At 38.0% G+C, this 288,358-nt stretch overlaps 2 protein-coding genes across 2 annotated transcripts; both read left to right on the top strand.

The window, feature by feature from the left end:
* The first annotated feature begins 111,100 nt into the window (after positions 1-111,100).
* Positions 111,101-284,355, top strand: GRIN3A (glutamate ionotropic receptor NMDA type subunit 3A). Its single transcript, XM_007968548.3, has 9 exons — positions 111,101-112,541; positions 161,149-161,753; positions 176,519-177,566; positions 228,689-228,834; positions 232,935-233,050; positions 243,559-243,710; positions 278,066-278,230; positions 279,583-279,659; positions 284,016-284,355. The coding sequence occupies exons 1-9, from the start codon at positions 111,843-111,845 to the stop codon at positions 284,353-284,355; spliced, it is 3,348 nt and encodes a 1,115-aa protein (XP_007966739.3). The 5' UTR covers positions 111,101-111,842.
* On the top strand, positions 262,011-265,367 carry PPP3R2 (protein phosphatase 3 regulatory subunit B, beta). The gene has a single exon (XM_007968547.3). It carries the CDS (start codon positions 262,049-262,051, stop codon positions 262,568-262,570), a length of 522 nt encoding a protein of 173 aa, XP_007966738.1. The 5' UTR covers positions 262,011-262,048; the 3' UTR covers positions 262,571-265,367.
* Positions 284,356-288,358: the final 4,003 nt, after the last annotated feature.

Genomic DNA, 288,358 nt, shown 5'->3' with positions numbered 1-288,358 from the left:
GGCTGCATAGCACTTACTATATATAAGGCACGGTTCTAAGCACTTCATATAAGTTAACTACGTTTCACAAAAGCTTTTGAAGTTATTATTATTCCCATTTTACTGATAAGAAAATTGAGGCACAGAAAAGTTCGGTGACTTTCCCTGACTGACCTTGGAAAAGGCACTCAGCTGATAGATAGCCACGCTGGGATTCAAACTGAGTAAGCCTGGTTCCAAAGCATACACTCTTATTGCGCTCTGTCCACATGTTCTGCATGGGAATAATGACTTCTTTGTTCATCAGAAACGCTTCAGAGGCACCTAGGAGAGTAGGCATTTTCCAGTCCCATTATGTTTCCTGCTGTATTTCCCTCCTCTCTACCTTGTGGTTATTACTCATTTATCACCTTGGATTACAGGCTGCAGGCAGAAAGGACCTTTGTTCCTTTTCTGTACTACAACAAACCAGCTTCACCCTACGTTTGGCTCTTGTTTTATGGGACCATATTTCAATAAGTGGAGAACTCTTTCCAATATTCTGAATTTTTATCTTTCAGATCACCTAAAACTATAATCTAGTCAGTATGTACTACGAGTTCTGAGTACAATTAAATGACAATTGAACTTGTTGTTTGGTTTCCCATTATCAAATCTACTCATTTTTTTTTCTGACTTTCACTTAACTTTAGCTTCATCAAATGCATATCTGGGAGTCTATCACTTATATCACCCTATTCTGAGCAACAAACTTTGTATTTGTGATGAATCATCTGTTAGCAAATGTCAGAAAACCAACTTCAACTGGCTTTAATAATAAACAAAAGCACTGGCTTAAGTGCTTCAAAGTTCAGAGATATTTCTGGCTTCAAGAAAAGCTTGAGACAACACCACAGACTTGTCATCAAGGGCTCAACTTCTCTTCATCTTTTACTTTTGACTTTTACGATGTTGGCTCCATGCCTAGTCTCCACACAGTAACCCCTGCTCTGTTCAGCTGGCAGTTTCAGGCTCTCTCCTCACAGGAGTAAAATGGCTACAGCAGTTCCAGATCTTGCAACTTCATACCACACCATCCAGGGTAAGAGGAATCGGTTTCTCTCTCAAGGCACAGAAATGTCTTGACTACATTGTGTGGTTAGGAAGCAAGAGGAAAATATGTTGGTTGACTAAAGCCTCTAAGCATCCACCAGGGAGCCAGTGGTAGAGGTAATCTTCCCTGAATCGCACAATGAAAATAAGAGATGAGTCTTTCCAAAGAAATCCCAGAAAGTTGAAGAATGGTGTAGGGTCCCCAAAGCCCCCTGCTTTCTGTTTGTGTCCTGACTGAAAATCACAGAGTGTCTTGACTGGTCTGTGACCTAGCCAGCTGCAAGTTTTTTTCCAGCAGGCTTGAACCCCGAATGGGGCCTTGAACGTTCCCAGGGACTGATGATGGTACCTAGATTGTGGCACAAAACACTAAAAGAAACTAGCCATGGCCCTGAGCCAGCAATATATTTCCTTAAGGAATATGGAACAAGCAACATGGTTCCTTAAAGCTGCATAGAAACTCGCATACTCTGACCCCTTCACTGTGGACACGCGAGGGGGTCAGGAATGGAGTTTATATGCAGGCAGAACACTCCTTTTCTCTTACTGTATGTTAGGAGCATTGCTGCCGCATTCTGTAAGTAAGATTCCCTAATAAAGGTTTTGGACTGATCATCCTGGCCTTTAGTGCTTCTTTCTTTAGAATCCTAACTGGCCTCATCCAGGGATGGCTTGGGATACTCCCTTGTAGAAACTCCCCTCCTGCTATTGCTTTTGGGGTGATACCAGCTGTGAGTTCTGTGGAGTGAAACAAATGGATATTATGCCATACGAGGCTGAGGCAGAAGAATGGTGAGAACCCAGGAGGCGGAGCTTGCAGTGAGCCGAGATGGCGCCACTGCACTCCAGTCTGGGCAACTGAGCGAGACTCTGTCTCAAAAAAAAAAAAAAAAAAAAGAGAGAGAGGTCAATTGCAGCCAAACAGAGTCAAAGCCAGGTTATTGAATAACTTTTCTAAAAACTTTCATACGTTGGAAAGGTATAAAGGATAAAAAGTATCACTTCAACAGAGTTGTAAACTACTGCTCTAAGATAAGTTATCTAGTTTCACTACTCTGGGAATGCCAAATTTTAATTTTTAAAAAATTTATTTTACATATCTTTGATGAAGTAGTGATTTTTTTTTTACTTTTTTAATTAAGAAAGGTAATATTTTCACGCGCCTCCCCAAAGATACTTTCTGATATATAAACAAATCTGATACATGAAAAGTTCACCAATAAATTTAGAAATAGTCACTATAAATCTGAATTTCTTTAGGCTTTATTTCTAATTGAAAAATTATAATTGTATGTATTTATGGGGTGCAATGTGATCTTTTAATATAGGCATACATTGTAGAATAATCAAATCAGAGAACTAAAACCGTATATAAACCCCCAACCTACCTGTCCTATATGAGCAATGGGTTATCTACTAATTTGTAACTTTTTAATTAAGTGATATTTCAGGGTTTTCCCACTATCAAAGGAAGAATTTCTAAATCCATGTTATTTCAAGTAGATTACAAATTATAAAACACAAATTATATTTGCATCTTTATCTAGGAAAGCCTACATTAACTAATCCAAGGAAATTTAAATCTATCAGACTATCATACCATATCAAACTTACGTTATAGAAGAAAATGTTTATGTATGTGTATAGATAATGGCTTCTCAACTTGAAAAAAGGTCTCCATATGGCAGTCTTTGAACTAAATGATGAATTAAGACAATGCTTTTTAAATTCAACGTTTGTCATCTTTTTTAATCCCAGAGATAATGTAAAATTTCTCAAATCAAATAAGTTTAAGTAACTAACTTCAATTTCACAAATGGGTGTCAAAAGCATGCCAAAATAATATAATCATATGTGTAAAAGACTGTTTTTCAGGATGTATAATCTCTGCTCTTATAATGTATCCTATAATCTTATTTTAATAAAAATACCCTGAGGGGCCCAACAAAATTTACTTCACTGTCAAAATCTTTGGGTTCCCAGCAACAGCACAAGGCTCTTCTATTCTGAGGTTGCTGAACTCTCAGAGATCTGTTTGGAAAAGTGAGTCACAGGATTTGTGTGATAGTTTATCATCTACCTGAATTACTGTCTTAAAAAGATGTCAGAAGCTAGGTTTGGTCATTTGGGGGAAGAAAACGACTAAAAAGGATGTGTCAAAAATACGTGAGAAAATATTCACTTGTTTGGAACCAAGAAAGTTCCAGATTCAGAATCTGGACAAAGGGTAGAAGACTCCACAAATATGGCAAGTAGCAAAGGCAGAAATCCTTGGTCAGCAGATGACAAAAGAAATATGCACCCAGTTCCCCAGTCATGAAGCTAATGCAATCAATTTAAGGGCCCATCTTTTGCACAAATCCCTTCCAAAGTCTGGACAAGGAACCAATGCTGTATTTACATGATCCTCAATTTCTTTAAAACTTTCAGAAGTAAAATATTTTTAAAATAGTCAGTGAAGACTTCTGTCTACCCTCTGATTCCTTCCATCCCATTCTGCCTCCTGTCTGGAGATACTAGAGTAGTTGTGGCCCTGGCTGAGGGAAATTTTAGTTGGAGTTACATTTACCTCATATATGAAATATATATGAATATATGAATCATATAGAACTTCCCAAATTTGACAATTCCTAAAAATGCACCTGACATAACCAATATCAAGTTGTGAAACTACCATATGCTTTTCTACTTTATTAATTTTTAAAAATTCACAAAATTTGGTACTTCCATCCATGGCAGAATAACTGGGTTCAGACTTTACCCTCCCATAAAAAGCAACCTTATTAATGTACCAAATATATTAAATAACTATTTTGGGGCATTAAACTACAAACAGGACTTTGATTCTTGAGAGAAGAAAGGCACATGTGGAGAATTCCACATTTTTCCTGGCTTTCTCCTTCAGGAAAAATTTCCCAGTCGTGAAGCAGGGAGTTAAAACCCCAGCAGAAAGCAATGGTCTTGCTGAGCTGAGGAAGCAGAATTTGGAGATTAGGATGCTGAAGTGGCTGGAATTTCCTGAGCAGGGCTTTAGAAAGGATGGAGCTACATAAAGAAGTAAGCACGAGTTTCCCTCAAGGGTCCTTAGGGGAAGCTGGACTGCACATGTGCAAGGCAAAATTCTGTAAGGCCTAAGAGAAATAGTGGCTCTGGGACCTAACGCTGAACTGAGATGGCAGATGGTATACAGTACTGGGAATTTTGGAATTCTGGCCCAAGCAGGATGGAGAGGCCTTGCTAAGCGCCGCAGTCACTCAGCTGAGACCCCAAAAAGCTAACACATGAGAAGAGCCATGCTATACAACAAAGAACAAAACAATAAAGTGGAGAAGAAAGATATGATAATATCAGGCCCCAATCCATGTGTGTATTAAACAGAAAATCTTCAAAGGGAAGCAGCAGAGTATCACAATAGGTTGGCAGAGCACAGAGGTAGGACTTCCTGAGAAGCCTGGAATCATTTAGTGTCAGGGAAGTCAGGGCTCAGCCACCAACACAGGGTTTAGGGCAGGGCTCCTGAGAGAGCCTGGTAGCATTACAGTACCTGAGAAACATGCCAGATTATCAAAACCCAAAACCCTTGTTATGAGATCAGGACTCCAGGTAAGAGAAGTTGGGCACATGTAAGGTTCAGACTAACTGCAAATGGAAAAATTTTGGAGGTAGAACTGTTTCAGTACCTCCTGTCTCCAGTCAGAGTCAGCTCTAGAAATTAGGAACAGGACAGACACTGCATTTCAAAGCTAAGTGGTCCTGACTACAGGGATCACTTAGATCAATAGTAAAGGAAGATGGAGAATCAAACAATCACTGAAAGGAGAAAGCTTGGTGACTCTAAGTCCGAGTTCAGAGGAGACAACAGTGACCATAATTGAACAGGAGAGAGCTCAATAGAGGGATGCTGGTGGAGAAGCTGCACAGTGCAAACCCACGTGGGCAAGGCCTATGAGACCCTGTGATCAGAACAAGGAAGGCAACTTGCCTCCACTGCAAAATTTCTTGGGGGACCAATCTTAGTTTTCTTCCTGCTGTTTTAAATGCATTGTCTGGTTCCTAATGAGGACAGCATTTCACTCACAGACCAGGACAGCAGTGACCATTATATGCTTCTAAAATTGCCAACAAGCGCATAATTGAAAAAATCGGGTTGTTTTCTCAATATGGCATTGACATTTGCTAGATTGACCTTGTTAATGCAGTCAAAGAGCTAATTAACAATCAAAGGGAGTATTTTCACCACAGAGCAGTCTGTGAGCAGACTGCCTCTGAATACCTTCGAAGTCCTAGGAAATCAAGCATTAGGAATGTATTCTGGATCCTTCAGGCCAGAAACAGCCTTGCCGGTGATAATTATGAGACTGACTGGGCCTAACAACAAAGAAAAGAGTGAGCCAATCTTGGTAACCAGGAGTTTTGGAATGCAGAGCTTGTTGATCTGTTCCAGTGGCATTTGTGTTTGTTTCTGCAAAAACTGTTTTTAAAAAATAGCATCAGAACTAAGAGATAAAACCGCTGTAAAGGAATATATAGTATCATGAGCAACTATAGCTGAAGTAATCGTGTACTGAAAAACACAAACAAGTGAACTTGATAAGCTAATCATCAGGGTGGTTACGTATAAAAATGCATATAAAATCAATACTACTCAACGGTTTATGCTTCTATTTCACTCGCTGACCTAAAATTTTAAACCTAGAATTTTAATATTACATTTTAATACTTCATTCATCTTATCTTTAAAATTTGTTTTAAAATTTGTCTTTTGGTTATGTTGGTAATCAGCATAATTTATTGTATTTATCATTTAACTAGTTTTACTACTCACTACCAGTGTTTCTACAACAAACTTCAGTGTTCTCAAAGGGTTTTTTAATGGTGATATAACTTTTTATCAGTTAGAGGCGATCCCTGAGTAATATCAGGTATGAAGCTTGTGTAGTACATTTTCTGAGTTTTGCATATTGTAGAATGTGCTTTTGTTGCCACCGTATGAGAGAGGCAATATGCCCGCAGGTGGGATCTTTAGTCATAACATTGTCATCCTCTCCCTCACCACTATCAGTATTGCTTCTAGCATTGCCATCTAGCAACAAAGACATCCTAAACTCACTTAATTTATTTTTCTTACACAAATGATCTGATTTTTCTTACTTGGATGTTTGTGGAATTTTTTTTTTTATTCATCCTGTGAAATTCAGATACCTCAGCATGATATGTCTAAATACTGGTTTCATTTCATTTATGCTGCCTGCTTCTCAATGAGACCCCTTATTCTGCAGACTCAATGCTTTCTTCAGTTTAGGAAAGTTTTGTGTAGCTATGACTTCAATTACTGATTTTTTTTACCATTTGTTCTGATCTCTGTTCATTTATCTGTTATGTTGATTCTCCTTAATCTTTCATGTTTCATCTTCACTGTCATCTCCATATCTCAATCCTTTTGCCTTATATCCCAGAATAGCTTCTCTAATGTGTGCCTCACATCACTGATTCCCTTTTTTGTGGTGTCAGTCTTTAATCTTTATTATTTCTAATGCATTTTAAAATTCTCAAATGGCAACTTTAGCATCATTCTAATATTTACTTACCTTGTCTGGCTCTGTTTTCATCTCAGTCTTTTGCCTTATTGCCTTACTTCCTCTTTGTTCTCTTTTTCCATTGTCCACATTTTGAGTTATTAAAATTATAAAACAAGGCGTTTTCAAATTCCCTTCCATGTACTACAATCTGTTATTATCATGTATGCACCTGCATTTAAATGTACTTTTTTTTTTTTCAAGACAGAGTCTCACTCCATTGCCCAGACTGGAGTGCAGTGGCACAGTCTCAGCTCACTGCAACCTCCGCCTCCCGGGTTCAAGGGAGTCTCATGCCTCAGCCTCCCTAGTAGCTGGGATTACACGCACCTGCCACCACGCCCAGCTAATTTTTGTATTTTTAGTAGAAACGGGGTTTCACCATGTTGGCCAGGCTTGTCTCGAACTCCTGACGTCACGTGATCCGCCCGCCTCAGCATCCCAAAGTGCTGGGATTACAGGCGTGAGCCACCGCATCCAGCTTAAATGTTCTTTTTTATGCCACAAAATCTGTTTATAGATAACTTGTGTAAGGAGTACACTATCATAGGTAACAAAATCAGCTGATTTTTATTCGTTTTTTTCACTGCTTGGATCTTAAAAAGAAAATACTTTTTTATTAACCAAGTGGTACTAAATTCTCCAAATGCCACCTGAAACTTCTGCTAGCATTATCACATTTTGTCTTCGCTATTCAAATAGTGTATTTATGTATGTTCCTTTTTATCATTCCTTAGGTAATGCCTTTTTATAAGCACAACTACTTAGAACTCCTAACAATCATATCAAATGTGTGCATATATACACACACACCTATTAAAAGAGAATTATGTACATTGCCCAGATACAGTTTCAAGTATGTCTAATGCAAACAATCCAAATTTCTAATCAACTTTAGTTTGAACACCAAATTCCTTTACCTACGTTTATTCAAAAAATATTTTCTGCATGATTCTTGAAGTATAGACAAGAATAAGAAACAGTCCCTTGCACATGACTATTGATTTCATTCCTTTTTCTTAACGAACAGGCAAGACATTGGTTGCACCTGCTTGCTTCTTTAACCATCCAGTATTTTAGAACTTGCTCACATGCACTGAATCTTTAAAGTGATCACAATTTTTTTCTCAGCTTGATTTCAAATAAGTATCACTTCCTGTTTCTGCAAGGACTGAAACCACCTTCTTATTTCCACAGGGATTGTGATAGGCTTATATCCTGGGAGGCACAGACCATACCTAACTGATGCCTAACTAGCTTCCTCTCCATGTGAGGGCCAAACTTGGTAACCCCTTTCCAATGGACCCAGAAAGATAACTTGATTACTTTATGGAATCACCACATAATTTTTCTTCTTTCCTTCGAAGATTTTCTTGCCTCCCCAGAGTCACTTCTTAGCACCAGTTGGATTTCCAACAGTCCTTCAGCTTCCTATCCATCACCACAGTTTATCACTTTGTTGTCTTGCTATATTTGCCACAGTTGAATTGCCACATATTTTCATTTCATACAGTTGGTCTGCATTTACCTGAGTAGAATTTGTGGACCGCAAAGTTGTCGGAGCTGTCACAATTATACTTCATCATGCTTAGGCCTCCTGTCAGTTAAAGTACTATGTTAGCTATAGGTGTCGAAATGTTCAGTAAGTTTTTGTTCCTTTTGACTTTCTGTGGTAATTTACTATAGTGATTTAGGGTGAAGTTAGCCTAGGGCAGGTATTTGGAGCAATAAAGCACTGTCCTCTGGAAGATTTACTTGTTTCTTGCCTCTCACACTGAGTACTAAAATACAATCATTCTATATCAGAACAATTGTTCTCCCATTTACAATGAACTGGTCTTTTATGGTATATGACAGAACCAATGTGAAAATTCTTTGTAGGCAAAGTTTTAGACAGCCACTATCTTAAAAGATTTCTCAAACACACTTCCCAGTAACCTGTTGTTTCTGGCCATAATATTTATACTTTTGAACTCTGTAGTGTTGGTACATCAACAGTAAGTGACACACTGTAAATTTGTCTTTCCTGGGAAGAGTGGAGCATGCTATAGTTATTTAAGAGTCACACTTCAGGGCTTACACACACACACATACACACACACTACTCTGAATATCTGTTAGGGCACTTAACAGTGCGTACTTTTCCTTTTTCCTTTATAACTAAAACCCAATCACCAGGAACTGCCCATATTCCAGACAAGAGAAAAATGAAGCAGTGTGTATAAAGAGATAATGATAGAGAGATATCAGATGTAACCTTATTTCTAAGTACCTCACTAGTCAGTTGATGATCCTTTCATGACCACATAGATGTTCTGGAAGATATTCATCAGTAACAAATTGTGGATGTTCTATTTTGCCTATCTCTCTAAGTTGTTTACTGCCTTGTTTTTCAATGAGAATGAAACCAACATTAGACTTTACAAGGTGCCGCTTTTCACCCTTCACTTTATCACCTCCTTCTTATACATTTTGTGATGAAAGGTTTGATTCCATCCCAATCTCAGACTAGCAGTTTTAGAAGTCCACTGGCAAATGCGCAGGACTCTGAAGCTAGATCTGGTAAATGAGTGAGAGGAATAATATCCGTTTGTCCACAAACCAGCAAAGACTCATTATCACATTGTTTACCTGGCCGCGCTCTGTGGAATGGACCAGGCTGATTCATAGACCGGGTACTATTGGATGTCGGGGACAGAAACGGAAAGCCAAAAAGTGTTACTAACTCTAAACATCTGCTATGATAAGTCCAAGAAACTTCTTCCTATTTCAGTGGCAAATATTGGATTTGTTACTTGATTTTTGTCAGTGGGAAGAAGAATGGCATCAAACTGCTGCTTTCAATAAGCCTCATCCTAGTGGTACGTGCTCACGATAAAGTAAGGGAATTTAATAATGTTTTCTCTCGACATTTTTAGATACTACACCTTATGTTTACAAAATACCAGCACAACTGATTGAAAAGTAACAAATAAAGATTATTATAAATTCACTTCTCTTCACAAAGCTTTGAAGAAAGGAATTCTTTGATAGATATATGAGGGTTTAATTTCAGTGATTCAGACATCAGGCAGTGTAGAAAAACAACAAGCTCTTTGTTACAAAAATGAGTCAGGAGTCTTTGTTTCAATGTTACACTGTTGCCTAATAATTCAGTGACTTCATCATGAAATCTCCACTCTTCAGATTTTCCTCTCTAAAATGAGGAAATATAGCTAGCTGTCTTTTCGGATTCTTTGTTTTTATTTTAATGGAAATGGTTTGTTGACTAGAAGGCAGTGGAAAAAAAATGATTCCGAGCTTGGATTCTGCATACGAGTATGATTTGGAAATATATTTGCTCATTTTATTTTTTAAGATAAAATTGGCCATTTGGATTAATTTCCTGTGTGATTTGTAATGAATTAACTCAGTCTGATCACCTGCCATGTGTGTGGAAAAGCCTCATACTCTGAAAAATGACAAAACAATAAAAATTCTACAAAATTCTCATAGAACAGGGAAGACAACAGCCTAAATATGGTTCATTGCAGTTTAACTACACGATGAAATGCAATTTAATAATGAATAATCTGGACAGCAGAAGAGAATGTAGAAAGTAATTGTTAGATGAAGTGAACAGTTTAAGCACAAATGGTAAATTCACGAATAGTTCCACAAGAACGAAAAGAAAGAAATAAGCATCTTCAAGGAATCTCACATAAGAAAAGACAATAGATTTTTATGTCTGATTAGTTATAGAGAGAGGTGCAGAGGGGTTCCAATCTCACGGATATCACTATAGTTCTTTTCTTTACTAATTCATATATGAATTTATATTGCATCATTGTATGACAGTCAGAATAATGCCACCCCCCAAGAAATTCATATCCTAATCTCCAGAACCTACAACTATATTACAGGAAGATTACAGATGTGATTAAGTTCAGCATCTCGACATGCAGGGATAATCCTGGATTATCCCGTTGTGTCTGGTGTGATCACAGGAGTCCTCCTAAGAAGGAGGTAGAAGGGTCAAAGTCAGAGAAGGAGATGTGATGATGGTAGTAGGGTCAGAGTCAGAAAAAAATGCAGTGTATTTTGCTACTAGCTTTGAAGCTAGAGGAAAGGGGACTCTGGCCAAGGAATTCAGGTGGCCTCTAGAAGAAAGGAAAGGCATGAAAACCTATTCTCCCCAGAGCCTCCAGAGAAAACACAGCCCTGCCTACACCTTAATTTCAGACCAGTGGAATCCATTCCATACCTTTGACCTTCAGAATTGTAAGATAATACGTTTGTGTTGTTTTAAGCTACTAACTTTGCAGTAATTTGTTATAGCAGCCATAGAAAACTCATCCACCTTGTGTCCCCACCCATTCATTCATTTCAGCCCCCAGTTGACCTAGTACATCATGTCTAATTAACCTCTCTAAAAAGTCATTTTTATCCTAGCACTTCTTGTCCAAAACTTTCAGTGGTCCCTCAATCCTCAAATGGAAAAATCTTTTCTTGAGCTAGAAATTATAACTTATTAACGTTATCCCCAGTCACCTTTGCAAGCTTAGGCATCAGTACTGATCACACAGATATTTATTCCAACTAGACTGAGTTTTTGCCTAGTTTACATTGCTATGTTTTTCTTGAAAGTTAATATCTCCAATACATCTATGCATAATAAAATTCTCTGAGAGGGTTTCTAAACATTAATAAAAAATAAATAGACAGATTTACATATATAAAATATTCAACTGTCTGAATGCTTAAAAGTAATGGGGAGAAATGCATAAGACAAGCACAACAAAAGAATATTTTTACAAGGTTAATGTTGAATTATAAAATTAATATAAATGACAAACACATAGACGACTTTGGATAAATGTACAAATAATCTAAAAAGAAAATTTAACTGAAAAAAATAAGGATAAATATTCAACTAAGTAAATTCAATTTAAATAATGATACATTATTTTAACCTATAAATTAGTAAATATTTTAAATTATAATAATAATGTCAAGTACACGGTGGAACACTTTCCTTAACAATGACTTTAAAAAGTTACAGTTCTACTATAGAGCATTTTGGCAGTACACACTAAGAGCACTGAAAATGTAATCTTCCTGCTGGGCTCAGTGGCAGTTTGGGAGGCCAAGGCGAGCAGATCACTTGAGGTCAGGAGTTCGAGACTAGCCTGGCCAACATGGTAAAATCCCGTCTCTACTGAAAAAAATACAAAAATTAGCCGGGTGTGGTGGCACATGCCTGTAGTTCCAGCTACTCAGTAGGCTGAGGCATGAGAATCGCTTGAACTCAGAAGGCAGAGGTTGCAATGATCCAAGATTGGGCGGCTACACTCGGATGACACAGGGAGACTCTGTCTTAAAAAAGAAAAAAAAAAGTAATCTGCCATTTGCCATTTGATTAACTTATCCATATAAATTTGTATACATTTACATAAAGTTCAGATTGTCTGAGTGGGTAGTGATTTAAATTATGGCACATATATTTTATGAAATCTATGTATCCTAGAGGCTTTTAAGAATTTGGAAAATGCAAATTAGAGAATTATAGGTAATGTACAAGACAACAGTAAACACATAAAAATGTTATCAGTAGTGATCAGAAGTGATGACATTATTTTTCTATTTTATTTTTTCTTTTCAGAGTTTAGAAATATTTTATTTGGAGTACATATTTATCTTGTGTAAAAATAAGCTATATTAAAAAAAAAATATATATATATATATATATATATATTCTACTCATCTTTCAAGTCTCACCTTAATACTGGTTCCCCTATGATTTTTCTTTCTTTTATCAGACCAACATTATATATTGCTCTTTCACTTCTAAAGCACTGCACAACAGTTCTCACAGAACTTTGAACATGCTGCTTTACTTTCAATTTTTTATGAGCATAGCAAAGGGGACAGTCATGTATATTTCTTTATAGGACTTTTAACATGTAGTTCAATATCTAAATTATAGTAGGTGATCAATTAATGTTTTTTTGTCAAATAAGCCTAACTCATTTCAGAACAGGTTCTATGTTCCAAACAAGCATAGATATTTTTTCCCCGTACAATTGCCAGGTATTTTTAAAAAGTAAAATTCTAAAAGAAGAAAATATGTTTAATTACATTTGTATCACTAATATAATAAAAGAAAACCAGAAAATCGGGAGGGGGATCCCATTCAACACTTTTTAAAAGAAAAAAAGTTTCTGATAAAACCTGGACACCCAAAACTCTCACTAAGCTTTTTGGTCCACTATCTGCTGGGATCATCCAATCCTCAGTGGCTGAGTATTGCCAGTGTTTCCTGTTAGGTAAGAAGCACTAACTGTGATGCTATACCAAATATCTTTCAGATCAACAAGGACTGAACTTTTCCCTTTGACCTGAACTGTTGGATTAATTACCCATGTCAAAGTACTACCACCTGCCTGAGTTTGGAAATCACCCATGATGGAAACTATCATTGATGTTTACTCCCAAGGACATAAATATCAATCCTAAAATATATGTGCCTCTGTCATACCTATTTGGATATTGCAGTTGAATTGTTCAATCATATTCATTGTGGGTCAATTCTAGAGCTATGTCAATCTCCCTACCCCAGTCCAGCTTTCTTTCCTTTGCCAGAGACACATACTACAAAAGTCCCTACATGCTTCATGGTGATAGTTGTCCTATTGCTGACCTGTCCTTTGAGAGCAAAAAAAAAAAAAAAAAAAAAAAAAAAATAGTGACATAATGTTTTCTCTTTACCTGATACAATATCAATTTGGATTTTTGTAAATATTAATATACTTTTCATAGAAAAGGAAATTTAGTCAAGCACTGAATGACCACTGTACTTAAACAAAGGGAAGAATTGCAAAGATCTAGTCTCCCTGTTTAAATGTATCTCCAGTGAGAAGCAGAAGGAAAATCCCTGCCCAATAAATCTTCAGTATGTGATGCAAGGTCTAAACTTGAGGCTCGATATTATGTACTGCCTTGACATCTGGTGAAATCAGACGGGCTTTGAATAGCCTAACTGCTATGTCTCCTCCCAAACCTGCTCCCACAGATAAGATTTCCTAGCCAAACAGCCCTCCTTATCAAAGGCACCAGACACAGTTTCTGCTTATTCCTGAGTATTGGGTTTCAATTTCCTGCCAACTTGTAGAGTTATTCAAATAAGCTGATCACATCTTCCACAGGAACCAGGGGACACATCACCCTTTTAATTCTACAAAATCTGCCTTCTGCAGCCCCTGGCTGTTCATTCTGTTTCTGAGTTCAACCCCTGTGTGACCCTGCATGACATACGGTGTCCTCCTCCCCGCAAGCTGTGAACGTATGTGATTAATAAATGCTGTCCATTTCATCATTTTAGTGTCAAGTGTCGTATCTTCAGCCATCCCTATAACCTTAGGGTGGTAATTCCTCTCTCACCAACTGAGTGAATAGGAGGCGATTAAAACACATCAGTAAGAGAGCTTCTTGAAAATGTCTGATATGCTTATGTATATACATTTATTCTCATCATTTTTCTTCTTCAGAATGATAATCTTTGGAAAATGTAGTTTCTTGTAAAATCTCGGCTGGACACTGTGTCTCACACCTGTAATCCCAGCACTTTAGGAGGCCAAAGCGGGTGGATCACCTGAGGTCAGGAGTTCAAGACCAGCCTGACCAACATGGAGAAACCCCACCTCTACTAAAAATACAAAATTAGCCAGAGTGATGGCCCATGCCTCTAATCCCACCGACTGGGAGGCTAAGGCAGGAGAATTGCTTGAACCCGGGAGGCATACGTTGTGGTGAGCGGAGATAGTGCCATTGCACTCCAGTGTGGGAAACGAGAGAAACTTCATCTCAAATTAAAAAAAAAAAAAAACTTCACAATTTGATATGTCTAGAATGATGGGTATGGGTCAACAACTGTATATTCAATATTACTCTCATTGTTACTCTCTCCAGCACACCAGACACACTCAGCCATATCCAGAACTGCAAGTCTCCATTTCCTTTCCATAAAGCCTTCAAAGTACATACACTGAAAATATTGTAATGATTATAATTAGCATTCAAGTCCAGGGCAAGGCTTTCTGTGAGGGAAGGACTAGAGAATGAAGATCTTTTAGAGCACTGATGGAAGAAAGTTGCTCCTAAAAAATGTTTTCTTTTTGTTTGTTATTTCACTTTAAGTTCCCTGATCCAAGTGCCGAACGTGTAGGTTTGTTAGACAGGTATACGTGTGCTATGGTGGTTTGCTGCACCTATCAACCCTTCATCTAGGTTTTAAGCCCCTCCAGCATTATCCATTCTTCCTAATGTTTTCCCTCCCCTTGACCGCCATGCCCCAGCTGACCCCAGTGTACATTGTTCCCCTCCCTGTATCCAGGTGTTCTCATTGTTCACCTCCCACTTGTGAGTGAGAAAATGTGGTGATTAGTTTTCTGTCCCTGTGTTTGTTTGCTGAGGATGATGGCTTCCAGCTTCATCCATGTCCCGACAAAGGACACGATCTCATTCCTTTTTATGGCTGCATAGTGTTCCATGGTGTATATGTACCACTTTTTTTTTATCCATTCTATCATTGATAGGTATTTTGGTTGGTTCCATGTCTTTGCTATTGTAAATAGTGCTGCAATAAACATAAATGTGCATGTGTTTTTATAGTAGAATGATTTATATTCCTTTGGCTATATATCCAGTAATGCAATTCCTGGGTCAAATGGTATTTCTGGTTCTATATCCTAGAGGAATCACCACACTGTCTTCCACAATGGTTGAACTAATTTACATTCCCATCAACAGTGTAAAAGCATTCCTATTTTTTCACAGCCTTGTCAGCATCTATTGTTTCCTGACTTTTTAATAACTGGCATTCTGACTGGTATGAGGTAATATCTCCTTGTGGATTTGATTTCCATTTCTCTAATGACCAGTGATGGTGAGCTTTTTTCATGTTTTTTGGCCACATAAATGTCTTCTTTTGAGAAGTGTCTGTTCATATCCTTTGCCCGCTTTTTGATGGGGTTGTCTGGTTTTTTTCTTGTAAATTTGTTTAAGTTCCTTATAGATACTGGATATTAGATCTTTGTCAGATGAGTAAATTGCAAAAATTTTCTCCCATTCTGTAAGTTGCCTGTTCACTCTGATGATAGTTTCTTTGTCTGTGCAGAAGCTCTTTAGTTTAGTTAGATTCCATTTATCAATTTTGGCTGCTGTTGCAATTGCTTCAGCATTTTAGTGATGAAGTCTTTGCCCGTGCCTATGTCATGAATGATATTGTCTGGGTTTTCTTCTAGGGCTTTTATGGTTTTGGATTTTACATTTAAGTCTTTTATCAATCTTGAGTTAATGTTTGTATAAGGTGTAAAGAAGGGGCCCAGTTTCTGTTTTCTGCAGGTAGCTAGCCCAGTTTTCCCAGGACCATTTATTAAATAGGGAATCCTTTCCCAATTGCTTGTTTTTGTCTGGTTTGTCAAAGATCAGATGGTTGTAGATGTGTGGTGTTATTTCTGAGGTCTCTGTTCTGTTCCACTGGTCTATATGTCTGTTTTGGTACAAGTACCATGCTGTTTTGTTACTGTATCCTTGTAGATAGTTTGAAGTCAGGTAGCATGATACCCCCAGCTTTGTTCTTTTTGCTTAGGACTATTTTGGCTATACAGGGTCTTTTTTTGGTTCCAAATGGAATATAAGTAGTTTTACCTAAATCTGCAAAGACTGTCAATGGTTGTTTGATGGGAATCACATTGAATCTATAAATTACTTCGGACAGGATGGCCATTTTCACGATATTGACTCTTCCTATCCGTGAGGATAGAATGTTTTTCCATTTCTTTGTGTTCTCTCTTATTTCCTTGAGCAGCGGTTTGTAGTTCTTCTTGAAGAAGTCCTTTACATCCCTTGTTAGCTATATTCCTAGGTATTTTATTATCTTTGTAGCAACTGTGAATGGGAGTTCATTCATGATTTGGCTCTATGCTTGTCTATTGTTGGTGTAGAGGAATGTTTGTGATTTTTCCACATTGATTTTGTATCCTGAGACTGCTGAATTTGCTGATCAGCTTAAGGAGTTTTGGGGCTGAGATGATAGGGTATTCTAAATATAGAATCACGTCATCTGCAAACAGAGACAATTTGATTTCCTCTCTTCCTATTTGAATAACATTTGTTTCTTTCTCTTGCCTGATTGCCCTGGCCAGAACTTCCAATACTATCCTGAATAGAAGTGGTGACAGAGGGCATTCTTGTCTTGTGCCGGTTTTCAAAGGAAATGCTTCCAGCTTTTGCCCATTCAGTATGATATTGACTGTGGGTGTGTCATAAATAGCTCTTACTATTTTGAGATGTATTTCATCAATACCTAATTTATTGAGAGTTTTTAACATGAAGGATGTTGGATTTTATTGAAAGCTTTTTCTACATTTATTGAGATGATCACGTGGTTTTTGTCTTTGGTTCTGTTTATGTGATGGATTACGTTATATTGATTTGCTTATGTTCAACTAGCCTTGCATCCCAAGGATGAAGCTGACTTGATCGTGGTAGATAAGCTTTTTGATGTGCTGCTGGATTTAGTTTTCCAGTATTTTATTGAGGATTTTTGCATCAATGTTCATCAGGGATATTGGCCTGAAGTTTTATTTTTTTGTTGTGTCTCTGCCAGGTTTTGGTATCAGGATGATTCTGGCCTCATAAAATGGGTTACGAAGGAGCCCCTCCTTTTCAATTGTTTGGAATAGTTTCAGAAGGAATGGCACCAACTCATCTTTGTACCTCTGGTAGAATTTGGCTGTGAATTCACCTGGTCCTGGGGTTTGTTTGTTTCTTGGTTTGTTTTTGTTGTTATTGTTGTCTGTTTGTTTTTAGTTGGTAGGCTATTAATTACTGCCTCAATTTCAGAACTTGTTATTGGTCTATTCAGCGATTCGACTTCTTCCCGGTTTAGTCTTGGGAGGGTGTGTGTGTCCAGGAATTTATACATTTCTTCTAGATTTTCTAGTTTATTTTCATAGAGATGTTTATAGTTTTCTCTGATGGTAGTTTCTATTTCTGTGGGGTCAGTGGTGATACCCCCTTTATCATTTTTTTATTGTGTCTATTTGATTCTTCTCTTTTCTTCTTTATTTGTTTAGCTAGTGGTCTATTTTGTTAATATTTTCAAAAAAGTAGCTCCTGGATTTATTGATTTTTTGAAGGGTTTTTCATGTCTCTAGCTCCTTCAGCTCTGTTTTGATCTTAGTTATTTCTTCTCTTCTGCTAGCTTTTGGATTTGTTTGCTCTTGCTTCTCTAGCTCTTTCAATTGTGAAGTTATGGTGTCAGTTTGAGATCTTTCTAGCTTTCTGATATGGGCATTGGAAAAAATGTTTTCAAAAGTTCATGACCCAGAATCAAAATGCCTTGAAACTGTAGCTTGAATGAGCATTCCATGTTTTCCATCTGCATCTTCTTTTCCTTATGCTTTTTATATCAACCTTTAGGAAACAGGGGCGTGATTTAAAGAGCGATGTAACAGGATGCAAATTGTCTCCAAACTTAGTCTTTAGCTATCACCTTGATTATGAGCTAGAAACTTGGCATCCTAAAGACTCCATTTTCCAGCCTACCTTGCTCCTACCTGTGACGTATATTGTGTGAGGCTCCTGTGAAGTCTTCTTAAAGGAGACATCACATCTGTCTCCTCTCCATTTTCCTCTTTCCTGAGGCCTGGAATATGACATGAGGACTTGAGCTTGAGCAGCTATTTTGAACCATGAACAGAATGCCATGGATGAAAGAACATCAAAAGAAAAAACTTGAGATTTGTATAAACTATTCAAGCCACTATATTAGCCACATCTCTATCTCTAGACTCCCTATCTCTAGACTCTCTCAACAACAATAACAAAAAGTAAATGTCTAGCTTGTTTATGTATCTGTTACATGCAGCTCAACTTCCTTCTAATTGACACAGGCAATATACCTAGAACTGCTATTCAACCAGTTTATACCAGTAAAGTCATGCTATACTGAAATCTAAAATTCTGCCACATAGGTTACTGAAGAAAAACTCCATCTAATAATCTCGCATAGCATCAACAAAGGCAGGAAATTGAGCCTGCAAGTCTTGCCAGTATAGACATGGGACACTCCTGGTGGCTGCTGAGCTGGTGGCAGCAATAGTGCCAGTAGAATTTTCTGGTCCCACCTGCTATTTTAAAGTAGCTCAAGATTTGCAAGGACAAGGTAGCAGAGCAGATGGCAGAAACACACACTGGCAGCAACATTGTTGTCACTATTTGATGACAGTGACAGCCAGAGTCTGAATGAAACTCAGGCTCTCCGGATATGCACATGAAGGCAAGGCAGCCAGCAAAAAAGATACAAAAGTAATGGGTGCCAGGTACCTACTCACTTTCCATTTACTGTAGCTCTTATCCCCCTCATCTGTGGGGGATAAGTTTTAAGCCTCCAGTGGATGTCTGCAATGTGGATAGTATTGAAACTTACATATGCTATGTTTTTTTCTTATACCTACATACATACCTATGGTAAAGTTTAATTTATAAATTTGGCTGGGTGTGGTGGCTCACATCTGTAATCCCAGCACTTTGGAAGGCCAAGGTGGGTGGATCACCTGAGGTCAGGAGTTCAAGACCAGCCTGGCCAACATGGTGAAACCCCGTCACTACTAAAAATACAAAAATTAGCCAGGCATGGTGCCAGGCACCTGTAGTCCCAGCTACTTGAGTGGCTGAGGCAGGAGAATCGCTTGAATCCGGGAGGCAGAGGTTGCAGTGAGCCGAGATCGCACCATTGCACTCCAGTCTGGGTGACAAGAGCAAAACTCCGTCTCAAAAAAAAATAAAGAAAGAAAAAGAAAAAGAAAAAAGTTTAATGTATAAATTAGGCACGGTAAGAGATTAACAACAGTAACTAATACTAAAATGGAACAATTATAACAGCATACTATAATACGAATTATGTGAATGCGGTCTTTCTCTTTTTCTCTCTCAGGATATCTTATTTTACTTTACTCATTTTTTTTGTGATGATGTGAGATGATAAAATGCTCATGTGATGCTATGAAGTTAGGTGAATGATGTAGGCATTGTGACATAGTGTTAGGCTACTACTGACCCTGTGATGATACATCAGAAGTAGGAGCATCTGCTTTGGGTGAGTCTGGTGGAAGGAGTCATGATAGGGTCGATGGTTGGATGTCTGGAGCAGACAGTATTGACAACTAATGAGCAGGTAGTTTATACAGTGTGGACATGCTGGAAAAAGGGATGATTCACATCCCGGGCAGGACAGACCAGGATGGCACAAGATTTCTTCACGCTAACCAGAATAGTGTGCAATTTAAAAGATATGAATCATTTATTTCTGGAATTTTCCATTTAATATTTTCAGACAGATAAGGGGAACTACCTATCAGAGAAGTCATTGGAACACTGCTATGTGGCTCACAATATTAAATCTGGACTCAGACAGGAGCAACTCAGTGAAATCATGACAAACAAAAGATTATGCTATTGCCTTCTAAACAAATAATAACTGATTTGAAATTATTAAATTGGATGAATGATTTATATAACTAAGTACGCAGTTGTATAATTATAGATGTGTGTCACACACGTCTAATTTAGAGAATAGAAAGAATTTTAAATGCATTTTATTTACACATTAATTTATATTATCATATCAGTTATTACATATTTTGAATATCACCCCTTAGCATGCCCAGATAGAAGCCAGTCTTAAGTTACAATTTTGTAAGAGAAGCTTCTGTTCTACTTTTCCCACTCTGAACATTAGATTATTGACTACAGTTGTCACTAAAGTCAAACCCAGTTATGATTTGTGTATCTATAAAAATAGCTGAAGAATATGTAACTTTTGGACTTCATCTTCTTAAAAAGAAGACACTGGTGATGAAATAGCATGATGAACGAAAAAAAAAAAAAAAGGAGCAAGAGAGTTTGTGCCAGTGCATAGAGGATAGCTGGTATAATCTACATACTCAAACACACTCAGTGCTTTCTCAGGCATCAATATAGCTCACATGTGAGAAAATAAAAATTACATTGGGAAATAACACCTTAAATTGCTCAAACTTAGCCCTTTCTTTGAAAGCAATACTTGCTGAAAATGTGGCCCAATATCTCACAATAATAGTCACTGGTGATATAGTCAATAAATCTGTGCCTAGTTAATAATTCTTTATATTAAATTCCTTCTGTTGAAATAACTGCTATGATATCTGTCTTCTGATTGAACCCTTGACTGATAGAAGATAGCTGGCATTCAAGTCAGAGGTTAAAAGGCATCAACCAAAAGAATTAGTAAAAATAGAGAAGGCAAGAGTTTCAGGAACTGAGCCTTCAAGCACGCCAACTAATCTAATGGGTTAGGGAGATGATAAGAAAATAGTAAAAATAAGATGGAAAAAAGTTAGCAACTAGTAAGGTAGAAGAAAAACTACCTAATATTATACTCTAGAAGACAAAAAATGATACGTCAAGGAAGAGAGAATAATCAATGGATCAAGATGGAAATTACAGGTAAGCTATCAGTAGTGGGGGAGAACACTTGGCAAGTACGTGTTTAAAAGAGATTAGAGATTATGATCTTAGTATAAAATAAGTGAATTCAAGGGAAAATGCATAAAATTATAAAAATAGAGTGCTTTATAATTATAAAATGCACAATTTATAATGAAGATATACGAGTTACAAATATATGCTCTAAATAATATTTATAAAGCAGCAATCAAAGAAGATACAAAGATCAATAAATGAAAATACATTTAAAATAACAGATTGAAGCTGGGCGTGGTGCCTCATGCCTGTAATTTCAGCACTTTTAGAAGCCAAGGTGGGAAGACTGCTTCAAAGTTAGGAGTTTGAGACCAGTCTGGGCAACAAAGCAAGACCCTGCTTTTACATAAAATAAAATAAATTAGCTGCATGTGGTGGCAAGTGACTATAATCACTTAGTTTGAGCCCAGGAGTTCGAGGCTGTATTGAGCTATGATAGCACCAGCCTGCGTAACAGAATGAGATCCCATCTCTTAAAAAATAATAATGAAATCACAGATTTACATTTCCTCTATTAATTCACAGCAAATCAAATGGACAGAAAACTTCTTTTAAAACTAAGTATCATATATAAAAAGTAGATGTAATTGATATATAGATATAATTCTATACCCCAAATATAGGAAATATGCTTTCTTTTAGGAGGCATTGTTTCATGAACAGAAGGTAACATGCCCTCCTATCCATGAAACAGTCACAAAAATTGACTATATATTCAACCACTTAGCAAACTCCAATAAATTCCAAATTTACAAAGTTTAAAGATTACAGGAAATATCCTCCGACCATAGATAAACCAGGAAACAAAAAATCCTGCTACTGATACATTACATTAGTGCCATTAATCAATATTTCCAGTATTTCTATATTTTGTCATTACAGGATGTAATAGGACTGTGTTCCCTAACACTCTTGAATTCATGCTTATGGGACTTGCATCAACTAATAAAACCTGAACAGAAGTATTTAAGGGTGTGGTGCAGTGACTGGCATCATTCCAGATGGTTCTGTTTGAGGACCAATAGAGCACAGCTCCCAACTGACCCTAATGGATATGTACTATGAAGTTAGTGTTAACCTATCCTGAATTGACTGATATAAACCTTAGTAATTTTTGAAAATTGAAATTGAAATTGTAGAACTCTAGCCCCCTCAAAAAGATAAAAACATCAGTACCCATGAAAATATACTTTTTAAAAAGCTGTGCTTGAAGTACACATAAAAGTATGCAGGAAGAACTTTTCTTCTAAAGTATTGCCATTTTGGTGACCCAGCTCCAAAACCCCTAAGTCTCTCTGCCTCCCTTCTCTAAGATTCAGATTTCCAGGAAATAACATCTAATTGGTCCAGCATGAATTAGTTATCTGACCAAAAGCATGGGGTTCAGCAACACAGACATGGCCTCTTAGGGTTTGAGGGCCCTCCACTGTGTTTTGAGGCCATTTCCAGAGGGGAATAACTATAATTTGATTGCATCTCACCCCTCAGTCATATGCTGCCTACAATGATTCAACTATCTAGATTCTGGACTCAGTTATGAGGTGCACGAAGACATGGTTCCTGGATGGATGATCTCTACATGGTCAGTTGTTTCCTAGTGAGGAAGAGCTTGGCCTTAGTTATTCGGGTCAAGTAGGCAGAGTTAGCACTCTGAATGGGAAGTAAATGACATATATTGAAAGCTGTATGTTCCATACTAGCTTCTATGAGAATTACACTATGAGTCTATAGCTTGATTAAGTTTCATTATAATGCTCACTTCCTGTGTATATGCTATGTAAAGAGAGATTGTGCTTATGATATGGGAAGAAGCAACATATGTTTCTTTGAATTCATCATTTGCAGTAATTATGTTCCAACTTTGTTTCGGCATAGTTTTGTATGTCGTAACTCCTAGAATCACCACAAATGTCTAGGGCAGGTTTTCTAAGCTTTTTCTCTTGTCCTCTCCATCTAAACAGAATTTTTATCCAACTTGACTCTTGCCTTTGATGGGACAAAAACCGATTTTTCTCTTTTTAATTCAGCAAGGCCCATTCTTTAAACAGCTTCCAGAAGCAGCATATATATTTCAAGAGGAGCCACGGACATCCCTAAACCCTCTTCAGTGGCAAAAGTGGCAGGGAAAAGAGTATCCAGATGGCTGTGCTGGAACTCTTTTCTCTCTTCTGGATCTACCCAGGGATTGATTTCCGATCAAACAAATGTGACTGGACTCCTTTCAAGGCATTAAATGTAATTAGCTGTTAATTGTTATCGTTAGAGGACTCTGCTGAGTGGCTATCAAGGTACCATCTGGACAGCTCATGACATTCACTGGGGAAATCCCGAAATCTCCATCCAAAAATGTGTGTGTCACTTGCAGGCATTTACAATACCTTTCAACAACCTTTGCATCCTGTGGGAAACTTGTCACAGATGGTTGAAATTAAAGACAGAAATACTCTTTTTGTGGGTCAAAATTCTACTTTGAAGTATTTATACTTCTTTAAAACAATCAGGTTTAAATAAGGATAAAAATATAAGAGAACAAGTCTATGTTCTCTTATATTTCAAACACCATCTATATCATCTAGGCATTTGGTTGTAAACAAGAGAACATGACAAAATCATCTGAAGTAACAAAAGAGAGAGAATTGATTGGAATTATATTGGATTACTAGAAGACCAGCTTGAAAATCTGACAGGTCCCAAGTAAGCTCTGGACAGCTATGCAGAAGATAACCAGGGGATGTCAGACAACTCCAACAGACTCTGTATTGTGATATCACTTGCTCAAGATCTAAAATCTTACAAAAGAATGCCTGTTGTTCAAGTGTATGTCATAGTTTTACCACCTGATTCCATCCAGATGAAGAAAGAGGAAACATCTTTGGCTTCCACACCTGGAGATGGACGCTGCCTTCAAGTAAGTGATCTCCAAGTTAAGATGAAGACAACATTATGAAGCAGATGTGGAAGCTGAACACCCCCAAAGTGGCAAAGATTAACTAGATGATTTTACTATAAATCAAACCGCTCTATGACAAGTTAAAAAAAAAAAAAAAAAAAAAAACTGTCTTCCAATTATATTTTGAAAATCATTCCTGATTCAATCATTAACTACATGTATGTTCACATTGTGGTAAGGATGTATTTCAGAGAACTCTTGAGAACTTTGGATGAAGTGGTATATTCCTTACCTTTTGAGAGGTAATAAAACAGAAAAAAACACAAAATAAAACAGAATGGTTTTTTTCCAAAATAGAATACTAGTCTCAACAGGCCATTTTCATGACACAATATGGGGTTTTTAAAGTTTCATTAATTTTTTTATTTATTAAATTCATATGCATCTACTAAGTCATTTATGTGTCACTGTGTAAAGTTTTGCTAGATGGATACAAAATAGTATTTAATGCTCTTTCTAATTGAAATCTAAGTGGGAAAGTAAGACATATCTACCCAAAATAATTAGTAAACAGGGAAATATATATACTTTGATGTTTTATATATCCTGAAGCCTACTTAAAGGTACATTTTACACAGACAATATTCAGTTCCCAGCACGTCTTCTGTGCTTGGAAAACAGATGTGACAGAAATTCAATTTAATTTTGTCCTTCCCCTCTGCTATGCAACAATTTGCCGAAATGTTACAGGCTTGCTCCTTCTATCCAGATATTTGGATATATATTTTCTAGTTGAACCAAGCTATCTCCTCCTCCCTTTTTATCTTGTAAACTCCAGTTCATCATTCAAGATTTAACTCAGATATACCTCCTGTGAATTTCTTGATGTACACACTATGGATCTGTGGTCTGGAAACTTTGTCTTCCTAATGGTGCCACACCCTAATGACTCAGGAAATCTATGCCCATTCTCCTTCCCTATTCCACTTCTCTTCATCCATCTCTTAAATACAAGGAAGAGTGCCGATAGGACTCAAGGACAAAATGGAGTCCTAGAGTCATACACATAAGCCAGCAACCATGGGGTGGCACCTACAGTGGGGGAGTGGAAGCAGGAGTAAAATGTTTATAAAGAGAATGTCATGGGAAAAATGCTGGTCCTTAGAGTGCCAGGTCTGTCCAGAAGTTCAAAACAATTAAATAATGACCCCTCTAAATAATTCAACCTGTTTCCCTCCTTCAGCATGCTTGGCTGGTTGATTAGTAACTGTACTATGGCAATACTTATGGGTTAACATTACTATTGTATCTTAGTGAAAAAGGAAAGCTTCAGGCTCTGCACCTCTGTAGCAAAATCAGTGTAGCACTAGGGCCTACTGTAAACATTCCTACAAAATAGATATATCAGTCACAGTCATACGCATCAGTGATCTTAATGAAGGTTTAATATAAAGAATTTGTGGATAGGATAAAAGGAATAAGGCAAAAAGCAAACAGTGAGACACCAAGAAATGGTACTTCAAAAGCAGCTACTCATCCAAAGGTCCTAAGAACTTAGAAGCTCAGAAGAAAAATACTGACCACCTGGACATAAACCTCTGAGGAAGGGGAGCTGCTAGCTGGCTTAGTACCTCCAGAGCTCAGAGGAGGGCCCCTGCAGAGCTAGGACTGAGACTTACGAGGAGAGGACCATCTGTTTACCGTTGGTAATCCGGAGAGATGCAACAAGGCTGGTGCAAGAATATAAAAAAGCAAATGGAAACTGGAGCCACCTGGTGCTATTGGAAGCAATTACTGCGTTCAGAGTGAAGCTCCATTGCTATTGTAGTCCTGAAAGGATCAAGAAACAAAAAGAAACCACGATCTCCTTTTCCTCCTTCAGCCTTTCAGTTTTTCTCTAGTTACCCATAATAATAGCGCCCAATAGGAGCCAGCTGGTGAAGGGAGACAGTAGTTTTCAGAATTCCAAACACAGTCCTATAACGCCAAGGCTGGGAGATAAACAGTTCCTTATCAGTAGGAAAGGCCGCAGGCAGGGAAGAAATCTCTCCAGCTGAAGTTAGATGTCAGTTCTTCCTTTCTTTGCATTTCATCTTTTTAGGTTTCATTTCTCATAAGGTTAAGTTTCCAACTTTTAACTGAGGCCATCCGAAAGATAGTATCACAGGCCTCATAATTAATGCCTTTTTCCTCATCTCATTTCTGATCCAATTAAAATAACTAAAAGGGCATAATTGAATTGTAAAACACAAAGGATAAATGCTTGAGGTGATGGATACCCTATTTACCCTTATGTTGTGATTATTGTATTGCACACCTGCATGAAAATATCTTGTGTAACCCATAAAACATATACACCTATTATTTACCCACAAAAATTAAAAATATTTTTAAATGCAAATATCCCTTTCGTTCCCGGGGACAGGGCTTTCCTGATCTTGCCCAAATTCAGAGACTCATTTCACTCTGAAAAGTGTTCCTGACCCTCTGGATAAAGGAAGAATCGCCATACTATGCAGGGATTACTAAGCCCTGTCTCTAGGTAGCCATAAGCTGTTAGTCCTATTTTGCTTTCAGAGTTGTTTATCAACCTCTGTTTTTTAAAACAAAATTTTTATCTTAGAATACTCTTCTCTGAACAGCATTAACCAGTACAGACAAAAATGAATGATAGATGTCCCATGAGCCTCAGAAGGCTGTACACCAGCTGAGCACTGAGCACGGTTTTATCAGTGAAATAATGATGAGTGGTTTTTCCATACCTAAGCAGAACATTGAGTTAAAATCAACACTGCATGACTCATTTTTAAAACTCTTCTGACAGTTCTACCCTGTAGGTTGGCCTGAAGCCTGTCTTCCCTTTATGGGCCATCAGATTTGTTTGGGGATCTCCAACAGGCAGCAGTCTGGAATACCTGCAGCTTAGTGGCTCACGATGCAGGAAATATTCTTGCCTGACTTTGAATCTATTAAAGCAATTTCTTCCTCTCTGATTTTTACAGCGAATGTCTAGTTGGCCAGTCAACCATGGCTGCAATGAAAGGAAAATGTGTTTGGGGAAGTAACATGGACTTCTTGGAGTAAAACAATCAAGATAGGAAAGATCCTATCCAGTTTATTCTCTGTCAATTTTAGAAAAACATCTTTCACACTTTCCCTCAAATATTGAGCCATATAAAATCAGTGTTCAATTTAACTTTGAATTAACTTTAACAATGACAACTTAAGGTACTGTGTTAGGTGGAGTAAACCCAAGAGAGTCTTAAAATATAAAAATTATTGACAATCGAGTAGGAATAACACACTTTTTTTCATTTAGCATTTCAACCTAACCATGGAGGTGTGGGGGATTTATGCCCTTTCCCTTTAGATTGTGTGTATGTTCTGCAATTGCTTTAATCAATACAAAACTATAGAAGTGACACTGTACCTGTTTCTGTGCCTAGGCCTTATGAAACTGACAGCTTCCGCTACCTGTCTCTTAGAACAATCCCTCTTGAAACCCAGCCACTATGCTGTGAGGAAGACCAAGCATCCCGTGGGGAAGCCCACATTGAGAAGAAATGGAAGTTCCAGACTGAAGTCCTGCTGTGTTAGTACCAGTTTGCCTTTTAAGAGAATGAACTATCATGTAAACGACTTCTCTGGATCCAGAAAAGCCTAGATCTTGACCTACAAAATCATGAGCAAAATAAAATTGCTCTATTAAGACATTATCTTTTGGGGTATTTTCACGGGCAACAGCCACCCACTTTAAAAAGCTGTCACCTCATATGAGATAACATCCTCAAGACATTTTGAGTAATTTAGTCCAGCTCACTACAAAGCCCCTGTATCTTATCTCCAAGCAAACACATATTTCCTGCCTTTCAATAATGTATGTTCTGAAAGGAGAAAAAGGCATTGAGATACAAAAAGCACATCATAAGACAGAAAACTCTATGTGTCATTTCCTATCATTTACCTTGATGTGAGCAACCATCTCCAAAAAGGGGACTAGTTGTCATTGCTTCATATCTCCCGCTCATCTTTCACCTACTTCTCCCTTTGCAGTCTTGTGCATACCATTGTGGCCTCCCCACCTATTCCCACCACTTCATTTTATTATACTTTAAGTTCTGGGATACATATGCAGAACATGCAGGTTTATTACATAGGTATACATATGCCATTGTGGTTTGCTGCACCCATCAACCCATCATCTACATTAGATATTTCTCCTAATGCTATCCCTTCCCTTGCCGCCCATCCACTGACAAGCCCCAGAGTGTGATGTTTCCCTCCCTGTGCCCATATGTTCTCACTGTTCAATTCCCACTTATGAGTGAGAACATACGGTGTTTGGTTTTCTGTTCCTGTGCTACCTTGCTGAGAATGATGGTTTCCAGCTTCATCCATGTCCCTGCAAAGGACATAAACTCATTCTTTTTCATGGCTGCATAGTATTCCATGTTGTACATGTGCCACATTTTCTTTATCTAGTCTAACATTTATGGGCATTTGAGTTGGTTCCAAGTCTTTGCTATTGTGAATAGTGCTGCAGTAAACATACATGTGCATGTGTCTTTATAGTAGAATGATTTACAATCCTTTGGGTATATACCCAGTAATGGAACTGCTGGGTCAAACGGTATTTCTACTTCTAGATCCTTGAGAAATTGCCACACTGCCTTCCACAATGGTTGAACTAATTTACACTCCCACCAACAGTGTAAAAGCGTTCCTATTCTTCCACATCCTCTCTAGCATCTATTGTTTCCTGACATTTTAGTGATCATCATTCTAACTGCCATGAGATGATATCTCATTGTGTTTTTGATTTGCATTTCTGTAATGACCAGTGATTATGAGCTTTTTTTCATATGCTTGTTGGCTGCATAAATGTCATATTTTGAAAAGTGTCTGTTCATATCCTTCACCCATTTTTGATGGGGTTGTTTTTTCTTGTAAATTTGTTTAGGTTCCTTGTAGATTCTGGATATTAGCCCTTTGTCAGATGGATATATTGCAAAAATTTTCTCCCGTTCTGTTCACTCTGATGATAGTTTCTTCTGCTGTGCAGAAGCTCTTTAGTTTAATTAGGTCCCATTTGTCAATTTTGGCTTTTGTTGCCATTACTTTTGGTGTTTTAGTCATGAAGTCTTTGCCCATGCCTATGTCCTGAATGGTATTGCCTAGGTTTTCCTGTAGGGCGTTTATGGTTTTAGGTCTAATGTTTAAATCTTTAATCCATCTTGAGTTAGTTTTTTATAAGGTGTAAGGAAGGGGTCCAGTTTCAGTTTTCTGCATATGGCTAGTCATATGACCATACACCATGTATTATGGAGGGAATCCTATGCCCATTGCTTGTTTTTGTCAGATTTGTCAAAGATCATATGGTCGTAGATGTGTGGTGTAATTTCTGAGGCCTCTGTTCTGTTCCATTGGTCTATATATCTGTTTTGATACTAGTACCATGCTGTTTTGGTTACTGTAACATTGTAGTATAGTTTGAAGTCAGGTAGCATTATGCCTCCAGCTTTGTTCTTTTTCCTTAGGATTGTCTTGGGTATATGAGCTCTTCTTTAGTTCCATATGAAATTTAAAGTAGTTTTTTTCTAATTCTGTGAAGAAAGTCAATGGTAGCTTGATGGGAATAGCATTGAATCTAAAAATTACCTTGGGCAGTATGATCATTTTCATGATATTGATTCTTCCTGTCCATGAGCATGGAATATTTGTTTGTGTCCTCTCTATTTCCTTGAGCAGTGGTATGTAGTTCTCCTTGAAGAGGTCCTTCACATCCCTTGTAAGTGATATTCCTAGGTATTTTATTGTCTTTGTAGCAATTGTGAATGGGAGTTTGCTCATGATTTGGCTCTCTGTTTGTCTATTATTGGTATGTAGCAATGCTCGTGATTTTTGCACATTGATTTTGTATCCTGAGACTTTGCTGAAGTTGTTTATCAGCTTAAGGAGTTTTGGGGCTGAGAAGGTAGGGTTTTCTAAATATACAATCCCGTCATCTGCAAACAGAGATAATTTGACTTCCTCTCTTCCTATTTCAATACCCTTTATTTCTTACTCTTGCCTGATTGCCCTGGCCAGAATTTCCAATACTATTTGAATTGGAGTGGTGAGAGGGGGCATCCTTGTCTTGTGCTGGTGTTCAAAGGGAATGCTTCCAGCTTTTGCCCATTCAGTATTATATTGGCTGTGGGTTTGTCATAAATAGCTCTTATTGTTTTGAGATATGGTCCATCAATACCTAGTTTATTGAGTGTATTTACCATGAAGAGGTGTTGAATTTTAACGAAGACCTTTTCTGCATCTATTGAAATAATCATGTGGTTTTTGTCATTGATTCTGTTTATGTGATAGATTACATTTATTGATTTGCATATGTTGAATCAGCCTTGCATCCCCGGGGTGAAGTTGACTAGATCGTGGTGAATAATCTTTTTGGTGTGCTGCTGGATTTGGTTTGCCAGTATTTTATTGAGGATTTTTGCATTGATGTTCATCAGGGATATTGGCCTGAAATTTTCTTTTTTGTGTGTGTTTCTGCCAGGTTTTGGTATCAGGATGATGCTGGCCTCATAAAATGAATTAGGGAGGAGTCCTTGTTTTTCTATTGTTTGGAATAGTTTCAGAAAGAGTAGTACCAACTCCTCTTTGTACCTCTGGTAGAATTCAGCTGTGAATCCATCTGGTCCTGGGCTTTTTTTGGTTGATAGGCTATTAATTGCTGCCTCAATTTCAGAACTTGTTACTGGTCTATTCAGGGATTTGACTTCTTGGTTTAGTCTTGGGAGGGTGTATGTGTTCAGGAATTTATCCATTTCTTCTAGATATTCTAGTTTATTTGCATAGAGGTGTTTATAGTATTCTCTGATGGTAGTTTGTATTTCTGTGGGATCATTGGTGATCTCCCCTTTATCATTTTTTATTGTGTCTATTTGATTCTTCTCTCTTTTCTTCTTCATTAGTCTGGCTAGCAGTCTATCTATTTTGTCAGTCTTTTCAAAACACCAGCTCCTGGATTTATCAATTTTTTGAAGGGTTTTTCGTGTCTCTATCTCCTTCAGTTCTGCTTTGATCGTTACTTCTTGTCTTCTGCTAGCATTTGAACTTGTTTGCTCTTGCTTCTCTAGTTCTTTTCATTGTGAAAAGATGTTAGTGTGTCAATTTTAGATCTTTCCAGCTTTCTGCTGTAGGCATTTAATGCTATAAATTTCCCTCCAAACACTGCTTTAGCTGTGTCCTAGAGATTCTGATATGATGTGTCTTTGTTCTCATTGGTTTCAAATAAATTATTTATTTCTACCCTTATTTTGCTATTTGCCCAGTAGTCGTTCAGAAGCAGGCTGTTCAGTTTCCATGTAGTTGTTTGGTTTTGAATGAGCTTCTTAATCCTGAGTTCTAATTTGATTACACTGTGGTTTGAGAGACTGTTATGATTTCCGTTCTTTTGCATTTGCTGAGGAGTGTTTTTTTTTTTCCAATTATGTCGTCAATTTTAGAATAAGTGCTATGTGGTGCTGAGAAGAATGTATATTCTGTTGATTTGGGGTGGAGAGTTCACTCCAAAGGAGTGATCCCTTGGAGGAGAAGAGGCATTCTGGTTTTTGGAATTTTCAAACTTTTTGTGTTGGTTTTTCCTCATCTTTGTGGATTACTTACCTTTAGTCTTTGCTGTTGGTGACTGTTGGATGGAGTTTTTGTGTGGTCATCCTTTTTGTTGATGTTGACACTATTCCTTTCTGTCTGTTGGTTTTCCTTCTAACAGTCATGTCCCTCTTCTGCAGGTCTACTGGAGTTTGCTAGGGGACCCAGACCCTGTTTGCCTGGGTATCACCAGGGGAGGCTGCAAAACAGTAAAGATTGCTGCCTTCTCCTTCCTCTGGAAGCTTCATCCCAGAGGGGCACTTGCCGGATGTCAGCCAGAGCTCTCCTGTATGAGGTGTCTGTCAACAACTGCTGGGAGATGTCTCCCAATCAGGAGGCAGGGGGGTCAGGGACCCACTTGAGGAGGCAGTCTGTCACCTAGCACAGTTTCGGCACTGTGCTGGGAGATCCACTGCTCTCTTCAGAGCTGGCAGGCAGGAATGTTTTTAAGTCTGCTGAAGCTGTGCCCACAGCCTCCCCTTCTCCCAGGTGCTCTGTCCCAGGGAGATGATATTTTTATCTATAAGCCCCTGATTGGGGCTACATCATCTTTCAGAGATGCCCTGCCCAGAGAGGAAGAATCTAGTGAATGCACCAGAAGCTCGGGTATTCTGACTCCAAACATGTTCTTTCCTCCAACCATGTCTGGCCTGTTGATTCATATTCACAGATGCTGAGTTTACTGTTTCTAAAAAACAGAACCATTTCTTATTACTATGATACCTCAGAAATTCCAAAAACAAAAGTTGAAATGCCCATCAGATTATTTATCCTTTTTATAAACTGGATAAATGCAAATCTTTTTAGTTCACACTGCTCTTTATTATTGAACGTTATGGAACCTTTGGGTGTGCCTTGCTTGTCCTTCCAGCTAAATTATCACCTCCTCCAAGACAGAAACCTCAAGTTCTTTGTCTTTGTATTCTTCTCACTGCCTAATATAATGCTATTCAAGTAGTAGATGTGCCACTTGGTTGATAAAACTAAAAGAACAAAATGTCACCTTGATAAAGTTTCCTGTTGGAGAAGCAAAAATTAAAAGGAAACAGCTAAATTGATATTAGATTGAGTAAAGGATAAGGGAGAATTCCAACTGTGCCTATATAAGAAAAGAAAAAAGGAATACATTTATGTTTTATTTTCAAAATCTTCATGCCAGCTAACATATATGAATACTTCCTTTCATTTATTTGCTCTGACTCAGAGTTGAAAATCAGCTGTGGTGAACTGCCAAGTGCTAATCAGTGAACTAATTGTTTTATTCATTGTAATAACCATCACAAATGTTGGATTTAATGAGGTACTCACTTTTCCATTACAAAAATTGAATCCAGATTTTTTTTTACTGTACTTTGAATGATAGCTGGGTTAATGTCATTCTCTATAAAGAATTTTTATTTAATAACTTTATCATACCTGGAGGAGGTAAAGCTTTAAAGATACGTAAAATTTTGTCAATATTTTTGTTTCTGGTTAAGTCAGTTTGCCCTTTTATCATGTTCGAGTCACCCTCAGAAAATGGAAAAAGAGAACAAGAAGCTAATGTAATAAATTTCTGTGAAAACCCTGAACATCATTCTCTTTTAGCAGTGTTAAGTACTAAAGGAAAATACCAGATAATACATGTATAGGCAAAGGAAAAACTATAGTGGCAAAAGAGGTAGTCATCAATTCGTAAGTTTCAATTGAAACAAATTATTTAATATTGATTTTTAGATCTTCAGTTGGGGACAACTCAAAATTAAGACAAAGTTTATTGGTACCTCCAAATCCTTAAAAAGGGGAACTTGTCTTCCTCAGAAATAAGCATCTTAGAAGGATCCAAGTCATAGTCAAGGCTAACTTCTCTATTAAAAAACAATTAAGTGGCTATACAGGTGAAGAATGCTTCAAATTACCTAAAATAGTTGTATAATTTCTGAAACATATTGCAATAATGTCTGTAGATAATGCTATTTCCCTCTGACTCAAAATGGCATGGGCTGAATTGTTGCAGATATGGAAACCTTGATTGATAGTGACAGGCAAACCAGACTGCTATACAAAATATGAGCAAAGGGTGGCTTCAATAGTAGATTATTTTCAACAATAGGACAATGTATACACTATAATTTTGAGTTCAGAGTTAGCCTCAATCAATGCAAGTGCCTGAAAACAAAAAGCATAACAACTAAGAATAATCTTTCCAAAGTGCAGATTGAAAAATAACAGACTTCCTCTCTTCAACAGCAGGGACCAAATGAAATGTATAAGCAGATAGCATCATTATGGAATAATAGTGGCAACAGCATAGTGCTAGGATATTTTTCTTTGAGACTTTATAAGTTGTAACAACAAGAATTTGTGTATATAAAAATTAGAAAAAAACTAAGAAAATGAGATTTTCTGTATAAATGTTTTAAATGTATAATAATGAAGTATATTTTAAGTGATTAGAGTTCATCACCATCAGAAATATTTTATGGTAATAATGAGGTTGAAACTGGTGTCAAGAATGAGATACCATCTCATACCAGTAAGAATGGCTATTATTAAAAAGTCAAAGTGAGGTTGGAGAGAAAAGGAAATGTGTATACACTGCTGGTGGGAATGTAAATTAGTTCAGCCACCGTAGAAGGCAGTTTGGTAAATTCTCAAATAACTTAGAACTATCGTTTGACCCAGCAATTCCATTACTAGGTATATACCCTGTTGTGGGAAGTCAGGGACCCCAAATGGAGGGACCAGCTGGAGCCAAGTCAGAATAACATAAATTGTGAAGATTTCATGGACATTTATCAGTTCCCAAAATTAATACTTTTACAATTTCTTACGCCTGTCCTTACTGCAATCTCTGAACATAAATTGTGAAGATTTCATGGACATTTATCACTTCCCCAATCAATACTCATAATTTCTTATGCCTGTCTTTACTTTAATCTCTTAATCACATTATCTTTGTAAACTGAAAATGTACATCACCTCAGGACCACTATTGTACAAATGGATTGTAAATCATGTGTGTTTGAACAATATGAAATCAGTGTACCCTGAAAAAGAACAGAATAACAGTGATTTTCAGGGAACAAGGGAAGATAACCCTAAGGTCTAACTGCCTGCAGGGTCAGGCATAATAGAGCCATATTTTTCTTCTTTCAGGGAGCCCATAAACAGATGTGTGAGTAGGAGAAATATCACTGAATTCTTTTCCCAGAAAGAAATATTAATAATTGATACCCTGGTGAAGGAATGCATTCCTGGGGGTAGGTCTAGAGACAGCCACTCTGGGACTGTTTGTCTTATGCGGTTGAGATAAGGACTGAAATACACCCTGGTATCCTGCAGTACCCTCAGGCCTACTAGGATTGGGAAATTCCAGCCTGGTAAATTCTAGTCAGACTGGTTGTCTGCTCTCAAACCCGGCTTCCTGTTAAGATGTTTATCAAGACAATGCATGCACAATGGGACACAGACCCTCATCAGTAATTCTAATTTTGCCTTGCCTTGTGATCTTTATTGCCTTTGAAGCATGTGATCCTTGTGACCTACTCCATGTTCATACACCCCCTCCCCCTTTAAAATCCCTAATAAAAACTTGCTGGTTTTGCAGCTTGGGCTCACCATCACGGTCCTACCAATATGTGATGACACCCCGGAGGCCCAGGTGTAAAATTTCTCTCTTTGTACTCTTTCTCTTTATTTCTCAGACTGGCTAATATGTAGGGAAAATGGAAAGGACCTACACTGAAATATTGGGGGCTGGTTTCCTGATAATACTCAGAGGAATATAAATCATCCTATGACAAATATATGCACACATATGTTTATTGCAGCACTATTTACAATAACAAAGATATGGAATCAACCTGGATGCCCAAGAACAGTAGACTAGAAAAATAAAATGTAGTATTTATGCACCATGAAATACTATGAAGTCATGAAAAATAACAAAACCATGTCCTTTTCAACAACATTGATGTAACTGGAGGCCATTATCCTAAGCAAATTAATGTGAGAATGGAAAACCAAATACCGCCTGTTCTCACTTGTAAGTGGGAGTTAAACAATTGAGTACATATGGACACAATGAAGGGAACAATAGACATCAGGGTCTACTTGACATCCAAAAAAATATCTATTAGTCACTATGCTCATTACCTGGGTGATGAAATAATCTATACACTAAACTCCCATGATACACAATTTACCTATGTAACAAACTGCACATGTACCCCTGATAACGTAAAATAAAAGTTGGAAAGAAAAAACAGATAGATAAGCAAACAATGTCCCCCCCAACTCCTTTCAAAACTTTTTACTCTTTCTGCAACTCAAAAAGTGAGCAGCTATTAGAAGTACCTCTTAACACTTATTAAATACTGAACTTTCTGCAGATAAGCAGCAACTTAGGAAGTAATGAAGCTGAAGCTAGATCTATTTTAATATTGATTCTAGCCTGAAATAAATGTTTACGTCCCTGAAACAAATAAAAATTTGGTGGGATAATAATTACAACCAGCATGATCTAATAAACCATTTTAAGACCGAAAGACAAAAGAAATGAGTGCCATGGGGATTTAGGGTACAGATTATTTTGTCACACAGATAAGTGTGTTGAAAAGAACAAAAAACAGAAGCATCAGGAAATTTCAAACTTGGCACATTGGCTCATGGATATGAAAAGATGTTCTCCTGGGTTGCAGATCCAGGAGCTCAAGTTGTTTCAATTATTCTATTCAAAACAAGTCACCACACCTGAAGTCCAGTTACAGAAGTAACAGGAAGGGAAAAAAAGGAAGGAATAAGAATAGTTGAATACATAAAAAAGAACATCTATTATTGCCAATGTATTAGTCCATTCTCTTGCTGCTATAAAGAAATAACTATGACTGGATACTTTATAAAGAAAACAGGTTTAATTGGCTCGCAATTCTGCAGGCTGTAAAGGAAGCAAAGCAGCTTCCCTTACTAGGAATGCCTCAGGAGACTTACAATCATGGTGGAAGATGAAGGGAAAGCAGGCATCTTACATAGCTGGAGCAGAAGGAAGAGAGAGGGAGGAGAAGCTACACACTTTTAAAACAACCAGATTTTATGATAACTTATTTACTCACTATCATGAGAACAGCACTGAGGGAATGGTGCTAAACCATTTATGAGAACCCCATCCCCATGATCCAATCACCTCCTATCAGGACCCACCTCCAACACTGAAGATTACAACTCAACATGAGATTTGGGTGGGAACACAGATCCAAACCATATCAGCCTACATCTAAAGAAATAAGATACCAATTATATTAGGGTTATCCAGGAAAACAGAAGCAATAAGCTATTTTATTATAGGAATTGGCTCACATGATTACAGAAGCTGAAAAGTCTCACAATATGCTATCTACCTGTTGGAGAACCAGGGAAGCCAATGGTGTAATTCAGTCTGAGGCTGAAGTCCTGAGAAACTGTGAGGCCACTGGAATAAGTCTGGGAATCCAAAAGCCTGAGAATGTGGATGTATTAATCAGGGTTCTCTCAGAGGGTCAGAACTAATAGGAGATACATATATATACACACACACACACACACACACACATATATATATATACACACACACACATCCCAACAGTATTAACTTACATGATCACAAGGTCCCACAATAGGCTGTCTGTGGGCTGAGGTGCAAGGAGAGCCAGTCCAAGTCCCAAAACTGAAGAACTTGGAATCTGATGTTTGAGGGCAGGAAGTATCCAGCATGGGAAAAAGATGTAGGCTGGGAGGCTAGGCCCGTCTTGTCACTTCACATTTTTCTGCCTGCTTTATATTTCCTGGCAGCTGATTAGATGGTGCCCACCCAATTAAGGGTGGGTCTGCCTTGCCCAGCCCACTGACTCTAATGTTAATCTCCTTTGGCAACACCCTCACAGACACACCCAGGATCAATATTGCATCCTTCAATCCAATCAAATCAACACTCAGTATTAACCATCACAGTGGAGTTCTGATGTCCATGGGCAGGAGAAGGTGATGGATGTTCCAGCTCCATAAGATAAAGGAAATTTACCCTTCCTCCTGCTCTTTGTTCTTTCCAGGCCCTCAACAGATTGTATAATGCCCACATTAGTGAGGGCTCATTTTCTTCTTAATTTTAATTTGTAAAAAAATTTTTTAATTCAAAAAACATTTTTTGAGATGAAGTCTCACTTTGTTGCCCAGGCTGGAGTGCAGTGGCATAATCTCATCTCACTGCAATCTCCGCCTCCTGAGTTCAAGCAATTTTCCTGCCTCAGCCTCCCAAGTAGCTAGGATTACCAGCATGTGTCACTACGCCCAGCTAATTTTTGTATTTTTAGTTGAGACAGGGTTTCACCATGTTGTCCAGGCTGGTCTTGAACCCCTGACCTCAGGTGATCCATCTACCTTGACCTTCCAAAGTGCTAGGATTACAGGCATGAGCCACCGTGCCTGGCCTATTTTGAATTATTATGTATACTGTATTAGTCCATTTTTTATGCTGCTGATAAAGACATACTCAAGACTGGGAAGAAAAAGGAGGTTTAATTTGACTTACAGTTCCACACAGATGGGGAGGTCTCATAATCATGGCAGAGGGCAAAAGGCACTTCTTACATGGTATGCAGAAACCCTTGATAAACCCATCAGATCTCATGAGATGTATTCACTATCATAAGAATAGCACAAGAAAGACCGGTCCCCATGATTCAATTACCTCTCCCTGGGTCTCTCCCACAACACATGGAAATCCTGGGAAATACAATTCAAGTTAAGATTTGGTTGGGGGCATTCCACCCCTTGCCCCTCCAAATCTCATGTTCTCACATTTCAAAACCAATCATGCCTTCTCAACAGTCCCCCAAAGTCTTAACTCATTTCAGCATTAACTCAGAAGTCCACAGTTCAAAGTTTCATCTAAGACAAGGTAAGTCCTTTCCACCTATGAGCCTGTTAAATCAAAAGCAAGCTAGTTACTTTCCAGATACAATGAGAAATTCAATTACCTCCCCCTGGGTCCCTTCCACAACATGTGGGAATTCAGAGAGATATCATTCAAGTTAATATTTGGGTAGGGGCACAGTCAAACCATATCAGACACGTAATACTTGTACACATTTATAGGGTACATGTGATGTTTTGATACAAACATACAGTGAGTAATGGTCAAGTTAGGGTAATTGGGGTATCCATCACCTCAACATTTATCATACCTTTGTGTTAAGAACATGTCAATTCCCATCTTTTAGTTACTTTAAAATATACAATAAATTAGTGCTAACTATAGTCTTCCTATTGTGCTACCGAATACTATGTCTTATTCATTCTAATTATATTTTTGTACCCATTCATCATCCTCACATTATAAACTCCACTTTATCCCTCCTCCTGCCCTTCCCCCAACCCACCACATTACTCTCCCTGCATCCGGTAACCATCATTTTACTCTTTATTTCCATGATTTGATATTTTTTAGCTCCTACATATGAGTAAGAACATCTGATATTTGTCTTTCTGGCCTGGCTTATTTTACTTAACACATGTCCTTCAGTTTATCCATTTTGTTGTAAATTACAAGATTTCATTCTTTTTATGCCTAAATAATATTTTATTGGGTATATGTGCCACATTTTCTTTATCTATTTATCCTTTGATGGACACTTAGGTTGACTCTATATCTTGGTTATTGTTAGTAGTGCCATCATAAACATAGGAATCCATATATCTCTTTGACATACTATTTTTTCTCTTTTTTGGATGTATATAACCAGCAGAGGGATTGCTGGATCATATGGTAGTTCCAGTTTTAGTTTTCTGAGGAACCTCTCTACTGTCCTCTGTAGTGACTGTACTAATTTCCATTCCTATCAACAGTGTATGAGTGTTCCCCTTTCCCTATGCACGCATCAGCATTTATTATTGCCTGTCTTTTGGATAAAGTCATTTCAACCGGGGTGAGATGATATCTCATTGAAGTTTCTATTTGTATTTATCTGATGATAGTGATGTTGAGCATTTTTTATATACCTGTTGTCCATTTGTATGTCTTCTTTTCAGAAATGTCTATTCAGGTATTCTGCCAATTTTTAAATAAGATTATTTGTTTTTCTTGTTTGCAAATATTTTCTTTCATTCAGTGAGTTGTCTCTTCACTTTTTTTTCTGTCCAAAAGTTTTCTTAGCTTCATGTGATCCCATTTGTCCATTTTTGTTTTGGTTGCCTATGCTTTGGGTTTCTTACTCAAAAACTCTTTGCCCAGATTTATGTCCCAGAGAGTTTCCATTATTATTTTCTTGTAGTAGTTTCATAGTTTTGGGTCTTAGATTTAAGTCTTTAATCCATTTTGAGTTGAATTTTTTATATGGAGAGAGACAGGGTTCTAGTTTCTTTCCTTTGTATATGGTAAAAGAAATGTTTAAAGACACATAAAAGGATCCACCTTCCTTACTCAGGCTACTAACTCAGCACTAATGTCTTCTGTAAAACCCTCACAAATGTACCAGCTATCTGATACATATAGTGTTTTATCAGCTATCTGGGTCTCCCTTAATGCAATCAGGTTGACACCTAAAATTAACCATTGCGGCAATTGTTCTGCAATAAAATTTATTTGATTACATTGAAAAATAATGGCTTCTATCCTTATATTTTGTTGACATTATTGCTGTTTTTGTTGTTAAGAGGAGAATTGGCCAAAAAATATTATAATTGGTGACAGGGAGGTAGGGATGCTGTTATCAGCCCAATACTTAGGAATAAGACAACAGTTGCTCCCCTAGGTCACCAGATACCACCTCTGGATAAAGCACTATGCCTGTGGGAACTTTTAAGATTGTAAGAAACATTATGTTTTCTTCACACATACTACTGTTTTATTTTACCTTTTCCTCTATGATCAGCAGCTAAGATATTAAAACCATAAAGTACTGGTTGTCATCTTCAACTAGCTAGGGAAGGCTAGGGAGACTGTTTACTTCATAGCCAATTTCTGCGGAAGCAGATATCCAGTGATTAGGATGGATGATAGGAGATAAGGGTCCCAATCTAAAAAGTAGACTTAGATGGAGAAAAGTTGGGGGTGGGGCATGCAGGGGAGTCCTGGCAGCCTAAAAATGGGCATAGACATTTTAGAAATTGATTCGAAATGAGTCTGGAAAATCAGTTTTCTAGAAAAGTGAAGTAGTTGTTTTCTGCCAAGGTTTACAGCTTGACCACTGGCATGCATCTGCTTTAAAATTCTTCTATAGCCATGTTCTCTCCAAAGACTCTCCATTGTGTCACACCTCCAGCACACACTGCTGAAAGTCAATTCTGAATTCACCTCAAATGAAAAGGTTCACAGTTTAAATTTGCAAAGCAGTAATACTAATTTATCTTAGGGCACTAACTACCTATGGAGAAGCAATAAGATTCTTTATAATTTTAAATGTCTAAAATCTATACAGCAAATCTGGCACGCGTGTGTGTGTACAAACACACTCATATATACATGGATACACACACATCTAACTGTGCACACACACACATGCTAGAAAATTTCAAAGAAGTTACAGAATCAAAAGGTTTGAAGTATTTTTCTATTTCCTTTAGATATGATTAAATCCAAACCACTTACTTTTCTGCCTCTAGGTAAAACTGGAAATAAATAATCCAGAAGCTCCATTTCAAATGGGTTTAGGGGGAATAAATAGTTTCATCCTGACCTAAATAAACATAGCACTAACCTCAAATGTTTGAAAAGTAATACTGTCCAGGAATACTGCCTAAAAGCCAGGCATTGTTGACTCTGAATAAAAGTAGCATCTTGGATGTAGTTGACAAGCACACCTCAAGTTACAAAGAAAAGGAAAAATTACAATTGTGAAAACAGAGCACAACAGAATGTGAAATTCTATAAGATTGTATTTCCTGAGGGAAGTGAACCAATAAATTCCTATTAAGATTCCTTCGGTACTAGGAATTACTAGATTAGTACAACATAAACTAGATAACTAACACTAATCAAATTTACATTTAATATTTAAAACTCTTCCCTTCTTATTTTTATAAGGAAGTAAGAAAAATGAATGGTAACACCAAAAACTTTACATTCTTAATAATAGTCCATCTTCTTTAACTATATCATTCTTTAATATTCTTGCTAAACGAATTGTTTAAGTCTTTAAACAACTGTACAGTTTGTGCCCTGCATAAATGCACTTGGCCAAGGAGGTGCAAATATAAACCAATCCATCCCTTACTCCTTTTCAAGTCACATGCCCTCAGGAGGAGCAGCCTCTGCCAGGAAGGAGGGAAGTCTTTCTAATTCACCTACAGACGTCACTGCACCAGTTGCTCACAATGATAACTAAATCTCCTCTCTCTTTCTTCGCTCTCCTTTTCATCTATCCACCTCCAAAATCCTCTTTTATTCCAAGGCAAACTGTGAGTTGTCGACCTCTCTCTTTGGATCCTGCTGACCCATTTCCTCAGGGTCTGACTTTACCCAGAAGTTTCTTATTTTGGTGTTGACCACTTTAATGACATGTTTTAACCCCACTATTTTTGCACCTGCCTAGCCAGCTGCTTTTGCCACAGTCCTTGCAGCAATAGGGCACAGTTCTGCTTGCAGTGAATGGTAACACAGGCAGCAGGCAGAAGACTGCATCCATCTTGAGGGCAGGAACCAGTGCCAGTGCCATCAGATGGGGTCAGCCGCAGTGTCCAGATTGATGGGCATCTCCATAAATGCAACACTTCCTTCATGGGCATCTGAGCCCTTGGGAGCGCAAAACTTCCAGAGACATCTGGAAATAGTAGCACAGATATTTAACGTAAATAAGAATGGAGAACTCAACATAGTGAGTGAAGATAAATCTAAAAATGTAGGTGTGACCACATTTGGGAACCTGGTTTGACCCATAAACTGGTTTGACCTACAAAATATAAATTATGTTTTTGTATGAAGGTTATATAAAGTATATAGTGAAATATCCTAAAATACTGAGCTAAAAATCATTTATATAGGCAACAACTTACACAGCTATGACCAGTGAGGAAATCAGATTGTGCAAGTTTATCTAGTGTTAACATATGAATCACTGAACTGATATTTGAAATGTTTATAAAAAGTCAAAAATATGATAGGAAGTTATGAAAGATAAACACGGATGCCTACAGAAAGAGAAAGACTAGTGATAAAAATACAGTCAGTGCATAGCCAGGAGATGGAAATTGCAGGCCAATAGATTCAATAGATAATGCTCTCTGTATTCTAGTGGGTAAAACCAGTTTTGAAGTCTTAATTTAATCTATCCTCAATCCAGAAAAGGCACTCCCTAAAACTGAACATATCTATTTTCACCAGATGAGACTTCTGATTAAATGTTGTAGACTTTGTCTATAGACTATAGGGAAAGAATATGCTGACCTGTAAAGAGCAATTATTCAGTTTTAGCTAAGATATATTTCTCATTACAAATGAGTAAACTGAAATTCTAGTTTATATATTTCTTTCTTTTATCAAAATGAAGCAATTTTCTATTGCCTAATTATCTCTGATTTCTGACAAGACCAAATTTCTGGCCTTGCAAGGCGGAGGACTAAAGCCTGAAGTGTGATGACTCAGTCCCCAGGTTCTATCACTAAATGGCTCCAAGATCTCTAATGGACATTGCAGCATTACAAAGCTGGGAAATTAACACATCTTGCCCTCTGAATTTCATGTGCATCTTATTTGTTCTCGTAATATTTTTAAGTTCATGCATTTACCAAAGATGTTCATCACATTAGCAATTAAGAAGCATATGTAGTTTATATATAGTGAAGCATTTAAGTAAAAGAATAATCTATACACATGCATAATTTAAGTTAAATTCCAAGTATTTTTAATCTAAGGTTGAGGGCAATATTTAATAATAAAAATAGGGAAGAACATGAAACCAATACCTTTTGCAAATCATATGCAAAACCTTTTCCGCTACTCAATCTGGAAGTCATTCTCATTTAATCAAAAGCTATCTCAGCTTATTAAGTCCTGTTATACCACTATATAGGAGACAGAAACACTTTGGATCAAAGGTAGCTGCTGCAAGAATTGTTCAAAGGTTGTATCAAAGGAAAATTAACCACCTCAATTTCTAATTTAAAAAGGTAAGGAGTTAAATAAAGAATTGATGAGGACTACCTCAAGCCTTATAGTTGAGAACTTACAGCTACAGATTGAGAATTCTCTGCAATTAGTACAATATTAAAGATTTAATACTACCTCAAAAAAAAATGTGTATGCCCAGGTAGAGCAGCACATCTTACGTAGAAGTTTTGAGTAAATGGGTTACCATATGTTATACAGTAACACTTCGGTTTTCACATAGACTATTAGGCAAAAATAGGTCTAGTATTTCTTTCTAATCATGAGAAATGTACCTCCCTACCTAAAAAGAAGTTAAACTACAAGAGCTATTAAACAGGCTTGCAGAATCATCTTCAGGTATATGTACATAGCACATTATAGAACAAGGGAAGAATCAAAGTCTATCATTGCCTTCTGACTTTGTTTCAGTAAAGGGGTCATATAATGGACCTGAGTTCTCAGCTGTGGAATGAAAAGAATTGAACCAAATGATCCAAGGTTCCTTCTAGCTCTAAGATTCTCTAGGACTCCAAAACTGGAACATTTCCAAGATTAGTTGACGAGTAACCATAGGGCCTTCCAAAAAAATACTGAAAAGACATTATATAATTGTGGTAACTGAAAGTTTTGTAACTGAGAATTATGAACATTCTCAATTCATAATTCACCAAATGTGATTCTGTGATAAAATTATCCTGCCTGAAGCAGTTAGAATTTTCACAGTGCAGCCAAGAATAATAAATTTAAAATATTTTCATTAACGTCTTCACAAATACCCTCATTATCTCTTAGGATTTCATTTTTCAACCTAAAGGTTTTATCTGAAAGACATTAGGCTTTTTAATGTATATTTCCTGTTTTTCTATGTAAATAATATGTTTATAATATTTTACTAAAATTTTTCGCAATCTTTCAGGTGACTCTACAAAGATTAGAGATATTAACTAAGAACATCATTCAGATGTTTACTACAAAAATAGTACACATTTGTTATTTAAAATTGAGCCTTCTATAAATATTCTTTTATAACTTACTTTTTCATTTAACAATATATCTTAAGCATTTAAATATGTTGTCAAATGCTATTATTAACATGATTATGATCATTGTGCAATACTTTATCCAATTCTTATGTTAAGATATTTAGTTTACTTTGAGTATTTCAATATTATAAATAATGCCTCGATGAAGATTATTGTACATAAGTCTTCATGGATTTCTTTAGATCTAAAAATATGTTCCTAGAGGAAAAATTACCCACTCAAAAAGTGCAAAGATTGTAAGTCTCCTATGAAATATTGCAAAATTTTCTTCCAAAATGGTCATAATTACACCCTAGCCCAAACTGGGATTTACTGTTTTTCAAAGCCTGCAAATTTGAAAATTTAGAACTGGTAATATGTTTCTATTTATTTTACTTTGATTACTACTGGAGTTGAACTTTTTTTCCATATTTTATTGGCTAGTTTTCTTCTTGTAGATTATTTGCTCGTGGCTGGTTTTTTTTTTTTTTTTTTTTTTTGAGATGGAGTCTTGCACTATTGCCCAGGCTGGAGTGCAGTGTTGCGATCTCAGCTCACTGCAAGCTCCGCCTCCTGGGTTCACGCCATTCTACTGCCTCAGCCTCCCGAGTAGCTGGGACTACAGGCACCCGCCACCACTCCCGGCTAATTTTTTTTGTATTTTTTAGTAGAGATGGGGTTTCACCGTGTTAGCCAGGATGGTCTTGATCTCCTGACCTCGTGATCTGCCCACCTCGACTTCCCAAAGTGGTGGGATTACAGGCGTGAGCCACTGCGCCCAGCCTTGCTCATGTTCTTAACCTATTTCTCTGTTGGGATATTCCTATGCTATGTATCAATTGCTAGCACTGATTTTATATTAAGGATGTTAAACTCTTATACCATTAAATATCGCAAATAGACCAGTGTGCCACATGCTCTTTAGTAAGTATTTTTTATTTTTCAGATATTTTCAGTAAAATCTCATTATTTTTCACGTTTTTGTCTTTGACTTGATGTTTGGAAAGTACTTTCTAACCTTAAGACCAGAAACATATTCAGCATTATTTCCTTTATTTTTTTAATTTAACTCTGCTACATTGAATTTATTCTGATATAGAATCTGAAATGAAGAGAATTAACTTCATATTAGTTCCAAAATTTTTATCAATTATTGAGATAATATTTGTTTAATAATCCCACTAATTTGAAAAGCTATTGATTTGTCCATTCATCAGATCTGCCTATTATGTTTCCTTTTCTGTCACATACAACATTTACATATTATATGATCTATACCTAGTCTTTATTTGAATCCACTGACCTTCTGATTATCTTCAGGCCAATAACATACTTTTTAACTATTATAACTTTATATCTCATTTAAAAATTTATCTGCAAGCATTCTTGTTATAAGTAGTCTTTACTTATAACTTTAACTTATTTACTTTACAAATAATCATTTGATATTTATTCTGGCTCAATACTTATTGAGAATGCCTTTATAAAATTGCCCATTTGTATGTATGGAAAATTCGAATGGTAATACATATGGTTAAAGAATATGGCCTTAAAATTCCTAGTTTGAAAAATTAATTGATGCTTTTTTACCCTAATTAGGGAAATTTTTGCAACTGTCTATGGGATTTGAAAAAGAAAACAGATCCTTTATGCACACAAAGATTGCTAGCTAGCTGTTAAATTACTACAGAAACTTTTGCTTTAAATATTTTTCAAAAAATTATTTGTCCAACTTATTTCTTTTTCTTCAACGAATGGTTATTGAACTCTGCAAAGTGCTGAGTTAACTGTGAGTAAAAAGCTATATGGCCCCCATCTTCAAGTATAAAACTTGGCTCTAATCCAATCAAATCCATTGGCTCTAATTGTTTTTAACTCTTTTTAATTCCCCTCTAGATTCAGGTAGAATTTCTCAGTTTATTCTCCTATCATTGATATAAATTTTTTCAAATTATTCATTTTGCTTTTTCCTATCAAAAATACATTGTGGTTTTAGATCACAAATAACGATTTCTTATTTCACTAATCTCTATTTTTAACTAAAATGTACTATTTGTGATTTTCTGCCCTTTTTTGATCATATGTGTATTAATATATCATCATATTTGGCAGACTAATCATCTGTATGCTACAGCACAAATTTTGAAAAGCATGCTTCTTCTCTGAGTATTTAGAATGGTTCCTTTCTTGTGATTTATTTCATTAATTAATAGACTTACTTTTTCTCTGTATTCATATTCAAAGAAAATAAGATTAGTGAATTTCAATTCATGTCATTAGAGAAAGTTTGGGTTTTGCCTTTGGCTTTGATCCCTTTGTCACTTTTATGACAGTCAGGTTCCATTCTTGGAACCTACAGCTGGAAGACAGACCAGCAATTTTCAACGCAATTTCCAATTTCTAGAAAATGTATGTCTATTCCACTATGCTGCACTGAGATAGAGTCTTCTTTTAAACATCGAGAAAACCCCATCAATGGAGCAGTAATCAATTAAATTATGATATACTTATTGAATTGGATACAATGCCATTTTAAGCAAGAATTAGGTAACTCTTATGCAGAAACATAGTAAAGCCTCAAATAATTATGTGAAGTGTAAAATTAAGCTCAGAATTATGAGTGTATTATGTCTTCTCTGTTTTAAAGAAAGACAAATTCCTGTATGTACATATGTATATATGAAATATACAGGTAAATGCCTAGAAAGATATATATTAAACACAGTGGAGTGGCATGGATGGGTAGAAGTAAAGCATAGTTTTCACATTTCATTCCACACTCTTAAGTTTTGCTTTAACCTTTTATAGCATAAATGCATTTATGGGGTGCTTTTCTAAAAACTTAAATTTTAGGCTGGGTGTAGTGGCTCATGCCTGTAATCCCAGCATTTGGGGAGGCCAAGGCAAGAGGATTGCCTGAGCCCAGGAGTTTGAGATCAAACTGGGCAGCAAAGGGAGACCCAGTCTCTACGAAAACTAGAAAGAAAAAATTAGCCAGGCATGGTGGCTTGTGCCTGTCATCCCAACTACTTGGTGAGTCTCAGGTAGGAGGATCACTTGAGCCCAGGATGTCAAAGCTGCAGTGGGCCATGATCACGCCACTGCACTCCAACCTGGGTGATAGAGCTGAGATTGTGTCTCAAAGATAAATAAATAAATGAAAACTTAAATTTTAAAATTAAATTAAAGTTAAAATTGGGAGTTATAGTAGCATGACCATAGACATTGGGTTAAGTCCTGCAGTTATAAAAAATCTTGCTTATCTTAACGTAATTCAAACAAGAAACCTGAAATACAGAATACTTCTCTTTTTCTCTTTGGTTTTGACACACATTCATGGAAGAAACAGTGGGTATTCTTAAAACTATTGCTACATAAACAAGCCTGACCTCCGTTGCATTATTCCCATAGCACAGTAATGATAGGTGAGCAAAGAAGCATCGTCCAAAAGTTTCATAAATTAAAATGTTCCATATTGTGAATCTGGAATCTGAAATCAGCCTCTCTGAATAGACATTTAAGTGATGACTTTTTTATTGTGGTAAAAAAATCATATAATATAAAATTTACCATCTTAGCTATTTTTAAGTGCACAGTTTAGTAGTGTTAAGTATATTCACATTATTGGAAAACAGATCTTCGGAACGTTTTCATCTTGCAAATCTCAAGCTCTGTGTCCATTACACAACAACAACAACAACTATTTTCCTCCTCTCTCCAGCCTCTGATATTATTCTACTTTCTGTTTCTATGAATTTGACTACTGTAGACATCTCATATAAATAGAATCCTACACTATTTGTCTTTTTGTGCCCGGCTTATTTCACTTAGCATAATGTCTTCAAGATTCATCGATGTTGTAGCACATGACAGGATTTCCTTACTTTTTAATGCTGAATATTATTTCAGTGTATGTATATGCTGCATTTTACATACTCATCCACTGATGGACATTTGGGTTGCCTCTACCATTTGGCTTTTGTGAATAAGTGCTGCTATAAACACGTGGAGGCAAATATCTATTTAAGTCTCTGCTTTCAGTTCTGTGGGATACACTTCCTGAAGTTTCTTTGTTTGTTTTTGTTTTGTTTTGTTTTTTGAGACAGAGTTTCACTCTGTTGCCCAGGCTGGAGTGCAGTGGCTTGACCTCAGCTCACTGAAGCCTCCACACCCCAGGTTCAAGGGATTCTCCCACCTCAGCCTCCTGAGTAGCTGGAATTACAGGCATGCACCACTATGCCCAGCTAATTTTTGTATTTTTAGTAGAAACTAAGTTTCTCCATGGTGGCCAGGCTGGTCTCGAACTCCTAGGCTCCAGTGATCTGCCCGCCTCAGCCTCCCAGAGTGCTGGGATTACAGGCATGAGCACTGTGGTAGGCCAGTGGTTCTATTTTAACTTTTTAGGAAAATCCATACTGTTTTTCATAGCAGTTATACCATCTTACACTCCCTCCAGCAGTGTAAAAAATTCCAAATTTTTCCACATCCTCACCAATGCTTGTTATAATCTGGCTTTTTTGTTTTTGTTTTTTAACAGTAGGCATACTAATGGATGGGAAGAGATATTGTAGCTTTGAAGTTTTTAAACTTTCCTTGGCTCACAACACTCTTAGTGTTGTAGAGGACTACGTGCTCACAAACAGGGTGTTCCCAATAAGTCCTGCTCTCGCAAACGAAGCAGGGCGTTGGGGGCTTGTTTATGTGTAAACATCTTGAAAATCCAGAAAGTCAGGGAAAGGTCAGAAAAACAACAATGTATCTTGTGACTTGGCAACATTCCACAAACGACTGTATAAAATAAAGCAGAGCACACCATTCGAGGCAGCCGCCATGTTTGTCTTGTCTTGTGTTGTCTTGTGTGTTCATTCCTTTGTTTAGGAAACACGCGGACCCCAACATAGTGTCCTAATTTTTTTATGACATATCTAAGCCAAAAGAAATGCCTATCAGTTCTGTTTATTTAATCGTTAAGTACAAATAACTTAATGAGTATTTGTATCCTATTTAGTAGCCGTTTTGGTTATGTGTGTGTGTGTGTGTGTGTGTGTGTGTGTGTGTGTGTGTATATGTGTGTATATATATATAAAGACAAACAATATTCTTCATTTTATTGCTATCCAATGTGCTTATTGGACATTGAATTAATTCTCAAATTTTGGAAACAGATTGAAAACTCCCACCCTCATTTTTTGTTCTATATTGATGTTTCTGCAATATTTAACATTTAATCACAGAAATCCCCCTCAAATTCCTGCTTCTTAAAGATATGATGTCATCGAAGAAATGTTGCACAATCTAATGGGGCAAATGAACTATATTGAACAAGTAGTTCATATTGTTTCTGGAAGATTTTGGTTATTACTGTGTTTCCCCTCAAAAATTTTCAATATCTAATTGTGCCCCTAATAGTTTTTCACAGTGCCCTGGGACTTTGAAAACTGCAGTTTTATAGGCCTATTGCAAAAATCAACAAATTGCAATGCCTATCACATAGTCTGACTCATGGCAAATGCTAATAACTCCATATCTGTTTGTGTAGCAATCTGAGACAACGGTCAGACAGTAAGAAATTCAGGGAAAGACATAGCCATCAGGTGTGAATGATCCTAGAAAACAGACCATCAAACAACTTTAGTAATGATTTAACATGGAACAGAGGTGTAGAAATAATATATTTCAGGTATTAAAATGGGATACAGTACTGTTTCTTTGTTGCTATGAAGCATAACTAAATAGCTCTTTTAGGGTTTTGCTGTATATTTTGCTCTATGTGCTCATAGCTATATTAGTTGTCAATGCTTTATAGCAAAATATCACAAACCTGGTGACTTAAAATAACACACATTTATTATCTCACAATTTCTGTGACTCAAGAGTCTGAGTATTTTTCACTTGAGTTCTCAGCAAGGCTACAAACAGGATGTCAGCCAAAATGTGGTTCTCATCTGGAGGCTTGACTGGGGATGATCTTCTTCTGTGCTCCCTCAGGTTGTTGACAGAATTCATTTACTTGTGCCTGCAGGATTTACGGAAACTTGCTTTTTCAAAGTTAATAAACAAGGGACAGACTGTATAGCAAGTCTATTAGCAAGATGAATTCTTATATAACAACATAATAACAGGGGTGCATTCCATCACTTTTACCACATGCTATGAGTGAGAAGAAAGTCACAGATCCTACTCATATTCAGGAGAGGATTATGCAAGCTTATGAACACCAGGAGATGGGAGTTATGGAGGCCACCTTAAAGTCTATCTCAACAGATAATACTAAAATAAATACAAATTTTATTATTAATAATATTTCATATTTAGTGATATATGTATGCTAAAAAAAACTTGAAGGAAAGTTACTTATCCAAATCATATCTACAATCTCAATGAGCATTAGTTTTTATTGCATTTATTTAAACGTCAGTTTCAACAAAGCATAACAGCACCTCATAAACAATTTCAAAAAACTAAAAATGTTTTCAGCAATGAGCTGGTCCTGCAACAATGAGGTCCTGCAACAATGGTCTATGCAGCAATGTGGAGCACGATTATCTTCATTCCTGCTTCATTTTCTCTTCCCTTTGGTAACATTGTAAATATATTGTCTATAGGAAGGTGTTAAGCTATAAAAAGAGCAAATGATACTGAGCAGAGGAAATACCTGGAAAGGTTTATGAAAGTGTAGGGATGTCGTTTCCAAAAGTTCACTTATTTATTTATTTATTGAGCAAATAGTTATTTTTAGATGTAGTATGACTATTCTTATACTTCTCTATCTACTGAAGAGGATCTTTCTTTTTTAGTATAAACAGTACCATTGACTTTCAATCAATTAGTTTTGATAATATTCAAAAGAGAGTAATCAACCTGACACTAACGCTAGTAACTGACACCTTACTGGCCCTCTTACTACTAATAATAGCATTTTGGATCCCACAACTTAATGTTTATATGGAAAAATCCAACCCCTATGAATGCGGATTTGACCCAATAACTTCCGCCCACCTCCCCTTTTCCATAAAATTCTTCCTAGTAGCCATCATATTCCTCTTGTTTGACTTAGAGATCACTCTACTACTACCCCTGCCATGAGCCCTTCGAACACCAAACCTGACACTAATAATAAGCACAGCTCTTATATTAGTTACCATTTTAATCCTAGGTTCATTTATTATGTGTCAGATACTATGCTAGTTATTAAAAATACAAAGAGAATAAGGTAACTATTTTGAAACCTGCTTTTGGATTAGCACCTAAATATTTACCTAGAAAGTTACCCAAGACTACTGACTTACTTAAGGTCCAGATTCTTTATAAATTACACTTTCTACTTTTATTAATGAGTTGGTAGGATCTTCATTACCTTCTAATTAGCCACATTTATTCTCTTTCCTGTTCATATTGATGAGCAATGGAGTTATTATTGCCTCCATTTTAGAGTCATTAATTTTATATTCTTCATTTCTTGGAATAATAGACTGGAATGACAGAAAGCAACTTTAAATGTCATTTCAGTAACAATCTATCTGATCCTTGAATCATTATACAATATCTTGACAACTGTATGTCAGTCCATATTAAGTACCTTCCATCATGGTCAACTTCCTCCCTCCAAAGGCGACTTATTCAGTATATTTGTCCAGAAAATATTTATTAAACCACTATCACAAGTTGGATATTATACTAGATGCTGGGTATGCCTTGGAGAGTACAACATACATGGTACTTGCTCTCCATGAGGAAGCAGACAATAAACATGAGAAAAATAAATGAATTCGTAAATAAAAACGATAATGAATGTTTAGAGGAAGTGAGCATGATGCTGTTATAGTGAAAAGCAAAGGATAGTTTGAAAAAACTCTCTTCAGAAATAGCATTTGTGTCAAGATCTGAAGGATGACAAAAATCCAACCATGCTAATAGTGAAGTAGCAGAAAATTGTTTAAGGAACTGAAAGGAAGCCAGTGTGACTACAGCAGAGTTCACAAAGGAGGACAGTAGCATAAGACAAGACTAGAGAAGTAAAGAGTTCTTGTTTAGAATTGAAATTGCTCTCCCTGCCTCCCCACTTATGAGGCCGTTTGTCCCCCTTTGGACCATTCAGAACAGACAGATTCAATCTACTTCTAAGAGGCAAACTTCCCAGGATTTCCTGGACACATCTCTCTTGTATATCACTCCACTATACTTCCTCATCCTTTTATACCTCCTTCCTATGACTGGCAGACCACACTTTCAGAGTCAAACTCTGATATCTGCTACATAACAAGCAGAGGGGAGGGGTGCTTCATTCCCTGGTTTTAAGATTCTAGTTTTCCTTTAAGCATCCTCTTTACACCTGGAGAGTCCTCAGCTCTCTCCTTACTAAACCTCCCTCCAACAGGATTAGCTTCTATAAAGAGCACCACCCTTGTCCCTGGCACCCAAAACTCTCACTTCTGATTTTGTATTTTCTTCCACCCACTCTTCTGCATCACATCAAATCGCCTCTTGTCTGTGACCCTCTGCTGCCCTCTTTTGACCATAATCCATGTGAGCTGCTGACAAGACACTCAACTCCTCTGCTCCATGCATCTCCCTAGACCCTGAGCCCAGCAAACTTTCACCTTACTGTAAAACACGTGCCCCGAGCACAGGCACATAACAGTTCCTCAGATAGAAGGTGCATTCCCTGCAGGATATTCCAGTTCCACCCACATACTTCAAAAATATATATGTATATACGTGTGTGGGTATGTGTGTGTGTGGAAATATGTCAGTCACTCTGCCGATTTTTTGAAATAGATCAGTGGATGAGAAAATTCATGTCCATTAAATAGTATGACTTAGTGGAGGATATATCTATATGAACTGGAAATAATATATCTTGACAAGTGCTGTGATGAGGAAATTTTATACTATAGAAGCACTTAAAAGGGTTACGTTAACTATGACTTAAGGGACAAGGAAAGCTTCAGACCTCAGATTGTGATCTGAAAATTGAGATGAAAGGTGTTCCATGTAGTTCAAGGGTTGGCACATAGAACCCAACATTTCTTTGCCACTCTGGAGAAAATTGTGTCCCTCATGTAGCTCACGCCATCAAACCAGACCTTGGGTCATTTATCTCACTTCTAGACCTACTCATCTATCAAAGGTTAGGACTATTGGGCAAAGATAGTGCCATAAGAAACACAGGAACTCTAGCCACATACAGGGTAGAGTCAAAACTGATTATCTATCAGCTTTACCAACAGATAAACCCACCCACTCCAAATCCCTGCTATCTTTAGACAGTACCCAAGGAAAACCTTCTGGTTTGCTATCATCTCTCATATCAGCACCCAAATATTCTGTGCTGCTTTTGCTTAACACAGTCACCTATTGCTACCCTCTATCCCAAATTTTTTCACTATGTCAAATCCTGAGTAAAAAAAAAAAAAAAAATCCTTTATATCCAGTCTTCTATTTTCTTCATCTGTTTCATGCCTTTAAGTTTGTTTCTTCTCTCAAAATATTGTTTTTTCTGCAGTTGTCTCAAAAGTTTTCTCATTTGCTCATGCTGCAAACTCTTCATTATTACCACCATGAAGAATGTACCATCAAGTCATAGCACACTCTCTTCTTCTAGTCGCTATGAGTCAACATAATATACTTCTCCTACTTCTTTAAAGACCTTGGCAAGAACTATCCACCTCTGCACTCTGTTCATGCCTGGGAAACTCAAGATCCATACAGATGATGGGAGCTCCAATGAGTTCATTGGTTATGAATATGAACTCTTCTGGGTTTCCTCCTACTCTCTGGCATCTCCATCTCAACTTCATTACAGGATTTTCTTCTCTATATATCCCTGTATTAGCAAATCACATGTTGACTTCTTTTCCCCTCACTCCACACTCTCTCCTTCGTAAATATTGTCTCAGTTAACTGTGGCTTCAATTAACATCTATGTGCTAACAAATACCGAATCCTTATCTCATCCAAATATCTCTCATGAACTCCAGAGATGAATAACTAACCGTCTAAATAGATACTTTTTGATGACTCGCAGACATCTAAATTCAATGTGTCCACAGATGAATTCATCATTTTCCCCAAATGAGTTATTTGCTTTGAGAGTGACACTAAAATGCTCAAGCCAGAAATAGAGGTTTCTTCTCTTATTCCCCCTTCTCCAGTTTCTCTGCACACCTGCCTCAAGGCAGTTTCCATATTTCCTTCTCCATTTGCCCTTTTTCTAACTTGTCACCATTTTATTCCTCAAGTTCATTGTCCTGCACCTCCTCCTGCCACCCCTTCAATCCATTCTTCACACTGCATCCATCCTGACTGTCCAAATATGCATCTGCTTATATCATTACCCTGACTTTTTTAAAACAATGAAATAAAATGCTTGGTGGAACTCTTCTACCCTCAGGATAAGTTTCACATGGCTCAGTGTAGCATAACATACTCTTCTGATTTGGTTCCTCCTTAATTCTCCAACCTCATCTCTCATCCTCTCATCACCACTATGCTCCATTCATGCCAGACTGCTGAGGATCCAATGACTGACAAATGTCATGAAATGGTTATAATTCTACTTGTATCTAAGGTTAAAGGACTTTCTTAATAAGTGTCTGGGGGTGAAGGATGGGGTTTCTAACGAAACCTATGTCAATAAACCCCATTTGTGTGCATAAAGATAACCAGTTACATGTAGGTTCAATTTCTACAGAATATAGGTAATTCCCGAGGGGACCACTAGAGAAGAAGGGGAAAAAAAAAAATGTTAGCTTCACCAGGCTCCTTAAATTATGACAACACTTACACATGACTGGCCCGGAATTTAGGCTGCAGTGAAGCATTTCTAATGGCTCAATTCCAAGGCTAATAGAGCCAAGCAACTCTTTGAGGATCCTCTATGTCCTCTCATTTTTTAAATCCCCAGATGCTAGCACATAATCAATGCTTAACTCTATGTTGCAGATCCTTTGCAGGGATTGTGCTCATATAACCTACATTTTCCAGGACAATTGTGATTTCAAATATTCTCCTCTGTAAACCATGGAAATGTTTCATAAATTACAATTTTGTGAAAATAATAATGGAGAAGACCAAGAAAGTTAAGTATTGTAGTAAAATTTTAGATGTGACAAGATGAATACCACAAAAGAACTGAGACATCAGAGGCCAAGGAAGCATTGTGACATATTATGAAAACAAAGTATACTATCCCATGTCATATACATCTAGGTATGTCATGTTAAATGTGTGTAACATGTGGCACCCTCACATACAAATAAATCATGTTAAAGGGACATTCTGGAAGGAAGCCACTTTCCTAGTTGGCACAATGTGAGGATCAGAATTGAAATGAAGAGTCAGATAGGTATTGTCTTGTTTTATTGTTTTTTGTTTGTTTGTTTGTTTGTTTGTTTTATGATTCTTGGAACTTCATGAAAAAATTGAGAAAATTGAAAACAGTGAATTACATGAAAAGAAAACAATATACATTTTACTATGAAGTTATGTATAGTAATTTATTACAACTTTTACTATTTTGACCACTGCAAGATATTTTGATAGAATCTTGAGACCTCACTTGTTCACTCCTTTAATGAATATTGAGCATCTCCTATGTGTTGGACACTCCCCTAGGTATTTAGAATATGAACCTAATGAAACAACACAGGTCACTGTCTTCAAGAAGCTTATATTCTAGCAGTGGACAGATGATACCAATAGGCTTGTAAATTAGTAAATCACATCAGATGTGTTAAAAGGTGATAAATTTTATGCAAAAAAAAAAAAAAAAAAGTAGTGTAGGGCAAAGGAATTCAGAGTGCCATTAAGGGAAAAGTGTAAGGCTGTCGTATTAATAGAGTGATCAAGGTAAGCTTTATTTGGAAGATAAAATTTGAGCAACTACTTGAAAAAGGTGAAAGAATTAAACAGACAGCTGGGGAAGCATGTTCCAGGCAGAGAGGACAGCTGGAGCAAATGCTCTGGGATGAAAGTATTTTTCACAGTTGTGATTTCACATTTGTATTTTGATCATTGTATTAATCTGTCTCCTTCCTTAGACAGTATCTCCAAAAAAGGTAAGAACCACATTTGCTTTGTTCAATTTGCTCTTAGCATCTAGACTAAGAATGCTCAGAATATATATATATATTCAGAATGCTCAGAATATATATATATATATTCGGTATGTGTGTGTGTGTGTGTGTGTATATATGTGTGTGTGTGTGTGTGTGTGTGTATATATATATATATATATATATATACCGAATCATTAAATAAATGAAGGAGATTAATTTGCACATTTTTCTAATGAACTAGGAAAACTTTTCACCTGGTTTGACTAAGATATTTTCTATTCCAGTCTATTCTAGATTTTGCTCATTCATTCACTTGTGGCTGATTCTGGTCTTTGTGTCCAGCTCCATTATTATACTAGCCTGTAACTGAATGATATTCCCTTGCCTCAGCATACCTATTACTAATTGCAGAAAATCCATAGCTTCATTCTCTACCTGATAGAACTTCACCTTAAGTATGAGAGTGCTTATAAACCTTCCAATACCATCTAATAAATGTCTGCTACAGAATTTTTCCATGGGAGTTCATTTTGGTTTCTCCTAGCATGGCTGAGCAGATTCTGTTCTCTGTTTCTTTATTCTTTGGCTGACTGCCTATGTTCTGCAGAATCAGTATTCTGCTCTGCTGTGTGATGGACAGGGGGTTATCCCACTTCTTTTTGGCAGGAAGAGGGACTTCAAGTTTGGCTCTGAGCTGAAAATGAATAACACGCTAGAAAAAATAAGGTCACCACTATTCCTCTTCTGTAACTCGCTATTAAATATTTTCTTTGCATGAATTAGCTCAGGAATTTTAGTGTTTAACTATTTTGAGACCAGTATCATAAAACATAAATGTACAATATGCCAGTTAAGCTCTGTGCATTCTACAGCACATAAAAAACTAAGCAACTGGCATTGGAGAAAACACAAAATTACATTCCTGCAGTTCAAATTTTTATCAAGTATGTTTCAAAATATTTCATTATTGTATTGCACAATACAAAAAAGTGAGCAGAAATACATAAGAGAAATCTTCTAATACAATAAATGAAAAGGTATACTTTTTCTAAATAGTATATCCATTTTTATCACATTTGACATAATACACAGAGTTATGATGGAAATAAAGTTTACAAAGCACCTACTATGTTCTAAGAATAAATGATATAATGCATGTAAAGTGTGTCTGTTCACAATGAACCCATAATGTATATAAGATATTATTATCCCCATGGATTCACCTTTACTCTGCATTCATCCATGGGCTAAGCGCAAAATAATACTGAAGTAAACTTTATAGTTGAATATGATCTTACTTGACATATATAATCTAAGAAATACTAGTAAGCCCTGAAATGTGTAATATACAGAGGCTCAGTGAAGTTTTGTATATACACACACTATCTAAAAGATGATTTTGGTCTAATGGAGTTTGTACCACAAAATAAAGATACTTCTATATTGTAACATTTATGTTTATCAGCTTTGCATGTTGAGAAGGAGCACATTTATCAGAGGTAGCCTCCTTGAGTTTGAATCTCAATTCTGCTACTTACTAGTCAAATGTCCATGAGAAAGTTACTAATCTCTCTGAGCCTAAGTTTATTTCATCAGCTAAAAATATTGCCTACCTGTATTAGTCAATTTTACGTATCAACTTGACTATGCTATGGTTCCCATTTGTTTGGTCAAATACCAGCCTAGACGCTTCTGTAAGGTATTTTTAAGATGTGATTAGCATTTAAATCAGTAGACTTTGAATAAGGCAGCTTTTCAGAATATAGGTGGGCCTCATCCAGTCAGTTGAAAACCTTAAGAGAAAAGACAGATCTCTCGAGGAAGGAATTTTCTGGCTTCTGACAGTCTTTGGTCTCAAGACTGAAAATCAGATCTTCTCTGGTCTCCAGCCACTGGCCTGACCTGACCTGTAGATTTCAGACTTGCCAGCGACCACAATCATGGGAATCAATTCCTTAAATTTCTCTCTCTTTCTCTGTCTCTCTGTCTCTCTGAGCATACACACACATACACACACACACACACACACACACACACACACACTGTATTGCTTTGTTTCACCAGAGAACCTGGAGAACCCTACCCTTCTGCTTATTGGAGTGCTGTGAAAATCTGCTTTGAAATCTCAGCTTTCCTGTGATTATTGTTAGTATATTTCTCATTTTCTATCCTTTCACTTTTATATTATTTCTCTCTTTATATTTAAATTATGTTTTATTTTGGCAATATATTCTTAGGTCTTGCTTTTTCGAATCTAACAATTTATGCTCTTAATTGGGGTGTTTCAAATATTATTTTGTCCAGCTCCATATTTCCGTATGGGTTCGTTTTCCTTCTATTTGAAGGATTTTCTTTCATATTCTTGGAATACAATGGTCTTTATTTTACCATTTATTTTATTTTAAGTTCCAGGGTACATGTGCAGGATGTGCAGGTTTGTTACATAGGTAAACGGGTGCCATGGTGGTTTGCCGCACCTATCAACCCATCACCTAAATATTAAGCCCAGCATGCATTAGCTGTTTTTCCTAATGTTCTCCCTCCCCTTCTCCCCTACTTTTATTTTTTAAGGAGATTTCATTGAGTATAATTCTAGGTTGGCATATTTTTTCTTTCAAAACATTAAAGACGTTACTCCACTATCTTCTCATATGTATTTGTTCCAATGAGAAATATGCTGTTATTCTTATCCCTGTTCCTCTGTATATCGTATAGCTTTTTCTCTTTCAGTTTTTATTTTTATCTTTGGTCGTGATTATTTATTTATGACATACTTTGGTGTGATTTTCTTCAATGTTTCTTGTGCCTGGATTCCCTGAATTTCTTAGATCTATGAGTTTATTCAATTTGAAAACTTTTCAGCCATTATTTCTTCAAATACTTTTCTCCATCTCTTCTTTCAGAAACTCCAGTTACATACATACTAGATGACTTAAAGTAGTCCCACAGGTCATTAATGCTCTGTTTATTTTTTATTACTATTATTATCTTTTTTTCCCAACTTTTGTGTCTTGAAGTTTACTATTTTTTCTGCAATATCTAGCCTGTCATTAATCCCACCTAGTATATTTTTTATCTCATTGTATAGAAATAAAATTTAGATTTTCAAAAATATATTTCATATCTCTATGGAAGTTAAATTTAATTTTTGTAAATATCATTTATGTCTCTATTTAAAATATTAGCATTTTAGCTTTTGAACATATAGAATGTAGTTATAATAACTGTTTTGATGTCATTGTCTGCTAAGTCTAATATCTGTGTCAGTGCATTTTTCTCCTTATTACAGAATGTATTTTTTCTGCTATTTGAATGCCTTATGGTTTTTTTATTGGATGCCAGACTTGTAAACTTATTCTTGTTTGTTGCTACATATTTCTATGTTAATAAATATTCTTGAACTTCATTCCAGGATGCTCTAAGTTGTTCTAAACTTAGTTTAGTCCTTTGAGCCTTGCTTTTAAGATTTATAGGGCAAAATTAGAGTAACATGTAGTCTAGGATTAATGATTTCTCACTACTGAGGCCAAACCCTTCTAATTACTCTATCCAATGCCTCATGTATTATGAGGTCTTCCAGTCCAACTAGTGGAAACAGTAACTACTTCTGGCTTTGTGTGAGTGGTGTCAGTTTTGATTCCCTCTAATCCTTTCAAGTTGTTCTTTTCACTCTGCCTCAGTAGTTTTCTTCATATGCATGTGCTGATCAGTACCCTGTTGAATACTCAAGAAGGAATCTTTGCAGATCTCCAGAATTTTCTGTGCAGCTCCCTCCTCTCTGGTACTCTGTGCTGTGAACTCCAGCTACTGTGGACTCACCAAATGTTCCTCTGTGGCTTTTCAACTCAAGAATTATCACGGGCTACATCTAGATTCTTCTCTTCCTGTACCATGGCATGGAAACACTCTCAGTAAGCTAGGGAAATGATAGGGGTTACCTCAATTGTTTCCTAGCTCTCAGGGGTATTTCTCCACCAATTGTACAATATCATAAAAACTGATCATATATTATATCTGCTATTTTTTAGTTATTTCAAGCAGAAGGGTAAATCTCATTGTTGCTAGTCCACTTTGGCCAGAAGAAGTCCAATATTTTAAAAAATTCTAATGAAAGAAGGGTACTTGGGAGGATCCCATTGAATATTAGCTACTATTATCATCATCAGAGGTTTGAGCCATTTAAAGTGTACTTTTACACAACCCTCTCATTCTATTAACTCAATTTTCATAAATATGAGGAAAGTGTAGAGCAATGAAAATATTAATAGCCAATAATAACTGAGTGCTAACTGCTTTAAATTAATTGTCCATTTAATTTCAGTCCAACACTATAAAGTAATATTATGTGCATTTTACAGATGAGGAATCTGAGGATAAAAGAGGTTAAACAAATTGTTCAAGGTTAAGCATCTCCCAAGTGGTAGATAGAAAACAAAGCCAAGGTCTATCTAACCCCAAAACCCAATTCCTTTATATATCATTGCCAGATCATTCCTAAGCAACACTTGAGAAACATCTTTGCCTCATAGACCCAAAGACTTTGGAAAAGAATTGAAAATTCTGTCTTAGTGTTATCATAGGTTTTACTAACTACTGATATCAGAAAGTAATTTCCCAAAACATGTTATAAAAGTGTGGATTTAGCTTGGCATTCCTGAGCTTGGAGTCTTGCCACATGGGGCAAATAACAAATGTGATGATGATATTTACTCTTCTCAGATTTGCTGAGGTTTGTTCATCAGCAAATCTCAAGTGTCAGATTTGTTAATGAGGCTGTTAGCACGTCAACAGATAATACAGGTTCCAGTTTCAGTAGTGCAAAATATAAAGGTCATAGGAATAGTTTCATGAAACTTTCAGTTAACTGCAACAGAACAGGATTAGGGCTAAGAGACAAGGGCCATGTGTGTAATCATCATGCCAAATAACGCATCAGATGTTTCTCCAGTTGATATGGTAGCTGTTATATTATAAAATATCCCATCGTTTCCATAGAAAACCCATATGAAAAAATAAACTAAGACATTCTGTGAATTTATCTAAATAATGTTCAGTCAATTTTGTCACATGCAAATCTAAGATTTCCAAAGCCTATGCCTTAACCATGAAACAATACCAACATAACACTTAATAGTTATTTCAATATTAATAGAGAGCATTTTAAAGCAAAAAAAAGTACCCATAATTCTGCTTTGTTGACTTAAAAAAACTAATCTGCATATGTGGTTTAAGACTTCAAACGTTAAAGAAATATTCAAAAAATGTAAGCATTATTTCTCTATCCTTCCCCTCAAAAAACCTCCATTCTTTTCAGTTCTTTTCCTAAAAGGTAATTATGATTAATATTTGTTGTGCTCATTTTCTGAAAAAAATATAGACAGCTTTGTAGATAAACATATACAGAAACTGCCTTATTAAAAGTCTATTGAAAATACCCTCATTATTTTAAAACATTTTTGAAGATATTATATTACCACATACATTCTTGCTTCTACCACTAATTCAGTCTATTTCAACTACAAGTTATAAAATATTCCATGGTAGTATTTTCTAAATGTGAAGGCCACACGTATCATCCCAGAAAACCAAAAACAAATATCTGAGCTTTTGTTGAAATTTGGGCTTTGTTTGTAAAGTGCAAAAGTTGAAGATACATGTGGTTCAGTAGTAATCACTGCAGTTTGCACCTACTAAGCAAGCAAGAAGGTATGGTGAAGTTCTATGGTAACTGAATAAATTTTTCAGATCATTTAAAAAAATACACATGCAGTACCAACACCTTGTAGTTGAAAAATTGTAATTAGAAAACCTATGAAAAAATGACATATTTTATTTTTTCCCTTTTTCCTTCGTATTTGCTTGCTTTTCAGTCTTTTACTTGTGGTTTCTAGCAACATGCTCTCATTTAGGGTCTGTTTGAGATTTTTGTGGGAATCTTTAACTGTCTTGCATTTTGTTTTGTGATATTCAATTAATGAACTCTGACATTAAATAACATCATAATGATATATGATTATTTAGGAATTTCTCTTTAGACAACATTCTCAAGACTTGGATTAACTTGATCACTGATCTGAAACTTATTTACACACCTGAACTTACATATTTTGCAAAAATAAAGAAAAAATAAGACTTTGACTGGGCATGGATCCTATAATTGCCATGATTTTACACTTATCATTCTCTCCTTTGAGAACCAGTAAGAGATTCTGAGAAGAGAAAGGGGAAGAAGGGGGACAAATTGAAATATTCCTTTCACTCTCTTCAAGAATAAAATTACAAGAATGTGGATATGGAGGATTTTCAGTGAATAATCTGAAAAGTATTTCAAGAAACAGGCTATGAAAAACTCAGTTCTGGTATTATTTGAAGTCTACATCTGATTAAGAGATACAATTTGTAAATGTCTTTAATTTCTATACTTTTTTCATTTTTCTCTGTATAACATCTTGTAGTAATCAGTAGAATGTCCAGACAAAAAGTATTCGTGTGCTTGTTGAATGAGGACTTAGTGATATTTCCCTACTAGGTAGATGGTTTTCTAATCCAAGTGATTGCCTGGGTTCAAATCCTGATGTTGTGATTTAGCATTTGTCTTTGAAAATATTATTTAATTCTTCTAAATTTTGGTTTCTTTGAACATAAAATAAAGTTAATAATTTCCTCACACAGTTGTAAAAATTAAATGAGAAAATTCACAGTAAGCATTTAGTGAAAAGGAAAAAGAAAGAAATATAGAAATCTAATGTTGATTATATGTCAACAACTATTGCCAGATATTAGGTATATTTCTTCCCTACATGGCTTCTAATCGTCACACGTGGTAGGCATGATACTTTCAGCTCAAAGGTTACAAGCCAAGAGTTCAAAATTGATTACTCATTGAAGTGTACACATATAGCAATTGGTATAGTTAGGATTCAAACCCAGATTTTCTAACTCAAAAGGTTTTTGTCTCATTATATTACAGTGTCTCCCAAGCAGGACAAGCTAGTTGTGAATGTGGGCTTCTTGCCTTTATAGGGTTATTTGTGATTGCTTTAAAAAGATAAAAAATCTAAAGGGTTTAGACTAGTACTTAACACAAAAAAAGCACTCATCATCACCGTCATCATCACAATGTCCCATTTTGCTTTCTAAAACCCTTGTGGAGAACAGAATTCTGTCTTCCATACTCAAAATTGATCAGTCTCTGCTAAGCTATTTTTTGAAGGATATCAAAGTTACTCACCTGACCCATAAGGTAGATAACTAGAAATTCTCATTCTGTTTTAAATACCATGCAGTATATAATATCATAAGTAAAAGAGATGATAGCGACTTTAGTATTTCCTTATCTTTTCCCTGATATACACATACCTCAGATTATCCTGTTACTTCAAATAAGCCAAACCTGTGGGAATATCTCTAAGTAAAGGAGTCACTAGATTATACAGATTAATATAAAAATATGAGGATAAAAATAGAGAAAGAGTCCATACCATCCACAATATTCAATGTATCTGAATTTGTTAAGATATTAGGCATTGAAATGCATCTCAGAGCACAAATCTGGGGGTTTTTTTCTTGTTTGTTTTGTTTGATTTGATATAGATCAGTGGTTCTCAACTGGGGGTAACTGTACCCCCCGGGGGAATTTGACAATTCTTGGAGAAATTTTTGGTTGACACAACTTGGGGGATGGAAAGTGCTACAGGCACCTAGTGGGTAGAGGCCAGGAATGCTGCTATGCATCCTCTAGCACACAGGTCAGCATCCATAACAAAAAGCTATCCAGCCTGAAATGTCAATAGTTCTGAGGCTGAGAAACCCTGGTCTAGATCAGTAGTTCTAAACCGTGGCAGCACATGAGAATTACCTGGGGAACTTTTTAACGACAATTCTTGGGTAACCCCACACCCAGAAATTTGAACTTAAGTGGTCTGCGGTGGACCTTGCATACATGTAGCTGCCCTAGTTCCCCAGGTGATTCTAATGTACGGTGCAACCAGGATGGTGAAGCCCTGGTGTAAATAAAGCTAACTAGTTTTAATAAGGAAATGGAAAAGATGGTTACAATGAGAGGAAATCCTTACTGGGATTTTGCCAGAAGGATTCCTGCCTTTCTCCCTCTCTAACTTACCAGGAAAGTCCTCAATTTTTTCAGAGATCCTACTAAATTCACTTTTTGTTGTAGCATTTTTCAAAACAGCATTCTGACTAATAAAAATAAATCTTAGTTTTAAAGAACCAGACTCAAAAAAACAAAAGCAGGAAACTAGACCCCACCCACACACAAAATACCCCACTACTGACAGCACCACGTATACGGCTTTTGTGCACGATCCTTCCTGCGAACAGCCATGAGGTTAATTTTTGTCTCAAAAAAAAGTTTTTGTTTACCTCTCTTAACTTGGATCTGCAATGTTACTGTCCTTCTGCAAATTCATTCTGTCCTTGGCGCTTTCTTTCCAGGCTCTGTTTGACCCACTGCTTCATTATCTCCTGCTCATCATGGAAGCAAACCTCTTCCAGCTAGATTTTCTCATGGGATCCTAAATCAAAGTTCAGGAGAATGTGAGGTCCCCGTTAAATTAAATATCAGTGGTTCAGAATCTCTACAGGTTCTCCTCTCTGTACCAAAAGTACCTTATTAAATTGCCACAGTTATTGTTTAATGGAAAGGCAAGAGGTATAGAAGAAGAGGTGATTTAATTTCTCTAATTTCAGTTCATCCACACAGATTGACTTAGAAATCTCACCCAGGCTGAGTGAAAGATTTAAAAATATATTATGGAAGATGATTTCAGGCACATTTGTAATGGGGTTGATGCTTGTATACAATAAATATACAGGTCATTCCCTCCTCTGGATAACAGCTTCGCCATCGGCTGCTGGAAGTCCAATTTCTGCCAAAGAAGGAAGGTTATGCTGAGCTATTTGACAAAATGGTTTTAACTCCTAGAAATAAGACAAGATACTTTAATGCATATCAGCTATAGACTTTACTGCCTTCTCATGTCACATGCTTCTGCTGAGTAAATAGAAAACTCCTACGCTATATGGAACTTAGATGTTTTCTATTTTTAAAAATGGCAAATGTAAATGGGAGAAGCAACATAGTTAGAAATTTCAGAATTCTGTTGGTTGCCATGCAGCTAAGGTAATCTCAGTAACACATAATGAGGAGACTACAGCATTAAAAATAATGTGATTTGTAGCATAAAAATATTGATCAACAATGCCAAAGAGAAACTGAGTGTTTGAACAAGAAATAACTTGGAGTAAATAAACACCCACATTCATGAATTACAAAGGAAAAATCCTTTTCTTAGCAATTTTATCTCTAAGTTCTTTGAATTGGGTAAACCTGAAAGATTACAGCAGGTATTTTCTGTAAAGGACCAAATAATAAATATTTTAAGTTTTCAGGACGCACTGTCTCTGTCAAAACAACTCAACTCTGCCACTGTAGTATTAAAGCAGGTACGGACAACCCATAAACAAATGGACTGGAATGTATTCCAATAAAACTTTGAACGTGTTGCAGTAAAACTTTATTTATGGATACTGAATTTTGAATTTCATCTAATTTTCACACATCATCAAATATTATTCTTCCTTGATTTTTTTAAAAATGTTAAAATCATTCTTAATGTTTTAAATTTAAACATTTTAAAATGTTAAAATCATTCTTAGCTTGCAGGCCATGCAAAAAGTGGTAGCAGACTCTTTGGCCCATGGGCCCTAGCTTGCTGACCCCTATCTTGCAGTATTTATTTACCATTATTGAATTTTTGAAATGTTTATTAAAAGTTGTTGGAAAGCACTTATGGGACTTCAACCTCTGGCATAGGAGTATTATAGAGATGCTAAAAATATCCTGACACTGACACCTAAAAATGTGTAGGCAGAATTTTAAATGATAGAATGAGAGAAAGAAATATCTTAAATAATTAAGTGAGCCTACAAGGAAGTAAGGAAACCTGACAAAGTTAGGAACACACAATGGGAACCTTAATCAAGGAAAAAGCAAGCACAAAAGCCACTGGAATATCCTGAAGAAAAATACAGATCCCTGGGTATACAGAACTTTAAAATATGAGAGAGACTGGGCACAATGCTTCAGGCCATAGAAACTTGAACCAAGCCACACAAAGCTCACAAGTGTTTCACCTTCAGGAAGGGGGAATAGAAAAGAGAGAAAGAGGCAGTCAGCAAGAAAGATTGACTTTCCAGCCTATACCTGTGTGAAAACAAGAAAATATTCTCACCAGCAACTTGCAGACACCAGCCTGGACATGGGTGGATTTGGGGACTAAATATAGACTATCTGATGGTTCCAAAAATCGCAAGCTAATAATTGTAACTCGCAAGTTTGAATTAGGTAACTGGCAGAGGCAAACACAAATCTTGGTAGTAGAACCCATATTGAGAGTTCACAGAATTCTCATACATAGAACTTTAATAAATAATTGCAATTATAGTAGTTTCTCATGATAAAAAAAAGATTCACAAAATGCACAAGGAAACAAGTCACAATAAGCAAGAAAAAGAGAAATAAAATATCATATATATAATACGTAAAGAATTCCTATATTCCTAGAAATTATCAGATAATAAAAGATAATGTTAATAGGTTTAAAGCAAACAAAGAAGGAATTGAAAGCAGGATCAATCAGTGAAAAGAGTCTCAAAAAATGACCAGGAAGTTTTTAAAAATGAACAAAATAGAATTTTAAAAAACAAAAATTTTAATAAACTGAAATTTAAAACTCAATGAAGGAATAAGATACAGGCAAAGATAATTAGTGAACAGTAAGGCAGATTTTAAGAAATTGTCCAGAATGTAGTACAGAGAAAAAATAATTGAAAAATATCAGAGTGCTTAAGGTAACATGAAGAAAGGAGGAATCAATTCTAATAATTATCTAGCCAAAGACCCAAGCTATCTGGATAATAGATATTATCCCTTTTATATATGTATCCAAAAGATAATAAAAGTGAGTGTTCTCAGAATTATTCAAAGATATCATTCATAGGTTCAAGAAGCCCAGTAAATCTGAAGAAAGATAAACTTTTAAATTCACAAATAGATACAAAATAAAAACTTTCCTAAAAGACGAAATATAAAAGTAGAAATAAAAGATAGATGGAATCTAGTATCCAGATTGTTCTTTGATTTAAGGGTTCAAAAATTCAACTCTAGCACCAGAAGGAAAAGCCAAGTATATGGGTATACATGTTGGCAGATGGGGAGATGTGGAAGAGGGAACTTGTAGAAGTTCTATTCTGAGAACCACTCTCTCCATAACGTTGGAAGCAAGGTCACCAATGGAGAGTAAGGTATAGATTGGTGGAAGAATTGGGGAGGGGGTTAAAAAAGTATGGAATTGTTAAAAGAGTTTCAGAGTGAATACAATCGAAAACTGTATTATTTTGCTGGCAGCATTAATAATCTTCCTGAGGCTTGTAGTCATTAATTTTAAGTAACATCATGTAGCTTCAGAAGTACAGGAAAAAAGTAGGCGAAGAACTGGATTTAACAAGGGCTGGGTTTTGACAATGTGAATAAAATGAATTAAGATAAGAATAGGGAGGACAAAGCTGTTTACAATGGAGTGATTATAATGATTTGGCTAGATAAAGAGAAAAGTGAGAACAGGAAATGGGTGAGAGGTAATTAAAATATGACCAAAACTGTAAATTGTACATCTTCATAGAGTCACATAATTGGAATCAGAAGAGGAAAGAGCTTGGAAAGACAGAAGGCAGTGGCCAGAAAGTGGCCTACTCAGAACAGTTTATGAGGGGCTTATAATTAGCGTTCATAACAAAAAACTTCTAGGAGAAGACTGTGGAGTTGATGAGCTGGAGGGCAAGTTCGCTGATGGGAAGAACTGAGAGACCAAGAATGTCGGGAAGATTTTCTATGTGGATATGGAAAGCAACAAGAACTAAGATGGAAATTTTAGGAGAGAATGACAGTGAACCAAGAAGTAAATGTCCTAAAAAAAATGAGAGGAAATGACCTAAGAGATCTTAGGTGACTACAGCATGAAAAGACAGTGGATGTCATAAATAGTTGACAACAGTTTCAAAGCTGAATTTTAGTGAGGAGGAATGGAGAATGGTCTGCGTGTATCAGTGAAGTGCGTACTGTGCATTTTGAGATGTTTAGCAGCATTCCTATTCTCTATTGCCTAGTTGCCAAGCGCACCCCCTTTTCCCAGTTGTGACCATCAAAAATGCCTCCAAACATTGACAAATACCCCTTGAAGAGGAAAATTGCCTCAATTGCTCTATAGGAAAACCTCACACCAAGTTCACCATGCTTGCTCACTTCAATTCTTCTCTTGCCACTTTCTCACAGTTTTCTTATCTGTCATTCACTTCCACCACTCCACTAACTGTGCTTTTATTAAGGTCACCAGTGACCTCCCCATTGCTAACTTCAATGTTCAGTATTTGACCTCCCGTACATTCCTCCAAGCATTTGACAGAGCTAACCATTCCCTTTTCCTTGGAATGCTTTCTGCACTTGATAACAGTATACTTCACTTACCCGATTTTCATTCTCCCTCAGCAGCCTCTCCCTTTTACATTCTTTCTCAAACCTAAACTTGTTGGTGTGCCTAAGATGCAATCTTTTGTGTTCATTCTCTTTTCTAGTCTCACTTTTTGGTGAGCTCTTCCAATCTCATAGATGTTATCACCTTTATATTGATGACACCCAGTCTTAGGCCTCTATCCAAGTCTTCTTTACAGCACGGAGACATACAGCCAGTTACCTAAGTGGCATATTCACTTTCATATTTAATTGGCATGTGAAATTATGTCAAAAATCAATTATCAAATATTTCCCTCAAACTTGTCTTACTGACAGCCTTTTTCATCACAGTTAATGGCAACCCCTGTCTTTCAGTGGCTCTGGTCAAAAGTCTTGAGTCTTCTTTACTCCTTTATTCTTCCATGCCACCTCCAATCCATCGGAACATTCTGTTGACTTTAATTTCAAAACATCTCTAATATAACGGTGTTAGTCCATTTTTCTGCCACTGAAAAAGACATACCCAAGACTGGGTAATTTATAAGGAGAAAGAAGTTTAATGGACTCAGTTCCGCATGGCTGGGAAGGCTTCCCAATCATGGTGGAAGGCAAAAGGCTGATCTTACATGGCTGAGGCAAGAGAGAATATGTGCAGGGGATCTCCCCTTTATAAAACCATCAGATCTCGTGAGACTTATTCACTATTATGAAAACAGCACAGCAAAAATCCCACCCCCATTTTTCAATTACCACCCACCGGGTCCCTCCCATGCATGGAGATTATTACAATTCAAAGTGAGATTTGGGTTTGGATGCAGAACTACACCATATCAATAACAAATCTCCACTTCTCTTGTGTCTACTCTCAATCCAACACATCATCTTCTGGAATCTGAATTATTTTAGTAATAACAGTAGGCAATAGTTTCCCCATGAATCGCCCCTCTCTCTACCTCTGCACCACACAGTCTGTTCTAAATGCACTAGCCAGAGGAAATCTTTTAAAGCTTAACTCAAATCTTGCCACTTCTTTGTTCAAAACCCTCCTGTGGCATCCCATCTCCTTCAGAGCAAAGGCCAAATGTGTTACTATAGCCTACAGAGTCCTAAATGATGTAGCTCCTTGTTTCTTCTTGTACTGGATTCTAGAGCGTTTCCAAAAAATTCACGTTCACCTAGAACTTCAGGAACTGACCTTATTTGGAAGTAGCCTTTGCATATATAATTAGTTAAGATGAGATCATACTGGATTAGAATGGGTCCTAAACTATGACTGATTATATTAGAAAAAAGAGAAACAAAAAGAGAAATAGATATACAGGGTGTGTGGGTGGGAGAGGAAGCTGGGAATGCCATGTAAAGATAGAAGCAGAGACTGAGTGAGGAGCCTACAAGCCAGGAAACACTACAAATTGCTAGCCCCACCAGAAACTAGGAAGGAGGCATGAAACAAAATCTTGCTCAGAACCTCCAGTTAAGGAATTAATCTTGCTAAAACCTGTACTTCAAACTTCTAGCTGCCAAGACTGTGACAGAATAAATTTATGGTCCTTGGTACTTTGTTATGGCAGGCTTGAGAAAATAATACATTTCTTTTATCTTTTTATTTTCTCCTCTTTCCCTTGCTCATTCATTCGACTTCAGCTGCAACCTACGTGCTAGTCTTTAAATTCCTAGGCATGCCTACGTACCAAAGCCTTTGTGTTTCCTCTTCCTGGAACACTTTTCTCCCAGATGCTTGCATAGTTCCTCCATTCCTTCCTTGTGTCCAGTGGCTCACGCCTGTAATCCCAGCACTTTGGGAGGCCAAGGCAGGCAGATCATGAAGTCAAGAGTTCAAGAACAACCTGGCCAATATGGTAAAACCCCGTCTCTACTAAAAATACGAAAATTAGCCACGTGTGGTGGTGCATGCCTGTAGTCCCAGCTACTCAGGAGGCTGAGGCAGAAGAATCGCTTGAACCCGGGAGGTAAAGGTTGCAGTGAGCCGAGATCACGCCACTGTACTCCAGACTGGGTGACAGAGTGAGATTCTGTCTCAAAAACAAAAACAAAAAAAACTTACCTTTGCCTGATATCTGATATATTTAAAACTGCTACAGCACTCCCTTCCCTCTCCCCACCTTTATTTATCAACCTAAAAGCTTTCACCTCCCAAGACTGTATATAATTTAGTTATTTCTAAAATTGTCTATCTCCTTTTATCACAATATAGACACAATGAGTACAGGGATTTTTGTCTAGTTTGTTCATTCACATGCCCCCAATGTTTATAACTGTGAGTGGTACACAGTAACATGTACAGACTATCTATGATACTTATCACTGATGATACTAATCTTAACCACGTGGCTAAGGTAGTGTTTTCTCTGTTTTTCCACTTAAAGTTATTTTTACTCCTTTTCATTATCTATTCTTTGGAAGCCAGTTACTAAACACAGTCCACACTGTTGGGGGATGGTGGTGGGAAGGGAGAGAAGTTAAGTTTCACCTCCTGGAGGTAATGTATTTAGATAAATTATCTGGAATTTTTCTCTAAGGAAGCCTCCACCATTTATTTATTTCAATCATTTATTTGCATCAGCTTGTACTCATGTAGATATATTTTATACTCTGAGTCATAATCCAATACTACATTGTTTATCTTGTCACTCAAAATGTCCTGGTTTGAGCCATCAGAAGCTCTTTCAGGATGGCGTCTGCGATGGACTACATTGTTTGCATTCCTCTAATGTTTATATGTCAAAGCCCTATCCCCCAGTGTGATGGTATTAGGTGGTGGAGCATTTGATAGGTAATTAGGTCATGAAGACGGAGCCCTCATGAATAGGATTAGTGCCCTTTTAAAAGGGACCCTAGAGACCTGTCTCACCTCCCTTCCTCCCTGTGATGACACAGTGAGAAGTGAGTCATCAGTAAACAAAGAAGTGGTCCTCACTAGACACCAAATCTTTTGGCACCTTGATCCTGGACTTCCAGCTTCCAAAACTGTGAGAAATAAATGTTTGTTGTTTAAGCTACCCAGTCTATAGCATTCTATACTACATTCTATTCTAACAGCCCTTATTGACTAAGACAGTCTCTATGACTTGATAACATGCCCCTATCCTTTTGTTCCTTACTCTCTAAAACTATAAGATGCTCCAGTGTCGTATTTTCCTTTTCCATTCTTAGACTCAGCCATATATCCAAGCATAGTGGGAGAATTTCATATATCTCTCTCCATAATTGGAAAAGAAAAAAGATAAAAGTCAGTAAGAATATAGAAAATGTGAACAGTGTAATAAAGGAGCTTGATCTAGTGGACACATATAGAATATCACCACAAACAATTGCACCCTTTACACATTTCCAAGCATGACAGAAATATTTACAAAGATTGACCAACTACTAGGCCACAAATATAGCTTTAATAAAATTCAGATAATTGTATCAAACAGATCACATTTGCTGAACACAGTGCAACAAATTAGAAGATTAATTATAAAAATATGACTAGGTAATCTTATACAGTTATGAAAATTCAAAAGCATTCCTTTAAATGACTCATAGGTAAAAGGAGAAATCATAATGGGAACCTTAAAACATTCATAGGTCGAACAAAAATTCAAATATGATCTATTACAACTTGGATACAACTAAAATAGTTCTTTGGGAGAAATGTAGAGCCTTAATCATTTTAAGTCGGAAAAAAAAAATTCAGAGTTAATGATCTAAGCATACACAGTAACACATTAGAAAAAGAGCATCAAAATAAAGCCAAAGAAAGCAGACTAAAATAAATAAGTTAGAACAGAAAATCACACAATAGCAACCAAACATGGAATAATGAGATCACTAAGGCAAAAATGTTGGTTTTAGGGAAAGATGAATAAAACTAAGAAACAAAATAACCTGAAAAAGTGAAAATGTGCAAAAACAACAACAACAACAAAATTTTTAAGAATGAAATAGGAGACATAACACAGATGCCATAAGGAATAAACATATAATAAGAAGGTATTAGGAACAATTCTTTTTTAAAACATAGATGAAATAGACAAACTATTTTCAAACATTAACTGGCCAAAACTGATTTAAGAAGAAATAGACCATCCTAAGAGTCCTATAACCATTAAAGAAATGGAACCAGCTAAAAATCTTTCTATGAAGAAAATCTTTCCATGAAGAAAACAAGAATTTTAGATAGAAATTCAGGTGACTTCTAGAAAACATTCAAAGACAGGCTTTCCAGTGTTACACAAACTACTCCAGAGAATAGGAATAAAGCCAGAGAATAGGAAGAAAGGGGGAATTCCCCAACTCACTTTATGAAGCTAGTATAACCTCGATACCAAAACCTAACGAAGACGGAACCAGAAGACAAAATCGCAATTTCATTATGAACATACACATAAAAAAGTTTAAACTTTAGTGAAACAAATTAATAACACTTAAAAAAGATAAAAAGATAACTACTCATGACCAAATTGGTTTATCTCAGTTCTACAAGCTAGTCTAATATTAGAAATCAAATAATGTAACACCCAGGAATGAATTAAAGCAGAAAATTATGATCATCTCAATAGATGAGAAAATTACTTTTGAAAACTTTATTATCTTTTCAAGACATTAAAACACATACACGCATGTGCGCGCACACACATGCACACACATGCACACAGAGAGAGAGAGAGAGACAGAGAGAGATAGAACAAGACTAGAAGTAATCATCTTTAACCTAATCAAGGGTAGTTACCAAAAATCTGCCATACATAATGGTGGAATGTTAGAAACATTTGCTGTACTGTAAGATCAGCAACAAAATCTACAAAATCAATAATTCTATGCAGTTTTATATTAGAAGTCCTGCAGTGCAGAGTTTAAGAGAAAGTAAATGAAAGTTATAAAAATAAAAAACAACCAAATTGCCATACTTGCAAATGCTATAATTATTAATAGCTCTGTAGAAAACCTGGAATGAATCTACAGACAAATTTTTGCAAATACTAAAAGATTTTAATAATGTTGCTCAATATAAAATCAATACACAACAAATCAATTGCATTTTTTAATACCAACAACAGTTTCTAAAATGTGGCTTTGAAATACAACCATTATTCTAGCAACAAAAATATAAATAGGAATAAATCTAGGAATAAAGCTAACAAAATAGTTATAAATAGAACTGTAAAACTTTATTGAAAGCTATTAAAAGCAACCCAAACAAATGAAGTAATAAACCATGTTATTGGATTAAAAAAACTCAAAAATCATAAAGATGTCAATTCCCTCAGGTTGATCTATAGATTCAATGCAATTCCAATTAGAATCCCAACGGGCTTTTTTTCTCTCTCATGGAACTTGGCAGCTGACTGTAAAATTCATATGAGAGAGCCAGAAGCCAAAATCATATAAGACATTCCTATAGAAGAAGGCAAGGCTACACACTAACAATACTTTATCACAAAGCTATAGGTATTAATACAGTGTATGCTTCAGTATGGCTATAGAAATAGACCAACAGAATAGGAAAAAGAGCCCCAAAACAGACCCACACAGAGATAGTATTGCAAAGCAGTAGAAAAAGGATAGACTATTAATAAATGGTGCTGGAACAATTGCTTATTCATATGGAAAAAATGAAATCAGATCCCTATTGCATATAATATATAAAAATCAATTTCTAGAGGATTAAAAATAAATGTGAAAAACAAACTCATAAAATATTTAGAAGACAATACAGGATAATTTTTTATGAATGTATGATAAGATAATATTTCATAAAAGAGTCAAAAAATGCAAACTTTAAAAATAAAAGATAGATAAATTTGACCGTTTTAAAAAAAATTAAGAACTTCTGCTGATCAGAGGGAAAAATATGAATATATGTGTGGGTACACATAACAAACAAAAATATTAAAGGATTAGTAGGCATAGAATATAAAGCTCTCCAAACTGTTATGTAAAAGACAGCTAAACTGGGGGCAGAAGGGAATGCAACGAAAACATGAACAGGTGTTTAATAAAAAAGAAAGCACAAATGGATGATAATCACATAAAAAGATGCTCTACTTCATTAGTCATAATTAAACGTAAATTAAAATAACAAATCTAGGCTTTATGTTTAATATATTATTTGATACGTACGATGAAGTTCAGAAAAGCTTATTTTTTAAGTCACTCAAGTAGAAGGTAAACAATTGGCTGCAGAAAGGGTAAGCCAATAGATTCACAATATTACTACCCTAAGCAAGAAAAAATGACTGACTAAACTCTTAAGACAATACTAATGAGAGAAAAAGGAGGAGACATGTCAGTGAGTGATATTAAGGAAGATGTTACCTCTCTTATTCATCATTTATCCCCAGTAACTAGAGTAGTAACTAAAACACAGTAGACATTTAGTGAATACTTGCTAAAATAGTAAATAAATGTAATGATTTATATGATACAAGAAATATAAGAAGTGAAATAACTGAAAGGATACATAGTAATGTCAACTTATTTTTTATTTTGTTACTTTTATGGGTATAAAATTTTACCTCCATACCTTTTGGTTTTAATTTTTGTATCTGAATAAATTAACAGGTTGAACACTATTCCATACATTTCATAGCCAATGAAGTAGAAATCTCCCTTATGTTTGTTTATGTTGTTTCCCTCTTTTCTATGAATTATCTTTTTATGTTATCTGTCAATTTATTTATTGAATTTATATTATGTATGATAATGTTGATGTAAATGCTTTGTCTTCCATTTTATGCAAAATCCCTAAATTTATTTATTTTCATTAATTTATTGATTTTCCTAAATTTTCCTACATTTATTGATTTTCATTAAATCAATAAATTTATGATTTGTTATACTAATTTTAGTCTTACAAATGTTTAAAATGTTTATATAGTTGAACCTCATTATGTTTTTCCAAGTAATACATAGAAAAATATTAGCTCTCCAAAATTTAATTCTACTCAACTCTAATCAAAACTGAGTGAGTAAGAATCTAGATAGTCTTTGTTTGGCCTTTATACTTATTTTATCTACGTACTTACACATAAACTTAGGTTTACAATATAAGGTGTGAATCTGAATTTTTTTCCCAGACTTCCAAGCTTTCCCCAATTCTTCTATATTGCCAGACAAGAAATTATTATATAAAAGTCAACACCATTTTCTTAGTTTTCTGTGTTATTGCATGATCCACATCTTTATTTTTGAACTTAATTGTAACTTTCCAATAGATTGTCTGATACCCGCTCTCTGTTCTCTCCCCTTTCCTAACACTTCTTCCTTTTTGCACTTTAAAATGTGCTGTTCACTACAGCTTTCTTCTCATCCCACTTATTCACCTGTGCATTCTCATACTGTCAATCATATCTTGAGGACACTGACATTAGAATCTGTAGCCTAAATCTTTTTCTGAGCTTCATATTCATGGATCAAATGACCTACTGGGCATTTCTTCAAGATATGCTGGAGGAGCCCCAAGAGTAACATGTTCAAACAAAATCTGTTTTCCTTCTTTTTCTGCAAACATATTTTTTCCTATATTTTCTTTTCTGTGGAAGGCAGCACCTTTGCTTCAGTTACCCGAGAGTGATCAAAAAACTGGGAAAACACTTTTTTCTACTCATCACAAATGTCCATGCAATCACAAAGTTTTATCTATTCTCTCTCTAATTGCCTTTCAGATAGTAAAAACAAAACCAACAATATATTTATTGAGCTCTAGGTCAATGACATGTTAAGTATTTTAACATATTATTTCACTGAATTATCATAGAATCTTATGATATGGGGATTAATTGAAAAAATTAAGACCGAAAGACTGTGTCAATTCAGGTCCCCCACAAGCTGGCATCAAGACAAGATTAGCAAAGAATTGCTTGGGAAAATCACCTGTGAGGGGGAAAATAGGATGGGAGACACAGGAGTCAGATGAAGATGTCACTTCTGCAAATGAGGGAGAGAAGAAAGGAAAATTGAGTAGGAAATTCTTAATACTTTGGTGCAGTTAAAAGAAGGTTTTGAAAAGCAGATGGAGACTTCCTAACCTAAATTCACTGTCCAGAGGGGCTCACATCTTCAGGAAAGGGCCTGTTTTAGTATCCCTCCCATGCTCAGTCAACAGCCAGTGAAAACCCAGGGAAATGTGGCCTCAGAGGGAATGCATGATGGATTCAGAGCACAGTGGCTGGGGCTGCTACAGTCCCTGCAAGTCAGAGATATGGCAAGCACATTCTGTAACCACCTTGAAGAGTGTAAATAATTTGCCAAGATTTCACAGTTAAAAAATATATAAAGCCAATATTCTACCCCATACGGTGTGACTTCACAACTCAAACAACTGACTACCATGCAAATCTCCTTCCATCACCCCCACTTCAGAGGATGTTGGAACACTCATCTAACTCATTTCCCTACTTCAAGCCTTGTCCTTAATCCATCCCTCCACACAGAAGCTAAATAATTATTATGAATGCTACCCACCTTCTCAAAATTATTTAATGCCTTCCACACTCTCAGAATAAAATCGAAAGTTTCTAACACAGCATACATCCCTAATGATCTGGTTTCTGTCTACTCAAGTCTTATTTCCTGAAACTTCTACTGTTTTTCAGCTCTAAAAAAATATTCACCTCTTCATTCTTCACTCATCCACTCAATAAACATTTGTGGAGTACCTATCATATGTGACAAGTCTGTTTTAACAACAAGAAATTTCTCAAAGTTAGATGATGCCCCTATTCTCTTCAGTGAGATAATAAGTAGCAAAATTAATAAATTCAGAGAAGGATAAATGCTATGAATCAAATGAATCAGAGAAAAAAAAAACTTTATAGGAGTAACAAGATTGGAAAGATGGTCCAGAAAGGGCTGAATGATAATTTGGAGGGAGAAGTTTCTAGGAGAGGGGATGAGGACTCTGAAGAGGAAGGAGGTCAGCACCTTCACGGAACAGAAAGAAGGCTAGTGTGTCAGAAGGGCAGTAAGCAGGGGGAGAGTGGACCAGGTGAGACAAGAGGGCTTGACACTGTGAAACCAAAAGAGGTACCATGCAGAGGAGTGACATAACAAGACTTTTATGTTTTAAAAGGAGCACTTTGGTTGCTGGGTCAAGAGTGAATTATAGGGAACAAATACAGGAGCCGAATTTGTAGGTTCCAGGGCATACCATGTTTGCTTACTCATCTCTATTACACTTGCAGAAAATTTTTACTCATACTTGAAATATCAGCCAAAATACTAGCATCTCTGTGAAACCTTCTCTCATTCATCCAGGAAGATCTAAGTACTTCTTCTTCCAGAATTCCATTGCATCAAGGGGAGTTCTAGCAAACTGCTAGAACCCATTATCCTTTGGAGAGACCAGAGAATCATGTAGACTTCTGGCATTTGTGTTATTTTTCTTTATATACTAGAGAAAATGCTGGTACTGTCACTGTGCACCAGTTACCTCTGGCTCCCCAGATGTAGTTGGATGAAACAATTAGACAGCCTTGGCCGGGCATGGTGGCTCATGCCTGTAATCCCAGGACTTTGGGAGGCCGAAGCACGCGGATCACGAGATCAAGAGGTCAAGACCATCCTGGCCAACATGGTGAAACCCCATCTCTACTAAAAACACAAAAATTAGCTGAGCGTGGTGGTGTGCACCTGTAGTCCCAGTTATTCAGGAGGCTGAAACAGGAGGATCACTTGAACCTGGGAGGCAGAGATTGCCGTGAGCCGAGATCGCACCACAGCACTCCAGCCTGGAGACAGAGTGAGATTCCATCTCAAAAAAAAAAAAAAAGAATTAGTTGGCCTTTTAAAGACATCATAATAATTTCTATTAAAACCAACATATACAAGTTAAAAGGAGAACTTACTAATGGTAAATGCTAAAAGAAATGCCTACGCGGCCGGGCGCGGTGGCTCAAGCCGGTAATCCCAGCACTTTGGGAGGCCGAGGCGGGTGGATCACGAGGTCAGGAGATCGAGACTATCCTGGCTATCCCCCTCTCTACTAAAAATACAAAAAATTAGTCAGGCGAGGTGGCGGGCGCCTGTAGTCCCAGCTACTTGGGAGGCTGAGGCAGGAGAATGGCGTGAACCCGGGAGGCGGAGCTTGCAGTGAGCCGAGATCACGCCACTGCACTCCAGCCTGGGAGATACAGCGAGACTCCGTCTCAAAAAAAAAAAAAAAAAGAAAAAGAAAAGAAATGCCTACGCAATAACTAATTTTGATTTTTTGTTTGTTTGTTTGCAGCTTTTAATATTGATTTCAGCATTATATAACAGATGCGATCTTGGGCATCTACAGGCATTATTTTATAAAACTTTTCCAATAGTCCTGAGAGAGAAGTCTGCCCTCTGTAGTCATTACCAAGTTGATTTCTTCCAAATGCATCACAATCTTGACATATTTATAAAATTAATGCTTCCCAATTTTCAAACTCAGTCTTTAGCAAGAACTAAAGTATATCCTTGATAGCTCCTTGTAGTAGAAATATTTTTCCTCTGACATTTTAACAAGTTTTCTATTTCACTCTCTTGTCCTCGGAATACTGCCTTGAGGATTTTCTCATCTTCTAGCCATTGTCAAACCCTAATCCTTCTTACAGGTTTCAATATCTATATGCCAAACTCATAGATAAAAAGCAATTTCTTCCTGAAGTTTCCTGATGGGAATCACAGTGGACTCACAAGAACCCATATTGGGAAGTATTATGGAAACCAACGAGGCATTACATTCTTTCCTCCAAGTCCACAGAAAGTCTAAAAACAAATCAATACATGTTGAGTGTCTAAATGCCTTCCTGCCAGCCAGTTTTTTTGGGATTAAAAGGATTCTCCAACCCACTCCCTACAAAAAACAAGTGAAGAGCTGTACTGAAACTCTCTCTGTCTAACTGATAAATGCATTACAGTGGGAACTCAAGTTCATTGATTAACATGATGCTTCCCTTTCACCTGCCTTCTAATGACTGGGTCATCCATTACTTCATTATCCAATCATTGCAACTTTGAGTTGCCACAAATGAGAAATCCTTTGTGTAAACACAGTTCCCTAAGTAAGTAAAGCAGCACAGACTCACCAAGTTGTTCAGGGCCAGCTGTCAAATCAGAGATGAAAGAACTGATTTTTAGAAGTTCACAGAGCAGATGAGGAAAACACTTTTAAAGTGCTGTCAAGGTGCGGCTGTCCTTGAAGAAATGGCTTCCTGACAGCTGCTGGTGCCTTCCTTCCTGCCAACGTTTAATTTCTCTGAGAGAATGAGGGCTTTAATTAGGTTCCTAGGGCAGCTAGCTCTGTATCTTTGACCTTATCAAGGATGCAAGATTTCAAAGCACAGGCTTAGATAGGTCTCCCTTCATTACTGATCAAAAGTCTCCCTAGGAACCCTCCTGGGCTCAGACTTCAGTTCCTCAGAAACCAAGGCTGCCTTTTTGTGCTTTCTTCTAAATAGTAGTCTTACACCAGCTTCCCTGTCATTGCCAGACTCTTCAAGGGAGAAGGAAGTGTTCAGGAAGCAAAAATTAGATGCAATTCATATAAGAAATTTTTATGTCTAAATCTACTCACATACATCACTGTGAAGGCCTTCTAAATATTGGAAGAGGTTTACATCTGGTTTATTCACTTGATTTTCAAATGAATAACACTCTGAGTTTTTTTTTTTTTTTTTTTTTAAAGCCCTCAATTGAGGACCAAGACTTACTTTCAACCTGATTGAGAGTATGTAATTCCTCTAAAAAAGACAGATGTTGAATTTTAATAATAGAATTTTTGGCATGTAAAATTAAGCATAGAGCATCTGCTTTTACAATGCCAGCATCTGTTTCTTTGACATCTCTGCCTTCTCTTCTGCTAATCCAACTGTGAATTTAGTATAGAACCTGATATGAAAAATGGATAAAATTGTTCATGATATGCTAGATTCTACAGGGCCAGCATAAACTAGGCAATCAGAATTAGACTGTCATTCTAAAGGAACAAGATCTTCTGAGTCACTCTTGCTCATGACACTCAGATTTCCAACTGAAATCAACAAATGCAATTTTTTAAAGAAAACAGTGACATAATTTACAGATGACATTGTGTGTTCTGGGGCTTTCTTTTGGAAAACTTTTTGAAAAGTTATTTTAAAGGCAGCAATTTAAGACTGTCATTAACAGTATCACTCAGTATATGTTATTCACATAACATCAAGAAATTTCCTTGATTATAATCTTTTAAAAAGGACATTTAGAGAGACTAAAATAACTTAAAATGGAGTACAGTTGTATAGTAAGAAGAAAATTATCATTAGGTAGCCATAATGATCTTCTATTGAAGGAAAACAAACACTTGGTTTTATAGTGATACACCCAACTCCCTACTCCTACATCTCTTTAATTCCCATGTATATTTATTCATTCATCAGATGTTATTAAAAACTAATTCTCCACTGCAAGGTTAGGTATTAGGGATATAGAAGTTAATAAGCCAAAACTTAGGCCCTGAATGTAAGGTCCAGAGGGGAAAACATACACTTCACATACAAGTAAATACACAACTAAAAACTCTGTTATGAGCATTGAATAAAAACTGCAAGTTATTCTGAGATAAATTAAAGAGGGTAGTGTATTTTAGAATGATTAGTTAAGGAAGACATTCAAAGAGAAGGATGCTTAACCCAAAACCTGAAGAATAAGTAGATGTTAATAATTAGGAAAGAGTAAAATCATCAGAAGAAAAAGATTAGAGCAATACTTAAGAAATTTTTTTTAAAAAATGCAATGCATCCAAAAAGTATAATAAGTAAGGGCAGGGAAGATGAGATGAGACTGGAGAAATACAACTGGATCCACATAGATCCCAACAACAGTCTCAATCATGCCCTAGGTTCCAAACTCACAGTTGTTTTTGGTCTGGGAGAATGAAGAGACCCAGAGAAGAGAATCTCTGGCCCACTGAGTAGTGGTATGGCCTAACTGCTGACTCACATTATTCATGTGCCCATGGTCACAAGTCCAGCCTTACATCCCAGCCTGAATAATAGCTCACCTGTCACTTTCTCCTTGATAGAGTTTTATAGTTAGGATTCTCATCAAGGTACCCAGCCCTGCTTGCCATGAGGTCATCCCAACTCTGGCAATGCCCCTCAGCTGGTCATCAAACCTTCTACCATGGTTGAGCATTCTTCCGCTGTTTCTGTTATCAGAAACAGCAATTCATTCAAGTTCCTGCAGGCAATGGAAATGGCACATGAAAACCTAGACATACAGGCTTCAGGAACAGCAAAAACTAGAGACTTGTTTCTTGGTCTGTGGCAGCTGTATGAATCTCATGCCTTTTTCAAGACTCGACACTTTGTCTCCCGCCTGCATCTCCCTGCTTCTCCAGCAGCTTTGTTGTCCCCCAGTCCACAGCTTTTCTATACCTCCTTGTGCCCATTATCCATGGCTTCTGCTCCCTCATAACTACAGCTCTACACAAGTCTGCCATTTCCTCTCAGCATTCTCCAGAGATAGAATGTAATACACTCAATTTATCTTTTGCATTCAGGCCAGTTTATTGATTGGTTGATTTTTGGATTAGTCTTATCCCTCAATCCCATTGACTATGTCCCCAGGGCGTAGAGCCTGATGTCAAAAACATTGCTGCCAAGGGGTTGTCTATTCAACATAGATTGTATTGATAGCATGGTTGCTTAGAAAGATCTATACTGATTAAACATTTTTTACCTCAATTTCCTTATTTGCAAAATGAGAGCATTGCCATCTTTATCTCCTTCAAAAACATATTATGATTATAAAACTCCTATACTCCTGGCTACTAGGGAGGCTGAGGCAGAAGGAGTGCTTGAGCCCAGGAGTTGGAGGTTACAGTGAGCTATGATCACACCGCTGCACTCCAGCCTGGATGACAGAGCTAGACCCTGTCTTTAAAACATAAGAAATAATTTTTTAAAATGTGATATGGGTTGTAAAATCATCTTAAGAAGTTAAAACTCACAAACTGTAATTCAGGTATTATACCTAAAATATTATCATCATTATCAAATTTAAGATATAACAACAGAATTCCATTGTATTGCTATGATATATTAAGGGAAAAGATATTTGTGGCCTTCAATATCTACTTTCAGCGTCATCTCTCCATTTTTTTTTTTTTTTTTTTTTATTTGACAGAGTCTCTCTCTGTTGCCCAGGTTGGAGTACAGCGGCAAGATCTGGCCTTGTTGCAACCTCCACCTCCTGGGTTCAAGTGATTTTTGTGCCTCAGTCTCCCAAGTAGATGGGACTACAGGTGTATACCACCATGTTCATCTAATTTTTGTGTTTTTAGCAGAGACAGGGTTTCACCATGTTGGCCAGGCTGGTCTCCAACTCCTGGCCTCAAGTGATCCACCCGCCACAGCCTCCCAAAGTGTTGGGATTACAAGCATGAGCCACCATACCTGATTTTTATATCATTGTTTGTATATCATTTACTATAATATATGTTTATATCCTTACTTTTCTCCACTAGATCCTTAACTTGGCAAGTATTTCTTATTGAGTCAGACACTATGCTAGGAAATCAGCATGCAACAGCAGGAAACATAGAACGGTCTGAACTCAAGTTGCTTATTGTCTAGCCAGAAAGAGAACTGAAAAGCCATACCTACTGACAGTGATAAGCACATGATAGCTTTGTATGTCCTCATGAATAGAGACCACCTGTTCATGGAAGGTGGTGACCATGCTAATTCCTATCATTATCCCTTCCAGTAGATAGCATCATCCTGTCACCTACTAGAGGATAATAAGTTTAATAAGTTCATCCTTCTGGAATCCAGCCTGGAAAAGGAGAGTCCAGTCTGGAATTGAAAGAAATCTCAAGGAGAAAACCTTAGTCAAGGTAGAGGTCACTACCAAAGAATGAATTGCTCAAATCAAAGAAGTGATCAACTAGGTAGCCGTTTTGGAAACACTGAGCAGAAAGGACATAGAAGTGATGAAGTAAAGGTCAAACCACCACCAAAAAAAAGAAAAAAAAAATGGAGATAATACTAAGTAGAGGGCATTTTTCAGATTACTAACTCAATACTAACTCAAAACAGTCAAGCACTACATTTCTTCAATAGCGTTTTTCTGACATAATATGTGTGTGTGTGTGTGTGTGTGTGTGTGTATTCTATGGAGAGTAATAGGCATATAGTAAGCACTCAATAAATATTAACTATCATTGTTATTAGTGGTAGTATTGTCTCTGGACTACAAATATGACATCATAGTGAAGAACCAAGCCAAGCATTTAGAGGCTTTTTACATTATTTTATGAAAACTGCAACATAAACTATGAAAAAAAGCAAATTATTTGACTCACATTATAATTGAATCAAGGCTAAAATGAGATGTTTCCTAGTGGGGGCTACAAAATCATTTTTATTTCCCTGATTGCCTTTGAAAATGATCCTGTAAATGTATGATAGAAACAATTAGGACAAAGAGGGAATGACCAAATGAGTTCTATTTTGTAAAGACAATAAAGAATGTTCATTGTTTTTAAATTTCCAGGAATGTTATACATTGCATACTGTTGTTTTGCTCTCATTGAATTCCATTAAGTTTGGAAGATTTTTGGTTGGTTATGCTGAATGCTTCTCCCCATTATCCTTAGAGCACAAATAATAAGTTGATTTTCAAACCACAAATGCTTTCTTTTTAATCAAGCTTTTGCAACAGTAGAGCTCAAGTTCAAGAGTTGTTATTACTTTAAAAATCTGTTTTAACAACACACATCACTATGGTTTCTAAACACTCTATTGCCTCCAAATCGTGTTAACATATGCACCCGGAGACTTGGGTTTTGGGCCAAGTCTTATAAATTTAAACAAAGAAGAAAGCAAAGTTCAATGACTATAGCTTGAAAAACAAATATTATGAGTGCCCTGGTTTTAAACACTTTTGGTTATTTTAAAGATCATACAGAAAAATGTGAAGATATTTTATACATAATTGTTCTCAAATTACTGGTTCTGAAGAGTACAAAGAATATCTTTATTGGACATTGGCATGTATACTGATTTTTAAAAATTATTTTATAAGAATAAGATCCTCACAATTTAGGAAGACATCATATGAATAATCCTTTGCCACTATTGAATTTGGTTGCTTGGGAGATTTTAGGGTAATAGCACTCAATTAATGATTAGCCTAGGATCTACTACCCAAGTTAATGGTATATTGCATTGCTTTCTCTAAAAATTCAAAATATACTATACTATATTTGATAACTCCATATGATTTTTGACTAACACTGAGAACTTGATGATTCTAAATTCTGAGATTGCAAGTTGCCCTGTGGCATCATATAGGGTTTCCATTTTATCTGATTCCTGAATCTTCCCCATAACACCTTGAGGGGCAGTCATCCTGCCTGTTTCAACAGCCCCCAAAGTGAGGTAATTTCTACTGCTAAATATATCTATATCTGAAAACTATCTCCTAAACTAAGCCCAGAACCTCCAGAGCTTACCAATGGAAAAAAAATATCCAAACAGGATCAATGATTACAACTAGGTTCTCCTTAAGTTCTACCTTTCCCTCTTGGATCTCACCTTTGTACTTCTGCAGTCACCATCGTATCAGCTGGTGGAGATCATACTTCTCTCTTTCTCTGGAGAAATACAATTGGATCTATTTAGATCCATGCAACTCAGGAACGGATGACAATCTTTCCCTACGATCTCTCTAGGACAGCTGAGCAGTGTGAGGATTTAAAAATACTCCCTAGTGTACAGGATAAGTGCAAAGAGTGTACAAAGGTTGCAGTCTACATCTTTTTTACAATCAGTGCTCTTCCTGCTCCTTTTATACCAAGCCCAATAAAATGATGCTGTCATGTCTTCCTTCTGCTTCCATAATAATGGATTCCCAGGAGCAACTGGACAGATTCCAGTATCTACAGAATAAAAAGGAAGCCTGTGGGCTATGAGGCCTTCAGTACAACAATCCTACTGCTACAAAGACAAAATTGGTCATCATATTGAGAGAAGGGGAGAAAAAGGAGAACATTTAATGGAGGACTTAATGGCAACAATAAAATTATGACAATGCCTATAAAATAGTGTGTTATGATCATACTTGGTCTGGGAAACACATATGTCATTTAGAAGAATTACTTAGGTCACTTGAGCAACTATGTCCTATATTCTGGTTTTTAATTACCATCAATATTTCTCGTGTTTTTCTCATCGATGTCTCCAGCATCACTTTCACTGTGTTTCCAGCTTTTTCCCAGGAAATGTCTGGCCTGGAACCTGGGAAACACATCTCACGTTATTCCCACATTGGTTTTTTCTCAGCTACTTAGTTCCCATACCTGTCCATTTCAGTTGACTGCTTCTTCCTTTCCCAAGTACTTGAGCTCCTTTGTAATAGTTTTTGGAAGCTCACAGTATTAAGAAGTCTGCCTGGTCTACTTTAGAATCATGGTTTGTCCTGAGGTCAGAAACACAATATCATGGACAATCAAAGTGGCTATCAATGAGCTCTCTACAGGAACACTGAAAACTATTAAAGAGAGCACTGGAACATCCGGAGGTCCAAGGCTCAGCCTATTCGGCATTCAGATAAAATAGCCAGGTTAAAGGAAAATAGTAGATTCAACATTTAGAAGGCCAAGCCAGGCAGCGGAGCAATATAGATAAGAACAGTGGGACTTAGGGCTTGGAAAATTATAATTTGATAAAGCAAATTTCAGCTACTACTCCATTTGATGTCTACGTGTACGGCATACATGTCCATGTAGAAGTTCATAATGTTGTGTTTCTTTTTCAGCTAACCTGATGCCTTTATTTATCTTTCTAAAATTTGTTTTTTCAAATTACAGTGTATCGTGTAGATTTTCAAATGTCAGCACATGTGTATATTTACCTGATTGTTTGAAATTGTGAAACACATGGTGTTCTACTGATGTGAGCACCATAATTTATTCAAACAATTACCAATTGATGGATTTTTCTTTTACTATTAATGCTTTGGCACACATCTTTCTATTTACCTTCTACTTCTCATTACTTCTCTAAGATAGATACCTAGAAGTGGGATTGGTGCTTTGAAGATTATCCATATGTAAGTTTTTATTAGATGCTGCCAAATTGTCATCCAAAAAGGCTGTACCAATGTGTACCTCCAGCAGCAGACCATGTATGGAACATTTTACTCTAGAACTTCATGGTTATCAATCCTTCAAAATTTTGCCAATTTTTAGGTGAAAATTGTTGTCTTCCCTTTTCTGCATTTTCCTGATTATTATTAAGATTGAGCATTGTTTTATATGTTTATGGGGCATTTGCATTTCCTCTTCTGAGTCATAATACTTTTTATTATACATTCTCTATTAGCATTGTTTTTCTCCTGAGAAGACAATAAAAGAACTGGGCTTTGAGGAGAAGAATGATATTTCAATGGGGAAATGTGTTCAGAGAAATGAAAAAGAAACTGTAGACAAACACATCCTTCATTGTTACTGAATTCTGTACCCAGAACCACTTCAACCAAGGAAAGTCAATGTCATCAACAATTGAGTAGATTTAATGCACTAATATACAATAGTTAGAATGCTATGTGAGTTTCACTTAATAGTATTTGGTAACCTTTGACAAATTACTTAATTTCTCCATAGTTCAGTTATCTCATCTGTAAAATGAAGATTATATTACCTACCTGATAAGGTAATTTTAAATATTAAGTGAGTTTGATGTGTATAAAGTGCTTGAAATAGTACTTGGCACATGGTAAATCTATAGAAGTATTCATTATTATATTGTTATAATTTCAGAATGAAAAATGTATACATGATTCACAGCACATACAGATTTTATATTTTTAAAAAGGTGATTTTAAAAAAGCAATGGTAGTCAACAAGCATATGAAAAATATTCAACATCACTACTTATTACAGAAATGCAAATCAAAACTACAATGAGATACTCATCTCATATAAGTCAGAATGGCTGTTTTTTTAAATCAAAAAGTTACAGATGCCAATGAGGTTGCAGAGAAAAGAGAATGCTTACACACTGCTAGTAGGAATGTAAATTAGTTCAACCATTATGACAAGAAGTTTGATAATTTCTCGAAGAACTTAAAATGGAACTACCAGTTGAGCTAGCAATCTTATCTTTGGGTATATAACCAAAGGAATATAAATTGTTCCACCACAAAGACACATGCATGCCTAAGTTCATCGCAGCACTATTCACAATAGCAAAGATACGGAATCAACCTAAAGGCCCATCAACTATATACTGGATAAAGAAAATGTGGTATACATACATCATAGAATACTATGCAGCTACAAAAAATACATGAAATCATGTCCTTTGCAGCAACATAGCTGGAGCTGAAGGTCATTATCCTAAGCAAAGTAATGTAGGAACATAAAGACAAATACCACATGTTCTCACTTCGAGTGGGAGCTAAATATTGAGTACACATAGACACAAAGAAGGGAACAACAGACACCAGGGCCTACTTGAGGGTGGAGGTTGAGGATCAAAAACCTGCTTATCAGGTACTATGCTTATTTCCTAGGTGACAAAAAAATCTGTACAACAAATCCCTATGACACATAATTTACACAAAACTGCACATGTACCCCGAACTCAAAAGTTTCAGAAAACAGAAAAATAAAGTTAATGAAGTATTAATAATGAACATACAAATAAAACAAAGCAGAACCACAAAGTCGTTTTAGACTCACAGCATCCCTCCTCCTTTTCATAGGCTGGTTTGCCTTCATACAAAGTAACACCCTAGCATCCACCTTAAAATAAATAAATAAAATGTAAAAATAAAAAACAGTAGTGCATGAAAGTTAAAAATGTGTTCTTTTAGCAATTTTGAAATACACAATTCATTATTATTATTCACAATGATCACCGTGCAGTGCAATAACTTATTCCTTCAGTCTAAATGAAACTGTGGATGCTTTGAGCTGCATCTACCCCTCATCCCTCCCTCTTTCCCACAGCCTCTGGGAGCCACCTTTATATGCTCTGTTTCTATGAGATTGACTTTTTCTTACCATAAAAAACTAAGTTGGCAAGGTGAGGGATATGTTAATTAGCTTGATTGAATCTTCCTATAATGATGAATCTTTCTACATAGATCAAAACATCACATTGTACTTCCCCATAAATATACACAACTATTGTCAATTAAAAATACATATTTTAAAAAGAAAATAATTTTTAAAAGAAAGAAAAAAGTAATGCAAGAATAATATAATAATAATATGTATATTATATATACATATATGAAATTCTCATTATGCTAGTGGGGAATGGGGTAGTTAGCAATGATTATGAAAACTCCTGAGACAGGAACAGATATGTAAGAAGTCTGCCTGATGTTGCTGTACTTGTCTTCCTGGGCTGCAGGTAGATAAGTCAGTGGGAGGGCAGGAACACCAATTAGCACTGGATATCCCAGGGAGAACCAATAACACGTCCAAGTCATCAAAACCAATATCCTTGAGGGTGACGTGAAAGCTAGAAGCTCCTCAGACACAATGTAAAGAGTAGGAGAGAATCAGTCCAGCGCCAGAAATTGGACAGGAGTTGAGTCAGAATGAGAACAGACAGTGATAGGAGAAGAGGAAGCAGGACCATTACACCAAATTTGTTGGAACTATGTGCTTCACTTTTCTGGGTCAGTGGCTGTTAGGGAGGCTTAAATGCAAAGGATAGAAGGGTTCGCCTAAACCGAATGGAGAATGAATGACCATGACATAGATGGACTAAATTAGAACCACTACTACCTTGAATTTGTACATGGTTCCTTTGTGCAAAAGGTATGATATGCAGCAAGCACTCTGAATTCAGGGCTCTAAGGACTCTGAATATGACAATAAATATCTCTTCATCACATTAGAGTCTAGGGTTCAAAGACATGGACCAATTTTATCAGGTACCTGACCAATGGAAATCCTACATTAACTTATTTCTTCTGCTCAAAGGAAATACTCCACCCCCAGTTGAAAAATGTCAATACTAAAATTATTTTAAAGCTGTAAATAATAAGAGCCTTCTGTAACTAGAAAAAAAAATGGATACTAATGAGCGAGCAAGAGATTGTGGTTTCCCTAGGCCATGAAATGAAATAATTGTGAATTCTCCCTAAAGTAAGACAACCACAGTGAAAAGTGTGCATTTATGCCCTTCTCCTGTCATTTCTTGTCTGTGCTTTGTATGCGCAGAAAGGCATCCTTTTTGTTTTCTTTTTAAAATTCTGTCTTAATATTTCAGATTGACATATCCCCTGAATTATTTCTGGAGACTCATTCTGGTATTGTGACCTTTCACATTTTGACATATTTGTATGTGATTGCAACCTTCCAGGGGGTTTCCATGAGTTTAATTTTCATTGTGGAATTAATTTTGAGTATCAGGTCTATGCAATTGTAAAATTACATCAACAGCAAAAGTTTTAACAGGAACTTGCCTATATTTTGTGAGGGGAAGGAAAGGAAGGACAGACAGGAAGCAGGGTGCAGGAAATCTGGGGTCAAAAGATCCATGATTGAGACAAGTATCACCATTTAACAGCTAGACAAATCACTGAGTCTCTTTTCTTATAAAATGAAGAACTGTGAAAGGGATTAAAATGCTCAAGTGTGTGAAATTTTCCCATAATAAAAGCTAACACTTCAGAGTGCACACTGTGTGCCAGGAACTCAGCTAAGTGCATTACATGGATCATTTCATTTAATCCTCACAACAACCCTATGAAGTAGGAATTATTAGTTGCATCATTTTACAGATGAATAGCTTAGAGAAGTTAAATAACCTGCCCAAAGTTACAAAGCTTGTAAGTGTAGTAAGTGGAGTTTCAAGCTCAGCATTAACTCCAAAACTAAACTTAATCACTGTTTTATATACTAGTTCCTTCAGTGTTTTACTGACTCTTAATATACATGTCAGCACAAACTAACTTTTAGCTGCTGTGTCAACTCTGACTCTCTAGAGTTCTACGTTTGGCAAGGACTTTTCTTAATAGACTACTATTGCCCAATAAAATTCTGTGCTAAGGGCATTGCATGTGTTTTCGTTTAATCCTCAACAACTCTGTATTGTAAGATTATCCCCATTTTACAGAAGAGGAAAATGAAGCATGGAAAAGTTAATTGAATTCTCCCAATCACACAGCCAGTTATGAGGGTACTGTGATTTGAGCCCAAGTTTACCTGGCCCTGGGGTCCATTCAGATAAGGAAAATACTATATGGAGTTACATCTTATTTGGAGGTTAAGTTCTAAAGTGAGCACGTAAAGCAAAAATTGCATATAATCAAAACTAAAACTAAAAATCCCTTTAATCATGGACGAGGTACCATGCATGGTTGTATTCATGCTACATTGGAGACCAATAAGATCAACACCAGCAATCTTCCTCCAGGATTTGAAAAGATTGCTATTTCTTCATTTCACCACAGATAAAAATAGTTCATATTGAGAGGCCATGTTTTGGAAAAGTAAGTATCTTTAACATAAGAATTATACCTAGCTCAATAAAGTGTACATATCGTAAGAAGTAAATGGAAACTGAAGTCAACTGACTGAACAGCAAAGTAATATCTCCCATTTCATGCTCTCTTCAGGGCATATAGCCATTGAATGAGATGGCCTTCTTGTATTACTAAATTTTTATATTTTAATGTTTCTACTACATTCTGTGAGGCCACATTAAGAGTCAGGGGAAATAGGATCACCATTAATGATTCATGTAGGTTATGAGTGCTGGAGTGGCAGTTTTGCCATAACTTTAGTAGGTACTTAAGTATTACCTAAATTTGAAACTCACTTTTCCTGTTATATTCACATAGTTTATGTTTCTCTTTTATAACATGTAATACACTTTTCTTATTTGATCATAAGTTTACAAATGCAGGAACAATGACTGTCCTGATAATCACTTTATTTCAAAGTCCAAGAGAATAGATAGAACACAATAGTCCAACTCAAAAGTTTTCATTGGATAATGAATGAATATACAAGTAAATGATCATGTTCTCTTTAAAGTTAGAATCATGCTGCAATGTCAGAAGAACCCATAATATTTTATGGAGTTAATCTTCACTCAGTTTGATTATCTCATTGAGAAGACATGGAGAACACAATCTATTTGATTTCCTGGACCTCTATATGTCAAATATGCATAGGACTTTATTATAGATAATGTTCAAAAAAGGCGATGAACTCGATAGTCAATTTGCCTGAGTCAATGTGTCTCAGCATTTAACTGACCTCTGCAAGCCTCAGTTTCCTTATCTGTAAGGTGGATGAGACAATAATTATAATGAGTATTTAAGTATAAATTATATGATAGTTTGTGTGTTATTCCATCATAAATGCTTTTTACTATTAAGCTCATTTAACATTTCCAGATACTCTGTGAGATAGTGCCTCTAAGTTTAAGGATCTTGTTCAGGGTTGCATGCCTAAGAATCAGGAAGCTATGCTGCTGTTTTTTACCCAGGCGCTTTGACTCCAAATCCTGAGTTTATAACCAGTTCTTTCTATTGCCTAACACAGTGATCATGTTTAAAGTGGCTAGCTTCATAGGGCATTAGAAACAGTGCTCCATGCATAAATATGTCCCAATTAAATGCATAAATAGGTCTCAATGTTAGCTCTGATCATTAATAAATAGCAATAATAATATAATAATTGTGTGCTCTGTATTCTACAGGACATGGTAACCACAGGGAATGCTGTGGTCAGGCCATCCTAGTCCTCCTTCAAAACAGAGACCTCATGATCCCAGTGTACTAGTCTCCAAAGAAACAGAACTAATAGGATATATAGACAGTCCCAACTTACCATAGTTCAACTTCATGATTTTTCAACTTTATGGTGTGAAAGTGATATGCATTCAGTAGAAACCACACTTGGAGTACCCATACAACAATTCTGTTTTTTACTTTTAGTATAGTATTCAATAAATTGAATTACATATTCAACACTTTAGCATAAAACAGGCTTTGTGTTAGATGATTTTGCCAAACTACAAGCTAACGTAGGTGTTCTGAGGATGTTTAAGATCGGCTAGGCTAAGCTATGATGTTTGGTACCTTGGGTGTATAAAATGCATTTTCAACTTACAATGATTTCAACTTATGCTGAGTTTATGAGGACACAACCCCATTGTAAGTTTAGGAGCATCTGTATTTATTATGAGGAATTGACTCACATAACTATGGAAGCTGAGTAGTCTCACAATTTGCTGTCTGCAAACTGGAGACCCAGGAAAGTCAGTGGTGTAGTCCAGCCCAAGTTCAAAGTCCTAAGTATCAGAAGAACAAAGGTCTCAGTCTGAGGGCAGGAGAAGTTCAAGTAGTCAGAGAGCAAATTCTCCCTTCCTCTGCCTTTTTGTTCTGTTCAGGTCCTCAACACATTGGATGATGCCCACTTATACTAGGGAGGGCAATCTGCCTTATTCAGTCTACAAATTTGATGCTATTATAATTCAGAAACACTCTCACAGACACACCAAGAAGTAATGCTTAGCCAAATATCTGGGCACCCAATTATTCAGTCAAGTTGACACATATAATTCATCACTACACCTGCTATCAGGAATGTTGATGGCTGGTAACTCATAACCAAGTCACACTCTGAGAAATGGCCTCTGATAAAGGGATCAAAGTTGCCCAAGGCTCATGCCCTCTCTCACAAGACAGCCTTCCAGTGTCTGCTTGATAGGAATGATCGTGGGGAGGAGCAAAGGGCCTACCCACTTGCCTCAGTTTGGACCAACTCTTAATGGCCTGTCCTGCTGCAGAGCTCCCTGTGGGATCTGCTGAGGTTTCTGTTGCACTTGCATCAGCTTCACCCTCTGCCTAATCCTGCTTCCCTCAACCCCAATAGGTGCTGCTTCTGAGCACATTTCCCAGTAAACTTCCTGTAGGCAAATCCCTGTATCAGAGTCTATTTCTGGAGAACCTGATCTAAAACTGTAACAGAAGAACATACAGTGTCTCACAGTTTCCTGAAGCCATAAGGAACTTCATAATTGCATGGTTTCTCACAGAGAATTGTATTCCAGATCTCTTACAGACCAAGGAGAGTGAGACTCTTCTAAGGAGAGTGGGACTCTTATGTGATAGACTAACTCTCTTACTGACCTCATCTTTTATACCCAGCCTATTACATTTCTACCCAAACACATTTCCTAACACATATGTCTCTCTACCCTCATATTCCAATATTGACGTGGTCATAAACTTTTTCATTGAAAAGCTGAAAACAAAGGTACACAAAATTACTTTGAAAGTATAATGATATAGTTTGGATGTTTGTCCCCTCCAAATCAGATGTTGAAATGTGATCCCCAGTGTTGGAGATGGGGTTTAGTGGGAGGTGTTTGGAACATGGGGTTGGATCCTTCACGAATGGCTTGGTGCCATTCCCCTTGGTGATCAGTGCATTTTTCACTCTGTTAGTTCATGTGAGAACTAGTTGCTTAAAACGCCGGGCACCTCCTCCCTCTCTCTTGCTCCCTCTCTCATCATGGGATACACCGGTTCCCCCTTTGCCTCCCACCATGATTGTAAGTTTGCTAAGGCCTCACCAGCAGCCAAGCAGATGCTGGTGCCCTGCTTGTACAGCCTGCAGAATTATTAGCCAAATAAACCTCTTTTCTTTATAAATTACCTAGCTTCAAATATTCCTTTGTAACAACACAAAGTGGACTAACACATATAGTATCCATTCATCTACTATAATAAAAATAAATAAATAAATAAATGCAAACATTAGAGTTTCCAAGGTAGTATAAAATGTTACGCAATTTAATGTGTCTTTACATTTGTTTACTAAGTTTGGTGCCTAAATTGGGGTATTATCTTCAAAGTAATCTTGATTTGATGTATGCACAAATATTAGCTCTCATAACTTAAAAACTCAACTTTGTGTTATTAACACAGCTAGTAGATCATGTAATTTTCCTAAATTGTACTGTAAAAACAGAATCTCCATAACAGATTACTCCTTGATGGAGCCCAATTTAGGCTGGAATTTTATATAATCTGGGTTGGCCAAGTTGAGCTTCTATGACCCATGTTTAGCAGGTCATAGAACATTTGTAACCCGCTACAATTGTTTCAGGTTATACAAAGAGTTAAATATAGGCTAGTGGAATTAACACAAAGAAGAAATTTAAAAAAATCATCATTCTTCAATGCCTGTGTATAAAAACACAATGATCTACTCTTAATTATGGCTGAAGATTTATGTGGGTCAACACACGCTCTGGCAAGTGATATAGTTTCACCTGAAAATTGGTCAAGTCTGATTGGAATATTAATTTTTGACTGATCTTGTATTGATGTTATTCACAAATAAAAAGCCTGTGTATTTTTTTCTGTATCCAAACACCTCCTCATATAATAAAATAATTTTACACTAATTGGCTAACTGAACATGTGATGTACTAAAGTGAGACTAACAAATAACAAACCAAGAGAAAGAAAAGAGCAAACACAAGCTGTCATCTCAAGATGCACTTTCAGAGAAAATGCAGCAGACATTTGTCCATAAAGAAACGCCCAGGTTCTTCCACTTGGGGTATCCCTCAGCCTATTTTTGGTGCTGTTATAAATTTAAGTTAGGAGACACAAGGAACATTTTGCAGAGAGTTCTCAAATCTAAAGATCTCTTCTCTAAGTGTCCCCAGAAGTTCTCTGAAGGAGTAGTTTAAGTCTACCTAAAACAAATAAGTGAAGCCTTTCTGCATTTCTTTATGAGGAAGGGAATGTCACAACCATTTACATATGACTCAAGATTTCTTAGAATGAACTCTTTCCACAAGGCAATTCCTCTGATGAGGCTCAACAAATCAGAAATTGGATGATTCAACGGGCAAGATTCTACAACAGCAACTAACAGTCTCAACACAGTCCAGTAAACCCAGCTGTGATGACTGCCCATTTCTACACAGAATCAACCATAACTAGCAGTTTTATTTTCACTGGCAGCTACCTTTATGATTCAGATGTCCCCAGTTTCTCAGTTAGGTTTTCCAGGGCTGCTAAACAATCTTCCTATATTGTCTGCAACCTGACTGGGTAGCAGGGGAGGTGGGATGTAAGTCACTTAAAAACCACCAGGAGTTTTTGCTATCCTTTTCAATTAAACACGTACAGGTCATTTTTCTTGGGATTGTTTGCCAAGTTTGTAAGTTTTTAAGCTTACTATATTTTGAACTCTGGCCCAAATTCAAATAATAATGAAATAAATTGCTGTACATTTTTTCAGAGTTGATCTCAGAAAAGCTTACAAAGGCACAAATTATATGTTATTTTTAGACAGTAAATAACTCTTATCTACCAGCACTTAGACAAATAAAAAGTATTTAGAAACAAGTGGTTTAAATGAACCTTAGGATATTTGCAAGTGTATAAATTATGGGAAAAATAAAAGAGATTAAAATACTTTTAGTTAAAATGATTTGATTTGCTGTGATGCACATTATCATTATTGAACATTTCTATCTTAATCTCAGTGAGCCTGTTTTTAATATGCTTATTTATCACAAGATATAAAAATGGAATCATACTCTAAGCTCTACAAAATCTTTAGAAAATACGATGCCAGTGAGAATGCAAAAGCTGAGTCAGACTGAAAATGTAACTAGATGACCTGCAAAATCCTTTCAATCCTAGCAGTTTAACAACTAGAAGTTCTTTGTTTGCATTCTGATTATTTTCCTCATCAGATTTAATAAATTTAGATAAATGCATAATGTGTTACTTGCACACTTCTTAATTCTAACAGAATACACGGTATGGAATTGATACATTGATTGATTGAATTTCTGTTTACTCTTTTCCATTAAGGACTTGAGGCAGCTGGGAGTTAGAAAAAGGGGGAGGGGGCGGCAAAGCATGAAATGTAGTAGCAGTATATACATGAATATAAAACACAAAATCAAGAAATTAATACCAAAGAGAAAAAAGAAAAAAAATAGTGTCAATATATTTGATTTACCTGAATTTCTAAGTTGGCCCTGAGCTTCCTGGTAAAGATAGTAAAATGGTAATCAGAACCAATTATATTGCTAATTTTTTTTTTCAGAAATGAGGGAGTATTATAGTTCTTAAAAGGAAATCAAGTTTTTTTAATAAATTATTTCTAAGAGAATCGCTCACAGAAAATTTTGTATTAGTAGGCTAAGTTAGATAATAGAGAAAATCTTTAACTTCATTTCCAGCAAATGCTTTAGCATATTTTGTCATAAGACATGTGTAATCTCAACTATAATTTATGACGTGCAATTCTTCAGGAGAATGAACTAATGCAATCCAAATGTGCAGACTTGTGCTGATTCAAACTAATTGAAAGGGAAAGTAAACTGGTCTTTGCCCTCTATCACACTTTATTGAAATGCAGCGATGATCTCAAAGACTTTTGAGTTGTATAATACAATTTGCCTATACACTTTTCAGAGTTCTCTTTGGGGGAAGGAGAGTTTATGGTATTAAGTTTCTATTTTCAGTTAGTAATAATAATAGCTAATATTAATTAAGTGCACGCTAAGTGCCAATTTGACAATTCAGGAGTTCAGAAGTTTGATCCATTCAAAAATGTGAGACTTCTCTCTTACCCATATGCTAGGTGTAGGGTCTAATGTTGATATATGATCCATTCCTTTCCCTCTGCACATCACATGAGTGAAACGTTCTTGTTCTAAATTTGCCAAAAGCACCAGTAACATTCCCTAGCAGTTATCACCTTAACACAAAGAAATACATATGTATTAGAACATTTCAACCTAAGTTTGGGTCCCAGCTATCTGGCCATAGTCTTAAGATCATCAGTGTATCACAAAAGAGAAGACAAGGATGAGAGCTTTTCAGCATCTGTAGGCCCTGACCCCAGTAGTTTTTACCAGGTGCTTGTTTGTTTGTTTGTTGGTGTGCATTCTTGTTTTGTTGTTGTTCTTATTGTTTTGTTTTTGTTATGAATCAGTTTTATATTCTTGCGGATTGGGATGACGGGTGGGAAAAAAGGCCAGAATTGTAACCCCTAGTAGTACCTATATTCATTCATTCATCATTCCAAGTATGTGATATATCTATTTTTCTAATTGCCAGAAAGTAAAATATGGCATATTCAGTTATCACGTAGTCTTCTGCAAGTAAGAAGGTCTGAATTTGCCACTAGTTATTGCACATCTGTTTACTATCATACATCAGTTTAGAGAGGTACCAAAGAGTTAAGCTTTACTTATCATCTAAGGAAGAGTGGATCCCATTATCTCTTAAGGCATACAATTAGACCTGCTTTCCTGGAATTAAAGTTTAGCTTATTAAAACAAAGACATATCAGAAATGCAGTACAATGTATTAAGATAGTAAATGCCAAGGATGTACGGTGTATGTTACCATGTGCACTTTTGTGTGCTGAGAAAAATTAACAGCACCAAATTATTTCCCTAAGCAGACGTTTTGCGGGTCCTGGATAACCTAGAAAATACCAATTAACCTGGCCAAAAGAACCTTGGAAAACATTAAGTACCCCGTGAAGCCAAAAGACAGCATGAGAAAGAATAATGCGATGCCTCAAGCTCATTTCAAAGGAGTGCCATTTGACCCAAGTTAATATAGATCACAGAAGTCTTTTCTCCTGATGGAAGCTTTTGATGTACATTTTTGCAAGCCTTGTCTTCTTTATAAAATCCATGATGTAAAGCAACACCAAGTAAAATTCCAGATGTTTCCACTTATTGACCTTTTCTGGCATGAAAACTGGCACTTTTATGTGAAAAATCTGTTTTGCCAAATTTTTTATTCCATGATTGGAATGAGAACCACGTAAACTAAAAGAACTGTGAAGACACAGAGTGGCAAAGATATTCTAAAAGAAAGAAATCAACTTCTATACAAATGTTCATTACAGTTATTTTTTCCTAAAACAATTTCAAATCCCAAAGTGAACATATAATAAGCCGTTCATTCAATTTGCAAGCTAGAAGATGCAGTGAAGGTAAAGAGATTAATTCAAACTTAGAACACCTGAATTTAAGTTGTATGATCTGGGACAAAGATACTTAACCACATGTATTCTTCTGTGAGATGAACACAATAAAAACAACTCAAAGTTTTTGTATGAATGAAAGCAAATACTGCATATGAATGCACTTTATGTAGTATAAGATAATGTATAGATCTTATTATTAAATTTCTGAAGTTTGTTCCGTCTCTTTTGATTATCTCTTTTAATCTCCTATGGTATAGGAATCACATTTGTTAGAATGCTCTGAGTGAAAGTTGGACGTGTTCTACAAATGAAAAGTGTGAACTTCAGAGCATCGACACTCCAATGTATGTTTTGGCTCGTTTGATATATATTTGTTTATTTTCTAGTTCTTAAATATGTTTTAAATATGAGAAGTAGCTGGGTTAGCTACACTTTAATTTGCTTGTCACTGTTTCATTTTAAATTGTGTAAATGTGGTACTACTAATTTTTAAAAATGGTAACCATTTTTTTATATTAATATTTTTCTGACCTCCATGTGTAAATGAAGAGTTGACATACAGAATTATAATCAAAGTACATGCAATTCATACTTGATTTTTTTCCAAGGTGATTTACAAAAAACTAAAATTTGTATACTTCTCATTTTAACTGACTGGGTGAAATTACATAGAACTGATATGCCATAAATAATTATTCCCCTATTATTAAATATTTATATTGTTTTCCAGTGTTTTACAATGTTTGAATTGGGCTGTTATAAACATTTTTCTATATACACATTTTAGTTTTTCTTTTGTTCTTTTTTTTTTTGTATTAATTATCATGAATCGGATAATTTTATCAAAAAGGATCAATAGTTGTGGAGCCGTTCACACGGGTTGATAGCTTGATTTTATTATCAGCATGGGAGTATTCCTATTTTTTCAAAGCACCAACAATGTAACTCTGAGCTATATATTTTAATGTTTTTGTGTGATTATACACAGCTCTTTAATCTCACTGAAGCATATTAGGTAAAAAGTGAGTTTTCTCATTGTTGACATGTAAGCTTCCAAGAAGCAGTCATTAAATGATAATAACTTTCCCCACTGTCGTTATGCCTAATGGGCAAGAATTATACTTTCAAATAACACCTGATATATTTTCCCCTCTTGATAATCAATTTGTTTTTAGTTATGCAACTATTCCACCATTAAAACTAGATGGAGATAAGGTTTATTATTTAATTTAAGACAGAACAAAGAGGATAAAATCATACTATCGACGTTTTAGCTTCTGAGTATACTTTTGCAAAACTACAGCAGAAGTGATCACTCTTGAAGCCCATATTTTAAAGAGCCAGGCTTGACACAGAAAAGTTTTGTTGTTGTGTTTGCTTTGGAATTCTGCAAACCTTAAAAGATCCAGAACCCAACCCCTGGAAAGGTTGTAAATTTTGTTCATAGATGGATTGAAAAAACTATACATGATGATTTAGGAGTTAGCTGAGGGAAGAAAAGCATTACCAGCTAACAGGAAAGGGAGAATTAGAGGGGGTATGACTAGGCATTTTCTGCAGTGGGCCTCCAACTGTGCTCAGCTCTCCAACTCATTTTGGCTTTTGTGCTGAATAGACATCAGGGTGGCTCCCATAATCCCAACATCTTGGGGCCATGCTCTTGAATACTCTCTCTCCTTGAGAGAAGGCAGGTCCTGTGACTTGGTTCTAGCCAATAGAATACAGCAAGTTAACAGGATGTCACTCCTGTGATTAGGTAACATTTTACAGCAAAAGTGGTGAGATGTCTCTCCTGTGATTAGGTTATATTATGTATTACATAAGGACTGTGTCTAAACAGAGACTATCCTTGAGGGATTAATGAAATAAGTGGCCATATTGGAGAAGGCCACATGGAAAGGAACTCCAGGTGGTTTCTAGAAACTACTGCTCTAGGACCTGAGGACAGCCAGCAACCAACAGTCAACAAAAATCCAAGGCCCTCATTTTTACAGTACCAAGGAACTTCATCCTGCCAACAACCTGAATGAACTTAAAAATAGATTCTTCCCCAGTTGAGCCTCCAGGTGAGAATACATCCTAGCCAACCGATTGATTGGTAAGACCCTGAGAAGAGTACCCAAGTAAACTGAACCTGGACTCCTGACCCATGGAAACTATAAGAAAATATATGTGTGTTAATTTAAGCTGCTAAATTTATAGTAATTTTTTATTACCATTAATAGAAAACTAATACAGGGTTGAAATTTTCAAGGGGGAAACAGATGGACTACATAAATACTCAATTAGGCTAAGAGAATCCCACATCAGAAAGAACTATTCTCCAGCAACTTAGAGCACAGCTTACAAGACTGAAAATCTTGTAGAGAAGCCTCAAGTCCACAAGTCCCCTAAGCATTAGAACAGTGGCCCAAGGAAGCACCTAGATAGAGGCCCAAGGTCAACCTCCTCAAATTTCATACTACCCAGTGTTGAATGGATGAGTCTCAGAAAATTCTCATCACTCCCTAAGAGAGATGCAAAAGTGGCTGAAAGAGCCAATGGCCCAGAGAAGTCAGGAGTTGGAATAGGAAGGATGTAGTCCTTAAGGTTTCAACAGAAGGTACAGACCCACATCAGGAGTCACCATAGCAGAAAAAGAAACCTCAACAAAGTCAACTCCCTTCCTTCCACACAAGGACAATTCATAAACCCACTTCCATACTACTGCAGAATAGATGAAAGAAAACGAGAGTGAAAGAACCCTGAGGGAATTTGTTTAATCCAAACAGACTAAATGTCTTTACATTTATCTATTTCAGTTTTCCACCATCAGTAGACATGGGCATTTGAAAGGTAAATTAAATTTTAGTTACAGAGAAGTAAAGTGGCATAGTTGAAACCAAAAAGGCCATCCACTTGGGGACTATATAATTTGGAAATCACTATATTTACTATGACAAATAGAAAATATCTATTTATGTATGCATAATTTTATTAATGGTATATTTTGGCTCTATTTTATCCTATTATTCCAATTTATGATTTCTGGCCTATGCTGTAAATTTCCACTATCCACCATTTTTTTCGTTGATTCTTCTATGTTTGACATCCATACAAAGAACGCAATTGCAATTAAGAATGTTTCTTTTATTTCAAGCCTTATTCCTTTATTCCTGTTGGAATGATAAAATTTTCCAGCACTAGGGAGGCTTCCATGCAGGGACATTTTTATTTATTTCTGAGTTCTATACCAAACATCTATCATCTTCCTAACACAGAGCCGATTTAGTCTCCACAAGTGATGTGTCAACAGTTATTAAATTAGGCGTGTTCTCAGCCTTCATCCTAACCCAGGATACTAAAGAAGATTCTGGCTTGAAGTCCTCAGTCTCCTGTCAATTGAATTCAATACATTCTCCTGAGTTTGTTATGCAGAATCAGGAAGAAAGCTAGAGACAGAGAAAGACTGGGAGGCCACAGGCTACGGCTGGGGAAATCTTTAAACAGGGAAAGGTTTGAAGATTATAAGGAAAGTTTAGAATAAAAAAAAAATGTAAAAGCAGTCGTAATGAGTAAAGAAAATGCATGAGAGAAGGAAGAAAAATATTTTTAAATTGCTGTGATACATGTATTTTCTTTGTGCTATTTGAAAGATACAAATAAAGAATTTTTATTTTAAGATTATCTTGCAACTGGATGTGTTTATTCTAAGCTAAATACCACTTCCACTAGGCACTATACGAATGTATGGAATTATTCTTAATAAATACTACATGCTGAGTATGTTTATTTCTTGAAGGTTCAAGATCTTCATTGTGTTGGGTCATACAAAAATAATGAATCTGCACTGTATGAGGTTATAGATGTAAATATAAGTACTTGGACTGTACATGGGCCATCTAGAATATGTCATAGAATGATTTGAGGATTTTTTCTTAACCCCTAAGTCTCTGATTTATCTTTGGACTATTTCTCCTAAAAGTGAACAGAATGCATCTAATTAAAGTTTTTCCCCCGTAGATTTATACACGTAGATCAGTCACTTTGCTGCATAATAGAGAACCACAAAATATTGGGGACATAAAACAGCATTTATTTCTTGCTTACCAGCCCATTGTCCATTAAGATCAGTTTGACTTGGCTTGAAGCTGCAGTTGGGTACAGGTCTATTTACATGTCTCTCAGGGTTCTTGGACTAGCAGCTATCCAAAGAACATGCTTTGAATGCAAGGCAGGGGCTCAAGAAACGAAGCCCAGCTGTGCAAGTATGTTTCAAGTCTTTGTTTGCCTCATGTTCACTAAAGTCTTATTGGTCAAAGTAATATTCATTGACCAATCTTCAACTCAAAAACAGGGGACATACACCCCACCTAGCATAAGATTATACTACTACCACAGAGGAATGAAGATGTGAGGCCAATAATTCAACATATACATTTTGCTAAATTACATTTTATTATACATATGGCATATTTTTCATTATCTTAAAGTGAAAACATTGCTAATGCCTTTCCTAATATACTCATAGGATTCCATGTAATCTTACCATTATCATCATAATTTCTGCTCTTGTGAAAAATATGGCCCCAGGTCATATTTGCTAGTTTTATTTCTTAAAACCATATTCTCTGGTTATAAAAAAAAAAAAAAAAAAAAAGACTTGTTAGCATTAATGTCATCGGTATAAAATGATATCTACAGAGCCTATAGACACACTTGAAAATTGTATGTAAAAGAAAAAACGCTGTAGACAACTTCCCCTGCCTATCCCATACACCTGTCTGTGCCTGTACCACCAACTGTGGATGTTGCTTTATACTTATTTCTGGTCCCCCACTTTTGGAGTGAAGGTGACTTTTGGCATCAGTTTTTTTTAAAAAAATCTTTAATAGCAAATTTAAACCCCATGATAGAGAGGCTGATAAACCCAGAAAATCACAGCTTGATTTAGAAAGCAGCAGGGAGCTAGTAGGGAGACTTAAAGAGAAAGATTGAATTGCTGGTACAATAGAAAAAGAAGATTGCTTTTGCTAAAGACCATTTTTGAAACTCCGCAGAAACATGACTGTGTCACCAACCAGATGAAGAACTTCAGGAAAAAAAAAAAAATACCAAGGCAGGAGGAAATTGCAAATATCCCAGTTAGAAAGCATGAACCAAGATGCAAGCAGATATGGCCATTATAAACAAATGGACAGTCAGTGTTTTCATTACCAGAAAAGCTCAGCCATCAACTTAACAGTATTAAATGTCAGATCCAGACTAGGACCTTGCCTGAGGGCAGATCAAAGAAGAAACATCAGCCTACATGTACCCACTTCTCCAGTAGTAGTAGTAATAGTAGCAGTAGTAGTAGTAGCAGCAGCAATAGTAAAGGTTGCCTCCCAATTTTGACTGCTATAAAAGAAATGAAATTTAAGTTCTGCATCTGTGGAAACTTGGGCTATCCACTTACTGACTCTGTCTCAGGTACCATCTGTTTATAATTGATTCAAAACTATATAAATAGATTAATATGTCTACCCTCTTCCCACCTGAGAGAGAATAACAAAGAAATCTGCAAAAATGTATTAAGCTCTTCAAAAGAGAGGTGTCAGCCCATCTCAGAAGACAGTAATTATTATTACTTACATCCTGCCTCTTCCAAATCTGTCTCATTACACCAGTACTTTTTTAATGGATGAAAACGTTTTCCCATTGAGTTCTTGGTTGAGTTCCATGTGGTCATAAGCTAATCACTGCTGCTGTTGTTTCAGTCTTATTCAATCTGCTCACCATTGTGTAAGCTGCAATGATAGTACTGTTGGGGTTATGGGGTTTTTAATCCAATGATAGCACCCCAAATGAAAAAGGTACAGGGTTTTATGAAGGGATTTCAAATTCAGAAAGAGGTCATTTCTCCTTCAACAAAAATAACTAGATGACTTAGCCCTCATTTCAGAGTGGCTTAGCTCCTGGAAGATACAGCATACCCATGAGATTTTTCTCCAGCACCTAGAAATGGCAACTCTGTTTAGCCAAAGCTCACACATCATGATATAAAGTATGTCCAAGCTCATTTTTGAGCAAACTAGCTTATACCATGCAAACTCTTCAATCCTTTGATACAGATTAAAGTCTGTCAATTAGAGTATGTAAATAAGAGGCTTCAGTCTACCTTATAGAGAGTAAGGGCTCCCCTAGAATTGAACTTTTTCCAATGAGAACATTCCAGAAGCACTATCACAAATCATGCAGATTTTCACATGTTAAAATATTTCTTCGTATCCTGAGTATGTGGTTGCTGCACAGAGACCCTAAGGAAAGTAATAAATTATGAGATCATATTGTCAATGACATTAAACTGCAGCCAAGGTAGGAGTCATCACAGATGAAATGAACAAATGACATCTGGCTCTGTGTTTTGTGGCCCAATAAGAAAATAGAAAATGATAATGATTCATGACTCTTTGTACTATTAAACAGTAAGGAAAACATTTTCTGAGATCATCTTAAATATTATAACTGTGAGTTTTCCTTTGTATCCTCTGATAAGTAATAAATAATCAAATAACTTTGTAATTATGTTTATCCCTATACACTAGTCAAATAATGGTTCTACAGTCAGTCAAGACCAGTCATAATGGTTCCATTCATACTTGAAGTAGAGATGAAAAAAGCATGAACTTTGAAGAAAGAATATCAAATCTGGGTTTGCATCCCATTTCTCAGTAAATGACTCGACCTCACCAACCCTCAGTTTCATCGTCTATAAAATAAGGAGAGCTGTCTAGTCATGAAATTAAGAAATCATGCATGCCAACTACCTGGCATGCAGATGTCACTCAAGATAAAAGCTCTAGAATAATGAAGACTGCATAATTCTTGAGCATCATCTGAAAGTCTTTCTTAAAGTCTCTTTCTAAAGGAATAAAAACTATGTTTCTGTAGACTAAATGTTTTTACAGATGCAAGGCATAAGATCCATGAAGGCAAATAAGCTTTTAGAAAATTTCCAAATTCTTTTGGCTGCAGTTATAAAACTAGTTCTGCAAATTAAGCACAAAAAAGTCCTTAAAAATGTCCCAGTCTGTGATGGGCCAAGTTTTATTCCATAGCTCATTTGGATAAACACTAAATTGAAATGATTATCACACACACAAAAAGAGAGTGATTGAGAGAGACTGTCGTATTAGCTTCTCCAATCCCTATTTGAGTTCTCTTTAGTGTGAGGTTTAGAAAAGAAATCAGGAAATCCAAACACTCAGCTAATAATCCTGGCGGATGTTGAAAAGGCCAAGCACTTGTCACAGCTGATGACTGACTCCCCTGATTAAGGATACCATAATGTGCTTTTACATAGCTAAAAGGTAAACAACAACTATTGGCAATTCCTAATTTACAGATAGGTAATAGCCCTGGCCTGAATTTGGTTTCTTGGGTGTAGGGGATTATGTGACGCAAAAGAAAAGACAGTATCCTTTGTGTTTTCCAGCATAAGGTCAAAGCATAGGCAATATTTTGAATTGGACGAGATAGACTAGATTTTTGCTTCCTCTTTGTCACCCCATTTTCTTAGTTTCTAAGGTCCCTTTTCTCCTGTTTGCAGCTTCTCAGTCTGCCTAAAAATTATTGAGGAAAGTTCTACCTGAATCCTGTATACAATGTGCCTGGTATGTAGAAGTTACTCAAGATAAAAGCTCTAGAGTAATGAATATTTGTTGCACATCTTCTGAAATTCTTCCTTAAGATCTCTTATGTTCCCAAAATCCTTTATAATGCAAAATAAACTTATTTCCCTTCTTTTCCCCCCAAAATCCCAACAGGATATTAATTTTACACCATTCAGGATAAAATAATTTATACTAATCTGTGATTGACTGATAGTCCCCAAATGAGAGTTAATTGTATTTTTAAAAGAGAATGATCGTTGCCAAAATTAATGCCTAATTAGTAGAATGTAGAACAGTGTTACAAAGTATTGAGTGAATATAGGCTTGTTTTTAATTGGGGGAATGAGAAAAAATAGTTAGGCTTTGGATAGATGAGCCCTCAGGGTCTGCTCCTCTAAACTGACCTAATTTTTTTCTAGATTCATTCCCTCCTAAAATTCTGCTACCACAGATTCTCTAAGAGTTCCACATATTTTTGTTTGTTTGCTTTTTGCTTTTATCCAAGGAGATTCATATGACAACAAGGTCCTTGGCAATAGAAACAAAGGAGCCAATGTGGAAGACAGCATAATTTGAGACTATGGGTATGCACTAGCTAGGGGAGAACACATTTTTCATCTGAATATTGATAAAAATCTACATAATTACCATTGAAAAGAAAAGGCTGACCCAGAATTAGGGACATGCCATTTAATATTATGGCCATTTACCAAAACAAAGATAGATGTGAATACAACTTGTAATAAGTCAAGGTATAGGAAAAAACACAAGATAGTTTTCCAGACTCACCGGAAGCCTCCCATTCCCATGGAACTTGAAAAGGTTCACAGGAGGATGTATACTGTTGCATCTATGTAGACAACTGCCAAGATCTGTCACCACAACCGCAGTACAGAGGAGGAAGCTTCAGCTGTGAGAGGTTAAATGTCATATCCATAGGAAAAACAATACTGAGAAGAGAATCTAACTCCTAATTCCCACAGCATCCTTTACTGTAGCCTTTCCTTGGCTACCACCACAGCGATATATCTCAGCTTTTAGTCCATCCGTTACTGGTACCAGAAAACACAGATGTGAACAAAAGCACACGTTACATTTGGATTTGTTCTGGCTTGTTTGACTCTCCAACATGTGTTCTTAGATCAGTAGTTCTCATTTTGAATCAGATAATAATTTTTAAAAAGCTTAATCTCTGAGTGAGCCAATTTTGAAATTCAACTGATTTTTGCCACCAACCACATAGCTGGGATGAACTTAAAATATTGAAGCCACAATGCCACTCACTATATAACGATTTTGTGCAAATAACTCAACTTTTCTCAAATTCAATGTCCTCTTCTTTAGAATGGGGATGATCACACAAACCTACTGAGGTTGATTTTTACAATTTGACAGTAATGTTAATTTTCACGTGGCTTATTGCAATAGCCTCATCTCCTTTTCTCCCCCTCTGGCTTCCACTCTTAACCACCTTTCGTCTATTAGTAACAAAACAACTGTAGTGCTCCTGTTAAAGTATTAGTTCTATCACTCTTCTGCCCAATGTCCCTGCCCTCATGCCTTCTCATCTCATTCAGAGTAGAAGCCAGAGCTCTTCATTGGTTTACATTGTCTGCCACCTCTTCATTGCCTCTCTGACCTGACCTGCCACAACCTTCACCCTGGATCATTTTGTTCCAGTCACTCCAGACCCCTCTTTATTCTTTAAACTTTCCAGAACCACTCAGGGCCTTGGCATGTAGTTTACCCTGCTTGGAAATTCTTGCCTAGAGTATTCACATGAATCACTCCCTTACCTCCCTTTACATCTTTATTCAAAAGCTGTCTTCTCAGAGAGGTCTTCCCTGGCTTTCCCATCTAAACTCACAATCCACCTTCCTCCTAATACTTCCTCTACACTACTTTCTTTTTCTACTTAGCACCAATTAACATACCCTACATTTATTTATTTATTTGTATATTTTATTGTCTCTTTCACACTAGATATAAGCTCTATGTTAGCATTTTGTTCACTTACTGACTATGGGATCCTGTGGAAAGGGGAAAACTCCACTTTTCTAGAGTTTATTCATCTGTTTCCAGGATAGTCCGACAACAATGCTTGACACATACTAGGAGCTTAATAACTGGTTGTTGAATTTAAATGAACTTTGAAAATGATGACCCTTGACACATGAAAAAGGTGGACAAGAAGGAGAAAGGGAAAAGGAAAAAGAAGATTCGAGGAAAGGAGAGAGAACAACTTTGTTAGATACGCTCAGACCACCATGAAACGAACAAAGAAAACTAAGCAGCAGAAGGAAAACAGGAAAAACATCAGTCAATTATAATTGAAAAGCCCCGAAAGAAACAAAAGGAAGCGCAAGAAGGGAGAGCCATTCTTCATTGTTCACTCAGTATTCACCAGGTTTAACTAGAGTTTTATCACAACCTGGTGCAGTATTATCCTCAGAAACTGGGGAAGGTCTTCTGTGTAACAGCAGCTCAGTTATTCCCTTGAGGCAGTCATGAACTTGCGAAAAACCTAATGCATATACAGTGATTCTAGGATACTATTAATGATCAGATAAACTATTCTCCATCATCATGTGTTTTCTTGAGAAACTGATCTGAACATAAGCATAATGCCAATGACTAAGAGTACCACTCTGAAGCATGGTCATGACCTATAATGTTATACGTTACACTCTTCAAAACACACACTCGAGTACAGACAAATATACCTCCTTACTAACAATTAGTAGATACCCAATCTTCCTGCAGTGCAAGGACCCCAGACTTCTACACTTTTCTAATTCAGATCTCAACCAATGGAATTCCCTGGAACAAGGGGGAATTTCCAGCACACTAGAGGCAGCTTATCTCCATTCATGGGATGTTCTCTCAGGCTTCAGGAGGGTTTCTTTCCCTCCTCATTCAGCCCCCTACTATGATTTCCACTTTTCTCTCATGGGAGACTTTTCTTCTCTAGCAATCCAGTCTTGCAAAAACGATGTTGAATGTCTGGTAAATTTGTTCTGAGATATCTTTAAAGATCTGGGCTGGGGAAAACAGCATCCACTTTGCAACCTTCTTGGGATTTTCACTTAACTCCAGTCTCTTCATCCCAGGATTTAAAGCATGATGGAAACTTTAGCTCATGAATCAAATCAACCCTCCAGAGCTAAAAGCCAGCTGTATTTGCATAACAATTTAGCAGATCCAAACAGCAGGGCAAGGTCGGGTGAAAGAAATTGCCAAGGTCATGGTTCTCCTGAAGTGGTATTAGACTTAGAAATGCTGATCCCCAATGCTTGCTCCACCCCGTGGATCTCTCCCTCCTACTAAACGATACTGTGGAATAAAATAAAATTAATCTACTGTATATGTGCAAACCACAGGCCTGCCCTTAACTCTTTCCTTACCTTCTAGTTTCAGATTATTCAAATCATGGAGGAAAAGATTAGATCACAACACATTGACTTCACTGTATTACTATACAAATGAAGTAACTTAGTAGAAACTGTGATCTGGGGACTCTTGATCTAAACGGGAAACTGCTGTTGACTGCATTTGAAACTCACAGTACTTTGAAACTCTTTAATTTATTGAACTAAAAGAATTGCTTTGAATTCACTTTGTTTTAATTCTGAGAACCTAAAAACACGGGGATTTTTTTAAAAAAATGCAAAGGTGCACATGCCAGAGAGAAAGAAGCTGAGGAGATAAAAATGTGTAAATAATTCTTACTTTAATACCCTTAGCTAGAAAAACCTTAAAAGCGACACATCCAGAAGCTCGTTAAATCACAGCCTCTTTGAACCTATTTCAGTGAACCACCGAATTTCAGATCCCTCAGGTGCGACTCTGAATTCAGAATTCTCACCGGCTCAGAGTCCTTTTTTCCTTCTTAGGTCTTAGGGAATTTTGCAAATTACGACTCCCAGCCTTTGAGGGGAGAGGACTTTCCAGGGGCGCGGGATGTGCCACTCGGGAATCTCACCAACAGTGGGCGTTTAGCGCAGCCAAGCGACAGGCAGGCGCCAGGGCTCAGCAACAGGGAGGCGCCGGCTGAGGCGGGGAGAACTTTGGCGCTCAGAGCAGAGCCACCCTTTGCTGGCCAGTCGCGTTGCTCCTCCTAGGAAGCGAGCGGCGGTGGCGACTCCGCGGAAAAATAACGAAAGAAAGGCAGAGAGGAAGTAGCGAGAGAAGAGAGAAAATGAAGTCAGCGCTGGGGGAGCCTGCAGGAGGGTGACCGACAGTGGAACAAGGTGGATTTGGCTTCTTTTCCACACCCCGGGCGTGAACGCCCTCTCCAACGCGACCTCAGGAAATAAGTGGGTCTCGCCTGGGCAGAAAAAGAAAAGAATCCAAGCGAGAGCGCGTTGCTCCTCTGTCACCGCTGCCCCGGAGGAACTCCGGCTGCTTCTCAGCCCGGCCGCCTCGCGGGGCCGGACGCAGTGCCCGAGGCGCCCTGTAGATGGGGAGGGCAGGGAACGGACGCTCCAACCGCGGGTGACAGGCACCGGCCTGCCCGCCTGCCTGCTCCGCGCAGTGACCGGGCGGGCAGAGGATGCCAGGCGGAGGGACCTGGGAGCGGGATCTGAGACTGCCGGGGGTGTGCTAGGCTCCAACTTGGATGGCCTAGAGACCGCTCCAGCTCCTGGGACCGCTTCACCGAGTGGAGTGAAGCTGCGCGCGGGACCTGGAGGCGGAGACCTCAGGCAGCGGCTGCAGAGGGGAGAGCCCGGCGCAGGAGGGGGCGCGCTTTCTCCCTGCGGGTCACAGTAATGAGGAGACTGAGTTTGTGGTGGCTGCTGAGCAGGGTCTGTCTCCTGTTGCCGCCGCCCTGCGCACTGGTGCTGGCTGGGGTGCCCGGCTCGTCCTCGCACCCGCAGCCCTGCCAGATCCTCAAGCGCATCGGGCACGCGGTGAGGGTGGGCGCGGTGCACTTGCAGCCCTGGACCACGGCCCCCCGCGCGGCCAGCCGCGCTCCGGACGGCAGCCGGGCAGGAGCCCAGAGGGATGAGCCGGAGCCAGGGACGAGGCGGTCACCGGCGCCCTCGTCGGGCGCACGCTGGTTGGGGAGCACCCTGCATGGCCGGGGGCCGCCAGGCTCCCGTAAGCCCGGCGAGGGCACCAGGGCGGAGACCCTGTGGCCACGGGACGCCCTCCTATTCGCCGTGGACAACCTGAACCGCGTGGAAGGGCTGCTGCCCTACAACCTGTCTTTGGAAGTAGTGATGGCCATTGAGGCAGGCCTGGGCGATCTGCCGCTTTTGCCCTTCTCCTCCCCTAGCTCGCCGTGGAGCAGTGACCCTTTCTCCTTCCTGCAAAGTGTGTGCCATACCGTGGTGGTGCAAGGAGTGTCGGCGCTGCTCGCCTTCCCCCAGAGCCAGGGCGAGATGATGGAGCTCGACTTGGTCAGCTTAGTACTGCACATTCCAGTAATCAGCATCGTCCGCCACGAGTTTCCGCGGGAGAGTCAGGTGAGAGGAGTCTGGTGCGTGAGTGGAGATGGGCGCTGCTGGGGGCCGGGGCCATTGCATTAGGGGAGAGAAAACGGCTGGGTAAAGTCTGAGGGGAGTTGTTGCTTTATAACTTTGATATTGTTTAACGATTGGGCCACGTTCGTCGTTGATGGGTAGAAGGACCTTAGTAGAAGTAGAATAAAACATTTTAAGCGCGGATGGAAATAAAACGCGCAGTGATGTCGCGGCTGGAAGGAAAGAAGTGGGGAGAATATGAGAGAAAATCATGTTTTGACCGGCTGGGAGAAATCTAGTGGATGCCCAGCGGGAAGTAGAAGTCGAGGTTCAGGACTGTGGAGAGCGGTCAAGGTGCTGAAGACCCACAAGAGCAGGGTATGGGGGTGGGGTATCCCTGACTCCCTGCTAGGTGTCACACTCCCAAGAGGAACTCTGACAGCATGTGGCGGAAAAGCAGCATCTGCTCCCTCTGACTTCTTCAGAAGGTGTGCCTGAGCCTTAGGCAAGGGTGTAAGGAAGAAAGCACATCGCTCTGAATTCCTTCGGGTAAATAGAAAAATCTGCACCTAGTACAGAAGCCATAGGTAAAGAAGAGTGGTCAATTAGTCTTGGATATTGGAAAGCATTAGAAATATATAAAAGTGTAAAGATGGACGGGGAGATTTATTTGGGGATTGTTTCTTTGTCCCTACTTTCCTTCTATGTAATGTGGACTCGGAGGCTGGTATTCAGTTGCTGTGTTCAGCCCATTCCTGTCCCCATCATCAAGAATTTTTAAAAAGGAATTAAATGATTTAGTTTCTTATTGATTAAAAAAGCTAAATATATTTTCAATGAAAGAGCTATTTGTGAATTTAACATTGACAAGTAATAATAAGGAGATGAATATTTAAGGACAAGACAGAGTCCTTTTAGTAATGAGTTTTCTGCCTTTTATATGTTACTTTTATCATAATCTCAAGCTGTGTTAAGGCTTGCACAAAGTATTTATGAAGCAAATAGGTATTTGGCATGTGCCCATTTCAAAGACTGAGAAACTGAGAAAAGTCCGAGAACTTGATCAACATTGGTCAATGTACTAGTAAAAAAGTCCACACCATAGAGGATTTCTGACTTTACATCATTTTCACTCAACTCTTGCAGCTGGAAAAATATGTATTTCCAATCTTCTTCCACTTTTGATATATGTGCCGAGATAAAAACTAAAATGAGTAAGGGCAATATACAATGAAAAGTTTGATAGAATCTAAGCATAAATTGTCAAGGGAGTACTAAAGATTTCTTTTTCTGGAAAAAAATAAATCTTACATTTTTAATCTTAGGAAGGGTGAGTGCAAGCCATTTTCAGCAGTTGCCCAGAAGATTCCTAGCTGAACTACAGAGATTTGATCTGTAGAGTGTAGGTTAATTAACTTTTATATAAAATATTTCTGTCACCTGAATCTGAATGGTGTAGACAGCAGATGGGAAGGCATGGAAACACGGGTGCACAATGCTGCCAATGACCAAAGTGTTACAAACATGAAATTGCATCCATAGGGTGCACCATTATTAATATATATGCAGAATCAGATCTAACAAAATGCAGGAGTCAGCATCACTTGCTTCTCATCATTGCTTCTTTATTACCTACTACTTCATAAGTTGCCAGTAGTGGTCACAGTCTCCAGACTCCTTTTCATTTGTAGATTGTTTGGCAAGAGTCTTAAGTAGCAAGAATTTTTCACAAAAATTCGTGTTCCTTAGTTAGAAGGCAAGTTGTGTTCTAGAATGAATGTGTGCAGCCTACAGCATATTACAAGGAGACCAGAAAAACCATGAAGCAAAATCCAGAATCTGTAAACTTCAAAGCTCTAAGACCAGGGGTTGGGGGGGTAATAAAGTCCTCCAGGGACAAGCCAACAATAAAATAAATACTCTGTCAAGCACATCTGCTTCTGTATTTCAACTCAGAAACATATTTTAAATCACTGTTGTCACTGTTACTTTCATGGCACACATCTTGAAAGGGAGAGATTATTATATTAACTCAGATCTAGTTTGTTCAACTGACTACATTTTCTTTCATCTCCCTTTGTATTTTAAATTCAAACATATCTAACTTGTCTTACTTTTCCTATATCATTTAAATGTCATTCTATAATATTCTGTATTAAGCATGTTCTGGTAAATGTCAAGTCACTGTAATATGTAATTTTCAGATGACCGTAATTTGCTTGCAGTGAAAATAATAACTGATATTTCCCTTGCTTCTCTGGAAAAGTGGACCTTCCTCTAATGCAGTGATGTGATTTTTAAAAACTTTCTACATATAAAAGGATGTCAAACTCATTTTACACATTAAATAAAATGGACTTAATCTAGCCACCATCCTTGGAGTCTACTGCCCAGTGACCTAATTTGTTGGTTGTGTGCCACTGCCTGAATAAACGATTCTAGAAGAAAGTGGACTTTTTCACACAACCAAGTAAAATAAAATTGTGTCCCTTACTTAAATCAAAATTGCTTTCAGAGCAAGAGCAGCAATAGCTGTTTTTTCTCACTTTCTTTTGGGCTGCTGATTACATTCATCTGAAGGTTTTAAATAATGAGCAATAGTTTTGTTAACATCCTGCCACAACTCTTAAATAGAAAGAGCTACCACTGAGATGAACAAACCCCTGAGAAAAGCATAATAGTTTTATTTTAACATACTATGTATTCAAAATAAGATCATCACATAAGATTGTCACTTTCTAGGGGATCAACTTCTTTCAGGTAGGGAAATTCATTAAAAGTAAGTTAATTAACTACTTTTGGAAAACATATGCATATTATAACTGCATAATAAAAGCTTAATATAACATTAAACATAGGATGGAGTCAAAGCAGTTTTCCATCAAAACAATTCTGACTTCACTACAACACTCAAACCCCACTTGAGGCTAACCTGTTTTATTAAAATGATTACTTCTTTTTTCTAAATTCTATTCTTATGACCTTCAAATAATGATGCTGAATATGAACCTAATTCCATTTACACTTAAATTAAGTTCCTGCAGTTATACTTTCTTCCTCTTTCGTTTCCATATGACTTTTTCTTCTACAGGGTTTGTGTAGTTTCTTCAAAGTTAGCTCCTTAAAGTTTACCTGCTGAAGTAGTGACAAGTACACATTTTTTAAAACAATATACATCTCACGTTAACTTCATATTGGTTCTATTAGGCAGAGTTAATGATGTAATATGATTGGCTTAGATCCAAATCCATTCAATTCAAAAGTGACTTCTCAGCCAGGCATGGTGGTGCCTATGTGTAGTCTCAGCTACCTGGGAGGCTGAGGCAGGAGGACTGCTTGAGCCCAGGAGTTCCATGCCACCCTGGGCAACATAGTAAGACCCCGACTCTTAAATTTTTTTTATTAAAAAAAAAACAAAGTGATCACACTACTATTTTCAACACTCTTGTTGAATACACCTACCACAACTTTGCCTGCTTCATGAGTGATATGTACTAACAAATTAATATATGCTTCTTTCATGGAAATACAAGTGTTTTAGATTGTCCATTTTCTCTGACAGTACAGGACTAAGCACTGAAGCCTATTTATTAGAATTTGGCTAATATAGCACTATTTTTGCATGGCACAGGGGTACCTCATAAGGGGACCAGTAAGGGATATTTATTTTTAAAACATCTGCTCTCAACTGCGTTGGTTTTCTTTGACTTGCTCTATGCAAAGCACAGCTCTTTCTCCTCTGGGAGAAATGTATTCTGCAATTCATGATGAATAGCTGACAGTCGCATCTAATTGTTGCTGACTTTAAGATAAACAATTTCAAATTAAATGTGAAATGATGCAAAACTTTTTAAAGCAGTGATCTTTTACAGGTTCCTCTTGAAGAACAGAGACCTGGCATTAACTTGAAAGTATTTTTTAATTTTGTAATTTACTTACAATGTGTATTAGTTTTTCTAGGTAAGTAGAGCAAAGGAGACTAGCAGATGCTATTTATTGAGCAATTAGTTTGTCTCTCCCACTTTTCTTTGTGCTTGCCTGAAGAGTATCACTTAATCCATGAAAAATATATTTGCTCTTGATTTTGCCTGACCATTATATCTTAGAGTTAATTTATGATCGAATCAGCTGAGCTGTCTGAAGACTGATGCCAATTTCTAATTCCTCGTGTTTTATCCTCTGGTGCTGCAGAAGGCACCACGGATTTTGTACCATTAGATTTTATTTTATAAATAACTCCAGAGTCAAATTCCAACCACATTAGTTAAAAGAGCACAATGTAATGAAAAGCATATGAAATAGTGGCCAAAATGTTCCCAAACTGCCTCTTTCATTGCAGATGTTCCAAATCTGTCTCTCACTAGCCATGTAATTTTGGGCATGTGACTATCTCTGAGAATCTACACTTATCAATCAAAAGAAGGTACTTCACCAATCTGACAAAGATATTTTATGAACCAAATGAAAAAGTAAAAGTACTTGGAAAATTTATAGTGTTAGCCAAATAACTAGTGGAGAGGTGTTGGTCATTATCTGATAAGAATCACTTAAGTGTTAGAGTTCAACTAATTTTCTATTAGCAGTGACTAATCAAAATGAGATATGATTCACATGTAAAATGTTTCCATTCACCCTCACACCTTCCTCTTTACCCTCTCCCTCATTTTGTTTCTCTTAAAAACAAAGTGGGTTTAGAAACAAACAACAAAAAAAACCAGGTCCCTAAGTAGGTTGCACACTTGCCTGGAAAAAGAAGGCATGTCACAGTACTGTTTCTGTATTAACAGCAACTTTTAACCTATGGCACATCTAACACAACTTCTAGAGCCTTAAGTCCTGCCATAGAAATATCATTACGATGCCCAAGATATTTGAGAAATGTTGGTCCTCCATATTGTTCACAAGTTTTTTCTATAGGCAAACTATCATTCAGGAAACTATGACCATACAGAGTCTACCCCACTCCCACTCCTATTCTGCCAACTACACCACAAAGCAAACATCCAAATTTTTTCATAGCAAGCTTTCTTGATAAGGAAAGCACTTTGTTGATTCATACTGACCCAAGCTCCTTATCTCATCGTGGACATATAATAATTTACAAACCAGCTACTTTGAGTCCCATTGCCCTAGACAACCGTATACTCTCTTAGGAAAGTATTGCTTATTTTAGTGGCAACAGTAAATGTAGAGACGAGAAATCTCATTGTCTTTTTTTCGACTAGCTCTGTCTACTGCCACATATACACAAGAGTAGAGGATCTATGTAGTACCAGAAATATGATGCCAAATCCATAAAACTAGGCAAGAAGAAAGAACATCTCTTAGCATCTGCCATATTACTTCTTGAGTGAACGTTGAAATCTTTAACCTCTAGTTGTCTTTTGCTGATATTTTCGCTATGAGATCACAGGAGAAAAGAGCATTGGGGAAGAGATGAGCTAAGAGTAAGCCAACTCTCTCCCTTTCCTTCTCCTTTCCTCAACCTGACACCTCAGCCAAATTCTCATATGTTTTATATAACTGTGTAAGATTCATGCACTTTCAGGGAGACTGTCAACTGTGTTTGATCTCCTGCCTTGAAGGAGTGGGTTGATCCTTGACCTGGCTGGCATTATGTCATGAGGAGTAAACACTGTCATTGAAAGGCTGGTGTCTGATTGGCCAGGGCTGGTTTGGTAATGGAGATGAGCCTGCAAGGGTACATGTGGTAGAGGATTAAGCAGGTTGACTCCTTTTTTAGTCAGGATAAATTATACCTCATCATTATTCATCTGAAGCATAGATTTAGGAAGAATTTTAATCATATATATTTTTGTAGCATATATGTTTTTTAAGGCTTTTTCGCAAATGTGTTTAAATAATCTCCTAACAGCCCTGTAAAGTAAATGACTATGTATAGACAAAATATGGAGAAATAGAAAGAACTATACATTGTAGGAAGTGAGAAGCCATCCAGAAGAAAAACAGACTAATAGCACCTTCTTAACTTAGTCTATTTGTCAGCCTTCAACCAAAGAACAGATTGGATCCATCACAGCTTTGGTAATATCCCAGAAAAAAAAAAAAAAAAAAAAGGATAAAAGAGAGAAGTATCTACTTCCAGGTTGGACTATTAAAAGCATATTATACAATAAAAGTTCAAAACAATGGGAATGTAATTAATTGAATCATAATTTTTTAATGGAGTACAATATACTCATTCAAAATGAGGATATATTTATTGACACAGAAAGATAGAAAAATTTTACAAAAATGTGTGTAAAGTGTGACCTTGTTCCTGTAAAATATGAAGTCTAGAACTTTATTTATAAAAATCTTAACAGTGATTATAGAGGGTGAAAGTCTACGTTTTTCTCATTCATGCTTCTATTTTTCTAAAAATAAGCATTTTTACCTACTGAATTAAAAAATAATAAGAGAAAAAAGATAAGTTGTCTTTACACTTTCTCATCTAGACTTTCAATACTTCAGTATGAAAATACATATTTTAGAAAGAATAAATTGTAGTGTATGTTTAAATTTATCAAAACCCTCTCTCATCTCTTTTATCATTTTATCCTCACAGTTACTTTGTGAGGAAAGCAGGACAAATATTATTACTGTTATAATGTAAATGAGATAATTATAACATACGATGGAGGAAATATAAGGTGGGAGTTAAGAGATTACATTTTTGAGAAGCTCAGAGCTATGTTAGAATCTTGGCTGTACGACTTTTTAGACATCCTACCTTGGGAAACATACCTGATGTCTCCATGTTTCAATTTATTAAGTCATAAAATGTGATTATTTTATGTTTATGGTGAGGACTGCATCATATGTACCTAGAGCAGTGTGTTCTTATGATGTTGAAAATTGTTCTTTTAGCATAAAGTATTGATGTGGCAAGACTCATAAAAACTAATCAGGAAAAGAACTCAAATATTCTCCCTTATTCTCCAGGGAACTTCTATATGCATTCTCAGCGTGTCTATAATATTCGGGCTTAAGACTTCCAGCTCCAACAAACTAACCCTGAGAAAAATGGAGAAATCTGCTGTTTTGAATCCCACTTAGAGTTCTAGTTCACCGAAGAATACCCGCAATTTAAGTGTGTGCAAAGTAGGTCAGCAAAGAAGTGAACTTTGAAGTCCAGTTTTACCTAGTTGCTTTTTTATATGGGTTCAGGGTGGTTGGAGTGTTGTAGTAGTTACATAAAGGTTAAGAAGAAGCATGTTTTGGTCTATTAGACAACTTTAGTGAGGAACTCATAAGTCTTTCCTATCTATTGCTATAACTTTTCACAGGAGGCTCTGAGGAACTAAACTCAGGGAACAATAGAACAGAAATGAGTTTCATTTTATTAATAAATGCATTAATGCCCAGTGCCCTGGTGCACAGGTCTTTAGAAAATGATTGGGTTGGGACACATGACTTGGGCTTCAGGTTTGTGTGGCGTTTCATAATTCTCAATCTTGATCTTCCATCTAAGCAAACAAAAGAAAGAAGTGGCAGAAGAGATGGAGGACAACAGATATGAGCTTATGAAACAGGAGTGAGCTTATTTTGGTGTGGTAGGGCTGAGTCCCTGAAAGAGTTCCAAATCTGAATCCTCAAAACCTGTGAATATGTTATTTTTTATGGCCAAAAGGACTTTGAAGATGTGGTTATGTTAAGCATCTTGAGATAGAAAGGATATCTTGGATTATCCAGGTATACTCAATGTCATCACAAGGGTTCTTATAAAAAGGAGGCAGAAGAAGTCAAGGTCAGAAGACAAGGCGATGTGACAATGTGATAAAGGAAGCGGAGACTGGAGTGACACACATTGAAGATGGAGAAGAGGCCATAAGTCAAGGAATACAGGCAGTCGCTAGAAACTCAAAGGCAAGAAAATGGTTCTCCCTTTAGAGGCTCCAGAAAGAATGCCACCCTTGACTTTAGCCCAGCAAAACAGATTTTCAGACTGTGACCTCTAGTCCCAAGTAATAAGAGAATAAGAGTGTGTTATTTTACATCACTAAGTTCTTGGTAATTTGTTACAGCAACAACAAGAAATGATATAATTGCCTACGCAGACTTATGCAGGGAGGAGATGACAAAAAGATAGAAAGGGATCTGGCCCACCTTATCCTTGGAAGGCAGGTTCCGTTTCAGCTTATATACTTTGCATCTGGAGAAAAATGTCGAGAAAGGTTAAGCTTGGTGATTCCACCCACTGGCAACTACAACCCAATTGATATTTGGGGATTCTTGTTAAAAAGGACATGGATTGAAGGTTCAGCAGTCTGCCCTTTTTCATATGGGCTTTATCTGTATCAAAGTAACAATATGGCTTACATTAACCCAAAGATTAAGGGAAAGTAGCACTGCTATAGGCCAAGGCTTTTAGAAATGGTACACCTCATGAAGCAAAATCTTCATGTTTTATTGGATGCAGACAATATCAAAACTGATGCACACAATATCAAAACTGATGCACACAACTTCGTGGGACTTTTTGGATGCATATTGCTTTTCTGATTATAAAAGCAGCGCCCATGCACTACTACCTGTGCATTTTCACAGATTAACCCTGAGTCGCATTTAATGTGTTTTATTCTTTCAAGCATAATGGTTTAAATTTTAGTAACAGTGGAGTACAACTAAGAAAAACCCTGTTATCACTCTAACTGGGCACTGGCATCAAAGAACAGGAGAAATAAAAAGTAATTTTTTTTTAATTTTCTGAAAATGCAGACTTGACATGGCTTTTGAAACTTGAGCATTATGCTCTTTCTATTTAAAAGGCGGGATTTTACTCCAGCCTGGGCGACAGAGCAAAGACTCCGTCTCAAAAAAAAAAAAAAAAAAAAAAAAAAAGGCGGGATTTTGCTTTGTGTTTGTAGTCTATATTTCCATCACACTGCAAGTGGCTGAGTCTCTACGGTTCCAAACAATAGCTCAACTAGTACCTTTCAATAACCTTCTTAGAAATGACTTAGAAATGGGTTGTCACTCCTCTCCCCACCGCTAGGGGTGGCCATTAGCTGAACTTGCTGAACATTTGGGGCAGTAGCAAGCACTTTGGTGGCAGTACAACTGCATGTAATCTACTGGTGTTTTTGGACAGAAGGCCTCACCTAGAAGCCAAACAAGTTGTGTTAATACTCTCCAGATTAAAAAGAAAAGTTTTTATTTTCATAAAGTTAAACATTCAGCATGTCTTTGTCTAACAGAATTACAATCTGGCTTAGTTGTGGAGTGCTATTTTTTCAGTCCCAACCAGACATTCTTAAACAGAGATTCCTTTAAACAAATAATTTGCTTCTATATATTGTGAATGTAATAATAGGAGCAGATATATACACGGATCCACACAGAGAGATATTACTGTGTTGCTGATACAGGAGGAGTTAATTTGAGTCTTATCACACATTGTGTTATACACCTAAAGAAATGCTTCAATGTGTACATGAACATAAATGATAAATCTAGATCCGAATTTATCTAGTGTGCCTTCACCTGGTCACAGACAGAGCGCGCCATCTAGTGGTCTCCAAAATGTAGGTTTAGGCTGAAGCATCCTAGGAATCCACTCTCACAAGACAAGAAAGGATTCCAAGCAGCTATTAGTTCATTCCTGGTCTTTTGACTGTGGGAAACGTAGGTTAATTCACCAAAGAGAAGATCTTCTTCTGCCTTCTACTAAGAAGAAGCTTCATCAACTTCTGCTGTACTGCCAGCCTATCTATAATTGCAGTTAACAACTATAAAGTAAGATATCTCAAAGTGTGTGTCCGGTGGGGTTGGGAGAAAAATGAGATAAAGTCTTACTAACTTTAGAAATGCAGAGTCATTAATTCTTAGTAGCTGTATTTGCTGTCACTTTCATTCATAAGGCAAGATAAAGAGATGCAGCCATTTTATTGTGCTAAGCACATCATTTATTCCTTTATTTCTGATTACAAAAAAATCTATGCTCTTTGTGGATAATTCTAAGAGTTAATAAAATGCCAGAGAATTCAAATCACCTATAAATACACAACCAAAAGATCTACACATATATGTGTTTTATAAAATTGGGGCCATCCTACTTTATGGATTTTTCTAACATATCCACACATAAATGTCTTCCCATATCACAAGTATTTTTCTCCACTATTTGTAATGGCCAGATAGTTTGCTTTTGAATGGGTTATTTCTTGATTTGTTTATGTAGCCCTTGCTGTTTAAAATTAGATTTGCTTCCAAAAAAAAAAAACAAACAAACACTGCTACCGAAGGGATTTTACTACACTCATCTTCCTTAACTTGTGCCGCGGAACACCCTCTACTTGAGTTTTGTGACACCGTCATTGTTTTCCTTGTTTTTTTTTCCCCTGTCCTTTTCATTGTCTTTTACTGATTATGCTTCTTGTCCTTGATCCCTTATAATAATCACCATTGTACTGTGCTGTCTAATATTATAGCCTCTACCCAAATATGGATACTTGAATTTCAATTAAGATTATATAAAATTTGAGTCAGTTGCTCAAGCACATGAATCACATTTCAAGTGTTTAAAACATCTTATGTACCACATAAATATATATGCCTACTATGTACCCACAAAAATAAAAAATTTTAAAAACTTAAATAAAACATTTAATTTTTAATTTTTTAAAATAAAATTTTAATTTTAAAAAAATTTTTAAATAAAATATTTTTTTAATTTTAAGTAAAAATTTTTAAATGGGCACATATGGGTAGTGACTACTATATTAGACAACACAAATATAGAACATTTTCATTGCTGTAGGAAGTTCTATTGGATTGTTCTGTCAAAGGATGCTCCGTTGCAAAGGAAGAGAAACTCCAACCATAAAGCTCAAAAGCAGGGAATTTGTGCTGAAATCTTACAGGAAAATGACATGAAATAGAAATGCATGAAATATAGCTGAGCTGTACTACCAGAAGGTGTTTGGGTAGCACCTCTCTTTTTCCCTTGCTCTGGGGCCCAATGGCTCTTCTCTCAGTTTCTCACTTCACATCTGCTACAAACTCCTCTCGAAATACCAGCTGATTCTTCTGCCTTGCCACTACTTCTCTGTGGATGTGATTCTTATGATAGGACTAAGCCTGGCTCTATATGACTTTACAACTCTAATCAATTTATCTGACTATATTTCTTATATCTCTTAGTTCAAATTATCCAGACATCCGATTGGCTTAACCCACATTGGTTTCCCCTCCATTCCAAATTATACATCCTCCCTCAATCCAGTCAGAAATGCCCAGATTCTTAGGTTGCATGCTTAGTATGAGACTGACTTAGAATATAGCAGTAAATAAAACAGCAAAGCCCAGGATCTCAAAGAATTCCCATTCTAGCAAGGAAGATAGAAAACAAGACATGCAAACAAATAAATATGTAATATACTATTATTAGACAGTAACAAGTGCAATGGAGAAAAACAAAGCAGAATATAAGACTAGAGAATGACTATAGTTGGTCAAGTATGGTCTGTCTGAGCATGGCATTTGAGCACAAAATGAAGTAAGGAGTGACCCACAGAAGTCTCTAAGGAAGGAGCATTGCAAGCCAGGCCAATAAAAAATACAAAGACCCTGAGATAGGAATGAGCACAGCAATAAATAATTGTTGAATAACTGGACTATTCTTAGTAACATCCATAACACAATTTTTAGTGGGCACTATTTCAAAGGAGGTATCAATAGTGAACCAATAACCAGATCTAGTACACCCTTTCATACAGGCCTTTTCCATAGTGTTAACTACTGAATTTATCTCTTTGCGTGTAGCAAAGCCAGGAATTTCTAACTTGAATTTGTGGCTTTATCTCCAATTCCCACCTTAAATTAAAAATACTTAAAGATGTCTTGAAAAAGTGTTTTTCTCTCACCTATAACAAGACTTTTCATAACATCTTTGACTTCTCCCTTTTCTTCTTACCAGGTTCTGTTGCTTTCCTTCATATATTTCTCATAGCCCCATTCTTCCTTCTTATTGTCACATTACCTTCTTGCATCAATTCTTTTAATATCTAGCTTCTTTCCACCAGACAATTCTGTACACTGTTGCTAGATAAATTTTCTTAAAACAATTTTTGTTCATTCATTCATTCATTTATTCAATAAACACTTATCAAATATAATGCCCTGAGCTTCGTGCCATTTCCTTGCTCAAAAGCCATTTTACTATGACAATATTCCCTTTCTTTTTCCATGACCCAACACTTCTGTGAGATTAAATACACAAGTTAACAACAATGACTCACTACAGTATTAATTCACAGAATTGGAGTGAGGTGTGCCACACTTAAGAAACTGTATCAAATTATCTAGATTTTGAGAGTATAACTCAATAAAGCATTCCATCTCCTACTGACATGCCAAGATTCAGATATGCTTCCCCTAAAGCCAGAGAAATATAGGTTAATAATCATCAGTAAGTTTAGAGAATCTGGCCTTCAAGGCCTTCCCCAAACATGTACTGTATTAGTTCATTTTCACATGCTGATAAAGACATACACAAGACTGGGAAGAGAAAGAAGTTTAATTGGACTTACAGTTACACATGGCTGGGGTGGCCTCAGAATCATAGCAGGAGGCACTTCTTACATGGTGGCGGCAAGAGAAAATGAGGAGAAAGCAAAATCAGAAACCCCCGATAAACCCATCACATTGCATGAGACTCATTCACTATCATGAGAATAGCAAGGGAAAAACTGACCCCCATGATTCAATTACCTCCCCCCTGGTCCCTCCCACAACACATGGGAATCCAGGAAGATATGATTCAAGTTGAGATGTGGGTGGGGACACAGCCAAACCATATCATTCTTCCCCGGCTCCTCCAAATCTCATGTCCTCACATTTCAAAACCAAGTATGCCTTCCCTATAGTCCCCCAAAATCTTAACTCATTTCAGTATTAACCCAAAAGTCCATAATCCAAAGTCTCATCTGAGACAAGGCAAGTTCCTTTTGCCCGTGAACATGTAAAATCAAAAGCAAGCTAGTTGCTTCCTAGATACAATGGGGATACAGGTATTAGGTAAATACAGCCATTCTAAATGGGAGAAATTGTCCAAAACAAAAGGGGGTACAGGGCCTATGCAAGTCCAAAATCCAGCAGGGCAGTCAAATTTTAAAGCTACAAAATAATCTTCTTTGACTCCAGGTTTCACATCTAGGTACCACTGATGCAAAAGGTGTGTTCTCATGGTCTTGGGCAGCTCCACCCCTGTGGCTTTGCTGGGTACAGACTCCCTCCCAGCTGCTTTTACATGCTGGTGTTGAGTGTCTGTGGCTTTTCCAGGTGCACAGTGCAAACTGTTGGTGGAGCTGCCATTCTGGGGTCTGGAGGACAGTGGCCCTCTTCTCACAGCTCCACTAGGCAGTGCCTCAGTAGGGACGCTATGTGGGAGCTCCGACCCCACATTTCCCTTCTGCACTGCCCTAGCAGAGGTCCTCCATGAGGGCCCCACCCCTGCAGCAAACTTTTGCCTGGGCATCCAGGCATTTCTATACATCTTCTGAAATCTAGGCAGAGGTTCCCAAACCTCAATTCTTGACTTCAGTGCACCTGCAGGCTCAACACCACATGGAAGCTGCCAAGGCTTGAGGCTTCCACGCTCTGAAGCCACGGCCTGAGCTCTACATTGGCCCCTTTCAGCCACAGCTGGAACACTTAGGACACAGGGCACCAAGTCCCTAGGCTGAACACAGCACAGGGACCCTGGCATTTTCCTCTTGGGCCTCTGGGCCTGAAATGGGAGCGGCTGCCATGAAGGTTTCCGATATGACCTGGAAACATTTTCCCTGTGGTCTTAGGGATTAACATTAGGCTCCTTGCTACTTATTCAAATTTCTGCAGCCAGCTTGAATTTCTCCTCAAAAAATGGATTTTTCTTTTCCACTGCATCATCAGGCTGCAAATTTTCTGAACTTTCATATTCTGTTTCCCTTTTAAAATGGAATGCTTTTGACAGCACCCAAGTCACCTTTCGAATGCTTTGCTGCTTAGAAATTTCTTCTGCTAGATACCCTAAATCATCTCTCTCAAGTTCAAAGTTCCACAGATCTCTAGGGCAGGGGCAAAATGCCGCCAATCTCTTTGCTAAAACATAACAAGAGTCACCTTTGCTTCAGTTCCCAACACTTGCTCATCTCCATCTGACACCACCTCAGCTTCGACCTCATTGTTCATATCACTATCAGAATTTTTGTCAAAGCCATTGAACAAGTAAGTCTCTAGGAGGTTACAAACTTTCCCACATTTTCCTATCTTCTTCTGAGCCCTCCAAACTGTTCCAGTCTCTGCCCATTACCAAGTTCCAAAGTTTTTTTGGGTACCTTTTCAGCAACACCCCACTCTGCTGGTACCAATTTACTATATTAGCTAGTTTTCATGCTGCTGATAAAGACATACCCCAGACTAGGAAGAAAAAGAGTTTTAATTGAACCGCCATGATTCTGAGGCCTCAGAATCATGGCGGAAGGCAAAAGGCACTTCTTACACGGTGGCAAAAAGAGAAAATGAGGAAGAAGCAAAAGCGGAAACCTCTGATAAACTCATCAGATCTTGTAAGACTCATTCACTATCACAAGAATAGAACGGGAAGACTGGCCCCATGATTCAATTACCTCATTCTAGGTACCTTCCACAACACATGGGAATCCAGGGAGATACAGTTCAAGTTGAGATTTGGGTGGGGACACAGCCAAACCGTATCATGTACTCTTTCCAATTCATGGCATTCTGTTGAGATATAGGTACACAGAAAGCCCAGAATTCCCTTTGTTTTACTTCTATTTTAAGTTCAGAGGCATACATGCAGGTTTGTTACGTAGGTAAACTTGTGTCATGGGAGTCTGTTGTACAGATTATTTTATCACCCATGTATTGAGCCTAGTTTTCATTAGCTATTTTTCCTGATCCTCTCCCTCTTCCCACCCTACACCCTCCAGTGGGCTCCAGAGTCTATTGTTCCCCTCTATGTTTCCATGAGAAAGCACAACATTTCTAGAAACAGAAATGTGTGTATGATTTTTAATCAACAAATTTAAATCATTATATTAAAAAGTATTTTCCTATTATATATCTATATGGAAAGACAGATATATACCCAAGTTGTCACAATTTGCACATGAATTATGCTCTAATTCAAAATTGATTTTTCCATTGAAACAATGTTATCTGTGCCTGTTAAGACCTCAGGCCAGGCCTCAAAAGCCTATTTGACCCATTATGTAGCAGAGTTCTGGTATTAATAATTCTGTAGACACTAAACACCATCTGTAACAGACTCTTTCTGTTTGAGACCAAGGGGATATGGAGTGGGGAGGAGAACCAGAGACCTGGCTTCAAGTTTGGTGTTAGAATCATCTGTAGAGCTTTGGGAAACCTCTCTGAGCCTCAGTTTATAAATAGTTATTCATTAAACAGGTTTTTGTTGACAGCCTACTATGCCATTTAAAAAATTAATATAGACTTCAGTGAATTAATATACATAAAAGCAATTTATAAATTCAAATGTTAAAAATAGATGAGAGGCATTGTTATTGAAACATCTTCTTCAGGAAAACACACTCCTAGCTTCAATTCTAGAAAGTTAGGACCTATCTTCCTTGGTACTAATTTGGCAATAGGAACAGCCCACCCTTGTTTCATCCTCCTGCAATGGATCAACACAGTAAAACTGTAACTTCTAAATGGTCAGCGGCAGCTGGAACGGGAGGAAAAAAGAGCAGGGTTTCATAATTCCCAAACAGGGACCTAAAAATGTGTTTATCTTGGATGCTCCCATAGTCAGGGAGAAGAACCCTGGGTGCTCGGCTGCACCTCACCATAGGCAGGAAGGTGAGGAGGAAGGTGAGGAGGAAGAAGGGAGGTTGGGGAGCCGTCAGGATAGGAGGACTATAGCCAGAACACAGGTTAGAATAAGAGACACTTGAGAAGTCAAGTATTAATGCTAGGATTGCTAGTTTATATTCATAAAAATATATTAGTTAAGATTTAAGATTGTATCCGTTTCTAAATGGTACTGTGTAATGGGTTGAAATACTGGAAATGATCATTTCCTATTCATAACCTATGAAGGTTACTTCATTCCAACTCTGCCTTTAACACTTGCAGGGCAGCAGCCACTTAAAGTCCTTTGCATCTCCATGTTTCAGAACTACTTCAGGATTTAGCCCTGAGCTCAAGCCAGGGGAACCATTAGGTTCTCCTTGCAGAAGGAGACAGGGAAGTAACACTAGGAGAGATCAGTAATAAATCAAGAAGCTTAACCATGGCCATACCATCTCTGCCTACAGTATTTCAATGGCTCTTAACTGACTTCAAAGGCCATTGAAACATTGAAATTTAAATGGCCTCCTAACTGACTTCTCTGCCTTCATCCTTCACCACCTTTTGTTTTGTTTTATTTTGTTTTGTTTTGTTTTGTTTTTTTCTGAGACAGAGTCTCACGCTGTTGCCTGGGCTGGAATGCTCTCAGCTCACTGCAACTTCTGTCTCCCAGGCTCAAGTGATTCTCCTGCCTCAGCCTCCTGAGTAGCTGGATTATAGGCGCCCACCACCACGCCTGGCTAATTTTTTTGTATTTTCAGTAGAGACGGAGTTTGACTATGTTGGCCAGGCTGGTCTCAAACTCCTGACCTCACGATCCGCCCGCTTCGGCCTCCCAAAGTGCTGGGATTTCAGGCATGAGCCACCGCACCTGGCCCACCACTTCTATTCTCTTGTCCCAGCTTCTGTCAGAAAAAGAATCAGTGTACTAACCTGCTTAAACCCTCGCACTACTCTCCTAAAGGGCAGCAGTATGTCCCAAACTTCAGGCATTCACGTACTGCCCTCATAATTTTTGCCATATCTCTGCATCACCTACTGCTATTAATGTTTTAAATTAACTTGTTGTTTTACCTAAATAAATTCACTTTTAAAAATCTTTTCATGACAACATTAATGAAATACCAATGCCACTTGCCGTAAATAGAAATTAACTATAAAAATAAATACACAAGAACAACTAAACAATTCTAGCTAGGTACCCTTGCCTGCCTGAGGTCTGAATCTGAGTCCTTTTTGAAAAGAAGAAATTTCCAGGTGTTATAAAAGCGTTAAAGACACACTGACACCAAATTGAGGCTCTCTGTTTGACTAAACAGATGGATTAAATGCTAATTGAAAAGGGATTAAGTTTCTCACAGTGTGATTCAGTGTTATATTAATGTAAAGTTTCTGAACAACCTAAAATCATCTCATGAATCACCTACACTCTGCCAAACAGTAACCTATAAGGTGAATTCTAAGCAGCTTAGCGTAGCATTCAAGACCCTTCATTATCTGATCCTCACATCACTCCTCTCTCATTTATTCTTCATACTAACCCTTGCCCTTTGTACTTTGTGCTCCAGTAATGCCTAAATGTGCAATACTATTCCAAGCGTATGCACATGTTGTTCTCACTGCATGGCATATCATTTCCCCTTGTGTCTGCCTGAAATTCAGTCTTCCTCCTTTGCTCTTCTGTGCATGGTACACTGGCCACTCTCTCCCTACCATGATTAACAACTTTCATTTCTATGTGACTTTTCTACGGTCGTCTTTCTAGATCTATCACACAGTTATGTAATTATTTGTTAACATGTGTCTCTCTCCTCCTCTCTCACTAGACTAAACCCTGTGCTCCTCACACAATGTCTGGTTCATAATAGATGCTCAATGACTATTGGATAAACTGAATTAATGGCCCACTTTCATTCATTCTAGTGTAATCGCTAAACCACACCTGTGGAAAAGCCACCATCTGTCAAGGTATGGCGATGTGAACCTAAGAGAGTGCAATGCCCTATGAAAGAGGGTCCTCATTCACTGCAGTGGACAGAATTCCTGACCACCTAGAATTTACCATGTGATAAGATGTAGAACAAAGCTGGAAAAGTAAGGCCTTGGGGAAATTGATTTTGTAGCAAATAGAAAACCTGTTTCTACTACCCTATTAAACTTTTCATACTTCCTTCATTCTCCCCAAATCATTTTTCAATTTGCCACAGACCACAAATGATAGAAAGTGACATTGTTCTCATATCTTTGAACCACTGCTTTCCCAACTCCTCGTTCCCCTCTTCTGCCAATTTCTCTATATTTTGTAGCCAAAGATTCTTGACATTTAAAATTAGAGAAAGTCAAAGTCGATGAAAAGTAAATTTATTGGAAATAATCATCAGTGAGAAAGGAAAAGCCTGGAATTATATTTTACCTTGTTATCTCCTGTCAAACAAAGTATCAGGAAATCAGACAAGAGTTCAGATCTTGCCAAGATTAGCCAACTCTATTCCTAACTTCCCGTTATAGTCACTGCTTATCCGTCATTAAGGATGATTCTTTAGGTTCCAGCCGCCAGGTGTGGTAGCCATCTGTTTGTTACCAGCACCCAGATAATTTCAAAATATAGATTCCCAGGTTTATCAAATCAGAACTGCTGAGGTTGGAACACAGAAATCTATTTAAAAACCAAACAAACAACTTCACACGTGATCTGAGTATCATTTGTTTTTTGGACCACATTGTCCTAAGAGTGTCATCCAACGTGATTTTCAAAATGTGACCAGGAACCACATGGAAAAAAAAAAATCACATTTGGTAGTTTTTAAAGTATAGAATTTTAGCCTCACTGAATTCCACTAAATTATATGCTATGACCTCATATCTCTGTTTTCTTTTTAACAAACTCCTCCAGGTTATTCATATATGCACAGTATAGTTTGAGAATCAATGACCTGGGGCAGAGGTCTCAAACTCAGATGTCTTCTAGAGGCCATGAAGGTAATGGAAATGTCCAAAACAGTCCCAAATAATACAGTAGGGTGTAGCGATATCGTATGTCACCGAAGAGTGCCTGACCTTTCTATAGCAGTCAGCCAGCCACTACTCAGCTGCAACCAGCTGTTACTCACAGGGAACGGTGCCAGATATTCTGACTTTCCAAGAGAAGCCAGACTGAATTTTTAAAATGTAAAAATCTCCTTAAATGTTGACAACTTACTCACTTTTTAAAAAACAAACTTCAGGCTTGCTGGTGCTGGAGAGTCACCAGTTCAACACCTTCTGGACTAGGAAATATCGAGGGATTTGTAAAGCAGACAAGTATTGGCCAGAAATGCCTCACTGCCTGGTTGAGTAATGGGAGATGGCCTAGGATAGGCCTGTAATCATAACAAGCACAGTTCCTTTAAGGTACAGCTAGAAAGAGCTAGAATAAGTATATAATGTAAAGGACAGGTGGACACCCTCATGTGAAAGCAAGAGACAAGAAAGAAAAAAGGCTCTAAAATATAATGAATGTAATCCATTCTATTTATATCGTGCCCATAAATGAATCTTAGAAAACCTTACTCATAAAATAGAAATAATGAGATAATGATAACTACTCATAGTGTTTGAAGTATTAATTAAATAGAATAGCTTATATCAAGTGGATTAATGACAGCAGCTGACATGTAATATGTATTCAATTTTTTAAAATGTGAGTTCTTTTAGTTTCTCTTTCCTCAGGCTTCTGTTCCCTCACACTAAAATTCAAGAGGCACTAAAGAAAAGCAGTCTCATGGCAAAAAGCTAACATGCTTTCTTAATTTTCATGTGTGTGTTTTAAAAAACACTGACAACATTTCTATGATGTGATAATTAACAAGATTGTGATGACAAAGCCATTCAGTCCCCTCATTGTCCTATCCTCTTGCCATTCTACTTCTTCCTTCCATTCTTCGGTGTTTCTAAATTCTATGTGAAGGAAGTTGCTAAATAAATGGTCTTGAGAATTCTTGTGGATGATTCGGAAAAAGTGGATAAGAGTCTGGGCTAGATTAGTCTAGAAAGATTGCTTTCATTTTATTGCATTCTTGATATATCAACTTTTTAAAATATAATAATTTGTATATAAAAACAATGTAATGGTGATGTTAAAAATGTATTTACAAGGCAAAAGACTCACAATTTCCTTTCCTTAACATACATTTCCTTCCAATTTTTGTTTTTCTGGGAGGTTACTGTTTTCTGTTTTATTTGCCGTTGTAATTCAAGGGTCTATTATACTGTTTTGCTCATAGTAATCACTCAGATATTTGTTAAGGAAGGAATGAATGAACTCCTGAAGTCATCATGTACAATTGACTTTGTTTTCTGCTTGCTCACTTTCATTATGTCATGAAACTTTTATGAGTCTCCACAGACTTCAAATGAATCATATCTCTCTACCTGTTTTGCTGATTTTTTTTCTAAGGATAAAAATTTTAAAAATGAAACTTTAGAAAAGAAATTTTAATCCCACTATCCAGAGACACTCTTAATTTTATTGAGATATTTCATCCTAGCATTTGTTATATAAAACTTTTTCTTTAAACATGGAGAATTTTGAACTCCTAGCCTTAAGATCCTCCCATTTCAGCCTCCCAAAGTGCTAGGTTTATAGGCATGAGCCACCATGCCCAGCCTTAAACATGGAGAATTTCTATTTAGATTATTCCATTTAATATGGCATTGCCAATATTTCCCATGTAATGGGATGCCCATTATCCACACCATTATTTTATTCCAGGCTCTTGGATATGCATAGAAGCTTGACTTTTTTTTTTTTTTTTAACCATTTTTGTCACAAAATGTCCCATGATAAAGGTCTTTATTCACAGGCTCTTATTTCCTTATCATACATTCCTGGAAGAGGAAAATAATACCAGCTGGTTGAAGAATGTCCAAGGATCCTTTTCATATTGAGTATATGAATGGCATATTTTCTACATCCTTATGTATCCCAGCCTGTCTTTGTTATCTTTCTTACAAATAAAAGACAGATTGACGGGGCGTAAAATTCTTTCCCAAATAAACTCAGTTAGATATCACTTTACGATCACTGGACATGTAATGTAGCAGAACTGAGAAGCCCATGATATTTACATTTATCCCTTTGAAGGTTACCTTTTTAGTTTTTCTTCTTAAATATTTGACAGTTTTTCTAATTAAAACATTTTGTCAGACATGTCTATGAATAGTTCATTTGCATTGATTTTGTCAAGATTAATTTGGGTCCATCAAATTCACATTTTTTTAATCCCAGAAAAAAAAGTTATCTTGATGTATTTTTCATTAGCGCTTCTGTTTTTGTAATGGCTTCTTTCTTAGGGGCATAATTCTTAGGTTGGGGCTCTCTTGTTTCTCCCCTATACATCGGGTGGCCAAATAGTTTATATCCAGCCAGAAAAATGTTGAAAATTAAAAGGGAGAAGTGCTAATAATTACAGGGGATAGTAGGAATAAAGCAGGAGCTGTCTGATTTCTAACTAACACACACTACCACCTTCCTCTCTTTTCTCTATTTATAGTTGTTGATTCTTTTGTTCTATATCCTGGAAGATTTTGTTAATTTTTGTCTTCCACTTCACTAATTCAATGTTTACATTATTTACCATGCTTTTTACGTTTCCAAAGCATAATTTGAAATCTATTATTGGATTTACTTTTCCTGTTTCTTTCCATATCACACTATTTCTTTTCATTCTATCCTATTATTGTCTGTCTCAGCATGTTCTCTTGTGAATTTTTCATGTTTCATAAAAATCAAATTATCCTCCCTGTTATGTAAATGTCAGGGTTTTTCTTTTCCAATTTTCTTTTGGCTTCTTAAGTAAATCGTTTTCATAATATGGCCTTTATTTTCTTTGCCTTGTTCTACAGCATGTAGTTTCTTTGCCTTGTTCTATAGCATTTGTAAAGGGCCCATGTTGCTTCCTTGTTTTGTTTTTAATTTTTATTTTTCAGAGACAAGATCTCACTCTGTTTCACAGACTGGAGTGCAGTGCCATGATCATAATTCACTGAAACTCCTGGGCTCAAGGGCTAATTTTTTGTTTGTTTTTACTTTTTATTTTTATTTTGTAGAGATGGGGGTTCCACTCTGTTGCCCAGTCTGGTCTTGAACTCCTGGCATCAGGCAATTCTCCCACCTCTGCCTCCAAAAGTGCTGGGATTACAGGTGTGAGGTACCATACCCAGTCTTGGTTTGGTTTTTTTTTTAATTGGCAGGAAGAATTCTTATTCTAAAAACAATAAGGAATCCATCCATACTCTCTGTTTACCAACCAATAGGCTACTTGGACTGCACTGTCTAACTTTGGATTCACTTATGTGCTAGCTAAATCCCCTTCTAATAAATACAGATAGACGCTAAGTTACCATGCACATTGCCTAAACCAAATCCTAGTTATCAGCAGCCATCAGACATGTGGTGTGATTCTGGTAACCCGAGCTGGAATTTGCTTATCCTCTGCTGCATTGCTTTCTGATACGCAGTTCCTCTACCTCGTCAGCTTTTACAGAATACATACCTAGGCTCTATCCTAGACCTCCTGGTTCAAAATCATAGAAGACATCAGGTTGTGTATGTAACAAATTTCCCAGGTGTTTCTGATATGCCCTTTTTATTGGGAATCACTGATCTGAACCAATTAAGTACATTTTAAAATACCACAGCTATCAGTTCCATGTCTGCTGGGGTGAATGTCTAATTCTGCTACCTCCTGTGGTTTTTTTCCTGTGGGAATTAAACTTCTCCCAGACACGTTCTTCTTGGAGATGCCTATTTTTAAGAATAAAAATGCTCATCCGCGCGGGGAAGTGATTGAATGTCATTCTGACTGCCCCAAAAAGCAGAGCCCATGCAGTAGAGGAGCTGTAGTGACTTTTCCAATGGAACTAAATGGCAGAAGGAAAAGGATAGAAGTCATTAAAGGAATTAAGAGCCAGAGGACCCAGATTACCTGGGTTTGAATCCCATCTCTGCCAATTACTAGCTAAATGCAATGGGTAAATCACTTAACCTCTCTCTGTCTTAGTTTCCTCATCCATAAAGATAGGAATCCTAATCTTAATCTTTTGTCATCCCATAAGATAGAAATAATAGGATCTATCTCATTGAGTTTCAATAGGGATGAAATGAAATAATTTCTAGAAAGTGTTAAGAATTGCCTGGTCCATAATAAGTGTTTCCAGGAATATTAGTTATACCATTGTTGCATGGAATAACAATCTCATAGTTTTTATTTTGTTGCCACTGCCTGGTAGTTTGTGCAATATCCTTCTGTTCTAGCAATAAGTTGATTATTAGTAGATATTTTTAGAGTGGTGAACTTTCATATTTTTGTGTCTTATTTGATATTTTACTGGGAACTTGGGAGACACTTCATCACATCAGTTCCTGCATTTTGTTGGAATCTTATGGATGAGTTCTAGAATGGTGATCCATCACCATAATTTGGGGTTGAACAAGAAGTCAGTCATTTCATTTCCATCCATGCTTTCTTGCCATTTCCTACTCACTGCCTTGTCTACCTCATTTGTTCTTCCACTTAGTTCTGTGACTTTGAAGCAGCTCTGAAGTACAATGAAACCCATGACCTGGTTTGAAGCTAGTGAAGCCCAGGAAGAAGTTACACCCTGTAGTCCAAAAGACCCTTATAGGTGATAGTCATTAAGAGAGAAATTTAGCTCAAACCCAAGATCTTTCTAGGTTTTCTAAGTAATTAATTAAACCATTAGATAGTAAGTGTATTGGTGAGACTTAGTTATTTGAAGAAGGAAATTTTAATGAAAATAATTGTTAATTAAGCACAAAGTTGTTAATTAGGTAGTTGGAAGGATAATAGGAGAACTTCATGATATCATGAATTTAATACTCAAAGCAGTTGCCATTCATTGAGCTGAGGAAACAAGAGACTGGAAATAGAAATACTTAGAGGCTTAGAGGGGTAGCCCCATAAAGCTGAAATTCAGGCATCTGAGGAAAAGTGGTGTTACTCAGCTGGTGATGGAATCTTTTAGCTCCAAGAAGGGACCCTGAAGAGCGCAGGTTCAGACCTTTACCCTGCTGGTTGATGTTGATATCTCCAAGGGTATGGAATAAAGTAGTTCTACAAATGTTGAAAAATAGCTACTGTCTCTCATTTAAGGTTTTTTGAAAATTGAGACTTAGAGTCTTAATTATCTTAGCTCTCTAGTTTCCATTCACCCACCCCTACTCTGTCCAGCCTTCCAATGATCACTTAGCTGTCAATGATCTCCAGTTTTTAAAGACAGCACTGGATTCAGCCACTGCCCTGGAAAAGAACCACTAACGAGATAAAGAAGTATTGCTGGGGTGATGCTTACAGGAACCTAGAGTAGCCAGATAACCCACAGAAAGCAAACCAAAGACAGACCGGAAGCAGCAAACCCTTTCTCTTCCTTCAGTCTTGCAGTCTTCCCCTAGGGGCCTCTATTGTCAGAACTCACCAGAATCAGAAACATGATGTGTAGAATACAATAGTCTCCTCTATTCAAGGTTTTGGTTTCCAAGGTTTCAGTTACCCATAGTCAACCGAAAATAAACAATTCTTAAGTTTTCCACTGGACACTATTCTGAGTATCATGATGAAATCTCCCACCGTCTCACCCTGACCTATTGGGATGTGAATCATCCCTTCAGTCAGTGAATCCAGCCTGAATGCACTACCCGCCTGTTAGGTATCAGCATCGTCTGCCCCTGACATCCAACCATAGAAGTCATCAAGGTTCGATGATCCAGGATCTCCCAAAGCAGATGGTCCCCCTTCTGACATATGGTCAGAAGTTCATTAGAAGCCTAATGCTACGTGACAATGCCTATGCCATTCACCTCACTTCATCTCATCACATAGACATTTTATCATCTTACATTATCACAAGAAGAACTAGGGTGAGTACAGTACAATAAGATATTTTAAGAGAGAGAGACCACATTGACAAAACTTTTATTGCAGTATATTGTTATATTTTCCTATTTTATTATTAGTTATTGTTATTGTTATTAATCTCTTCAATTAATTTATAAATTGAATTTTATTATAGGTATGTATATGAGAAAACATAGCATAACTGTTCAGAGCTGTGGAGGCTGTGCAATTTTCCAATTCATCTGAACTAAACAGTCAAAATCAGACAATTCAAACTTCAGAAGAAATCTGTTCATGTGAATGATTTGCTTTAGCCATCTGCTTTATCTTTCAGAGTGCCTAAAACAATGCCTGGTTGCCAATCAACTCTGTACCATGTAATGTCACTGTAATTATTTGGCAAAATTTCTACCTGGAGTACCTCATCACCAGAGGTTGACTTTTCTCAGTAGTCCCTCCCTTAGGAAAGCAACTTGAGTAAACTGATTATATAATTTAGCCATAAATAGAAATCCCTGAGTTACAATTTGGATCCACAGAACAGGGTGGAAATTGGAAAGTATCAGCCTATTGCAGATCTCTAGGCTAGAGGAGATCTCCATCCAAAAACTAAATTATTACCCTTGAATAAGATTTGGGGCATCAGCCATCTGCCAAACCTTAATATATACATTGATGCCACTGATGTCTGCAAAAGATTACCAGTATTTGCATATACTTGACATTCTCTATACAACAATGTAAATTTTTATCTTAATTTGTATTTATGCCTGACACTCAATAAGAATTCTCTGCAATAGAAAGATTTATTGGAATACCAAATAGCTACTATCTGTCGTTTAAGATCTTTTGATAGTTGAGACTTAGAGCCTTAATTATCTTAGCTCCCTAGTTTCCACCCACCCATCTGTACTCTGCCTAGACTCCCAATGATCATTTACCTATAATTACTCTCCTGTTCTTAAAGACTGAACTGATACTGCCCATACTTCAAATCTAATCTCTGTATTTTCTTCTCCCAGACCCCAAAGTCACTGAGATTCACCCAGAGTTCTCTAAAACAGGATTTCCAGGAAAAACAATTTAGAGAATAACAGTAAAAGAGACCAATTTTATGTAGAATAGATTTAAGTTCAAGGTATCCAAGCAACACTTTTTGAAATGCTCTTTAAGCCATCATGTTGACAGATCATAAAATGACATCTATCATTCTCTGAGTCTTTCATAACTGAAAAAGGAATAAATGCAGTGTAGAGTCAGGCTAGAGTGTTTCACTTCCTTGGGGCCTTGGGTACTTGTATAATAATTTTTTAAACATTTTTGTATTTATATAATAAAAATAATCACTCACCTTGATATCTATTTTACAATTTGCAAAGTAATTTCAGTCACTTAACCTTGCATATACGTAAAAACCTAAAACAACTTTGAGAGGAAGGTATTATTCTCCCAAATTACAAATGAAGAAACTGAGCCTCGGGTAATTTATTTTACCGAGCAAGTATTAAAATAAAATTTTCTGATTTTAAGTCCAGTTCTCTCTCCTCTAAATCACTACAGATGCAGAGGTCCTTCTGAGACCTTAGACGGCAGTGTGAGCTGCTACAACTTTAACTTCAGAATCCATAGGTCCTAACTTCTCTCCTGACACATGAATAACCAGGCTCTGCTGCCTCCACAAAACCAGGTAGATTCTACCAAAGGTCCCATAAGCAGAAAGTTATACTCTGTTTCAATAAATGATCTATTTTTTAAAGCTGTCTTTAGATTACCCTCTTAGCGCCTTGAAACTTTATTTATTATCATCTGAAGCTGGTGACATAGATAAATAATGAACCTTATTTCTTACCAGAAAAGATCATTTGAATTTTCTGAGACCTATTTGACCTCAAATACACATTAACATATTTATCATTAGCTTTCTTTATCATGTCCGGCCTCTAGAAGTGGGTAAGCATCTCATCTTCCTAGAAAAAAATCAATTTTGAAAGAGAAGGAAAAAAAAAAAACTTGAGTTATAATACAAGTTATGTCTGGGAAAATATGAGCAGGCTGTTTAAAGAGTGAGTCCATTGCCAAGGGTCATAGGAACATTTTGAAATTGCCTGTGTGTTTTGATCATTTAGAATCCTTTCCAAAGGTTTCTGAAAACATTTACAAGAGTTAGAGATTCAATCTTGAGCTTTCTATGATTATGTGGAATTTATAAAATATGTCCTATGACACATTCATATGTTGGAGATTTACTGCAAAATTTTATGTGACAGTCTGCAAAGTTACTTTGAGGACTTTTAATAAACATCTGGGAGATGTTAGCACAGACCTTATAATGTGAAAGGTAGCTTCTCACTCATCTAGAATAAAAATGTCAGGCTAGCCATAGAAATGCATAAGACAAATCACCACTCCATTATTTCTGAAGATGTATACTTTGAACAGAGATGATACATTTAATTCTGGATCTCTTAGCCAAAATGACCCATTACCATACTTCTATTATATCTATAATATAAACAGAACCCTATCATGGTAGGGATCATATACGTATTTCCTAGACCACATTCATGTCTATGACCTTGATCTCATTTGGAGGGTTGGCCACAAGACACCATCTCTCCTTTCATATAGAGCTTTCTACTACTATGGCTTAGCAATGTTACAAAATAGTCCCCTAGTGCCAATGGAAGAAAATATGCTGTAATTGGCTTTATGTATAAAGTTATCACAAAACCCACATTATCTTATTCGAAAAGATATATAAAAGACATATAATTCCAGTCTCCTCAACACTGGACAACACATTGCTCTGAATAAATAATGTTAAATTTCTGAGAATCATAAAGTCTAATTTGCTATTCAAGTCTTAAAATCAAGATCATATTAGTTACTTAGTGATTCATTGACTACTATTAGCGTTCATTCACTGACATGGCCTCAGGATCCTTTGGATTGAAAAACATTTTATTCTCAGCAACTAACTCATTTTGCACTCTCCATCTAAGTTGTAGCATTGTTCTCATTCTCCTTTTATCTAAGTCTATTACATATGTGGCACTTTCATAGACTGGCCCTCACCCCCCAGGGACCTTTTTGCAATGAGGAGTTCTCTTTTTTTCCCCACTTCATAATCAGCAGGGTGCAATGAGTCAACATTAAAAGGAAAGCCTCGCCAAAGAACTATCAAGAGAGAAGTGAGCAACTTCAGCCTTCATGCTCCTTTCCACTCCCCTCCCTAGTGGAAACATTAAGCTTGAAGAATTGTAGCAATGGCCTTTCCCAGGAGAATTCTGAAAGGGAGTATTCCAAAAAGGAAGCCAAACTTCGCTATGCACTAATCCCAAATCCTAATTCCTTAACTGTGGTTGCTTGCCACAATTAAGAGTAAAAATAATTTTCTCAATATTGTCCTAAAATGTTAGGCATATATAGTGTTAGAAATGTCTCTGTTATTACTGGGAGCAATTATAAAAGGCTAAATCAAAACAAAATCAATGTTGCTTAAACTATAGAGATTAGTGTATTAAAAATAGTTTACCTTTAAAAGAATATGATCCCCCTCTATATTCATTTCTTGCTTCTTAGAAGCTGCCAATCTGGAATACTTCAGAGGACATATGAAGAAGGCATTACCAGGGCAACCAAAAGAGAGGTTTTTCTTGACTGTGCCAAATGTATACAGGATCAGATAATAAAGTAGCCATAAAGAAGAGCTGACAAATGGATGCTTTTTGGAGTTGGACTTGGATTCTATCATTTAAGCTTATTAGATATAAACAATAATTGGTGATAGTAAATTTATCTAGCCGGCATGTCCTCAGGTCAGTTTATTACACCATTATCATGGACAAAGAAGTACAGACATTTCTGCTGATGTAGCTACAACCCTGGGGCTACTTACAGACTATTGTGCATACTGCTACACTCCATAAGAGAAAATACTTACTGCTGAGAAATTTCGTACTGCATTTTTAACCTGCTGTTTGCACAGTTGACATTTCAACATCATGATTGTTTACTCTCCTGGGAGATACTGGCATCTTTTGCAAATTTTAGCGGCTGTTGAATAATTGCTGTTAGGATGTTTTTTGCTTCTCATTTGCTGATTTAGTCTCACCACCTCATTGCAAGTCTGTGATTTCTTTTCTGAAATCTGTGAGTTTCATCTGCAAGTGAAAAGGGAAAAAAAGGAGATCAATCTCCTTGACTTGAGAGACTATAAAACTTGGTCATTTGACAACACATTCACTCTCATTATTTCTCTCCGTCTCCCTTGTGTGCAACGTTCCACATTTTTAGGTAAGCGCTGGGGTGAAGAAAGAAATCTGTGTCCAAGGAACAAATTGAAGCTTCCTGGTCCATCTGGGAATTAAATGAGTGGTTGCTTGAAAAGAACCTGTGATGGCTTTCTCTGGTAGCACGCTCTAGTGCTCTGCCACCTGGACAATGAGGAAGTTTCTCCTAATGACCAGCTTTAAAAGAGGAGGCACTATTTCCCTGAAATGGTTTACTATATAATTGTCATAAATCAAATGCAGTAATGTCAGTCTTTCCAGCACCCTGATTGCATAATCTGATTCTGATATTCTTAAATAGCTCCAATCCCTCTCTAAACAATGGCTTTATTTGCAAGTGACTAGAATGGGTCACAAAAGAATCAATACTAACATTGTTCACATCTTAAGGTTACTATTGAAGCTGTCAGAAATTCATGTTCCTCCTGAAGACAGACCACAGCCACCCATGGGAATCATTTAAATGCATCTGACCCATATTCATTTGTTCTGGCTTCACGTTATGTTAAGCAACAGCAGAGATTGATTACATTGCAGGAAGTGGAAAGGTCAGAAGAATGAATTAACTACCAAATTGTCAATGAGGCACCCCTATCTGTATTTCTTTGAAAAGCAGGTTCAAGTAGTATTTGGTAGGGCAGAACAAGGCTAAAGGGAATAAAATATAAATTAATTAAGTCATTTCCATCTCACTTCTGACATCTAAGAAAATCTTCCCTGATTCCCTAGACTAGGTCACTTCTTCTATTTCTTACTTTAGGTCCATGGAACTTATAATTATGAATTTACTTGAAATGATTCTTGCTTCTCGTTTCTGTTTTATAACAGTCTCACCAGACAGTAAAATGTAGTGATTGAAAATATGGCCTGTAGAGCTTGATTTTGAATTCCATCTTCGCTTCTTACCAATGGTGTGGTTTTAGTTTCTTCCTCTGTTCAATGGAGCAACTAGTAGTTACTACATCATAGAGTTGTTGTGAGGATTAAATGAATAAATAATTGTAAAGCACTTAGGACAGTGCCTGGCACACCATAAACACACATCCAATAAATGTTAGCCATTTTTTCACTCTATGAATGTGAAACGAGAGAGAAATGTTAGCTAATTTTTTCACTCTCTGATCCCCCTTGCAGGACCTGTGACAGGGGTGTGGCTTGTCTGTTGGGTGGCTCAAACCTCTGAGACAAGTGGGGAGCACGCAGATCAACAGGTGCCGGAGCCCAAGTGAGCGTGTGTTACAGTGTGCTCCTTTAGCCTTGCCATCTAGGGACGGCTGTTAACCCCCCGGCTTCTTGTCAGGCATCCTGGACCAATCAGGTCACACAAACTGTTTAAAAGGTGATGAATGCGGAAACTTTATTGAGCAGTGGATGTGGCTTTCAGCGGGATGGGGAGCTGGAGCGAGGGAGGCGGGAGAGTTAATCTTTGCCTGGAGCTCCGCTGTTCTTCTTGGTGGTCGGCGTCGTTCAGACACCTCTTCCCTCCTTCTCTGCGGTGCTGTCCTACTGTTCTCTGTGCTCTCTGCCTCTCTCTGCTGTTCTCTGCAGCTCTGTTCCTCTGCTCTTCTCAACATTCAGCCGCTTGTGTTTATGCCCGCTAAGGTCTCAGTTTATACGGGCACAGGATGGGGGTGGGAAGGCGTGGTAGGCTACAGTGGTCTTGGAAATGCAACTTTTGGGCACAAAAACAGGAGTGTCTGTTCTCACGTAGGTCTATGGGCACAGGCCCAAGGGTGGAACCCTCGCCAGGGACCTAGCCCTTCTCTACGCAGCATTCCCCTGCCCCCTTCCTTATCAAATGTATTATTTTATTAATATCTGCCTCCCTTTTGAGACTCCAGGAAGGCAGAGAACGTAGCTGTTTTGCTCATTCCTGCTGCATTCCCAATACAGATGCTCCTCAACATACAAAGAGGTTACAACCCACTATACACACGATAAAATACACACACCATAAAAATACACACATAACATACACACACCATAAAATATTTTAAATTCAATTAAAATACCTTAAATTAAATTACAAATGCATTCAATACAACTAACCTATGAAACATCATAGCCTAGCCCAGCCCACGTTAAACATGCTCAGAACACTTCTATCAGCCTATAATTAGGCAAAATCCTCTTTAAACATTGCAGAGTATCAGTTGTTTACCCTCCTGATCATGTGGCTGACTGGGCGCTGCAGAGCTCACTGCTGTTGCCCAGCATGGCGAAAGAGTGGAGAGTATTACACCTCATATCACTATTGTGGGAAAAGATCAAAATTCAAAATTCAAAGTATGGTTTCTACTGAATGTGTATTGCTTTTGCAACATGGTAAAATCAAACAATCATTAAGTCAAATCATTCTAAGTTGAGAATTGTCTGTATATGTCACAGTGCCTAGCACATAGTGGGGATTCAATGTGTATTTTCAGAACAAATCAATACATCTAAAATATATTGCCTAGAAACATGAGTTACCCTGGAAGTGAATATGACCTCAAACATCAAAGGATTGAGTTGGGCCTCTGTATAACATGACATGAAGACGTGGAGTGGACTAGCCCTATCTTACCAGGAAATCCTAAGTAAGACTATGGTAGGAAACATGATTTGATCTACAGGATATCCAATTTTGCAGTAAAGAACTGTCCCATAATTTTTTTTTAATAACAGCTAAGACATCTCATCTTTTGAAGACATTAACTAAAGCAGCAAGCTATTTGGATATGATGATAATGGTTTCCAATGCTTAGTAAATACAGTTGTTTGCCATTATTATGCTCATTTTAAAGGAAGCCCTTTCGCTTGTTTTTAAACAAAAGAGAAATACAAAAATAAAGCCTCAAAGGAACTAAATGTTTAGATAAAGATATTAGAGACCAAACTAGAGATAAGATCAAGATGGAGATGTTGACAGAGAAAGAGACAGTAATGGAGGCAGAGGGAGTATCAGAGTGGGATGGCTGGAGACAGAGGCAACAAAAAAAGATTTCTACAGGTCAGTCAAAATGGATTAATAATAAACCCCAGAGTAACAATAATAAATAATAAGCCCCCAAAATAATTCCACCAGGACAATTTCTGAGAAATGCGTTATCAATCAAAACGTGAGCTCCTCATAGGAAGATAGATTTTAATGCCTGATACAGAGACATCCTGAGTCAGTGAGTAAGTCAGCCACCAAATGCCACCGAATGTTTTTCTAGGCCCTGAGATTATAGTGAAGAACAAGTATCTGGGCCCTCTAGGGACTTACAGTTTAGTAATGAGGAATTGTCTAACAAACTCATAAAGAACTAAGTAAGATAATTTCAGCTATTGACCGTGCTCTGAGGAAGATAAAATAGTGTCATAAAAAGCAAATATGCATTTGATGGTGTGTGGTGCTGTGAGGAGATTGCTAATGTCAGGGTGGACAACTCTGAAATTTGAGCTGAGACCTGAATGTGAAGAAAGAATCAGCCACATAGTGATCTAGAGGAAGAGGGTTCCAATCAGATAGAGCAGGAACTACCAGGCTCTAAGATAGGAACTAGCTTGAACCTCAAGGCTTTGGAACATGTGGATGGAATATGTGAGGTGAGAACAGTAGGCAAGGCCAGATCATTTAGGGCAGAAAGTAAAGAGCTTGCATTTTGCTTTAGTTGCAATGGGGAAGCTATTGAAGTGTTTTAAGCAAAGGAAATATGTGAATTTAGATTTTTTTCTAAAAATCCCTCTGCCTGCTGTCTGTGTGTCAAACTAATTACTGGATAGGCAGTGGTGGAGGCAGGGATACCAGTGGGTCTGTCACAATAGTCTGTCACCGTAGACCAGGTGATAGACATGGAGGCTTCCTCTACAAGCAGGGAGATGATGAAAATGATTGAATTCAGGATATATTTTGGAGTGAATGGGACTAACTGATGGATTAAGGTGTGACAAGAAGAAAAAGAGAGATTAAAAACTGATTTCTTAGTTTTTGGCCTGAGCAGTTGGTGTGAGTGATGGTGCAGTCATGGTGACTTGAGAAGGACTTTGAGAGAAGTGAATTTGGCAGGGGTATCTAGAGCGGGGATAGAGAAAGGAAAGTAATACATCTGTTTGAACTTGTTAAGTTTCAGATGCCTAACAGCAATCCTAAAGGAGATATCAAGAACGGAGTCCAATATATAAGGTCTCTATGTTGAAAAATAAGGGGTATAGATGACATCTAAATTTAGTGAGGGTGCAGATAAGAAGAGAGGCAAAGACAGTGGCCTGTGGCACACCAAACTTAGAGAAATGACAGACTGGGAAGAATCAACTGCTAAGATCAGAAAACAAGGCCTATGAGACTGAGAAGCCTAGAGGATGAGGTATTTGAAGAGGGAGTGAACAACTGTGCTGAAAGGTATATAGAGGTGAGTCATATGTACACTGAAAATCAAACTTTTCAGCAAGAGTTCATCATTGATGATTGTTATAAAAGTTGTTTGGATAGATGGTGAGCTTCAAGGCCTGATTGGATAAGAAAATGTAAAGTGAATAATTTTTTTTTTTTTTTAAGTTCAGAGTCTCACTTTGTCGCCCAGGCTGAAGTGCAGTGGGGGGACCTTGGCTCACTGCAACCTCTGCCTCCCAGGTTCAAGCAATTCTCATGCCTCAGCCACCTGAGTAGCTGACATTACAGGCATACGCCACCACGCCTGGCTAATTTTTGTATTTTTGGTAGAGACAGAGTTTCACATGTTGGCCAGGCTGGTCTTGAACTCCTGGCCTCAAGTGGTTCGCCCAACTTGGCCTCCCAAGGTGCTGAGATTACAGGTGTTAGCCACCACCCTCGGCCAAGAAATGAAGATTTTAAGTATAGATAAATCCCAGGCTTGTACTGAAAAAAAAAAAAAAAAAAAAAATCTGTACGGAATACAAGCTGAAGGAGGAAAGTAGATGATACTAAGAATATCTGTAAGCTGATGGGAGGTCTCAGGATAGAGAGAGACTGCTGATACAGATTCCAGAACAAGGTCATTGGGGAGGTAGGAAAGAGGATGAAAAACTCCTGATCATCTATGTAATTGAAACGTTGCAACTTTGCAAACAACTTCTCCTATTCTGTATGTTGTCTGTTTACTCTGTTGATAGTTTCTTTTGCTGTGCAGAAGCTCTTTGGCTTAATTAGATCCCATTTGTCAATTTTTGCTTTTGTTGCAATTGCTTTCGGTATCTTCATCATGAAATCTTTGCCCACGCCTATGTCCTGAATGGTACTGCCAAGGTTTTCTTTTTTCTAGGGTTTTTGTAGTTTGGGGTTTTACACTGAGGTCTTTAATCCATCTTGAGTTGATTTTTGTATATGGTGAAAGGTAGGGGCCCGGTTTCAATTTTCTGCATATGGCTAGGCATGTTCTCACTTACAAGTGGGAGCTAAATGATGAGACTACATGAACACAAAGAGGGGAACAACGCACACAGCAGCCTACTGAACGGCAGGAGGAGGGAGAGGATCAGGCTAAACAACCAATGGGGTACTAGACTTAATACGTGGGAGATGAAATAATCTGTACAATAAATCCCCATGACACATGTTTACCTATGTAACAAACCTGCACATCCTGCACATGTATCCCTGAACCTAAAAGTTAAAAAAAGAAGAAGAAGAAAGAAAGTTGCCAGGCACTTCAGAAACTAATTCTGGGCCCAACTCACTTACATTCATAGTAATCTGACCTTTATTTCCCTGTTAAAAAAAAATAAGCATTTCCACATTTCTAACATATACCACTAAGGAGTGGAGAATCTGGGGCAAGGAGAGGGGAGAAGTTTTGCTGTAGTTGTCCATGTTTCCTTCTCCCATCCTCCATGCCATGAGTAATTGTGTCTCTAACTTCAAGTAAACAGAAACCTAATTGCTTTCTCTTTTATGCAAAATACTAAGGTACTTTCTAGGATGCATAACGATAATAGATGTGTTATTTTAGCATTTAAAATCTTGATAAAGCTTCTGACATCTTTCTTTGTCTTCTTCTTTCTCTTAACATTTTCTTCTTTATTTACTATCATTTCCATTTTTACTTGATTATGATACCATTCTATGTGGAGCACTGAAATTTCCAAGTCATGTCTCCATTTCTATAATGGTACCTCACTTTAGGCAGCAGACAAATAACTGAAAGGTTGACACAATATTGATACATTCCTATATTGAATTATTTTAAATATACATCAGTTTTGAGCATTTAAACAAATTATATTACGAATAATTTATAAAGCACAATAAATATTTTCCACACAACCATCTTTAGTATAAAGTAAATGAAGGGACACACATTGAGTTTGCACACATCATGATTTGCCTGTATTTCCAGCCAGTGCCTCAGACACGTATACACTTGAGCAATTTTGTGAATTCTCTCAGCATTCAGGTTCCACTTTTCTGATTGACATCAGAGAAGATCTGTGCCATCTGATAGAATAAGATTTTATGGGAAAGCAAACCCTAATTACTCTTGTCTCTAGGTAGAAACTATATTAGTCAACTTGGAAGGAAAATGACTCATGAAAAATAGACATACTCTTCAGCCAAGGGTCAGCCTTCTTCCTGTAAATCTAAACTACACATCACCACTTATTCATTTATTCATTCACTTCAAGAAATCTCTTTTGTGAGTCTGTTATTTTCCAGACACTGTTATTTGGAATTTTACTATACAAAACAGCATCTCTGTCTTCTGAACAGTCCAGGAAAGGAGAGAGATGAGTAGATTAATAATGACTATACCATGTAATTAGTTATTGGGGGTTGTACAGAGGGTGATAGGGCAGAAGATGAAGAGAGACAGGTAATATACCTTGGGAGTGAGGCAGGAAAGGGATGTTTAACTGTATAAGAAACCTGCACACAGCCTTAAAAGTTGACTGGGAGTTTGCGATGCAAAAAAAGAGGCAAGGCAAGTTCTGGGCAGAGAAAATGATTTAACATGTGGATGTAGAGACAAGAGAGCTTGGGGAATTCCAAGTTTTTTTGGAATGGCTTTGAAGATCATCAGAAACTAAGATATAGTTAGCAATTGAACAAACAGGACAAGAAACACTACTGTTGTGCTTTGAGGAAGAGAAGCACGAGAGCTAGAATACAGGGGGATATATTAACAGTCTGCTCTGATGGCTCATGCATAGTCTGGGAAGGGAGGCAAGAGATCATGAGTCTTCAGGCTCATCCATGACCCAGACAAGAAAGATATAAAATAAATCATCAGTGTTATGAATTTAGCATTTTGAGATGCTAGACTATGATATAAAGGCTGGTTAGCAATTTTCTCTTTATCCAGAAATACAGTCATTGCTGCATAACATTCATGGACCACGTATACAACAGTGATTCTATAAATTATAATGAAGCTGAAGAAAACCTATCACCAAGTATTTACTATACTTTACTGTTTATTGTAATTTTAGAGTTTATTCCTTCTACTTTTTTTTTAAAGTTAATTGTAAAACAACCTCAGGCAGGTCCTTCAGGAGGTATTCCAGAAGGCAGCATTGTTATCATGGGCAATGACAGCACCATGCATTGTCATTGAAGACCTTCCAGTGGGAGACAGGTAGAGGTGGAAGTCAGTGACATGGATGATCCTGAATCTGTGTAGGCCTAGGCTAATGTCTGTTTGTATCTTTATTTTTAACAAAAAGGTTTAAAAAATAAAAAAAAAAAATTAATATAAAAAAGCTTATAGAGTAAAGATATAAAGGAAGAAAACATTTTTGTACAGCTCCATAATGTGTTTTATACTGTTATTTCAAGAGTCAAAAAGTTTTTTAAAAAGTTAGAGTTACGTTAAACTAATTTACTATTGAAGAAAGAAAACTTTCTAAAAAATTTAGTGTAGGCCAGGCATGGTGGCTCACACTTGTAATCCCAGCACTTTGGGAGGCCGACGTGGGCGGATCATGAGGTCAGGAGATTGAGACCATCCTGGCTAACATGGTGAAACCCCACCTCTTACTAAAAATACAAAAAATTAGCCAGGCATGGTGTCACACACCTGTAGTCCCAGCTACTTGGGAGGCTGAGGCAGAAGAATCGCTTGAACCAGGGAGCCGGAAGTTATAGTGAGCCAAAGATCCTGCCACTGCACTCCAGCCTGGGTGACAGAGTGAGACTCTGTCAAATAAATAAATAAATAAATAAATATCGTGTAGCTTAAATGTACAGTGTTCAGATATGTTTAGATACCATTATGTTGTAATTGACTACAGTATTCAGCATAGTAACATGCTGTTCAAGTCTGCAGCCTACGAGCAATAGGTTATACTATGTAGCGTAGGGGTATAGTAGGTTATACCATATAGGCTTGTGTAAGTGCATGCTATGATGTTCATATGATGAAATTACCTAATGACAGTACCCTCATCATTCAGTAACGCATGACTGTAATAAGGATCTCTCAAGGTTCTCTTTCTTTGTCAGTCTGTGCTCACTGGACTACTCTAGGAAACATAATAATGGTCTTTGAAAATTATTTCCATTTTAAAGCCTAAAAGCTTTTGGTGTAATATGCAAGTGTCTCAAAGAAAATAACACCAATAGATGCTAAGTAATGCTAATAAAATGAGCATATTAAATAGCAAACAATTTCAGACAGAAATAATTCCAGGATTCTTACAGTAAATCTTACACAAACCCAGAAAATGTATTTGACTAGATTTGGACTTTTTTTGCTTTAACTAGATTAGTAATTAATGTGTCTGTCCTCACAAGACATGTGATTGTATGTTTGTCACAGTGGAGAAGAAAAATTATTAACTTCATAAATCAGTGGGTTCTTTTTTCCTCTCTTATAAGTGGCAATTATTTGTGGCTTAAGCATTACAGAGAGGTGTTAGAGGGTGCATGTTTTAGCTAAGCCAGAATCTTTCCTTTAAAATTCAGGAGGTAAAATTAACCACAGGTATCATTTATACATATTAAAATTAAGTCATACTCATTACATATTATGTTGAAGACAGACCATCTCAATTCAACAAATTATTAACCTTTATAATAGAAAGAGAAATACCTCTAATTCACTCCTGCCCCTTTATCTGTGGCATTCTATAAACTGTACCAGAGTTTGAGATAGGTGAGCTTTGAGTTCCCTTCCAAACCAAATGACAAAGTCATAAGTGCACTAATTGGTTTCTGGTGGATTGTTGAAACTAAATATTTCTGCCCTGTGTGATTATACTGGGCTTCAGTGGATGCAGGCAATGAATGATTTGACAAGTGAGTTCACAACAAGGGCCAGATGCAACCCAAATGTTATATTTGAAAACTAGCCAACCAGGCATTTTTTTCATTTCTTATTCCATAACAATGCTCACATAGACCTTCCTGAAAGACAAGAGACCTGTTCATTCAGGATTCATCATCCTGGGCCTGAGGTCATCGGAGCTGCTTGAAGAACTTTTGAGTTTGATTACTAATTCATGGGAAAGTACTGCCTTTGTGACCAAAGATTTTAAGAACTAAATTCAACATTCCCAATGTCTCTTTACTTTCAACCATGATTTGAAAGGTACAAAGAGTTAACTATAGTGATATACTCCACAATTAAAGTGAAATAAAATGTCATAGCAGCAAAGCATAATCATAATTGGTAGATCACAAGTTTTGAGATAAAGTGTTAAAATAGAAATGTATTGAGATACTGCTTAATGTCTTGCTAATACTATCTCTAGTGTTAAACTGGTCAGTGTCAGGTAGCAAGCAATGAATGTGAATCAATAAAAAATGTTTGAATTCTCAAATGAAATAAGAAGCCATTATACAATAAAGTTGATTTAATAATTATGAAATTATTCTGGAGTGATAAACCAATATATATAAAAGGCATATTACATCACAATTAGTTGAACCATGATTTTGACATACAAAATGTCCTTATATCAATGTTTTAAATGTCTTCAGAGTATGGAATTGAGAGAAAAAGTTTATGTCAAATGTGGTATCAGTTCTAGAGGGTCTTTAAAATAAAAGTAATCGCATTTAGCTGAGTTTTTATTCTTAATGCAATAAAGCAAATTAGCATATGACATATGCCATATCTTAATAATAGTTTCAGGCTGCATTGACATAAAGTAATCAAATTTCTATAGGGAATTTAACTTGCATGCTAGACAGTTTAATTATCTGGTGCATATTTCAATAGTTCCCATTATAAGAAAATATGCCCAAGTTTGTCACAGAGAATGTCTATAACAATGATTTTAATATTCAATAAATTTTAATTATCTTGTAAATCATCTGCCTGTGTATGTTCCTTCAGATGTTACTTAATTTGACCAAAATCTAGGTAGTGAATTAGGAACTAAAATCAGTCCTAGAGCAACATCTTTATTCTAAAAGTTCTTAAAATTCAACAAATAATCTTACTCTTTATAATATACAGATTAAGAAGTTGGCATCAGTTTTGAAAATTATATCTAACTTTAATATCCTACTGCAGAAATGCCTCTTTTATCCCTGACTGGGTTATTGATTCCACCATTCCTACTGTCCAGGAAACAGATATGCATTATGTCTTCTATTTTTATAATATTCTCCGCTTCATAAAGCACTTTCACATGCATTATATCATGTGGTCCGCACATTGCTCTGAAGTAGTTGTTTGACAATTAATATTATTCTCCTTTCACAGTTGAAAAATGCAAGTCCAAGTTCCCCACAAGAGTCTGGATCTCTAATCTAGTCCTCACCCTCCTCAATGCTGCTAAAGCTGGTCTATCTTACTATGGGATAGTCTCTGATGTATTTTACTCTCATGAAATGAAATTGTAACATGCTAGGTATGCTTTCTCTTTAGCTCAAAGCATATTAAAAGAGACTGCAAGGGAGTAATGAAGGTAGGTACAGTGACCTAGCAAAAGGGATAGCAAGTACCTAACACTGGCAAGAAAGAGAGAAAATGCATTTTCTAAAGAGGCTCGAGAGCTCCAGCATTTCCATAAGCTCGGCTCCACTTGGTTCTGACGACATGGAAACCAGTTGTCTCTCTAACCCCTGAGCACATTATGGTCTGGCTTCCAGGCATAATGACTGGTGTTGACATCAGAATACTATGAGTCATTGGGAAAGGATCAATTACACCAGCACAAAGAAGTTTGCTAATGATGATTAACAATAGTAATAATAAGGCTAATATTTACCAAGCACCTACTACATGTCAGGCATGTGATGAAGCTTCCTTAATTGTCAGGTTCTGCTGTCACATTTCCAACCACCTCCTCTCTTTCCACTCATCTATGGTCCTTTGACCTCCACCTGCAAACTTGGTCTTGCTCCAGTAACCAGGGCTAGTCTAAAATGTAAGCTGGAATGAAGATATTTGTCTCAAATCTAAAACTCAAAAAGTGCATCACCATTCCTTTCAGACTGGCTCAAACTGGGGGCCTTATTTCTTGTCTACTACTGTCTTATTCCTAATCTGTTCCTCAGTTTGTTTCCTGGTGCTGATAATACTGCCCTCTAGATTTTAAAATCCTGAAACGACCGTGTTGATTACTTTCACTACTGTAGTCTCAGCAATAAGTAGCCAGTGCCTGACACAAAATAGGTGCTCAAGTGCTTGTTAAATAAACTGAACGCACCACCACTCTAGCTCTTGCACATCAGGTCTGTCAGTGTAAACTTCCTCATCTCAGCATGCTCACCATCATTATAAACTATCACTTTCTGGGTAGGACTGTGCTGATGTTTTGCATACATGATGCTATTCAATCTTTGTAAATCTTATAAGGTAAACAGTGTCATTTTCATCGCACAAAAGAGGAAAATGGTTTTCACAAGGTCTCACATACATAATTGGTAAATCGAAGAACAATAATTTAAATGAAGATGTGAGTGACTCCAAATAAAGCCACCTCCTTCTAGACACTCCTCAAGATTGTGGTGAATTTCTGAAGTTCTGACCGAGGTTTTGGACTTCACTGATTACTAATAGTCTTTCTTTATGTCAAATACCCACATTTCTAAGGATTACCTGTTCTTGGATTACCCTTTCCCATGTTGAAACATCTTGCCTAAACAGACTGCCCTCCTAAGTCACCATATGACTAAATATCTTCTGTAGCCACGCCCTTTGATCAAAGCTCTCTCATTCCCAAGTATGTTGGTGGCATTTTTTAAGCCCCAAAAGTTGTATTTGTGTGGGGCATAATGTATATGAGTGGGTTGGAAGAATAGGACCCAGAGAATGAGTGAGTCAAAGGCTTTCAAGATTACCAAGGGTTGGGTGAGAGAAAGTGTAACCGTACAGAACGAAAGGCAGAAATGGGATAATGTATAGATGAATGAGTCGGGTATTAATAATTAGGTGGAATTATTATGGGGAAAAAATCCATGATTAGAAGCTTGGTGCAGGTAGCTTGAGTGATTATCACCCATCAACCTGTTATGCCTTGACACTCCTTTCTGTAAATCATCCTGGGGCTCAGAAAGATTGGTTAGCTCAAAGAATGTAACATGCATGCTTCTGCTACTTCTTCTGCCTGAACACATGCAATTCTTTACCCATGGCCTGGTATGTAACAGACTTTAAAATAATTTGTTGTATGATTAAATAAGCTGGTTGTCTTTGAAGACAGTAGTGTTGTGCATGCCAGCACTTTCTTCTAATTGTGTCTACTCTATTTTAAGAAGTGGGCCCTGTTTCAGATCACCAAACCTCTCAGCCTTTCCAACACTGCTGCAATGAAATAGACCATACCTAGCATTGCCAGCAATATTATGTCAACTGCATTGCAGATTATCACTGTCATGCAGTAATAATCCTGCCTTCTGAAGCATTCATTATATTGTACCACTCTGTTATATATTCTTTAATATATCAGCCACTCAAAAATCCCGAGGGATATGCGCTAAGATCTTTGTTGACATCCCCATACATGGTGGTTGAACATAGTCTAGATTATGGTTTCGACCATGAAATTCAGTAGAATTGAAATGAAAACTTTAGGTGAGCTTTTCCAAACTTGCTTACTCTACCAAACACAAAACTGATGTCATTAATTATGCAACTATCATTCTTTTTTAAAGTGCTGTTCATGAATAAATACAAGTTTTATCATGTCACAAGAATTGCTACACATGGGAGGATGAGTGAAGAAAACAGTTGGGAAGCCACGTGCACATTGGGCAGCAGGCTGGAGCCCCTCCCTGACTCCCATGGCCCAGACACACAGGGAATGTCATTCTAACTCATGCCTCAGACATCTTAAAAATGGCTTTATTCCGTGGGCCTTTGGGTTTACTGGCAAATAATTGGAAATTATTAAATCTACAAATGTCAAGGATCTACTTCATATGTTCCTCTTATCAAGTAGAGGGAACAGTATAGAATAATGGTTAAAAGCACAGGCTTTTGAGTCCAACAAATTGGGGGTTTGAATCCAGGCTCCTTTTTTTTTTTTTTTTTTTTTTTAGACAGAGTCTCACTCTGTCATCCAGGCTGGAGTGCAGTGGCGCGATCTCGACTCACTGCAACCTCTGCCTCCAGATTCAAGTGACTCTCGTTCCTCAGTCTCTCAAGTAGCTGGGATTACAGGCATGAGTGACCACTCCGGGCTTTTTTTTTTTTTTTTTTTTTTGGCAGAGACGGGGTTTCACTGTGTTTAGCCAGGCTGGTCTCGAACTCATGACCTCAGGTGATCTGCCACCTCAGCCTCCCAAAGCACTGGAATTAAAGGCATGAGTCACTACACCTGGCCCAAGCTCTATTTCTTTGTAGCTGTGCCACCTTGGGAAAATTACTCACTTTTTCTAAACCTTGATTTTGTCATCTATTAAAGGAGGATGATCATTGCAGTCACCCCATGAGGCCATTGTGAGGATGCAATAAAATAATATGCATAATGCACTGGGGACATCAGTAGGTATTAGCTCTTCATTTGTATAATTATTATTAAATTACAATTTCTGGGCAGGGACTACACCTTATGCTTGTCTGTGTCCTTAATGTAACCATAAAAACAGTTAATTTATTTAAAAGCCTGGGCTTCTAAAGGAATCATCTTTAATTTTCAGAAGAAAAAGTCTTCCGTATAATATAGGTCAAATGAGATGTGCGATAATGAGAAACAGAAAACCTCCTGCAGCCTCTTTGGCTGAGGAGAAGTGATAGCTGTGTAGAAAGCCTGTTCTGAGCCTCTCCAATGTATTTAGTAATCAGCAGATGGATGAAAGGAAGGAAATCTCATCTCTGGTAAAAGTAGTGGAAACATTATACTCACTTGAGCTTTCTGGGCTTTGACCTAGCTCATTTGGTTCCCCTTGCCCAGGAAAATGCTGAGAGAATTGCGTCTTTTCTCTTCTCTTAAACCCAGCCCCGTCACCTCTTTTATTCTGTCAGGGAATATCTCAAAGCTCTGGCAAACTCTTTACTGCAGGCAATCCTGTTTTTGAAACTCTTACTAACCCACAAAATAGCAGATATGTGCTCTCTGAGAGAACGAAGATTGATGAGGGATCTCCGGGAGTTGGCACCAAGAATTCCTTAACTTGCACGCTGAGTGGCACTGGAGCTTGTTACCAGAGAAAGAGGAGTTCGGGGTGTTCACTCTACTGTGAACATAGTATCTCCCAAATAAATAGCCCCTCCCAACATGATACAGAGCACTTCTGTTTTCCTGCTAAGAAGTTGGTGTAATTTATGTTTGTAGAAGGTATCTATTGCTGAGACCATTGTATGAAAATAGACATGAGAAAAGAGAAGGAGCAAAAACAAAGAAAAATATTGTATTGCACTCAGTCACTTCCAACAGTGACTCAACTCTAAGTCAATTGTAACAGCTACTACTTATGGGCCCTCACTCTGCGCCAGGCACTTGCCATGCATTCTCACATTCTTACATTTAATTCTCAAAATGAATCCATAAGGTAGGAAGTAGCATTTTCCTCATTTTAGAGATGAGGGAGGTATGACTCAGAGATGCTAAATGACTTACAGAAGGCCACATCGTGCATAAATCATGGAGACATAACTTAAGCATAGGTTGCCCTGACTACTAAGTCCTAACCAACCACTATACTGCTTCTCATAAGAGAATAGAAAAGTCCAACTGCTGAAGAAGACAGTGGCCCCACCAGCAACGAGAACTTGGAACTTAAGGACACTGTGGAACCTGCTGAAGAGGAAAATGCAGAATCACACAGGAAATATAGAAGCAGGTGGCGGCTCCAATCATTTATCTGAGACTAGGAAGATAGTACCCAAGTCAAAGAAGAATGGATGGTCAATGAGACTACATTTTTAGTTAAATGTGTTTACTTTTATAAATCATTATATATATTTGCCTATTTAGAGATCAATTGTTTTCAAATACATCTCATTTTTTTAAGTCCCAATTAGAGAATGCTTGTATAGTACAAATACTCGTCTCTCCCAACCCCTACCAATCATAATTACTAAATTAATATTTCCTAGTTTCTTCTCCCTCTCCTAGTTTTGCCAGACCCTATTATTTCATTTACAGTAATTTTCATGACTTCTAGTTATAGGAAGTATTTATTCATCTAGTTAGTTACACATTGTCTATCTCTCATCCACTATAGAGACAACAGGAAATGCCATGCAGAGGTCTTGGCTCACAGTAGGAGCTTAAAATTATTTCTCCTGATTGAATAAGTGTTCTGTAAAGGATTCTATTTCCTTATTGACTAGTAAATGTTTTATACGTTTGGCGAGCATTAACTCCTTGTCTACCCAATTTATTACTAATATTCTCTTGTTTTTCATGTTCCTTTATTTTTTATGATAGGTGTTTAAAACTAAAAATAAGGTGTGCTGTGATAATTTAATGTTTTCCTTTTATTATTGTAATTTCTGATACATATTTACCTATTTGGTGTATCTTTGAATGATTTGATATGTACTTTTAGCCATTTAATGGCCTGGAATATATTTTTAATATGATGTAATGAGAAATTTAATTGTTATTTTTCTAACTAATCTATTTTCTCAAATTCTGATCTCCTATATCTCCTATTTCCTTCCCTATATCTTTATGATGTTAATTTATAACATAGTAATTTAATATAATTAATTGGCTTATACATTAGCATTTGCTCCATTTATTTACCTATTAGTGCTTCCCTGTTTTAATTATTATTGCTTTATAAAAATTACATTTTCTAATGTGTTCTAATATCCTCCAAAGCAAGGCCTATCATGTTCTTTTTCCAAATATTTTTTTACCACTCTTGCCTGAATTTTCTATATATGGAACTTTAATATTTTACAGTCTGATCCATAGCAGGTTAAGCAATCTTCTCCACTGAATGATTCTCTGATACTTTGAACCGACTTCTTGGTGACTTCTCTCTCCCTGCAGCTCTGCACTTACTTGGGATTTCATTCCATGAGTGCATGGCAGCATGCACATTCCCCAGCCATATTTCCTGCCATATGCTTTCGGAAATTTCAGGCTCTGAAACAACATCTAAGCAGATTACAATGGAACAAAACCCCCAAAATCAATGGAGTAGAGTGGAGTGTCATCTCCACTAGAAATGAAGATTCAATTCAAAGTATAGAAAAATTACATTTGAAAATCTTTCAAATTACCTACTTAGCTTGACATATATGGCTTTGTGTATACAATATGAATAATATTATAGCTACATTAAAGTATGTGATAATATAAATAATATGCCATAATATAATAAATAGCACGCTTATTTAAGGGAATGAGAATTATCGGTACTATTTAAATTCATATTTTCTCCCTCCCACCTCTCTCTTCTAAACCTGTTTATTTTAATGTATATAAATTGAATGTAAGGCAGTTTCACTCTATCTGCATGGTAGAGACAGGCTTCCTGCTTCTTGAGTTATTCTGTTTCTGGATCTCTGATTTAGGAGACAAACAATGTGGAAACTACTTTTTAAATCTTTATATCTTCTTTCAGGCCACAAGTTTGCTCTTTTGCAAACAACAAACCATATGTAAGACACAGATTTTCCTTCTCAATTTGACTCAATAGGTCTTGTTTAATTTTTGTCCTGGATTTTTGACAAAAATTGTACTATCGGGCTTGAGTTTTTGGGTTTTAAGTTTTCATAATCTTGTGTGTGTATGTGCGCGCACATGTATGCATGTGCATATGTGTGTGCCTTTGTCCTTATATGGGGAGAAATTGGAAAACACTGCATCTGAGGCTGCTAAATAAAAAATATATCATTATATGCTTCTAAACTAGTATTTAATACTTTTCTGAAGAAATATGTCTCAAGTTTGTGTAAGGATTAACTTCAACATCTGGAATTTCTCAGTAGAGTTGTTTGCAGGGGTGAGTGTGATTATATGAATTAATCATTATCCATTGTGGGGGTCTTCGGTTCACTCACCTGTCTCCCTCTCTCATGCCAACTGGATTTGTTTCTCTAATACTAAATGCTCAATATGATTAGCTAATTCAACTTCCTATTTAATAAGAAAGCAACAATTTCATCCCTGCCTCTTAAACCATGCTATTGATTTTTAAATCTGTCCTATGAGTGATTCAGAGTTTATGGTGCAGGAGAATGATATGGTCATATTTGTATTTTAGGAAGAAAACTGGCCACAGAATAGGGAGCTGAAGCCAAGAAAACAGTTGGGAATAATTTGTTCCTGCTAGCTAAATATAGAGCTTGCCTGCCATTGCTTTTTGCTTATTAAGACAGATGAGGAAATAAAAAAGGAAGAAGAAAAGGAAGAAAGCTAAAAGAGGAGGGCAAAAGAAAACATGGGAACAATTTATATGAATCAAAATTAGGAGTAAGGAAATGAAGCTTCCATTTCTCTCACCTCAAGATCCTGCTGGCAGCTCAAGCCTGGACACCTGGAGCTACCTATTGGATCCCGTCTCCTGGTTTTTCAGACCTTTCTCTCTTTTGCCTCTCACATCTGATCTTGTCACTAAATCCTTTTTAATTTAATTTTATTCTATTCTATTTTTGAGACAGAGTCTCACTCTGTTGCCCCGGCTGGAGTACAGTGGTGCAGTTTTGGCTCAGTGCAACCTCCATCTCCCAGGTTCAAGCAATTTACAGCTATTTTTTGTATTTTTAGTACAGACAGGGTTTCACCATACCAGCCAGGCTGGTCTCGAACTCCTGACCTCAAGTGATCCTGCCTCGGCCTCCCAAAGTGCTAGGAGTACAGGCACAAGCCACTGTGCCTGGCCAATCCTTTTTAATTTTAAAAAGACCATTTTTCATTACCCTCCCTGCCATGAACAGCAGTAGAACCCTTAGCATGTAATCAAGATCCTGAGTGGCTTCTAATTCCCCATCCCTGTTGAATGCTTCCCAATGACGATTTTTCCAACTCTCTGTTTTTATCATAACAAGCTTTGCTCAGAAGCTTAATTTGGAAGGACAAAAGACAAATTCTCAGAACAAATTTTAAGAATAAATCTTAAGACTCCATCCTACCTACCATCATGAGTACCTATGGTCATCGTTTTCCTCCTGTAAACCTCTGTGGAATCCTCATTTTTTATTCTACACATATCAAAGTCCTCTAAATCTTTCAGAGTTGAAAGTACAGCATAAATTCTATTTCCTGTTACACATTTTTTTGGTAGGTAGGGACAGGCCATACTTCTTTGTTTCATACAAGGACTTGAGATTTTACTGGGAAAGCCTTCCTCATTTCTCAATGCATATTATTGAATGTTTAGCAAGCTCTTAAAAACAATCCAATAGTTCCCAAAAGAAACATAGTTAGTTCAACTCCACCAATATTTATTGTGCCCCTAACGTATACAAGACATTGTGCTACACATTGTCTGGATGTCAGATGCTTGCTCTTGAGAACAACAATTAACAAATGTATTCATTGGAAGACTTATTTCCACTTCAATTATATGATGAATAATTTGTGACTTTTCAAATAAGATTCTCTTCTTTCATGAAGTTTGTGAATTCCAAAAGTAGGAAAATTGTGATAGAAGTTACATAAGTGTGTTTAATGGCACAGATTTCACTCTTCACTGCATGAATCCACGTTCAGAAGATACCGAAAAGTAATCAAGCCTTTAACATTGCACTACACACTTAGTCTTGATGTATGTATTGAAAATTATTCTGTACTTATTAGAAGTGTCTTCCTCAAGGGGATGGAAGTTTAGGAAACTATGATGCATCCATCTTTCACATCACCCTTATAAAAACACCTGCACTCTGCTAAGACTTCTCTACCATTAATTTTAAAAGGAAGCAAAAGTAATTTATTCTCATTACTGCATATGAGATGAAAGTTTAACAAATGAGATCTTAATAGCAATACCAAGAAATGGGAAGCCATAAAGGAGACTGCCTATAAGGCAGTAGACACACTTGACAAAAATCCTAAACTAAATGTATGATTGTGTTACTTCTGATATTTACACCAAGAACAATCTGCCCTCTGGTACTCTTAGCAAAAATTATTAGGAAATCAGTTGTAAGGAATTAATCGTTCCATTAGGCAGGAAGCATAGTTTTCCAAAGTATGGGAATTTTATCCCAGAAGTATGTGAATATCACAGTGAAATTAAAGGATTAAGCCTCATAAGAAAGCAAAAGTACCCTATGTTAAAGTCTTTGGTCAATGCTTTCTAATTCTTCTTTTTCATATCTTTAAATACAGAATCCCCTTCACCTACAACTGAGTTTAGAAAATTCATTAAGTTCTGATGCTGATGTCACTGTCTCAATCCTGACCATGAACAACTGGTACAATTTTAGCTTGTTGCTGTGCCAGGAAGACTGGAACATCACCGACTTCCTCCTCCTTACCCAGAATAATTCCAAGTTCCACCTTGGTTCTATCATCAACATCACTGCTAACCTCCCCTCCACCCAGGACCTCTTGAGCTTCCTACAGATCCAGCTTGAGAGTATTAAGAACAGCACACCCACAGTGGTGATGTTTGGCTGTGACATGGAAAGTATCCGGCGGATTTTCGAAATTACAACCCAGTTTGGGGTCATGCCCCCCGAACTTCGTTGGGTGCTGGGAGATTCCCAGAATGTGGAGGAACTGAGGACAGAGGGTCTGCCCTTAGGGCTCATTGCTCATGGAAAAACAACACAATCTGTCTTTGAGTACTACGTACAAGATGCTATGGAGCTGGTCGCAAGAGCTGTAGCCACAGCCACCATGATCCAGCCAGAACTTGCTCTCATTCCCAGCACGATGAACTGCATGGAGGTGGAAACTACAAATCTTACTTCAGGACAATATTTATCAAGGTAGGATGCAAAGTCTCGGTTATATCCCTATTCATAGGGCTGTGACAGAGAGTAAAATTCCCCTATCTGACCCCTTTGCAGAAATCTTGACTCTGAGTAGCTTTAAACTTTAATAATATTTCTTAGAGGATTTCTGGTTATATAGGCTGGTATTTCATGATATGCTATCTGTAATTTGATCTACAAACTTGTAAGTACATGGTACAGTGGGAGTGCTCAATTCTGCTTTAAAACTTTGGTGTAGCATCTTACTAGCTGCTGTGTTCTTAGAAAGTTATTTAAAAGTCACAAGCCTCAGTTTTCTAACTAGCAAAACAGAATAATGAAGAGCTTGGTATACTATAATAAAGATACCATGAAATTTATATATGAAAAGTACCTAATACCATGCTTAGCTTATAGTAGATGCAAAATAGATGTTTCTTTTCCTGCCCACTCTTTTCCATATCAATAAAATTAATAAAATTTCTCTAAATCTATACAAAGAAAAAAATTAGTCAAGCAAGAAATGGACTTTTCTCTCTCCTCCCTGGCCTTGATGCTTAAGGCAGTGTAGAGTAGTAAAGGCAAACACTCTTGAACTCAAGTTCAGACTCTCTGAACTTGAAGTTTAGCTCTGCCACTTACTGCTTGAGTGACTTCATCAAGTTACTTAACTTCTCTGAGCCTTAATTTCCTGTGTTCTATGTTACTTATGTAAAATGGATATAACAGTAGATCCTATTACCCATAGAATCATTGTTATTGATGATTGATAGATAGATAGAGATAATAGATGATAGATAGGTAGTAGACAAACAGGATACATTAGCAGGACTAAGAGTTCCATGAGAGTATTATATATATACATTTGTATAATATTATTTATTTGTTTATACATTCATAATTATATTTGTTTATTTTTAAATTAAATACCTTTCTGCGCCAGTTCCTCATATGATTCAGAAACTAGAATGAAAATGTCCATTTAAATTAGAATATAACACATCATATGGAAATGGTTTTGGTGATCCCCGGGAAAAGGGGCATATCCTTAAAGAATATTTCATTAGGGCTTAGACTTTCTTCTGAAAAAGGATCACCTATGGTCAGAGAGGCCAAATCAGAAGATTATTATTTCCTCAAAGATGAAGTTTTCCCTGTAGACTAGGCCTTGTTTTTAGGCCATCCTGGAACAGTGGCATCTGACTATGTTGGGGACTATAAGGCAACTTCATAGCATCTTACCTTTAAAAAAGACATGATAAAAGGTCAAGGGGTACGAATAATTGTACATTTAATTATATATATGTATAAATTGAGCACCTACTATGTACAAGGCAATATGCCAAATGCCATATGTAAGGGAAAAGTGAAAGACTGAACAGAACCTGTAAACTCCTTAAAGAATGTTGTTAATAAAATAAAATTATTCAAATATATTTACTACAAATCTATTAATAAAAAAATTGGATGTTCTATCACCATCGGAACTTCCCACTTTTCCAATATTATATTTTAATTTCCACAAGATTAAAATACATGCATGTTTTATTTTATAGCCACTCTCCAGATTTAATCTACTGTTTGCATGCTAGCACATAATTAAGGTTCAGAATTGTATCTAAGACAAGAAACATTCTCCTTTACAACAAACATACAAGCAAAGCTTTGATTTATAATTTCAGATAGTCATTGTTTTGGAAGGACAGTCATAAACAGCAGCCAGGACAAACCACTTATGAAAACTACATTGAGTTGCTTAGCATCTTTCTGTCTCATGTAAAAAGGAGAATGCAAGAAAAATGATTCTGTTTGAATCCTAAAAACATTTAGAAACTACAGAGAAGAATATTTGTTGACTTAAGTTATATATACCTTAGGGTCTCATTTTACCAGATCAAACTGATCTTTCTGGCTCCTCAAGATTTAATTTATATTAAAATTATGTTCTTCCTTCCACAAGGATCCCATGGCATTTTGTATATAAAACTATATAATGGTACTTGGCCGATTCTATCATCATTATTTGTCTATGTGTCTGACTTCTGAGCTAGAATATAAATTCTGTTAAGTGGAGACGCTGTTATTCAGCTTTATCCAATGCCTAGAATATAGTATGCACTTAATAGATATTTATTGAAATTGACATAGAGGCCGGGCGTGGTGGCTCACGCCTGTAATCCCAGCACTTTGGGAGGCTGAGGTGGGCAGATCATGAGGTCAAGAGATGAGACCATCCTGGCCAACATGGTGAAACCCCGTCTCTACTAAAAATACAAATACATATATATATATATATTAGCTGGGCATGCTGGCGCGCAGCTGTAGTGCCAGTAGGAGAATTGCTTCAACCTGCGAGGCAGAGGTTGCAGTGAGCCAAGATCACGCCACTGCACTCCAGCCTGGTGAGACTCCATCAAAAAAAAAAAAGAAGAAGGAAGAGGAGGGGATTGACATAGAAAGAAAGAAAAGTAACTTTCTGTTATATTTACATCCTACATCATCTGGTGCTGTAGAAGAAAATGGGTAGTTGGTAGATATTGTCTAAATTAAGTACTTTTTTAATGTACATAAATACTTACTGGATGATTTCTGTTTGGTTTTCTTTCTCTCTCACTTGCTCACTCTCTCTCTCCTCTCTCTCTCTCTCACTCTCTCTCTCTCTCTTTCTCTCTCTCTCTCCTTATGGTGTGATGTTAGGTTAGGTTAGTATATAACCTCTGCCCTCGTGGCTATTTATTCCACAAACTTCGAAGCTATAAAAGAAGATTGTGAGGTTTGAAGCCCAGCAGTAATTTACAACGGGTCAGTGACAATATTTTCATTAGGATTAATGTGTTTGAGAAATGAACCCAAAGAACTTCAGGAAGTATGCCTGAGACTTTTTAAACTCCTGAGGGATACAAGCAAAGAGAAAGTTTGAAAAGTGTTCAGAAACAAGTCAACGAAAATGAGCAAAACCCAAGAAGGAGACTTTATAATGAATAACTGAAAAGTTGCCTTAAGTCATAAAACATCTGTGGATTTTCCATCATCCTTATTTATTTTGTTTAATACAGTCTTTTAGAAAGTTATTCTCAGTCCATAATTCACATCTGCATACAGTAATTTTCTTAATTGTTCTTAAATTTTGTAAGGCTGACCCCACTTCTTCACTGCATAATGAAAGTTGGGAGGATAATGAGCCATGAATAGCGGATGTCAGAGTTATGCAAGTTTTCATTTCTCACACAGTCACTTTCAGTTTGGGCTGACAGAACTGTTAACATCTTGAAATGTTAATGAAATCACCAAAAACATGGCATTTTCAGCTAGGCTTTTAGATTAGAAAAGTCATTTCTCATGGCAGACTACATACACATAATTACAGGTATTAGAGATTTTATTCTTCCTAGGTCTCCACATGCCACAGCAAATGTCCATCATAACTAAATGCAGACAAAACATTCAGGGACCAAGTTCATAGCATGATCTTCAACAATCTTCAACAATATATTTACAAGTTTGTTTTTTTTTTTTTTTTTTTGAGACGGAGTCTTGCTCTGTTGCCCAGGCTGGAGTGCAGTGGCGTGCAATCTCAGCTCACTGCAAGCTCCATCTCCCTGGTTCACACCGTTCTCCTGCCTCAACCTCCCGAGTAGCTGGGACTACAGGCACCCGCCACCAGGCCCGGCTAATTTTTTGTATTTTTAATAGAGACAGGGTTTCACTATGTTAGCCAGCATGGTCTCGATCTCCTGACCTCGTGATCCACCCCGCCCTGGTCTCCCAAAGTGCTGGGAGAGGTATGAACCACCACGCCTGGCTACAAGTTGTTTTTTAAATGTTAGTTATTTGGAGCAATTATTGGTGGAATATTATTTTGAGAATACCTTTATGAGCACATATGAATGGATGTTTTTGCCCAGCCAATGACCACGTGTTGAACTACGGTGGGGTAGACAAAATGAAGACTTGAATTCTGATGTTTAGGAGCGGACAGTCTAGTGAATGAGGTCGAAATGTAAGTAAATAGTTATAAAACAATGGGATGTGTGATTTATAAGAATAGAGATATATTTGGAAATACAGAGGAAATAATTAACTCTTCTCAGAGATTTGGTGATGAGGGAAAAATACTAGAATTGGATCCTGTAGGTTTGGAACAAATTCACAGACAAAGGAAATTACATATGCAAATTCACCAAAACCTGAAAGATAAATTTAGTATGGCTGGAGCATTAATTGCATATGAAAAGGATTCAAGATGATTCTGGAAAAGTAGTGAACTTGATAATATACCACACAGAGCTTGTATGCCAAGCTAAGGCATTTGCATTTTGTATGCAGAGCGGATGTCAGCTGAATGGCAGAACATTAGCCCTGACATACTTATAAAAATCATAATCCTGTAACAAATTAACCAGATAAAGTAATATAGTATAAAAGCCTTGCAAGTAATTTTTTTTAAAACATTAGGATATAAGCATTGTTTTTATTTCTCAAAATTGGTTTTAGCCTTGCCCACATTTACTCCCTTGCTGCATTCCGAACATCGGACTCTGGGGAAAGTGAATAGGAGTTTTGAGAATTTATCTGCTGTTCCCAGGATTACAATTTGCCCATGCTTGCCTAAAAGGCCTAAGTGCTAATAAATTCATTGTTCCTGCAGAGAAAGCTCCATGGGTTGGTCATAATCTGGTCACGAGCACTTATCTTTTCTTTAAGAATTCCAAGAGTCCAGACACTGACAGACCCCTTGTTCCTCTTGGCCTAAGAAGTCCCTGACTCTTTGACTAATTAGTCATAGTTCTGATACTTTATTCTAGCTTCTAATTGGGATGTAGAATCCTCCCTTTCTTCTTTGAACAGCTTCTGCAGTTCTGTTCTGTATCCCGTGAGAATTGAATCAAGTAGGCAGTGATTAATTCATTCCTTTCTTCACATATATTTGCTGAAGTTAACTAATATGAGGTCAAACTCTTGTCTGGAGACACAAGGAATAGAAGGCAGGAGGCCGTGCTGTCAGGAAGCTAGCAACCTCCTTCTGTTCTTCCACCAGAAGACATACTCATCTAATTATTCACAGTTTTATCCATTTTCCTTGACCTGGGCGTTTGGTTATTATTCTTCACTGGGATAACACCCTTTATACCAGTGATTATACTCTGCTGGTGCTGGCATTTCTAGGCCTCCCTCCTCAGTTGACCCTGAATTATGATTCAACACACTAGAGACTCTTTTCCCTCCAAACTATGTTTATCTTTATGCTTACACAGTCAAGCAATATCAATACTCACCGGCCTTTTATTAATAATAAATGTTTTAATTATTGATTCTGCATATATTGTTAAGAAACTGTTATATGCCAGGCATTGTGAAGAATTAGAAAATCTTCAAAAAAATGATTCAAACAAATGTCCATTCAAAAAACCGAACGTATAAATTAATAATCATCACAATTTATTCCTGAACATTAGCAGAGTTCCAGAAGAACTTGAGCCTGAATGCTACAATTCTAATTTTGGATATTCTGTCCACTGTCACTATAACTTAGTGGCATTGTGACCATGTTAAAGTTATTGAAATGCCATAAACTTTAATTTCCTTAACTATAAGGATACCTATCTCAAAAAGTTAAGTAGTATGCCTAAGGTCCTTCAGCTAGTACTTTGTAGGGGAAGATTTAAACCAGTTTATCTAAATCCATATTCCAGGCTCTTTCAGAATTAGTATAAGCCTTCCTTAATTGGGATCCTATTACTTTTAAATTTATGTTCTTTCAGCTTGAAGCTATGTAAATCACATTTGCCTACAGTAATTTTCTTAATTATTCTTAAATTTGTATAAGCATTCTTGTCCTGAGGACCTCTACCAAGACAAACTGGTTAACCCACATGTTTCAACATGTACTTAAAAAGAAATGCAGTTGCATTAAACATGGAAGCCAGGGGTTGGAGGCTGCTAAACGCTAGCTCCCTGGAAGCCCGAGAAGAACACATTGCTTATGGCTGATCCAGTATATCCAACTATTACTCCTAGGTTAACTTTCTCTGCCTGACCTACTAAGGTGTTGATACTTCTAGAAAAGACATGTTTTGTTCATGAATCTCAGGGATCAACACTTAAGGTCTGTATGTTCAGATGTTTTCAATAGGAACCCTTGTCAGTGGAATCATTTGGCTGAAAGCCTTTGAAATTGCCTCTGCCTCCAGGTCACTTAAGTCATGCCAAGAGATGAGTCTAAAATTTTCCCTAAGTCACCAGGGGGCGGGGGCGGGGGGGCTCACATAAGGGACTCTGGAAAATGTGTATTCCCTCAAGACTCTATTTTGATGAATACAGCTCAAATTTACTTAATCTAGGATTCAGCAGATTTTAAACTGTGGAATGTTTCCTAATTAGGAGAACTTCCAAGCTTTTATGTGCCCAAGAAAGAACTGTATTCTTTGTTGACTTTTTCACTTTATATGCATCTACTGTAAAATCTGGAAATCTACCAAAAAGTATGAAACTATGCAGAGCAATACTGAAGCTCTACTCTGATTTTCAGATTTATCTCTCAAGACCACTTCAATCTGCATACCCTACAACCCTTAGGATAGATGTTTGACTGGTAAATACTGCATAATGTCTTATTGCCAGGGCTATGCCAAGGCAATACTTGAAGGGACATCAACACCTTGGCTAGCCCTGGGGCCAGATCCAAAGAGCTAGAATGAATTGAGTTGTGATGTTACACAATGTGACCAGGAACAGTTCAAGGGCTGGGCAGAGATCATAATTGTATAGAAGAGTCAAGGTTCATACCAAAAAGCAAAAGTTAAGGACAATGATGTAGGTGTATGGAATAAGTCAAACTGTTAGGTAACATATCAGAGAAGAAAACAGAGAGAAAAAAGTGCCAGCTTGCCAGTTACAACACATGGAAGCAAGAAAAAGAGATTACCATGTCTGTGTATGACTTCTTGATGTAGCAAGCCCCTCATACACACCAATAGTAACACAGCACAAAACATGTATTAAATTATGACCCCATCACATAGATTAGTATTGTTCTCTTCTTGGTGAAAACTGCAAGAAAGGTAGGAACTCTTCTTCCACTGTACAGTTTCACCTATAAGTAATTGAATTTTGCAGATATTGATAAAACATAGACCCAAATGATTCAGATATGTGTACATATATGTTTAATATATTACTAAATTGCTGTTGACCATTAACTGATAGAAATCATTTTTAAAAGATGAGCCTTGTATGCAATTTTAAAAGCTGACATAATCAGGGACTATAGTGTGCAGGGCCTTCTGTTCTGAGGATGGAAATTTAGCAATTTCCAAACCCTATTAAACTCCTTCTCATCAGAGAGGTTCCCCATTTAACTAACTTCAATTTTTTATACTCTCCATTATTCAGGAAGAAAATGTATTGAAAGTTTAATCCTTCAAACAATTTGTAAATTACAAATGCAAATGTTTCCTGACTTAGTGAGCCCCATTCTTCTGGCAAAGTAATGAAGACCACTCTAAGAGATACATGTCTGATTTGAGCAGAAGACATGTGTTTAATTGCATTTACCCCAAAACATTACTGAGCAGTTACCCTGGCCAAGCACTGTGTTGTGCCTAAGGCTCAAAGATGACTCAGTGCGGTAGGTACTTAGATAAACACTGAAGCCCCTTTTAGCTTGACAGGCTGCAGTGTTATAAAGCAGAGCAGTGGGGAAGGGAAACAGCAATTCTGTAGAAGATACTGCTCTCCCAATCTGAAGGTCCAAATCCGTGCGTTTGAGGACCTAATAATCTAAAATGTCAAAGATGAGATAAATAAACTGCCGAATTCTTATACTTTAGGATAGTAAGAGGACAGTCAAGGAGTCATTTTACATGTAAGCTCAAGAAATCACCCACATTTAATGTTTAATTTGGAGATCTGTCCCATATATGGAGAAGAAAATCAAACAGAATTGGACCACAGATAAGCTCTGCGGCTTAAATAGACAAACTTATGTTATAAAAAGAAGGCAGATACTACAGGGCTCGACTTTGGTAAAACAAGCCACAAAATGAAAGCTGAACTAGTAACAACTTGCCATCAAGTACAGAAAGTTTCCCTAGGGCCGTAAGAAAAGGGAAAAATGGTAAAAGAGACATAAAAAAATAAAGGGAAGTAAACAGATGGATCTCAGAAGGCAGCAGGAAGGGAGCTGGAAGGGCGACAAACAGTAAAATAACTAATGGTGGTCAAAGAGCTGCTTTAAGACAAGATCTCCCACTAACAGGACAGAATATTTGTATTTACACTATACAAAGACCACTATAAAGAAAAGTGGGAGAGGGAGGGAGAGAGAAAAACATAAAATTCAGAAAAAATAAAATAAGAGAAAGAGTATTAAAGAAATAATGAGCTAACTGTAGATTAACCCACATGCCAGAAACAGTGAGAATATTGGAGGGAGGGGAGCCAAAGGAAGAGATGTACAATGAGAATAATTTAGGAAATCAGAGTTTAGGGGAAAGGCCTGAAAAATTAAGAAATATACACATGGAAAAATGCAAATGTAGACTATGTATAGTAAATAATTCAGATAACTGGAGGCCTGTAGACATTGTGAAATATCAAAATTGGCTGTAAGAGTTCTTAAAGACAATCCAAAGAGAGAATAGCTTGGGGCTCTTGAATGAAAAACAGCAGAAAAAAAAGACTACATAAGTGTGAACTTGTGACAAATGCAAAAGTATAGAACTCTGGAGAATGTGAGTTTTTAATTAGAAGATTCATCATAGACATGAATCACATTAAGAAAAGATAGGATGACTGAACATCTATCTCAAGTTTCTCCTTCTCCCAGAAAAAAAAAAAAAAAAGGAAAAGGGGAAGGTTTAAGAATATTCCTTTGTCTCATATGAAAAGGACTTTATTGAGTTGGGTTTTCTACTACATGCCAATAGTTGGTAGATCTAAAGCTAAATTAAATGTAACCAACAAGCAAATATTTAAATTCCATGTATAGGAGCAAGTAATTCTGACAAGTAAACTCAGTAAACCTAACAAGAATTAGGTGATGCTGGTAGGAAGGGAGTTTGAGGGAATGTTACTAGTAATAATATTCTTAAATATTCCTAATCAGGCAAAAGCAAAAAATCAAAATGAAGTTCTCACAGAAAAAAAAAATTGATAGAGCTTTATGCAACATGAGCAAATCCCTTATTCCTCAGGGGAAAGATATCAAATATGATGAGATGATCATGGGAAAAGAAATTCAGCTTAGTTTTCAAGATATAAGAGAAAGAGGATATTGATGTTTAATGATATAAAGACAGTTCCCGGGGGAAAATTAATTTTAAGGCCTTTGAGTACAAAATAGATATTCACATAGACATATATGATTAATGGAAGGCAATGAATGGGGGAAAAAGAAAATGTAATAGGGCAATTTAAGAGAAACAGAAAAAGAGAGGTAGATATACAAAGAGACAAGCCGATGAGTGAAAAATGATTGAAGTAGAAATAAATATATGATCTATAAATAACTAGGTCATGAAAGAAGACACATGAGGATGGTGAGGCATTTAAACAACACAAAAGTAGATTAATATGTAGCCAGAAATGAAGGCTGAAAACAATGGAATTATTTCAGAGCTATTTCCACAGCAAGAAAAACTACAAATTCAGAATAAACATAAAAACATAATACTAATAAAATGCAATGTGTCAAATAAGACAAGAAAAATCAGGGGGGCAACAATTCTTAAAATCTCTAAGAAAAGGGCAACATTATTTGTAGTGGAAGATTTTAATTTAACTTTAGCAAATTTTAGAGCAAGTTACAAAAAGTAAAAATAGCACATGACTAATGTAATTAATACATTAAGATAATTAATGTATTAACTGCAGTTAACATTTTGCAGAGAATGTAAACCCATTTTGATTAGTACATAGAATATTTACCCAAAATGACAGTATTTCAGCATCCAAAACAGGCTATAAACTTAAGTAGCAGATTTTTATATGTGAAAAATACAATAAATCAAAGCTCAAACCATTTAAAATTTTTGTAAAAACCCTCCTATGTCAACATTGTGCCCGGTCTAAATCCTACACGTATTACCTATTTATCATATGTATTCTGTCTCCTTCAATAGAATATAAGCTGCATAGATTGTGGTCTTACTTCACTACTACATCCCCAGCACCTAGGACAGTGCCTGGCACATAGTGAGTATTGTGGAACAAATAGATGATTGAATGTGTGATGTGTTGCTCATTTTATGACGAGTAAATAAGAAAATACTTTAATTAGGATGTCAACATTTTGCATGCAAATATGGCTTCTAAAATATATCTTAAATATATTAAATATTGATCTTGCTTATACTGTGAACTGTCTCAAAAACATTTTCTAAGTAATTTGCAAAGTGCAGATTTTATCTCAGCTGTTATGCAAATCAATACATATTCTTAATTAGTGACATATTGGGAGATTTTAATAAAAAAAATTCATTAGTGAGCCTCATTCTTTTAAGGAGAATGGTATCTTGGGAGGTTTGTTGATAAAAAAGATGAATACCTGAACTACTTTGTTAAACACTCACTAAACAAGGTTCTCACTCATAGAGTTAGATCCAGGCCCTTATCAAACCATGGCAAAGATATTGTAAGTGGTCTCTTAGTCACCATTTCTCTTTCCTATATGTGCATTTTACTTGCCTCCAGACCAATATTAACTAATGTAGATCTCTGTTAAAGTCATTATGCTACTCAGTAATCTTCATGGTTCCCCTTTTCCTACTAAAATAAAATCCAATCTCATCAAACAGGTACATGAGGCCTCTATAGTCTAATTTGAACCTGCTTTCCCTATGTTATTTTCTAATATTTTTCTACCCACTCTCCAATCAGATTATTATGCTTACCACCTCCTCTTACATTTTCCACCTCCTTACCTTTCTTCATAACATTCCTGTCTCCGGAAGATTTGTTTAGAGTTCATATCCCGGCTGGAACAGTTATCCGATCAGCACAGAGAATGGCAGTATTATTGTTCCCTTTGATCCAGGCTCTAAATTTTTATTAAAGGAACTTAAGGTTACTGTTTTATACCTACATTACTCTATGGGCTTACATTGAGTTTATGTTCAGCTAAATACTAACAGGTCTTATTTATATGACCTTCTGCCAAGCTGAGTTTCACACATTCTTAGTAAAGTTTGCAACCCTGTGCATTTGGCCCTCTTAAATCACTGCTTTCCTTTTTGAAGACAAAATATCTCTTGATTACACCAGCTCCTCTCCATTTCTGCTACTGCCTGAGCCCTTACTACCTTAAGCCCTTTATGAAACTAGCAGAGAGACAGTAAGAGAAAAAGCAAAAGAAAGAAGGAAAAAACATTGTTCCTCACATGTAGAATTATGTTCAGTCCCCTCCTCCTTCCAAACTATGTCCTGTGTAACTAGCAAGGAAAAAAATCATTCTAAAATTAAATCTAATGATCACGTCTCCCCCCAGGCAAATTCCCCTCAGTGGTACCTCATTATCTCACCGTAGCCTCAGATCTGATGTAATTCATTTCCCATCCTCATCTTCCTCCTTATTTTTCTTTTTTTTTTTTTAATTATACTTTAAGTTCTAGGGTACATGTGCACAACGTGCAGGTTTGTTACATATGTATACTTGTGCCATGTTGGTGTGCTGCACCCATCAACTCCTCAGCACCCATCAACTGGTCATTTACATCAAACATAACTCCCAATGCCATCCCTCCCCTCTCCCCGCTCCCCACAATAGGCCCCGGTGTGTGATGTTCCCCTTCCTCCTCCTTATTTTTCATCTCTTATCGTAAAACAGCTCGCACTCTCTGTCTCTGGCCTTTGTATTGGTATCTCCTTGAGATGATAACATCATTTCCTAGCTTCTCTTCCTGGCTTACTGTAATTCCTTCTTCAAGACTCAGCTCTGGCACTTCCTCCTCTATGAAGCATTCCTTGGCACCCTATAGTAGAACGTGCAGGTGCACTTGCTCTCTGTTCCAGTGGCACCAGATTTACCTCTATCATGATGCTCGTTATGTGGGTCTGATTTGCCTGCTCACTTTATCTCTCCCCAGAATTAGACTTTGAGCTTCTTGAGCTCCTTGAGACCAAAGAGTTTGTCTTTCATCCCTGTAACTCTAGTGTTGAAACAGTGCCTAGGAGTTTGTCAGTTTATGGTGCCAGTAAAACTATTCCTGATTTTTCTTCTTGTTTATCCAAGAAGAGTAAAGGGCAAGATAAAAAAGGAATGTGATAGAATTCAATTTAAGCAAAATCAGGATTTCAGCCTTTTGATATTTAACTAATATAGTGAGCATTTAAATGTTGCTAGGCATTGTCACTCCATTAGAACAGGTGACTATAACTAAAGCTTTCATGAGATTATTTTGATTCACCCTTATCGTAAGACTAAAAATGAAACAGGCACAAATAATCTGTCATAAATGGTGATTCTCTGGGACCCAATTTTTTGGAGCCAATAGTGAAACAAGCATTGGGTTTTCTGGGCTGGGAAAACTGGAGACATTCAGGTCCCTATTGATTTGCCTTCTTTGGAAAATGACTGGCTCGAAGACAACTAGGCCTTGTCCCTCTATCATGGACATCTTAAATGTTATTTAATACCAATAATCAGGAGTAGGTTTTACTGGAATGACGGAGTTGTGTAATCTCTGGAAATTTTCTGGAGATTTCTAGTGCCTTTTTCTGAGATGGTTTAAGTATATATTTAGTCAAAGTAGGCTCTCAAGGGTCCATCCAGTTAAGAATCTATAATCATTAAGCCTCAAACATTCTTAAAATAACCAAGTATTCCTCTTTCCACAACTTCCTCTTTACTTTCCTGATCAGTAAATTGACCAGAAGAAATTAACTTACTTACTACTAACAGTCTATTTCCTATATCAGCAAGTGTGTGTATGTGTGTGTTTTAACAAACCTGAAAGTAGATTTCTTATAAACAAGTGTATCAGCTTTCCCTTATAGTACCTAGGTAATTATCCATTGATTAATCTGTATAGTTTAAAGATTTGGCTCCTTCTCTAAAGAAGCAGAAAACTATTTCAAATCTAAGATTGCTGAGACTTCATTACTTGTTGCCAAATAGAATGTAAGTGGTAGAGTCCCACTGGGGAGTACTAGCATGAATAATTACCATTACACGCAATCTTCCAAAATGAACAGTTTCACTGCATTCATTGATAGTAGCATCTTCAAATGTGATTTACATTTATATCTCTAATGAAAATTAGTACGTACTTCACACTTTCTGATTTTTCTATGTCCCTTCTGTAGTAACATAATGTCTTATTACTTCTATTTGCATTTGTAAATTATGGAGTAATATTTGTGACAGGCAATGGGTGAATGTGTTTTGCTAAGAGCCTACACTTATATCATCTGATTTTTCAAAATACTGTGTTCCACTCTACATTTCAATTTAATTTCTTTTAATTTGAAATGTATCTTGAATAATTGCCATGGATTTATCATAATGCAATACTTTGTGTTTCCAACTTTTAAATTTTTATTAAAATTCTTGGAGAAAGTAACCTGGAGACAGCCTTGACTGAAAAAAACTTGAATGACATTAAGTCAGAGCTATCATATCTGGAATATTTATTTCATGTTAGATGTAGCATGTGCTTTACATAAATTATTTCCAACTCTTGTAATGAAGGAAGTATTTTCTTTTCTCTATTTTGCTGGTGACAAAACTAAGGTATAGAGTTAAGTAAATTGTTCAAGGGTAATGTTAGCAGGTGGCTAGGCCAATATTCAAATGGGGGATCTGATGCCAAAGCCTGGGCTTTTATTCCAACACAAGTCTGTCATTAAGATACCACAAGCTTATATGTTACCACTTATTGTCTAATCTTCCCAGACTCAAGAAAGACAGAGGCTATGACCAAGACATATTAGTCTAGTTTTCTGTCTAGTCCATATCAGAACATATACTGTAAGTGCCCTAGTTCACAGGGTTAGGAATCAGTATATTATTTAGTTGGTAATTTTCCTTTCTTTGGCTTCTGGCATAAGCTGTCTCTAGAGCCAGGGTCAATTGTTTCTCTCTAATGACTTGGAGGGAGACTAGCCTGAGGCTATCCTTAAAACTGCAGTTGATTTATCATCTTTTTCTTTGTTCCATGGATGAGATCCAACATGCAGCTTCAACTAGCCTCATGGGGACAGATACGTTACTTGATTTCATTCTACAAGAAGAAACATTGGTAACAAGATTTGGCTATTTTCTGATGTTATGAATGCAGTGTTTAAGCAATTATTAAAGTATATGCACACTTTTTAATCTGATTCCCTGTGCCAAATATCTAGATAGATAGATACATAGATACATAGAAGATGTAGTTACAATTGAACATAGTCAACAATAGAATTAGGATACCTTAAAGGTGCTGAAAACCTCCATAGCTTGAAAAGTTGTGAGAATATGCAATTAACAGTTTACAACAGAAAATGGTTAACACATCTCTTAACTAGGAATTAAAACATTTGGAGTAAGAATAAGAGTCAAGCACCTGGCTAGAACATTAGAACCTGAGAGTGAAATCTCATTTACTTAATGCAGTAGGACTTTACTCCTATAATAGAGAATGAGTCCAGCTTATTAACATCAAAAGAAATTATAGGCACTGTCTTTTTAAATAAAAATTCAAATTTATTTTTATTAAGACAGGGAAGCAAAGATGAACACTGCTTCCTATCTTTGGCCTCACTTCTGTTTCTTAGTTTTTGCCTTTGTTCCTCTTTCCCAGGTTTCTAGCCAATACTACTTTCAGAGGCCTCAGTGGTTCCATCAGAGTAAAAGGTTCCACCATCATCAGCTCAGAAAACAACTTTTTCATCTGGAATCTTCAACATGACCCCATGGGAAAGCCAATGTGGACACGCTTGGGCAGCTGGCAGGGGGGAAAGATTGTCATGGACCATGGAATATGGCCAGAGCAGGCCCAGAGACACAAAACCCACTTCCAACATCCAAGTAAGCTACACTTGAGAGTGGTTACCCTGATTGAGCATCCTTTTGTCTTCACAAGGGAGGTAGATGATGAAGGCTTGTGCCCTGCTGGCCAACTCTGTCTAGACCCCATGACTAATGATGCTTCCACATTGGACAGTCTTTTTAGCAGCCTCCATAGCAGTAATGATACAGTGCCCATTAAATTCAAGAAGTGCTGCTATGGATATTGCATTGATCTGCTGGAAAAGATAGCAGAAGACATGAACTTTGACTTCGACCTCTATATTGTAGGGGATGGAAAGTATGGAGCCTGGAAAAATGGGCACTGGACTGGGCTAGTGGGTGATCTCCTGAGTGGGACTGCCCACATGGCAGTCACTTCCTTTAGCATCAATACTGCACGGAGCCAGGTGATAGATTTCACCAGCCCTTTCTTCTCTACCAGCTTGGGCATCTTAGTGAGGACCCGAGATACAGCAGCTCCCATTGGAGCCTTCATGTGGCCACTCCACTGGACAATGTGGCTGGGGATTTTTGTGGCTCTGCACATCACTGCCATCTTCCTCACTCTATATGAATGGAAGAGTCCATTTGGTTTGACTCCCAAGGGGCGAAATAGAAGTAAAGTCTTCTCCTTTTCTTCAGCCTTGAACGTCTGTTATGCCCTCTTGTTTGGCAGAACAGTGGCCATCAAACCTCCAAAATGTTGGACTGGAAGGTTTCTAATGAACCTTTGGGCCATTTTCTGTATGTTTTGCCTTTCCACATACACGGCAAACTTGGCTGCTGTCATGGTAGGTGAGAAGATCTATGAAGAGCTTTCTGGAATACATGATCCCAAGGTAATACTTCCTTTTACTTTAGCTTTCTTGATTGTCCATTATAATTCCATATGTTGTATCGTCTGCTGTAGTATGCTTCTGTTCTTCCATCTAACACAAGAATATTCTCTCAGCCAAGTATAGAGGCTAGTTCAAAAGTCTGTTGCCTGGTTGAACTAAATATTTCATTGTTTGTTTCATAAATGAAACAAAAAGACTGAGAAGTTTCAGGGGGTGTCTTTTCTAGAGTAGGTCTTTCTGATAGAAATATCTATTAATGCATCTTTTCCTTATATTATTTGTCCATCTGATAGCACAACTATCAGGGAATGGTCTTATAAGGTATTTTCACCCAAAGCACACCTTAAAAACTGATTGATTACTTATCTTGGGAATTAATAAACTGGAAGATCCATATTTTAAATAGCAAAGAATCTTTTTCATCATTAAAACATGATACAATGGAAATAATTAAATTTTATTATAAGCACCAAAGTCAACTGCTAGGGAACTCACTGAGTACAGAACAAGCAGTATCGGACTAACTGAGATGGCAGAATTAGCTAAGGTCTACAGAATAAGGAGAGCTGTTCAGCTGACTACCTTGCATAGAAGGGAGAGTGCCAGCAGTCCAAGGACATTCAAGAAGATTTTGTCTATCCAGGGTACCCTTTATATCCTAGACATCTGACCCTAAGGGTAGAAGAAAGAGGAAGTGTAGAGTGCAGATAAACAGCCAAAGCAGGTAATACTTAGGTAAGGACAGTCATGTCCATGTTCTCTCTAGATTGAACCAGGGCCCCTCTAAGTGACCTGGGGTAGAGAAAATTAGTCCAGCCCAATAGGACTAGAGAGGAGGGGACTGTCAAGGACCAAGGCAATTAGAACAGAGCTCGAGGGAGTACTGCAGTCCTGACGGGAAACAGAATGCAGATCTGAAGCTGCAGTGCATTCCAATATATAGGATATATTTAGCAGAGATTGGAGAAAAGTTCAATTCAGCAGGTATACTCAGGACATACCATGTTTAAAGCAACTGGAGCTAAGCTGAGCCTTTCAAATTATAAAACATTCACATGCTTTTCCAAATGCCCCTTGTCAGACCAAGTCTCAATGTATTGAACTATTTACTATGTTACTATTAAAGGTTTAAAATTAATTTCATAGAGCATCAACAAGTAGGACATTTGTAGCTATCTTTATTAAATGATAGAATGCCCCAGAGGGCTGGTGGGAGCTTTAAAGGTTTTTCATAGATGGTTTCAATTGGATGTAAGTCCTGTTTTGCAACCAAAAGAATGTAAGAAATTTGACCCTTTTATTGCAAACCTCCTGATAAGTGACATGAACCTCATGAAAGGATTCAGCCAACAATGCCTCACTGACTAGGCAAGAAATTTTGTAACTTCTCAATGAATACTCATGGCTTTATGTTAGGAGCTGGAATTCAGCAAACACAAATAAAATCATTAGCATAAATAAACGCATCACCCTAAAGGGAGTTGGTGATGCTTCTGCATTCACATTCTGCACTAGCATCAGCAGCCTTTGTTTATTCTTCGCCCCAGGAGTCCTGTAAATCTTCTGAAGGTTTTCAGCCTCACTAGAAACTTAGATTATTTGTGAGAATCTCAACAAAGCGACTCCTAAATTATTAGCTCAAAATTAAAAGTATTTAGTCTGATCTAGTAAAAAAAAAAAATCTAAATATATGCCTGTTGTGGAGATTGCAGGCCATTATCTTATGTAAATAGATGAACACAATACTAACTAGAGTTTCATTTATCAGAACCAGTGATAGCCAAAATTAAGCCAGGGATGCTATGCATGAAAAAGCTGTAACAGTGATTATGCTAAAGTATTAAAAACTAAAAATATAAAGACAAGCTATATGCAGCAGTAAAATCATTTTTAAGCAAAAAGAAATAATCATTTCATCTCTGACTCCACCAGAATAAAGAGGTGAAATTTTTTTATAAGTCTAACCCATTCTACAAGACAAAGCCAGCAGAACTGGACAAAGTCAACTTTGCATTACAACTAGTGAGTCCTTAATGAAATGGGACAAACCTAAATCTCAACTATTTTCAATTTGAGATAATAAATGAATTTCCACGAAGTCTCCTAAAAATGTATATGTGTGTACTAGTGTTGCTTCTATGTTAAAATATCTCTTTTGTAGGTTCACTTTTTTCCATAAAAAGACACCCAGATTCCTTAGCTAAGCAACGCTTGACCCCGGGACTTAGGAGGAATAATTGCTGTGGCAGAATTTTTTAGTTTTCATCCAAATACATCGTATTATGTGGACTACAGAATGTCCTCACTCTCAAACGGAGATATAAGATAAAAATTATTTCCATCCCTCAGTCACTCAGAATGTACTCTTATTATATGGTAGTTACACACATGAGTGCTCTTCTCTCCTATTAATGCAAATTCCTTAAGGAAGGCCTATACCATTTCTTATACTAAATGATATAGAGCAATTCAGAGGTAAATGAGTCAAATTGTTTGACTTCAATCAATTGAGGAAGAAAATATATAAACAAAAGGAGAAGCAACTTAGAAGGTTATAAATATGCCAGAGTTTAGCAACAGATGAAATACTGTCCAAGTTCAAGGAAAGAATGATCACCTTCAACTCGTCTCAATAGAAGAAAGTTTAATTAATAAGGTAACATTTGTGCCTATTCTTAAAGGATAGTAAGAATTCAGAATGTATGTCCAGGGAGGAGAAATGGACATCCTAAGTGAAGGAGCAGAATGAATTGCTTGGAGGTAATACTTTATATTACCTATATATACTTTATAGGTATATTATAAAGTATAATTTATAGGTATATTATACTATATAGGTATATATTACCTATTTTATAATATAATGTATTACCTCCAAGTAATTCATTCTGCTCCTTATAATATAAAGTATATGGGTATATAGTATAAAGGTAGTATATGGGTATACAGTATATGTATAATATGAAGTATATGGGTATAAAGTATCTGGGTATATAGTATATAAGTAATATGAAGTATAAAGCACAGGCAAGATATGAGGAATCCAATTTAGCTCCAACATAGGTTAAGGAGAGAAAGGAAGTAAGATCCAAGTCTGGAAAAAGTAAGCTTAATTGAGATAACAGAGGATCTTTGATGTCAGGCTAAGAAGAGTGAACTTCAATGTAGATTCATGACCATTTTTGAACAATAGAATAGCACAGTATAGTGGTATCCATTTAGGATGGCTGCTTCAGCAGCAGGTAAACAAGATTACAAGAGAAAGAAAATGAACAGAGCTGAAATTATAGCTTGGTCACTGATACAGATTTGGTCACTGAAGAAAGAATGTGAGAAATATTGCCAATCAGCAGGACTTGGCAATTAATTGGCTGGGAGAGGCAACCAAGAGTCACACCTTCAGAGCTGCAGGCCTGAGTGTCTGAGAAGATGCTGGTACATTCAAGGAAGCAGAGAAACAACAGTTCCCGGACTAGAAAATATGGCAGCCGGTTCAGTTTCATGCATGGCACTTTTTAAACTTTTCATTTAAGTTTAGGGGTACATGTGCAGGTTTGTTACATAGGTAAACTTCTGTCATGGGGGTTTGTCGTACAGATTATTTCCTTGCCCAGGTATTAAGACTAGTACCCGTTAGTTGTTTTTCCTGAACCTCTCCCTCCTCCCACCCTCTACCCTCCTGTAGGCCCCAGTGTGTGTTGTTCCCCTCTATGTGTCTGTGAGTTCTAATCACTTAGCTCCCACTTATAAGAAAGAACATGCAGTATTTGGTTTGCCCTTCCTGTGTTAGTTTGCTAAGGTTAATGGCCTGCAGCTCTATAGCATACATGGCGTTTTTAAACTGGTTTTGAATATTTATGTTAAATCCAACAGACATTTGGAAACATAGAGCCAGAGTTCAAGAGAGAGATTGAAGCTAGTAAGAATCTTGGCAGAGGGAGGCAATACTGTTTATGAAAGCCCAAGGGAGTATGAGATCCCCAGGGGAGAAGGTGATGGGAAGAAAACTTTCTGTTTGAAGGAATGCACCATGAATGAGAAGTCCCAGGACATCGGTGTATAGAATTTGTGGAGAGATGAGGTGAAAGATAAAGAGGAAAGGTGACTCATAAATTCATGCAGGTCCCCAAACACCACTCTATAGTTTGAATGTTAATTTTTCGAGGTGAATACGGGAATCATCCTACCTGCTATGCCTACCTTCTTGTCAGTGGTTATCAGAAAAAAATAGAGCCAGATTCATGCCCAGAACAAACCATGAGAATTAGCATGCAGGCACACATGCGTATGTCTTAATGTCTGATGAAACCATTAAGTTGGTGCAAAAGTAATTGCAGCTTTTGCCATTGAAAGTAATAGGTGTATGTGATTTAATTTTTTGAGTATTTTTCAAAATTCCATTTTCACTTTTCAAATTCACTTTTATAGCATTTTAGTTTTAATCAGGGAGAATGTAGTGCTTATGGAGAAGTCACAGATCTCTGTGATCCTCTTGGGACATTTGTTTTTCTGCTGTAAGCTGAAAATTCCCCCAATCTCAATGGGAGGTGACATTTTATATAGAGTAATGGCCACACTCTAAACTTCCACCACTGACTTACTATCTGCTTTATTTCTCTTCATATCCTTTTATCTGCTGGATATTAGGATGGTTCCCCTTATACCATGTTGCCATTTCCATCCCGTTTTCACTACACAAAACTGAACTCAGTTAATTCATCTCAGGAAAATCTTCCTGTGCCTCCCCATTAATGCTCTCGAACACCTGCCTCCTTTCCTCTTTTAACTCTTTTTTGGTTATCTTGAGATAATTTCTCCAAGTCTTTCTGTTATAATTGTGTGCCCTAAAACGTCGAAAATAGTAGAAGAATTTTACTAAGAAATGTGCACCAAGGAATTGATGCTTTTACCTCTTAGAGGCTATCTAGGCACCCCAAATCTAAAAATTAAACTCCCCAAAGTTCTAGCTACTATTTTCTTAAACCTACATTTCTGTTGCATATAATATTTTAAATTATAATAACAGTGTTTTCTTACCTTTGTGTAAATAGTTTCTATTTCTAGTTTAAAATTTAGGTTTATTTTTGGTATTAGTCTTGGAATCTAAACACCACTTATGAAATATTTCTATGGGAAAATATGTTCAGATGAAAAACCTATTGACTTAAAAGGTAAGATTTGTGATCCTCTGTATTTATACACCATCTGTCTGCAAGTTGAGTCCTGGCTACGTATCTGTAACCCTGATAGCAGATAACTTACAATGGATGTAATAGCTCCATTTTTCTTCTTGATCATAATTGTTTACAATGTTGGCTATACATTTAACACAATTAATAAAACTGTTAAGAATTAAGAGGGTGAATATTTTATCACCATTTTAGGGCTGAGATTCATTGGTTTTAACCAACTGCTTTGAATCAGAAATGAAATTAAAAGCAAAAGCCTATGCAAGAAAGACAAATTTATGATTCACTGCATGTTGCAGCAGCCACAGGAGGTTGAAATTTTTTTTTCCTGATAGGGGGTCGGAAGAAAAAAATAATCTTGCTGCTGGCTGCTCTTGCAGATAACCCCAAGGGAGAGGAACTGGCCTGCTGTGCAAATGAGGTTCAAGAAGATGATTCTATCCTCACTTAACTCTTTTTGCTAGAAAAATTTATTTTACACTAAAAGTAATATATGTTGCTTCTCATGGACTCCTATCAACTCATCTGGGAAGCAAACTCCATGCTTCAGAGTAGGTGGGCTCTTGAAGCATGAGTCCGTGAAAGCGGGAATTTATGAGTGATACATTTAATAGAACTTGTTTGGATATTTCCTCAATGTAAAATAGCACTATTCATTATAGGGAATGCAGAAAATAAAGTAGACAGATGGAAGCAAGCATCTACTACCTCATCATCCAAATCATGTCATTTTAGCATTTGGGGATGATTGACAGGTGGATAGAAATTGCAGCTGTATTTTTATCCAGTGAGGTCTCTCTTTGGGTCTGTGGTCTAAGGAGTGAATCTGGGCACTCATAGGACCTTTCAGCCATTGGCATCTGTTCTGCTGGCATCTAAGATGGGATGAGAAAATAACAGAACGTAAAGTTCACTGGAAAATGAAGCTCCACTTCCCCATATGGAGTTGAACTGGCCCAGCTGAAAGGATACATGAGCACTCAAAAGTAGCTATTTGCTGATTTTAGTGGACTTTCTAGTACTTCTTTTCCAGCTTCTCCCTCTTTAGCCCTGAGAAGTATCTAATAAAAAAAATAGAAGGAAAAGGAAAAATTCAGCTCTGTAGAGGGAATAGGAAGCTAGTGTCATTGTTGTACAGGCAAATGAGAGTACTGTTTTAGAAACACTGTCCTGGTGAACATTCAAGTAAATATTAAAAATTAAATAGACATGCTGTGAGGGCAAGGACAAACTTTAACCAAAAATATTAAAGCAAAGGACATTGGCATAGCCCTAGTAGGAAATAAGAAGCATTTTCCACAATAAGAAAAACCACCTTTATTGATCTTCATATAACAGCTAGTGGCTGCCCAATAAAACATATGAATTCATATAATAAAAGCTGGCCATGAAGAAGGGAAGGATGCCATAACTCCAAGGCAAACAAGACACTGAAAATGGAATTTGAGGTGAAGGTAAAGAAACTGAATTACACCAAACCACTCCTTCACTCTTTCTTAATTCATCCAATAACAGCAACTTCTAGCCCAAGCACCATGCGAGGTGCCTGGGAATTTAAGAGTAGGCAAGATAAACACTGTCCTTGCTACATGGAATTTAGTAGGAAAGAAAGACATTAATCAAGGGAGCACATAAATTAGTCAATGACTGATTTAAGCCATGCTAAATTACTGAGAAGTAAAATACAGCATAATCTAGGAGCCTGGCAGGGCGACCTGATCTGAATGGGGAAAGGTCTGGCTAAGATCTGAATGAGATAAATGAGTTAAAGGGAAGTTGATGAGGATGTTAGAGAAGAGCACTTTAGAGTGATGGAGCTGCATGTGCAGAATCCCCAAGGCTAGAGAGAGGGGAGTGCAACTGTGTCATCAACTATGACATTGGAAAGCCAGGAAAATGGGATGAGAGTTAGACAAATAACAAGATAGAAGGTTTTGATCACTAGCCATTCTAGAGAAACCATTTCTCAGAAGAAAAATCCAAAGAATGTCATATTGTAGGAAGAGCTGTACTTCCTACAGGCTCCATGTACTTCCAAATCAAAAACATAATAGGAGAAATATCCTATTCACTGTAGCAACAAAAGTTCATGATAGATCATGGAAATGTCCTCTATAAAAATTGAGTTAAAAGAAAAGTTTTCTTAATGTACCAGCACATAAAAGATAGTTGGGATAAAATAACTACCATATTACCAAGTTGGGAGACTGAATACGTAAAGATGTCAAAATTCCTTGATTAGTTTATAGGTTTGAAGCAACTCCAATCAATATCCCAAAGGACTTTATTGTTTCTTTGATTAATATTTTAAAAACATATATTAATATATTTACATATAATATATTAACATTAATCTTTTCAAAAAGGCTCAAGGTATTTACTTTTCTAGATATTGAAATGCTTAATATTGGTAATAATAAAAGAAAAGCTAGTATTCATTGACCATTTCCCACATGCCAAGCACTGTTTTAAATGAAGTTAATATAGTACTCCCACCTTCATTAGATAGTTATAGAGATTAAATGAAATAATTCAAGTAAAGCACCTTGCATAGTGTCTGACACCTAAGGGGCACAAAATAATAGTAACAATAGTAAAAATCTTGTCATATTTTAATACCAATAATTATATTTATCTTGAACAATCATTCCCGCCCTCATCGTCAAGGTGAACATGGTAAGTGACAAGATTCCCTTACTGAGCTAACTTATAGAGAGGAGTTTGGAGACAAATTTCTTGCCTACTAAAAACAGATTAATTGTCATGTGGTATGCATTTTAAGCATCATTCCTGACTTTGTATTTTCTTTCTTAGTTCACTCTGTTTTAATTTTTGCTACCTTGTATATTATGCAAACTTTAAGCTGCCTTAAATCTTTTCGGGAAGATAGCAAGGTATATATAAGTAATGTTAAAATCAAATAAATAAAGAATAGTAACAGTAATTCAGGAAATAGATAAATGGAACAATAAATAAAGAAATTTAAATCATACTTCTAATTAAAGAAATACTAAATTAAAACAGAAATGAGATATTTTTGCCCATCACATTAGAAATTTTTTATTGATATTTCTCAACCTTAGTGGAAGCACATTAAGATGAACGCCAGCAAACACTACTACTGGGAAGCTGGATTTATAAATCATTTTGGCCATTTGGATCAAGAGCTTTAAAAGGGTTTATGCCCTTTCGCCCTTGACTTTCACTTCTAGGAATCTGTCCAAAGGAAATAATATAGTATGTGGACAACAACTTATTGCAAATATGCACTGCAACCTTACTTAAAATAGCAAAAACTTGGAAACGATGTAAGCATCCAATATGTAGCACAATTACTGAATTATAATATTCCATATGTTATAAAATGCAGCCAGAAGAAATGATATTGAAGAGTCTTTTAAGGTGTCAAAAAATCAAAATGTAATGTTAAGTGAAAAGTCAGGATACAAAACCACATACTACATTTTCAATTTTGTAATATACATATGTACATGCTATAAAAGGACATGACTGGAAGGAAATACCATGCAATGCATATAATGCAATGTATATAAAATATCGCAGCACTGATATCTGGGTAGTATAATTAAGGAAATATTTATTTATTGTATTATTTCTACCTCATATTTTTTACAACATTCATGTATTATTTATGTAATGGGAAAATACTTAATAACCCAAGTAAGAATGAGAATAATTCAGACATGAGACAATAGTGGTGACAATATCACAATAGCAATATTTGCTCCACATGTGCTGCTGCTGTCTGCGGCCTCAAATGAGATAAGTACCTCAATGAGTAGCACTCCCACAGCAAAAATTTTTACATTTTAAAGACACTTACATTGTCCACAGAGGCTTTCAGAAGCAAATTTTCATTTCTACCTAGTTTATTCCTTTCCTAGGACTTAACACAATCTGTAATTATCATGCGATCCGTTTGTTAACCGTCCCACTTTATCTTGCTTAATGCTATATCCTCAGAACCTAGCAGAGTGCTGGGTGAACAGTAAATATTCAGTAAATGTTGTTCAATTAATGAATGAAAAATGGCAGCCTCATTGGAATAAGAGTATAGTGATCTGCCGTGATTACTTTGAAATCAATGTTTTTGATGTGACCTTTCAAAATTATTCTCATACTAGATGCTATGGAACAAATAGGAGAAAAACCCCTGTTGGGGGCAATGTAGTATGATATAAAGGACAATCTGGCATTGGACAGCTCTGTTTGATGTCTGATTCCATTACATATTAGTTTTGCGAAGCTCTGCAAGTTACTTACCTTCTCATGGCTTGTGTCTTCTCATGTGAGAAGATTAAAGAAGTTAATGGATGTGAAATATCCAGCTGAAGTTCTGATTCCATCTACCACTAGACTATAAACTCCATGAGAGTACAGACTAAATCTTCCTTACACATCCATGTTCCTAGGGCCTAAGCAAATGGCAACTCCAAATTTAGATAACTACTGAGTAAGTAAATGGACTTGATTGTGACACCTATTGAAGCAGAGGTAGCCAACATGAGATGAGTAGGATAGAGGTAGAGGGTAGGAGCACCTCTCATTTGCAGTTGAAATTATGCCCAAAGGTGACCCAGAGTGTTTGAGCCAGGACATTGTATATAATTATTGTATGTATTTTGCATATATCACTGTATATAATTTACTTTCATTAAAGCAAATAACACCTAAGACCATGATACCCATAGTGGAGCCAAGTCTCAGAGATGTAGGATCCTTGAGTAGGAAGGCACTGTGAGGGAACACGAGACAGATGATGCTGCCCCAGCCTGGGTGGTTCTGGATCCCTGGTGGTATATTATGGAGTTGGATTAGAATCATTCAGTAGGTCTTACATGGATCAGACACATACTACATGACAATTAGTGGAAACTGGGGGAGGGAAAATGGTATATTCTTTTCCTTCCTGAATGTTATCCAAATCAAGGAACTATAGGAAAATCATCAAGGCTTTGCTAATTCAGATTGATAAGTCAAAAACTGAACAAATATACATGTAACTTATTTATTTATTTATTTATTTATTTATTTATTTTCTTACCTACTTCTAAAATAATTTTGAGGTGGCATCTTTGCGGAACTTTTAAAATAACTGCAGTTGTATTACTTTTAAATAGATACAGTAATTCATATTAAATACAGCAAAGTGTTTTCAATTAGATACCCTGTTGAGTTTGCCTTAATGAATGTCTAAGGTCATTTCCTTTATTTTAATACAAGCAGAGAACAGGTCAAATTTTTGCCAACCTTTCTCTTAAATTAAGGGAAAATTGACTTATACCCTTGTTTACATTATTAACCTTCTTAGCAAGTATTAAGATATTTGCTATACCAATACATAGATACTTTCTATGTATAAATAAATACATAGATACATACTTTCTATGCCAATGAATATGTCATAGAATATCTACAAACATTTATGTGTGTATTTATGTACATATGTATCTTGGGTAAATATAAACATTTATCAGCATACATGTCTATTAATTGTGTGTTCACATAGACACATTAGTATTATTTTAAAAGTTCATGTAGGTTAAATGGACTCACATTTGGAATAGAGAGAACTAAGTTAATGATGATTTGCTCTGTGAAGAACCTCATTTTCATGCTCAATAAATATTTATCTGTGTGCGAAGAAGTTGCAGGCAGTCCCCCAAGAGGGCTCCTTTTGTGTCTAAAATATACGTACTTTAGTTCCAGAGGCACAGGGTAAATAAGTTAAAGTTGAGTGTTGAATTTTTATGATTTAGCCTCAGCTTGATATTTTGATCACTAATTAGATCAGAAGCTAGTGTGATTCAACCACTGGTGTATACAGTGGCAAGCCAAGAATCTTAACATAGTTCAGGTCTGTTGTGAACTCAATATGGGAAATTTAGCCAGTTAGGACTCAATTTTCTCAATTGCAACTGAATACAAGCCTACTCCAGCCAACTGCACGGATAGACAGACAGACAGATAGATGATAAATAGATATGCAAATAACATGTATATAAAACATATGATGTTATTCATAGCTTACTTTCAGAATATTTTGTCAGAATCCATTAATATTTTTCAAGCTCAAGAAGTGAGTTTGATATTTTATCAGAAAGCTGCTGCCTAAAAAATGCCAAAAAAACAGAAAATTTTAACAATACCAACCAAACAAAACCTATCAATGTTTCCTTAAATTATATTTCAACTAGATTTTTTTCTGTGCATGATCTGAAGGCGTATAATTAATGGAGGTAAATCAATTGGCAAATAAGAATGTAAGTGAATATGGGTATATATTTATCTCCTATGGTTTGTGTTTTAAATGATTATTAACTATCAACCTAAAGGTGATAAATGACTTATTTCACTTCATGGTAAGACCATAGATATAATTCCAGGAACAGAAAATAAAAATGTCAATGTCAACAAATAATAATATTAACATGTATTATATACCTGCTATAGTCTAGGGACTATGCTATCTGCTTTAAATTGAATTTTCCTCACTTAAACTTTACTACATCCATACAGATGAGGAAATTGGGCTAAAAGAAGGTAGATGAGTTGTCCAAAGCCATAGAGCTAATAAAAGGTAAAGGCAGGATTCATACCCAGCAATAACTGATGATAAATTATTCCTACTCAGTATTTCATTAACATATGCAGTAAAAATGTTCTCCCCGACCTGATTTATTCCAACGAGTCCTTTCCTCACCTCTGGACTTAGGCTGCAAAAGCTGCTCACACCACAAAGATGATCGAAGGGCAGAGACTGCTGCTAAGGATGTGATATTTGAATCTTTGCACAAATGGTACAGGATTCAGTCTGGGATGAAGAAGCGAAAGAGACACATGCAGGGAGGAACACTTCTACACCCCTACCACCATTATCATCACTACTCCCTCTCCCAAGAAAGTACTGTGGCAAGAATATATCCTCTGGATACTTTATAAACTAAGAAGGAGGAGTTGCTTATCTGCATAGTGTCTTCCATTTACCACCACTGTGGCATGCTGTCAGTCTCAGATGCTGCCCCACTCTCCTGCCAGCACCCCCTGTGAAATGGCAGCTTCCCTTCCTTTTCTTTGTCCCCTGCAGTTAGACATCTCCAAATGAAGCTGTAGTGTCTCAGTATGAACTCTGATGCCAATTAATGTTCCCACTGTTAAATCTCTTCATTGTTACTCCACTCTACCTTCAGCACTGCTAATGCTCAACTCACATAAATTTTGCTCAAAGCATTAAGTCCTTCCCTGTTCATTGAAATACCGTTTACACTATTGAAAGGCTAGAAATAATCTATAGTTGTCAAGAGTAGCTGGGTTAAACAAAGCAAAGTACATTTCTTCATTGGAATATGGTATTACTATTAAGGAAAGAAATTGAGCAGGTTGTGAATTATCAAATTAAAAAGTAGATTACACAAAATATAAATCTATAAAAAAATTCTATATAAAACCATTATACTAACTTTTTTGTTTTACTGAATTGGCACTCATGAAAAAGGGTTGCTCACCACTAGAATATAAAGATGTCAGAGGCATCTCAAATCTTATTCCTGCCACATATTCTGGAAATACCCCCAACAGTCATTTCTTGGAATTAAGACATTTTTCTCCAGAAGGCCCCTACATATACTGCTTATATTTCAACATAAGACAAACATTATCTGAAAGAGATGATACTCCTGTTAATTTTCTATATGAGTTACTAATTTAGATGATATGATTTTGCTTACATAGAGAACAAGGGGGAATATATACCACTGGGCAGTTTGATGAATTTCAGGGGAAGACACAAATTATCAGATCTATAGAAGAAGAAACCAGAAAAAAAAAGGCAGCTGGAACAGCTTCCTGCCAAGATTCAAATCCCTGTCACTCTCTACTCCTCATAGGTGAGGCTGCTTCTCCCCTGTTTTCAAGCACCGACCCATAGGTGAAGCTGCTTCTCCCCCATTTTCAAGCACCAACCTTTTCCTTGTCTTTCCCCAACAAGGCTCAGGAACCAATCCTGTTCCATCTTAGGGAGAATTTAAGATGCTATATCTGGATCCTTTCTCTTCAGAAGTTTGGTTCAAAGACAAGCAGTTCTGGCATCTCCAGGAGCTTGTTAGAAATGTAGACTCTCAGACCCAATCTCAGGCTCTACCCTAGACCTACTAAACCAGAATCTGCGTTTTAACAAGATCCCTAGGTGTATTCTGCACAATACAACCAGAGAAGCAAAGCTACAGGTCCGTTTCCATATGACCCAACATCAGATCACTACTGCTACTGGCCCCACTCCTATCTTTTACTCTTGAATCTGCGACATTCTAGGACTACATCTAATAATTGGTTCTATTTCCTCTTAACAAGCTTAATGTTCCATTGACTTCCGTACTGTGATCCTGCTTAGCTCTGGCCTTCTCCCAGCATCTGGGAGATGCTTTGACTCAGTCTTGTTTGCCAGCTACAATTTTAGCCCAGCTGGTTGACATCTTGGATAATGGACCTACACATTTATCTTTTTCATTGTTCACCCAGAATTCTCCCACCCCACTGCTAAACTGATCTATGCTACCTCTGTGCCAAACCAGCACAAATCAGTCTATCCTCTAAAGAATTTCAGAAAAGAATCCTTTTGCAAGTCTTTTTACCCTTGTTCTTTACCCTGTGGAGATAGCAAGCAGCTTTATCAGCTTCTTTGTTGAACCATTATTAACCCATTTCTCACTCTGCTCTTCACATTTTGTAAATCAGTTCACAAATCACTCTTCCCAGCTTCTCTGAAGAAATGAAAGGTGCTGCCCCCATATTCACATAATTTTATCATCTGCACACTTTTACACGGGCCTCTCATGTGCAATTGAATGCTGTAAGTGGAAAAAGTGTTACATACTGAAAATACAAGTTTTATCCTAATCCCATTATTTTCTTTTCATTTTTACATCCTTTTAGAAAATGACTATTTTGTTTCACTAATATGACAAATAATTATGATACACATCATTTGTAAAGTCCTTCATTGCCTCCCAAACACTTTCAGTTCATCACCTCAATTCATTCCCTACATCTTTGTGAAGCAGAAAATGCACTTGCTGTTGGAGGAGACTGAGGCTCAGAGGAGTTAAGTGATTTTTCCAAAGATCAAGCTGGTACTTAAACCCAAGTTTTAATTTCAGATCCATCATAATTTTGGAGACAATGTGCTGCCTCATATTAAACTACATTCAAAAACATATTAAGCATACAATGATAGGAATGCTCACAGCTCTCAAAGCTTTGCTCAGCATTTTGAGAGTGTAGTTTGAGAAGAATAATTATCAGAATAAGAAATTCATAATATGCTCACTTAATTACTGCTCAATGCACATCTAGTACTTGTGAATTACCACAAGTTTTTAGATGGCTTAACTTTGAAGGAGCTGAACATCTTGCAGGTCAAATATGAAATCAAGTAGTCAATCTACTGAGAGCCAAACTGAAGTCCAAAATTGCAGAATATATTTTGCTTTATGTCATGTACCAAAGGATTAACAGGCAGCGAAGGTTTTCAGGATTATAATTTTAGCCCAAGGTTCTGGTAACTACATGAAATCTTTGAGTGGTTTATGATATCTTAAGGTGAAATTATAGCTCCCCATGGGCAAAAGTTGTTGAAATGCTTTCAGCCAGTGAGTACTGTAATTAACCTGTCCTCTATAGCAATTACAGGAAAAACTATATTGAATGCCTAGTCATATTGACTAATGACTGTAAGTATACAAATCACTTTTTAAATGAGAATGACAGGCAGGAAATTCATTCACCCACCAATTCCATAAATATATATGTCACCATATATATTTTGTATGTTTGCCATTAAGATAAAGGCTAGGAATACAATAGCAGAGAAATCAGATCTCTACCTACTATTTCCAAAATCTTCCATTTTAGCAAGAGAATTAGACCTTAAATGACCATAGCCATGAGATGAGTGTTACGATGATGAATGGAATATTATCCCAAATATATTAACAGGAACCTGGCTAACTGGGGTGGATGTGAGGAACACAGTCAGAGAAGGCCTCCTTGAGGAAGAAAACATGCATTCTGAATGACGAATTAAAATTATGAAGGAAAAGAGGAGAGGAAATCTCTTTCTTAATAGGCAGATAAAGTAAATGAGAAAAAAATAGAGACCTTGAAGGGAGTACACAGGGAATCAGTCTCCTTCTGAATGACAGGAAGAGCTGTGTGGGTACGTGAGAGGAAAAAGTGGGAAATAATCAGAAAATAATTTGTATAAAATAACATAGACTAGACATCAATAAGAAATATGTATATAAATTTCATATTATGTTAGATATATATGATATGCATGTGTTATATATGATATATAACAGAGTATTTGTATAACATATATGTATATATTATGTGTAATATATATAATGGAAAATATAAAGCATGTATAATATAGTACCTATATATATTTGATATGTGTGTGCATAGATATATATATGTGCATGTGTGTGTACCAGAACTGAATTTGTAATGATAAAACATCAAGCCATTTGCTATAAAATGCCTCATCTTCAGTCATAAGAAAAAAAATAACTTAAGATTCAAAGACTGTAAGATAATATTCAAAAGGTAACTAATTAAGATGACAAAATCAGATAAGATAATAAAACACTGTATTGAATGAAAAAATAGGTACACAGTTTTAAAAGAGACCAAGAAGTTATTCAATGTGAAATATTTACCTGCTAAAGATGTAATTCACTTCGGTGAATACAAAGATTGCCACCAAATGGAAAAGCCCAGAAAGAGCTCCTAACCACACAAGTCATCTCTAAATAATATTTCAATATCATTTCAAACAATTAAATTATATTATTATTTTCAGTGATAATACAATTTTCATTTGTATTAAACTTGACCATATTTTTTCAGCTTAGTGATAAGGTACACATACAATAGAGTTTTAGCATAGTTAAATATAAATAAATTTTCAATCATACATATAAAATGAAAAATAGATACAAGAAAGATTATGCTTCAGAATATCAAACTGTATCAATAACAGGTGGAAGGTGAAAACAAAGTAGAGACACCAACCAATAGAACAAAATACTTAAATATGTGCCTAAAGTTCTAAATAGCAGTTCTTAGACATAGGAAAAATTGGTTTTTGGTGTTAGGGTAATTATTAGTCATTCTACTCCCTAAAAGTTGGTTTTACTAAGAAAGCAACATTATTTTTTTTTAAGTATTTTATCTGTCACAGGACAGAGAAAGTAAAAAAAAATAAGATTTTTGAAGTTTCATCAGTGTGCAATTTACAATGGAGTCACTTAAAACAGATGTAAGCTAAAAAATTAAAAGCTTAATTAACATAGCTCAATAAGTATAGAAATTATTTTGAAATATATTTTGTCACCTTAGAGTTCATCATAAATTCAAAAATAGTAAAAATAACCTAAATATTTATTTTCTCTCTGAAAAGCTCTTTGCTAAGTAAGAATCACAACGATATTATGAAAATAATGAAAAATTTTAGGCATTTTTACACTAAATGCTTTAATATAGTTATAAAAAGAAAGAAGCTAGTCCTTGGCAATTATGATTATTTTAAATCTTGCTCAGATGAAATTCCTGACACAAGTGGCATGTGATGACTGAAGTTTTAATCACCATTCATACTTGGAACATTTTATGCATTAATAATAGTTGGAGTAAAAATGAACAGTATTTTCCAAATACGATAACTCAAAAATAAATGGAAACATTTGTGAAAATGTTTCATTTTTGAAAAATCTCCTTGGGCTGAGTCAAACCATGGAAAATTTTAGCTCAAATGAAAATTCTTCCTCTTTCTCAGCCTCCCTGAAAAAAATCACAAGGATGTGAAAACAGAGGATTATAATGGAAGCTGTCTTGCAACATTAACTGCAGTGTTCATTCTTGTAAAAGCCATAATTCATGGCTGCTCCACAGCCCTTTTCTTTCAGCAATTATGCATATTAGAGGAAAGTTTGAATACAAAAAACCAAATGCGATAGACAAGCAAGCCTCATAAAAGACGTATTTACTCCACTAGTTTTCCCTGAAGGAAAATGTGAAAGCTAACTAGGCTGCCCCAGTGCAAGGTGTCCCTAGTTCAAGGGAGTTGGAGAAAGCATGAAAACTACAGATGCAGGGCATTATACAGGGCTTACTGCCTGGGATTCCTTGTCAACCCATTGGCAGTCAACTCCATCACTAGAGGCTAGCACCTTTGGTGGAAGGAGGATGTTGGGACCTACTACTGGCTCTCTTGGGAATTTAATACAAATTTGTTCTTTTAAAAGGAGAGTCCCAGGAGAGTACCTCAAACACACTCTTTTTTCTTCATTCCTTTTTTCTTCTTCCCTGTTTCTTCTGACTTTCATAGGGTGTCATGGAAAGCACCACATGAAAACCCCCCATGCCATTTTGATGACCTTCCTATTTCCAAAATCTAGTACAGAGACTGGCACTTGATAAACATTTGCTGGAAAAAAAGAATCAAAACTTTCTAAATCCTGTTTCAAATCAGAAACCTTGGGTTTGAATTTTGTCTGTGTTCCATAACTGGGTTTTGTGACCCTGGGAAAGTTATTTGTACTCTGGACCTCAGTCTCCTCACCTAAAAAATAGAAATGAAAATTATGTCTTCTCATAGCAGCGTCCCCAGACAATTATGAAATACTGTATGTAAAATCTGTTAGCACAGTAGCTGACCGGCATAAATGCTCTGTGATTATTTGTTAAATCCAAATTCTTCATTTTGCCTATAATTCCAGAGTTGTAGGAGACTAAATGAATGAAAAAGACAGATTATATCAAGTTTAAGGACTCAGAACCCACTCTAGTGATTTTTTCTGATACTTGTGGTAGGCCAAAATTAATGCATCCTTGACTTCTCTAGGAAGAATTACAGTCAACATTTATAGCATTCAGGATTTATGCTTTGATATACATCTTTAAAATAAAGCCTGTTGCCATTTTTAAATGGGAAATCTCAGAAGCAGCTCAGAAATATTAGCAAGGAATACAAAATTTATTTATAAAATTTACAGACTTATAATAACCCTCCAAGCAAGTAGCATAAATTTTAAAATCTGAAAGGATGACCACATACACACACACACACACACACACACACACACACACAATGGACTTATTGCATACATCTTCAGATTAACAAATCAACCAGCAAGCTACTCTCTGTGCATAGGGTCTGTGGAGGATACAAAGAATAATGCACACAAAAAACATGTAATCAAGTTAAGATTAAAATACTGCAATAAAACTAGGAAAATAAATGTGTTCACCAGAGTATCAAATAAGTATGTCAGTATCCCTGACCACTGTTTATCAAAAGTAGCCTTCCCACCTGACTTTCTATCACATCATATCATTTTCCCTTCCTTTCTTTAATTTCTTATTATCTGTAATTATCTGGTTTGCTTTGTGTTGTTTTTCTCCATAGGAGTAGAGACATTTTCTGCATTATTCATAGGGATTATCAATTGATACAGATTACATATTAATGGGGTCTTTGTTCTTGAACCTATCACCTGACCCAAGGACCCTAACTAAGGTGGCAGTTAAGACCAAATCAGAAATATGCCTGAAACGTTTCATTAAGAAATCATTCATTTCTTCTTGCATGTTATTTTTATATCAATTAATATAATTCCAAAGATATTAATAAGGCACTATGATGGATTCTAAAAGACTTCAGAGAAACATATTTCCTTGAGAAATACATACAAGTAAACAAATATTTATACTACATTGTGATTCATGAAATAATAAAAAATAGATAAAAGGGAAACATAGTACCCACAAGGATGGCTAACTCTCTCTTAGGAAGATTAGAGAAAGTTTGAAAAAAAGATGGTACTTACTGAGTTTTAAAGAAATAATAGCAGTTTACCCAGGAACCAAACTTTGAGAAAAAAAAAAAAGCGGGAGGAAGTTGGGAATTCCAGGCAGCAGTAACAGCACGTGCAAATGCTAAAAGGTAAGACTGGACCAAATGACATGAGTGCTGGGATTAGTGACAGAAGATCTTGGTTTAGTTTCTGGATCCTCACGTATAGTTGTTACCACTGTATCAGTCACCTATTTCTACAATAATATTGCAAAACAAACAACCATAAGATATTGGCATAAAACAAAAAGCATATATATAGCTCACAAATTTTGCCAGGTTTGGTTGAGCTGGTCCAAACTTACTTACCTATTTTGGGATCAGCTGGCTGTTGGATGATACACAGTGGCTTCAATAATTTGCTGCAGTGATGTGGCTCTGTTCCACATGTCTTATACTCTAACACACTCATTCAGGCATGTCCTTCTCATGGTGATAACAGAGGGCTATGGCACAAGCAAAGATGCAAGCACTTTTCTAAGACTGTGCTTAGAACATGTCTGCTAACACTCCAATGACTACTGGCAAGTCACATGGCTAGGACCAGAGCTAGAGGGGAGAAGCCTAATAGTGAAATGACAAAGGGTGTGAAATAGAAAGGAGAGAAGAGTTGGAGCCACTAATATAATCAGTCAACTGCACCTGCTTAATCTCTAGAGTTTGGGTTCCTTTTCTGTAAATGAAGAACAAAACAATTCTTCCCTCTTGACATCCCACGGTTGTTGGGAGGAAATGTATAGAAGGTGTTTTAGAAGTACTGTAGCTGAAAATAAACAGGTAAGTAGCCAAGAAGTTGTCATGGAAATCGAAAAGATTGGTGTTACTCTGTTCATGGTTTGCACGTCAGCTAGCCACACATTTAAATTTCAACCCCTATTCCATTGCTGCAAACAGTGCTCCGCTCTTTGAATCCAACTCACTCTCGGTGGTTCAGCCGTATTAGCACTCTCAGAGACAGAACAGACAAAATGCACTCCACTTGTTTGAGACTGTGTTTTGTTCCAGAGACAAGGGTAGAACATTTTCTAGACTGCAGTCAATAAAAGACATCTAGGTTAAGCCCTGGTATGCATCAGTGACATCAGCAAAATGGCAGAATAGAAAGTTTCCCAGCAAAACTCTCCCAATAAAAATACAGCTAGAAACTATTCAAAAACAAGAATACCTCCCTGAATACACCAGAACTCAGAAGAGAAGCACAGAAATCCCCTAGGTCCACAGAATTGAGACAAGCTGCAACCAATAAGAGAAACAGTTATTTCAGACTGCATCACTCCCCTCAAGCCAGTATAACAGCACTCAGAGAATTTCCCTAATCCACGGTTGCCGATATGAGAGGAGAGAATTGGAGGTAGAGGTTCATTCTCCCCACCAGTCTGGAATCTTCATGAAAAGCCCACTCTGGGAACTACTGGGAGTGCTAATATGTCCCATGGGAACTATTGTGAGTGCTAATATGACTGAACCACCCAGAGTGAGTTGGATTCAAAAAGCAGGGCGCTGTTTGCAGCAACTGATGAACAGATCTTGGAGGCTACTCGTCACTCTAATCAGCAAAGACACCATGTTGACAAGACTGGCTGATGCTACAGTGCTGCAGGGGAAACAACAGGCAGAGAGGCCTGAATCTCTAGCCAGATTTTCCACAAATTCCATGTGCTCACATGGAGAACTCTCCTGGCCCGGAAACAACTATAAGGCAAGGATTAAGTTCCAGTGCTCATTTTAGTCTTCACCAGACTATAAAACAATGGCAGGGCAGCAATATAGTTTTATGGCAGCTTTTGAGCTCTGGTGCTCTTGATAAGTCTTCCTCAGAATTAAGAACAATGGAAAGGCATCAGTTTAGTTCAAGAGTACTATTTAAGTGCTGGTGTCCGCTCTAAGTCTTCCTCTGATGGGAAAACAATGACAGGGCAGTGACTTCAGTTCAATGCAATGTTTTAGTTCCGGTGTTCACTGTAAGTTCTTCCCATCATGGGAAGAAACAACAGTCCAGTGTTTAAGTCTGACATTAGAAGTAAAGTTCTAACACCACCAAACAACACCCACAAAAACTGGAAGAGATGGCTGCCTCCTCAAATGTACAGGCATCGAAGTAAAGATTCAAAGATTGTGAAACTTGGGGAAATATTACATCACCAAAAGAAACTAACAAAGCTCCAGCAGTGACAAAAAAGGTCATTACATAATGATAAACATGTCAATTCAGCAAGAGGATATAACAATTATCAATATATATGTACCCAACACTGGAGCAACTAAATACATAAAACAAATATTAATAGAACTAAAGGGAGAGATTAATGGCAATACTTTAATAGTAGAGACTTCAGGATCCCACTTTCACCAATGAACAGATCATACAACAGAATATTAACAAGGAAAAATTGGAGTTAAATTACACTCTAGACCAAATGAACCTGATAAATATTTACAGAACATTCCATCCAGCAGCTGAAGAATACACATTTTCCTTGATAGCACATGGAACATTCTCCAATATAGACCACATGTAAGGTCACAAAACAAGTCAACAAATTTTTAGAAATCAAAATCATATCAAGTATCTTTTCTTACCATGATGGAATAAAACTAGAAATCAATCACAGAAGGAATGTTGGAAACTGTACAGATTATGAAAATTGAACAACATGTTCCTGAACTATGAATGAGTCAATAAAGAAATTAAAAAGGAAACTTAAAAATTCCTTGAGACTAACAAAAATGGAGACACAACACATCAAAACCTATGGGATATAGCAAAAGCAGTTCTAAGAGGAAAGTTTACAGCAATAAATACACCAAAAAAGCAAGACTTCCAAATAATGCACCTCAACGAACTAGAAAAGCAAGAATAAACAAAACCCAAAATTAATAGAAGAAAAAAATTATAAATATCAGAGCAGAAATAAATAAAATTGAGACTAAAATAAAATACAAAAGATCAACAAAATGAGTAGTTGGATTTTTGAAAAGGTAAACAAAATTGACAAACCTTTAGCTAGACTAAGAAAAAAGAAAGAAGATGCAAATAAATAAAATCAAAAACAAAAAAGGAGACATTATAACTGATACCGCAGAACTACAAAGGATCAACAGAGGCCATTATGAACAACTATACTCCAGCAAATTGGAAAACCTAGAAGAAATTCTTGGATGTATACAACCTACCAAGATCAAATGATGAAGAAATAGAAAATCTGAACAGACTAATAATGAGTAACAAGACTGAAGCAGTAACAAAAAGTCTCCCATCAAAGAAAAGCCCAGGAGCTGACAATTTCGCTGCAGAATTCAACCAAACTTTTAAAGAACTGACACCAATTCTACTCAAACTATTTTGAAAAAATTGAAGAGGAAGAAATAATTCCAAACTCGTTCTACAAGATCAACAGCATGCTAGTACCAAAACCAAACAAGGACACAACAAAAAAGCGAAAATTACAGGCCAATATTTCACTGATGAATCTAGTTACAAAAATCCTCAACAAAGTGCTAGCAAACCAAATTCAACAACTTCTGAAGAAGATCATTCACCATGACCAAGTAGGATTAATCTCATGGACAGAAGGATGGTTCAACATGCACAACTCAATAAATATGATACATCACATTAACAGGATCAAGAACAAAAAACATATGATCATTTCAAGAGACACTGAAAAAGCATTCATAAATTTCAGCATCCCTTTATGAAAAAGCTCTCAACAACCTGGGTATAGCATGAACATGCCTTAAAACAACAAAAGCCATATGGGACAGACTCGCAGCTAATATCATACTGAATGGGGAAAAACTGAAACCCCTTACTACAAGATCTGGAACAAGATAGGGATGCACACTTTTACCACTTTTATTCAACACAGTACCGGAAGTCCTAGTAAGAGCAATTAGGCAAGAGAAAGAAATAAAAAGCATCCAAATTGGAAAGGAAAAAGTCAAATTATCCTTGTTCACAGATTTTTTTATATTTAGAAAGCCCTAAAGACTCTACAAAAAAAACTGTTAGATCTAATAAATTAATTCGGTAAAGTTGCAGGATACAAAAATTAGTAGCATTTCTATGTACCAATAGTAAACAATCTAAAAAGGAAATTGATAAAGCAATCCCATGTGCAATAGCTACCAAAAGAATAAAATAAATAAATTTAACCAAAGAAAGATCTCTAGAATGAAAACTATAAAACACTGATTAAAGACATTGAAGAGGACAGAAAAAAATGGAAAGATATCCCATGCTCATGGATTAGAATAATCAACATTGTTAAAATGTTCATACTACCCAAAGTGATCTACAGATTCAATACAATCCCTATGGAAATACAAATTATATTCTTCAAAGAAATAGAGAAAACAATTCTAAAATTGTAATGTAACCCCAAAAGACTCCAAATAGCTAAAGCAATCCTAAGCAAAAAGAATAAACTACCATCAGAGTGAACAGGCAACCTACAGAATGGGAGAAAATTTTTGCAATCTACTCATCTGACAAACGGCTAATATCCAGAACCCACAAAGAACTCAAACAAATTTACAAGAAAAAAACAAACAACCCCATGAAAAAGTGGACAAAGGATATGAACAGACATTTCTCAAAAGAAGACATTCATACAGCCAACAGACACATGAAAAAATGCTCATCATCACTGGCCATCAGAGAAATGCAAATCAAAACCACAATGAGATACCATCTCACACCAGTTAGAATGGCAATCATTCAAAAGTCAGGAAACAACAGGTGCTGGAGAGGATGTGGAGAAATAGGAACACTTTCACACTGTTGGTGGGATTGTAAACTAGTTCAACCATTATGGAAAACAGTATGGCGATTCCTCAAGGATCTAGAACTAGATGTACCATATGACCCAGCCATCCCATTACTGGGTATATACCCAAAGGATTCTAAATCATGCTGCTATAAAGACACATGCACACGTATGTTTATTGCGGCACTATTCACAATAGCAAAGATTTGGAATCAACCCAAATGTCCATCAGTGACAGACTGGATTAAGAAAATGTGGCACATATACACCATGGAATACTATGCAGCCATAAAAAAGGATGAGTTTGTGTCCTTTGTAGGGACATGGATGCAGCTGGAAACCATCATTCTTAGCAAACTATCACAAGAACAGAAAACCAAACACCACATGTTCTCACTCATAGGTGGAACTGAACAATGAGATCACTTGGACTCGGGAAGGGGAACATCACACACTGGGGCCTATCATGGGGAGGGGGGAGGGGGTAGGGATTGCATTGGGAGTTATACCTGATGTAAATGACGAGTTGATGGGTGCTGACGAGTTGATGGGTGCAGCACAGCAACATGGCACAAGTATACATATGTAACAAACCTGCACGTTATGCACATGTACCCTAGAACTTAAGGTATAATAATAATAATAAATAAATAAATAAATAAAATACTGGCATCAGCATACTACCTGACTTCAAAATATACTACAAAGCTATAGTAAGTGGAAGCACAATACTGACATAGAAATGGACACATAAACCTCGGGTAAACAATGTATATTGTTTCAATGCATATTGAAGAGACAGTCTCGTCAATAATTGGTGCTAGGAAAACTGGATCTCCATATGGAGAAGAATAAAACTAGACCCCCATGTCTCACGTTATACAAAAGTTAAAATGGTTTAAAGACTTACATATAAGACCTGAAACTATGAAACTACTAGAAGAAAATATTGGGAAATGCTTCAGGACGTTGGTCTTGGCAGATTTTTTGGGTAAGAGCTCAAAAGCACAAGCAACATGAGGAAAAATAAACAAACAGGAATACATCAAGCTAAAAGGCTTCTGTACTGCAAAAAATAAAAATAAACCAATATAGCAAAGAGATAAAATAAGAGAAAATATCTGCAAACTATTCATTCAACAGGGGATTAATAACCAGGTTATAAAAGGATCTCAAATAATTCTGTAGCCAAAAAAAAGCAAATAATCTAATTTTAAAATGGGCAAATGATCTGAATATACATTTTTCAAAAGAAGACATAGAAATGACCAGCAGGTATATGAAAAAATGCTCAGCATCACTAATCATAAGGGAAATGCAAATTGAAACCACAATGCAGTAACGTTTTACCCAGTTAAATGGCTTTTATAAAAAATATATAATATATATATGCCATCAAGGCTGCAGAGAAATTGGAATTCTAGTACACTCTTGGTAGGAATGTAAATTAGTACAGCCACAATGAAAAACATTATTGGGGCCTCTCAGAAAACTAGAAGTAGATCTAGCAATCTCGCTGCTGGTCCAGCAATCATACCATAAGATCCAGCAATCCCACTGCTGGGTATATATCCAAAAGAAAGGAAATCAGTATATCAAAGAAATGTATCTGCATCTGCATGTTTGTTGTAGTGCTGTTCACAGCAGCAAAGATATGTAATTAATCTAAGGGTCTATCAACAAATGAATGGATAAAGAAAATGTGGTATACACAATGGAACACTATACAGCCATTTAAAAAAAACTTGTCATTCGCAGCAAAATTGATGGAAATGGTCATTAGTTTAAGTAAAATAAACCAAGCACAGAAAGACAAATATCACATGTTCTCACTCCAACATGGGAGTTAAAAAAATCTATCTCACGGAGACAGAGAGTAGAATGGTGGTTACCAGAGGTTAGGAAGCATGGGGGGAGGGGTGATGAAAAGAGGTTGCTTAATAGGTACAGAAACACAGAAGAAACAAGTTATAGTGTTTGGTAACACAGTAGGGTGACTGTAGTTAACAATATATTATATTTCAAAACAGCTAGAAGAAAAAATTAGGAATGCTCATAACACAAAAAATGATAAACATTTGAGATTATTAATATCCTAATCATCCTGATTTGATCATTACACATTGTATGCATGTCTCAAAATATCACATGTAACCCATAGATATGTGCAATTATTGTGTATTAATAAAAAATAGAGGGAACGGGACATCTAAATAACAAGCTCTGCCCCAGAAAATGGGGACATAGAGAAAGTGAGATGAACTCAAAAATATTCATGATGATCACTAAAAATCAACAATGGCTACTTCTGAGGAAGGCAATAGAATTAGAGAGGAAAAAAGAGATAATATGTTTGTTTATGCTATAAAACTTCTGTTTGAGTTTTACAGTAAGAATGGAGTCATGTATTACTTGTCAGATTAAATAAATGAGTATGATTTTGAAGAATTTTTATGAAGTAGAACTAGGTAAGTTTTTCCATAATTTCCATTAGAACAGTTCAAACATTGATACAAATGTTCCGGGTTGTTTTTATTCCATTTTACCTTTACCACACACATATCTAGGTATTCACACTGTGTTTTTGTTTGAGTGACTAATGTAATGCCAAAGGGCCAGGAACTAAGTTCTGGTCCCACATTTTCAATAATCAAGTCTTTGATCTTAAACAAGTCCTAACATTGGTCAATTCTGGTTTCTTCATCTGTAAACAAAGGATTTTTAATTAAGTTGTAACATCACCTTAGGTCTAACATTCTGTAATTCTGAGAAGAAATAGTCCACCTGGAAATGAGTCGGTTTATCTGAAAATTATCAGAAAATGAAGAAAAGAAAAAAAGTAAAAGGAAGAGTTGAAATCAATTTTTATCCATTTAAAAAATGAAAATTATATACATTTAAGTTGCCTAACACATTTTATATATGTGTACATTGTGAAGTGATTTTTAACAATTTGCATATTTATAACCTTATATAGCTACTTTTGTTTTGGTATAGTAAGAATATTTAAATCTATTGTCTTACCAAATTTTACATATACCATATACTATTATTAACTACAGTCACCATAGTGTACATTAAATTCCCAGAACTTATTCATCTTATAACTGAAAGCTTGTACTCTTTGACCAATATCTCGCCATCCTCTCCACACCCAGTCCCTGGCAGCCACCATTCTACTCTGCTTCTACAAGTCTGATTTTTTTTTTTTTTATTCCACATAGAAGTGGAATTATACAGTATTTGTCTTCATGTGTCTGGCTTATTTCATTTAACATAATGCCCTCTAAGTTCACCCATGTTGTTATAAACAGCATTATTTACTTCCATGTTAGAGCTGAATAATATTCGTGTGTGTGTATGTGTGTGTGTGAGAGAGAGCGAGAGAGAGAGAAAGAGAGAGACAGACAGACAGAGAGAGAGAGAGATTTAGGTTGCTTACATGATTTGGCTATTGTGAATAGTGCTGCAATAAACATGAAAGTGGAGATATTTTCTTCAAGTACGGATTTCAGTTCCTTTGAATATATACCCAGGAGTGGAAGTGATGGATCATATAGCAGTTCTATTTTTAGTTTTTTGAGGAAACTCCATGCTGTTACCCATAATGGCTGTATCATTTTACAATACCACTGTCAGTGTACAAGGGTTACCTTTTCTCCACATCCTCACAAACACTTGTTATTGTTTAACTTTTTGATAAGAGTCATTTTAACAGGTATAAGGTGATAACCCATTGTGGTTTTGACTTGCGTTTCCCTGATGATTAGTGATCTTGAGCACTTCTTCATATACTTTGTGGCTATTTGTATATCTTCTTTAGAAAAATATCTATTCAAGATCCTTAGCACATTTTAATTGTGTTATTTGTTTTTATTTGTTTGTTTTCTATTGAGCTGAATGAGTTTCTTATATATTTTTGATATTAGCCCCATATCACATATATCAGTGGTCCCCAACCTTTTGGCACCAGGGACCAGTTTCATGAAAGGCAATTTTTCCACAGACGGTGGGGAAGGATGGTTTGAGGATGATTCAAGTGCGTTACATTTATTGGGCACTTTATTTCTATATTATTACATTGTAATATATAATGAAATAATTTCTACATTATGATACACAACTCATCATAATGTAGAATCAGTGGGAGCCCTGAGCTTATTTTCCAGCAACTAGATGGTCCCATGTGGGGGTGATAAAAGACAGTGACAGATCATCAGGCATTAGATTCTCATAACAGAATCATTAGATTGTCATAAGAATCTAATGCATGCCACCTGGATTCCTCACATGCGGAGTTCACAATAGGGTTTATGCTCCTATGAGAATCTAATGCTGCTGCTGGCAGGAGGCAGAGCTTAGGCTATAATGTGAGTGATGGGGAGTGGCTGTAAATACAGATGAAGCTCCATTTGCTCACCCACCACTCACCTCTTGCTGTGTGGCCAGTTCTTAACAGGCCATGGACCAGCTGGCCTAGGGGCTGGGGATATGGCTTGGGTATATGGCTTGCAAATACTTTATCTCATTTCATAGGTTGCCCTTTCATTTTGTTGATTATTTACTTTGCTAGGCAGAAACTGTTTAGTTTGATGGAATCCCATTTGTTTAATTTTACTTTTTTGGCCTGTGTTTTTAGAGTCATATTCATAAAGTCATAACTAACACCAATGTCTTTTGTGTTGTGAAAAGAATCTTTTCCTCTGTGTTTTCTGGTAAGATTTTTATGTTTTCAGGTCTTGCATTTAACTCTCTAATCTATTTTGAGTTGGTTTTAATGTATACTGCAAGAGACCAATATTATTCATTTGCATGTGGATATTCAGTTTCTCTAATATCATTTATTGAAGAGACTATCCTTTTATTATTGTGTGTTCCTGGGACCTTCATTGAAGATTAGTTGGCCATATATGTGTGGATTTATTTTGGGGTTCTCTGTTCTGTTCCATTGATCGATGTGTTTGTTTTTATGCCAATACCATACCATTTTGATTACTATAGCTTTACAGTATATTTTGAAATCAAGTATTACGATGTCTCTAGCTTTGCTCTTTTTTCTCAAGATTGCTTTGGTTATTTGGGTTCTGTTGCAGTTACAAAATCATCCATTTTTTAGTTACTTTTTAAATGAATACTGGTGTAACATATGATGATTATCAAACAATCAAATAGCGACCACCCACACTTACTTTTTTAAATCAATGAAATACATTTAAGTGCAATTACATAAACTAATTAACATCATGAAGTTTTAGGTTCTAAGTCAACTTTTTATTTTTTTTCTTTTTCTATGCTTTTGGCGTATTCATGCATCCAACACTTAGTAAGAATTTACTGATACTCTCTAGTCACCAGAGAGACAGTTCATAAAGCTGGTCTGCTCTTTCAGTTTTCACTTAGCCTATTTCTCCCCATGAATTGTAATCTCCACATTTCATGTTTAGTCTGTGTATTAGCCTGTTTTCATACGGCTGATAAAGACATACCAGAGACTGGAAAGAAAAAGAGGTCTAATGGACTTACAGTTCAACATGGCTGGGAAGGCCTCACAGTCATGGTGGAAGGCAAGGAGGAGTGAGTCATGACTTACGTGGATGGCAGCAGGCAGAGAGAGAGAGGCTGTGCAGAGGAACTCCTCTTTATAAAACCATCAGATCTCATGAGACTCATTCACTATCACAAGAACAGCATGAGAAAAACCTGCCCCATGATTTAATTACCTCCTACTGGATCCCTCCCACAACACATGGGAATTGTGGGAGTTACAACTTGAGATTTGTGTAGGGACAAAGCCAAACCATATCTGTCTGTTTGCTGTGAGGATTACACAAGGTAGTGGAAACAGAACTAACATTCCGGTTAAGTTCCAGAGGCAGGATACAAGTGCAATATGTCAAATGTATGTATGCCATAGCTCCACTTCACTGTCGAATCTTGGCCAAATTGCTTAATCTCACTAATCCTCATTTATCTCAATTACAAACTTTACAAATCATTGCATGTGTTTTTTGTTACTGATACATGAAAATTTTCTCAAATTTGCAAAGAAAGAAGAAGGAAAGTGTCTTTTTTACTCAGTTGCCTTCAGATGCTTGGCTCACAAAGCAAAATGCTACTTTAGTTGTGCTGCTCTTGTGATTCATGTAGCAGAAGAAAATGTGCTGAACAGAAAAGAAAGATAAGCAAACACTAGATTAGTCATAAACTGGGAGATGGTCTCAACTGGAAATGCCAGGTAGAAAGCTACAGGCATGCTGCCCTGAAGGAGGCAGGGGAGAAGAGAGGCATCCACTATTCCTAAATGTAGTTATTCAGAATAGATGCCTGAATCTTTGAGGCTTCCTCAATGATAATGGCTCACTCACTGATTCTCTCAGAATTCCAGAACAAAGACAAATCGACTATTTAGCCATGACAAACAAAATTATGAGATACAGCCAAGTCACCCCAAAGAGCTAGCCTAAGAGAAAAATAAAGCAAGAGGAAATGATTTTTTTTTTTTTTTTTTTTTTTTTTTTTGAGACGGAGTCTCGCTCTGTCGCCCAGGTTGGAGTGCAGTGGCCGGATCTCAGCTCACTGCAAGCTCCGCTTCCCGGGTTTACGCCATTCTCCTGCCTCAGCCTCCCGAGTAGCTGGGACTACAGGCGCCCGCCACCTCGCCTGGCTATTTTTTTGTATTTTTTAGTAGAGACGGGGTTTCACCGTGTTAGCCAGGATGGTCTCGATCTCCTGACCTTGTGATCCGCCCGTCTCGGCCTCCCAAAGTGCTGGGATTACAGGCTTGAGCCACCGCGCCCAGCCGAGGAAATGATTTTTATTTTTATTTTTATTCAGTAGTTTATCTTTCTGTTTGTCTGATGATTTGCTTTTAGGAGTCTGTGAGGCTGGTTTCCTGGGGTCTGTGCTGTATAATTGCTTACCTTTAGGCTACACCTTCTACTGATATTTTTGTACCCAGCTCATCTTGAATGAAGGCCAAATTGGACATGCTTTAATATTTAATCCTTCTGAGTTATCTAATTAAGTAAAAACTGGCATTTTAAAAGTTCTTATACCATGAGGATTTGAGTAGCTGTGCCAAAAGGCTTACATCACTGGACTGGCGGTAAATTTATAGCTGTTTTTATTCATCTGCATTTCATCAGCCCAGAATTGCTGACTCTAGGTTCAGCAAGGACCTTACTGCCTGCTCAGTCTGCGTGGTACAGTACACTGCTGGTGATGGGCAATGACTCAAGAGAGAAGTTTGAGTTCCACAGTCCACTGGTCATTTTTCACCTTGAAGTTTGGCTGTGTAGCAAATCAATTATATAAACAAAAAGCCAGGGTTATTCTGATGCCATGGGCTTAAAGGAATCCTCCTTTTTTTTCTGTAAGAAGCTCTATAGCATCAGTTCTGGCCTCAGCTGACCTAGTTCAGCCCCAGTCCTGACAATTACAGTGAAATCACATCTTAAGGTGAATAATGGGTCTAAGGTAATTATACTGTGATCATAATTACCTTTAAAAGTCCCGTGTAAGACAGTATCATACTCGGTAGTTAGATTCTAGAATCAGCTTATAAGTATGCATAACAACTGATTCCAACAACATAGGCTGAAGAGCCTGGAGAAAGTTATCTCATGTCTCTAAGCTTCATTTCATTCATGCATGAACTGGAGTTATTAACAGAGCCTACCTCGTAGGGCATGGGGAGGCAAAATGCAATGATGAATGTGGAGGGCCAAGCACATAAACCAGCACAATCAATGATAGTATGAAAGATTGTTATGGGCTAGTTCAACTCCTACAGTGGGTTGTTGGCTACATGTACAATGGCTAAACTCATTCAGTTAGCCATTTTTCAGATAAGGGAACTGAGTGAGTCTAACGCCGAGCAGTTAAGGGGATAGCTAGTAATGCCAAAAACTTGTTTACTGTGTACTATAGTAATCCAGATCATATACGATAGAGCCAGCTCTGCCCAGTTTTGTCATTTACTGTTTCCATAAACTTATAGAAGTTGGTTAGCTATTCTAAGGATTTTAAAAGTTCATACACATAAACCATTCAACAGGGCCTGGCACATGAACTAAATCATAAACATCATCACCATTATGGTTATTATTATCCCATGCTTTGTGTGGAAACACCAATAGTGTTGGTAGCACCAGTGGTGAAATAATTTGTCTTACACATAAGGGAGAAATGGACTTAACTCCACAAGATTACTCAATATAAAATAGGATTTGAAGGGGATTTTCAATAAGACAATTGGAAGAGGCTCAGGGAACTAAAAAAGGACAGACTGCTCCAGATGAATAAAGTGAGAAGACATGGAGGCCAGAGTCACAGAAGAGGCAAAACAAAATGACTTGCATGAAAGAAAGGGAAAGACAAGAAACAAAGAGATAGAACATTTGCAGCAGAATAGTAATGATTCCTTTGTTGAAATTCTGTAATTCATTGGCTTGGTCTCCGTGGTATCTAAAAGTAGACAGATACTTCACTTGGAGACCAGGACAATAGGCTCTACTCTTTTATTACAATAAATGAGACAGAAAAATACCGAGGTACATCCAGAGGCTCAGGAAATGAGTACTGCAGTTCTCTTTCACAGATGTTGCTGAGCAAATATAATTCAGAAAATCATTCCTTAGAAAAGAAAATAAAGACTAGAAACTTATACTTTTATAAATAGTAGATGGGGAAAGTTGAACATATGATACCAGAGAGAAACAAGGAACAGTTATTTTTATTAGCTATATTCATGTGGGGAGGGGACCGATGTTATTTGGCCCTGAGTTAGGATTTTTCAGTCTCACTCTTACATTACTTTTTGTGACCTGGAGCAAGTCCCTTCTTCACACTTCTTATTATGGGCCTGAATCATCTTCTTGCCTAGATCAGGAAGTATAACGTTTAGATACAAAGGCTCTGGAATTAGATTAAGTTCAGAACTCTCCTTTATGCCTATTTCCTGAGTTATCTGGGACACATTAGTTAAATTCAAGCCATAGTTTCTCATGTGAAAGTTGGAGATTGTAACAAATATTGCTTATTTAGTATTGTTGTTAGAGGTTTAAATCATATAATTCATGTTAAGGTGTTAGCAAAATGCTTGAAATACGGGAAGTACTTAATAAATGGGAAATACTTAATGGATGGAAACTACCTGTATTGTTATCTATAAAAATAAAAGAATGGACTAAAAATCTCTAACGTCTCCTCTAGTTATTCATTGTTTTCTCTAGCCCATGCTCCATATTTTTACAGCCTCCCAACTTAGACATCTCTCTTCTAGTTTATTCTCTAGCTCCCACCTGTAAACCGAGTGGAAAAAAGAAATGTTAAGATGTCCAGTGCAGAAGCAGAAATGTGTATGAGGGAAGAAGGAGCAGGTCTCAGTCCTCCTACAGCCACCACTAAGATTGCTAGAAGTTGAATACAAATGTTTGAACCCCACAGGGCACACAGGAATGTCTTGTTTTAGAAAATTTAGCTGATAGATTTAGCTTGTTTTTTTACCTTTTACGAATGAATAGGACACAGAAGCCATCACACTGGTTGTGACTTGTGAATGAAATAATATGCATGGATGCATTTTGTAAACAGCACTGTTCAAATGATGCCGTTGTTCCTGCTGTTGCTCTAACTGTGATAAGCATATTGTTTATAAACCCAAAGGTTATGGGCTATTTGTCTCATTTCTATAAACTGGCACTAGTTTTTTGGATTAAATTATCATTAGGTTTGAGTAATGCCTATCTTATCTACAGCTTCTCAAAGAAGAGAAAAACCTTTCCTGGAGGCAGTCACATATTAGATAAAAATTTAAAATAATATATTTGAGATAACAGTATATACTAGAGATAAGTAAACTAGAGATTAATAGTGCAAGTTCTCAGGTTTCTGGATTCATGTCCTTGATCTGCCACATTCCAGTTGTGTGGCCTTGAGCAAGTTGCTTACTCGCTCCAAGCTTCCGTTCCTCCCTCTTTAAAACGGGGAAAACAACTGTACGTACCACAAAAGGATGCTGCAAGCGTTCAACAAAGCAATGAATTTAAGATCCTGGCACAGTGCCTGGAATGAGGGAGGCACCCAATAAAGGTTAGCTATTATCATTATTAAAATAATTGAAGACATAATATGGAGATAATAAATATCTCCACTTTAATGATATGGCAGATACACAAAGTCTGGATGAAAAGGATGTGGAATGGAGGAAAGTGGCAAAGAAGAAGTTGGAATGAACAAAACTCAGCTAAAGTGAGTGCGGTGGCTCACGCCTGTAACCCCAACACTTAGGGAGGACGAAGCAGGCAGATCATTTGAGGTCAGGAGTTTGAGACCAGGTTGGCCAACATGGTGAAATCTCTTCTCTTCTAAAAACATGCGTACAAAAAATAGCTGGGCATGGTGATGCATGCCTATAATCACAGCTACTTGGGAGGCTGGGGCATGATAATCACTTGAATCCAGGAGACGGAGGTTGCACTGAGCCAAGATAGTGCACTCCAGCCTGGGCGACAGAGTGAGACTCCATCTCAAAGATAAATAAATAGAGTAGGTGGGCCAGTGGCCAATTTTTATAACCTCAGCCTTATGGGGTCTGCTCTGAAATCATCTGTCCCTGGGATAGAATCTAAAATCAGTCCAAATGTCATACTGTTGCTTCAGTTTGAAATTTTGTGACCAGAGCCTTCCTGTTACTAGTCCTAAAAGGAAGCAGAGAGCTGCAGTAGTCAAGACCTCCAGTAAGGAGACTGATACTCCAGTGCAGCTAGAAATAAGGTGTCATCACCCTACAGCCTAAATCTGGACAGCGCCAGGAAGCCTGCTGAGATTTATGAAAACTACCTCTGTTTATTTACCTGCAAAGATGACTCTTTCTAAGTGACCATTAGGATTTTAGAATAGAGAGAAAAAATTGAAGTATGGGAGTCAAGAAGCTAGTTAGATTCAAAATGTCTTTATCAGGGGACAGCAAACATTTCCTGTTTGGGCCAGGTGGGCCATATGGCTTCTTTTGTACTTACTCACCTCTACTGTTGTAGTGCAAAAACAGCCATAGACAATACATAAATGAATGGGCATGGCTGTGTTCCCATAAAATTTGATTGACAAAAACTGGTAGCAGGCTAGATTTGGCTCATAGACCATAATTTGCTGACCCCTAGTCCCTACAAGAGACTTGATGCAATGACTCAAGTTGTCAGAAGAACCTGGGCTAAGGCTCATATAAATCAAACATGATGTCGAAGAATGTTGTTGACTAGAGATTAGCTAACCTAACATAGAGGGCTTCAGAATGAAGAAGGGAGAGGCAGCAAACTGTTTAAATTTAAATGGAGGAAGCAGCTTCTGTGCAAGAAAATAGGAATAACACAAAAAGTAACTGCAGCAGAAGATTTACTAATTCACATTAGAAAAAATACAGGGTGGACCTCAGCAACATTCTTTTCAGCATCGTTTTTCTGTATTCTAATATTCAGAGCATGAGTAATAACTAGGGTAAACATACATACTTGTTTTCCAGAACAGTCCTGGTGTGTCTTTTGTCCTTATGTAATCATCAATCGTGTCCCCTTTTAGAGAACTGTCCTAGTTTTCACTATAAATTATATGACCACAACTATAATAACCAAAATGATTTTGAAGTTGCAGCACAAATAGGTATGTATTAGTTGGATTTTCACAAGACTTGTACAATAATACAAGTCTATAAATGCAGAATGTAGTGCTAGATAAGGGTATGTTAAGAACTTCAAGTCGGAGTTGGTTTTCAATCCAACTTTATCACTTTCTGATTATGTTAGACAAGCTGTTTAATCTCCCTGAATCACAGCTCCTCATATGTAACAGTAAATAATAAAAGTAGTAATCTCATTAGATATAAATTTATTAGCATATAATAAATATTATAACATATTAGCTGTTATTTTATTATTATACATTCAGATAGAATCAATTGGTTGTGTGGAGACAAAAGTCACCCTTATTTACAGAAGATATCCCTCAAGTGGAGTAATTTTCTTGTCACTGGAGACAATCAAGCAGAGGTGTAACAGGCACTTCATGGGAATATTATAAGTAAAATCTTGCTACTCAAAGCCTGGTCCATAAACCATGATATTTGCATCAATTAGCAGCTTATTGGTGCAGAATCTCGAGCTCCCACCTAGACCTATTGACTCGGAATCTACATTTTGAAGAGACCTCAGGCAGTACATTTAACCTTGCTATAAAGCCGCAGTCCCCAACCTTTTTGGCACCAGAGACCGGTTTTGTGGACAATTTTTTCATGGATAGGTGGGGGGTGGGGGTGATGGTTTTGGGATAATCCAAGTATATTACATTTATCATTAGATTCTCTTAAGAAATGTACAGCCTAAATCTCTCACATTTGCAGGTCACAATAGGGTTCATGTTCCTGTGAGAATCTCATGCCGCTGCTGACCTGACAGGAGGCAGAGCTCAGGCCATGATGCTCGCTTGCCCATGGCTATGTTGCCTGGTTCCTAACAGACCACGGACCATTACCTGTCCATGGCCCGGGGGTTTGGGACCCCTGCTAATCGTCCACTGATGACTCAGACATTAGTGGATGATTAAACTTACAAAGCCCCTTCCATCCCTGAGACCACTTGATACTATAGCATCCACAGGTTATAAGTGGATAAAGGAATGCCGTGGAAGGGAGCTGTGAATTCAATATATACTATATCCTATTCCATTAGGCAGGTTAGGAATAGTCCTTTCCACCCAACTCCAAAGAACATAATACCAGGTCCAGTGACTACATTTCACTGATGAATTAAGTATTAATCTCAGATGGGTACAGATGTAGACCTTAAGTGAGTATACTCAGCATTGGGATTATTTTTTAACCTGCAGCATTACATCTACCTTAGACATAGCAACTTGATTATTTCCCGAGTTTGCCTCATTTTGTTTTGAGCCATTTCTCTGCTTTCTGGGGAATGTCTGTTTGATTATTCTCCATGTAGGTACTCTGCGTAGAGTTCAGTATTCCATTAATACTGAACAATTCACATACAAATAGACAGTTTAACCTTAGATATTTCCCTGAGGCCTAAAGAGGTTGATGCAAATATAAACAGAATCGGAAGAGCTGGTGAGGTATTTAGCTGAAACTTTAAAGAAATGCTTCTCTCACTGGGACTTCTTGGTAATGGTTGTAATGCAGCTCAAATGCTTAAACTCTTTGTACACTTTTATCCTTTTTCCTTGATGCAGGCTTTCTGACATCCCTGGCTGTCTGAATTACACACAGGGTAGACTATCCTGCCCCACTGGGTTGCATCAATAGCTTCTTAGATCCCTTTTCTTATTCTATTATTCTGTGACTGCTGAGTAGCCCATGGTTATTTTTTAATATAATCTCACACACAGAAAGAAGAATATATCTTTTTGAAAGAATTAAAGTAACAAAGGAAAAAATTAATTTTAAGGAGAAAAATGACAGCAGGAGGTATGACGAAAAGCATCAAAGTTTTAATGTATCTAACCTAATTTCATTAATTCTCTTAATAATGATGATAATTCATGTATTATGCCAGTGTTTATCAAGAATACACTATGTGCTAAGCACTGTGTTTGTTGCATAACAATGATAATAACAATAGCAGCTAACATTTGTTGAAGACTTACAACCACATGATTGAGATCACTATGGGCACCATCCTCATGGAAACTTACAATCTATCAGGGAAGGCAAATTACAAAAATAATTCCAAGTGTTGTCAGTGCTATGTGAAACTGTAGGTATAATGGGAGGGTGTTACAGGTCTAGGGGTCAGTGAAGACTTTCCTCAGGAAGTGACATTTAAGAGTTAGCTAGACAAAGAAGTAGGGATGAGGAAAAAGTGTCCCAGGCAGACTGAAGACTATATGCAAGAGCTCTGATCAAGCAAAATGTTTGTTTTGGAAATGAGAGAACTGGCCAAAACTTGGAAGGCCAGGAGGAGAGTAGAATGACAAGGCTAGGAAAAGGAAGGCAGGAGCCAAATATGCTGAACCTTAGAGGCCATATGAGGAGTTTGGACTTCATCCCAAGGGCCATGGGGAACCATTGATGGGTATTAAGCAAGTGAGGGACATGATCAGATCTGAATTCTACAGTTTCTCTGAGTGGATTAGAAAGGAAGAAAGGGAATATGTGGATGACAGAAATGACAGTGACTCGAATAAGAGCAGTGGCAGTGTTTACAACACATCTCCATGTTACAGTGTCAGGCTAATAAGATGCCTTCTCACCTGCGGTCTGGTTATTTGCTAACCCTTACAGGAACCTTCCATTCTCAGAACCTCAGAACCTTTGCCTCCACAGAGCCAATAAGGCAGATATGGGAGCTGATGAACAAACACAACAGAAAGTCATGCAAAGGAAAAATGCAAAGAGACAGTCCTCCACCAGAATTCTGAGACTGGGTCTGCTGGTTCCCTGATTCCTGCCATGCTTTGGAAAGGAATGATGTGCTGATGCATTCAGAAAAGAAAATGAGACCCAGAAAAGCAGGATTTCCCTAAAAACAAGTCATAGGCCATAAAAGTATTATCACAACATAATGTGGAGAATGTACTTCTGGAAGGAATTCTGTTCGTATATGAGAGAAAGGTATTTTAATTAATGATTCTACAGCCCTTTTACCTTAAAGAGAGGGTTTATTTAGAAAGTTTGAGTTGTAAGCTATACTGTTAGCATAGTTTGTGCTACGTGAGATGACAAAGTTGTCACCTTCCTCTAAGTTCAAATAATAGTTATCAATTAATTACTCATCAAGTATTTTCTTGAGCAACTACACAATGAAAGGCATTAGAAATACAAGGATAAATTAAAATGAACATTATTCTTGTTTACATGGAGCTTCCAGTTAGTGAAGAAACTGAGAATCTAGACACTAATCACATGATTACATAATTAAATTTAAAACTGCAACTGTGATAGATTCTACAAAAGATAGGTATATATACTGGGCTTACGAAAAAAGAATCTGGCCTACACAATAAGTTAGGGAAGTAATTACTGAACTGAGAGCAGAAGAGTGCATATAAGTTAAATGGATAAAGCAGGATAGAAAAATAGACTAGATAAAATGAATTAACTTGACAAACAGATGTAGACTACCTGCAAGGTGCCAAGGGGTCGTGATAGGTAACCGTACTACACAAACAAAGGAAACTTGGTCTGCAAGTTACAGAAAATAGGATGGGCTGAAGCTTATTAATTCCTAGTTGTGAGAAGTTGGTGTTACTTTAACTATCCAAGCCTCAGTGTTTTAATCTGCAAAATAAGAAAATAACATCTATCATGTAAGATTATTGTGAAAATGTTAAAAGCCCTTAGCTTACTGCCTGGCATACAAGTATCAAATTTTGTAATGACCAGATGGAGGCAGTCAGTATGATATAGTATCAGAAGCAGTGTTCTACGGTTGTCTAAAGCTGAATGCCTTTGGTCAGGCTGAATTCAAATCCCAGGTACAATTACTAGCTCTGTGACCTTGGACAAATGACACACTTTCTAATCTTCAGTTTCTTTATGTAAATAGATGATAGACATATCTACCTCACATTTCTTGGTAGGATCAAAGGAGATAATGCACAGAAAGGTCAAAGATGGCTTAAATAAATATTTACCTACATATTTTATATGTGCAAGCTACTGTATCAACACAGATGAATAAGTAGTTATGTTTTTCTATTGTTGTTGTTTTGGGTAGGAGGTAGAAGCTAGACTAGACCAGAGGCTTCCCATAGAAAATTTTGACCTAGGTCTTTGCCTACATATTTTATATGTACAAGCTACTATGTCAGCACAGATAAATAAGTAGTTTTATTATTGTTGTTTTTCTGGGTAGGAGGGTGAAGCTACACAAGACAAAAGACTTCACATAGAAAATTTTGACCTAGGTCTTGAAAAATTAATAGATGTTGGGCAGACAACGCTGATAAACGTGCCTTGCTCAAGCCATATGACTGCAATTTGCTACTATGAGAACAGCCCAGGGGGTTCAAGGCATAAGGATAATATTCTTTAAAGCCTGGTGAGTTCCTCCTAATAAACATCATCACTTCAGTTGTTGTCATGAGCTAGAATGCAAGATGATGTAGTAGATAATAGCATATGCTTTGAAATAAGATAGACATGGATTCTGAGCCAGTCCCTACTACTTACAACTGCATGATGTTACTGAGCTTCAGTTTACTCATCCCTAAGGGGAAATAACAACAGTGCCCTCTTCATGAAGCTATTATGAGGATTCAGCACGATAATGCATGTAAAGCTCTAAGTATCATGTTTGGCACATAATAAGTGCTTAATAAATGTTAAATATTGCTATTATTGTTGATGTGGCATTAAGGTTATGCTGACATAAAACATTAGAATTTGTTCACTGCATGGAACAATTACATCAAACTCAGAGTAAGCTATATTACTTACTTAACAGTGGAATGCCAAAGAAATACAATGAACAACCAGGTTTTAAGAGTTCCTATATGGCAGTGGTTGCAGGTATTTATCTTCGTCACCCTAGTAACTTTGAGAGCTGTACACAGTAGACCTTCAATAAATGTTGAATAAGTGAATGATTTTGCTGATTTTAAAATATTTTTTCTACCTACAAACATGATAAGTGTTTCTGCAGATAATCTGTAAATAAAAAAATACATCTGTAAATTCAACACCAATGGGTTTTCTTCCAAGTTGTGTGTGTATGTGCATGTGTGTGTGTGTGTGTGTGTGTGTATAATATATATGGGAAATCATAGCATTTAAATAAATGTATACATATTTAATTTTTATCATATCATATGAAAGTTTTTTTCCACTTGTCATATGAGCATTCGCCTTGTTTTATGAAACATACTTTACAAACGTGATTTATATGTTGTATTACACTCTATAAGAATATGCCATATCAGGAGAATGGCATGAGCCTGGGAGGCAGAGCTTGCAGTGAGCTGAGATCACGCCACTGCACTCCAGCCTGGGCAACAGAGCGAGACTCTGCCTCAAAACAAAACCAAAAAAAGAATATGCCATATAATTTATTTAACTATTACCATATGGTTAGATGTTTACCGTGTGTCAAAACTAATTCATCTTCAAATATATGTTATTTGTCACCATATTCGGTGAGTTCTTAATCATTTTTAGGGTAAACAACTTAAAAACCTAATTATTAACAAAATACTCTATATTATCTCCCTCCTAGATGAAAATTACAAACACATTTACAAAAACTATGGCCTACTATTTTAGGAGGTTTATAAACTCCATGAAGCCCACCCATAGATTTCTGTCCCCAGGGATTCACATCAGAACTAATTACATAAAATGTTAATATCAAGCAAAACAAAAATGTGCAAAGACTTGACTACAATTATTGTGGAGATGTATAATCTCTAAAATATTGCTGACTACAGTAATGTGGTCCAATCCCAGTTCATTCTTCTGTTTTAAATAGTCCATGCTTTACACATTAATGCTTCTCTACAACTTTCATTGAATAGTAAGTTTTCGTGTGATATATCTTTATTCTCCTTAGTAACAGAAAGTCTCTGCAGGACTCCCAATGCACAGTCTTTTCTCGTGGTGACATGGTTTGGCTGTGTCCCCACCCAAATATGATCTTTAATTATAGTTCCCATAATTCCCACATGTTGTAGGAGGGACCAGCTGGAGATAATTGAATCATGGGGCGGTTACCCTCATGATTTAGGTTACCTGTTCTCATGATAGTGAGTGCTCATGAGACCTGATGATTTTATAAGGAGCTTCTCACTTCACTCGGCACTCATTCTCTCTCCTGCTGCCCTGTGAAAAGGTGCCTTCTGCCATGATTTTAAGTTTCCTGAGGCCTCCCCAGCCATGCAGAACTGTGAGTCAATTAAACCTCTTTTCTTTATAAATTATCCAGTCTCAGATATTCCTTCATAGCAGCGTGAGAACCGACTAATACACGCGGTGAGGTCTTGCATCCTGGAAACCTATGAAATTGTTAGGTCTACTCCTGCCACCCTCCCCTCTGTCACTCCAAATTATCTTAAATACCATTCCATTTGAGCAAATGTACAGCATGACTCAGCATTGGATAATGCAGGTATTTGAAGGAAAGACAGCATTTTATAATAACACCAAAAATAAATTCAATAAACAAAATGTAATATAGTATAAAGGCGGCTAAACACAAAAATGATGAAGTTACAGCATTAGGGCAGGTTTATTGTAATCTCAGGATGCAAGGTTTTAACTTGGGTTTTATGTCATTTTAACCAAGGAGTATCATAATCTTTATTATGAACATACACTTTGTCTGATATGCAATTTACAATAATGAGACTGATTCTACATGCCAATTTGCACAGCTTCTAAAGAATTCTAATAGGTTCTCAACATGCAAAAAAATTGTTTTGTGTTTTGTTGTTTTTTCCATCTGTTTGCTTCTAAAGATAGAACAATTTTTGATGTAAAAAGCATGTAGCCATGTCTGTATGTAGGAACCCAGTTTTCAGATTCCTTCCTGGGCTGGGGTCGCCGCGAGAGACCACTCGACACGGAAGTCACAGCGGAGAGATTTATTGCTAGCGCGCTAGGGTCCTATGTCCAAAGTTGGCCACAGGACCCCGAATGCTTGTTACAGACAGTTTATAAAGGAAAAAACCACAAAATTTTACAAAGCTTGAGGCGCAAGATGATTGGAGCAGGTTATGGCCTGAGCGAGATGTCTTACTTTAATTGGTTGGTTTGAACCTGGTTTCAACCCGCGCGGGGTATTTCCCAGACTTGTTCTTCTGTTTGAGTTCCAGGAATATGGGTGGGTGTTTTAGATAGCCACACGGACATCAGGCGGGTGCTTTAGATGGCCACCTGGTCGTTGGGTGGGTGCTTTTAGATAACCACCTGGTGTGGCTTTTCTAAGCTTCTAAGTTTCTAAGTCTCTAAGTTTCTAAGCTTCTAAGTCTATAAATTTCTAAGTCTCTAAGTTTCTAAGCTTCTAAGTTTAAAGGTTTTTAAGTTTCTAAATCTATTTTCATTCCCTCCTCTTTTTGTGACCAAGAGGCTCAATCTTGAGCCTCCTCTTCTGTCCTGAGGGCTTGGTACTGTTGGGTTAGGACCATAGCCTGCACAATGTTTAACTTATCTTTAATAAAGGCGAGTAAGCGGTTAAGTATACACGGCCCGAAAGTCAGGATGAGCATGAGCAGGATAAGGGGGCCTAAGATGGTGGAGACTAAGGTACTGAACCAAGGAGACTGGTTGTACCAGCTTTCAAACCAATTTTGTTGAGACTCTCTTTCTTTTTTCCGTTTGTCTAATCTTTCTCTTAGTTTTGCCATAGAATCTTTAACCACTCCTGAATGGTCTGCGTAAAAGCAACATTGTTCTTTGAGGGCTGCACAGAGCCCGCCTTCCTTTAAGAAGACAATTTCTAGTCCTCGCCGGTTTTGCAATACAACTTCTGACAGAGAGGTTAGAGATTCTTCAAGTTTTGAAATAGAGTGTTCTATGGCTCTAAGGTCCTCATCCATGGCTGCCCTAAGTTGTTGCAGATGGTAGCTACCACGTACTAAAGCTGCTGTTCCGGTCCCAACCCCAGCTGCTACCCCCACTCCTAGCATTACAGCGAGGGTGAGTGAGACAGGTTCCCTTTTGGGTCTACTATAAGCTTTCTGTTCATACCGGAGGTCAAAGGAGTCTCCAGAGTGATAGTATACTCGGGGAACAACCTGTACTAACACGCAGTAGTCTGTGCTGCGGTTAAACGCTGCTGTGGATACACAGGGAGTGAGTCCAGTGTTGCAAGCCCACCAGTCTGTCCCAGAAGGGACCAAATAGTGATTGGAGCTAGGCACTGTCAGAGTCTTGTCACAAAGATGCTGATGGCTAGTGGGCACCTTTCCTATACAGATTCCTGACCCAGAAACTTCAGCCAGGGTCAGCTTTTTATGCTGATCCCATGCACATCCAGTAGGATTAGTGGAGTTGGTGAAATTATTAGTGGAGGCAATGCCCTCATAATAAGGGGGGGCTGTCGCTAGGCACAGCCAACAAGAGGAGGTAGATTCTGGCCTGGTCTGGTTCAAGGCAAAGTAAGAGCCCTTTATGAGATTAAGGAGCCTGTCACCTAAGCCCGGAGAACTCAAGGGCAGGGTAGTGCCTTGAGGGGCCTTTGGCTGAGGGCTCTGAGGGGCCTCCGGCTGAGGGCCCTGAGGGTCCTTCGCCTGGGAGCCCTGAGGGTCCTCCGGCCGGGGGCCCTGAGGGTCCTCCGGCTGAGGGCCCTGAGGGGCCTCCGGCTGAGGAGGCCTTGCTTCTGGTAAAACTGGGTTTTGCCCTATTGAGACAGGAGCTGAGGCAGGGCTAACTGCTAGTCTAATTTGGATGGGGATCCCAAACAGTGGCTTTTGGTGTAAATATAGGCCCCATATTAACCCTGACATCCAGCGGCCATCAGATTTCGCCGCTTTTTTGAATTTGATGCAGACCAGATTACAATCAGCCGAATACCGGGTTCTGGTGCAGGGCTTAACAAAGGACATGGATATGTACCATGGTGTTGTGGCCCATTTCCATTCTCCATCATTAGTAGTTACACAAGTCCAGCTAGCACAATACAGGGAAGTTATATCCCCGCAAGTTTGTTTCATTTTTCCTGTCCGGAATCCGGGGCAGGCATAGAACCCGTTCCGGCTTATGGACACCCTTCTAGCCTGTTTTCTCCATGCTCCCCCTTCCATGTTATCTACCCCTGCTACTCTATCTAGGTTGAGATAGAGGTCAGGGAACCAAGTTCCCACAGGGGCAATTTGTGAAGTCTCATATAAGACTTCATGGGTATTAAAATTAGTTACTTTCCAGGTTAGGTTAAAAGGTTGGTGGGGGTTTTTGGTGTCAGCGACGCGGGGAAGGAGGGCTAGTAGTAAGTAAAGGGTTAGGTACGAGTGAGTCTTATCTTGAGGGGGTCCTTGGAGCGACAGAGTCTCCATGTCCCAGGTGGTCCGGGCGTCTCTGGAGCAGCCTTGGCGTGGGATGCGTGGATCCAAGTGGCGATTCCGTCAACCTTTATGGCTGTGGGTGTGGTCAGGAGAACAATGTAGGGTCCTTTCCACCGAGGCTCCAGTCCTTGAGAACGGTGTCGTCTAACGTAGACGGAGTCCCCCACCTGGAAGGGGTGGCTGGTCTGCGAATGTCCTGGCCGGTACAGTTCTGCCAAGGGGGCCCAGATTTGGGTCTGTACTGCTTGTAGTCCTTTTAGCCGGGCCTGTAGGTCAGTCTTAGAGTTGGAGGGAGAAAAGGAGTCAAGTAGGGTTGACAAAGGGGGAGGTCCTCCATAGAGGATTTCATATGGAGTGAGCCCAAAGCGGTTAGGCGTATTCCGGGCTCTTAATAGAGCTAGAGATAGGAGGCGTCTCCAATCTTTTAAGCCAGTCTCTAAGGTCAATTTAGTAAGGGTCTCTTTTATTGTTCTATTCATTCTTTCTACCTGTCCTGAGCTCTGGGGTCTATAAGCACAATGCAATTTCCAATTAATCCCCAGTATCCTGGCTAGCCCCTGACTTACCTGGGAAACGAAGGCCGGCCCGTTGTCTGACCCAATTACCTTGGGAAGTCCAAATCTAGGAAAGATTTCTTCCAGAATCTTCTTGGCTACTATGTGTGCCGTTTCTTGCCGGGTGGGGTAGGCTTCTACCTATCCTGAAAAGGTATCTACAAACAGTAGTAAGTACTTATACCCAGCATAGTGAGGTTTTACTTCAGTGAAGTCTACCTCCCAATAAGCCCCCGGGCGGCTGCCACGGGTTCGTATTCCTGCTGGCACTCGAGTAGCCCCAGCGTTCACCTGCTGACAGACCTTGCAGGCAGAAGTCACCTGTTCTATTAGAGTACTTGCCTTAGGAATTAGAAAGTCAGTTTTTTCAATCAACATTTTTAACTTCCGGCTACCTAAGTGTGTCCAGGCGTGCATCTGCTGGATCATAGCCACGGCTTCTTTTTGTGGGAGGACTGTTTTCCCTTCTTTTTCCCAGTCCTTGGTGTCCTTGTTTCTTATAGCTCCTATGGCTCTTGCCTCTTCCTGATCTTCTGGGGTGTAGGTGTGTCCATCCTGGTCGGTCTTGTTGGGTTCTGAGGCTAAGGTTAGTACTTTTGCCATGGCTGCCTGCTTGGCCACTTGGTCCGCCTGTCTGTTTCCCACTGCAACTGGATCCTGTCCTTTCTGATGTCCGGGACAGTGGATTATGGCTACTTCACGTGGGAGGAAGAGGGCTTTTAACAAGGCAATTATTTCAGCTTTGTTCTTGATTTCTTTCCCCTCTGATGTTAGGAGACCTCTTCTTTCATAAATACTTCCATGGGTATGAGCCGTTGCAAAAGCATATCGGCTGTCTGTATAAATATTAGCCTTTTTCCCCTTGGACAGCTCTAGGGCCTTGGTTAGCACTATTAGCTCAGCCTTTTGTGCAGACGTGCCAGGGGGCAGTGACTGCGCCCAAATGGTGGTGTGGCCATCTACCACTGCCGCTCCCGCCCTCCGGGTACCTGAGTCAAGATAGCTGCTGCCGTCTGTATACCATGTGTGGTCCGCGTCTGGGAGTTCTGTGTCCTTGAGGTCCTCCCGCGTTCCGTGGGTTTCTGCCAACACCTGCCGACAGTCGTGAGGGCTCAGTTGGTCTCCTGGTAGCGGCAGCAGCGTTGCAGGGTTCAGGGTGACCGGAGGGCCAAACCGGACGCGGTCTGTGTCCAATAGGAGGGCCTGGTAGTGGGTCAAGCGTGCATTGGTAATCCACCGGTCCGGGGGCTGTCGCACTATGGCCTCTAGAGCGTGTGGAGTAATAACAGTCAATGGCTGCCCAAGGGTTAACTTAGCAGAGTCTTTGACTAACATGGCAGTGGCTGCCATGATGCGGAGACACGGGGGCCAACCGGCTGCTACAGGATCTAGCTTTTTAGACAGATACGCTACCGGTCTCTTCCAGGGCCCTAATTTCTGGGTTAAGACTCCTTTTGCAATTCCTTGCCTCTCATCTAGGAAGAGGGTGAAAGGTTTTGAGGTATCCGGTAACCCAAGGGCTGGGGCAGAGAGGAGTGCTTTCTTTAGAGTCTCAAAAGCCAATTGATGTTCCTCCTGCCAGGTAAAAGGGGTGCTTCCCTTGGTGAGGGTATAAAGGGGGGGGGCCAGTTCAGCGAAACCGGGTATCCATAAGCGACAGAACCCAGCAGTTCCCAGGAATTCACGCACCTCTCTGGGATTCTGGGGCGGTGGAATGCGAGCTACAGTCTCTATGCGCCCAGGGGTGAGCCACCTTTTCCCCTCACTCAGTATGTACCCCAGGTAGGTTACCTTGGTCTGACAAATTTGTGCCTTCTTGGCGGATGCCCGGTATCCTTTTTCACCCAGTTCCTGGAGTAGATGCCTAGTACCTTGCATGCAGGCTTCCTTTGTGGGGGCCGCCAGGAGGAGGTCATCTACATACTGGAGCAAGGTCACTTCTGGATGCTGGGTCCGGAAGTCGGTTAGGTCCCTGTGGAGAGCCTCATCGAAGAGAGTGGGAGAGTTCTTGAACCCTTGGGGAAGTCGGGTCCAGGTCAATTGGCCTGAGATTCCTCTCTCAGGGTCTTTCCACTCAAAGGCAAATAGTTCCTGGCTTTGGGGGGCCAGGGGTAAACAAAAGAAGGCATCTTTTAAGTCCAGTACTGTATACCAGCTGTAGTCTGGTTTTAAGGTACTGAGCAAGTTGTAAGGATTGGGGACCGTGGGGTGGATATCCACAGTTCTTTTGTTAATTTCTCTCAAATCTTGGACGGGCCTGTAATCCTGGGTACCAGGCTTTTTTACTGGCAGAAGAGGAGTATTCCAGGGTGAGCGACAAGGTCGCAAAACTCCAAGTTCTAGAAATTTGATAATGTGTTGCCGAATGCCCATATGAGCCTCTAGGCTCATGGGATATTGTTTGATAGATACAGGCACCGCCGTGGGCTTTAGATCAATTATGATTGGGGCTTGACACTTGGCCCGCCCAAGTCCTCCCGTTTCCGCCCAAGCTTGGGGAAAATCTTGTAACCAAACATCAGGGAGGCTAGTGGTGACCGGGGTGTCAAAAAGCCGGTGTTCATCTTGCAGAGACACAGTCAAAATTTGGATGGGCTGGCCGTCTCGGTCTAACACTTGGGCCCCTTCCTCGGAGAAGTGGATCTGAGCTCCGAGTTTGGTTAGGAGATCTCGTCCCAGAAGGGGGTATGGACATTCGGGTACCACCAAGAAGGAATGTGTCACCATTCCTTGCCCAAGGTTAACTGTCCGGTGGTTAGTCCATTTGTGCATTTTTCCCCCTGTTGCCCCTTGGACCCAAGATGTACGAGAGGACAGGGGCCCGTTTGCCTTGGTCAAAACTGAGTGTTGGGCGCCTGTGTCCACCAAGAAGGTGGTGGGATGCCCCCCTACAGATAGAGTTAGCCGGGGCTCGGGGGGGGCTCCAGAGCCTTGACACCCCTATTCGCTGTCCTCACCTAAGGTGAGGACAGGGGCAGGTTTCTTCTGGTCTCTAGGACGCTTGGGGCAGTCTTTGATCCAATGCCCTCGCTCTTTGCAGTAGGCGCACTGGTCCTTATCTACTTTAGGCCGCCTCCGCTTTTCCCCCTGTCTCCCTGGCCTTTTCTCCGTTACTACTGCTGCCAGGATTTTTGTCAAGTGCTTATCTCTTTTTCGGTCTCTTCGATCCTCCCGTTCCTCTTGTTCCTTCGCTAGCCTGGCCTCCCTTTCCTCGGGGGTTTCTCTCTTATTATACACTTTTTCTGCCTCTCTGACTAATTCCTGTAATTCATAGGTCTGGATCCCATCTAATCTTTGGAGTTTCCCTTTAATATCTGATGCTGCTTGGTCTATGAACGACATGGCCACGGTAGCCTTATGTTCCAGAGCCTCTGGATCAAATGGGGTATACATTCGAAACCCTTCCAGAAGTCTTTCCATAAAGGCTGCCGGGTTTTCGTCCTTTCCCTGAATTATGGTCCTTACTTTGGCCAAATTGGTGGGGCGTTTCCCTGCCCCCTTGAGACCCGCCAACAGAGCCTGGCGATAGATTCGGAGACTCTCCCTACCTGGTGCTGTCTCATAATCCCAGTCCGGGCGGGTGAGGGGAAATCCCTCGTCTATTTCATTGGGGAGCTGGGTTGGAAGGCCTCCTGGCCCCGGCACATTTTTCCGGGCTTCCAGGAGGACTCGCTGCCTTTCTTCGGTGGTCAGAAGGACCTGCAAGAGCTGTTGACAATCATCCCAGGTAGGCTGGTGGGTGAGGAGAATTGATTCTATCAACGAGGTTAAGGCCTGAGGGTCTTGGGAAAAAGGGGGGTTGTGAGTTTTCCAATTGTAGAGGTCGGAGGCAGAAAAGGGCCAGTACTGGATCGCGCGGTTGACCGTGCGAAGGGGGAAAAGGGAAGACTGCCAGGTGGGAGTGCCATCCGGGTCTTCAGTCCGCCGCAAGCGGAGACGAGGTGTTGGTGGCGGCGTTCTAGGGGTTAATTCAGGCGGGGTTGGAGAGGGAGGCGAGGTCGAGGGAGGGACCGATGAGGGTGCTGGAGAAAGAGTAGGGGCCGAAGGAGTAGTGGGAGGGAATGGGGATAGGGTAGGGGACGAGGGTGAAGCGTAAGGTGGAGGCCTCAGGAGGGGGTCGTGAGGAGGAGGAGGAGGAGGCGGAGGGTCGAAAAGGAGGAGGTCTTGCTGAGTTCCATCAGGGAGGACTGGCTTAGGGGGATCCGAAGTCTGATTCTTTGGGGCTTCCACGGCAAGGAGGGTAGATTGGGACGGGGAGGGGGAATGAAAGAAGGGTTTCACCCAGGAAGGAGGGTTTCGGACCAAATCTTCCCAGGTGATTATGTAGGCCACTTAGTCCTGGTGTCCTTGTGGCCCAGGATTCATCACTTTTGCTTTAACCTGTAAGATAATGGAGAGGTCAAATGTTCCGTCTTGGGGCCACCCAACCTGGAGGTTTGGCCATTCAGAGGAACAGAAAGTTTTCCATCGTCCTTTACGGACTTCCACGGAGAGATCGCGGGCTCGCGCCCGGACGTCAGGGAAGTGGGTCAAAGTCAAGGCTAAAGGAGTTGTTAGTGTCTGTCCCATAGTTTCGTCCAGAAAGTCACGCACACACAAGGACGAAATGACAACAATAAACACAGTGACCAAACAAACACAGAGGAGCCGCGCAGCCAGAGAGTGGCGCCACAAGATTACAAAAGATTCAGACGGCAGGCGCAACCTGCCGACAGAGACGTCAGCTTTCCTTCCGAAAACCGCCAGGGCGTCCCCCGGGGCGCAAGGGGGAAGGTGCCGGACACGTCTGTCCCCCTTTCCCACTTGATTATTCAGACGGAGTACTCCTCAGAGCTAGCCGGCAAGACAAACAGAGCACAGAGCGAAACGAATGTACCTGACAGAGTCCGTTCATTCGTCAGTCGGTGGCCCGGGCCAGTTGAGTCTCCACCGGAGGGGTCGAGGGTCCTCGGGCGACCCCCTTTCCCGGCCAACGCACCAAATGTAGGAACCCAGTTTTCAGATTCCTTCCTGGGCTGGGGTCGCCGCGAGAGACCACTCGACACGGAAGTCACAGCGGAGAGATTTATTGCTAGCGCGCTAGGGTCCTATGTCCAAAGTTGGCCACAGGACCCCGAATGCTTGTTACAGACAGTTTATAAAGGAAAAAACCACAAAATTTTACAAAGCTTGAGGCGCAAGATGATTGGAGCAGGTTATGGCCTGAGCGAGATGTCTTACTTTAATTGGTTGGTTTGAACCTGGTTTCAACCCGTGCGGGGTATTTCCCGGACTTGTTCTTCTGTTTGAGTTCCAGGAATATGGGTGGGTGTTTTAGATAGCCACACGGACATCAGGCGGGTGCTTTAGATGGCCACCTGGTCGTTGGGTGGGTGCTTTTAGATAACCACCTGGTGTGGCTTTTCTAAGCTTCTAAGTTTCTAAGTCTCTAAGTTTCTAAGCTTCTAAGTCTATAAATTTCTAAGTCTCTAAGTTTCTAAGCTTCTAAGTTTAAAGGTTTTTAAGTTTCTAAATCTATTTTCATGTACATTTCTATGTACATGTTTCTGCCTGCGGGGGTTAAAAAAGTTCTGAATTATTATTAAGTTTCAAAGAATTATGGAAAAAATGTTTAAAAACAATTCTAAGAATAATTTTTATTTAAGCCATTTCTTTTTCTGCCTCATAGTTACATCATCCTTCCCAAGGATTCCGCTTTGGAACTGTCCGAGAAAGCAGTGCTGAAGATTATGTGAGACAAAGTTTCCCAGAGATGCATGAATATATGAGAAGGTACAATGTTCCAGCCACCCCTGATGGAGTGCAGTATCTGAAGTGAGTGTCAACCTCTTGGATCCAAAGAAAAATTCTCACTGAAGAGAAGTAATTTAGCTACTGACGTAGTGTATGTTAGTTTCTGAAAATGACAGATGAATCTACCCACGATGTGTTAAGTAATACTTTACACTGTGTGAGATCCCAGGAGACAGTGTGAAATAGTTTTAATTGTGTGACCTAGATTACTTGTGACCTGCATAGTCTCAAGTTGGTAGTAGCTTTGTTCAAAGGACCAGTGGGGCCATTAGCATAGCAGATGGTGGAGGAAGTAACTGCTGGCTTTACATCACTTGAGAAAACAATGGTGCTGAAACAGTCAAACACACAGGGAATATGGCCAGAGGATAAAGTGTCCCAAGGCAACCTTTTCCTTCACAGTGAATATAGCTCTAAACCCAGGGAATGCCTCCTCTCGCCATGAGGAAATGGAATTTATCTTAGAGATTTTCTATAGAAAGGAAATAAGATAGAAGACAATGATTCCCATGCCTGCATTCTTCTCATCAGAATTTATGAGAAGCAATCACAAAGAAATCACACTGCCATGGCAGATTATCAGAGCCTGTAATTCAATGAAGTTGAATACAAAGGCAGACGGTGCAGTGATGGCTCTGCTCTGTCTAGTCTTCCTGAGAAAAGGAAAAGAATGGTTCCTGAAAAACAGGAAGGCATGAGGGTAAGCAGTCTTCTCCCTCCTGCTTGATAGAATCAAGTTAATAACAGACATCCACACCTCCAATTCCTAGAATTGTACAGCATCAGGACACTAGTTTCTCCATGGTCAGTGTCAATAATCTCCCCAATGGACAGCAGGACCTGCCACTTCAAATTCTTTTTTAAGAAAGAATAGAAATAAATAAATAATTTCATGGAACATAAGGGTTTTGTCTTTCTCAACAACTTTAGAAACAGGCCACTTAAAATGTTTTATGGACTTTTAACTATAGCTTAGAGAAAAAGCCTCGTTCTCTGATATTTGCAAAATTATATATGATGTGTATTACGAAATGTCACCTTTAATTTTGCAAGAACATCAACACATTACAGTCTCTCTCTGACACGAAGTTTAGAGTCCCTTTGCCTCCCAGACCTTCTCGTGTATTCTCTTCTTCGGGCAAATTTATGGTTGAAAGAAAGAATAAGATGTCAGGATAGCAGTGGTTTCCAGCAAATGGCAGACAAACTGGGCTCTGCTGACAGTGTGAAAAAGGATGAGATGAGCTACTGCTGCAGTCCCCAGCACTTCCACTCCACTCAAGAAATTTATGTATCTCAGGAGCTCTACCTGAGAAGGCCCACATGCCCGGCACTGGTGCCACCCTAGCCTGAAGAGAAGCAATCTTCAGGAAAGCAGCCACAGATGAAGGCCCAAAACAAGTCCATTTTCCTTGGTAATACAACTAGCGAGTGGCAGAGTCAGGACTAGGACCAGGTCTCTGGAATCCAACCACTACTTCAGACTAGTCTAGGAACCATGGTGGAAGAGTAGGCCCTTGATGTTTGTAGAATAGTCCATGTTGCAGCAACATCTATGCTCCAGTTGGTATCTGAAAGCTAGTTAGCAATGCAGCAACACCAGCCTCATCCCAAACTTACTGCATCAGAATCTTCATTTTAACAAGCTCCCCAAGCTATTCACTGATTGAGGTGAAATTGGAATATATGCAGAGCTTACCATTAATGCCCTCCACCACTTCTCTCTGGGCCTTAACTCTCCACTTTCAGCCTAATCATTTCCTGGGTCCTTAGCCACCACTTCCCACAACCACAGTCTTCATGTTACCTCCCTGGCATCCCAGAGCACTGACCTACAAGGCGCAACCCCTAGCATTGCCTGTGCAAGGAAGGTTTCTACGTATTGAACCTGTCCTTTCCCTCTCCCATCAAAATTCTCTTCTACTTAATTCTACTCTCTCAGGACCCTGCTTTGTCATTAACAGTTTTCTAAAAACTTAACTCCCAATAAAATGCTTATTATTTTTATTATGTTAATATGTGACTGGTTTTCTCGTGATGTGTGATATGTATTTTTAAACAATGCTTAAGAAAAGACAGGGCATGATTCTATAATAGAAATAACCATTGGGGGCCCCGCAAACCACAACAGTGATTCAGCCAGTCTTGAAGCTACTTGTACCTGGATCCCACTTGGCCATTTCCTCACCGGTGACTAAGGGTCCTATGGGAGTCTGAGAACTGACTACTTCTTGTCTTTTCATGTGATTGAAATTTATTATAGCTATCTGCACTTTGCAGTCCAAAATCAAGAGTAGTTATTTAAGGAAGGATACCAGAGACATTAGGCTTTATGAATTACTGGTTTAAAAAAACTGAAATGAACCTCATCTTTTTTATTGTCATATTGCTACCACAAATATTTGTGGAATATTGGCAAATGATAACTTGTTGCTAGGTAGCTGTCAAGGTACATTATGGCACTGTGGCAGTCAAACTTTGATTGGAGAAACAGCTCTCAGCTCAGTTTTTATTTTATTGCCAGGATTCCATTAAGATTCCTTATCACCTCCTAGGAGATAATCCACATCACCAACCCTTTCTGAAGCTTCCCATTACTGTAGAGCTGGGAGGTGCTTCATTTTGGTTAAAGTTAAATGTGGGCCTCATTGTAACTTAAATCCAATACGTCTTGGAAAAGGGGGTGCATTTTAAATTGGCTGATTCACTTATTTGAAGAGTAGGATAAGAAAGCAATGGTCATTGGTACCAAAAAGGGAAGCTGACCAACCAACTACGTATGTCTATACATGACCCAGACAAAGCCATTCGTGTAAAGATGTGTTTCCTGCCCACTGATGAATCTTCTGGGTATCTAGGGATATCTTTCTCTTTTTGATTTTCTATGAATTGTAGTCATATTCTCCTCTGTTTAGAAGCCACACTGTGTTAAATTAGAACAGCCTCTCCACTGGATCTAAGAGAGGAAGGACTGAGCCCAGAAGGGATAGAAAAGAGTTACTCTTTTTGCAAAGCTGTTTGGACAACTCTAAGGGTAGAAAATCCTTTCTTTTTTTCAAATTAATAAATGTTTTTATTTTCAAAAAATAAATACCTACACCTACACAATAAAAAGGAACTGAGGTCATTGTTGCATGAGATAGAAAGAAGTGTAATACAGAGTGCTTATTCTCAAGAAACTTTCACTTTAACTGGGGAGACAATATGGTGCACAAAATGGTTGCTTTTCTGGTCTTCGAATAATCCATTCCCTCTTTTTGGTCACAGCATCCTGCATTTCTTCATCCCTCTTCTACTCTCACTGATTTATGTGTGGTGAACCCCACCCCTGGCTCCAGGTTACACTGCCTAGCCAATAAGTATAATAGTCCATTTCCATGGTAACAATATCCAGGGATGGGCTCATGACATAGTCACAATAAAAGCAAATTGGACTAAGAATTTTTCTGAAGCTTTTCCTGATAGAAAATCCTCTCTTAAACGGATGTATGTCTTTCACTTTTCCAAAAAGAATTGGAAGTGGCTGAAAACAAAGAAATCGTTGCATGTATTTTAGACAGTTATTTCCTTTTAAAACTTCTCCTTCCTTGCCCTCTTTGTAGGTGGCAGCTCAGCCTGTGCTGAGACTCACCTTTCATTTGAACCTGGTCCCAATACTTACTACCTGTGTAACCTGTTTTAAGTTACTTCAACCCTCGGAGCCTCAATTTCCTCATCTGTTATATCACAGTCATTCTGAGTGATAAAATGTATAGAGAACAGTGAATGCAATGCCTAACAAGAAGTCACTCTAATAGTGTAATAAGAATAAACCTTCTCTACGCACTTCCTATTCAATTCAGAGTGGCTCTGGATTTACTGATGGATTTAGAAGTAATGAAAGGAGCTGGTAGATAAACCCATTGGAAAGATGTCACAGTCTCTTATAAGAATGTCTGTTTCCCCTGGTCTGTAGTCTAGAGGTCAGTGAGAAGCTAAGACAGCTAAGTCAGCACCTAGGTAGCTTGTGCAGCCCTTAGTGTCCAGGTTTCTGTCCCCTAAACAAAAGCCAGCTGTCAGCCTTCATACTTCCTTCCCATTAATGAATCATGTTCACTTTTCTCTTCTGGTCTTAAATATAGGAATGATCCAGAGAAACTAGACGCCTTCATCATGGACAAAGCCCTTCTGGATTATGAAGTGTCAATAGATGCTGACTGCAAACTTCTCACTGTGGGGAAGCCATTTGCCATAGAAGGTATTAATCAGTCACTCTTGATTCACCTTTATTCAGGATGTGCTCAGTTTGCCAACCTAGCAAGTCACAAATGCCAAAGTCAGAAGCAAAGAGCTATTCATCTTCCCTTGTTTTCATTTTCAACTCATAAGCACTTAGCTATGAAGTTGCTGAAGTTAGGAATTTATTTTTCACCTATTCAACAAATATTTATTTACCCAATTGTTAGGGGGAAAAAATTATTGTTACCCAAATGATGTTGCTTCAGATATCTGGGAGTGGTGGCACAGTGTAATAAATGGGGAGTTAATTTAATTTAATCTGTATTTTTTTTGTGTGTTTGTGTGTGTGTGTGTGTGTGTGTGTGTGTGTGTAGTGGCAGGGTGTTGCTATGTGCTATGTTGCCCAAGCTTGTCTCCAACTCCTGGCCTCAAGTGACCCTTCCATGTCTGCCTCCCAAAATTCAGGGAAATCTGTATTTTCTAACAGCCAAGTACTGTAGCAAATCTGATGGAAAAACTAAAATGATTACCTTTTACAGTGGGCAGGGCCCCAATATTGATCTAATCCAGTCTACTCATTTGATAAACAAGAAAGCCCAGGAACATTACATAACATTTTCACAATTGTACAATTAGATAATACTGGGACTGAAATCTAAAGCTCATGGTTCTTAAATCAGTATTCTTCCACTAGTTTGAAAATAAGTAGAAAAAAAAAAAACTCATTTTATAGTTTAACATCCTTTAGGGTCCCAAACAAAACCTTGGGATCCTTGTTTGGGATCTCAGGTCTTTTTCTCCACTGGCAGCAAATTTTTCCTTCTAATGTGATCACCCAATCAATCAAACTTCAGAACCAAAGAAAGATTGCTTTGTCAGTAGCTCCTTTCATTCTGAATGATGGTTGATATATGGACCTGATAGTTTGAACCAGCAAATTTCACTTTTCCCAATTCCTAGCTTCCCTTCCCTGACAGTACATGCTGGCTCTCAAGACAGCCCATGCTGGCTCTCAAGACAGCTATGCTCACTTTTCAGAAACACTTTGGCTTAAAAAAATCCCATGGGGTTGCCCAACTGCTATTTCCAGAAATCTGTACTTTCCTGTATGTTAACTAGGATATCAAGACTATTCTGCATTCAATTTCCCAACCACAGTTGGTCTCTGTCTCCTCTAAATGTATCAGCAGATTTTTTACCTCTGTCTTTGTTTTCATGATAAATGAGAATGTTACAGCTGATGCTATTTCTCCACATCTTCTCCTAGCAGAAATCAGTCCCCTCTCCAGGGATAGGACTCAGAAAGAGAGGCAATTAGCAGTAGTGGTCTTTCATTAAGACTACCATCTAAGATAGCAAAGGGAGAAAAAGAAAAAGCTAGAAAAATAAACAACATTCAGCATATAATCCCATTTTTATGTAACAATGAAAAATTTCTCATTTTTTATGGCATCCGGGGATGTTACATTTTATTTCCGTCCTAGTTGCACTGGGTAACTGAGGTCCCTTCTGCCATTAGGAGCTACTAAGAATGAATCATGTGTAGAGGACATAAGAATGAGGGGCTCCATCTTCCACCTTTATCTTCAGGGGACAACTCTATCTTGTCAAAAGACAGTGGTAAGATGGCTTGTTTGCCTCTGCTGGACCCTAGTGCCAGATGTCACACAATTAACTCCCCACTGGTTTCCTGTTTACATTTCCATCTGTGTTCCTGAGACTTAGTGTCTTGCAGTTCCCATCATCTCTAGGCATCACATTGTTTTCAAAGGAGATGGGCACAAAATGGCGCATGGAAAAGCCCTCCCTGCAAGGGAGCAGAAATACTGCAGGTTTTAATTGAGAGAATATTGTTATAATTGTGAGGTTATTCTCAAAATGGATGGGGTACACCTCAGAAAATTTAATTCAATTCTGCTTCTGCCAATAAGTTTATAGCCCGAAAACATAACTCAGTAAAATACAAAAGGAAGATACGTATAAATTACACAAAACAATGTGGTAGAAATACTAGTCAAAGCCTTAACTGCTACTTTTGTTAAACATATGAATTTCACAATTTTTTTATTTTGAGACTAAGTCTCACTCTATCGCCCAGGCTGGAGTGCAGTGGCGCGATCTCAGCTCACTGCAACCTCCGCCTCCCAGGTTCAAGCAATTCTCATGCCTCAGCCTCCCAGGTAGCTGGGATTACAGGTGCCCGCCACCACACCTGGCTAATTTTTGTATTTTTAGTAGAGACAGGGTTTCACCATGTTGGCCAGGCTGGTCTCAAACTCCTGGCCTCAAGTGATCCACCCGCCTCAGCCTCCCAAAGTAATGGGATTACAGGCGTGAGCCACCTACAGTCTAAATAATAAAGCTCACATTTCAATAAATTCAATAAACTTAAATGTTATTAGAAGATAGCATATATTTTTAACAATTTAATTGAGAGAAATAATTTCATGAATTTTTAAGAAAATATTTCTCTCAATTAAATTGTTAAAAATATATGCTATCCTTTGACAACATTTAAGTTTCTTGAACTTATTAAAATGTGAACTTTATTATTAAGTTAGACTGTATAGGCATAAAAAAAATCATCAAAGTGGTTTATGAGCAATACTTGGTCATTTAGGTTACAGGAATGTTTTATATGCCTACCCATATCCTTTCACAGGGTTTAGTACAATGCTAGGCATATAACATTAATGTAATAAATGAGGTATTACCTATTAAATAATGAATTAGGTTTGAAATAAGTGCCTAATTCACTCACTTAGGTAGTTAATAGCTTGTACTTATACTTTCCCAAATGTTTAAATGTACTTAGGAGAGAAAACAGAGTGCAATGATTCCTTCATGCTGAATGTACCGTCACTGTATATAGTAGTAACACACTCAGTACTCTATGTGTGACACTCAGTGTAACTACTGCGGTGGTCTGAATGTTTGTGCCTCCCCAAAATTCATATGTTGAAACCTAATCCCCAAAGTGATGACATTAGGTCATGAAGTTTCCACCCTAATAAAATGGAATTACTGTCCCTATGAAATAGGTTCAATGAAGCTCATTCACCCTTTTCAGCATGTGAGGACCTAGCTACCCAGCACCATCTATGAACCAGAAAGCAGGCCCTCACCAGACACCAAATCTACCAGTGCCCTGATCTTGGACTTCCCAGCCTCCAGAACTATAAGAAACAAATTTCTTTTGTTTTTAAGTCACCCAGTCTATGATATTTTGTTATAGAAGCCTGAACAGACTTAGATAACTATTAACTATCCCTCCCAACTTCAGCATTCTGCATTTATCTTGACTTAAAAGGGAAAAGTAAGGCAAATAAGAAACAGTGGCTCCACACTGAGTTTGTAACCGTTTCAGGAGTACTCATTGGTACAGAGTATATAGCAAAGCAAACCAAAACTATTAAGGATTCGAAAGCATGTGGAAAGCCTTTGGTTGAATTAAATACCATAAACCAGGAGCACAAATACATATTGTGCACAGGGAAGAAAAAAAAACTGTTGAGATAAATGAATACATGTCTCCAATTTGTGCATTGCAGTTAGCTGACAATAAAGCTCAAATAAGGAGAAAGAGTAATGTAACTGCAAAATAATGATGTGTGACCTTTCTGCCAAAGACCTTTGCCTGCTTTTAGGTTTGTTCTTTTACTTGCTTTCCAATAATTATTTAATACAGTGCTTGGAAAACTGGCTCTGGAGTCTGAGTGCTTGGGTTAGGATAAAACTGCTGTTACTAACTGGCAAGTTATCTAACCTACTCCTCAAGTTATCTAACCTACTCCTCACCTGCATAATGGGGAGATGAATAGGAAATTTATGATAGAATTGTTGTGAGGATTAAGTAATGCATATGAAGCATATACTATAGGAACTTGTTTGGCCCATAAGAAGTGCTCAACAAATTATCATTATATAGTATATTGATTAATACATTGAGACCAATTAACTGTAAAATTCTTCCAAGATAGTCTTCATAAGTCTCAACTCCCACACATTTCTCTCCCCACTTTGATGTGCTGAGGTTAAGGGAAACCCATTTTATAGTCCCTTTATAGTTGGGACCATTACAATATGTTCTTAACCATTATCCCAGAGTAGTTAAATATGGTATTCCAAGGACAGACTGCAAAATTGAATAAATCTTTCTTCCTGAAGCCTTTTTAACCCTATCTGAGATGCTATTTTCAAAACAGTTTTTCCAACCACATTTCGGAAGATTCTTTCAGTTTACAAATTTCTAACTATACATTTGCTAGCCAAAATATATTTCCACCACTCGTAGCTGAATAAAGCTGATTTATCCATGGTGAAGAGATCAGGATTCTATTCTGAAAATTGTCCTCTTGGGCTATTAAGCTGTATCCAATTTCCAGGATGCCTGATGCCTTCATCTTTAGGGTTGAAGGATTCCATTTTGCTTCATCCATCAACTGCAAAATAGTCAACCCTGTCTTTATTGCAAAGCCACGTTTCTAATAATAATGAAAGCAACTCAGGCTGCTAAGTTGAGTCAGCAATTTAAAATGAGAATTCCTTGACCAATGAACACAAGCAAATCTGAAAAGCAACTGATAAATGGGGGCAGAAAGAAAACCCTCAAGGTTTTATTATTTTATGTTTTTGAACAAAATGGATTTTTATCTCTTTTAACAAATAACTTTTTATCATCACATAATTTATTTTCCTATTTTTCCCATCATTCCATGTGCATAGTTTGTTTTCATTAGCTAAAAATGATTATATTGCTAGAAATCATTAAAATATCAGTATTCAATAAATGTGTTAAAATAGACATTTTAAAGGGATAGTAATCTGTTTTTAGCAACTGCTGCAAATTAACCCAGACATGATCGAGTGGAGTGATTTAATATTTATTATTTCTTGTGTAACAATTTTTATAAATGTCTCTGAAACTTCAACATAGCTTTATCATTAAGGAATCTTAACACTTTTGTTGTAGTGTCAAAATTCTATTCTTAGAATACGTAGATTTATCGTAAGTATGAAGGTAAAAATTTAAAACTTTCTTATCATACACTTTTGTCTTATCTACCAAAAATATCATCATCAAGAATGACTTCAAGATGCCATCTCTCATCCTCTCCTCTAGAACCAATCTCTTGTTCCTCTGAATTTTCACAGAGCTTTGCCTGTCCTCATTGTGTCCTAGGCATTATATTTTACCTTTTTTTGAATTTATGCCTCACTCATCTTTTTTAACAAGAAAAGTCAAGTAACTTTCTACCAATTTGTGTAGTTTTTTTTTTTTTAATGTATACCTCATTTCACTCATGCCACCATAAGCTTCTTATAGAAAGACTCTGTGTCTGCTTTAACTTAGTAACTTCCATAGCATATGAAAGAGTGCCTGACTTTTTAATGATTGCCATTCTAACTGGTGTGAGATGGTATCTCATTGTGGTTTTGATTTGCATTTCTCTGATGGCCAGTGATGATGAGCATTTTTTCATGTGTCTGTTGGCTGTATGAATGTCTTCTTTTGAGAAATGTCTGTTCATATCCTTTGTCCACTTTTTGATGGGGTTGTTTGTTTTTTTCTTGTAAATTTGTTTGAGTTCTTTGTAGGTTCTGGATATTAGCCCTTTGTCAGATGAGTAGATGGCAAAAATTTTCTCCCATTCTGTAGGTTGCCTGTTCACTCTGATGGTAGTTTCTTTTGCTGTGCAGAAGCTCTTTAGTTTAATTAGATCCCATTTGTCAATTTTGGCTTTTGCTGCCGTTGCTTTTGGTGTTTTAGACATGAAGTCCTTGCCCATGCCTATGTCCTGAATGGTACTACCTAGGTTTTCTTCTAGGCTTCTTATGGTATTAGGTCTAACATTTAAGTCTCTAATCCATCTTGAATTAATTTTCGTATAAGGAGTAAGGAAAGGATCCAGTTTCAGCTTTCTACTTATGGCTAGCCAATTTTCCCAGCACCATTTATTAAATAGGGAATCCTTTCCCCATTTCTTGTTTCTCTCAGGTTTGTCAAAGATCAGATGGCTGTAGATGTGTGGTTAGAATGGCAATCATTAAAAAGTCAGGAAACAACAAGTGCTGGAGAGGATGTGGAGAAATAGGAACACTTTTACACTGTTGGTGGGATTGTAAACTAGTTCAACCATTATGGAAAACAGTATGGCGATTCCTCAAGGATCTAGAACTAGATGTACCATATGACCCAGCCATCCCATTACTGGGTATATACCCAAAGGATTATAAATCATGCTGCTATAAAGACACATGCACATGTATGTTTATTGTGGCACTATTCACAATAGCAAAGACTTGGAATCAACCCAAATGTCCATCAGTGACAGACTGGATTAAGAAAATGTGGCACATATACACCATGGAATACTATGCAGCCATAAAAAAGGATGAGTTTGTGTCCTTTGTAGGGATATGGATGCAGCTAGAAACCATCATTCTCAGCAAACTATCACAAGAACAGAAAACCAAACACCGCATGTTCTCACTCATAGGTGGGAACTGAACAATGAGATCACTTGGACTCGGGAAGGGGAACATCACACACCGGGGCCTATCATGGGGAGGGGGGAGGGGGGAGGGATTGCACTGGGAGTTATACCTGATGTAAATGACGAGTTGATGGGTGCTGACGAGTTGATGGGTGCAGCACACCAACATGGCACAAGTATACATATGTAACATACCTGCACGTTATGCACATGTACCCTAGAACTTAAAGCATAATAATAATAATAAAATAAAAATAAAATAAAATTGAGCTTTATATACAAAAAAAAAAAAAAAGAAAAAGAGTGCCTGACACAGAATAAGCACTCAACACATGTTTATGGAATTAATCAATAGATGAATAGGTGAGCAATAAATGCTTATCAAATGCAAAACAATTCTGCCATGATTACACTAATGTGGGTTGGAATGATTAGCTTTAAGAGGGTTTTAGGAGAAACAATTAGTGAGTGTCCTTCCTCGTGAATTTTCTCATAATCATATAGAAATTAAAGCTGTTCTCACACCATTTCTACATAACTTACTGAAAAGTTTATAAGTAAAATCTACCTGTGAATAACATATATTTATGTTTACTAGAAACAAACCAACAATTTAGAATATTATGTTTTTTAAATGAATTATCTGGTTTAAGGCATTACATCAATGTGCATATAGTGTTGAGGACTGCATTAAAGGGAGAGAGATAAGTATTTCCTTGGTATGGTCACGTGTTGTAATGGACATGGTGGGAAGAGCATTAGTTTTAGAATCAAACAGATCTATTTTAAAATGCTGGCTTTGCCAACTACTAGCTATGTGTGACCTTGGCAGTTTATTTATTCAATCTTTTTTTTTTTTTTTTTTTGAGATGGAGTCTTGCTCTGTCACCCAGGCTGGAGTGCAGTGGCGCAATCTCTACTCACTGCAAGCTCTGCCTCCCAGGTTCATGCCATTCTCCTGCCTCGGCCTCCCAAGTAGCTGGGACTACAGGTGCGTGCCACCACGCCCGGCTAATTTTTTGTATTTTTAGTAGAGACGGGGTTTCATCATGTTAGCCAGGATGGTCTCGATCTCCTGACCTCATGATCTGCCCACCTCAGCCTCCCAAAGTGCTGGGATTACAGGCATGAGCCACCATGCCTGGCCTATTTATTCAATCTTTAAGTCTCCAAGTAATACACATTCTGGTGTGGGTTCATGTAGGGATACATGTGGAATAATGCTTGGCACACAGTGGAGCCCAGTATGTCCTAGTACTTATTATTAGAATCCAAGGATGATTTAACTGAGCTGTGTGCCACAATCTGTTGTTGTTGTTGTTGTCATCGCTGTTGATGTTGTTGAAAACTGTTGACCCAGGGAGGAAAAACACATTGATATTTGGCAAACCTGGTTAATTATCCTAACCATCAACCAACTCCTACCAGACAGTAGCAAGTCCTCCTATACTTTGTTCTTATATGGCCCGGTTCTCCCTTATGGCACCTATCTCAATTGTAATGAAATAATAATTATGCTGTGTCTTGTTTAATATCTGTTTCTCCTGTAGAGTGCACATTCCATCACAGCAGTGACCACATCCACCTTGGTCACTGCTAAGACCTGACCACTTAACATGGTGCCTATTTACTCAGGGAAGATTTGTTGCCTGAATGAATGAATGAATGAATAAACGAATGTGTGAGTGAGTCAGTGAATCAGTGAATATTATGATACGCTTGTGCCTAGTATTGTGCCTGATGTGCAAATAAGTCCTGAATAATGTTTGTGCAGTTGAATTGGAAACAACATTCATTATGTTTCTAAAGAAAACTGATTACTTCCTTCTAATAAATTACCCATTATATTTTAAAATGTTATTTAATAATAACATCAGCAGAATCAAAAGCTACCCATCCAAACTCTTTTGTTTCCAGTCCTGCCTTTCAAACCAAAATTACTAGGCATAAAACAGGCACTCAAAATAGCTCTTTGAATGGAAAATTCTAATCATGCTTTTGACATTGTCATCATTTTCTTGACTCCCTATTGTTAAGGAACAAATAATATTATCATCAGAAAAAAAAATACAATCCATTAAAACTCAGTTTTTTATGCATTATTTCATCTCTTTTATTGGTTATACACACATCTCAAGCCTTTTTTAAAGAAAAAGATTGTGTATCTGAATTAAAAAAAGAAACAAAAATCAGTGCTCTTGAAATTGAATTGTAAGATAGAATAATTATAGGAGATATTTGTTTATATTAAGTATCTTTGGATGCTTGACAGTCTTTTAGTCCTTATCCACAAAAAAGGAACTAACTCTATTTTTAATCTCTCTTCCTCAATCATGTTGAAGGCAAAAAAAAAGTGTTGTGGGTTTTTTTACTATTCTGTCCAATAGCTAAAACAAAATGTAGCTAATTAGCTTCTTTGACATGGCTCATCAAAGAGGTTAACAGTATAGTAACACTTTGGAAAGCAAGTAAAACCACACAGTGTGAGGATACAGAGTCTAAGCTGACTAATAAAACTCTGACAACAAATTAACTCCATCTTTATGTTTGTCCCTCATTCCTTCCCCTGCCTCCCTTGCCCTGCATTACCACCACCCTTTCACTTAACACATCCTTGGTTTTGTTAAAAAAAAATAATAAGTATTATGACAAGCTGGGCACATGGCTCACACCTGTAATCCCATCACTTTGAGAGACTGAGGTGAGTGGACTGGTTGAGCCCAGGAGTTCAAGACCAGCCTGGACAACACAGTGAGACCCTATCTCAACAAAAAATACAAAAATTAGCCAGGGTGGTGGTGTGTGCCTGTGGTTCCAGATACTTGGGGGGCTGAGCCAGGAGGATCACTTGAGCCCAGGAGGTCAAGCCTGCAGTGAGCCATGATGGCACCACTGTACTCCAGCCTGGGCAACAGAGCAAGACCCTGTCTCAAAAAAAAAAAAGGTATTATCACATATATATGCATATATATGTATTGCTAAAACTATATTGTTTGGTTTTGAATGCTTTAGTATTTACACAATGAACTCATGCTGCAAATAATCTTCTGGAACTGACCTTTTTCACTCAATGGCATATTACTAGGGGTCATCCATATTGTTGCCTCTAGTTCTAGTTCATACAGTTTTTATTATGTAATATTCCATCTGTGCAAATAGTCCACAGTTTCATTACCCATTCTCTTGTCAAAGAACAGTTGGGTTGTTTCCAGTTTTTGCTATGACAAACAGTTCCTCTAAGAACAGTTTTGTACACATCTTCTGGTATGCTTGTGGTGGAGATCTTTGGGAATAGACTCAGGAGCAGAATTGCTGTTCTTAAAATATGTAAATGTTCAACCATACAAAGTAATACCAAACTGCTTTCCAAAATGGTTGTGTAAATTTTCAGTATGTATTACAGCAAGCAATATATAAATAATCTTATTAATCCTCATCTTCTCTAACACTTGGCATTACCTCTTATTTATTTATTTATGGACAATTTAAGATGGTTTTTATAAGTTCCTGTTAATGTTTTAGTTCTCATACTGTATTGTCTATTCACATGGTCATATTATATTATTCAAAAATTAAAAATAAATTTTAAAAAGTAAGAAAGGGTCATCATTAACATTGATAAGAGAATGTCACCAACCACAGACTAAGATTAATCCAATTTTGTGTATTTAATGTTCAGAGGAGGGGTTCTGGAAGAAGTAGATAGGGAATCCAAGCCCTGATAAAGACCCCAAAGATTACCTCTAAGGAATGTATTAAAGGGAAAGGCAGAAGATCTTAAAATGTTTCACTAACACACTGTGCACAGCCCATTCCTCTCCTTTTCCAACTTAATTCATCTACTCAGAGATGCAGCTGATTCAAGGGTAATCGTTACTAGGAATATCCTCGAGTGCTTTGAAAGAAAGTTGATGAAAACTCATCACGCCCTTTTTTTAGGTCTGACAGCAGTATCACACAAGTATGTACTGTGGCAGCAATCTCTCAGGAAGGGTGTAAAAAATTCATCTGAGATTGTATTTTCTCCTAGGATACGGCATTGGCCTCCCACCCAACTCTCCATTGACCTCCAACATATCCGAGCTAATCAGTCAATACAAGTCACATGGGTTTATGGATGTGCTCCATGACAAGTGGTACAAGGTGGTTCCCTGTGGCAAGAGAAGTTTTGCTGTCACGGAGGTATGGAAAGATGGCTGAAAATGGTGACATGTTGTATAGCTGTACCTCAGAGAACGTAAGGAAATGCTATTACTTGTGCCTCATCATCTAGGTTATTGCATTTACTAGACTCTTACATAATATTAGGATTACTTTTCACTTTGCCCAAAAAGCGTCCATTCCTATAGGAATTGACAGGGAAGCATGTTTGTCTTAGATTTAAATGCGATGCTATTTTAATGTGTAAATATCTAAATTTCTACTTTTCCCCATGACCTATATCCACAAGTACAGAAGAAATGCTGTTCTGAATTACAGCAATAGTATCTGAGACTGACATGAACACTGTTTGATTTAATCGTTAATTGATGGACATGATGTGTACTTCAAAATATCCTGCAAAATCTAATCAAAACATTGCTAAATTACCAATGGTTACCACCTAAAGATGAAGCCTTCGTGGATGTAGATTATAGAGTCATAGATTTTTAAAACTGAAAACAATCAATTCCCTTCTTTTATAGTTAGGAAAAGAGTACCCAGAGATACTCAGTGGTTTCCCCAAGGCACACAAATAATCAGAATCTGTTTCTTTCTATTGCAGTACTCTGACTTTACAATGTAATTAGAAAGAAACCTATAAAATAAGGCAGAAATTGGATGATTAAAATTGGAGACTGGAAGGTATAACCAAAGCCACAGGCTCAGATATTTAAAAGAGGAGCCAAATATACCTGAACAAGGTCAGCCTGACAATTAAAAACAAAACAAAACAAAAAACACCTAAAGCGAATAATAATGGCTTCAAGTAGTCTCTTTGCCAAGAACTCCCGAATTTGTATTTCAACACAGACCCTTATTCTGAGCTCCAGACCATATATCCACCTTCCTATTTGACATCTCCACTTGAATATCCTCCAGGCATCTCAAATTTAACTTGTCAAAAGCTGAACCCTTGATCGTCCCTCCTAAATCTATTTTTCCCCCTGTGCCTCACATCTTGGTAATGGCACCTCTGGCCATCTAGTTACTCATTCTGGAAACTGGCAGGGATCCTTAATGCCTCCCACATCTCATCTTCCGCATTCATCAACAAGCCATGTCTTTTCCTTCTATAAAATATGCCTCAAATATGCCCATTTATTGTCATCTCCACTGTTGTCACTCGAGTCCAAGCCATCATTCTTCACCTGGACCACTATAAAAGTCTCCTAACTGGCTCTCTGCTTTCACTCCTGCCTCCTCAAATTTTTCCATGTGGCAGATCATTCTTTGCTCAGAAGCCTGCAGTGGCCTCCCATGTTAATGGGACAAAAATCTGAAATGTTGGCATGGCCCACAATGCCCTGTGGGACCTGGCCCTGCCCACCTCCCAGCCTCATCCCACGCCACTTTCCTCCTGGCTTCCCTGCACAGGGTGTTGCCTCCTCTTCCTCAAATACTCTACCCTCTGACACTTGCTCAGCTGAATCCTTTACATTATAAACTCCCAGCTGAAATCTCCCTTCTTGGTTTTTTATAATCCCAGACCAATATGAATCATATCTCCCTTTATAATCTCATATATCTCACATTATTTCATAGCCCTTGTCATAATTTATAAATTATACTATTTCTAAACAAATACTTAACTGAGTTTTTGTTTTAGTGTATCCCTTCATTAAACTGTAAGAGCTTGGTGAGGGGCAAAGATTTTGTTTGCAATTGTATTGTCAATGTCTCATATATAGTAGCACCCAGTGATTGTGGAATAAAGAATCAGAGAAATTGGACAGCGTACCTGAGAAAATGTTAGGGAGCAGAAAGTAAAAGCATACATTGGGAGTGAAATTGGTAGTGTACTATTTGGGGGGACAAATAGTGTCCCCCCAAAATTAGTGTCTACCTAGGACTTCAGAATGTGACCTTATTTGGAAATAGAGTCTTTGAAAAGGTAGTTAATGAAGTTAAAATGAGGCCATACTGTATTCAAGTGGGCCCTAAATTCAATTATGGATATCCTTATAAGGAAACCCTGTGGAGAGACACACAGGGAAGAAGTCCATGTGACAACAAAGGTAGACACTGGAATGTGCAGCTACAAGCCAAGGAAATGCTAAAGATTGCCAGCAACCCTCAGAAGCTAGGAGAGAAGCATAAAACATGTCCCTCAGAGCTTCCAGAGGCAACTAACCCTGCTGACACCTTGATTTCAGACTTTTGGCCTCCTAAACTGTGAGAGAATAAATACCTGGGTTTTTTTGTGTGTGGTTTTTTTTGTTGTTGTTGTTTTGTTTTTGTTTTGTTTCGTTTTGTTTTTTGAGACGGAGTCTTGCTCTGTCACCCAGGCTGGAGTGCAGTGACACCATCTCAGCTCACTGCCAGCTCCACCTCCCAGGTTCATGCCATTCTCCTGCCTCATCCTCCCGAGTAGCTGGGACTACAGGCAACTGCCACCACGCCCGGCTAATTTTTTGTATTTTCAGTAGAGATGGGGTTTCACCGTGTTAGCCAGGATGGTCTCGATCTCCTGACCTCATGATCCGCCCGCCTTGGCCTCCTAAAGTGCTGAGATTACAGGCATGAGCCACCACACCTCGCAAAATTTCAGTTGTTTTAAGCCACCAAGTTTGTGGTAATTTGTTATATCAGCCCTAGGGAACTAATACAGATAGATGATAGACATCTAGATGATAAGGATAAAGATGTAGATAGATGATTGATAGATAGATAGATAGATAGATAGATAGATAGATAGATAGATGCAAGCTGGTCAATGCCCTTGGTAATTAAGTTTACTTCTGATTATCTTGGAAGCCATGACAAAAAGGAATATAAGATGGGTTGGGCATTTTTTTAATTGGAAAAAGAAGAAGTTAACCTATCTTTAGTGCTAGATTCTAAAATAATTCTTTTTGAAAAATGACATTGAGTAACAGAGTTAGCAGTGATTGCAAGAAACAAAAACATTTCTCCTCTGGATAACTTTTGTATTGATCAAACGTTTGAAGGAAGCAAGAGGAAAATGGGGACTTAGGGAGCTAGCACATTCTGTTTCCTACCATGTGATAGAAACTATATAAGGAACATTAACTTGGTTCTCTCTACAACCCTGTAAAGTAGACATTTTTATCTTTATTTGGAGAGATTTGCCTGGCTTGTCCTAAAAGAAATGAACTTGGGCCTATACCAGTCAATTGAGTTAAGTCAACCAAGGAAGGAAACAAACCAGTTGCCTAACCTGTGCCAAGTAACAATTACTTGGTGTTTTCTATCATTTGTTGTGACCATAGCTGACTCAAGTCAACATCTTCAAGTGATTCAGAATTGACAGCAAGACAAGGCTGGGTGCAGTGGCTCATGCCTGTAATTCCAGCACTTTGGGAGGCCAAGGCAGGCAGCTCATTTGAGCCCAGGAATTCAAGACCAGACGAGGCAATGCAGTGAGACTCTATCTTTACAAAACAGATTTTTAATTTAAAAAATTTGAGAGCAAAGTATTAAGAGAAAAGGAGCCTCCCAATCCTGTCCCCAAAGCCAGCATTCCTGAATGATTTTAACCTCCCTGATCGCATGCAAGCCTCTAGGCTGTTGTCATTTCAGAGGATCATCTGACCAAGACTTCAGCTGGAGGGACCATATGATTCCCAGGTGGAGGAAGACCTAAGGACACACAGCTCTGCAGACTCAGAACCTAACTCTACCTGGACACACAGAAGGGAACACACTATCGGAGACTTACCAACACAATTATTAACATAAACCTATGTCAAATTTATTCCAAAGAAAAAGTAACCTAAAACAAGATACACTTGAAGCCATACATTTCTGGATTTGAATCCCATCTCTACCAATTAACAGCTGAATTACTTAACTGCTCTCAAGTCTGAGTCTCCTCATCTATGAATGGGTATGATAAAACCTGCCATCTCATTTTGTTCTAAGAATAAGAGGTCATTTATGGAAGCTCAGAATGGTGAATAGTAAATAACAGAATTACTAATTCTTCCTCTCCCTACATTAGGATATCTTCAGGTGTCTATGGCTCTTTTTAAAGTGAAGAAATATTTCCAGAAACCCTCCATTAGATTTCCTCGTATTTCATTGGCCAAAATTATATCTTCTGCCTATGTCTAAGCCTATCATTGGTAAGGGAATGGGTTCACCATGATGGATTAGGCCAATCATGACTCATCCCCTAGCATTGGCGATTGCACAGCCTCCCTTGAAACACAGGGTCACATCGAGAAGTGTGAAGGCCTAAACAAAAGCAGTATTCCCTTAGGAAGGAGGAGACAGAAGCATAGGTGTTGAATAAGCATCCAACCACTTCTACTCTCACTCTGTAGACTTTGAAAGCTGCTTCTTCTCTCATCCCACCTACCACCAGCCATCTGCACAATGAGGTATTTTGATTTAATCATCTGCAAAGCAAGTCCTCCCAGCTTTGATACAGTGATTCTGGCTTCCCTTAATATTGTCCTAAAATATGAATATTCAGTATTCTATACAGTATAGTGTAATGGTTAGAAACATGGGCTTTGAAGGCAATTCTAGATTTGAATCCCAGGTCTACCAACTGTGACACCAGGACATGTTATTTAAGCATTCTGAGACTCAGCTACAAACTGGGGAGATAGTTGTATATACTTTATAGGATTGTGGCAAAAATGAAATTCAATAGTGCTCTTCAAATATTGGGCATATTCCTAAATATGATAACCACAAAGTTACCCACGTTCTTAAGGATTATGAGGTTTCACCGTATATGTTACAGGGTTATATGGATTTATCAGCAATTTCAAACAAAATCAAATTAAGTGTAGACCAAAAAAAAAAGATGTTTTGAAAAACAAGTATCAGTGAAAGCCATAAACTATTGAGATGATGCATCTAAAGTACAGCAAAATGTTTTCCATTGCAGTTTTTCACAGGCCAGATACAGGGGAATGGCAGATGGGAAATTCTAGATGTAGTTAGCTGGAAGCATTGAATAAGAGGCTAATATCAGGATCAACTTGTGCTTGTCAAGGCAATGTTGGGCCCACATTCCAGGTCAGCTAAATTTGAAAGAGAGCTAGGAATGAGAAGAATGGAGGAAAGTTGTGTCCTTACCTTCAGGGACAGAAATAACAGAGTTCTGGTAACATCAGTTTGTGTAGAGATAGGAGGGCCACACACACACAGAGCTCTTCTTCCTCAGGGATGCTGGTCTGCTGTATGGTGTATCCTGGTCTATGGAATAGGAAACTTTTTTGTAATAATGCTTACCTGGGTACATTTAAACAGCAATGCATATTCTTGTATGACATTTTTGCTTTGAACAACCTAAGACAGAATTTCAGGATTGTCCTCACAGAACCTAAAGATTGACGTAATTAAATGAAACCAATCTTCAGTTCATTGACTGAGCTTGGTCTCCTCTGCACAAAGACCCTCTCCCTGCTGGATTTCCCATTGCTCAATACACTAAGTCTCCAACTGCGATTTTTTTCTTAACTTTCTCCCAGAAAAGGTCAGAAGAAGAAAGCATACTTATTAATGTTTCGCTTGTCATCCCTTTTGCCTCAAATGGCATACACTGCCAGGCTCTGTTAGTGTGGGGAACCAGGATTAACTTTGAAATCAGACAAGCTATCCTTGAAGCCTACTTCAACCACCAACTTACTTTTGGCGAGTGCCTTAATCCAACTCAGCTTTAGCTTCTTCAGCTCATCAGTGACTGTTGCGTGGAGTAAATAAAATGATGGTCTCATACACATGGCCCTCCTCCTTCCCCCTGCCCAGGGGCAGGAGTGCAGGGCACAGTGCAGAAGAACCAGGTATATACTCTGGCTGGTTCCCCTCCCAACAGGTGCCCCTGACCCCTGAGGATTCCATTCTTCGGTTTACTTTTTACCTTACATACCATTTTGCCAGTTACAGTTCCTGCGTAAGTCTGTTGCTATAGAGCAATTAAACACCGTCTTTCGCTCTGAAAAAAAATTCTAGTTTAGATAACGAATTATATGGTGACCTAGTAATAAAATTACTAGGTGCCTTTTTCCCCCATTTCTGGCAGTTGCACATTAATACTTGGCCCAATGTGAGAAGCTTGACCTATTCACCTTCCATCTCTTTGCAGCCCCAGAGCTATCTAGCCGCAGTTTCTCTGGAAGATAAACTCATTTTTTTTCCTGAATTTCAGGGCTTTATCTGCTCCCCAGAGTCACTTAGGAAATTGCAGGTCCAATTCTGCCGACCAGACTCTGGCAATTTTCAAAGAGGAATTTTAAATTGACCTCAGGTGTTTCCCCATAGTCCTCCCTGCACACCTGTGCCTCTGCCCACAGTGGACTCATTGTCAATCAATGCCATTCGGGAAAACATATGGCAGGGTGTAAATTTCCTTCATTTTCCTTTGACTCAGAAAAAAAAAAATTAACTTTTTTCAACTCCTCAAGTGAATTTAAGAACTCCAGGGCAAGAGTTTTATGACATCAGTTATTCGCAAACCAGGAAAGCAAGGCAGCAGACCACAGTTTAGCAACCTCTAAAATTCTTCAAGGGATTACTAACATATCCAGATGATAACTTCTTTTTGTGAGCCTCCTTTAAATAATAGTTTGAATAACGCACTTTTTACCAAGTGGGACTAGTCAGGAAGAAAGAGGAAACAGTGATCTTGGTGGGGAGCAGATAGAACAACACTCCAATGATCAAAGGAGAATTTTAAAGAAACTGTTTGCAAAAGTATGATTTAAGGAAACCAGTGAAGATACTACAGTCTCCCAGGGCAGGTGAAGTGAGGGAGCCATGACCACATCTAGGTTCAAAGGGAAGAATTAAGAGAGCCATTTCTAGAACCCAGGGAGAAACGGCAGAGGGCTTTCTAAGAGCCATGGCCATTTGACCAGGGGTACAGCCATCCCACAGTGACCTGCCTGGAAGACACACAGGGAAAAAATACCTGAGTTTGGTCTCCTCCCACCGTTGCATCTTCTACCTCAGGTCAAGGGAGCCTGTCAATATGGTGCAGAGAGGTCCGCTTCCCAGGGCACAAAGCAGGATGAAGAAAGGTGGAAAGTAGATGTGGAAGGGCAGAAGAATATCCAGCACTGTCCCTCATGGCAGATGAATGTGGGATGGGACCAGCCACAGAAAGTGGCCGCAACCCAACCATGTGAGAGTGTGCAGCCTCTGCACCTCCAGACAGGGGTCTAGCCTGCAGGGAGAGAGACCATGTCTTGCACTTGTTGGGAAGGAGAGAGAAGTACAATCAAGTCCACTTAAATGACCTTGGTCTTGAGAGTCAGACCACCCTGGCTCTCCCGTCACTATGAGGAGGCAGCTCTATGTCCTTGAGAAAATTATTTAACCTTTCTGAGCCTCAGTTTAATGCATATCTTGCTTGATTGTTACAAGATTTTCTTGCTGAATCCAGGGATCTCCTCCGCTGTTATTGAGTATGGAGGGAAACAAATACATACTAAGCAAGAAACCAAACACTAGAGTGAAAGCTCTAACCTTGGAACCCAGAGGCCTTGATTACATGGGATAGGGAAAAGGAGAAGCATATTGTGAAACTGTTCAAAAGGAAATCATTAAACTCTCCAGTGATTTTAGTATCATGGGAAGCGCGCAGCAGGAAACAGTGCCCCATATCTGAACTTTCCCCGTCTTTTTACCTCACCCTATTCCTGACACCACCAGCCTCCAACTGACCTTCAGTCCATTCTTGACCCTTCCAATTCTCCCCCAGCCTTTACCTTCACCCACTAAAAGATGGATCCATAGGGCATGGATGGAGTGAAGATGTCTATTAACCTCATTATGAGGTAGTTTTAAAAATGGAAGTCCTTGTTTTTAAGGAGCGTGGTGTAGGAGCAAAAGTAAAAATAACCATGGTATCAAAACATCCACACCAAAATGTCATGAACACAAATTGCTTAGCCTCCCTGACTTCCCTACACTGCAAAACTGAGATATTTTATGTTTCTGCCTTGGTATAAAGAATAGAGATAACATACATCAAAGTGCCTGACACATAGTAGGTGCTAAATGGATAGTGTTAATCATATTTGTCCTGACACTGCTGCGAACCTGTTCCATGACCTTTGACAAATCACTTCACTTCTCTAACCTTATTTCTTTGCCTTAAAATAAAGGACCATGTACCATGGCCAGCAAATAGACGCTGTGATTCTCAACTAAGGTTATTTAAGAGGATTCCTGGCCTAACTAATAGAAAATATGGATCCTGGGGCACAGAGGAGGACAGTGGATGACCAGCCTCCAGCCTGGGCTCCCCATCCCCGACCAGGGACCCAGACTTGATTCCCAAGGACCAACAAAATGCATATATGATATATTAATATGTGTTTACCTATTAATATTTATTGAGAAAATGGAGTTCTCTCATAGCAGATCCATTCTTCCCTCTGTTAACTTCTTGGAAGGTGAAAGGGAAGGGTTAGTCAGCTATACATTGAAAGCCAAAGGGAATCCCACAAGTCAAATTGAGAAGCTTCAATGCCAGTCAGTTTTTTCTGTCCAGTTTATCTTTAATTCATATTAAAAACTCAAAGGGAATGGTTAGGGCAGTGGGGGAGGGCAGAGTTTTAATGCAGTCTTTTCTGCTCTTGACAGCTAGCCCACATCTCAACACCCTCCTGCCCCTTTCTCATTCCTACCCCTTCTCTTTTCCATTTAAAATGTCACTGTCTGCCATTCAACCTGATGAAAGTTGTGGGGAGGCAAAGAGAGTTAATGAGTGTAGATTGCTTTAAATTGAAAACTCGTGTATATCAAGAGCCACCTTGACAGCTGAGTGCTTTCCTTAGAGTAGCCTAAGTAATTAAGTTTAATATTTAAGCCAAGCGTAAGGTCAGATGGAACCTATCCAGGTAGTGTGTTCTGAAAACCTGAAGAAGCACAAAGTTGTACGTGTATTTTTTTATGACGTGGAGTAAAACTGGGCCTGAAGAAAGGGAAGCCAGTCTCGGAAAGACCTCATTTTCATCTGTCTGGCTGCAAGAACAATTTCCAAATTCATTCGTTCTTTCTTTTGCTTCCTTTCTTCCTTTCCTTTTTGTTTCCTGTCTTTCCTTTCCTTCCTTTCCTTCATTCCTTCCCTTCCTTCCCTTTCTTTCTCTTTCTCCCCACTTCCCTTCCTTCCTTTTCTTTCTCTTCCTTTCTCCCATCCATCCATTAGCAAACATGTGTTTAATTCCCATGTAGTGTGTCCCATGCTGGGTGCAGCCAATGCAGAGATGAATACAGAGCTCAAAGGCAGGGAGCTCATAGGAGCTCAAGAGAGACTTGTGAAGAAAAAACCCAATTCCACACCGCCACAGGGGCAGCAATAGATGAAGATACAAGGTAAGCAGTGACACAAACAAGGCCATAATTCACACATGGAAGAGCTAGAGGAAACAGAGCAGGCTTCCTGGAGGAGGTAACCCCTGTAGCGGGAGAATCCTCCAGACAAAACCAGAGTAAAACACTGAGGCATGAAATTATAAGCAATGCAATTTGGCCTTGCCCTTCAAAGACACTGCACCCAATCACACTGGATTGACAGAATTGTATGCCCTCTTAATAGTGCCCCTTCCCCAGGAATTCTAAAATTACAGGTGGCTGCTTTCTTTGGCCCACTTGTTATGCAGTCACAGGTGGACCCACAAGTAAATTATGGGCCTTTACTTTTCCTGTGCTCGGCCTTGTAGCTTCCCTATTACCTCCTCAAAGGCAAGGATATCTTTTCTAGTCTTATATGGAAGGCAGTCTAGAATACAGAAGAATTTCAGCTCTGGAAGCAACATACCAGGATTTGACTCCCAGCTCCACCACTGTGTGTCTATGCAAGCTGTGCAACTTCCAAAACTTCAGATCTTCCTCCAAACCTGGGAATAATAATAGGGCCTGCCTGAAAGTGTGAAATACATTTAATGAGATAGTTTATGGAAAACATCTGGCTTGACAAATGTGCTCTCCTCCTTCCCTGATTACAGAATCATGCACGCAGAAAAAATATATATATATTTGGTGAATAATAAGCATAGACAAGAAATTACAGTTTGTGCACCCACCCTCTTAGGCCCATCTTGGCCCCATCTCGAAAAAAGCAGAAGCATCTTATCATTACAAGCATCTTCTAACTCCAAGATAAACACTCTTTTATTTATTGCTTACGTATGTTACAGAATCAAATAATTTTTTATTGCAAAATGAGAAATGCATGATTCTGGAATTTTCTACTTTTCAAAGTGCTGGTTTAACTAACTTTTGTAGTGTTGTGTTCTTTCTTTCCTCCAGCTCAGTGTCTAAGTATGAGTGAGAAAATATGAAGATGCTTTATACAAACCATTAGGCGGCACTTAAAACAGATCTTTACAGAAACAGTGGTAACTTGGTCTTCGCATGTAGTCAATGGTATTTCAAAATTAGGCTCCCAGACCTACAATTCTCTAATCTTGTTTTCCCCTCCCTCCATATCATCACAACATTAGGGCTGCTTCTCTGTTGCTCTCTGGCTACTGTAAATAACAGAAGTTTGGATTTTGAGAGAAGGAAAACTAATTTCAGCAAATGTCTCCTTCACCCTTGCTAATGACCAAGTAAACAGATCTCTCGGAATGAGTCCCCTTTTTTATATACCAGAGATTCTTGGGCATAAATTATACCCAAGACCACATACTGTTAAGAGATCTTGCTTTTCCCTGGTTAAATTCAGCGAACTCATGAATATTGATGAAATGCTATTTACTATGCAACTAAAAGGTATGAACAGTGCCCAAACTGATTAGGACTATTGTGAGAGACAGTCTTCCTTCCATTTTTTTAGACTTCCATGCACTAAAGTCTGTGGGGGATCACAGGAAATGGGACTCCTCCCTCACCTCTATTCCCTGTGCAGAGATGAGTTGTTTCTGGGCTCTGAGGATTCGGGCTTGAAGAAAGCAGAGAAAGCACGGAAATGTGTGAAGATTGCCATCTAGTGGCTCCTGATGCAAGTTATTACAAAATACTGGAAAAACCATCTTTTTTCTTTCTCACATAAGGCAAAAACCAAGTCTAAAAATGTGAGAAATTGCCCTGACACTTCCTCCAGCGTATCTGAGGACAATTCCTCCCCATGCGACTGTGGGAGTTGGTAGAATTTCAGGACGTGTTGGATGAGAAGGCAACATCATGGGAGAGTCCTGGAGCCTTTATAGAGATGCCCCTCTTCTTATGCAATATAGGTGGCTTCCTGCAACATGAAAGCTTAGGGCTTGCTGGCCAGGGAAGCCAATGCATACCCATGTGGGGCCTCTTCTGAGCTCCTTCCCTCTGTCCTTCTATACAATAAGACTTCAGCCTAGTGTTATGGGTTGAACTGTGTCCCCTAAAAAAAGATATTGAGGTTCTGAGGTCCTAATTCTCAATACCTCAGAATGTGTTCTGGTTTGGAAATAGGGTCATTGCAGACAGGATTGGTTGAGCTGAGATTCAGTCATATTGCAGCAAGAGTGAAGCCCGAATCCAGTATGACTAGTATCCTTATAAGAAGCCATCTACGAAGACAGAGACACTCAGGGAGAGCACCATGTGATGACGAAGGCAGAGACTGGATTTATGCATCTGCAAGTCAGGAAGGCCAAAGATGACCACAAACCACCAGGAGCTAGGAAGAGGCAAGAAAGGGTTGCTCTATAGGTTTCAAAGGGAGCATGACCCTGCCAACTCCTTGATTTCAGACTTCTAGCCTCCAGAACTAGGGGACAATAAATTTCTGTTGTTTAAGCCACCCCATTTGTGCTGCTTCATTACAACAGCTCTTGAAAAATAATTAATACCCTCCACATTTTACTTCTAGTGCCTCTTTCATCCCAGCTCAGGCTCTTCTAGACAAGAATTTGTAGTTGTCATTGTTTCCTAGCTGCTCTCCCAAATACTGGTCTCTTGTCCCGTTCAATCTACCTACAATGCCAGATTAATCTCTGCAAAATATAATTCTGATTAAGTTGTTCTTTTGATAAAACTTCTGCTTTCCCTACTGGATAGAAACTGAATGTCTTAGCCAAACATTCAAAACCCTGCTTCATCTGGTTCTGTCTAGCTCATCTTCTGCTACTTTGCTCAAGTACTTCAGCCATTATAAGCAACTTGCTAATATCTACAACTGCACTCTTTCCCACTTCTGTGATTATGGTACTTGTTCCCTTTGTCTCTCTCAGGATCAAATACTTCATGAAAAAAGAAAAAAAAAGTATTCCTGTATTGTTCCCAGAAAGAAGTAATTTCTCAATTCTCTGAGTTCTTGTAGTTCTTTTCCCTTACCTCTCTGCTGACATGTTTTGTTGTCCATCTTGTGTTATTAATTATAACTCTTTAATGCCTCAATTCACTCAGTGATCAGCAAGTTTTCTGAGCAAAGACCATCTCTGAATGTCCCCATGCTTTACATGTTAAAACATGATTGAATAAACGATGCCCTATGAAGAATAATTGAGTGAATGTTGTCTTTTCTTCAGTGTATGGGGAACGGTCAAACCATCTTATCACTTCATCCAATACCATGCTCTCCCTTGGCCTCCCTACTCCAGTCACACTGGCATTCTTTCAGTTCCTCCTACTTGTTTTGTTCCTCTTACACATGGAGTTTCTTCTACTTGGATCACTCATTCCTTCCCAGAACATCTAGTTAACTTCTGTTTCTTGAGACTGTAGATCAATCATCATTTCCCCAATAAAAGTTTCCTGTTGTTGAAACTCTCCTAGCACCATGTACTTCTCATCTGTAATACTCAAGGCAGGTGCTCCTTTACATCTATGGACATGATAATTTGGTTAATGTCCATCTTCCCACCAAAACTGTAAGCTCCAGGAGAACAGGGACAACAGGAAAAGCATCCACTTTAGGTCAGTATTATATTCTTCTCACAGAGTAGAGCCTCAATAATTATTTGCTGAGAAAACGAATAAATAGCTGAGTATATCTCTGTGTATGTATGCATACAGTCTATTTGAGTTTTTAGGCAAGCCTAAAGTAGGCAATAATTATAATCTCTACCATTCCTGTGCCTACTATGTGATAGGCATTGAGCCTACTTCTTCTTATAATCTATCTCATTTAATCCTGAAAGTGATACTCTGAGTTAGTAATCATCATCCTTGTTTTACAGATGAGTGAAAAGATTCAGATAAGTTAACTCTGCCCAAGGTCACAAAGTTGTTAAATAGCAAAACTTTGATTTAAAACCATACATGCCAAAAACTCATTAAGCACCATCTCAGTATTACAAAAGAAAACCAAACAGATGACAAACCTGATGCTCAGGAACAGTTTAAACTCGGGCTATGTGGTTCTACAGTCTACACTGTGGCTAACGTCAGTACACTTAGATATTAAATATGGTGACTGGCAATGCTACAGAAAGGTGAGAGCTTCCAACCAAATGTCAAGGATATAGGTTCTAGAACAGCTGTGTGATCTGGTCTCCTGACTGGCTTGAAAAAATGAAACCTTATGTGAACCTCAAGTCTCATTTCCATTTCCGTTAGTTTGATTTTCCAATGTCAGTTATTTTTACATGTGACCTACTCATATTTCTTTATCTGAAAACTTTTGAGGGAAAAAAAAAATGACTTACTGAAATAGAAGAGCCATCAAGGCTCCTGGTTTCTTCCAAAACAGTTAGTCAACCCTCTTAATTTACTTGCTTCAGTGAATGTCCTATAGTCCACATCAATCCACAGTGATGAACAGAAGAGTAACAAATAGTGTTTTCTGTGGAAATTACTAAGAATAATTTACAGAGAAAATTGAAACAAATGGCGTTGTGTCCCATAATAATGCTGAACTACATAGTTTGTGAAACGTAGAACAATGAGAACTCAACTTCACATTGACTAAAACTCCAGATCTAGCATAATGTTACATCCTCTACAGCACGGACTAGAATGGTTCTGCTTGTACACCTGAATTATTTCAGTGAAGTGTTACCACCTTCCCAGTACTGTCTGTGTAGCCATTCTATATTCCTGTGACAAGATTTCACCTTCTTATGTAATATTTCTATATACACTACCTCATCTGATTCTTACAATAACACATCAGTAGATAAAGCAGGTGCAAGTATTATCACCATTTCACAGTTGAGTATGTTGGGGCTGGTACAGCAATAGCTTCACTCAAAGGCTCACAGCTAACGAGGTAAAGAGCTGAGGCTGGAACCAACTATTTACCTCCTACGCTCTCTCCTTTACCCTTTGCTACCTCCTAACCACACACTCACATAGGGAAATACAGCTGACTAAGAGTTTTCACACTGGAAGCTCCTTTCTAAATGACTATCAAGGAATTACTCAGAAGAATGTAAGTGAGGAATCCTTAAGAGTGCCTGATGGGCCAGTGATGTTGGTTACTGTGTTTCTCAAGACTGCAATGGAAGGTCGGTAATCAGTCCTCAAACAGTTCTGAACAGGAGGAGTCAACTTTTATGCTGGTATAGTGTGTGAGCAACCTGTATAGTGTGTGAGCAGGCATACTGTAACCAATACCTGATGAATGTTGTTAAATGGCCACATGTACACTTAAGTGTCCAGGGCAGGCTGGTATCCTTTAAGATTTCATCTCTACTAGCAGGGTAAGTAACAATAAAATTAGTAATAATAGCAATAATGATAATGACTTATTATATTGACTAACATTAGTTTTAATACTCATAAAACTGTACAAAATATATATTATTAGCCCCATTTTTCATATGGGAAAACTAATGTCAAGCGACTTGTCCAAGGTCTTACTGCTCGTAAGTGGACAGTTAAGATTTGATGTTGTCCCATTTTAAATCCTTTCTACCTTATAATACCTAATTAATAATACCTAATAATACCTCTTTTTAACCTAATTAATTCAGTCAATTGGGGTAATAATTCAACCATCAAATATTTTAGCTTCCAAATCTTTCCATTTCTATTAAACTATCTAGATCTGTGCTGTCCAATATGATGGCCACATGTAGTTACTGAGCACTGGGAATGTTATGAGCTCTAATTGACATGTGCTGTAAATATAAAATACAGTACAAAAATGTGTAAAACAAATCATTCATAAATGATAATATTGATTACATGTTGAAATGGTAACACTTTGGATATGTTGGGTTAATATAAATATATTATTAAAATTCACTTTTTTGCTTTTTAATGTTACTAAAAATTTTAAACTACATATATTATCAGACAGCACTGCTATAGATTATTATTTCAAGATTCATCTACTTTATCCCCACATACTGATCTTACAGAGAATCAACCAGTATGAAAATGCTTTTGCTGTTGAATTATTCTCATGGCATGAGCCTATAACATAAGATATCAAAACACTGTGCTCTATAGTATATGTCAGACTGTCTTTATTTTTTACCATAATCCAAGCAAGAAAATATGTCATATTGCAAACCCAGAATAAGCTGGTATTCCTTTATCATATATCTATATACTATATTTAGTTTTACAACTTTATGAAGTAAACTTTTTACAACTTTATAAACAACTTTATGAACTAATAGTACATCCCCTTACTGATGATACTTTCTCTTCAATTATCTGCTATTCTATTTTTTTGATGTTGCTTGTAACTCACTAAACCAACTTCATCACTCACTAGTGTGTTGTAACCCACAGTTTGTAAAACTCACAAGAGTGTCTGCAAGTGAGATACTGATTCTGTCTACACAGAGATGAAGGGATATTTTAGCAAATAATATGCCAGATGGACCTGCCAGATGGACCTGGCAGTAATGAATGAGCTGGTGGAGGCCTATAGCTATAGCAAGATCTGTGGCCCATTCAGTTGGCAAAACTGGAGTTCAAAACGCTTCCTCTCTCCTATAGAGTCAGCACGAATGGACCTGTCTAATGCCCATCTGTTGTTCTGTCTGCTCAGCATTACCCCTGTTCTTATAAGGAAGAGCATGTGCTTCTTTTGGTACCTGGTCTTCCTACCCAGCCCCCACTTCCCCACCCCCCCCACCCCGCCCCAGCTCCACCCGTGAGGTTCAAATGGAAACTCCCATATGTTATAAACCATGTCTGGTGGCTCATAGGTGGGAACCCAACCCAAGTGAAACCACTCAGAGCCTACTCCTGGGATTTGTGGGCATCTAACTAGAGCAGGGAAAAGTCCATCTTTTCTGATAATAAAATCCCCAAAGTCTTAACTTGGAATCTGTCACTAGTTGTGTCCTCTGCAATGTAGAAGAATTGCTTTATCATAGGAGAGAGTGAAGGAAAGAGAAGCAGAGGTGAAAGGCACAGAGAGGTCAATGGGCCCAACTCCTTGCAGGGCCAGCTTCGTGGGCATGTGGCCCATGCAGTCACTTAAGGTCCCGTACTTGGTTTAATGTTCTTCTGTGGCCATCTTGAAGCTCTTAATCATTTTCAAACAAAGGACACTGCAAATTACATAACTGGTCCTGAGGCGTTGGTTCCAATTTTTCCTTAAACCCAGTGGGATCCTCATCCTTCCTAAGACTGAATCATTCAGCTCTTCTTTAGATTATGTGAGATTCTTCCAACAAATTATCTTTTGTGCTAAACTTCTTAGAGGTAGATTCTTTTACTTGCAGCCAAGAAACTGGACTACACTGTGGTCAAAGACACAAGATGAGACCAATAACACAATTCTAGAGGCTCCCAGCCCCATTGCATGCCCAAAAGATAGAGTTCTGTCCTTGCCCCTCAGGTTTCTGATTTTTTCAGAACTGCACCTGCAGGGCCTGGATATCTCCCCAGAGAGTCCAGAAAGGTCTTTGTACTTTAGAAAGAACACAGGCTACAGTGGTTGGTAGCATTTAGAGACCAACACTGGTTTTAGGCATCTTGTAATATAATTTAAGGTGGTATCCTTAATATTGCAAATTCAATAGGTTTATATCCAAACTGTACCATGCTCATTTCTCTGAATAACTGAAAAGCAAGCAAATAAGTAAAATAAAACATGTTCCAATATCACAGTCTAATTGGAAAAAGGGGTTTCATTTGTGTAATGCCCATAGTCAGCTTTAAAACATATCCATGGATTATCGTTTGTTTACAGAGGAAAGTAAAACGGCCAGACCTAATGATAAGGTGATCAGTGGCTTAGTTTTGCTAATTCCGGCATGGTTATCTTTAGACTGATATTTTGGCTGAACTATAGAACACAGAACTTGCCAACATTTTTTAAAGTGAAGGAATGTTTGCCTCTTTCAGTTTGATTTAGTGGCCTGAGGTTCCCCCAAGTCCCTTTGAACTGTTTGCTCTTGAACCGCATTTGTTTCTTATCCACTTGGAGTAATTGATGTGCTCCTAAGGAAGAAGGAATAGGAGGGAGCATGTGAGATTAGTCTTCAACAGAAAGAGCAAATCTAGTTGAAACAAAAGGAGAAAAGTGAGATCATCCAGAGGTTACTGTCACTCTCAACACACATAAAAGTTTTCTTTGGGCAGATTGCAGACGTTCCCCGGAAGTATTCTGCAGAATAGCCGCCAGGCACCAACAACAAAGATGTGACTTGGGCATGAGATGATGCATTGGAGGGAACAGAGTAACAGAGGTTGTGTTCTTGAGACCTGTGTCATCTTGAAAATGCCCTGAATTCAGCATTGTTTATATTCCTCGGGAATATGTTAGTGCCTGTAGGTGAGCCATGTGAAAAATTCTGGTCTGGTCTCTTACAAACACTCTGAACCCTATGTCCTGAAAAAGTTACAGAAGGATGTCAAGCCTGGCTTCCCCTCCCAGGGAATCGTGGAAAACATACTATATCAATGCCTTGATGTGCCACCTTGTTTGGTCCTTACACTAAGTCTGTAAAGCAAGCATACAGTGTCCTTGGTTGCAGTTCAGTCATTCGGCATATATTTACTAAGCACATATTGCCTGTGAAGCACTATGCTTCTGGGATACTGTAGCGAATAATACAGATGTGACCCCTTCTCCTTCGGCGCTTACTTTCTCAGATAAAAAAAAAGGAGGGGGGACATAAGTAGATGAAATAATTGCCAGGGGAATTGGGGTTATCATGGAAAGGTACAAGGCGTTTGAGAGAAGGATAAAGAGAAGGGGCAGCCCAGGTTTCCACCTCTGCCTCTCCCGGGCACCCCCAGGCTCCATTCTCTCCTCCCTCTACCCCTGCCCAGACAGCACCCACCTCCCCTTCCGCCCCCTTTTCCCTCCTTCTTTCCCTCCTCTCTCCGCTCCCTCTCTGACCTGCCGCCCCTCCCTCCGCTCCCCTGCCCTTCTGCTCGACTAAGGCCCCCGGGAGCCCTCTACCCCCACTGCATGGCCCAACCGTCCGGGCACGCGCCCCGCCTGAGCCCGCCGCCCCTGCGCCCTCCTCCCACCCTGTGAGCCTGGCCGTTGCCAGATGTCCACAATGGGAAACGAGGCCAGTTACCCGGCGGAGATGTGCGCCCACTTTGACAATGATGAAATTAAAAGGCTGGGCAGGAGGTTTCGGAAGTTGGACTTGGACAAATCAGGCTCTCTGAGCGTGGAGGAGTTCATGTCCCTGCCGGAGCTGCGCCACAACCCGTTGGTGCGGCGAGTGATCGACGTCTTCGACACCAACGACGATGGAGAAGTGGACTTCAAGGAATTCATCCTGGGGGCCTCTCAGTTCAGCGTCAAGGGCGACGAGGAGCAGAAGTTGAGGTTTGCGTTCAGCATTTACGACATGGATAAAGATGGCTACATTTCCAACGGGGAGCTCTTCCAGGTGCTGAAGATGATGGTGGGCAACAACCTGGCGGACTGGCAGCTCCAGCAGCTGGTCGACAAAACCATCCTCATCCTGGACAAGGATGGCGATGGGAAGATATCCTTTGAGGAATTCAGTGCTGTGGTCAGAGACCTGGAGATCCACAAGAAGCTGGTCCTCATCGTGTGAACCTTTTTCTTACAAGCACCACCCAACAACTTTTGCTTTCTTCCCTACCTCTTTCAAGATTTGCTCAAGATGTGCAACTGTCTCTCTGACTTACCTGGAAGTATTTCTCTTTGTGAAGCCATATGTCCCAACAGGAGCTTCATCACCAGCTCAGTGCTATTAATTCTTCTCTGAATGACTCAGGGTACCCTAGGAGGGGAAGAGCAAGTCAATTGAGCATAGTGGGGAAAGAAAAGGAAATGCCTTTTATAAACATCTTTGTTTTGATCCAAAGACCAAACTAGAACTTTGAAAGTTCAAAAATAAGAAAATACACATTTTTGCTGTTATTTCTCGTCATTTTGTTTATGGGAGGAAATTTATAATTTGCATGGGTGTTAGGTGAACTGTTTTCATTCGCTTGTGTTCAGATATCTTGCCAGATTGTTAACTTCCTATTGTAGCAACAGGGACAAATATATTTATCTTTGCTGGGCATCTTGTAATCACTTTTCTTGGGGGACAAAATCCTATCTTTTCCTTCAGCAGATTGCAGCCCCATTCCCCACAATGCATCCAGAAATCGCTGTGCATGTTTGAGGGGTAGGAGTTCATTTGGCCTCCTCCTGACTCATTGCTCCAGCTCCTGAACAGAAACTAGCTTCAGGGCTCTTATAGGAAATGCTAAGCCTGGACTAAGTGCCTAGCTCAGTCATCATCCTCACTGGCAGTGGGTTTCCAGGGTTGGCAGCCCACATCAGCATTAAGTTCAATGAAGGGGACCTCCAGCTAAATAGGGCAAGGAAAGTGTTCTCCCAGAAAGCGCTCTCACCTCGAACACTGGCCCCTACCCCCCAGAGAATGGAGAGAATGGGACATTTAGTTAGTTGTCCCATGGAGGAGAGGCAGTAAAGATTCAGGCTGCAGTGGAATCTCCCCAGGATGCTGAAGTGGCATTATGTCTGTTGCTCAGAGATGCAGAGACAATTGTGTCTCCACAGCAGAGGTGGATGCTGGCTACACTAGCTATGCTGATTTTGAAAATCAGATCTGGGGCATAGCAGAGAAGCTGAGAGCTCTCTCATTCCGGGAAGCCTTTTCCCTAGTGGAACATTCAGCACAGAAGTCCTCACACCCTAATCGATTTCCACCACTGGGAGCCTGTGGTTCCGGGGGAGATTCAGAATGCACGTGTCTCTTCCCACTCATTTATGTCATGTTGGTAGCTTTAGATCAGCCATGGTGAGAAGAGAACAAAAGCTTTTAGTTGTTTTTGTTTTGTTTTGTTTTGGAGAATCGGTTTACCAGTAAATACATCACTGCCTGTACGCCAAATGTTACCAGCCCCCTGAGGTCCCACATACTATTGTCAGTTCTCAGAGCACAAACTGTCCTTAGAAGAGCAGGGCTAGGACTTGTCGCAGCATCTGTGGCTCCACACCAATCCCCTTTCTCACAGAGAACCACTTCCCATATAAGATGCTTAAGGCTCTCAAAACAGCAGAACAAATGAAACATACTCTCCCTACACTTGCTTAGCTAAGGGATACCACTCAGGTAACTTTTTTCAGGACATGGAAGATCTGTTTCAAGGAGATTTACTGCTATTTTATTTGGAAGAAGCTGGCAACTGGTCTTGACCAAAAATAGAAAAAAAAAAAAAAAAAGTTCACAAATTTAATCACTTGCAGGGAACCCATCTACCAAGGCACCCTACCATATACTTTTTTATTTAATAGATTACTTAGAAACCACAAAAATAGGAATCCTTGCCCCTTCAATTCCTGTTCAACCCTAAAAATTGTGATAAACACTCCCAACCCTGTGGTGATCAGGGTTATGCAATGTTCAAAGATTCAGACACACCTGGGTTTGGATTCAGTTGCAACTAGGTTGTTATCACACTGACTTCTTTTTAGCTGTATAAGCATGAATAATTTACTTAGCCTGTCTGTGTCTTTCCACCTAATTAAAAAGAGGATCCTTCCCAGGGTTATTTTGAGGATTCAAAAAGGCATGCAACACAGTTGGAGCACAATTCCATTTCATTCAACTAATTCCCTTCCCTTCCCCCTTCCTCCCCTTCTACAAGATCAATATGTAAAGGAGACATGAGGCTCACTGGTTGCTTTTGAACACTTACTTAGTTCCTAGCTACACCCACTCTAAAATTAACTGGACATTTGTGTACAGTCCATATCCAAGCCCAGAGAGAAAACAATGGGAACAATTTCAAGGTCCTCCCCGACTCCTTCATTTGCAGAGGGGACAACAGACTTTCTGACTTGAGAGCTGGAGAAATTTTAAAAGAAAATCTCTCATTCCAGCCCAACCTATTTAACTTTTTGTGGAGGAATTTTACATGGAGAAAGCGAGCACATGTCATGCTAGCCAAGAGGACATTATTGTCATTAAAGAGAGACATTATTTATATACCCTGCAATGTGCACATTAAAGTATGGAAATTTTAAAATTATGACCAAGGGTTTGAAACATATTGGATTACATGCTCACATTTAACAAAGAGAGGAAATGTATTTCAGTTTCTGGAGTGGCTGGAATTTACAAGTTAATTGTCCAATAAATCTACTGAAGATAATTACATAAGCCTTTGTGGCAATGACCTTGAACTGACAGCCTGTATCTGGATTTAGCACTGGAAAGATCTAACTGGATATTTGGGTTAAAAGAATCACATTTATTCCCAAATCAGAATGCTTTGTGTTTCCTGTCAGTTAATTGCCAGTTGCCAACAAATCTAGTTCTATAGTTTCTTGGGATGATGATAATAAACGTTTATTGAGCAATTGTCCCATAACTTTTGATATAACCTTTGTTATACATATAATTTAATCATCATAACAACACTGTGAGTCTGGTGCCATTATTTCAGCATTACAGATGAGCCATGTAGAGATCTAGAATCTTCTCCAAAGTCACGCAGCTGGTAAGTGGCAAAGCAAGGATTTGAACCAGGCTTTCTGACCCCAAATCCTGAGCTTTATTTCTCCCTCTCTGCATTTATCTTATTTTTATAGTTCCTATATCTACCTGTCACAAATTATTTATTATAGTCGTAACCATGCATATAATCAAATCAAGCCTCAGTTTTCATAAATGATGAAACTGAAGCCCAAAGAGGTAAACTGCTTGTCAAAGAACAAGCAGCCTCCACCACTTCGGTTCTATGTATTGCAATGAAACAGATATGTTAGACAAGACAGTTTTAAACCATGTTCCACCATTGGCTCATCTTGAGAAACAGGTGACAGTATTTAGATTAAGCCGATAACACAAACCAATATGCTCTGAGGCTATAGAGATCAGTCACAATATGTTGTTATGAATCCTATGTTAATGGACTGTGTCTGCTCTCTACCGTATGTTGCAATCCCCAGACCACTAGACACTCTTTTTGAAACAGAGAAAAAAATATGGCTTCAGCAAATTCAATTTAGCTTTGGTGTATATTCTATCATGCTTTAGAAACATTCTCAAGGAAAAAATATCTTCCAAACATTTTTGTTAATTACAAATTCCTAAGCCACTGTCTGAGGAACAGTGTGAATTTTTTAAATGAAGACAATTTTCATTTTAAAAAATTACAAATTCCATTCTCCACTTACACTGCTGATTCTTTCTGTCTGTTAAAAGAGAGAGTAGGTAGTTAGTCTGCTATGGTGTTATATCTATTTTGAATACTGTGAACAGGGGAGGCTCGGGTGTTTTTAAAAACAGAGTGCCGGGCGGGCGCGGTGGCTCATGCCTGTAATCCCAGCACTTTGGGAGGCCAAGGTGGGCAGATCATGAGGTCAGGAGATCGAGAACATCCTGGCCAACATTGTGAAACCCCGTCTCTACTGAAAATACAAAAATTAGCTGGGCGTGGTGGCACGTGCCTGTAATCCCAGCTACTCAGACGGCTGAGGCAGGAGAATCGCTTGAACCAAGGAGACAGAGGTTGCAGTGAGCCGAGATCGCACCACTGCACTCCAGCCTGGGTGACACAGCAAGACTCCATCTCAAAAAAAAAAAAAAGGATATAATTATGGTAGAGGAACAAGGCCACTAGACTGAGAATCAGACTGGATTCCTCTGCTGCTGTGTCAACTACCGTACCTACTCCAGTAGCCAATGACTATGAACTATAAATCATGAATCATCAAGAATTAGCTGATTCATAATGAAAAATTATAACACTGAAGGGTCACAATAGTAGCAATAAAGCTGTGTAGATCAGAAGACAGTCTGACCACTCACAGGCTAACTCTGACCTATAAATGTTTGCTTTTGTTGTTACTGGTTTTACATGGTGTTTGTTCTCACAATGCTTTTTAAAAATTGCCAATATTTTAAAAATCTGAAGATTTGAAATAAAAACCTAAATTACTACAAAGAAATGCAGGTCGCTCTAACATGGAGGTAGGCTTTTATTGACTAAGGAGTCTCTGAAATATTGAGATGAAATTAAGAGTTTCAGCGAAGAAAAATTAACACTGTTACACTCTTTGGCACAGAAGTTTAAAACGGACTGAAGTGTTCACTATTTTTCAAAAATATAACACTGGATACAAAATATTTATCCCCACAATATTTTCTAATGCCTGAAACAGTAGAAGAATGTACAATAATCAAAATAAGTATAGCTGTGTAAAATTTCAAACTTTTATATAATAAAATATAACAAAGATAACAAGAAAACATAAAAAGGGGAAACATAACATGTTAACAAAAGGGTTAGCAGTTTTTCAACAAAAAGCCTCACTGTGTTTGATGTGCATAAATAAATATGCAAAAAAGTCATTATTGATTCATACAAAAGGAGATAGGAAAAACAAACATGGAAAAATAGCCTTGTTAATTCAATAAATACAACTTACAATATTTAAAACAGGAAAAATCATTAATCATAAAACAGAATTGGCAAAAATAGAAGCTTTCTATGCATTGCGGTATCTTTGGTGGCACTGGGAATGGCCTCCACCCTTTTTATGGGACATTTTACACATCCCAAGTCATCAGAACAGTTGTATCCTTTGACTGGGTAATCTTGCTCATTGCAATATGTATCTCAAAGAAATAAAAATATTTTAAAATGCTATACACGGCCAGGCGTGGTGGCTCATGTCTTTAATCCCAGCACTTTGGGAGGCTGAAGCAGGCGGATCACTTGAGGTCAGGAGTTCAAGACCAGCCTGGCCAGCCTGCTGAAACCCCATCTCTATTAAAAAATACAAAAATCAGCTGGGCGTGTTGGCACATGCCTTTAGTCCCAGCTACTTGGGAGTCTGAGGCAGGAGAATCACTTGAACCCGAAAGGCGGAGGTTGCAGTGAGTCGAGATCACTCCACTACATTCTGCCCTGGGAGACAGAGTGAAACTCCATCTCAAAAAAAGAAAAAAAAAAAAATGCTACACACAAAATTTTTTATTGTAGCAATATTTGTCGTATATACAATAAATAATAATATTTAAAAACTTAAATACCTACAGTTTGGGAGTAGTCAATTATAACAAAAACAATAGGTGATAGTCTTAGGCCACTAAAGTTAATAAATAAAATAATAGTTAGAAAATAATATTTTTAGAAATTAATATTAAAATAGTTTATTATGTTAGAAAATAAATTCTTTCAAAAGCATAATGCAAACTTGTTATATCCTATGTTTAGAACTCTGAAAAATATGTGTGCATATATATGGTCATTGTTCAGAAGAGAAAATGGAGAATTGAAAGTAATTGTTTTATAGTACAAGGATTATGGGTAATCTCACATTTACTTTTTAAAAATATTTTTCTGAGTCGTTTTAATAATAACTTTTTCAAAAAAACTGCACAACAGAGCTAATGTGGCAAATTAAGTGCCATTTCAACCCTAAAAGATTGTCGCCCAAGCTTAGAAGAGATGGAGGCTCAAGAATCCCAAGAAACAGGGAGAGAGAAGAATCTTCACAGCAACATGGGCAGCGCCATGTTGATGAGCCACTAAGCAGTTTCCATGTTAGAGGAATGCAGAGAGTGCTGTCAAAATCCTTGTTTAATCTAAATGTGTGAGCACTACTCACTTAGGCTCATGCAGTGTCTCCCTGGATTTTGTGTTAATAAATTATCTCCTCTTCTGTTTCTTTTGTTAAGTGTGATCTTTCACTATGTCTTGGTAAATGAGAAAATTTCAGGTTCTCTGAATGACTCTCTTTTTTCTCCATCTTCATGATTCTTGTTAAATATATATGTTTTAATTCCAAATGAGTGCACTGCATAATCTTACCTAACTCTCTTCAACCAGACTTTCTCCACTGGGAAACTCTGTCTTTGGTATATTTGGAGCCCATATTTTATGTGGATATGATTCTCCTACTTCAAGAAAAGAAATGAGACACAGAGACAAAGTATAGAGAAAGAAAAAGTGGGCCCAGGGGACTGGCGCTCAGTATACAGAGGACCCACGCCAGCTTTTTCTTTCTCTGTACTTTGTCTCTGTGTCTTATTTCTTTTCTCAAGTCTCTCGTTCCACCTAACGAGAAACACCCACAGGTGTGGAGGGGCAGGCCACCCCTTCACTCCCCGACAAGGGGCCATATGTATAGACACAGCAATGAATCTGCCAAGTTCTTTTGAGCAACTAACTACTCTTCTGGGCAAAATAATCAGGAGGCAAAAAATAAATAAATAAATAAATAAATAAATAAATAAATAAATAAATAAATAAAATAGATACCAGGTCTTCAAAATTAGAAATAGCATTTGCTTCTTCCTTGTCCTGCTTCCAAGCATCTATGAGTCATCCATATTTCAGAAGCACCATAGCCTTTTTCTTTTCCTTACCTCTCATTAAAATTATTATTCCTCCCCCTGTCACCAGCTCTCTTATTAAGGAAAAAAGTTTTTGAACATCAGCATTTGGCTGTGCAGATCCAGAGAGGAGAAGATACAAAGCTTAGTGCATTAGGTCACTGAAAAATACAATTATTCTCCCAGGTTCTTGAAGTCATTTTGCTCTGGGGAAAAATATTTAATAGGAAATCTTCAGAGTAAATGTATTGAACACTTACTACATACTAGGCTGTTGGAGACAGGCAAAAGCAGCACAGCCTTACCCTGTCAGAGAAGACTTCCTAAAACAGGCTCCACCCGTTCATTTCTGAGATCTGTGTCAGGATACAGTCTATCTCAAAAGAAGTTATATTCACACCTTGGAGCTAGAAGACCTTAATCATTTAAACAGTACATATATTGAATCAGATTATACCGTTGCAAGCAACAGATTTTTTTTTTTTTTTTTTTTTTGAGATGGAGTCTCGCTCTGTTGCCCAGGCTGGATTGCAGTGGTGCAAGTTCAGCTCACTGCAGCCTCTGCCTCCCAAGTTCAAGCAATTCTCCTGCCTCAGCCTCCCAAGTAGCTGGGACTACAGGCATGTGCCACCATGCCTGGCTAATTTTTGTATTTTTAGTAGAGACCATGTTGGTCAGGCTGGTCTCAAACTCCTGACCTCAGGTGATCCACTTGCCTCAGCCTCCCAAAGTGCTGGGATTCCAGGTATGAGTCATTGCACCTGGTTGCAACAGATTTTTAAACTTAAGCAAAAACCTATCAAAAGAATAATGGGAAAGCTCGATGTTTTGAAGTAAGAAGGAGAGTAACAGATGAAGCCTCGAACCACAGCACTCCAAGGATGCTAGTGCAGGAACTAGGAAACTATGTCTTCGAGGCACTGACATTGGAAATGACTAGCTCCAAGCACTTTTGATGCCCAGTGTTTCTGATTCAGATCCACCTTGGCCTGCCTTGAGTCCCATGTTTTGCCTGGTGAACAGGGAGTAGGGAGTCTGTGATTGGTAGACACACCAAAACCACGTGAAGCAGGAAGAGGGCAGTTCCCCAAAGAAAGGATTCTAAGAAAACAAAATCGGTACATTCCACCTGAAATTTTTGCATTCAGTTTCCAATGTTTTACTTCAGTAATTTTAAATATTTTTTGTCCCAGTTTCAACAGTACATCTCTAGATTGGTGAATATTAGCATGATCAGGTCAAGCTAGCAAAACTGGGCCTTGTTTCCTCTCCTTTTAATTGAAAATGTCGATCTCCACCCTTCTCTCTTAAATAACTGTTCTAGGAAGCTTTTGTGATATAATGAGACTGTTTGGGATTAGGAGTGGGGGGAATTATGCAAATTTATTTATACAAAAAAATCCTAGTTTTCATATGCTTTCATTAATTTGTTTAAAAAATATTAACAGTGCTGGGCACTGTTCTAAGCAATTAGAATATGTACCGAGCGAAATGGACAAAAATGCTGCCCTCCTGTAGCTTACATTCTACTTTCGTAGGGAAATAGGCAATAAACAAATAATCACATATTATGTCAGGAGAGAAATAAAGCAAAGTAAGAGAGATAGATTGTGTCTGAAAGAGGAGGGAAGGGGGAACAGAATTTGCCTTTTTAAGCACAGTGATTAGTAAACTTCACAGATAGGTGACATTTGAGAAGAAACCTAAAGAAAGTGAGGGAGGAGCAATATTGATTCCTGGCAGAAGAGTTTACAGGCACAGAACAGAAAATGAAAAGAACCTCAAGCTGCAAGTTGCTCAAGCTGCAAAGTGAACCAGTAAGAGAGAAGAAGAGGAAATTGATCTTGTAAGGTCTCATGGACCATTGCAAGAACTCTGAATTTACTCTGCAAGAGACAGAAAACCATCACAAGGCGTTGAGCACAGGGGTGACATGACAGCCATTCTTACTGCTGTGAAGAAGACAGAAGTTGTTAGGGAAAACAACTAGGAGGCTGTCTCAATAATCTAGGTGAGGTGAGAGGTGATGGTGGCTTGGATCAGGGTGGTTGGTGGAGGTGGTGGGATGTTGTTGAATTCTGGATATACTTTGAAGGTCGGTTCCACCATATTTGCAGATACACAGGGTAATGGGATGCTAGAGAAAGACAAGAATCAAAGATGGTTCTAAGGTTTTCTCCCTGTGTCATGGCAAGGATAGAGGTTCATTGAGATGAGAAAGACGGTCCAAGCAGCAGGTTTCAGGGGTAAAATTAGGGGTTTGCTTTTAATGTGTTATCTTTGAAATGTCTATTCATTACCTAAGTAAAGAGGCAGAGTAGGGACTTAGGAAAGAAAAGCCCCCAACTCTTGGGAGTCATTGACATCGAGGTGGGATTTAAAGCTGACTCTGGATGAGAACATGAGTGTAGTTGAAAAACTGAAAGCATGCCTATGTTCACAGTCAGAAAGATGAAGAAGAAAAGCAAAAGAGACGAAGGTACAACAAAGAGAAAGATGGCCGGGCGCGGTGGCTTATGCCTGTAATCCCAGCACTTTGGGAGGCCGAGGCGGGCGGATCACAAGGTCAGGAGATCGAGACCATCCTGGCTAACACGGTGAAACCCCGTCTCTACTAAAAATACAAAAAACTAGCCGGGCGCGGTGGCGGGCGCCTGTAGTCCCAGCTACTCGGGAGGCTGAGGCGGGAGAATGGCGTGAACCCGGGAGGCGGAGCTTGCAGTGAGTGGAGATCCGGCCACTGCACTCTAGCCTGGGCGACAGGGCGAGACTCCGTCTAAAAAAAAAAAAAAAAAAAAAAAAAAAAAAAAAAAAAAAAAACCAAGAGAAAGAAGTATCACAAAAACAAAGTTGAGAAACTATATACCAAAGAGGATGGAGTAATCAATGGCATCCAAGCTGCCAATACATGAATAACGTGAAAACCGACCATTAGATTTGGCAATATGGAGGCCATTTTTGACTTTTACAGGAATTGTTTGACAGGTAATGGGAAGGGACAAAAGTCTGATTGAAGTGGGTCTCAGGGAGAATGGGAGAAAAGGAATTAGAAGCAATGAGTATAGACAACACTCTAGAAAACCAGAGAAATCAGGTGGTTGCTATGTGTTGGGAGGTGTGGAATGGGCACAAGGAAGGAATAGCTGCATAGATCTTGATTAGTAACATCAAAAATAAATGATGAGTGAAACTCCCTTGCTGGAGACTTGAGAACTAGTCACTAATCTAGCTGTCAGATGTTTCAAGTGACCACATCCGAACAAAATACAAAGCAGGGTTTGGGCAACAACAAAGTTTATAATCTTATCCTCTACATGTTACTGATCTGGTCAGAGACCACACCTGTGATAGTACAAACATCTCCTTTTATCTGAAGTTGGTCCGTTCCTAGAAATGTGTTGACTAGTAAATTTATAGATGGTGGAAGCCCTTTCCATTATTTCAAATGGAAAAAAAAGTATTCACATCTCATCCAAAAATCTCAAGCAGTTTCCCTAAATTCACTAAAACACTCTTAGGCACCTATAGGTATTTAATATCTAATGCACAATGTATAGATACGTGGCAATCTACCAAGAATTTCTGCATAATATAAAACATTTAAAACATTAGTTGTATAATGCATAATTAGTTGGTATTCCTGAATGCAATATGCAGAGTACAGTATCAGATACAAACTATGTTTTTTCTTCACAGTGTAGTAAATATATACTAATGTAAATTAATAATAAAATGCTAAAGAAACATAATGAAAATAAATAACATTTAGAAAAACGAAATACATAAGCAAGGCAATTTTTCGAATGATTACTTACTAGTTAAAGAGTTGCCTAAGTGAGGTGGGGTGGGTTAGAGTAAGTTTGTGAAGGACCAAGTGGAGCAATAAATGCCTGAGATTTGTCCCTGGCTAAATCCTGGGACAAGCCAGGTGCAGTGACTCACACCTATATTCCCAGCAATTTGGGAAGTGGAGGCGGGCAGATTACCTAAGGTCAGGAGTTCAAGCCTGGCTAATATGGTGAAACTCTGTCTCTACTAAAAATACAAAAATTAGCTGGGTGTGGTAACGCATGCCTGTAATCCCAGCAACTTGGGAGGCTGAGGTATGAGAGTCGCTTGAACCCGGAAGGTGGAGGTCGCAGTGAGCCGAGATTGTGCCACTGCACTCTAGTCTGAGCCTCAGAGTGAGACTCTGTCTCAAAAAATCAAATCAAATCAATCAATCCTGTGACAGTCTTCTCTCCTTGGCCCTTGAGTCTCTGGAAGTGTGTGGTTATGAGCTAGCAAATGAAGCTGCAGCTGAAACAATGGGATAAAGGAGGGAAAAAAAACCCTCAAAACTTATGTTTGTTTGCATTCTTTTTGCATTCATTTACATGGCTTTTGACAGCATGAGACTGGACTTCTGCTTGCATTTCTGAATGTGCTACCATTCAAGTCACTTGGCAGCTGCAATTATCATTTTGTCTGCATCACCTGAATGTATTTTAAACATTTGATATTGAATATTCGTAACTCCTTCTTTTCTTCCTCTGACCAGTAATGAGTATCAAGTTGAGCAGTTTTTTACTAGAAAGAAAGTTTTCACTTGATAATATGGGGAAGATGCACATATGCATAGCACATTTAGACAGTGTGATCCTAGGGGAGGAACCCCTGAATTACAAAGGCAGCTGTACATCTTGTCACTCAGACTCAGACACAATTGAAACATTTTCTCTGGTGTTCACAGGCAGATGATAGTGGATTTTTCATTCCAATGGGAGTTTTAAATAAAAAAATTTGATAGTCGTTGCAGTGAATTGTGAGAATTCAACTAGAAAAGGATACCTATAAATGGCGATTGCTTGACAAGCATTGCAGGCTTTGGCACCAGACAGTCCTGGATCCGCAGCCTGGATCCTGACTTAGTAGCTTGCATGATCTTGGGTAAGTAAGCTTATTAACCCCTATGAACCTCTGCTTTCTCAAATGTGAAATAAGGATAATAACACTTAACTTACAGGGTAATTATAAGATCATAATACATGTATATTGTATCTGGCATATGTATTAAATGTTCAATTTAAAAACAATACTTCTGTTAGTCTATTAGCATGTGGGTATAAACAACAGAAGTTTAAAGAAAAAAACGTATAATATAAACTGAATATGGCCTATTTGTTATTGAGGTACTAAGATAAAAATTATTGTTTTTAAGAGACTAATTATTGTGATGCACAAGAAAACAGAGGGAGCCATGTCCATAAAGGCAAGATGACTCACTGCGAGTTACATTTTTCCTCCTCATCTTGGCAGTGTCTTATAAAAAAGCAGTGCCCATCTTCTCAGAGTCTAACTGAATGTTTGATGATGGTAAAGCCCAAACTAAATTCTCCCAGTCTGTTCTTAATCCACAGCAATAACTCACTGAATCTTTCATATTATAGCCATATCCTGTATACACTAAAATAGGTCTAGGTCAAGGACTATTTTCAGACACATTTGTATGTACTTTCTGCATGTCAGGTTTATATAACTGGTCGCCGTTTGCACACAGAGATGTCCCAGGAAAATCTCTAGTACCTCTGAAGCCCTTGGGATCCAATGTGCTTCTCTACCAAACCCTTTCCCAGACCAGCATTCCTTGTTTCCTAGGGCTGGGCTTCGACCTGCATTCCCAAATCATCTGCCCAGTTTTCCTGCCTTGTGCCAGTCTCAGAGCCCCCACTCAGCTCTAGTCTTTTCTTTTCTAGGGACCGTAACACTGGTCTTTGATTCATAGCCTGCAGTACTGGCATGGAGGGAGAGAGATTTCCTGAGCTAGGCTCCAACACAGCCTGAAATCACCAAGCTTCGCTTCTGAGTCCTGACCCCCAGATAGACTTCCCTATGCACCCTATGCCTGAATCATGCCTGGCTGGTTGTTTCTCCAGAATTGAGGTGGGGAGAGGTGGGAAGAATGAAAGGAAAACCCTTTAAAGAGAATGGGAGGGTCATTTACATCGGACAAATGAGCCAGTGAAGACTGTGGGCTCTGAAAACAGACTGCATGGGTTTGAACCCCAGCTTCACCTTCACAAGCTATGTGACCTTGGACAAGTTATTGAACTTCTTTGTTGCTCAGTTTCCTCACTTATAAAATGGAGATTATACCAGTATTTACCTTATAAATTGTCATAAAGATGAGGCAAGTTGCTACACTGATAAAGTGCTCAGAATTGTGCTTTACACATATTAAATGTTAATTATCAATGATAATGATGACCACAAGCTTCCAGCAAAGGGGTAACACCCAGGCTCCTTAGTACGGCATCTGAGGATTTGCCTAGTAGGGCCCTGTTTCTCTCTCACTGCATATCTTTGTCCATATGTGCCATTATAAAAAAATACCTGAGACTGGGTCCTTTTAAAGAAGAGAACTATATTCCCCACAGTTCTGGAGGTTGGAAGTTCCAGATCAAAGCACCAGCACCAAAGCACTGTCTTAGTAGGGGCCTGGTCTCTGCTTCCAAGATGGCACCTTGTTGCTTGACCTCCACAGGGGACAAATGTTGTGTCCTCACATGGTGAAAGGGTGGAAGGGCAACAAAAGGGACTAGCTAGCTACCTCAAGCCCTGTTATAAGGGCACTCATCCCTTCAAAAGGGCTCTTAATACCAACACTTGGAGTTTAAGTTTAAACATATGAGTTTGAGAGGGACAAAAACATTCAAACTATGGCATTATTCATGCCTTGTATACTCTTCCTTCAGCCACAGCAGTCAGTTTCACAACACTATACCACTGTCCAGGAAAGTCATGTTTTCCTTTGTTTATGCTACCCTCAGGTTAGTGCGTTCACTTTCCCCACCCAACCTCCCCATCCTGCCTCTCTTATTCAAACGTTATTTCATGCGCCACCTTCCCCACAAATCCCAGGAAGCGTGGATCAAATGTATCATGGAGGCATATGTTTGTTTTCTCCCTAGACTCAAGCTGTTTAAAAGGAAAGATACAACGTCCTTCTATCGCCATCCTATGATACACAGAAGAGTGCCTAGCACATAGTATTAACTCAATATATTAAGTGTTTTTAATTCTACAGGATTGACTCTTGTCATTGATGTCAATGGCTAAATAATGGCTGTTTTAGAGTACCTGTGAGGGTTTTCTTAGATAATCTACACAAATCACTTAGCAAAGTGCTGGCCACATATATTTATTGTGACTAGTACTGTTGCTATAACTGCTGATGTTTTGGTGTATAGCAGTATAGCAGAAAGAGCTCAAGCTTTGGAGCTGAAGAGAAATGGACTGAAAGACCAACTTTGCCACTTAAAAGCTGCAGGAACTCCAATTTCCTTAGTTATAAAATTGAGGTTATAATATCTATTTGAATGTAAAACACTTGGCAGAAAGTAAGCAACCAATAAATATCATTAGATTCCTTCTCTTTCTCTTCTATGCGTATTTTTGTGGCTTGGCTCAGTTTACTACACTTCTCTGGTCTCACTTTCCTCCTCTGTAAAAATGAACTAGATTATTTCCATGTTCCCTACCAGATCCAAATTTCAAAGTTACTGAACTTACCATCTTTTTCCCCTTGAATCTACTCATTCTCTGTCCCTGAGGGAGGTTCTTTCCCTGATAGCTACCCAGTATATTAAATTGTTTCAATTCTCTATCTCTCTCTCTCTCAATCTCTCTGTAAGAGACCGTAAAGTGGTCCAGACCCAGGGCCTTGGCACAACTCCAGGGGCCATTTGCACAGTGGGATTAACATACGAATAGCACCTGTCAACTGAAGAATCATGAGCTTCATAAATTCGGACAGGAGATCTTCATTTCTCATAAAGGGTTGCAGCTAGCAGGCCAGCCATCCTGCAGAATGGGAAGCATAGCCTCAGCAGAAGCTGACAGCAAACACTTCAAGGGAGGGGTAAAAGCGAACAGGAATTTATGCTGAGTGGGGTGGCTGAGTATATATATTGAATAACCTATAGGAGGAGTCATAAATATTTATGAAGATACATGCACATGTGCAGTTGAGCTTCATGCCTCTTCATAGGCCCCATGTTCAAAAAATGGTGTTAGCATGACCCAAGGGTGGAGCTTTTGGTCTTCTGATGTCCAAACGTGAAGATGAGGACATGAAAACCCTCACTGTGCATCCCCCACAAGTTGGTCAAAACCATCTGGAGATCGTGGTCATCTTTTAGGAAGGGTGCATTGTGAAACTGGTGAGCTGTCACACTGAAACTGCAAAGAGGCGGGGAGAATCTGGTTATGGCCTCAGATGATTAGCTAAAGGTGATAAAGCAATGAATTATCAGCTTCTTGTTTTCCAGAGCTAGCTTCTGCTTACTTCTTAAGAAAGAATTATAGCTAAAACTAATAAGGAAGAGACATACTGAGGCATGGTAGACCTCCCATTCTATCAAGGCCAGGAATTCAGTTTTTAAGGTTTCTCTGGGGTCCCCATGGACAAGATAAAGTTCATTCAGTCAGTTGGAAAGCTTTGAATTTTATTTTTATTTCTCACACTCTAGGCATTGGGAGATCCTCAGCAGCCCACAGTCCAACCCTGGCTGAATTCTTTTCATGATGTAGAATAAAAGTCACAGAACACACAGGGAGAAATAGTCTCCAGCTTTCCTTGAGTCCAGAAAAAAATGAATATCCATCTGAAAACCAAAGAGTGCACGAGCATTGGGCCAGGTGTATCATTGTATTCATGGCCTTTTCTTTCCTGTTCTGTCACAGACTTTGCAAATGGGCATCAAACACTTCTCTGGACTCTTCGTGCTGCTGTGCATTGGATTTGGTCTGTCCATCTTGACCACCATTGGTGAGCACATAGTATACAGGCTGCTGCTACCACGAATCAAAAACAAATCCAAGCTGCAATACTGGCTCCACACCAGCCAGGTGAGTGCCACAGGTGTCTTGCTCCAATATTCTTAAACTGTAGAATTCCTAGTGATGGGAGGATCCAGAGCCCTATGTCAGACTGGTAAGTTATGTTACCACAATAACGAGGGTGGGGTAGGCACTCTCATTAGAGCAGAAGGAATTCTCTCTATTCCATTAATTCACATTTCTCTTAAATTAAGCTATCCCACAGTGCTCCTTCCTTTCCTATAACCCTCCACTGTTGCTCATAATAGAAGCAATAGAACTTTTTTTAACCAGGTTTCACTTAATAGTGACAGTCCGAAGAGATGGTGTGAAAGATTTCCTAGGTTCTTTTCTTGCCAAAATTGAAACCTATTACATGAGTTTAAAGTCCCTGGTCCCCTTTAAGCGATCCCACTTGCCCCTGTTCTCTCTGCTTTTTCCCTGGTCCAGAGAAGTTTGAGATCCACTGGGGCCAAGGCCAAACTTCACAAGGTCGCAGTTCTCTCCTGTAATCTAGACATCAACACACTGATTTACAGGGAGAACAGAAACTGTCAAGCAGACTGGCGATTCAAGCACACTCATTTGCACATCTCTCCCTGAATGAAATTGGCATGGAGACCCAAAATGTAGTCAGAAGGCTTCATAATGATGGAAGATCTCTAACAAAGGGAGTGGTTTCACTTGACCACAGCAAGGCTGGATAAGCCATCCCAGCCTCTCCTGTGGTGAGACTGCCTCCTACCCCCCAGTGTACCATGGATTACCTCCCAGCAGGGAGGCTGTCGCTTCTTCTGCATTTACCCCACTCATGTATTCATATATCCTTACGCTAACCTCCTTGCTTTGGTAACACTTTTCTTTTTTCTAGATAGGTTACTGTCATTGGTTTGGTTACAGCTGAACCCTGTTCTTCCTACTTTCATCCTGGGAAGTATTTGGTCCTCTAGGAGAACTCCACGTATCTTCCTTATTGTATCCTAATACGATTAATTTAATTCTCAAGAGTCCTCCTTCCCTTCTTTGTTTTGGTTGTCAATAATTTTGTACTTTTTACTCATCTTTAGCAATTATTGAAGGCCTTTTGCTACACATTAGTTATGATTGTGCCTCCTTATATCACATTACTGTCTTATAATACTGAGCTTTCCATCAGAGCACTTTTTTTGTTTATCCAGGTGGAATAATAGCCTCTAATTAGAATTTTTGTTCCCTTGAGATTTGAGGCTGAATGTTGATCTATTTTTAGGCATTCCTGGAATTTGTTTAAAGAGGCCAAGGTTTGTAATGACTACATATACCATTAAATGTCAAGTGGTTCTTCATCCCCTGACCTATGTGTTTCTCATAATTTCTACATGTGAATCTGTTCTCTCCACCAGAGATTACACAGAGCACTAAACACATCATTTGTAGAGGAAAAGCAACAGCATTTCAAGACCAAACGTGTGGAAAAGAGGTAAGAAGGGGCCAATGGCAACTGTCTTTATATTTGTAAAATAATATTTAGAGATCTAACTGTATAAATAGTTATTCAGATCAAATCAGGACAATTTGTTTAACAACAGAATCAGTATAAATAGAGGGAAATAAAACATAGAATAAAAAATGTATATGGACACTAAAATGCAGTGTACACAATATACTGTCATGATTAGAAATGTAGCCATGGACTCTAGGATCAACCCTCTTGATCCAAATCCTGTCCCCAAGACTTATGATATGTGTTACTTTGTGTAAGTCATTGATTTAATCTCTCTGCACCTCAGGTTCCTCATTTGTAAAGTTGAGATAAAAACAGTACCTATTTCCTAGAGTTGTTGTAAAGATTAAATGAGATCATACATGTAAATCTCTGAACAAAAGGAAATGCCTAATAAATATTAACTATTATTATGTACAAAATACATGTAAGAATTAATGAATACTGCAGGCAATTAATTTCATGGTTTACTGTCTTTTGGCATATTTCCACTCCCTACTCCTTTCTAGCACTCTTAGGAACAGAGTATTGGAAATATGAAACAGACATGTCCTGCCTAATTCATTTCCTGGCACTTTTCTACAAACTCCCTAGCAAAGAGCATCTTATTAATAGGAAATAACAAACATTAAATGCATTGATGACATCTGAAAATCGAAGCTCTTCACTGTCACCACACCAGGCTGTGGATGAGTGTTCCCTAGTTCATGGTGACTAAAGATGTCAGAAGCACTTGGGTCTGGTTCCTGGCTGGTTTCTGCTGCCTGCTGCCTAAGGCAACCCTCCTGATTCTTTCATACACCCAGAGGCCTCAGATGAGGGCATCAGCTCCAAGCAACTGTGTCATCTGTGACATATCCTCAGCTGAAAGCTTGGCTTTCTAGTTTTGAAATCTGACACACCTCTCATCGTAACAGAAGAAAAAGGGATGGAAAACAGGATTCTTTTTCATTGTTAGTATCTCCTCTGGGACTGCTGCAGTACCCTTCTATCCAGTCTCCATCTAGCTTGTCAGAATCATTTCCTTTATCTCTTGAAGTATCTCTTTCCAGTCAGTGAGCACTCCTCCCGCCTCTCTCAGTCTGTGGTATTCCTGCATCGTATTGCAAGTCTGTTAGTGACAAGATATATACTAGTCCAGCCACAGCTGTTCCATGTCATGTTACATCTTTTTTTTCTATTTTTAACATAAATTTTTAATAACAGTAACACAAGAAGACATAGCAGCAAATATATCATCTTACTATGACAAAATATTTGTTTTCCAGCTTCCTGTTAACAGAAACAGGAAGCCCAATAATCCCATCTCCAACTGTGATATGATTCATATTCACGTCTTTCTCACATAAATTGAAAGCCATTTGTGTCTTCTGACGCAACTTACCCACTTTTCTTGGCAGATTCCCTTCCTGAACCCCTTATTTTGAGGAGCTAAGGAGAACAGGAGCTCATGGTTTAGCTTGGGCTCACATTTCCTGTGCCTACCTCTATACAGCCCAACATTAGCAGCCTGTCAAACCCAACGAGTGTTTGGCATCCCATAGCTGTCATGTCTCTTTGGAATAGTCCAGTGGAGTACTGAACCTCAGTGTTACATAATTGCTCCAGGGAAACCTATTTTTAGTGTTAAATATCCATTTTTAGCATTAAATGCAGCTCTCTCGCTGGTCACATAACACTCTAAGACTGAAGAAGGCTTGAATCAAAGCAAAGCCTCAATGTTACTGAGGCTAGGTGAGAATAACACGCGCCGTGGGTTATTTTTTTTCCAAGCAGACACTGAGTCTTACACTCAGCATTTGTCACCTTGCACTCATAGGTACCCGCATCAAATACCAGACAATGGTGATACTAGCAACTAGAATCTGGCACAAAGTCCAGCATTTGTTTATTCCTCTATATTATATTACCAGATAGATATACAAAGCTCTGGAGAAGACCAGTCCAGCTATCTTTACTTACCTTATCACTGTGGCTGTCTAGACAGGCGAAGAAAATGTGTAGATGCTCTACTCTCAGGTTTTCCCTGCTATGAACCATTGTATGGCATTAGAACGCTCTCTCCCTCTTCTCTTGGAAGAATATCTATGTAAATGCTCATGCCTGCTACAACTTGACATCCCTCCCCTGTGCTCCATATTCACTGAACAAATAAAAGAGCAAGTAGATAAATGAATGGATTACTAACACGAGTTTGAGGAAACGCTTGGAGAAATTTTGGGTCATGATATGGAAGTAGGTATTGTCCCTTATTCATTTAATGCAGAGAAAATAAGGTACATATTACAGGAAACTATTTATATATAGCCCTGGGTTTATTCAACATGTGATTTCACATAAATTTTTGGTCTATCCTTCATCTCACTGGGTTCCCAATCAATACACGCCACTCCCCTTTTCCCTTTCCTCTCACTCCAAGAAACATAAAAATTACACACTATAACAGCACAATCACAATTACTTTGAGATGATTCAAATTCAATAGGAAAAGATTTGAAGAAAAATATTAAAGGGAATTATCAAGCTAGAAGGAAAATTACATCTCCTCTCTGACTCAGGTCTAAAGCCAATGGAGCTATAAGTGGGTTCATTACAGAACTTTTACCCAGCCCAGGATACATGAAAACTGAGTTCTGGTACCCTCTGCTCATTTATATAAAACTTAGACTATGAGGCATATTAAAGAACCACAGGGTGGTGTGGAGTGTGTGTTTCAATGGCTTGGGGCATGTATAAGTTGGTCTTCGCTATGTGATAAATCATCCCAATACTTAATGTTTTAAACAGCAAGTTGCTTACTAATTAATGGATCAGCTGTGCAGTCTGCTGATCTGAGCCAGACTTCGCTGATTTTGGCTGGGTTTGCTCATATGTCTGTAGCCAACTTTGGGGGAGGGGAAAAGCAGCTAAGGGCTGTCTGATCTATGATGGCCTCAGCTGGGTCAACTGGGAAGCCTGAGGATTCTCTCCATATGGTCTGCCATCATGCAGCAGACCATTCTGGACTTGTTCACATTGCAGCAGCAGGGTTCCAAGAGAGTGGAAATGTGCAAGACTTCTTAAAAGTTTAGGCTTGGAACTGCCACTCTGATATGTCTGCCACTTTCTGTTGGCCAAAACAAGTGTGAGAACAGTCCTAACTGAAGCAGGGAGGAAAGCAGATTCAGCATAGGTACAAGCTGCAAAGTCACATTACAGAGGGCATAAATGAAAGGAGAAAAGAAGGTTTATGGCCACTTTTACATAGAGACTTTATTATTATTCTCTTTCCCCTTCTCCCTCCAGATTGTCCCCTTCTCCTGGCAAGTAAGAGTCCAGGAAAAAAGTAAATTCAGTTAGATGAATGAGAACAAAAACACAATGGTTTGGTAGGATGTTTCTATTTAGTTTTGTCCTGTGGTTGATTGCAAAAGTTGTCATAACCCTCCTACTCCTCCTTCTGCTTCTCCTATGGTAGAAAAAATCAGCAGCTATGCTGCTTAGGGCTCTCATCTGTTCTTGTAGTGAGAAACTCTTCTTATCGCATAAGTGTCAAAGTGTGTTCCAGAAACAGGCCCAGTCTCCCCCGGTGACTATTTGGCAATAATTCTCATGCTGTCTATAGCCATCTCTCCGCGATGGTCGTAGGTGATAGGATGCAAGCCTAAAACAGGATTGCAAATTGCTTTCTATACGACTTTCATTATCCCAGCAAGACACTGAGGGCTTTCTTGCAATTTTTTAAGCATCAGACCTGAACTGTCATTCTCAACTCACATAAAAAACATCCCTATAGCAAGAAACACTTTGCTGAGACCTGTGGCTTATATGCTTTTATTCTTCCCAAAATCAAGTAGTAAATATCAGGATGGTCCTGTGGGACTAAGGATGAGCCATGTTATGAGCTCTGTCAGCAGGCTGATGCTCAGAACCCAACAAGTGAATAAACAGATTTTGCTTTTATTAAAGCATCATCTTTCAAACCATAAAATGTTTCAAGGTGTGGCTAGTTTCTGAGCTTCCCTTGCAAAAAGGAAATTAAAAGCAACCTAAGGTTGTTCACCAAAAAAAAAAAAAAAAAAAAAAAAAAAAGTGCCATACCCCATCCTATCAGCCCTTCAGATGACACCCGATTCCAATTTCGGAGCAGCATCGGACTTGAACTTTTGAATGTTCATGACTCCTTATTGCCCCATGACACCCTAGCAGGGAGTCTGTCCACAGCTTTGTTACTTCGTCTCTAAATGCACACCCAGCTCCATATTATTGACACAGGAAACGGCTAACAGATGAACAACAGCACTTTAAGAGCTGCAGAATGGAAAGTAAGTCTAAAATCTCTCTGTTTCCTAGGTCCAATGTGGGACCTCGTCAGCTCACCGTATGGAATACTTCCAATCTGAGTCATGACAACCGACGAAAATACATCTTTAGTGATGAGGAAGGACAAAACCAGCTGGGCATCCGGATCCACCAGGACATCCCCCTCCCTCCAAGGAGAAGAGAGCTCCCTGCCTCGCTGACCACCAATGGGAAAGCAGACTCCCTAAATGTATCTCGGAACTCAGTGATGCAGGAACTCTCAGAGCTCGAGAAGCAGATTCAGGTGATCCGTCAGGAGCTGCAGCTGGCTGTGAGCAGGAAAACGGAGCTAGAGGAGTATCAAAGGACAAGTCGGACTTGTGAGTCCTAGGTGACCACACTGCTCCCCTTTCTCAGTTCCTGACCTTCCTCTGAGCCCTTGAGACACTTTGTAATGCTCTTTTGTAACTACCGACAAAGGTATGGGCAAGCTGAGGCCTAGGTCTTCTCAGAGGTCAAGTCTGCTCTCCCTAGCCTAAAATGCAGCAGCAGCTCCTCTCAAGCTCACTCCCTAGGTCTCCAGGGTAGGAGTGTTTTCCTAGCAAGAATCTTAGTCAGGAGTAAGCTCTGTGTGAGAGATCTGTGAAGAATCAGATAACCCCAGCTCCTGTTAACCTTTTCACCAGGTGCCACAGTAATATTTCTGGTTTTTAGCCCTTTCTCTGCACTACCAACAAGAGATAAAATTGTTACTCATACTTATGTCTTACTGGGTTGTTAGTTTTCATCATAACACAGAACGAGGTTATCCAGGGTTGTAGCTTTTGATACAACTCCCCAATCTAGATTTATTTCTACATTCTGAATGGGGAGCAGGTAAGAGCAGAGCACCTTCCACTGGGGGTGGGGTACCTAAAAATTAACTCATTAGTATCATAAAAGTAAAGGATTGATTGGATCAGGCAAGAGCTAGGTTTTTGAGAAGGTTCTGGATCTCTGACTCCATCCTGTTTAGTAAGAACAGGCTTATTAACACGCCACTGTGAAAGGGGAAGGGGATGTGGTAAGCAGAAACAGAAGACAGGCAGAAGAGGCATTAAAAATGCATATCATGCTTTTAGAACAAAAGCTCTGGGCCAGAAAGGCAATTTGGCCAAAAAATGAATAAGACTACTTCTAATGTAATTAAGCATCTCCACTATGGTGTGTGCCTTTTATAAAGAAGAGAGAAAAAGGCAAAGCAAGGTTGTGGCCTTAGGTTGGACCTGGAATATCCCTGCTTATTGCCTATAATGGAATAAGTGACACTGTGGGTGAAATGTTCTACACGCCACACACTAGGCCATTTTCAGATCAGCAGTCACCCATCGCTTGGCATAGAAATCCCAAAACCTCCAGCCTGGGAACACCACCAGCTTTGACCATTCAAGAATTTGCCATGCACTTTGCATATCCATATAGAAAATTAAGTCAATTCCCCATCCTCATATTCACTCATCTCTGAGGAGCTATGAACAGGTTTTGGTCCCTCTAATGATCCTCCAGCCTCATCTAATGCCCCCCAAAGACTGATACAAGTAACCTCCCCTCTGCTTAGGCGCCACTTTCTTAGCATATAATGTTTACGCAGCTAGGGAAAGGAATATGGGTCAGTTCTCAAATGTCAATGTAGATAAGAGTCATCTAGTGGAGAACTCATCAGAGTCCAGATTGCCAAGACCCTTCTCCAGAGATTATGGGGTGGGGGTGGAGGTCTAGAGGTGAGCTCAGAAACCTACTGTTAGCCAACATCCCCAGGTGACTGACACGGGTGGTCTAAGAATTACTCTTCTAGAAACACCATTCTGGAAGTTTGGCTGCCCACAGGCATGAGGAGAAGCATGAAGAGAAAACGTGTTTGAGAAGTTTGTTTGTTTTGTTTTTTAATAACTTTAGCACACATCTGCTGATTCTCCTTCAACATCCTCATCCAACCCTGGGCACCATTTAGGACAAGACATCCTTATTTATCAATTACGTGCTTTATCTTCTCAGGACTCATTGTTCCATTCCCAATCAATTTGAATGCCTACAATAAGTTCAGGAGCTGTGCCAAGAATTTTCCTCTTTTACAGCTGCAGATCATTGGAAAGGTGTCTCAATCACAAAACTTCTCCCTCTACTACTGGATGAAATGTCTGCATTTCCACCAAAATCTACCCAGTCGCCCAGGGAATAACAACTTAAGCTGTAGTTAGATAACACCTAGTGATTAATTGGCTAAGAAAACCCTGGAGTGGAGGGAGGCTCGGAGATACTGATACGGATGTGGGAGGGCTGCAAAGTTAGAGGTCACCAATCCCACAGATGAAACAGTTCAATAATGAGGAAACAGGTGAGCCCTGAACACAGAAAAGGACAACTCTGTGTTGAAATACCCATCCCCTCACGTTCTCACCCCAGGCCCAGAAGTAGGTTTGCAGCTGCCTTTGGAAGATTTTGCCCCTTAGCCATCCCCACCCACTTGCAACAGCTAAGGATGCTGGAGACTCTGCCACCATGCTCTGCGTGCCCCTGAACTTCTGTGCTGCCCAGAAGGCTGATGTACAGGTGTACCTCAATCCACATTACAGCCATGCTCCTAACGTACATGGACATTTTTGTAACTTAGCTCATATTCTGACTGTATTTGAGAAGCTGGCTCTTTAAGGGAACCCAGAAGTGAATCCTTTTGTAAAGTAAAGCACCCTTTTGTAATGCAATTAATTATCCCTTAATGTATCTGTTTTGTAAGTCTGAATTTTTGTATATCGGGTTTACCTTAAGCTTCTCTAGTGAGGCATTCTGAGCAGTGGTGATCACATGCCAGATCGCCCTGCATATCCACGAAGTAGATGACCAATGCACGCTCCTCAAACATCTTTGGAGGAACCACCTGGCCAAAACACTGGCCAGGATGCAGCAAGCAGCAGCAGGGGCTGAAGGCAGGCTTACTGCCGTCAACGTTGCTTGAAATGCCTCTATGTTCTGAATAAAGAAAAACCATAATTGCTTGTGGTGAAATGAAGCAGTCTTCATGTTAAGTAGCAATGGTTATTTTTACTGGTAGTAATTGAACAGTGTTTTGCAATTTGTGAAACGGTGTATTGTGTTTTGTAAAGTGTCATGAAATGGTGGGTCCTTGGAAACCTCCTTTCTGTTCAGCTCCACCTCTGTTCTTTCAACTCCTTTCAGGCTCAAAAAACAAAAACAAAGATCAGAAGCCTTCACATGGAGGGTTGTATTCTGGTAAAGAAGAAAGAGATAAGGGATGCTACCTTGCTTCCTCTACTGGTCTTCCCTTTTCATGAGATCAAGAAGGCCTCCATTCTCTTCCAAGTGCTTGTGCTGGGAAACCTGGAATATGACACATTGTGTCACACACCCCAACCCTGTTTTCCAAGGGGAATTTCTGGCACAGGAAGCACATAGTAAAGCAGGCTCGAATGAGCTGAAACAGATACAGCTACCTGGTTCGTGTAAATAAGAATAAAGGCCCCAGAGTGTGTATGCTTCCAGGTGGAGGAGAAAGGGGAATCTCCCAAAATTTAAAAACAAGTTGGAAGAATAACCAGGACAGCCAAGTGAGGCAGCCACAGGGACCCAAGCAGTAGAGGTCTTTAATGTGCCTGGAGATGACTCTCCGTCATTCACGAATCTTGCTATTGCACAAACCCTATCAGGAGCTGCTGCTTCCCTTCCAGCCAGAGAAGTGGTAAGTGGAGCAGGTGCCAAGCAGAACAGACCTTATCATCTGGGTAACAGACTTCTCAGTGTTGGTGCTGTGTCTGTTAGAGCCTTAGAGCAAGTTAAGTACTTCCTTGGTGTGGGTAAAGAAAAAAGGGGAAAGAAACTACTTTAGAGCCTTTTTCTCCCAACTCATATTTTTGATAGGAAAACCAGAAAACCCATCCAGTTCTTCAGAAATTGCTTTCTAGGCATTAACACCACTTTAGTATCTATACTGTTTAGTTATTCCTTTCTTAACCCACCTAAACTACCCATCTAATCCAGGATTCTGTCACTCTTTTTTAGTTTAGTTACTAATCATTTTATGAAAATAATGTACTTATAAGTATTTTCTTAAGGTTTGTGAAGAGTATTTGCATTGTGTCTTCATATTAATGTGTTTGCAATCACTCCGCTCCAGGAAGAACGGAAATGCTGTCTTGTGAGCATGAAGTGAACGGGCTGTTTTGCTCCAGCCACTTTTCTTGTACAACCACTTGGATGGATTAGATGTCCTCAGGTCTTTTCCATCTTCAGTTTCTATGACTGTGGAATAAATGTTCAGATAGAAACTTCACTATTGGATGTACTGCTGGCTTTGTCTTTGGAGATTCAAATGTTGACATGATACCAGTTCCTTCTTAACA

Source organism: Chlorocebus sabaeus, chromosome 12, assembly GCF_047675955.1.
Source record: "Chlorocebus sabaeus isolate Y175 chromosome 12, mChlSab1.0.hap1, whole genome shotgun sequence".
Lineage (NCBI taxonomy): Eukaryota > Metazoa > Chordata > Mammalia > Primates > Cercopithecidae > Chlorocebus > Chlorocebus sabaeus.
Note: the sequence above shows the minus strand (reverse complement) of the source record. Positions and strands in the feature narration are given on the sequence as shown.

Excerpts from the sequence above, each read along its gene's own strand:
- GRIN3A (XM_007968548.3), top strand. The coding sequence starts at position 111,843 with ATGAGGAGACTGAGTTTGTGGTGGCTGCTGAGCAGGGTCTGTCTCCTG. Across the intron at positions 161,754-176,518 it reads TCAGGACAATATTTATCAAG|GTTTCTAGCCAATACTACTT; the intron begins GTAGGATGCAAA and ends CCTCTTTCCCAG. Across the intron at positions 243,711-278,065 it reads GAAGTTTTGCTGTCACGGAG|ACTTTGCAAATGGGCATCAA; the intron begins GTATGGAAAGAT and ends GTTCTGTCACAG.
- PPP3R2 (XM_007968547.3), top strand. The coding sequence starts at position 262,049 with ATGTCCACAATGGGAAACGAGGCCAGTTACCCGGCGGAGATGTGCGCC.